General features: G+C 47.1%; 57 protein-coding genes across 57 annotated transcripts; 32 read left to right on the forward strand and 25 right to left on the reverse strand.

Moving 5' to 3' along the window:
- Positions 1–3,261: 3,261 nt before the first annotated feature.
- On the forward strand, positions 3,262–4,702 carry N7539_008466 (uncharacterized protein; the record flags this gene model as incomplete). The annotated part of the gene is made up of 4 exons (XM_056938061.1): positions 3,262–3,265; positions 3,313–3,798; positions 3,837–3,949; positions 4,022–4,702. The coding sequence occupies 4 exons, from the start codon at positions 3,262–3,264 to the stop codon at positions 4,700–4,702; spliced, it is 1,284 nt and encodes a 427-aa protein (XP_056786443.1).
- A 1,824-nt stretch (positions 4,703–6,526) lies between these two features.
- Positions 6,527–6,830, reverse strand: N7539_008467 (uncharacterized protein; the record flags this gene model as incomplete). The annotated part of the gene is made up of 2 exons (XM_056938062.1): positions 6,527–6,632; positions 6,670–6,830. 2 exons carry the CDS (start codon positions 6,828–6,830, stop codon positions 6,527–6,529), a joined length of 267 nt encoding a protein of 88 aa, XP_056786444.1.
- A 731-nt stretch (positions 6,831–7,561) lies between these two features.
- N7539_008468 (uncharacterized protein) lies at positions 7,562–10,950 on the forward strand (the record flags this gene model as incomplete). Its single annotated transcript, XM_056938063.1, has 8 exons — positions 7,562–7,651; positions 7,743–7,918; positions 7,975–8,200; positions 8,373–8,663; positions 8,720–8,948; positions 9,072–9,179; positions 9,246–9,423; positions 9,483–10,950. The coding sequence occupies 8 exons, from the start codon at positions 7,562–7,564 to the stop codon at positions 10,948–10,950; spliced, it is 2,766 nt and encodes a 921-aa protein (XP_056786445.1).
- A 424-nt stretch (positions 10,951–11,374) lies between these two features.
- Positions 11,375–11,644, reverse strand: N7539_008469 (Transposable element tc3 transposase; the record flags this gene model as incomplete). The annotated part of the gene is made up of 1 exon (XM_056938064.1): positions 11,375–11,644. The coding sequence occupies one exon, from the start codon at positions 11,642–11,644 to the stop codon at positions 11,375–11,377; it is 270 nt and encodes an 89-aa protein (XP_056786446.1).
- Positions 11,645–15,191: 3,547 nt separating this feature from the next.
- Positions 15,192–16,180, forward strand: N7539_008470 (BTB/POZ domain-containing protein; the record flags this gene model as incomplete). The annotated part of the gene is made up of 3 exons (XM_056938065.1): positions 15,192–15,337; positions 15,384–15,510; positions 15,560–16,180. 3 exons carry the CDS (start codon positions 15,192–15,194, stop codon positions 16,178–16,180), a joined length of 894 nt encoding a protein of 297 aa, XP_056786447.1.
- An 806-nt stretch (positions 16,181–16,986) lies between these two features.
- On the forward strand, positions 16,987–17,365 carry N7539_008471 (uncharacterized protein; the record flags this gene model as incomplete). Its single annotated transcript, XM_056938066.1, has 2 exons — positions 16,987–17,147; positions 17,212–17,365. Coding segments are annotated over 2 exons (315 nt in total), but the record flags the coding sequence as incomplete, so codon positions are not given.
- Positions 17,366–23,653: 6,288 nt separating this feature from the next.
- Positions 23,654–24,082, forward strand: N7539_008472 (uncharacterized protein; the record flags this gene model as incomplete). Its single annotated transcript, XM_056938067.1, has 1 exon — positions 23,654–24,082. The coding sequence occupies one exon, from the start codon at positions 23,654–23,656 to the stop codon at positions 24,080–24,082; it is 429 nt and encodes a 142-aa protein (XP_056786449.1).
- Positions 24,083–24,819: 737 nt separating this feature from the next.
- On the reverse strand, positions 24,820–27,158 carry N7539_008473 (uncharacterized protein; the record flags this gene model as incomplete). The annotated part of the gene is made up of 3 exons (XM_056938068.1): positions 24,820–26,286; positions 26,345–26,682; positions 26,744–27,158. The coding sequence occupies 3 exons, from the start codon at positions 27,156–27,158 to the stop codon at positions 24,820–24,822; spliced, it is 2,220 nt and encodes a 739-aa protein (XP_056786450.1).
- Positions 27,159–27,628: 470 nt separating this feature from the next.
- N7539_008474 (SUR7/PalI family protein) lies at positions 27,629–28,626 on the forward strand (the record flags this gene model as incomplete). The annotated part of the gene is made up of 4 exons (XM_056938069.1): positions 27,629–27,634; positions 27,686–28,237; positions 28,288–28,405; positions 28,595–28,626. The coding sequence occupies 4 exons, from the start codon at positions 27,629–27,631 to the stop codon at positions 28,624–28,626; spliced, it is 708 nt and encodes a 235-aa protein (XP_056786451.1).
- Positions 28,627–28,652: 26 nt separating this feature from the next.
- On the reverse strand, positions 28,653–29,045 carry N7539_008475 (uncharacterized protein; the record flags this gene model as incomplete). Its single annotated transcript, XM_056938070.1, has 1 exon — positions 28,653–29,045. One exon carries the CDS (start codon positions 29,043–29,045, stop codon positions 28,653–28,655), a length of 393 nt encoding a protein of 130 aa, XP_056786452.1.
- Positions 29,046–29,413: 368 nt separating this feature from the next.
- N7539_008476 (uncharacterized protein) lies at positions 29,414–30,115 on the forward strand (the record flags this gene model as incomplete). Its single annotated transcript, XM_056938071.1, has 1 exon — positions 29,414–30,115. The coding sequence occupies one exon, from the start codon at positions 29,414–29,416 to the stop codon at positions 30,113–30,115; it is 702 nt and encodes a 233-aa protein (XP_056786453.1).
- Positions 30,116–30,751: 636 nt separating this feature from the next.
- N7539_008477 (uncharacterized protein) lies at positions 30,752–32,693 on the forward strand (the record flags this gene model as incomplete). The annotated part of the gene is made up of 5 exons (XM_056938072.1): positions 30,752–30,837; positions 30,867–31,196; positions 31,244–31,696; positions 31,753–32,098; positions 32,148–32,693. 5 exons carry the CDS (start codon positions 30,752–30,754, stop codon positions 32,691–32,693), a joined length of 1,761 nt encoding a protein of 586 aa, XP_056786454.1.
- A 419-nt stretch (positions 32,694–33,112) lies between these two features.
- Positions 33,113–33,643, forward strand: N7539_008478 (uncharacterized protein; the record flags this gene model as incomplete). The annotated part of the gene is made up of 2 exons (XM_056938073.1): positions 33,113–33,250; positions 33,305–33,643. The coding sequence occupies 2 exons, from the start codon at positions 33,113–33,115 to the stop codon at positions 33,641–33,643; spliced, it is 477 nt and encodes a 158-aa protein (XP_056786455.1).
- A 5,472-nt stretch (positions 33,644–39,115) lies between these two features.
- On the reverse strand, positions 39,116–40,199 carry N7539_008479 (retrotransposon gag protein; the record flags this gene model as incomplete). The annotated part of the gene is made up of 2 exons (XM_056938074.1): positions 39,116–39,217; positions 39,297–40,199. 2 exons carry the CDS (start codon positions 40,197–40,199, stop codon positions 39,116–39,118), a joined length of 1,005 nt encoding a protein of 334 aa, XP_056786456.1.
- A 2,954-nt stretch (positions 40,200–43,153) lies between these two features.
- Positions 43,154–43,657, reverse strand: N7539_008480 (uncharacterized protein; the record flags this gene model as incomplete). Its single annotated transcript, XM_056938075.1, has 2 exons — positions 43,154–43,383; positions 43,408–43,657. The coding sequence occupies 2 exons, from the start codon at positions 43,655–43,657 to the stop codon at positions 43,154–43,156; spliced, it is 480 nt and encodes a 159-aa protein (XP_056786457.1).
- A 3,512-nt stretch (positions 43,658–47,169) lies between these two features.
- On the forward strand, positions 47,170–56,257 carry N7539_008481 (uncharacterized protein; the record flags this gene model as incomplete). Its single annotated transcript, XM_056938076.1, has 5 exons — positions 47,170–50,220; positions 50,408–51,427; positions 51,471–51,643; positions 51,955–54,950; positions 55,008–56,257. The coding sequence occupies 5 exons, from the start codon at positions 47,170–47,172 to the stop codon at positions 56,255–56,257; spliced, it is 8,490 nt and encodes a 2,829-aa protein (XP_056786458.1).
- Positions 56,258–57,127: 870 nt separating this feature from the next.
- Positions 57,128–58,846, reverse strand: N7539_008482 (uncharacterized protein; the record flags this gene model as incomplete). The annotated part of the gene is made up of 4 exons (XM_056938077.1): positions 57,128–57,457; positions 57,513–57,664; positions 57,716–58,659; positions 58,725–58,846. The coding sequence occupies 4 exons, from the start codon at positions 58,844–58,846 to the stop codon at positions 57,128–57,130; spliced, it is 1,548 nt and encodes a 515-aa protein (XP_056786459.1).
- A 3,365-nt stretch (positions 58,847–62,211) lies between these two features.
- On the forward strand, positions 62,212–62,823 carry N7539_008483 (uncharacterized protein; the record flags this gene model as incomplete). Its single annotated transcript, XM_056938078.1, has 3 exons — positions 62,212–62,349; positions 62,409–62,553; positions 62,639–62,823. The coding sequence occupies 3 exons, from the start codon at positions 62,212–62,214 to the stop codon at positions 62,821–62,823; spliced, it is 468 nt and encodes a 155-aa protein (XP_056786460.1).
- Positions 62,824–63,803: 980 nt separating this feature from the next.
- On the reverse strand, positions 63,804–64,697 carry N7539_008484 (uncharacterized protein; the record flags this gene model as incomplete). Its single annotated transcript, XM_056938079.1, has 1 exon — positions 63,804–64,697. The coding sequence occupies one exon, from the start codon at positions 64,695–64,697 to the stop codon at positions 63,804–63,806; it is 894 nt and encodes a 297-aa protein (XP_056786461.1).
- A 9,727-nt stretch (positions 64,698–74,424) lies between these two features.
- Positions 74,425–75,240, reverse strand: N7539_008485 (uncharacterized protein; the record flags this gene model as incomplete). Its single annotated transcript, XM_056938080.1, has 1 exon — positions 74,425–75,240. The coding sequence occupies one exon, from the start codon at positions 75,238–75,240 to the stop codon at positions 74,425–74,427; it is 816 nt and encodes a 271-aa protein (XP_056786462.1).
- Positions 75,241–77,680: 2,440 nt separating this feature from the next.
- N7539_008486 (uncharacterized protein) lies at positions 77,681–79,318 on the forward strand (the record flags this gene model as incomplete). The annotated part of the gene is made up of 2 exons (XM_056938081.1): positions 77,681–77,882; positions 77,931–79,318. 2 exons carry the CDS (start codon positions 77,681–77,683, stop codon positions 79,316–79,318), a joined length of 1,590 nt encoding a protein of 529 aa, XP_056786463.1.
- A 5,792-nt stretch (positions 79,319–85,110) lies between these two features.
- Positions 85,111–87,021, forward strand: N7539_008487 (dynamin family protein; the record flags this gene model as incomplete). The annotated part of the gene is made up of 1 exon (XM_056938082.1): positions 85,111–87,021. One exon carries the CDS (start codon positions 85,111–85,113, stop codon positions 87,019–87,021), a length of 1,911 nt encoding a protein of 636 aa, XP_056786464.1.
- Positions 87,022–87,123: 102 nt separating this feature from the next.
- On the forward strand, positions 87,124–87,729 carry N7539_008488 (uncharacterized protein; the record flags this gene model as incomplete). The annotated part of the gene is made up of 1 exon (XM_056938083.1): positions 87,124–87,729. One exon carries the CDS (start codon positions 87,124–87,126, stop codon positions 87,727–87,729), a length of 606 nt encoding a protein of 201 aa, XP_056786465.1.
- Positions 87,730–88,404: 675 nt separating this feature from the next.
- N7539_008489 (exonuclease) lies at positions 88,405–88,785 on the reverse strand (the record flags this gene model as incomplete). The annotated part of the gene is made up of 1 exon (XM_056938084.1): positions 88,405–88,785. The coding sequence occupies one exon, from the start codon at positions 88,783–88,785 to the stop codon at positions 88,405–88,407; it is 381 nt and encodes a 126-aa protein (XP_056786466.1).
- A 3,024-nt stretch (positions 88,786–91,809) lies between these two features.
- N7539_008490 (uncharacterized protein) lies at positions 91,810–92,055 on the reverse strand (the record flags this gene model as incomplete). Its single annotated transcript, XM_056938085.1, has 1 exon — positions 91,810–92,055. One exon carries the CDS (start codon positions 92,053–92,055, stop codon positions 91,810–91,812), a length of 246 nt encoding a protein of 81 aa, XP_056786467.1.
- Positions 92,056–95,001: 2,946 nt separating this feature from the next.
- Positions 95,002–95,484, forward strand: N7539_008491 (uncharacterized protein; the record flags this gene model as incomplete). The annotated part of the gene is made up of 1 exon (XM_056938086.1): positions 95,002–95,484. One exon carries the CDS (start codon positions 95,002–95,004, stop codon positions 95,482–95,484), a length of 483 nt encoding a protein of 160 aa, XP_056786468.1.
- A 3,048-nt stretch (positions 95,485–98,532) lies between these two features.
- On the forward strand, positions 98,533–99,774 carry N7539_008492 (uncharacterized protein; the record flags this gene model as incomplete). The annotated part of the gene is made up of 2 exons (XM_056938087.1): positions 98,533–99,024; positions 99,115–99,774. 2 exons carry the CDS (start codon positions 98,533–98,535, stop codon positions 99,772–99,774), a joined length of 1,152 nt encoding a protein of 383 aa, XP_056786469.1.
- Positions 99,775–101,461: 1,687 nt separating this feature from the next.
- Positions 101,462–102,940, reverse strand: N7539_008493 (uncharacterized protein; the record flags this gene model as incomplete). The annotated part of the gene is made up of 2 exons (XM_056938088.1): positions 101,462–102,159; positions 102,907–102,940. The coding sequence occupies 2 exons, from the start codon at positions 102,938–102,940 to the stop codon at positions 101,462–101,464; spliced, it is 732 nt and encodes a 243-aa protein (XP_056786470.1).
- Positions 102,941–103,436: 496 nt separating this feature from the next.
- On the reverse strand, positions 103,437–104,969 carry N7539_008494 (uncharacterized protein; the record flags this gene model as incomplete). The annotated part of the gene is made up of 1 exon (XM_056938089.1): positions 103,437–104,969. One exon carries the CDS (start codon positions 104,967–104,969, stop codon positions 103,437–103,439), a length of 1,533 nt encoding a protein of 510 aa, XP_056786471.1.
- A 3,452-nt stretch (positions 104,970–108,421) lies between these two features.
- N7539_008495 (retrotransposon gag protein) lies at positions 108,422–109,508 on the forward strand (the record flags this gene model as incomplete). Its single annotated transcript, XM_056938090.1, has 2 exons — positions 108,422–109,327; positions 109,407–109,508. The coding sequence occupies 2 exons, from the start codon at positions 108,422–108,424 to the stop codon at positions 109,506–109,508; spliced, it is 1,008 nt and encodes a 335-aa protein (XP_056786472.1).
- Positions 109,509–115,639: 6,131 nt separating this feature from the next.
- Positions 115,640–117,226, reverse strand: N7539_008496 (uncharacterized protein; the record flags this gene model as incomplete). The annotated part of the gene is made up of 6 exons (XM_056938091.1): positions 115,640–115,881; positions 115,928–116,527; positions 116,652–116,767; positions 116,872–116,889; positions 116,943–117,062; positions 117,186–117,226. 6 exons carry the CDS (start codon positions 117,224–117,226, stop codon positions 115,640–115,642), a joined length of 1,137 nt encoding a protein of 378 aa, XP_056786473.1.
- Positions 117,227–118,141: 915 nt separating this feature from the next.
- Positions 118,142–118,757, forward strand: N7539_008497 (uncharacterized protein; the record flags this gene model as incomplete). Its single annotated transcript, XM_056938092.1, has 2 exons — positions 118,142–118,638; positions 118,697–118,757. 2 exons carry the CDS (start codon positions 118,142–118,144, stop codon positions 118,755–118,757), a joined length of 558 nt encoding a protein of 185 aa, XP_056786474.1.
- Positions 118,758–119,166: 409 nt separating this feature from the next.
- On the forward strand, positions 119,167–119,916 carry N7539_008498 (uncharacterized protein; the record flags this gene model as incomplete). The annotated part of the gene is made up of 1 exon (XM_056938093.1): positions 119,167–119,916. The coding sequence occupies one exon, from the start codon at positions 119,167–119,169 to the stop codon at positions 119,914–119,916; it is 750 nt and encodes a 249-aa protein (XP_056786475.1).
- A 2,594-nt stretch (positions 119,917–122,510) lies between these two features.
- N7539_008499 (putative HAD superfamily hydrolase) lies at positions 122,511–123,392 on the reverse strand (the record flags this gene model as incomplete). The annotated part of the gene is made up of 2 exons (XM_056938094.1): positions 122,511–123,312; positions 123,373–123,392. The coding sequence occupies 2 exons, from the start codon at positions 123,390–123,392 to the stop codon at positions 122,511–122,513; spliced, it is 822 nt and encodes a 273-aa protein (XP_056786476.1).
- A 3,221-nt stretch (positions 123,393–126,613) lies between these two features.
- Positions 126,614–128,334, reverse strand: N7539_008500 (uncharacterized protein; the record flags this gene model as incomplete). The annotated part of the gene is given in 5 exon segments (XM_056938095.1): positions 126,614–127,084; positions 127,135–127,269; positions 127,331–127,688; positions 127,702–128,227; positions 128,301–128,334. 5 exon segments carry the CDS (start codon positions 128,332–128,334, stop codon positions 126,614–126,616), a joined length of 1,524 nt encoding a protein of 507 aa, XP_056786477.1.
- A 1,996-nt stretch (positions 128,335–130,330) lies between these two features.
- On the forward strand, positions 130,331–132,865 carry N7539_008501 (dynamin family protein; the record flags this gene model as incomplete). Its single annotated transcript, XM_056938096.1, has 5 exons — positions 130,331–130,807; positions 130,877–132,190; positions 132,240–132,356; positions 132,408–132,480; positions 132,540–132,865. The coding sequence occupies 5 exons, from the start codon at positions 130,331–130,333 to the stop codon at positions 132,863–132,865; spliced, it is 2,307 nt and encodes a 768-aa protein (XP_056786478.1).
- Positions 132,866–139,107: 6,242 nt separating this feature from the next.
- N7539_008502 (transposable element tc3 transposase) lies at positions 139,108–139,557 on the forward strand (the record flags this gene model as incomplete). Its single annotated transcript, XM_056938097.1, has 2 exons — positions 139,108–139,209; positions 139,300–139,557. The coding sequence occupies 2 exons, from the start codon at positions 139,108–139,110 to the stop codon at positions 139,555–139,557; spliced, it is 360 nt and encodes a 119-aa protein (XP_056786479.1).
- A 1,690-nt stretch (positions 139,558–141,247) lies between these two features.
- Positions 141,248–143,315, forward strand: N7539_008503 (ankyrin repeat domain-containing protein; the record flags this gene model as incomplete). Its single annotated transcript, XM_056938098.1, has 4 exons — positions 141,248–143,054; positions 143,114–143,151; positions 143,207–143,248; positions 143,298–143,315. The coding sequence occupies 4 exons, from the start codon at positions 141,248–141,250 to the stop codon at positions 143,313–143,315; spliced, it is 1,905 nt and encodes a 634-aa protein (XP_056786480.1).
- A 352-nt stretch (positions 143,316–143,667) lies between these two features.
- On the forward strand, positions 143,668–144,483 carry N7539_008504 (uncharacterized protein; the record flags this gene model as incomplete). The annotated part of the gene is made up of 4 exons (XM_056938099.1): positions 143,668–143,803; positions 143,865–144,051; positions 144,127–144,271; positions 144,367–144,483. The coding sequence occupies 4 exons, from the start codon at positions 143,668–143,670 to the stop codon at positions 144,481–144,483; spliced, it is 585 nt and encodes a 194-aa protein (XP_056786481.1).
- Positions 144,484–147,697: 3,214 nt separating this feature from the next.
- N7539_008505 (uncharacterized protein) lies at positions 147,698–149,155 on the forward strand (the record flags this gene model as incomplete). Its single annotated transcript, XM_056938100.1, has 1 exon — positions 147,698–149,155. The coding sequence occupies one exon, from the start codon at positions 147,698–147,700 to the stop codon at positions 149,153–149,155; it is 1,458 nt and encodes a 485-aa protein (XP_056786482.1).
- A 2,905-nt stretch (positions 149,156–152,060) lies between these two features.
- N7539_008506 (uncharacterized protein) lies at positions 152,061–153,117 on the forward strand (the record flags this gene model as incomplete). The annotated part of the gene is made up of 2 exons (XM_056938101.1): positions 152,061–152,473; positions 152,526–153,117. The coding sequence occupies 2 exons, from the start codon at positions 152,061–152,063 to the stop codon at positions 153,115–153,117; spliced, it is 1,005 nt and encodes a 334-aa protein (XP_056786483.1).
- Positions 153,118–155,266: 2,149 nt separating this feature from the next.
- Positions 155,267–156,655, reverse strand: N7539_008507 (uncharacterized protein; the record flags this gene model as incomplete). Its single annotated transcript, XM_056938102.1, has 2 exons — positions 155,267–156,503; positions 156,552–156,655. The coding sequence occupies 2 exons, from the start codon at positions 156,653–156,655 to the stop codon at positions 155,267–155,269; spliced, it is 1,341 nt and encodes a 446-aa protein (XP_056786484.1).
- A 1,712-nt stretch (positions 156,656–158,367) lies between these two features.
- Positions 158,368–159,357, forward strand: N7539_008508 (uncharacterized protein; the record flags this gene model as incomplete). Its single annotated transcript, XM_056938103.1, has 2 exons — positions 158,368–158,971; positions 159,281–159,357. The coding sequence occupies 2 exons, from the start codon at positions 158,368–158,370 to the stop codon at positions 159,355–159,357; spliced, it is 681 nt and encodes a 226-aa protein (XP_056786485.1).
- Positions 159,358–159,397: 40 nt separating this feature from the next.
- N7539_008509 (uncharacterized protein) lies at positions 159,398–160,770 on the reverse strand (the record flags this gene model as incomplete). Its single annotated transcript, XM_056938104.1, has 4 exons — positions 159,398–159,736; positions 159,795–160,135; positions 160,189–160,511; positions 160,571–160,770. The coding sequence occupies 4 exons, from the start codon at positions 160,768–160,770 to the stop codon at positions 159,398–159,400; spliced, it is 1,203 nt and encodes a 400-aa protein (XP_056786486.1).
- Positions 160,771–161,264: 494 nt separating this feature from the next.
- N7539_008510 (uncharacterized protein) lies at positions 161,265–161,638 on the forward strand (the record flags this gene model as incomplete). Its single annotated transcript, XM_056938105.1, has 2 exons — positions 161,265–161,401; positions 161,461–161,638. 2 exons carry the CDS (start codon positions 161,265–161,267, stop codon positions 161,636–161,638), a joined length of 315 nt encoding a protein of 104 aa, XP_056786487.1.
- Positions 161,639–162,059: 421 nt separating this feature from the next.
- N7539_008511 (uncharacterized protein) lies at positions 162,060–162,978 on the reverse strand (the record flags this gene model as incomplete). Its single annotated transcript, XM_056938106.1, has 2 exons — positions 162,060–162,762; positions 162,824–162,978. The coding sequence occupies 2 exons, from the start codon at positions 162,976–162,978 to the stop codon at positions 162,060–162,062; spliced, it is 858 nt and encodes a 285-aa protein (XP_056786488.1).
- A 1,935-nt stretch (positions 162,979–164,913) lies between these two features.
- Positions 164,914–166,225, reverse strand: N7539_008512 (uncharacterized protein; the record flags this gene model as incomplete). The annotated part of the gene is given in 3 exon segments (XM_056938107.1): positions 164,914–165,492; positions 165,550–166,147; positions 166,164–166,225. 3 exon segments carry the CDS (start codon positions 166,223–166,225, stop codon positions 164,914–164,916), a joined length of 1,239 nt encoding a protein of 412 aa, XP_056786489.1.
- A 17,275-nt stretch (positions 166,226–183,500) lies between these two features.
- Positions 183,501–183,778, reverse strand: N7539_008513 (uncharacterized protein; the record flags this gene model as incomplete). The annotated part of the gene is made up of 2 exons (XM_056938108.1): positions 183,501–183,661; positions 183,757–183,778. The coding sequence occupies 2 exons, from the start codon at positions 183,776–183,778 to the stop codon at positions 183,501–183,503; spliced, it is 183 nt and encodes a 60-aa protein (XP_056786490.1).
- A 5,329-nt stretch (positions 183,779–189,107) lies between these two features.
- N7539_008514 (uncharacterized protein) lies at positions 189,108–190,181 on the reverse strand (the record flags this gene model as incomplete). The annotated part of the gene is made up of 2 exons (XM_056938109.1): positions 189,108–189,166; positions 190,007–190,181. The coding sequence occupies 2 exons, from the start codon at positions 190,179–190,181 to the stop codon at positions 189,108–189,110; spliced, it is 234 nt and encodes a 77-aa protein (XP_056786491.1).
- A 6-nt stretch (positions 190,182–190,187) lies between these two features.
- On the reverse strand, positions 190,188–190,554 carry N7539_008515 (serine/threonine-protein kinase; the record flags this gene model as incomplete). The annotated part of the gene is made up of 3 exons (XM_056938110.1): positions 190,188–190,250; positions 190,321–190,428; positions 190,477–190,554. Coding segments are annotated over 3 exons (249 nt in total), but the record flags the coding sequence as incomplete, so codon positions are not given.
- Positions 190,555–193,407: 2,853 nt separating this feature from the next.
- N7539_008516 (uncharacterized protein) lies at positions 193,408–193,995 on the forward strand (the record flags this gene model as incomplete). The annotated part of the gene is made up of 1 exon (XM_056938111.1): positions 193,408–193,995. The coding sequence occupies one exon, from the start codon at positions 193,408–193,410 to the stop codon at positions 193,993–193,995; it is 588 nt and encodes a 195-aa protein (XP_056786493.1).
- A 2,524-nt stretch (positions 193,996–196,519) lies between these two features.
- Positions 196,520–196,950, forward strand: N7539_008517 (uncharacterized protein; the record flags this gene model as incomplete). Its single annotated transcript, XM_056938112.1, has 2 exons — positions 196,520–196,750; positions 196,813–196,950. Coding segments are annotated over 2 exons (369 nt in total), but the record flags the coding sequence as incomplete, so codon positions are not given.
- Positions 196,951–199,816: 2,866 nt separating this feature from the next.
- On the forward strand, positions 199,817–202,467 carry N7539_008518 (uncharacterized protein; the record flags this gene model as incomplete). Its single annotated transcript, XM_056938113.1, has 5 exons — positions 199,817–200,283; positions 201,013–201,612; positions 201,673–201,776; positions 201,828–202,141; positions 202,204–202,467. The coding sequence occupies 5 exons, from the start codon at positions 199,817–199,819 to the stop codon at positions 202,465–202,467; spliced, it is 1,749 nt and encodes a 582-aa protein (XP_056786495.1).
- A 977-nt stretch (positions 202,468–203,444) lies between these two features.
- On the reverse strand, positions 203,445–204,824 carry N7539_008519 (uncharacterized protein; the record flags this gene model as incomplete). Its single annotated transcript, XM_056938114.1, has 1 exon — positions 203,445–204,824. One exon carries the CDS (start codon positions 204,822–204,824, stop codon positions 203,445–203,447), a length of 1,380 nt encoding a protein of 459 aa, XP_056786496.1.
- A 2,520-nt stretch (positions 204,825–207,344) lies between these two features.
- N7539_008520 (uncharacterized protein) lies at positions 207,345–208,092 on the forward strand (the record flags this gene model as incomplete). The annotated part of the gene is made up of 2 exons (XM_056938115.1): positions 207,345–207,663; positions 207,713–208,092. The coding sequence occupies 2 exons, from the start codon at positions 207,345–207,347 to the stop codon at positions 208,090–208,092; spliced, it is 699 nt and encodes a 232-aa protein (XP_056786497.1).
- A 5,466-nt stretch (positions 208,093–213,558) lies between these two features.
- N7539_008521 (uncharacterized protein) lies at positions 213,559–215,599 on the reverse strand (the record flags this gene model as incomplete). Its single annotated transcript, XM_056938116.1, has 2 exons — positions 213,559–213,829; positions 215,511–215,599. The coding sequence occupies 2 exons, from the start codon at positions 215,597–215,599 to the stop codon at positions 213,559–213,561; spliced, it is 360 nt and encodes a 119-aa protein (XP_056786498.1).
- Positions 215,600–218,681: 3,082 nt separating this feature from the next.
- N7539_008522 (uncharacterized protein) lies at positions 218,682–219,431 on the forward strand (the record flags this gene model as incomplete). Its single annotated transcript, XM_056938117.1, has 1 exon — positions 218,682–219,431. The coding sequence occupies one exon, from the start codon at positions 218,682–218,684 to the stop codon at positions 219,429–219,431; it is 750 nt and encodes a 249-aa protein (XP_056786499.1).
- Positions 219,432–222,947: the final 3,516 nt, after the last annotated feature.

Genomic DNA, 222,947 nt, shown 5'->3' on the forward strand with positions numbered 1-222,947 from the left:
AACCCTAAACCCTAAAAACCCTAAACCCTAAACCCTAAACCCTAAACCCTAAACCCTAACCTAAACCCCTAAACCCCTAACCCGCCCCGAGTACAAGGACCACCCCGAGTACAAAAACCGCCTCGAGTACTAAAACCACCCCGAGTACAAAAACCGCCCCGAGTATAAGCACCGCCCCGAGTACAAAAACCGCCCCGAGTATAAGTACCGCCCCGAGTACAAAAACCACCCCGAGTACAAGGACCACCCCGAGTATAAGTACCGCCCCGAGTACAAAAACCACCCGAGTACAAAAACCGCCCCGAGTATAAGTACCGCCCCGAGTACAAAAACCACCCGAGTACAAAAACCGCCTCGAGTACTAAAACCACCCCGAGTACAAAAACCGCCCCGAGTATAAGTACCGCCCCGAGTACAAGGACCACCCCGAGTACAAAAACCGCCTCGAGTACTAAAACCACCCCGAGTACAAAAACCGCCCCGAGTATAAGTACCGCCCCGAGTACAAAAACCACCCCGAGTACAAGGACCACCCCGAGTATAAGTACCGCCCCGAGTACAAAAACCACCCGAGTACAAAAACCGCCCCGAGTATAAGTACCGCCCCGAGTACAAAAACCACCCGAGTACAAAAACCGCCTCGAGTACTAAAACCACCCCGAGTACAAAAACCGCCCCGAGTATAAGCACCGCCCCGAGTACAAAAACCACCCGAGTACAAAAACCACCCCGAGTACAAAAACCGCCTCGAGTACTAAAACCACCCCGAGTACAAAAACCGCCCCGAGTATAAGCACCGCCCCGAGTACAAAAACCACCCCGAGTACAAAAACCGCCTCGAGTACTAAAACCACCCCGAGTACAAAAACCGCCTCGAGTACTAAAACCACCCCGAGTACAAAAACCGCCCCGAGTATAAGTACCGCCCCGAGTACAAGGACCACCCCGAGTACAAAAACCGCCTCGAGTACTAAAACCACCCCGAGTACAAAAACCGCCCCGAGTATAAGTACCGCCCCGAGTACAAGGACCACCCCGAGTACAAAAACCGCCTCGAGTACTAAAACCACCCCGAGTACAAAAACCGCCCCGAGTATAAGCACCGCCCCGAGTACAAAAACCACCCCGAGTACAAAAACCGCCTCGAGTACTAAAACCACCCCGAGTACAAAAACCGCCCCGAGTATAAGTACCGCCCCGAGTACAAGGACCACCCCGAGTACAAAAACCGCCTCGAGTACTAAAACCACCCCGAGTACAAAAACCGCCCCGAGTATAAGTACCGCCCCGAGTACAAAAACCACCCCGAGTACAAGGACCACCCCGAGTATAAGTACCGCCCCGAGTACAAAAACCACCCGAGTACAAAAACCGCCTCGAGTACTAAAACCACCCCGAGTACAAAAACCGCCCCGAGTATAAGTACCGCCCCGAGTACAAGGACCACCCCGAGTACAAAAACCGCCTCGAGTACTAAAACCACCCCGAGTACAAAAACCGCCCCGAGTATAAGTACCGCCCCGAGTACAAAAACCACCCGAGTACAAAAACCACCCCGAGTATAAGTACCGCCCCGAGTACAAAAACCACCCCGAGTACAAAAACCGCCCCGAGTATAAGTACCGCCCCGAGTACAAAAACCACCCGAGTACAAAAACCGCCTCGAGTACTAAAACCACCCCGAGTACAAAAACCGCCCCGAGTATAAGTACCGCCCCGAGTACAAAAACCACCCGAGTACAAAAACCGCCTCGAGTACTAAAACCACCCCGAGTACAAGGACCACCCCGAGTATAAGTACCGCCCCGAGTACGAAAACCACCCGACCACAAAAACCGCCTCGAGTACTAAAACCACTCCGAGTACAAAAACCACCCCAATACTAAGACAACCCCAGGACTAAGACCCCCAGTACTAAGACCCCCCAGGTACAAGCACCAACCCGAGTACTAATTCCACCACGAACATAACTACCACCTCCAGTACTTCCTTAAGATCCCCCGTACCGACTCCCTGAATCGAAGGTTACCCCTTAGGGTTCCTTCTCTTAGACGACCTAGGGCCATTCTATCGTGAATCTCCAGCCAGAAGTGCAACAATCACATACGCGGATAGGCGCTTAGGCGGTTCCCTTATAGCTCCCACCCCTTCCCCAGAGATATTTGCAATGTTCAAGAAGTCACACAACCTATGTTCCTACCCAGAGCCTATCTCTGTGCTAGGTGTAACGGGCCAGAGCCCGATGTTGATCACGTGTGTCACGTGAAGGCCTCTATACTTAGGCTCCCAGGAGGCCCCATGTGTTTACCTTTCCTCAAGCTTTCGATAGACAGATTGTCGGCCACACCCAATTGAATCAAGTTCGGTCTGAGCCCTTCACAGAACAAACTTCAGGGCCAAACAGGCCACTCGATTATAGCATGCAGAAAACGTGAGGGCGTACCAAAGGTGGTCTCTCCCATACACGGTGTTGGTGAAAACTGCTCAACGATGAAATTGCTAAAACGGACGCACTTAGATTTGCTCAAACGTTGACGGTCAAGCATCATGTTTCTTTTTTTCATGACCGCCCGTGTTCCACTGATAATATTTACTTGGCCGCTTCTTGTTCAACAGTGAGAAGGTGCGCTATCTAAGGTTGGTTCTGAACGCTTCAGCTTATTTGCTCGTGCTGTAGTTCAAAGGCTGTTGATAAACAGCCATATTCGTTCTATTTTCAACACTACATTTTGCGCCGTCAAGTATGTTCAAATAACAGTGTTCAAATCAACACTGAATTTTCAACGGTCACGCCTACGATTTTTTTAGGACAAACTATGGATACCATCACCATTATGTGGCGAATTTGCAGGAATGAGCTGTGATTATTGAACAAACGACGATCAATTCGGTCCGGCAAATACAGAACACTATCAAGAATCTATAGTAAGGTCAGCTGACCATCCTCGGATACCGTTATTCATGTGGCATTTCGTACAAAGATGCTGTAGCTTTAAGGCTTCTCAAGATTTTGATGGAATTCACCGAGTCTGACCGGTGAAAGATGTTTCAAAATGCTCTCATTTAAGCTATGAGGTGAAATTAATACTATAGAGTATCAATCTAAGATATAGTGACAAATACTGGAATACTGGAATCCCGTTACTTGTTGATATCCGTATAAGTTGCGGTATTAAATCCAATATCTTCTCAGGGCCTCAATGACTTTATTTCAAGCAGTAAACCCCATGCAGCAAGCATACTGAGCTGAAATTACCCCCGATGTGTCCCGCCCGTCAACGCCAGAGGCGAACAACGGCTATCCGCCCCCAGTCAAGTTCCTCCGGTCGCTCGCTCTAGTCATCGTGCAACAGCGATCCTCGGCTTTCCGGATCATAGATCCCAGCTTCGAGGTTCGGCCTCCGGGAAAGAATTGGCCGCAGGGTTTTTACCTTCGCCATCCGCAGTTGAAAGGGCGACGGCTACGAGCGATCGATTGGAAGCGAGATGATCGGCAGATCGAAGAGAAAGTCCGACACTGGTTTGCCATCATTGGCCGTGAACTGGCCGATCCGGCCATCCTCCCGGGGAATGTATATAACATGGATGAGGCTGGAGTTCTTCTTAGCGTTCTCAACTCCCTCAAGGTGCTCGTCGGCAAAGACGATTTGAGAAAGCATCGAGGAACCACGGTGAAACGGACGCTCGTCACCGCGGTCGAATGCATTTCCGCCGATGGTCGCTCCCTTCATCCTCTCTCATTATCTGGCCGGCCTCCGCCCATCGTGGCTCGTGGACCACTCATGCCACCCCCGGATGGTATTTTGCCTGCTCCAAAACAGGCTATACGAATACAGAAATCAGTCTATACTGGATACAACATGTGTTCGATCCACAGATTCGAGAGCGAGCGGGCGATCGCCTCCGACTCTTAATCTGCGATGGTTTCGGTACCCACGAGTCTCTGGAGGTCATGAAATTCTGCTTTGCTAACCGCATAATCCTGTGTCGTGTCCCGTCTCATACGTCTCATTAACTGCAGCCGTGCGATGTGGGTGTCTTTGGTCCCTTGAAAACGGCATACCGGACACAGGTTGAGCAGGCATGCCGCGCTGGTTTGGGTACCATCGGTAAGCCACACTTCACCTATCTTTATGATCGCGCCCGAAAGGAGGCCCTTACACCCCGGAATATACGATCCGCTTGGTCGAAAAGCGGCCTCTTTCCATTCGAGCCGTCTCGCGTCCTTCGAGAGTTTCAAGCATCCCAGCCCGAGAAACAGATCGTGGTTCCTGTGGACTATGCAACCGTGTCCTCTGATCTCCGTTGCACTCCCAACACCTCTGACCATTTCTCTTTGCTTCGGAGCGAGGTCGAGCGAGACACTCAGGATCTGGACAACGTATGCAAACAACGTCTACACACACTGAGCCACGCGGCCGAAAAGGTCTTTGCTGAGCGCGCGTTGTTGCTGGAGGAGAACCGGATCGTATTTGAGCAGAATAATGGAAAGTCCTGTCGACAATCCACTGGCCAGACGGTCGTAGGACATGCAAATGTCATGAGCTACGAAGATATCGTTGAAGCGCAAAAGAAACGCGATATGACGGTGGCGAAAAAAGGTCCGAGGCGGAAAAAGAGGGTGAAAGCCGGGGACAAGCTGCTTACAAAATCGGAGGAGAAGCGCAAGGCGGCAAGAAATACAAGCGTGGAATATGAGTGATTATTGTTCAGTTCTAGATTGATAGTCTCATTCGAAATTATAGAATTTCCCCTGTTCGCCAATCATTGTGCATAAGTAAACCTACAGAACCCGCGGCCGTCAGTCGGGTTCTATATATTTCTCCCTATGTTACTCGCGTATCCTTATCGACTATGTATATAAATTATTAACTTAGTGTTACCTTGAAGTGTACTTATTTAGGCTTTGGACGTAGCCTGCTGTCACTAAAGGCATTTATCGTAAGTTGCTCGACGAGCCTACCGTTGACGACGCTGTTTTGTGGATGCGACATGAACTCTGACCTACGTTCCTGTGAGCGCCCGAAAGCTCTCGAACATGTGAGCACAGACCCCGCTATTTTGCAACCACTTTCATCAAGACCCAGCCTTGCTTTTAGTTACCGCTTCTCCCTAACGGCCGGCATCTTTCTAAACATAAGGTAAATCACATGAAAATTTTACGCTTTCAGAAAATGTCAACAAACAGACGAACCTCGTCATTGCCTTGTCCCTTCCACAAAGACGACCAGCTCAATAGTGACCTCGACGCATCGCCTGATCATTTACCAGGTCATCCCCCGGTCAAAGTTGGCGATCGTAAAAGCTTGTTCCACTTCATTCGCCAGGAATTCTGGTCAGAGGACCTCGAATCGATATCAGGCAGGCTTTGGTGGATGTCGAAGCACGATAGCGCCAATATTTCTCCGTTACAGCGAAAGTGAAGGGTCGACAGATCATAGTTAGCGAGGATCCCCGACTACATCTCATCTGGATCGACGACCGAATATTCCTTAAACCCCTTTCCCAGTATATAACGTCATACGCGTTCTGGGACACATTTATGAGCGATCCCTCTCAATATGGTGCTATAGCGAACCTCAGAGAGGCCGCGCTCGGGTATCTACGAACGTATCTCTACCTGATACAGTATGAATCAGATCTACGAGTCGCATAAGATCCGGCTCTCTGCCTAGTTCCCAAAGAAGTGACCTGGCCTCAGTTCTGCCAGTTTACTGCCCGTTTCAACGACATGACAAAAAACCAAGTTTCAGGCCGATACGGGGAGATCCGATTGACCCGACTGAACTATTATGCGCCCATTCTCCTAGGGAGAAGCCATTATCAACGTGAGAATTATCAGTATCGAGCGTATTTCGCTCGAATCCAGGGCCCTTTGATATCCACATTTGCTTTTTCTCTCGATCGTCCTCAACTGTATGCAAGTCAGCCTCGCAGCTTCCACTTCCGATGATAAATATTCGAGTGCTTTGTTAGTTGCGGGTTGCTTCTGGCTCAGCACTTTGATTGGATTTCTGACAGGTGCCTTCATGCTTATCCTAGTGTTCCTTTTCGTTCTCAAAGTGACCAGGGAGTGGAGGTTTGCGATAGCCCATCGAGCTTATTGGAAAAAGAGCGCACATGGGAGACTAGAGGACCTTTCATGAAAGATGAACTTGAATTATTTAAGGACAAGCATGATCTATTTAAGGGAGTCAAAACCTTTACGTGTAGGTACATGGATATATAAGGCAGTCTCATCCTGCGCCTTGCACTGGAAGGGTAAATCCATCCATCTATCCAACTAATTCACTGTACGCATGATGCTTCATTCTGGCGACATGTGTGCATTGGTAGTTGACGTGACACTTCATCGACAAAAAAGGCCCTCGAAAGGCCCACATGTACTAATGCAGAGTGTGAAGAAGATACTCGACTGCGACTTGATTACTCGGCAAGCTCTGGATTTGCCAGACCAACCATGATATTTCTTCAGGATTTGTGGACCGGAGCTTGGCAGCCAGTCGAACGAGACCAGCATGGGAATTCAACAGCCTGGCAGTATATGCTTTGCGTCGGCGATCGCTGCTTTGATTGTATAGACAATGGCGGGCTTCGGTTGCACACCTTGTGCATGGCGTCGTTCCAGAGCACTGCATGATGAATAGGATATTAGCTCTGTCCTCCAACCTGGGAACAACTGGGACTGTGACCTTGGTCTTCTTTTTCTGGCACTCTGTAAAAGCAAGAGAGATGTTGCGCCGAGTTTCTTTCTTTGCCTCTGTAACAACAGGCTCTGTCTCCTCCTTTTCCTTCGCAGGCAAGAGTCTGCGAAACTTGTTCTTCGACATTGCGGATGGGCGAGTGGGCTACACGCTGAAGGCTTCGACAAGACTGGGCCAGGAGAGAAAAACAGATTCTGGGAGATTAAGTGAGGATCTTAGGAAATGAGTGGCAATGGTTAAAAGGGGGTTCCCTTCTTGAGTACGGAGCTCTCTTTGTTTGCTCTACAAAGTACCGTGCGGATAGCAAACAAAGAATCCAGCCCATCGACGGTGACTCTAACACTCGGATTGGCCAGGGCTCGACAGATATGTTTTGGTCAGATCTAATAATAATTAGCATTGGATAATTAAGATAAACCAAGTTCTTCCGCTCTAGCGAATCCTTAAATTTGCTTCGGCCTCCAGGGTATCGCGATCAATCGACGCGCAAGACCGCCTCCACGGCCGGAATAATGTGATCCCGCTACCCGCAGCTTTCATCTGGCAAAGGTAACTTGAATAACGGTGATATTTGGGGAGGTCTATGAGGTTTATTATGATCAGCTTCTGTAAATAATAAGAAGAACCCTCTTAGGTTCAAGGGTAGGACGGATTATACATGGCTGTGAACTTTTCTCTCTGATCAGTGATAGTAAAAGGATTTGATAGCAGAAGTGACCGTAGGTGCATGCATGCTCCTTGATACCCCGCACCTGTTAGGGGATTCAGCCTCACGAGAAGCCTGAGCTGACCATCATCAATAAATGACTCACAGTCTACTCTCATCTAATGCATCACTCTGTTGAAAGCAAACTACGATGGCTAGCCAGAGAAAGTCGCACGTTTTTCGGGTGACGGGCCTGTCGAGGGAACAGCCCGACTGGGATCTCAAGACCGCATTACAAGAGGTACTCGACGACAGCTTCACCGATGACGAGAGATTACAAATAAAGACTGAGATCACAATCGTGCCTTCCATGCTATGAAAGCGACACGCAGAGGGTGGCGCTGGTGCAGTTCCGCGGTGGGGTGCCTCAGTTCCTCGGTGAGCTTAGAGTCCACCCTCTTGGGGACTGGCAGGTTGAGATGAGAGACGATGACATCAACTTTGACTGCCACTTCTTTGGATTTACCCAGCTCTATGCGCCGGAAGCTAATGAGCCAGTGGTTGCAGAGTAAGGACTTATTATCTGCATCTAGATGGTGAATACTGACTGATATCGCATGATAGTGTCATTGCGATTACCGGACTCGACGGACATGCGTATGGATCGTGGCAAGGAAGAGGAAATCTGGGCCGGATGAGGCTCCGTGACTTCCTGTCGAAGGATCTTCCACAGTGCCGCACGATGATCTACGGGTACAACTCCAAGCTGTCGGGCCACGGAGTCGACACGATCCTCGACTACGGGCGGGAGCTGATGGAGGAAATCAAGAAAATTCGGAACACGAAGGAGGTAGGAGCTATCGGACTTGTCTCTGGACAAGAAATTAGGACTAATCATTCGAGCAGCTCCAGTAGAGGCCTCTGATATTCATCACACACAGCTTCGGAGGCATTATCTTGGCTCACGTGGGACTACCATCTGATTTAAGGTACTATATTTATATGCTGACATTAACTTGCAGTGCCTAGTGCGGGCTATCAAGACGATGGAGGGAGACCACCCGGCGATCATGTCGCTGTATCGGGCCACGTACGGCATGCTCCTTTTTGCCATCCCACATAAAGGATTAGTGATAGACGATATCCAGCAGATGCTAGCCGGTGATAAGAGCCACCCGAGAGGGCCACTACTGCAACGGATCTCCAGCAAATCCGACCTACTGATCCACCAGCTGGCAGATTTCCAAAATCTGATCCGAGATCGAAAAGTGGTCAGCTTCTACGAGACGGAGCAGACAAGACGGTTGGTATTGGTACGCATTGGTCTTTATCAGAAACAGGCTATGGCATGTACTGATGATCGAAATAGGACTCGGAAAGCGGACGATGGAAACGTACCGGAGATTTCATAACGACGGTTGGCGCAGACTCGGCTCTTCTCCATCTTCCCGACCATGTAGAAGATAAGGTGCCTCTGCATGCAGATCACTCGATGTTGGTCGAATTCGACACACGCAACACGGCCGGGTATCGAACAGCACTCGATAAACTGCAGCAGTTCTCCAAGGATGCGCCCTCAGTGGTGGCGGCGCGGTTTAGTGAGTTACATCCAAAGATAGAACATGAGCATCTCATCAATCTAAGCACCCTGGTCACGCGACACCGAGGCTGAGAATGAATGTCCTGCCATTTTCTGGAAGCTCTGACATTAATCTCCCCAGACCTACGCGATGTGCATTACGAACACGCTATGTCCTCCATATCGTTCGGCATGAAAATTCTGGGGAACCAGGTGGGAATCAATTATGGAGTGATTCACCTGCCTTCAGGTGGGATTCTTAATGCATAGGCCCTTACAGTATCTAGCCAGGACTAATGACCGTTTCTTGGTGGAGACCAACAGAAAACCCCACCACCGACACGTCCGAAGCCTCAGCCATGCTCCACGGTGCCTTTTAAGAAGGACCCGATGTTTGTGGGCCGTGAATCTGTCATCAGTGCGATCAAGGAAAGACACAAGGAGATCGGCCAGAGTCATGAGCGAGTGGCATTGGTAGGGTTGGCCGGCGTCGGGTGAGCGGTCGCATCAGAAAGCATATTGAATGATGAATGACTGATCTCACTGGCGTTAGAAAAACGCAGACAGCCATCGAGTATTCCTGTCGCCTGCGAGAATCCACACCGGACACGTGGGTTTTTTGGATCCACGCGAGTAATGCGGCGCGGTTAGAACAGGGCTATCAGCAGATTGCCGCAGTCGTGGAGATTCCGGGACGGGACGATGCGAAAATGAACATCCTCCAGCTCGTGTATCAGTGGTTGCGTGATGCACGCAATGGGCGCTGGCTGATGGTGTTGGATAACGCGGATGACGATGGGATCTTTTTCAGCAGCAATACACCTGATGAACGAGGGCCACTGGTGAGGTTCCAGCTGCAGGCCGCCCATGGATCAATGCTGATCACGTCGCGAAATGGACGTGCGGCACGGAACCTGGTGGGGCGAGAGGGTCATGTGATCGAGGTTCGGCCAATGAACGAGGAAGAGTCCCTCGCCCTTTTACAGGCACGGATTCCGGCACGCCAATCTGGAGATTCTGGAGAGCCTGGAGCGGACGAGAAGGCGCTGGTCGAGGCACTGGAATATATCCCACTGGCAATCACTCAAGCGGGGTCTTATATTGCCAACCGGTTGCCCCTGGTCACTGTCGCGGTATACCTGCGACTTTTCCATGAGAGTGAGTCGAAGCGGACGCGGCTTCTTCAGAATGAAGATTCCGTGGATCTCCGGCGCGAGCCCAGCATTCGGTATGCGGTGATCACAACGTGGCAGCTATCGTTTAAGCAAATTCGTCAGCAGCGGCTCGCAGCGGCAGATCTCCTGGCGTTAATGAGTATGTTTGATCGAAAGGGAATCCCCGAAGATCTGGTGCGCGACTCTGATCAAGATGAACTGGACTTTCACGATGCGTTGACGCCGCTGCTCAGCTATTCCCCGATCCGACTGGAGAGGAACGAACAGTTGGTCGATATGCACCGGCTGGTACAATTATCGGTCCGGGCGTGGCTAGACATGCACCAGCAGCTCCACGGGTGGCAGGCCAAAGCACGAGCGATTATGGCACGGGTATTTCCAGATGGGAACTATGAAAACTGGACACAATGTCGAACGCTCCTTGCGCATGCCAAAAGCGTGCTGCAGCCTGCGTGTGACGTTGATGATGAAGACGTATTGAATGCGGCGACGCTCTTATCTAATTTCGGGTGGTTTCTAGATCTTCAAGGAGCTCACACAGAGGCAGAATCAATGCATCGATGGGCATTAGCAACACGAGAGAAGGTGCTTGGGCGCGAGCATCTTGACACGCTCACCAGTCTCGTTAATCTTGGCTCCGTGCTTGAGAGGCAAGGGAAATATGAAGAGGCGGAAGCGATGCATCGAAGGGCGTTAGAAGCACGCGAGAAGGTGCTTGGCCGCGAGCATCCTCACACGCTCACCAGTGTCAATAATCTTGGCTTAGCGCTTGACAGGCAAGGGAAATATCAAGAGGCGGAAGCGATGCATCGGCAATCTTATACTGCGATCAGTCTCGATGTCTAGGTTTCTCCGATTACCACAGGAAAATGAAGAGGCTTCTGAATTCTAGACTGGATCTATCGCAAGTACAGTAGAGCAGCATATACTGTATATCGATCAATATCTAAACTTCATCAATCCGTTTATTGCTCTTTATCCTCATAGGTTAATCCAGTCCTGAGCCGAAATTACTTCCACCAGACTCATGTTCCACACTTGGCCAACAATCCATCTCCAACGTCCGGACACGTTTAGGCGTGGCTGACGTTTTATGTGTGGCTCACGCTTAGGTGTGGCTGCTCGCTTAGCGGCGCTAGTACAGTGACGTTCCAAAAGTTTTTAACACACTGGCCTACCCGGGACCCACTTCCAATTTTCTGCCGGACAGAAAACCTCGGGCAGAAACTCTAGACACAAAAGTGATTGAAATCAACATGCAATTCAGCGCCTAGTAGGCAGTATACCAGCCATCAGAGTCAATAATAGCCTGCACACGATTCGGCATGGTCTCAGTGAGGTGCCCTAGATGTTTAATATCGATATTCTGCCAGGCAATCTGCGCGGTTTCCACCAAAATTTGCTTTGTAGTATCATTGTTCTTCATGTGAATCAGATCAGGCCGCAGCTTATAGATTTCTGCCTTCAGAAGCGACCAGAGATTCTCAATTGGATCTAAATCTGGCGAGTGCGACGGCCAGACCATACACTCAATTTCCATGTCTGTAAGAGCATCGCGTACAACTAGTGCAGTATGAATTGGTGCGTTATCATGCATAAAAATTCCACCCGCTTCAGGTATTGAAGTTGGCAAAATGCGGCGGTATAGCTCCTCGATAGGTAACGAATCGATTAATACCGCCACGCTCAGAAGTTGGATCTCCGAAGTCCAACCGAGCTCTCACGTACGCGTATAGGGTAGGCGGTAGGGAGTGAACCAGGCGGTCAAAATCGGTGTGGGCCCAGTGTGTTAAAAACTTTTGGAACGTCACTATATCTTTCATACAACACATTACTCATTTGTATTCTTTGCAGTGTAATCGCATTATCGTTATTTTTATTTCTTGTACCCTTTGTGTGCCAAGACTGTCACCAAAATTGCTATGCTCCCAGGCAATATGATTATGATAGGCTCAGATATCACTTTTTGGCCAAAGGTAGACGAAACGATGCAGCCTTCCCTTTCTTGCCCATCTCAGACGTCTTGGTTGATGGTCTTGGCGTGATCATCCTCAACAGCAGACTTTCTAGCAATGGGTTCTGATCTGTAATTCGGCACGCTAACAGGTTGTAATCCGTGTTTGAAAATTGAGCTATCAGAAAAGCATTTGATGATTGTTGTGTCCGCAGCTTTGAAGCAATATTCAAGATGTATGTTGGGAGTGACTGGCCTCGAACGCGCAGGTACCTGGTGGGCGTTTCATCATTTAGGGCATTTCATGTCACCGGGATGGGGGTTACTGCACCTTTGATCAGACGACCTAAAAGTCTGTTCTAGGCCTATCGTGGCCCATGGCCATTCTCTGAGACAAAGGGCCATATAGCATAGCTAAGTTTAGAGAGAGGAAACTGAGACAAATGGAGATATAATCGACCATCTACAGTATGTACGTATGTGTGCAAGTGTCAGTCACCTTTAAGGTCCCTGAAACGAGCACGGGGGCTTATGCCTTGAGCGAAGAACGGGAGGTATGCTGGTCCGACTGTACTTATATATTCAAGGTCATTTACACTTCACTTTCCGTATTATATGAGTTATGGCTTGGGATTTTATTTGAGGAAAGCTTCACGACTAGAGGGAAACCAGACGCAGACCAAGGTCTTCTTCCCTCAATCCAGTCCACCAATAAGAAGCAAAACCCAGGGATTCTCTAACCTTGCATCTTGAGTGGTTTATTTAGCCTAGTCACTGTTAGTTGAGGTCACTGGTACATAGCTAAGTATCCGAGGCCTCTGGAATGCTTGACTCTCCAAGCCAGGGAATGACTTCATTATGCGGGATAAGTGCCTGGGGTATGAAATGTGTTTTGAAACTAAGAAAAACCCTGACATAAAGCTTATAATACTGTATGAATGAGCAAGTTAAGATGAAAATGGAGCTAAAGCTGCAGGATCAAACATCATTCTCGTCTTTTTAATGATCTGTTCTATTTGCAAGCTTAATTTGCCGACAATTTATACTGCAATTCAAAGACCCGGAAAACACTAGCTTCGCCATGAGGAATGAAACACATTCCCCGCGACGCAAAACATCAACGGCAATTTTTCTGTCGTCTGATATAAATCTCGGATTTCCTCTGCCGCTTGATTCGTAATTCGTATCAAGTCGGCCACACACATCTTCAAGTGTTGCAAGACCATCTTCTAACACGCTATTTCCTCCCAGTCGGCTGCATACTGCATAGGAATGTAAGTACCAAGAAGTTGCTTTAAGACATCCGTTCAAGCGTCTGAACAAGGGGATCAAGGTAGCCGCAATAGTCTTCCTTTGGTTGTGCTCCGTGTCTTAATTTTTCAACATTTGCGTGAAATGGGCTTCATGCTAAGGCTCGAGTTGGTAAAAGTCATTTGATAAGAGACTTGCCGGTGGGAGCGGGTAAAGTGGTTTGAGACACAGTTCAATGAGAGCCCACGGAAGGATTTCTACCCATATTGTATCGTTCGTACCTTCTAATCCCTCTGCCAGTCTCAATTGTTCTTGGGTATTACTGGAGGATATACCAGTGAAGTGCATCCCAGGTTCATTAGCACGCACCTTGCTGCAAGCTTTAGTAATAGACCTGAGGAGTTGGATGCGTTTCTGGACATCACGATCATGATTATTAACAGAACAGCTTGGATGGTCTGCATTGATCCATCCGGTGCGTTTCCAGAAAGCCTCCGAAAGCTGGGATTTTCGCCCCAGCAGAACGCTCCTGGGCTCCTTTCCAAACAGTAAGCAAGCCGTCCTGCAGTTGTGAGATAAATAGTATTGACTTACTTTTCCCGTACACAAGACAACATCTGGACATTTTCTTTCAATCGCTAGTAGTACAAGGGAGTAGAGTCTCTCAAGTTTGGAGTCTTCGAGCTTCAGTTTCTGCTCCTTGCATATACATTGCCTTATTTCTAGTACTGAGACGTTTTAGCGTGCCAGCTGAGCCGATGGAAACACCTTCCCTCAATGCGCTGAGTGTTGGGCATCGAGATATTACAGCATTGACTCCATCATGCCAGGGATGCACTTGCAGTGGCTCGATAAGAATCACCAAAAGGCCGCCATTTGTAAATGGACCAGCAAGCCATCTTGTACAATCAATCTCGGCAGCAGACAGTGGTTCTTTTCTTATTTCATGGATGTAAGAAATGATGGAATCAAAGCTTTCAATGTACAGTCATTCTCGAAATCGCCTTGACCAACATACACTGAGAAACTCTTTGCTGGCCCCACCGCCAAGGCATTAGCGCAGATCATTTATTGAGCGAGTGGCATTAAATTGAGGAGCGCAGTAAACTTGGCCGTGTACAGTGGATTTCGAAAACAGTTTACCCCCCGAACACACGCATTTACTCTCCCAAAGACCCACTTTGGCGCATCGCCCATGTTCTAGATCCCCACGCAGCCAATAATACGGCGTCATATCTCCGGGAAGGGGCATCATCTAGCCGGAATTAGCATAACGAAATCTTAGTGGGGCGCTGGGAAAGAAAGCTTGTGTGTCTGGGGGGTAAACTGTTTTCGAAATTCTCTGTATGAGGATGGTGTAGAAGAAGATAATTCTAATTGGGAGGTTTTGGCGATGATCGGATCCATGTTGTTCGACTTGTTTTGCCAAGTTTCGAGCTGAGTGACTGAAACAACTAGTAATCGATCTTCGCAGTCTCTGTGAACATTTCGCGTAGATGCCTGAGCAACGACGTGATGCGCCAGATGAGTTTTCCTATATCTATGAATCATACCGAAGGAGGGAACGAATCATAATTGATTAAAGGGATGTTGACGTCATTCATTTGTCGTTGCTTTGACGACATTGGGAGGAACCTAAGATCTAAGTTATGTTCCGGCTGCTCTGTTCTGGTTCGTTCAATTAATATTTCTTCATATTAAACGCTAAGTACCATAGGAGTTTGAATGCAGAGTGCAAGCCCGTGGTCGCGTTATAACTTTCTTAGCCTAACTTATCACCTCAATGTCCAGCTCTCAAATTTAGTTCGGCACATCCCAAAGCTCGAAACCAGAGGACCATTATATTTCATTCTTCAACGGGCCTCGAAATATTTACTCAATGATGGCCAAAAAGAAGGGCAACGTTCGGCACCTACGCGAGGTGCCATGGTGGCCTCAAGAATCCGAGACTTCCGTCAAGGACCTATCCGATGAACACAAACTTCAAAACACAATTCCAGGCGAAGAGCTTTTCAAAGCTTTGGCGAGGTGAGAAAAGAATTCCCTCAGTCTAATCAGTTCTGACAACATACAGCATCAGACTTGATCCTAAATATAGCGACTTGACTATTGTTTGCGGCCGCGACGAATATGCTGTGCACAAATGCATAGTATGCACACGATCGGACTTTTTTAGGAAAGCTTGTGATGGTAATTTTGAGGTAATTAATCCCGATAGCAAAGCACAGAGCTTAAATTAATTGATTCAAGGAGTCTTCCACCAACAGGATCGTATTGCAAGAAGAACCCGCGCTAGTTGAGCAAATGATTGAGTACTTTTACTCCCTGGACTACCAGGTAAAATCGGGCGGTTATCCAGACTCCGATCACGAAATAACTGATGGAACCTCACTTAACGAAGATACCCACAGCACGACTACTGCAGGGGATCGTTCTTCCCAACATTCAGACAGTGAGATGGATCCGAAGAGAGCAAACAAACCCAAGGACTTAGCTGAAGATTCGACAATTTCCTTCGACCCCTTATCATTTCACATTTTGATGTACTCGCTCGCAGACCGGATGTTTATTGATGGGTTGAAAGCTATTTCGAAGGAAAAAGTCAGAAAAGAGTTGAGACAACGATTGGACCCAGATGCATTTCCCCAGGCAATATTTGACATCTACAACTCAACACCCCCGACTGAGCGTGGTCTACGAAACTTGGCCGTAAATATGACCATGAGTCATCTTACTGAGCTAAGGACCAGCAGTGAATGCAGTCGTGTGGCTTTCCCAGACCGCTTGGTGACGGAGATCCCACAGTTTTCTTCCGACTTGCTTGTGGCGGTGATGAATAAGTCGGTATCTGAATGGAATCAGTGGGGATAATGCGGAAAGAATTGGGCCTAAATGGACTGTTGCAAAAATCATACAGTATATGCAAATTTTATTGACATGAAGGCCCCCGCTTGGTTAAATGTCACATTGGCAGTCGCATGGACGGACAGAATATTCTTATTGACGGTGACGGTAGCTGGGATCCACAAGCAATATGGGCGAGGGGGCGTGCGGTTGTATATTCCTTACTTAGGCCCTCAAGGGGCTAGGATTGGCATCCGGTCCAGACAAGTAAAAATAATTGAGAATTTACTGATAGTGATTTCAGCGTTTTTAGCACAGTTGCCGCAGAAAAAAATGCTCTTTATTAAATCGTTATAGAGATTATTTGCACCATTAAAATTGAAGGTGCAATTCCGCCCTTCAATATGTTGGCTATAAGTAAAGGATGAGAATTACGTAGACACAAATTGCAGCTCATACCTTTCGCAGCAAAATTAAATAGATATACAACGCCCTTGAAGCAGTTCCACGGGCTTTCTCCTTCGCCGAACGGAAGCTAGTTGCACAAGAATTAGAGAAATGAAAACGGAATGAAAATTAGCGCGGACCAAGATTGTCTCCTCCAGGAGACTGAATGTATTTTAAGTAAGATATGGCAAGCTCTCAAACCTGTTTTTCCAGAAGGAAGGTTTCCTCCTTCTCGCGCGGGAGTATCCTCGAATGATTCTTATAAACCAGAATGCGAAGCTCAAACATAACATTCTCGCTTGTATTTTTTCATGGGTTCTTCTTGCAGGATACCTGGTTTTTCCTAACACATTCGATTCAATTCGCACTTCTAAGACTATCCAGTCTACGGTGGCTCAAAACGAGATCAGCAAATTGACCTAAACCTCCTTCTCAATATTCCGCTTTTAGCCTTTGCGGCTACTTTCTGCCAAATCGGTAGCTGTGGCCACATACTGCTTTGGAGGCAAAGCTCCAATCTTATTTGGGTTCAAGCCAGAATATTTCTGTGAGTCAAGGCTAGGAAATTGAAATTAATATTTTCTGCAGTTCACTGATCTTTAACAGACCAGTTCTCATCAATTCCGCCACAGGTTTCATCAATACATTCGTAAATGTTTACACAAAAGCAGACCCATCGTGGTCAATACTTCAAATAGTCACAGCGTCAGTGACTGGTGGTTTCATGCTATTATCTGGAATTTGTTTCATAATCTATCAATATAGACTATACCTACTGAAAGAACCTTTAATGGACGGGATACAAATAAAGGAAACACACCAACACGGAAGCTCATAGCTGTGGCTGTCCCTCAATTACGATGTTGATGGGGGCTGATCTTCAGTTGGTCCTGTTGCAAAATTTTGGAACACATTATTTTTTTCCTCCCAACTGGCGCGACTTCACTGCGATCTTAATTGGGTGAAATCGTGGTCACGATCCGGGCCGCTCGCGAAATCGTTGTGCATTCTACATTGCATAGTTCCTTCTTCTTTGAGATTGATCAAGTTTAGAATCTGGCTACATCTGATGTTAAGAAATATTCTACAGCCACTAGCAAAATTTGCTTCGTTTCTGCAGCAAGATTATCTTTGGTTCAGGCATTTTCCAAGGGCTTAGCGCAGATCTTCCATTGATCACCCAACATTAATTTGAGGGTCGTTGAACAATGCACGGTGAATATTACCATTTTTCCTCCTGAAAGAGTGGATCCACTGCTGAATATTGGGCTGTCAAATCCTGATGAAGGCGATGTCATAATACACGTAACTTACGACGGTCCTCAACTGAGCATTCTCTGATAAATCAAAGATCCGCGCTAAGGACTTGGTAGAGGGTCTTGACTCGAGGAAGTCATGGTTTATATTACAGCATTAGTGATCCTTTAAAGAATCCTCGATCTATTGCGGCATCATGACAATGAGTGTGGGTAATCGCTGGAAGGGTAATCCATAGCCAGTCTTAAGCCGCATCATCCGTAGAGGTGACTCTACGACGAGATGGTGGTTTTTAATCCCTGAGTTTTGTGAATATTCTTTGAGTACAGCACTTCAGTGGTTTGGAAAATCTCGTAGTATGAAAGCCTCCGCAGTTTTGAAGCTAGACTAGTAAAGAAGAATTACAGCTGTCCGCCCCTCAGCGTCATGCAGGGGGCTAGAACCAACGGGTGAATTGAGTGATGAACCTGTGCTGTTCTGGTGTGCAATTTCCTATCCTCCGGATGGATGAGATGTCGTACCACTTGATCTGTGTTTGTTGATCCCAACAGGTTGCCGAAGTTGCTTGCAGGTATGCCTTAGTATAAAGGCGTTGCCTTGCCGCTTCCATTGCGATGCGGGGCGTAAATATACCTTCCATCGGGGGATCTACGATAGTCCTTGCCTCTTATTTCGGCCAGATCGGACCTGCTAAACTCCTCTTCACGATTCAAGGTGTTGACATAGTTGTTCCGTCCTGGAGACTTTTCCCAGTCCCGTCTTAGCTCCCATTTTTCATTGAAGATCCTCTTATCCAACCATGACTGCGGAAGGCCCGGAGAGACTTCAAGAACGAATGGCGGCTCATGCTCGATGCGGCGCTCCTTGCGTGTTTGCTTCTTCCAAGCTACTTGCTTAGTTAGCTTTGTCCTAAATGCAGTCTTCTTGGGGAGGAAACCTCACGCATTATTATCTGACGGAATCTTCCCATTATGCTGCAAATGGTAATGTGTGAGAGTGTACGTGGTGACTTGGACAGTAGTTCTGACTCACAAAAGCTGTCCGTTCTCGAGACCGGTATAAGTACTTGTTTCTCAAGCGTCGTTATCTATACCGGAGATTATATTATGAACGGGAATGGTTCTTAGAGCATCCTCAAATTATTGCCGCTGTTTGCCCGGAGAGTAGTAATGTAGGAGAAAATCAGATGGAGCTTGTTCCCTTTATGAAGTCAGAAAAGACACTTATTGATGGAGGTCAAATACTTTTGAAGGCGATATTCTATGGACTGGAACTCTCTTTTTGGGCCGCGGAGCCAAGTCCTTTCTGCAGATAATTTGTCAACGAACCTCTTTTATTTGATAAAGACTATATAGTAACTGTTGCATAGTACTTTACTGTACTGGCTACTCTTATAGAGCAGCATGTGATGACACTCACCCGGTATACGGCAAAAGGTAGCTCTGCACAAAGATATCCTGTAGTAGGTAGGCCCTCCAAAAGGACACGCTATTTGGCAGGTGAAACAGGATTCCTCGCCTTGACGAGCTACTTCAGCTGCAAGTGCACACTCTTACGTCGCTGGGGCTTTTCCCATCAAAGTGTCATTTCCATCATCCTCAAAAATGTCGATGGTTTTGCCCGAGGTGGTTGAGAAAAAGCAGACCTTCAAAGGGAAGCGGGGCGTCTTGAGGGTAGAAAAGAGCCTTTATTGAGGTGTGACGATTAATGAGCAGAGGATACTTTTTCGTAAGTCTCGGCATAAGAGCATATCCTTCTACAATGCCATTATCTTCATAGAGCCCTTGGTACAGTACTGTGTGTAATAGCGATTGAACTCTCTCCCAACTCTTATCTTCTTACTTAAGTATCCTTGATTCCCCTCAAAAGTTGTTATTATACAAGCTCTCCCATCTCACCCACCCAAACAATCTGAGGAATTTCTAAGAGGCATGGAGGTCTATCGTTGTGTGCGGGATCCACCTGGACAGAGCATCGAAGAGATAACTAATGATAGTGTGTTGGAGAAGAGAGATCAGAACCATATACGGTTCCCTCTCGTGACTGCCACTCCAACCAACATTACAGGCGTCTCAGCTGCAGAGGCGCTGGCGAGTACCGTGTTTGCAGCTGCTCACGCAGGCGAGGGTGCGCCGCAGCAGGCTTCCAAAGGAATCTCAGCACGGCAGCCAGAATTGCAGCCTAACCGCACCTCTCTGCGCAATCCCGCGGAGAAAGTCACTACTGAATTGAACTTGGTTTCTGAGCATAGAAGCCATCGAATGCTCATAAACGGGAACAGCCAACTTCTAAAATCGTTCAAGATACATCCTCCGGGTCATAGTGCCAGCAGAACACGGTCTCGCTTGCTGCGAGGGACGCGACATCTCGCCCATCAAGTCTTTCGGCATATGCTTGAGCATCAACATCCAAGTGGGTCAACACACTTGCGGAGAGGTTATGCAACTCGGAGCTCTCTGTTGTTATGCAGAACGATGCTAAGTACCGGCGATTGCTGCGTGTGGTTCCAGTTCTTGTCAAGCTTCTCCCAAGCAATATAAGGGATGGATTGGCGTCAAAAGAAGGCGCAGCACTACTAGAGTTTGGCATGTTTGTTGCAGGAAAAGTTGTGTCCAGGGCCTCGAATACATGAGAGAATAGAGCTCTGCTGTCGAGTCAGGATCTTGCTTTTGATCTCAGCTCTGAATAGAGGCGTTTTAGCGTATTCAAACGGTGCTACAGACCTCACAGTAAAACCAAAACGCAGGCCACAACGAATATTGGTCTGAGTGCAGGAAGTTGGTACGACGTGCTGTACGGACTACCTTGAGTGGCCGGTGGTGCAGAATGAGGATAGAATCAGAATGTACCTTTTTTCCGCATAATACATGGAAGAAGTGTTGAAAACATACAAAGGCATCGTGCGTCTTACAGTACCACTGTTGATGCGTGCTTTATTGAGCCGTTCCAACGTCCATTCAACGGACGCTTCTCACCAGAACAGGCCCCTGTAAGCCGTAAAGTCAATATTCAAAGAGAATCAGGGATGTTGAAGGTAACCCAAGCTACAATACGAGTATGTACATGGAAGAGAGTGCTGAAACCAGAATGCAGTACTGTATTCCACCACTCCTGCGCTTCCACCTTCTTATTCAGATATTCACCGTCTCACTTAGTACTCGATTGTAAATGAATCCTATTCCTGGAAAATGAGAGACCAAAAGCAAAATATTGAACCACAAAATGTCCGCGACCGAAGTACGCGTATCCCAATTCCACTACAATTCCTGGCCATTTAGCAACTGGATGGCGGACAACACTCATGGATTTGACAACTTGGACGGAATTCCTCTACAGTCCAAACCCTTTAGTGGGCTTCTTCAAACAAATAATTCTTCTGATAATTTGACTATCTTTTCTCCAGGTGAAGACTGGCAACACATCGTTCTGAAACTTCTGCAGGATAGCTGGCCGGTGTTCAAACATATCCGCTTAAAAACATGGGTGGAGCGGGTCATTGGGCTACTAGCGGCATCCCTGAGTATACTGGAGACTTTCCATGATCGACTGGCCTTCTCGCTGTTTACCCTGTTGCGTCAATTCCCTCACGAACTCGAGAAACACCGCGAATTGGCGCAGGCAAGTCGAATCTGAATGACCGCTTCCTCGATTGCTTCCAATCTGACGCAAGTAACATACAGGCTCTTGGACGCACAGACAACTTTCTGCACCAGAGCGTCCGTGATGCTATTGAAAGAGCCAGAATCGGACCAAAGTACAGAGGGTTCGAATTGGATGCATCGCTGGTTGTGGAACTCTTGAAAAAGTTGATGCGCGAGCCAGACAAGAGCATATTAGTCCGATTGGTCGTACTTGAAGTTCGATATAGCCGTTTTCGCCTCAGCGACGGCTTTACCCGAGGGGAGCACTTCTCTGTAGACACGCAGTTCCTCGAGCTAGTCAATGAGCATCGGGTGAAGACTACCGCAGAACGGCTGACAAAATCCGCAAAGGAAGGATTTCTGGCGCTTTCAGCCTCAAGTGTTCTTAGCTACAATGAGCCAGTCCGTCTGTTAGGGCATACGTGACCATGGCCCAAGATGCCCGGGAGCTTGCTGCTGCAGATTCATTCCATGAGAAATTGATTCTACTCGCCAAGGCAAGTTCTTGAAGCAGGAGAATCTGAAATTGAGACGAACAGTAGCATAGGATTTGTTGAGTCTAGACAATTTCCTTTCCCTCACCGCGATCTTGACTGGCCTCCATCTTGCTGGAGTTTCACTTGAACACATTTTGGCAGACTTTATCGATCCATCAGACAATCGCTGCAGGTACCGTCAGCATCTACACAAAGGACCATCCTTGCCGTTCTTGTATCCTCTGATTGTTGACCTAAGAAGAGACAACCGCAAAGCTCTGCAGGCAATCTTTCGCTTCCTCACGTACATCTAGACTCTGAGCATATCATGAATAGAAATGTCCGGGGTGGTACAATAACCTCAGTGCTGGCTTTGAACTGCAACAAGTCTTTACTTGCCTTCCCGTATCCAGCTACCCTATCTGGAAAGTACCTTATCTCACAAGTCAAGGTGTCTCGCCCGCAATTCTCAGGTAGTATCCCACCTCGTCTGCCCCACTTCGGATGGTACCGCCAAACGTGTAGTAACTGGAGATTTGGCAACTTAATGTAGCTTGTAGGCTAGATTGGCAAAGTTCCGACATTTAGTAGTAATGGGTGCAGTGTTCTATACGAGTTAGAGATTCCGCTCTTCTCATCCACGAAAGGTGACGTACGTAATTGCAAAAGAATAGCCCTGACTGGTCCAGGTACGATACACGAACACAGTCCTTTGCTTCGGCTGTGCACTCATCCTCTCCGACGTACAGAAGGTGTTGGATATTGTCAGCAATTGGTTGTACATATGCAACCCCGCGTGCATAGTAGCAGGTTGGTTTCCCCTGCAAGATGTCTCAGTCGCTGATCAAGGGTCGGTAAATCAGGTACTCACATTAGTATCAACACCCGCTGGCAATGCTGGTGCGGCATAGTGTGGTGGTTTCAGCACCTACGTGGGTAAGTCATGGGACGATCAGACTAGAGTCCATCCACTATACCTCTCGCATTTTCAAGTTCCTATATGATCCTCGACCCGCAATGGTCGGACCGGCGAGCCATATCATTAGACCAACAAACTTACATGAGAGAGGACCTTACCGCCGAAGAAAAGAACCAGTAAATTGCGAAAAGGCCATGTGGCAAAGTCATTATCATATCGATTGATCTAACCCTTTAACCTTGATCAAATGGTCTGGGTTTTGTATTGTATTTACACAAGGATCGTATGAGCATGTGGTGCGGAACTCAAATTATGCAGCCCTGATTGACGCATTTTTGTGCTGTCTTGTATCCTCAGCGAGATAAGGGAGTGTGATTTTAATTGGCTCCTCATTATTAGCCTGCCAACACCCGGCCAGACTTTACCAGCAGACGATATGTATAAGAGCAATGTCGGCCCTAAAAATTGTCTTGAGGCACGCTCATATCGCTGGAATGTATTCAAAGTTCTTCTTTGTGGCCTTGGCCGCACACTCATTCGCACAACTCCAAGTCCGTCAGCTCTCCGAAGATGTCTGTAATTTTCTTGATACATGGAAAGGCGTCTCTGGCTCAACTCCCTCCATTCGCTTCAATCTCAAAGGAAAGCTCAATGAAAATATTCTTTTTCTACAGACTGCGTTGCCCGGGTTGAATCTAGTTCCAAAGCTGTGAGTTTCCCGTGTGGTACAAGGGCGAGACAAGTACTGACTGGTTTAGGCATGAATGGATCAGCATTTGTTTGTGCTGGTTTAGAAATTTTGCTGGATGGTTCATCGTCTACTCAATATAGCCAAAGCCTTTTGGCACGACAGGGTAATGCCTGCGAATGTGAAAGCAGTGTGGCATCTGTTAGTACTACAACCGTTACACTGATCCAAGCATCGACCAGCACTGCCAGCTCTACCGCACCTACCGGCTCGACCAGCACTGCCGTTTCCACCAAATCTACCAGCTATACCAGCACTGCCAGCTCTACCGCACCTATCAGCCCTACCAGCTCGACCAGCTCGGCCAGCACTGACAGCTCCACCACATCTACGAGCAAAGCCAGCTCGACCCATACATCTCCGGATCGGACAAGTAGTCCCCTGTCGAGTCCATCAAGCACCCCAGGAATTCTGACAGAATTGTCATGTCTGATTAAGTAGGTTCCATGCAGCATGTGCTGTGTCCAAGAATTTCAACCACTGACCTGAATTTTAGAAAAGCGGACTATGATGCTGGTGACTCGTGTCATTGCTCAGATGGTACCGAGCCGAAATATTCCTCTGGTATATTTGTACTGTGTTCGTAAACATGCAAGGTATGACTCGTCAGGTAAAGATTACGAGGCTTATTGGAATTATACACAATCGCGCCACACCAAACAAATCAATGTCATTAGGATTACGGTAGAGATGTTGTACTGTACAACTCTATAGAATGGAGAGTAAATTCCGTCTTTTGGGCATTTCTAAAGACTTCGTAGACTGAGCCAGACGATGCGTAGCGCTTCAGTGAAAGCCAATGCATGATTTTCTATTTTCGAAGGAGGTAGCATCACGTCAGTCAGTGCTGTGACCGCCTTTCATGTCTTCCAGAATAATGGCAGATTTTCTAAAACATTTTTCCCTTCCACCCCTTCCAAACACACAAGCTTTCTTCCCCAGTGCTCACTCAGATTACTCTTATCCCGATACAGCAGACTGAGTGCCTCTCCAAGGAGAGTCTAGAGGGTTGATTGGCTAGATAGTCATCTTAAGGGTCTACGATCTAGGCCCGGACCGTTAGGGGGCTCCTGGGAAAGAAACTGGAGGGAAGTCTGTTTTCGAAATCTTTGTAACCACTATGCTATGATCATGACTTCTGGTCAAGCAATACCGCGTCACCGTTCGACTATCAAAACTCAGATATCTGATGAGCCCTCGAATAGGGATTGATTGGCACCGTTCAATTGGTCCAGCGTTGCGATGGCACTTTGTAGCCAATGCCTGGCATCTTGAAGCTCAGGAGTCTCCATTGCGGTTGGTACAACGTCTGCGACTTGCATTGGATCGTCAGGGAATGGATGGTATGGTCTGCTCATTAGGATCGCATGTAATCGGCTGCGCGGATTCTCCCGGTAGTAGCCACAACAATCGTCAGCAGTCATGCCCCTTTCGTGATCCGCAGGGTTTGAAATATGGAAATAGTGTTCCCCCAAACCTTGGAAAAATTTGAACCGGGTGTTCAAATCATGAGGGAGACACAGGTGATGAGTTTCGTCATCTACAGTCACGTCTACTGCATAGCCTGTAGGCACCAAGCTGGCCTGGCTGCTGGAGGGCAACATTGGAAGCGGCTGGGGGGTAGTGAGGCCGTGGGAAGTGTTTGGTAGCTGTGCCGTGGTCGACTCCGCCATGACAGTGGAAGACAGACTCTGCGCGGCCGGTCCGTCTACTGCACCTCGTGATGTCGCAAAGTCCTGGAAGTTCTCGGGCAGCATCTGCACGTTGAGACCGTTCCTTGGTCCGGCAAGGTAGCGAAAGAACATGAAGAAAACCGACTGGCGAAGAAAGCCTGCTGTGACCCGTGGAAATGTCCACGTTTGTTCCAGCGCCTCCGTGGACAACGCGTAATGATCTCCAACGATTGAATCCATGTACGGCTTCCCATTTCTTCTCTTTGCGGGGACCTCTGGTTCCGTTTCGAGAGACACAGGCTGCGGCTGCCGGAGAGGTGGTAGACTCAGTGACAGGTTAGCTGATGCGATTAGATGATCAGGAACCCGGAACCCCCTCTGCTGAACAAAACGGAGAAAATACTGCCACAATACAGCGCGATCTTCGGTGAGAGGCTGACTTGTATTCGTTGGGCTGTCGTGCCTCCCGCGAAAAGACGATACGCGACGCTGGTGCTCCGTCATCTCGAATCCATACTGAAGACTGAACCGCCAAAATTCCCAAAGATCGGCCTTGAGTGATTCGTCCCGATGCGATGTGGTGAGCGGAACGTGTGTATCAAATTGCTCATAAAGACTTTCGTCGATAGTGGCCCTACGATTGGGGTCAGACACGACCAATTGTTGCATCACACTGCGCGCTACTTCGAGGTAAAGCCTGTCTTTGAAGAAAGTTTCCAAAGTCGGAATCGGGAAGTCGATTTCCACCAGCCGTTCCCACACCGCTTGACGGTCAGTCGCCGGGATGGTACGAGACAAGTTACCTTCCTCAAGCTCACGCTTCAAGAACCCAAAGTCTTTTGCAGAGACCTTCGGAGCTCGTGATTGGATGAGGTGCACTGTCAACCCGTCAATGAGACGCAGATGCTGGCGATTTCCTCCCACCATATCAAGGAACGTTTGATAGATACGATCCCAGTAGCATATAATTGCCTGCGAGGATTGTCAGCATTTGGAGCAGACGATCCCTCTCTGAACTGTAGAGGCTCACTTGATCACAGCGCATGGCAAGCACTTTGTGAAGCAGCCCGATTCGCATGCCTTCCCACAGACCCTCGATAGGTAGAAGCTGATCCAGTTTCTGGGGTAGAGTTGGATGCTTGAAGAACGCACGGAGGTATTTTGCCTTTTTGCTTCCGCACATGGTCTCAAGTACGACCCACCAATTATTCGCAGCGAAACGATTGACTCGGTCTTCTAGATACCCTTCGTAGCGACGGATGCGCTCGTAAACCAAACCGTCCGGAGGCCGGCGATTATTGGAGTATCGTTCCCGGAGTGACCGAATGAACATCTCCTGTACTGATGCGGTTGCATCGTCGCTTTGCGCTATCAGAATGTCCAGTATGTCAATGCATTTTTACCCTCAGACCGCAGGGGTACGACCTACCTGCTTCCTCAACCACGTAGACATCTACAATCCACCACTGATCCGTTGGGCCCAGCCTTGTTCGTGCGGCAGTTATCATAGTTTCATGATCCTGCGCGTGAAGGTGGTAGTCGATGTCCACGTCTAGCCAGTCGAACCCCCCTTCGCAACGCCGTAGGCGAACCCGGGAGTCCCAATCCGCAACCGGGATTAGCACAGGCACATGGCAGTCTTGCATGAGGCGCTGGCATCCTTGAATTCTCATAATTCGGCGGAAGCGATCGATGTTTGCTTGATTATCCATCTGCTTTTTGAAACTCTGATCAAATACCAGACGGGAGATGTCCACTCTTGCAGTCGCTTTGAAGCATCTTCGGTGCGAATCGAACAAGGCACTCTCAATTTGTTCCACATAGTCTTGGGATAAATTGGACATGACGGCGTGCTCCTAAACCAATGCCCTTATGGTATGACACCGAATCCATTCCAGTGATCTGAGGAAATTCCCTTCGTTTATCAGCCTGGAGAATGAGTTACTACAAGACATGTCTTGAAACCACCGTCTCCCGGCTTTGAACCCGCTCATAGTTGAGGGTCTGGTTTTTCCACCACTGCGTGGTCCTCAATTTTCTGCCTCACTCGCCGTTTCAGTCTGTAGCCCCGCGCAAGCCGTCGGAGGCATCTTATAACTTCTCCTAGCAACCATCGAAGACCTAGAGGAGAGGTATGATGTGATTATTATTCCATTACCTCATGTCATGTGGCAAGATGCGTCTTCACGCTGGTAACAAGCTTGAGTTTATCTTCTCTCTAGGTTCCGTCGCTTTATCTACCGGGACACTCATCTGCCTTGCATTTGTGTTTTCAAGATGCACATCTCCATCAGCACCACAAGATTTACATTTTATGAAGGTCAGTGTTCATCTGAACATGAAAAGTAGTTGAACTACCATTGTGGAACAGGTGAACTTGAGTGACTTTCCAACCGTCGGGAAACTTGATCTCCGGCGATCGTTCAGTATAAGCAGTGCGGATGTGTCTGGACTAGCAGATACAGCCACAACCGAGGCTACCAAGACGACAAACAGTGCAGCAGATAGTATTTCCCAGGCATCGGCCGCAGTTGGGACTGTCGCCAACCAAGCCCAGAGTCGCATCGAATCCATTGCCAGTGAGCTGAAAGTAAATCTTCCCGCGTACTATTCGGTCGGACTGTGGGATTACTGTCAGGGAAAGACGGTTGGGGGTCGGCCGTCAAACTGCACTAGACCATCGGCATCTTTCTCGTTTAATTTACTCGACATCTCCAAATATGTCTCCCCCGAGTTCAACGACCTGTTTCCCAGCAAAGACACCAAAGGTCTCACAGGATCGCTCAAACTATCCAAGTTCGCCATATCCGCCTATATCGTGGGCATTTCCACCACTGCCTGCGCCCTGGTCGTGGGTCTGGTGACCACTTTCCGTGAGGCAAAGAGCAGATGGTTAAAGGTGCTACAGATCCTTTCATCTGCGGTAGGTTTCATCACAGAATTCAACACGTTACAAATACTAAAGTCTTCTAGATAGCGCTTGCTTCTATCCTCATAGCCTCCGCGGTGGTGACAGCGATATATACGGCTTTGACGGGTGCCGTTGAAGTGGTGTTGGGAAGCTTTGGTGCCCATGCGTCGCTCGGTGTACGTATGTTTGCTGCCACTTGGTTGGCGGTAGCATTCTCTTTCTTCTCCTTGCTTACGTGGGTCATCGTCTTGCTTTGCTGTTGCATCTGAGATATATGTCCACCAGGCATTGTTAGATTAGTAGTTAGTGAAAACGTCACCATGATGGAAAAGTCTAGAAACTTTCATTTGCAACTATTCCGTATTGCAGAACGAGCGCTGCAAGACTGCCTTCAAAGCTAGTCCAGGCACATTCTTACATTTCTGCATTACGAAGATGATTCCAGGTGTTCCATTCCCTGTAGGTTCAACGGCTCCACCAGAAAATGGTCTGCATGAGGAAAATCACGACGGGGAAAGATGTGGCAGGCAGAAAAGCGGCAATCAATCGGGCAGAACTCTTCACGGGATGTCTGTGCATCACAAGCTTGGTCAATCAGGTCAAAAGTCGACTCTTGTAAGTTGGGGAGAGTTCCGTAAATATCCCCCAAGCTTTGACTGGGCTGATCCAAAATCTGTATTTGTTGATGTCGGAGCATTTCGTCCGATGCCTGCTCAACTAGCTCCTGCAGGTGTTTGAGCAGGCCATAGCAAGCGCGGTAGTAAGCATTTCCACCTTGCTGTCTACCGATCTGTCGGACAATCTCCACGATTTCGTCCATCGTGATATCAGGGAACATCCACTGCGCATATGGATTCGGGGCCTGTCCCCCGTCCAATGAGTAATTTAAATAGGAATGACCAGGATGCTGACCGGAAGACAAGCTCCGTTCCACCGATAGAGAGTATTGTTTCCTGCTAGAGTGGTGGTCGAGACCGATTCTTTTTGAGGTCTGGCAGATCAGCTTCACCTGACGAATTTTTCACTAGGCGAGACTGGCCAGCTTTGTCAGAAGCAGCCGTGGACAAATAGTAAATTGAAAAAGCAGTGTGCAGTGACTGATTGTTACGTACTATACCTGTACAAATATAAATTCTCGTCAAGAGCCTCGATCGAATCAATCAAACCATAGATTACTTTTGCAGCAAAATGCCTGATACCCCAGGCGAGAACCTTCGCGACTGCGCAATCATTACTCTCATCAGTGTATTTGGTATATCATACTTTTTCTTGTTTTCCGTCCAGTACTTGATCTTCCATTTTCCTCCTACGCCAGCCGACATTATCGGGACACTTTCTGTGGTGTTTTTCGCGTTCGGCGTAATTGGATGGTATCTACTGTGTCTATCCTATCGAGTGATCGCCGCCTTTCATGAAGACCAGGCGGCTTGCTGGCAACGGTTGGAATTTGGAGGTGTTCTGCTCCTGATTTGGACTACCACTCTTCCCACTGTGGTACTCCTGTTCCCTTCCCAGCTTTTCCTTCAGTTGGGGTACCTGGCCATGTTTAGCCTTGTCTTCGTGGGTAGCCTGGTAGATCTCGTCATGTACGACCCCAGTATTGCCATGGTACGGGTACGCTTTCCATATTACTGTGCCTCGCTCGGTATCTTTGCCCTCGTTCCAATGATCCACTCCTTCACGGAGTCGCCACATGCTGCACCTGAACTGGCGATCGCTTTCGGCCGCATGGCCATGATGAACACCATGGGCGCAGTGTTCCGCCTTCTCCGTCCCTTGGAGCGAACGGGGCTTGTTCCTGGATGGCAGCCCAGCCTCTACATGATGCACTTCATATTGGCCTACAACGCTTTCCAGTACTCTCAGGCTATTCTGCATAGTCTGATCTAAATGACCTCTGATGTTTCTCTGCGCTTCTGGTGTTCTCATTCCCAGCCGTGAGCACCATCCTCATTCGCTAGTTGACTGTGCTCCCTTTGGCAGTGCTCAGCCTACAATAGAATGAATTCTGTGCGATTGCCCTTTCTTTCTGTAATATCTTGCCTCAAGCCCTAGATATTTCATGGAATGCAACAGGCTTTCCAATAGTCACCAACAAAATCTACTCTTGTCTGTTGAGCCCATTCAATTTTCTTTCAGTTCCTCCCATGCGTTGTGCCATTTCGGTCAATACTGCTTTATTGTGACTATAAGATACTACTGGTCTGAATATCCTACACGCTAACTAGAGGTCTGTCTGTCTCACAGTGTTTGCCCGCATCGTTGGCCAGGTTTCAACCGCTACTGGACGCGGTTAACTGCGTTGATACCGTATCTAATTGTGTAGACCCACTTTCTGTAGCTATGCTCAACCATCACCTTCGCTTTGAGTGTGAGAGACATTCATCGTTATATATTTGCCATATCGCCCAATTTCCAGATAGTCTGATTTTGAGAGACGGAGCCTAGCCTACGAGTTGAATGTTTACAAAATGCTCGATTCTCTGCCCAGCGAAATTCTTTACCAGATTGCTGAGTTTGTCAGTATTGCCAACTGAAAATCCTGTCTTGCTGTCACGTCACAATGCTCATTCAGCCAGTTACCGCGAACCAGCCTACATTCCGTCGGCAGGGTATCTCGTCGTCTTCATGTTATCTTCAGTCCTATCGTCTACCAATCCGTCACCCTCCGTGCTGCAAGCGAATGGGCACTCAATGTCCTTGATGTCGACGCTTTCTTTCTGTATCACGACTATGGCAGGGCACAAGCCTATTTAAGGAATACGAAAAACCTTTGCTTTCAAGCGCCAATTCAAGTGGTTCGATTCAGTCGGTGCGCGTACTATAGTATCTTCCGGATGACAGGGATGAATGGATGCTCGCCAGATGCAATGAGTGAGGCCGTTGCTCATAAACATTTTCTGCAGGATCTAGAGCTCCAGATCTCACGAATACTGTCATGCCTGACACCGCACAACCTCCGTTCCTTTGAGTAAGGCATGATTCAAGTCCACCTTGCACACCGGGACTAATCTATAGCAGATGGCGACTTGGGACATGTATCCCTCAAGGTATCTTTGGGGTTGATGGCTACCTAGCTCGGTGCCAACCTCATATTCTTCATCTACATCTTCAAACAGATGGCACTTGTTTTCAGGCTCAGCCTGGCCTTGAAGGGTTGTCCCAACTCCATGACCTGAAAGTCCTAAGCTGGAATGGAATTCAGCATCGAAGCGAAGTTCAGTCGTTGCAACGGACTCTTCAATGCAATCACCTACATCTTCGTAGCTTCACTGTCGCATTCAAGCCATCCACATTTGCAAACTCCCTGTCCTGGAGCCTGTTGACCAGGTCGGGCGATGAGCCTGGTCATGCGCTAAGATCGATGCCGTTTGCCAGCCTGAAAGAATTGTCTCTGTCACGGATTACGCTTCCGACATACTTACCGCCTGATGATATTCTTACATTTCGTGGTCTCTGTTCATTAAGTTTGTACCACTGTACCAACCAGCTTCGTTTCCTCAGCTCACTATCTAAGGAGGGGGCAGCATACGGCTCGTCTATTTTGAAGGTTGTTTTGATATCCTCAAAGATGACCATCGATATATGAATGCGCTCAGTGAATTTCTCCTCTCATTTCGTGGGCTACAAAATCTTCATTTGCACCAATCAAATTTTCCTCCCCTGGGTGCAGCCTTCGTGGGAGCCATCCACGGGCACCCCGATACCTTGAAATCGCTCGTATACCATGAGCGACAATTGGTGCAACTAGATGAGAGCGGGATGTTTGAAGAGGATCGTGATGTAAACCCTACCTGGGCTGGAAAGTGTGACCACACGATTGACCTCTGTCCACTTACCTTTTTGGCGCTAGCCATATGCCCGAAAACTGCGGTGAGCCTGCTCGCTCGATTGCTTAAACGAAAGGTACTAACGAGATTAGCAAACGATTCTCGAGCCAACCCGGGCACACACGCAGCTTCAGCTCTTGCATCTTCGATTGAGCGGGCCTGAGAGATTGCATCAGAACCTCGCTCTGGAGATCAGGACTTTGCTCATAGAGTCGGAGCGGACCAGTTCTGAGGGCACTTTTGCGCCCGGATCCAACCTCTTGGACGACAAGCCAAATACTTACGATCCATCTCGCGTTCGCCAGATAGCTACTCTTCAAAGCGAAACGCCGCCGTCCATGCCGGCAGCCAAAGCATTCATTTCATTTGCCAGATGGGCATTTGGCCCACAGGGCATACCGTCTTTACGAGTGTTAGCATTTGGAGACTTCTCACATGAAGATCGGTATGAAGCCCAGCGTTTTCTGGTTCGCCGTCTTGACCGGCCGAAAGAATCTCGGGTAGTCAGCGAATGTCTTGGTTTCGTCCCGCTCGACTTCGCGGACTTGGAAAGTTGGGACGGACTTTCGGGCAACGGTGCCAGGTTTCTCGCCGCGTGCCCGGGAAATAGCTTGATGGAGTCGCCATATGATTTTTGATTGAGAACAAGTTGAAGATGGTCATTTTAGGTCAATGGGAACAGACCATTAATGAAGGCCAGTATAATGCATATATCCTCGTACACTCAACGTTACAGTATAATAGTGAGAGACTGTAAATGAATAGAAGCCTAACAGCCAGATCGGTACTGTACTGAAGATACACTTGACTTCGTTGGAGTAGACTTCCGTTGTCTTTCCAACGGCCTCACGTATGTGTGGAACTTTTCAGTCAGAGTGGGATCCTAACCTGGTGAAATACTGAGAGCCACTTTGTTAGACAACGCCACGTTCCGGTCATCGACCAAATACAAACACCAATGGACCTCTTATCCCAAATATATATAATCGAGATAATCGGGACGCCCTATCCCCATATCCCTGGGCGCAATCAAGCTTACATGCAAATAAACTGTGCCATGGATGCCTCCGCTCCGGTCACTGCAGGGGACCGCTCGTGTAAGAGAAGAAGAGAGGAGCACGAAGCGGGCGACTCCCGACTTGCCGGTGACCAGAACATCCCTACCAGGACAGCAAGTGATTCGCGTCGCAACAAGGTAACGTTCACCAACGTCGTACAATCAACACTTCTAGATACTAACAAATTCTAGGCAACACCCCGGGGCGTGAAATTGTCCCTTGTGGAAGAAATGAAACGAATCCTGGACGATAACCCCCCTTTCGCGTCCAAGACCATGGAAACCCTTGACCTGTACCTTTGCTTAGGGGAATCGTATGTGATCGACTCGGCGCGCAAGATCCGTTTGGAACAGGAGCAGCGACAGCTCCAGGCCGAGAAAGCCTGGCTGATACATGCGAACAACCGGTTGTATCAGGCTTGCGCCGACCGGGAACTGGTGCTGTGGGGCCGACAAGAAGCATTTGATACCGTACAGGACGCCGTGGTCAAGGTACTGAGATCACTGAGAGTCCCTTTGATGACTAGTTGACCACACACATCTGGAAGGATCCCTTGGTGAAGGTATTGGGTTGAAAATTTGGTCGGTGGGAGCCCAAGTCTGTGTGTTGGTGGGGAGGCGGGTTGAGAGCTGCGGACCGGTCGCTCAACGACCAAAGACCGGCGGCCAGTTTTACACCGCGTAGGGGTGAGCGCGCCTGGGTTTCTGTTTGCTAGACCTTCCGAGGAATTTCCAATTATCGCAACTCTTCCCTAAGGCGAATTTGACACCCCATGATTAGGATAATCTAAACGCGAGAGCATGCTGCTTCACTTCCAAGATTTGGGAAATGCTATGCACCTAGGTTGGAGATCCTTCTGGTTCAAAATTGTTAACATTATGGTTGGCTTCACTACTGAGAATCCCTCCCCCACTGATCCGTTCGACGTCGATCTTGACTCTCTTTGGACAGTGTTCCACGAGACACCTAGCATTGGGCGTGGAACTGAGACAGGTAATGGCTTTTCTTTCTATCACCAGAATTGGCTCCATGCTTCGATCACGGTTCGATCCACTTGTGTGGAATATTTCTTTGATGCGGGCAGTGCAGTCAGCCGGTATTTTTTGGACTGGACCGGATCCGCTGTGTCCCGATACACGCGCGGACGATCTGTTTCTCCACATCACAACTTTCCTGCTTGTGGACAACTTCCAGTGGTTGAAACTTAGGCTTTGCAAGCTGCATATCGCTTCACAGGAAGTTCTGGTGCAGTATCCTCTTTTTCTCCCTCGTGTAAAATCTCTACTGGGGAATTTGCAAAGGACGCGGGCACAGATTGAAGAAATTCTCTCTCAGAACTCATTGATGGAGAGCAAAAGTTGTCGCTTTCATCGCTTTCAGTTGAACATTTGCCCGGTTTCGGAGCATATGAATGGCAGCAGTGGAGCAGAGAGCGCATCAATCTCTGATTGCGTATGGCCAGAATCTACGCTCGAGCCACAATACTTTGTTAAAAACATCGTGGGCAGTTTCCAACACTGTTAGATTATAAGCTTGAAGTTTTATCTATAAGGATTGAAGAACTTCTACTATATTCACAATAACCATTTACTGCTGATTCATGGTAGAGTAATACGTTCTACTTCTCTAGTTATAGTTTAGTTACATTTCCTATTATCTCCGACCGGGTACTGTAGATGGGTCTCATACCCTTGAACACTAGACTACCACGAACATAGCGTTTGCGGGTTATTTTCAGGAGAAAAATAAGCATATTGCAGTGAGAGCGCGCAGGGACAGACAATTTGGCGCTTGTTTTCAGTGTACTGCATTGATGGTTTAACTATTCGCAGACTGTAAAAGTCAAGGTTGGGTACAGCCATAGGATTATGATTCACATCAAAGTCGTTGGTCCTGGGTTGGCAAGATGGTGGCGCCCGGACCGTTGAGACTGGTTTTGGTCAGTGAGTGTATCTGTGAAGGGCTGTAGCAGAATTGATTCAATTGTACTAGGCCAACATGCTGTTTTGCAACAATCTTAAGGAAAGAAGGAAGAAGGGGTAGGAGTCGGTCGCAGTCCTTAAGAGCGTCCTCGGGTAGGACCCACTAGAACCTCGCTCGGACCCCCTTCTGCTAAGGCGGTATCCGGAAAGCCATGGCATATGGTTAACCACCGGGCTCTGGCCCGTTACAGTACCCCCTTTCTCATCTTGACAGTCGATATGACGAGCTCCGCGCCCGTATCGTTCCGATGTCGATTCGCAGTTGAAATACGCCCGGAACATCCTTCGTACTTATCAAGCGCCTCACAGTCTTGAACGGAATCTAAGGGTTCCCAGGTAGTCTCTGCATAACCTGCCCATTTCACTAAAACCTCTGTTTTAGTCCCTTTTCCTACTCTGCGCGCCCTATGGTCCAATATTTCCTCGACCTGGTATTCCAATTCGCCATCGATTACCAGGGGAGGAGGTTGCGTATCGTCAACGATTTGCGAGGGTAACGGGTCCGATGCAGCAGGTCGTATAAGGTCCACATGGAATACTGGGTATACACCAGTTGGCATATCCAGTCGAACAGTGTGTGGAGACGGTACTTCCTGTACGGTATATCTCCCGTGTAACCAGTCAAGCTTCTTCGAATGCCGCTGGGACCGAATATTCTTGAGGTTCAACCATACTTTGTCCCCTTCTCGGTAGGTCGGTGCCGCCTGGCGAGACCGGTTGGCGTATTCCTGCTGCCTATCTTGTGCAGTCGCAATAGCGGCCTGTGCCCAATCGGTTGCTTCTCGAAGACGTTTCACGAACGCTTCACCCGCTCGCTGGGGGCCAGTACCACTAGGTATAGAGGGATTGCTTTCCTCGATGCCGATGGGATCAACGTGATAGCCATGCGTGAAGAAGAATGGTGACATTCCAATCGATGTGGCATCTCGATTATTGATCGCTATCGCCACGACTGGTAACAGTTCTATCCAATCGTTCTGAGCATAAGACGTGAAAGCCCGCAGGATCTTTTCCACTTCCTGGTTCGCGCGTTCAGTAGACCCGTCTGTCTGCGGGTGGAAAGCGGTAGAGAGTCGACGTCGAATCGTAAACTTTTCGCAGACGAGTTCCCAGAATCTGCTAACAAATTGAGGACCCCTATCACTCGTGATCGCGAGAGGTAACCCGTGGTGCATATAGAAATGCTTTAAGAATACGTTTGCTACTCGCTCCGCTGTCGTTTCGACCATGCCGACTAAGATCACTCCCTTTGTTAGTCGATCTGTTATAACCAGGAGGTTCGTGGCTTGATTGTCTTTCGATGGAGGAAGGTCGGTAATGAAGTCCATTGAGATATCGGCCCAGATTCGCTCAGGAATCGGTAGTGGTTTCAACAGCCCGTGCTTCGTATCGCGCCACACTGAGCTCCTGCCACACACGGTGCAGTTTCGCAAGAATCTCCTTACATCCTTCGCCGCTCCAGGCCAGAAGAACCGTCGAGACAGTATCGCATAGGTAGCGTCCCGCCCCGGATGACCCGTGACATGGGAGTCGTGAATTTTCTGAATAATACCGGTACGTAGCGGCTCACTTTCGGGAATCCAGATCCTTTGTCTGAAACACAGCAAACCTCTCTCATCCAAGTGACACTCCGAGAGGCTGGTTTTCGTATTCGTTTCGGCAGCGACTCGCCGTTCCCCGTCCTTTAATGCCTTCGAATACGCTTGATAGGTAGTATCGATTCGTCGAGCCTGTTGCCATTCTCGTTGTAGCTCCTCCTCTTCGAATATCTGGACCTCTCGTTCGAAATCCAGTAGGGCATCGTCATCGAAATTGCCTATGCGGGGGCGACCGGTGCGAATCGTAACCTTTTCAAATATCTTTCGCAACCGATTCGATAGCCTTTCATCTTTGAAACTTTGTGGCATATCCTGACCACGTCGAGAGAGTGCATCAGGGCGAGTTGCATATCGCCCTGGCCGGTATTGTAGCGTGAAGTCAAATTCACTTAACAGGTCTGCCCATCGCATCTGCCGCTCTGAGAGGTGCCTCGCCTTATTGAAGTAACGCAGGTTTTTATGGTCCGTTATGATAGTGAATCGAGGAACCATCTTCAACTCGGGTCTCCACTCCCGTAAGGCGCGAATTATCGCCAAGAGCTCCTTATCGTAGATCTTGTAGTTTGACTCGGCTGGGGTAAACTTCTGTGAGATATACGCGCATGGAGCCAATCTATCGTTATCCTGTCGCTGGGATAACACCGCTCCAGTAGCCCATCCTGATGCATCTGCTTCCAGCACCGTTTCCCTGCCTTCTTCGAAGTGAGCTAGGATCGGTGCGTTGACGAAGCGTTCTTTTAATTCGTTGAAGGCCTGCTGACACCCGTCGTCCCATTGGAACGTGGTGTCCTTCTTTGTTAACCTGGTCAACGGGGCCGACAAGGTAGCGAATCGGGGGATAAACGACCGATAAAAGTTGGCGAATCCTAGGAACCCCCGCACTTCACGAACTGTCTTTGGGGCCTCCCATGCTCGAATGGCTTCAACCTTCTTAGGGTCCACATGAATACCTTCTCCAGCGCGGATTATAAATCCAAGGTATTTGACGGTGTTCTGTTCGAACTCTGACTTTGCAATGTCACATTGCAGCCCGGCTTCCTTGAGCTTCTGCAGCACTTTGCCTACTTTTCGGCGGTGATCGGATAGTGATCCGTTCGAGTAGATGATAATGTCGTCGACATAGGCCGATACAAAGTCGTCAAGATATTGTTGCAATACCTGGTTGATAAAACGTTGGAAGGTTGCTGGCGCTCCGGTAAGACCAAAGGGGGTAACATTCCACTCATAGAGACCGTATCGGGTTCGAAACGCCGTCTTCCACTCTTCGCCTGACGCGATTCGAATTTTATGGAATGCCGCAATCACATCGAGCTTCGTGAACCACCTGGCCTTAGCTATATTCCTAAGGGTTTCGCGGATTAGTGGCAGTGGATATCGGTCTTTCACGCTTAATTCGTTCAATCCTCGATAGTCGACACAGAATCGTACACCTCCGCCTGGCTTACGCACCAGGAGGACTGGAGCCGCGGCGGGTGAGTTGCTAACACGTATAAAATTCTTGCCTAATAGGTCGGTTATCGTTTTGCGTAAATATAGCAACTCCTCCTTGTTCATGCCGTATAAGGGTCCATAAGGAGGTGTCTCTTCGTTGCCGTTTCGGTCGCGTTTCAGTGGTATTTTGTGATCGATTCCTGGGCGATGTGGCGGTAGTTTCTCAGCTAACTGCTGACTGAAAACTTTGAGCCATTTCCAATAATGCTTTGGTAGCTTTTCTTTCGGATCAATGTGCTTTTTTGGTTGCAACGCTTTGTCGATGTCGTTCAATGTAACCTTTCCAATCCTCAGCCGTTCCGGCTCCGAAGCGCTGTCGAACAGCTGTCGAACCGACTGCGCTGATACCTTGTTCACTCGCAAAGTCTTCAATCCAGGGGGTCCGATTGATGGGTCCCGCCTATTCCAACAGCGCGTTCGGCGACCATCTTTGTCGAAGATATCGAGATAGCCCTTCCTTGCCGAATATGTCCCATTCACGTCCCTTATCCATGGGTTTCCAAGTATGATATCATCTATCTGGTTCTCGATAATATATGCGAACACGCGGTGCTGTTGATGGCCATGGATATCGGCGTCGAAGTACGTAACGTGCGTGATTCGTCCTTGATTCGCTACTACTCCGTCAAGCACACGGGTACGGATTCGAATGCGCGGGAGATCGAGAGATTTGACGAGTTCACCGTTTACAGTTGCAAAACTTTGACAGCCCTGGTCGACTAGGGCCTTTGCGAACTGAATTCCATTCACTCTGACATCTAAGAGAAACGGTGGTGATTCGTCTTCTAAAAGTCTCTTGATCCCCTCCTGCTCCTGCTCGCGACTGGGAACAGGAGCTAGTCGTTTTCCGACTCGCTCTCGGTGACCGAGGAATCGGTCTCTCCTCCCATGGGTTCCGCTTCATTTCCCTCCGGCGCTGCCTGTGTCTTTTTCACTCGGCTACGTTTCGCCATAGGATCGTGAACCTTTCGGTCCTTCTTTGTTTGACCGGTAGCAACGCGACTTGGGCGCTCGGCAGGTCGATAGGAACACTCTGAGATGCGATGGTTATCACTACCACAACGGAGGCAAAGGCCCTCCTCGCGACGTCGAGTTAACTCTTCGTGACTGACCCATTTCGCCTGCTTCTCGACACCTTTTCGAGGGCGGTTCCCTCGAGGATTAATACGATTGACGTCGATAGTAGGAGACCAATCCATCTCATCCAGGTTCCTCTGTTGACGACGAGGTGATTTATTAGATCGACTCTTACCCAGATTCAGAGCGTCCATGTCGGTCGTAATTTCATGCAGGCGGCTAATCAGTCCCGAATAGGTAGCGGGAATACCGCGATTCATTAGCGCGACGCTCATCTCTTCGTTCAACGCGCCTAATAGAATCTGTCGTCTAGCTTCGTCCGGCCAATTGATAGCTCCGGCGTCAGCGAATTCCTTTTCAAGCTTTGGTAGGAATCGTGTAAACGGCTGCCGGTTTGTCTGCTTTATCTGATATAGCCTTCTTGCCGCCCGCGATTGCGCGTTCGGATCTCCATATATGCCCTCAAGATACGCGAGTAGATCGTCGGGACCGGCTGTGTCTCGCGAGTGTTTCACATACGTTCCGGTATTCTTCCATGCAAGCTTCTCAAGGCGTGAGAAGATATACATGAATTGGTCCTGCCTAGACCCGATCGCTGCACCGTCGACTGCTAGCTTATTTTCTATCGTGATCCGCCAAGTGCCCCAGTCGTTGACGTTCCCAGCGAAGAATGGCGGGTCCGGGAGTCGGGGCCTCAATCTTCGTGCGGTGGTCGAAATCGATTCGGCGGGGTTTGGCGTTGGTTCCGTGGTCGTTTCAGTGACGCTTCCCAGGGTCGGAGAGTTTGCCGTCTGCCTAGCCAGTATATTTTCAAGTTGACGAATTCTTTCGTCTTGAGCGGCGGTACGCTGCTGCTGCGCGCGCTGACCCTCTTCTATTTGTTGCATCATCGCCTGCGCCCACGCGGGCGGGGCCTCCTGCTGCTCCTGGTAGTTCATGGTAACCAGGTGTATTGTGTACTAACCGGTGGGGATTCGGTAGCGTTCTAATGTTCCAATCTTCTGGTGTGCCTAGGAATAGGTATCTTCTAGGGCTTTCCGATGCGTCTTGAGCGCTAAAGAGTTATGCGCTAGGTTTCCGTTCCAATGTAGACACGCCGTTGAACCGCAGTCGATTCAGGGGCGTGACCAATACGTTTCCAATGAAGGTGCCTGGGTCGACTCCCTAGGACTTGCTTGTGACCAATGGTACTTCTTGATATAGAAGGAAGATTGTTGAATGTGAAGGGCTGTAGCAGAATTGATTCAATTGTACTAGGCCAACATGCTGTTTTGCAACAATCTTAAGGAAAGAAGGAAGAAGGGGTAGGAGTCGGTCGCAGTCCTTAAGAGCGTCCTCGGGTAGGACCCACTAGAACCTCGCTCGGACCCCCTTCTGCTAAGGCGGTATCCGGAAAGCCATGGCATATGGTTAACCACCGGGCTCTGGCCCGTTACAGTATCAGCCTCTTTCCACCATGCTAGGCGCCCACGGATACCTGCCATCAAACACAAGACTTATGCATTTCCTACCTGTATTAAACCGACTTCGTGTTGAAGATATTCAACCGCAGCCCGCGAGATTACCATTTGAATCATGTACGCGACGTATGACATTCTCACCACAGCAATCAGGATGTTATCTTATCCATGTCGCCCATCTATAGAGAACATGAACCATGCGCCACAGACCTTGGGGCTATAAGGGGCAATTGAATTTGTCTTTCATCGTGTGATTGAGATCCTGTGCTAGGCCCGATCTCTTCTTATCAAGTGACTTTTCATCTTTATTTTAGTCCCATCATAGTTCTAAGATTGCTTGCTATCGTCCGCACTTCTTCCATACCTGCGGCTATGCGCTGGTTCCTAGGTACGGCTCTGTGGATCAACAACAGGTGCTGGGAATTCATGCTCATCATATAATTAAGCTTCGCTAAACTTTCTTCTGAACAGACTCGGATTGAAAGCGGCGGAAGAACAGCCTCCATCGTACTCCGGGTCTAACTAGCCCAAGAATATTTGTTTGTTTTTCGTAGTATACAGACCGGACAGGGAGAGTTTTAGAAGAGCTTTAGCTGATTTCTTGTTTTAGAAAACTGAGCCACAGGTTATGGAGGTCAGCCATCAATTAACGATTGAGATTTCTAATCGCAGGCAGAACTACAGCAGAGGCCTAGTTAAAGCAGAGAACGCTTTTCGTGACTGAAGCATAAAATTCAGGTTACCCCACGAGTTTGGATGGACGAGCTAGCTCAATTTTGATGGGTGATTCAGCGGTGATTTCACCAGCCGAATTCGACCAAATTGACCATCCTAACTTCACCGAAATTGATACACCTGGAGTCCGATGGGCCTCTTGATTCGCGCTAATTGGTCAATTGGGCCAATTTTCAGAATTGACCGTCAGATTCGAGTGGTCACGGCGTGGGTTTCGGTGAATTCGGGAGAATATAGGTAGGCTAATTCAGAGGATCAATTGTGATGATGCTGTAATAATCGGAAGTAAACTTGTCGAAGTTGCTAGACATACCTAATATTACATACAAACAAGAAAATATGAGCTGCAAAATAATCTCAAAACGAGCTGAATTGGTATAGACTGGTATGTATATGGACGAATGAGAACTACCGGAACCATCAGGTAAAGATTGATTGATTAAAGAAGAAAACCATTCAAGCGAATGGGGAAAGGACAGGTTGAGCTGTCCCATGGCGGTGTAACCGAGTATTCCAGTGACACTACGGATACCTCTCCTGAGGTGCTACCCGCATATTACATACTAACACATTGGGACACTGGGTTGGATATGGACCAATCTCGTGTCAGTGTAAACATACTCTCCAGTTTTCCACGACAGATAACCAATAGGAGAAGACTATGATCCCGCCCCGCTTTGCTAATACGAGTTAAACTAGCGAGACCCGTTCATCATGGACAGCAGCTTAAGGAATGAATGTCAATCCCTACATCGTCTCGCACCTTCAGTACTGTGCTCGTAGAAATCAGCAGTTTCTCATCCTCATTGTGGTGCTCATTCACATTACAGTGGGTGTCGAGAAAATGACGGGTATCTTTTATAGCGCCCTCCTATACTTACAGTGGAGACATTTTCTACCCCCAAAAATCCCGTCCCTCTTCATCTCAGACATCAAATGTCGGATATTCGCGCCCGGGTTGAACACGCTCCTACTACTCATTACAGTCAATTCCACCATTCAACTTCGCTCGACAATTGCGGTTATTCCAGCTTGTTTATTACGATGAATACAAGTCGTCAATTTTGATCAACTCAGATTGCTCCTAGGAACCTAATGAATTATATTTGGAGCTAATTACAGTAACGAAGATAGCTTACAACGTCCACAAAATGGTGTGTAGTTGCCTGTGCCAACATTATGCAAAGCCTTCAATCAGGCCCGAGCACACTTGAATCACATAGCCCAGAATCCTAATCAGAGTAGTAGTAATCGTAGTCCCAGTCGGGGATAATGTCTCTGCAGCTGGTCGGACCGTCGTTATGCCAATCGTCGTCGTCGTCATCAAAGTCATGAAAGATAGGCCCGAAGTCAAAATCAAAATCATTACCCTCCTCATTCATCGCATTATCCATGATGTCGTCATTCCACTGGTTAATTGCTTCTTCAATACCCTCCCTAGTCCAAGGCCCGCGGGCGTTGGACTGAGATGTTCCATCAAAGTTTGGGCTTTGCGAAAGCCGAATCCTCTCCTTGGTTGCTTCCAGTATCTGAACCTCCCAAAATTTCTCTCCAGGTCGACATAGCTTGGTGTTGTAGGTAACGAAGAGACCCGGTAACAACGCAACATCTCCCACGCAGTATTTCACAATTTCTGGTTTAATAGGACGATCATTGAATATCTCGTATTGTCCTCCAAGTGCGGGGTCATACAGTCGTCAAGTATTGAGTTTTGTCATCTCCCACGTCTTTTTCTCCTTTGCAGAAATCGTGCTGTCTTTCTCGACACATGCTGCTAAGCTGGCGAGAAACTCTTTCGGGCCCGTTCTTGTTCCCAATTCCATCAACTGGACGTCTCGAGCACCGTCAATGGCGATACTATAATGGCTGAATAATGCATCCGAGTCATGTCGAACGTCGAAGAAAAGTTTCAAGATGACCGACGATTCTAGTATGGATTTAAGAGATTTACCATCAGCATTGACAGTAGAAAATGCGTCAGCTCCCAGTCGGTGTATATCAATGAGATATACTTTTTCCTTTGGGGGCGCGTAAATGGTCATGACGAATATTGAACCATGACGACCAAGCTGATAGCCTTCCAGGTCGATGAGTAGTGATGGGGTATCAGTTCGGAGAGTCATCACCTCGCCTATAACAGACCGAAGGAGAGCCACCGAGTCCACGACGACGGGTTTGATTCGTGCCAGATCAAAGGCCATGGTAACTTCAAAGCTGAACAGCTCGAGTTCGTGATCGAAAATCGTCTAATGGTGGAGTAGAAATGAAGATGGGCGGGTGAGTATTTAGGAGTTTCGCTCTTCTCTTTTCAACTTGCTTTATTTCCGCCGTCTCTTTGCTACCCCTTACAGATACCCCTTACATTCTGCTTCGGAACACCACTGCAGTGCTAACGTCTGCCAAACCATGACTCTCCCCTTCTGCTTTCGCGCTCACCGCTAGGTTAAGAATGCCGCATGAGCGACATTCTTCGTCTATACCGTCAGGTTATTGTTCCAGGTACATGTCACCGTAATATTCTTTCTGTCAATTTTTCCTTCTACGCTGATCATACAAGTCCAAAGAAAATGGCCGGCTGGGTAATTCCTGCAGTCTTCGTATTGCCAGGGAAGATCTTGTAGGTCATTGATCGCTCATGTAGTTCTGAGGAAGCACCGGTTTGCCACTTGAGTGGACGAGTTGCCGTGTTACAGCATACAATGAATGCTTCCTGGGATCGAAGATTCGGGAAACCATGAGAAGAAGGTTCTTTTGATCAAGTTTAGCGAACCGACTTCCCGGCGGGAGGTATTCAATGTAACATTACCTGTATTTGAGCTGAGATGAACCTCAAGGATCAGATCAGAGCTGGAAATCCTCTGATCTCGTAGGGTCGTAAACGAGGATAGACAGCAAGGTAGGATTTGAGAACTTCTGTGTCCATGTTACACCAGCAGGGCTTTTGGCGGGCGAGTGGCTAGTTTTCGTATTCTTTCCTCGCATTCTTCAAGTGCAACCTAATCCACTCACCTGCCACCACTCATAGTGTCAACTGAGTCTTAAGACTACCCCCTCTACATAACTGATTCGCTTTAATGAGGGGCCAGAATATATCTCGAAGAATGGCCATTGCCACCAGATGGGAGCCTGAATGTAACAATTAGGTCTTGTTCCGAAGTTGAGAAACACTGAGCTCGTCCGTCTCGCCTGGAAAATGAGAGATACTCACTCGGCTCTCTGCCACTAAGGCTGAAGCATCGATGCAAAACTCTACGTCTCTACTTCTCTACATCATCATGCAATATCGAATACCTTATCATGGCCCTAAAGCCGGTGGAATGACGTCTGACTATATGCTGATTCCTACAAGGGTAAGCAACGAAGGTCAAGTAGGGAGACCTGGAGGCAATTGCCCTAAGCCTTCTATCAAAATGGCAGACCAAACCGTTCACGGAAACTTCAAAACCACCATGGTATATAAATAGACCGTACTTCTTAATTTGTTACTGCAGTCCTTTTAGATGGCTCCGGATGAGAGGGCTGCCATGATGCTGGCGACAATGCACTTGGCAGCATCCAATTTCAAGATGACAGGAAATGTGGTTCGCAATTGTGCCCATATCTAACAATAAACGTACATTTGGCCATAAAAGGTATGTAGAACAAGCGCGGTTTACCTTTATGGCTCCTTGTATGATATCATCAACACACCTTTTCGTCAAAAACGCTACGCACCAACAGTGGTTGTAACTAGAGCAACGTATAGATGAGAGTTACAGTAGAAGTAGCCAACAAATCCGGGTAGTAAAGCCAAGGACGGTTACATTGGGAGAGATAGCACCCCACATTCTTCAGCTGAAGTTCCTCAGCAAAGAACTCGCGGGTGATGCGTACATTTTCAGTCACATCTTATGGAAGAGCGTTTGCAAGTTTAAAAACGAGTCACTGCAGTGGAAACCTGAACGCATTCCAATTGTCATATCTCTCAACGAACATAGCAAAGAAAACTCGCTATGCAACCATCAGGATTTTTGGAAGGCTATGAAGTCTTGAAAGGCACCAAACGCCCTGTTAAAGACCTTGTAACTGAGTCTCCCCCGGTTGCGGATGCCAATCGTCAGACCCGAATTCTCCCCAACGATCCTGCCTTTAGATCAGCAAAGGACCTCTGGGGATTACTGCAGATAGCCGAAAAATGTCTACAAAATCATGTTCGGCTGACGATGGGTTACCGTCACTTACCTGTGACCCTAATGCTGAACCCGTGCAGATGCCACTCAGAGGACTTTCGCGCAATGTTTGGGAAGGAGTCCGCCTTGGGGAGGCTTGAGCAGATCTTTGACAGGATCGGCCTGGATATCGAATTTGATGTTTCCATATGGGACATCTTACCGATGATGAGCGACGAGTGGTTCGAAAGCATGATTGAAAATGGACGAGGGACAGAGCTTGGAGAGTTAATCATGCAAGGATTTGAACTAATAGGACACTACTTGGAGAGGTTTAGGCCTCCAGGTATCGTTGTCTTGCAATGTGCTACACACTCGCGCCAATGCACGAGATACCCATTTCTGCGGAGCGTCAATCACCCTTTGGCTCGTGCTCTTTGTTCATCCGTTGACAAGGCACTTGGAGGAGAGTGTGAGACCATAAGATACAAAGACCATGAGTTTTGGGTTGTATCGGGATTCCATCCAAGCGTCATAAACTATGAACCAGATGCCGTGAAGCGGAATACGCTTGCTACAACTCTGGAGAGGATTTTGTTATCAGTTTACCAGCCATACGTGGATCATTTGATTGACTAAAGCATCTTGAACCATTTTCTGGATTGAAGGAACATAGAAATGATACAGTACGGAACGTGGAAACGATACCCAAATGGCACTCCACGTAAATAAATCTGTAAAATATACGTCTCCTCAGGAAACTCGCATACGCTCTTGATTATAATTACATGGAGCTTTGATGGAAGCAGTGAAACCGTGGCATGGTTGAATACGACGCTCTGGAGTCTGTTAATAATGTCCTCCAAACATGTGACGTTCATCATTGTCATATACAAGAAACTATAGTATGCGAGACACAGTACATGCATCATAGAAACGATCTAAAATGTAAGATTAGGTTGCAATACATATTCTAAGTTACTTTCGCCACTATCCTTCCAGCCGTCTATAAATATAACTGAACTGAACATGAATGTTAACCTTAAAATTTGTTTACGATAATTGAACAGACCAGAGAGAACCAACCCACTACTCAGGCAAAAAAAAACGAAAACGGAGCAAAAATTATCCAAAAAATTGGAACGACAATTCGAAAAAAAAAGTTCTTCATTCTTTTTCCATACGATCTATATTCGCCCTAACAAGCTGCTGCATCAAAGTGACCCAAAATGCCCCTTTCGAAAAACATCTTCAAATACTTGTTTCATCATGTCATTCTTCCCCCCAGCTGCCACAACACTATGATGAGGATGAACTAGAGGATGGCTGTCCCCCGGAGCGCAGCCTCCACCTATACGCTCAAGAAGCTCTGGAGTCTTTCATAACAGAGACATCACCAGAAGAAAAAGAGATTTGGCATATTGTGGTGGGTATGCTTCAAGATTGGAAAGAAGTGGACAAGCGGGGTGCGGTTTGTCAAGATACCTTGACCCAGATTATATCAGACCTCAAATCCAAAGGTGTGTTAGTCCTCTCCTGGTTTTGAAGAATTAGCCTGATTGATAATGATAGGGGCGGCCGCTTTATACATCCGATCACAAAATTGCGGCTGGGTGGCATACTACGATAAATGCAATGACAAAGTGATTATTGATGCGTTTGAAGCGTCGCCTAGCGCAACGGACGTAATATCCGCTCCTGGGAGCCTTGCGCGCCAGTTACCTGGTGTGAGCGTTGCCCTTCCGGGTGGTTTGCTTGAGGATGCTGGGTTCTGTAAAGAGCTCTCTAAAAGCCTAACACGCCTGGCCACTGAAGAAGTGGGAGAAATGATGTTCAAGTCCCACAAAGCTGGAATACCAGTTCCGGAAGAGCGTGATACCACTCACCCTGGTCTTGTCACCGAAGGCCTGATGAGCCAACTTCTGGCATTTGGGGAAAGCAGCACAGCACCACTGTTTTACAAAAACACGCGGGATGACGTCAATTGGAGAAGTAGCAGGCTGCCTTGGAGAAGGTCCCCTCATTGGTTTGTGTTTCGGGTCGCACTTCATACAGTGCTTCAACGTGCTCTTCCTAACGGAGAAGGCCAAAAGCGATACAAGAATTTCATGCTATATCTTGTGGCTGAGCTTGGAATTTTATCCACGCGTATTCAACCAAGTGTGCCTGCAGATCACTTGGAGATCATCCGAGTTAAGACGTGTCGACGCCTTCTCAAATTAGAGGGGGAAGCCTACGAGTTCGTCCTGAGACATGCCAGAAAAGCGGAAACAGCCGTACGGGACATTTTGCAAGGTACCCAGCAGAAGATTGCCAGATCGACACTGACGCACATACCAAAATCGTTTACCTGTGTGCCCGAGGATTTCCATATATCGCTTAAAAATTCTCGATACTACCTGGAGTCTGCCATGTCTGCTGACCCCGCGGAAGTCGAACAATCATCTTTTGATCGGCGACACGAGCAACGCAACCAATTCAACAGATTTGGATTGCCAATTTTGAGAAGTGGCGATCTTATATGTCTAGCGGACTTTGAGAGCTGGGTCAAACACACACTGGGCTCTTGGTACAGCGCAACCGAGCCTTCAGACCATATGTGCTGTTTACTTGGAGAGCTGCTTAAAAGTTATTGCGATCTTGCTATCGAAGCTTACAGCGATAGCCCGGACGCCATGTCCATGGCTATGGTATGTATCATGGAGCTTTGGGTCATTTTAGACAAAATGTGCATTGTTGTCTGCCCGCTTTTGGGGTCCTACTCCCCTGAAATACCGGATAATTTTCTCGAGCCCCTGCTCTTACCACAATTTTGCGAAATGCAAAGAGCTAGTAGGGTTGAAACATATATTCGTTACAGGAAACGAGAGCAAACAAGTGGTGTTCCAAGCATCTTTTCCGACCCCGGTCGGCCAGGATTCTCTGTTGCTTTCTTTGATAATTCAGAGATACACCAACGGCTCCGGGAACAAGTAGAGAGGCATGCTCGAAGTAGCGTCGATGCGAAAAGAGTGGAGTGGCAAATAAAGACTCAACTTTACGAAGAACTTATGAACCGGGCTTTTCGAACCCCGCACCAGTGGGACATTGATTCGCGCGGGAGAAATTGCCACTCTGCGGTGTGCCCGTGCTGCTCTATCGAGAGTGATGCCAGAAACCTGAGCATAGATGTATACGAATGGCCACTCCCGGTGGATGAGAATATTCTCAAATCAGTTGTTTTCGAGCTACAATGCCCACATTGGTTTGCATGGTGGCGCGATATTACTTGGAAAATAATTCAGGATCTTGGCCGACGGCGAAGCGAGCGAGGTCCCGATGTCCAGCAGAATCTCCTTTCATATAAAGATACGCAGCAGTTCTGCGTGAATCATGGTCAACGCCTCACTCTAGGATCAACAGCGAAGTCCTGGAAGAGAACTCACTACAGTAATCGACACTTCCCTATTGCTTTCAATGACATCACTCCACCTAATGGGTTCCGGCTTCGAATTCTTGATAGCAAGGATAACAACTGGGTGGGAGATCAGAAAGATTACCCTTCGGTAAAGCGGTGGTGTACATTTCACCTCCCACCAGGGCCATACTCTTGCCTTCAATACACAGTCGACTCCTCTGCACACTCGGAGAACCAGGTCATAGCGGACCAGCAGCACTGTCCTTCCGAGATTAGTCTGCATGAATTCGTCGCGTTCGGCTGCCTCCGTGCAGGAACAAGAGTGCAGTGGCATAACATAGTCCGCGAGCTGGCTTCATCTTCACTTTCAATGAATGAACAGGCGGTGGGCTTGCTATTTCGTCAAGCGGCCTGGGAGCTCACGGGCCCAAACCCTGGCTCAGAGCTAAGAGAAGCTCACGTATCATTTAACAAAGATGGCTTAGGGAGCCAACTGCTGGAGTGCTTGGAACAAAAGCTCAGTTCCATTGAAGCCAACTGGAACGAGCATTACACGCTTCATACTCTTGTTACACTTGGAATTCGAGCTCTAAGCTTGTCCAATGGGTTCGGAGATGTTGACAGAGCGGCTTCTTTACTGCGTCGAAGCAGAAGAACGTGCTTGAAGTGGTGTGAGGCTTTAGCAGAAAGACTGGAGAGTCAAACAGATGCGCAATGTGAAGCCCAGCAATTGCTTATCGTTAAGATTGGCGGTATCTGTCAACTCACATATGCGGTAGAGCCACAGCATCTTCCGCTTGTTCTAGATAACCGTACCGACCTCTTCCATTTGACAAGGTGCTCAATCTTGGTTTTTGAGAATACGCCGCGATCCCGTGACCATCTCCCATTCGACGTTGGAAATAGTCTTATATGGACAACCAAAATTCTTCATTACCTTGAAGAACATGCCCGTCAAATGATTGCGGATGATTCATCAGGATTTAATGAAGCGATAAAGATGAGCATACCTGATCTGGAGATTACGTCTTCGTGGACTACATGTCCGGGAACACTGTCGCGCTGGGTTGCCAACCAATCGATTGCTGGGCCCCGTGAATGTCCACAAGATATCCATTACAATCTGCTCAGTGGAGAGCTTCTTCTAGCGAACTGTCCCCCAGGACGACTTCTTGAGGAGTACACCAACCTGCTTTCATTTCAGCGCATATTTGGCAATGTGAGAATGTGGTCCACCATAATCCCTCAGTTGCCAGCTTCCATGCTAACTATATAGCGAACACTTACGGTACTGCCCTCAAATCTAAAAGGGTCAGTATTTATGTCGACGATCCTTTATGAAGGATATTCAGTTAGTTTTCCTGGCCATTTTCTCGAACGACTAAGATATTAAGTCTGTGTCGCAGATCCACTTTTCATTGAACGCAAAAGGTCTTATAATAAAGGCACGAGCCGAACATCAGCTGCTACAGCTTATCCCCCACGAAATTTTGGCTGGAGATTTTCCGGAGGATTTAGTTTCGAACTATGGGCATTGGCTCAATTTGGAGACCGGGACACTCGAGTTTCGCTCCCTTGAACATCTATGGATCCCGCGGTCGAGTAACTGGAACCTCTTAATGAACGCTGCGCCAGGAGGGATCTCAACCATGAGCAGATGTGATAATGCATTGATCGACATAAGGAGCCATCTTTTCCAACAATTAAGGGCTGTTTTGGAGGTATTGGATGATCCTGGATATATACATGTCATCCAGACTGGGAGAGATAATCGCAAGTCCGTGGAGGTCGACATGGTCCGACTTCGTCTAAAATTCATCATCAACAAAGCTGGCGCGCTCGATTGCCAGGAACTTAACGCAATGGTTGACCACGACCAAGATATCGGATGTTTATATGGTCTACGGAACAAGCTTGTGCTACTGGACACCAAGAAACGTTGCCGCTCCGTGCTGATACCCTATGGAAGCGTTCAATTAATCAAGACCAAGCACCAAACTTCTGTGACTGTCAATGCACCCAAAGGATCTTATCGGAAGTATTTTCACTACTCGCTCGATCGTCATTTGAAGGTTTTACAGGGGTCATTCGACATGTTAGAGATACTTTATCTGGCATATATGCACGCTGTTACGAGCCATATTCTCCCTGATCCTGCAACAGAGCGTTCAGGGACTGCGGAAGCCATACGAATTTTAGGGCAGGCATGCCTGAGAACCTCGTTTCCACTTAGCTCCGAAACAATTGCGCTCTTAAAAGTCATTGCAACCCTGACCCCTCGTCGTCGCTACTACCCGCGTCATTTGAAGTCCATGCAAACCGTGTCGTGGAACAGTGAGCTTGGCGAACTAGCCCAGCACGATGATTTCCGAGTCCTTGCACAGGAAATCGTGGAGAATGCAAGCAGGTTTTGTACACTCCATGGTGTAAGTGACGCCGATCGTGATGAAATGATGGACTGTTATAAAGATCGTGGAGATCAAAATCTCCTCGAAAGAGCCCGTTCTCGCAATTCACAGTTCCACTGTTCTGAATATGGCGGTAGTGCAGCACGTCAACTACCTCAGCCAACATTATATAGGTCTCGTGACCGTGATTATCAGAGTGACCGCAGTCACCGTGTTTATAAAATCGCGACCCTGGTGAGAAACTGGCGGCCTTGCCTCTCACAATGCTCTGATCTTCTTAGAAGCGTGGGGTCTTGGAAAAGTGTCCGGCTCTCATGGACCTCTGTGCAGGACTTTACCTGCTCAGAGCTACTGAGATTGTCCTTCAGAGACGCATGGGGTTCTCTGTATGAGCTTTGCCGATCCAGTGATCAAGGCAGAGACTCATACAGCCTCATGTCTCTCTTTTGCACGATTGCATTTTCTGGAAGGGAGGAACTCCAAATTTATCCACTTTTAACTGTCGCATTTTCTGGCATATTTCGGGACCTTCCATTTCCGTTCAGTCAACGAGAAGCCCTTGACCTGGAAGCGGGCGAAGAAATCGATCCTCAAGAAGTCAATGCAGCAATCGAAAGAAATTACAGCCATTTCTTCTGTCCCACGATCATCAGAATCACCAAAGCACAAAAGAGAGTGAGCAAGCAGCGCCAGGAGGAATACGATCTGCAGAAGGAGGCCGACATGGAGTCATGCCTAGAGGCCATCAGAGGACAATGGCCTTGCAAAGTACCTCAGCTGCCTGAGATTGAACGGATGGATAAATCAGGGGCTTCGGAAGCATGCTCGTTGCTCTGCACGAAATGGTACCAGAATCGCCAATTTCTGGCCTTTCTTCGCTTGGTTCAAGAAAACTTGGATACCACAGTCGACAATGAGCTTGTGACCGAAATCGGAATTCCCTCCTCACCGCCTGGAAAATCGTTCTGTCCTCGTCCACCGTTTTCTCCACCCGGGCTCTTGAATATTCTGTCATCCTCCAATCCGCCTAGCCTGCCGAAACAAAGCCCACCTCTCAAATTCTCTCTGTACCGCACGCCACAATGCTACAATGCCGAGTTAAATACAGAACTTCGGTCGTTGATTTTAGGTTTCCGAGAAAGTTTAAATGCATGTCGGCGCGAGCTTGGCGAAAGTCTTGAAGAGAGTTTGGAGGCTCTCCAGGAAGCAGACATGCCTTGCCCTCCAAAAGCGCTCCCAGTGGAGCGGAGCGTCATTGCTGAATACTACGCTTTTCAACAAAGTCGAAGAGAAATGCTCTGGGCCATGATTAAAGAATCATTGAAGTCGACAGGAAATTTCTGGGAGGACGTTTCAGAATCGATTCTTTCGCCGTATATCACCAGTTTCTCAATCCTGTCACTTCTGTCTGCGAATCGTTGGAAATCAGTACCAGGGTCTTGGAAAACCACTATCTTGACATTTGCAAGCAGCATCGCCTCACTACGTCGTGCCGAACGACTATTAAATTGCTACGATCGAGACGATATTGACGGATTTTTCAAAGAATCAGAAAATGTCAGTCAAGAAGGATGGAATGCTCATGATTACCCTGATTGGCTACTTTTCGAGATTGAAAGCAACCTCACCATCCGCGAATCACAGACACAAGTGGCTCTGAACATTATCAGACCAGAAAGCTCAGCAAATGCGGTTATGCAATTAAACATGGGTGAAGGAAAAACTTCTGTGATAACTCCGATGACTGCATTGACGCTTGCGGATACCAGTTGTTTGCTTCGGTTGTTCGTCTTGAAGCCTCTTCTGAAACAAAGCGTGAATCTTCTAGCTCAACGCCTTGGCGGGATGCTAGATCGGCATATCTATCACATTCCCTTTGCAAGAGACACGCCTTTGGATGAACCAATGATTGACCAGTTGCGCCAGATATATCTGGAATGTCAAAGAACAAGAGGTGTTCTAGTAGTTTTGCCGGAGCAAGTCCTGTCATTTCGCCTGGTGGGTTTGGACTTGATGGAAGGAGATCCGAGACTAGCCCATCAAGCGATAAATTTGGAAAGATGGCTGCAAACCAACTCCCGGAACTTTATCGATGAGAGCGATGAAGTTCTTGACCCCAAATTTCAACTCGTCTATACAGTTGGCACCCAGCAGACAGTCGACGGACAGAGTGATCGATGGGAGATCACACAGGCTTTGCTTGCGTTGGTTGCTAGTGAAGCCGAGAAATTAAGCTTGCAGCATCCAAATTGCCTGAATGTTGAACGCAGCGGAACTCGTTATCCAATCTTCCATTTTCTGCAACCAGAAGCGCCTGACAAAATAATTGCGAATGTGCTTGATATCATCAGTGAGGAAGGTCTCCCGGGCTTGCCAATTCAACAGTGGGCTCGGCGTGTTCGACAAAGTGCGCTTGACTTTATCCGCTTCATGGACACTACAAGGGGGTGTAGAAATGTCATCCAGGAGAACTTCCAGGGAGGCGTTTTGCTCCGCAAACTACTAGTCTTGCGTGGTCTGTTCGCTCATAATATCTTGAAGTTTTCCCTGGCTAATAAGCGCTGGCTGGTCGATTATGGCCTACATCCCTCCCGTTGTCTAATGGCTGTCCCATTTCGGGCTAAAGGCATTCCTTCCGAGAATGCTGAGTTCGGCCACCCCGATGTCGCCATCACATTGACTTGCCTGAGCTACTATTACCAGGGTCTCACTACTGAGCAAGTACGACTTTGCTTCTCCTTGTTGGGAAAGGAGAATGACCCTTCAGTACTGTATCAGTCCTGGATCTCCAAAGACATGAGCTGTCTCCCCCCAGCACTGAGAGTTATTAGCGGAGTGAACCTGGAAGACGCACAAGTTTTCTGCAGTGTCCTCTACCCTCACGTGCAATACCAAAAAGGCATAATCGACTATTATCTTTCCCATGTCGTGTTCCCGAAAGAGGCCAAGGAATTTCCGCGGAAGCTTTGCGCATCTGCCTGGGACATTCCTTCCCGCGAACATCAACCACTTACGACTGGGTTCAGTGGGACGAATGACAACCGCCTGCTTCTCCCTAGCTCTATACCTCAACGTGACCTGCCTCATCTTCAGCTCACAAATGCGATGGTGCTACGTTGCCTATTACAAAAAGAAAACCGCGCGTGTGTTTTAGCACAGGACGAGAACGGCTGTCAACTTTCTACCACCCACTTGATTGATTTGATCAGGAGTCAGGATCCTCCAGTAAACGTCATCATAGATGTTGGAGCTCAAATCCTGGAGTCAAGTAATCAATGGGTTGCCAACCACTGGCTCTCCCGGTCCACGGCCGACGATGCTGAAGCCGCCATCTTCTTCGATGAAGATGATGAAGCCGCAGTAGTTGATCGAGAAGGTCACGTTGAGAGACTTTTGTGCTCATCATTCCGCCAAAGAATGCATAGATGCCTGGTCTTTCTGGACCAGCAACACGCGCGTGGTGTTGATCTGAAACTTCCATCAACTTATCGAGCCGCCGTGACGACGGGCCCTCGTTTGACAAAAGATAGACTTGTACAAGGTAAGTATCTCCAAGCTATATGAATGCGGGATGATATCTTTCTCACATTTTGTTAAGCGTGTAGCAGAATGCGCGGCCTTGGAGTTGGCCAATCTGTACTATTTTTCATTCCCCCCGAAGTCAGACATGGCATGAGAGTAAACTTTGGATTATTGGACTCCTTCTCCGTCATCCAATGGACACTCACGCAAACATGCGATACGTTGGAAAGCCTGAGGCCTCTTTGGGCCTCGCAAGGCTTGCAACATCACAAGAGGGACAGGTTATGGAACATGCTTACCGAAGGAAGTACATCTGCTCAAGATGTCGTGGCACGAATCGAAGAAGCTGAGGCGCAAACATTGTCTGAGCTTTACGATCCTTCTCAGATGCCCGGAACGTCTACTTTGGATGAGTACATAGATCCAAGCGAACCTAAACTACGCGAGCTTCTCGTGGAGTCGCTTGCTAGCGTCGGGATCCCAGGCGGCCCGACACTGCACGAAGAACAGGAACGCCAGATCACTCATGAAGTAGAGAGAGAACAGCAAATCTATCGACCCCCCAAACAAAAGCCCCTCTCTCATCATGTGCATGAAGATATTCGATACTTTGTGAAGTATGGCCAATTTCCAGACAACGGGACATCTGCAGCCAGTCTGGCATTCGACGGTCTTCGCAAAACCTCTGTTGGACACTTTGATATTCCACCATCCTTAGGTGCTCGGCTTTATGCTTCAGAAGATTTTGTGAAAACTGTTAAGCGAGCCAAGGCCACAGTGGATGACCAATTCTTGAAACCTGTTCACTGGGTCTTATCCAATTCTCACAATGATGACTTGCTAATATTGAGCCAACATGAGGCCAATGAGCTCCTTCCTGACATTCGAGTCTCACCAACGACAAAATTGCACGTGTATGCCTCAAAGACAACCAAAACCATGTGTTCTTTCGACAACCTAGCTTTTCTCACCGCGGGCGAAGCTCGCACCGATCGGACTTGGTCTCGCGAGATAATCCAAGGCTTATCGCTATTCTCCGGAAGCCTTTATTTCGAAGATTTTTCGGCTTATGAATACTTCCGGAACTTCCTAGGTCTGGTAACAGGCGTTTGTGGCGATATTCCGGAAGGGCGAGTCTCTAACGAGGGGTTTGTTGATGAGGAAACGCGACGGCTGATCGGGTGGCCCACGCTTTCGCCATTTGAACGCAATCCCTTGCCATTCCTACGCACACTACTCAATCTTAGAAGTAAAGGGCATGGGTTTTCCCAGACCCACGTCGGCATGGTTCTGGATGTCCGTGCGCTGACAGCCGATCACTTCTAGGAAATGTGCGCGTTCTGTTGTACCTTGTTCAAAGTAGACCGAGATCGCAATCTGATGGGCTGTGATAGCCACATCTCTCAAGTATCAATTAAATCCAACTCCCTAGAATAAGAAACGCCGCCAATCTTCAAATTGAAATGTAGTAGTTCCATACGTACGAAGAGGAAAAAGGTTGCGCTAGTGAGTCAGACACCCATCTGGTTTCCGTCGCTCCTGGGAACCAGAATCTGTCTGAGTATTCTGTAATACTGGAAACCCCTTTCAGGTCGCTTTCTTGACATATAAATCCCTAGCACTCCCATTCAAAGCTTCGTAGGGTTTTATTTAGAAAGTAGTTCATTCTCTCCTCTACATAATGCGATTCCGAACGTCTTCGTCCGCCGAGACGCTTACCCAAAATCTTCAGTATGCTCTGGATTCCTGCTCACCAACCCCAACAACGGGTATATCGAACCAAATTTCAAACCCTATTGGTCTGGGAGCAGCCTTTGAATATAAACGAACACAAAAGAAGCGACTGCATACAAATAGGGGAAGCCACAAGCCTCCTCTGAAAACGCTGTTCCCGTGTCCTGGTAAGCAAAACTCTATGCTATCCATCTCAATTTCCCAAGCTCGCTTTTCCGAACGCGCGCTAATGTGACATAGAAAGTAGAGCATCAAATCTCAAAGTCTAGCCATTAGGCCATCCAGAGCACGGTTGGCGCGCTGTTGCTGTACTTAAAGGCGTGACGGAGTTACTTTGTTGTTTAAAACGCAGTGTTATGAATGATTTTATCGCGAAGATAGCGCGAAAATATAAGACCGGTACCGAACACGTTGTAGAAAAGATTAACGTATGCGAAATAGTCTTCAGTGGAGGCGCGTAGATTATTCATTTCCTTGTCCAACTTCTGGATCTCCTGATGACGCCGCCGGAGTAATCTTAACCTTTCCCTTCACTAATCTATAAAGCCATGCCATGGTTATCAGGCTGACATCAAAGAAGTCGAAAACGTTTGCCCCACCGAAAATGATGGCGTAATAGGTCCACGACGAAGATTGTGGAAGTGATATTTTAGTAATAAAAATTGCCCAAGGAAGCATCCAAAAGATGTTGGAACCAAGTGCTTGGTAAAGATACCACCGAGGTGATGTGGCGAGGAGAACAGCTGCAAGTTGGTAGCTCAGACCGTAGAATATGTAGGTCCAGTCAACGACCTGAGTGCGTCAGTGACTAGTACCATTTCAAAGTTTCTCGTAGTATTGGACTTACCTTCCACATTTCTTGAGTGGTTTTTGCTACGGTTCTCGAGCCAGAGAGGTAATATGCAAACGACTGAACTCCCTGTACGGAAAGAGATGCGAAAAGAACGACTTCGTAGACAAGACCGACCAAACAGGACATAAGGGCAGGCCGCAAGATCCCTATATGATTATCAGTACCGACGAAAAATCCCTTCGCATACTACATCTTACCTAAAACCTCTTTGCGGGATGCCTTTGGATACTGTGCCTCCTTTGACGCTCGGAAAAATGCCCAGTTATGGCCAACAAAGGCGAGTGTAGATGTTTCAAGCGCCTGGACAGGTACCATAATGAGGCCCCAGCGAATAGTATTAAAGACACCCCAGGCAGTTGCGTAAGTTTCACCAAGTTGCACGATCTCATGCACAATCCAGAGGTAAATGGCATTTCTGATTGCAGATTCCATGAAGGTGTAAATGCTTGGTCGAAGCAAAATCTTGAGCGCCGAGATGCTCACATAAAAATGGCATCGATCGCTCGCATCTATTTTGCGACGTGCGATAATCAATACGAAGTTTGATAAGCCCGCGAGAGCGGAAAGACAGTCACAAGCTAGCCGAATGATGGCCTGGTGGATGACAGTTGGCGTTGAGTGGCCGACACGGAACCTTGAGATAATAAGCAGGTCTAATAGTATATTGATCATGAACTTGCTCGAGCTTATCACCAACGGCACATCGGGGTTGTCCAATGCCCGTGTCGATGAGGATAAGGCTGCTTCCACCGCAGAGGTAAAAAATTGGACAGAAGACAGTCTAATGTACGTCATTGAGGATTGTCGAACCTTAGCGGGAACAAATGCCGATGCAAGACTTTGCGGATGAATCAGAAATATGACCATGACCACAAAACCCTGCACGGCTGTGGCTGCAATCATGGTGCACGTCAGATCCAGACGCGAGCGCATAGACCGGGTGGCATTATCCCCTATCAATAACCACGCCGAGCGAGGGAAACCCTCATTTAAAACCTCGACGATCACTCCAATATAGGTATACACGTCAGTCGTCACAACTTGACTAGAGTCAATCTCCGCAACCCATAGTTTGCTGAGAGTACTATATAGGGCTGGCAGAACAAAGGCACCTATGTTGAAGATAAAGGAACCCCAATAGCTATTGAATCAAGGCCAGTTTCAAAATACCACCTGCATTTGGTCACTGAGTCTTGTATTACGCACGTTTGGCGGCTCAGGTGCCCGCGAGCCAGCCGGAAATAACCTACGAGGCTACCAGACCCGCTGGCATCTGGAATTTGCGTCGAAGCTGACGGTCCCTTTGCCGAGGTTGCCTGTCTTTCCATTGCTCGAGACGAAGGTGGAAACAGAGGGAAATAAAATATACACGGACAAGGCGAATAAAATATTGCCGATTGGTTATTCGGCAGGTAGCCAAACAACTGTTGATTAAAGGATAGCAAGAGTGTGAGTCCCTTTTGTTTGAGTGCTGATATACCAAGAGGGAGGAGAAGCACAGGAATACCTGAAGGGACCAGAAGAGGGGTATTGTGCACGACATTATTGCCGTCTTGGCCCTCTTGGGTATGTGAAACGTGATCGAACGTTCCACGCCCCCGCGCATGGCGTAAAATTACACGGCGGCTGTATCCGAAATCCAACAAGACAAGCCCCACATAAATTGGGACAAAGTTATTCCATTTCAAATACGACACGTCTCTAACCGAATACTTGCTAAATTCTTCAGCATTTATCAACCAATCTTCTCTATTTGAGGCTGCACTCAGTCCGGACCCTGGTCTCTACCTCGCTGGAAGTATGAAAGTGTCTTGCCATATAGTTATTCAAGTCAGATACAGCAACAGCAAACGAGACGAATGAGCCAAGAAAGTGTCGCCATTATTGAAAATGACACCGCAAGCCACAAGGTCGCAAATATATGTGGGCCAAGACTCGCCTCAACGCCGAAATCTTTGAGAACGGCTTGAATTGCTGCCTTCATAGTGACGTAAATCACTGTACTACCAACTGCAGCGCCCATAACGAACACACTCGCGATCTGATTTGCTAGATTAGTCCAATTCAGTTCCGGTTTTAAATTAACTTACGAAAGAAGATAATGCAGTAACGACATTTCCCCAGGCAGAAATCAGATTCACAACTACTAAGGCAAAGGTAGCCGCGGTTAATAAAAATCCGATTATATAGGCTGAAATTGACCATCTTGATAGGGTTCGGCTTGCTGCAAGGAGCTTGTCAAAACCCGGAATGATTGATGCGGCATCCTTAGATACTGAGCCAAGGATGCTTTCAAGGTCAAATGAGAAGGATGTACTGGGTGTCGTGCAATTAGTTCCCCCACGTGTATTCTTTTGGCAGTCGCCCCAGATCCCTATATTATAGGAGCTTGGGAGTTGTGTTTTAATTTCATTGGCCAAACTTTGAAGCTCTCCGTTCGTTTCAGTAGCTGCTGTTTTTGCGGCACTTGTTGCCTGAGATATAGCCGTTTGTACAGCACTAGCTGCGTTCCCTGCGATATCACCAGCGTCTGAAGTCACCGTGGATGGATCCACTCCGCCTATATTGATACTACGACGGAGATTAAGGGGATCAATGCTGGAAAATCCGGTTAGGTTGACCTGTTGAGTGGTAATATTACTTCCAAAAGATCAAGTTGACCACTAACCTTCATGAAGTACAGATTAGGAGGTGCAGAGGTCGAGGTGCATCCACTGAAAACAACCGCTAAGCAGATCAGAGTCCCAGACGAGAAAATCACTGGTAAAAGCCCACCCAAACGACCGATCATGCTTATTTTTGAAATATAGGAAAGGGTATGAACAAAATTGGAACACCTAAATGGAATCGAATATCATTGTGATAAATACTAGGCAGCTCGTGGCCCTTATATCTAGGTAAACTTCAAGCTTAGTCCAACGTATTCTTGCGGCCCGTGATTAGCAAGCCACCGAGTTTAGCCAGTTGGTAACTCACAGGCAGAGATCCTATCTGGATGAAGAACTATACCAAATTATAGTGAGGGCAGCACTTTAGCTGTAGCCAAAACATTCACTCGTTGCATCCAAAATGATATACATACAGTATGGCTGGATAGCGTTGCTTTGCGTTAGAGATGGTTACTCACTATAAATACTCCCCAGGCCGAGAATTGATAGATTTCAGAGATTCTTACCCCTTTCATTAGTATCTTTCACCTTTTAGTATAGTAGCTGAATCAAAGATCTTATCATTTCTGGATCCTTCATTTTGAATTAATTATTAAAAAAAATATAAGATGGTAATCCCAGATTTCTTCGTATGTTTTTCGGAAAGTATATATCATATAGCACTTGAGAAAAGAAAGGCTTTGCTACAGTATAGAGTACACACATACAATTCATTAACGCCCGGCGGCTGAGCCGAAAGGGCAACTAAAACTAATCTATCGATACACGTCCTAATATACATCTGCCGTGTCTCCTTCGAGCCCATACATGGATCCTTGCAGTATATGTGCTCCCTCTCAGCTGTCAATATCAAAGGGATCCCTGTGGGTTAGTAAGTTGATTAGTAGACTGGCTTGAAGGCGCTTCTTCAACTGTTCAATATCCTATCTTCGGCAGTTGAAGCGCGTCCACCATTTGTGGCACAAGGTGGTAGGTGTAGGTTGGTGAGGGGGTGTCGTTGTGTTGGTTGACGTGGCTAGGTGGCGTCGAGTCGGCCCGTGGCGATCGCGAATCGTATTGAGGCTCGCACAGCTTCCAAGTCTGGTGTCCATTGCGGATTATCAGAAGGCGATTTCCCGCCCAGAAAGAAGGAGAGATTTCTTCGGTGAGTTTGGCTACATTGCAGTAGTGCTATTCGTTGTGTGGTCCACTTCCGACATCGAAAGAGGAAGTGTTCCACGGTCTCTTTTGCTTGTCCACATGCACACTGGTCCGTGTCTGCAACGTTGATCCGGTAGAGATAGCTATTGAGTCTGGCCATACCAGTCCGGAGTTGGGTAGTATAGAGTACTGTACCCAGGCATGTATGAACTTCTGTTTATAGATTAACCATGTATCTTTAATATAGGTCATCATTCGGGGATAGGACTTAAGAGTATATCCTCTCGAGATTAATTAGATCCAGATTCGTAATCTTGATGGCAGTCAAGTGACACTTACAACGCTATGAAGTGGTATGGGAGATGGCAGTCGTTCTTTTGTCTAGATCTTGCCTCGGGGCTATCCAACAGCTCATGTTGACGATCCTCACCTATATTGGTCGGCAGGCAAGCAGGCACTTAAGTTGATTTTATTGTACTTTGGGTAAGTCGTTTGCTCTGTGTCCGGAGTTTCTGTAAGGCCGAGATCAGACAGACTCCCTTGCATCTCGGACACCAAACTCTTAGGCTTTCCTTCAATGCTTCTTTTTACGGATTATTTGCAACAAGAAGGCCTTGCTCAGCTGCTTGTTCAACGATTAGACCATTTTATCTGTGACGAAGGTGCCGTTTCGGGACTGGGAATAGCCTCAGTTGTCTGTTTGCTTCGTGGGGAAGGTTTGCAGCTTTTGCCAAGTTGGGATGGTTTGCTCGTTTGCTGTGTACTTAAGCTATCTCTTCTCCCTGCTGGTTTTCTTCTTCTTCCTTGCCTCCTCAGTCTTGATACTTTCGTTAAATACTACTATGCTTATTTGATATCTTCGTGCCTGAGCTGTAACATTATCCATGTCTTTTCGAACTCTCTCCCCTGAGGTTTTGATGGCTGGGGGTACGAGAATCATGCAAGCGGGGTTGGAAGGCGGTAAGATTGTCATAGTTTATGGCAAACCTGCCCTTGAAAAGTCCGCAAACTTGACAGTTCAGGTTGGTATACACCTTCTACGTATGAAATGGTTCGAATGCATGCCACTAAAATCCAGTAGGTAGCAAGCTGGAGTGCTCAAAACCCAATTCTCGCTGCCTGCGCAGTTGTCGGCACCACCGGAACGATTATTCTGGCGGCTCCTGGCCTGGCAACAGGCCCAGTACTGTCGAGTTTAGGCTTTACGATGAACGGTACACAAGCAGGTATGTGCAATGTAGAAAAGTCAACAAAATGCTCTCTATCTCCTGTGCTATGAAACTTGAATAACCATTTGTTTCCGAGATACAGGTTCTGCAGCCGCAACCGCCCATAGTTGGATCGGAAACATTGTAGCGGGGAGCGCGATGGCGATAGGACAGAGTGCTGGCGCAGGAGGAAACGGCTTGGTCATCGTTAACGGAGTTGCACAGTTAGGAGGTGCTGCGATGACTTTTGGAAGTGCTGGCCTAGCATGGGTCAAGGCTCAATTGTGAGCCCTGATCCATTTCTTGAGGCGTAGTGGGAAGCTCTAGAACTAGTCCGCGGCGGCGCGGCAGTTCTCGACCTAGCATTATCCTTGCACTACCATAAAATTGGGATATGCTACGAGGGGGGAAATAGAAATCTGTTTTCAACCTACAGCTTACCTAAAAAAGTGAGAATGAGATGGCACTCCAAAATGGGGAAAAAAAAAGCGATGAGCCAACCACACAAGGCAGTAGTAGCCTACATGGTAATCTTCTGTGTCATCGAGTTTTTGATACTTTTTTGTCCTGCTGGTAGCATACGTCCGTTTACGAATTTCTTTGACCCTGATGGGTCTCTTATTAACTTAAAGCCCCCAAACATGCTGATATGCGATGTGAGAATACACCAAAGCGGAACCCTGCAACTACCAAGAATGATCCTTACGACCACCAAAGCCAACTAGCCCACTATAACAGGACATGCCACCTACGCGGACCTCCCCTGGCGTCAGACATGGCCACTCCAAGATCCAAGGTTCCTGCCTAGACATAGAGTGACTATGCATAAATGGATGTTTTTTGTGGTTTGAGGGTGGAAGGCGGACGAGATTGCCGCTCCCTAATGGTGAAGGCAGTGGCCAGCTGGGTGCGAAAGTGACTATGCATATACTATATAGCGGTTATTACCTGAACATAGGTAGTGTTTAATAATCACGACAATAAGGAAGGTTCAACGCTTTATCAGTCTGCTTCGCAAGGCTTGAGAAAGCCCCTCTTTGCATTCTCAGAGGATAAATGCAGCACATATTGCTCTTGCTGAGCGGCCACACGAACGAGAGGGTCAAACGGCATTATGGGTTTAGTGGCTTTCACAGAAACTCTCCATGTGGTGCAACTCTCGGTCCCAATATCATCATGGATTACTTCCCACTGGAGGCTGACGTTTGCAGGACCACCAGGTTTTAAGACCAGCATTTGGTTCAGCGTACCAGTCACTTGTGAGTAGTCTAGCCACAGATTGTCGATAGGACCGCGGATACCGTAGGTGGTACTCCAGTCTTCCGAAAACGAATTTTACCAGCAAATACGCCTAAAAAGTCTCCCTCGCGCACGGGAACAATGGAACAGGCGAACAAAGAGCTGCCATCTTTAGGCAGGAGAAAAGTGAATGCGGACTTATCTCCTCCAGATTCTGATGCTAATTGGTTGTCGAGGGGTGCGCATATTACATCAGTAGAAAAAGTCTGCAAACCCTTTCTCTTGAAGCGTTCTTCTTCGCTAGTGAAGGCCCATTCATTTTTGGCATTGTTCCAAGAGGACTCATGAACTTTCAACCTCTCTGCAACCTGGGGATTGTCAAGATCGGATAGGAGCGCCAGGTCACCTTTGCCGAGTCTAAGAACCCGCGTTTCCAGTTGTTCGATATAAGGTCGATATTGGGTCTCCCACCTTTTGATTGCGTCCACAAGGGAGATTTCCGATGTCTTAGGATATCCTTTGCAGTAACTGTCGAATTCTTTGGTGCGGTGATAGAGGACTTTGTCGATGCCGGCTTCACGCATTTTGAATAGGTTTTTCCAAAAAATGCGGTGTTGCCGTTGGTTTTCTGCACCTAGCCCGTATCCAGCATCTTCCATGAACTTCTTGGTTGCAGCCTTTTCCGCCATAGTGAATCCGTCGGCAGGTCCTTTCGCGGGCGGCAGCTTTGCATGATCGATCAACGCAGCACCCTTGAGAATGATTTTCCAGAAAATTGTTTCGTTGTACCGATTCTGCACACCCTTGCCCATAGCCAAAGCATTGTCCCTCTGAATAATGCTGACTGCCTGCTCGTAATTATATTCGGCAACCTCATCAGCATATTTCCGGATCTTGTCAGGATCGGTCCTTGTTGGGGCCATGGTGGTTCGATGACCATATCGAGCGATCGCCGAATTTACCCTAAAACATTCAAACAATATCGAGGCCATTGCTCTCATTGTAAACGCGGAGTCTGGCTGATAGGACGAGAAATTGTCAACGGGGAGGTTCATAGGGTGGGCACCATTCACGTCGTCAGGCAAGGGCTATGTTAAAGGATCGTTAGCCTCGGATAAGTATGTGGAACAAGTTGTTCAGGTGGCAGAAGTGACATACCTCTTGATTGATACTCTTATAACCAGCCTCAGTTACATCAGCGATCCTGTCAGAGGTGGATTCATCGCCGCTCTTTCGTGAAGGCTTTGAGATCTGCCGCTTTCTTCTCTTCCTTGGTCCTGAGCGCGCCAGATTTGCATAGTCCCTTTTCTGTGCATTTAAAATTCTGTAGGATCCAAGCCCTCTGTGTGGTGAAGCTGGAGGCGTCTGTAAAGCAGACCCAGTGGTTCGCAACGGGGACTCTCCTGCATTGCCGTCCTGGTTTGCCAAATGAGCCTGGAGGACTAGAATCACAGTCAACACCCATATCATTAACTAAACCGAGTATTCGACGTACCGTCATTGTCGACTTTAGAAATCAAGGAATCAATATACTCTTCGTTATGGTCGATGCCAGAAGTCGTCAATGCGTCCCGGATAGCCTGGGCTAGAAAGCCTCGGGTGGCCTCGTCCATGATCCTTGGAGAATGCGATGCGATCGAGGGCGCGCATGCCTCCTGCATATAAATACAAGCCGCTTCCTTTCTTTGGAACTTTCGAGCAGACTGATCGACAAGCCAGTCCACCTGGGTGGGGTTGTTGACAGGTAGAAGCCAATCATGTACCCAGAGTGTCTCCTTATCCGAGATTCAGCAGTTCGGGGGCGTCGATCTAGACCACATTGTGAGGTGACGTCATTTTGTGGTCCCAATCAAACCGACCTCCCTAAGCAGCCCAACTCCCCCCAAAAACCGCATCAGCACTGTCCACGGCGTTCAATATCACATCGCAGCTTCTTGTTCGCAGATTGAAACAACGTTGGCTTTGCAGGCTTGGTGGGATTGACTGTTGAATGTGGTTGGGTAGGTGGCCTGCTTTGTGCCACGAGTAACGAAATTATTGGCGCAAAATTCGGAAGTAGTTCTCGCACTGGAAAGCCTTGGAACTCCAAAAACACATAGAATGGGATGAACAGGGCTGGTAGAAAAAAACATCAGCTCAGGCCCTAGTGGATAAGACCATGAGATGAAACTGAATACCTTACTCATCGGCTTGTTGAAGCCATCCCATTCGTCGGTATCGATTGAGCAGCTCTGCACTTGGAATGCTTAAGAAGGCGGCTCAGTCAGGAAGAAGCGAAAAGCGTTGAAGGATGAAAGTGACAGAGGACTGTTTTTCAACGGTGACTCACCTCTAAAGGAGGTTCTAACCCCACTTCTTCGTCACGCTGATCTGCATCACGTCATTTCCTAATAGTCGAGTACCTCCCACTCTCGTAGCGTCAACTCAGCCTTCAAGCCTTCAAGTCAGCCTCAGTGCAAACCCCCGATTTGTAACCCCTTTTACTCCGTTCCTCTTTTCAAGGCACTTCAAACTTTGAGCTCATTGTGGACGACTCCACCTCCTCCCCTCTCCCCGGGCTCCTTCCATTCTTTAGAAAAGGCCGACAGTCTTCGTGCTCAGTTTATGCCTTATTGCTTTGTCGCAGGGAGCTGGGTACTTCGTATCATGGTCTATCTATAGTCAGCCTTCACGGCTTCTCTGGTTTTATTACTACTGATGTATTAATACTTCCGAGAGTCCCTGGGGTCCGGATTTTTCTCTGGTTTTTATACTACTTTAGTTTTAATACCAATGGATCAGTCTCATCCCCGCCATGTGGATACATCATAAGGAGCTACTTCCGGATTGTTGTGGCTTCCCTGAAGGCTGGCTGCACGAGTCCAGGGTTAAGCTTAGCACCGCAGCCTGCGGAGGGGTATTATTGGCTTATAAGCCCCATCGCCAGTGGCTCACCATGAAGGCGAACCACTGAGGAACGGCCTCTGGGGGAGGGATTGCTTTCCAAGAGATGCGGATCCTGCCTCTTTAAAAGACGAGAAAATGAGAGTTGCGATGCCAGCTCGAATACTAGTTGAGAACCACGTCTTGGATTGTCCGAGAGGACTTTTGTAGGTACTGTAATGTTAGTCCGGCCGGAGTCCCTCCTGCCCGAATGGCCCTTCACGCTTCCTTTTTCTCCTCGTCGGGAGGTTCACTCTGTTCGAGTTCGTCGATGCGCAGTCCTGAGGTGTCATACTTTCCTGGTCATACTTGCGAATGGCTTTCCGTTGGGTTAGAGGGAAGATGAGTCTTTCACGTGAAAAATCTGAACTGCTCGTTCCGCCTAGAACTCCTTTCCCACTCTACCAATGGATGGATGGATGGATTTCATTTACCCTGACCCTTCGCAATGCAAAGTTGAGACCCTTGATTAAGGTACAAGCGTGATAATCATTCTCTAACTATACGAGTAGGCGCAGCTATTTGTAGTCACGGTAGCTGCCTTCTGCCCAGAGTGGTAGTGCACTACTATATCTATACATCACGTAATCTGGGATCCAACTTGCAAAGTGATATGCAGGCTACAGCAACTATATATATATCCCTGTGTGTACATATAGAGTGACCAACTTCCTGAAAACGAACTTAGAGCCTCGTCAAGGCCTGTTGTGGATAATTACCGCTCCCACTGTTAGGCTGCCCTCTCGGCGCGTGACTCACTCTACCAATGTCAATGCAAATCAGTTTCTCTTGGCCGCTGATCTTGATTGGCATCGCTCATTTCAATCGAGGAATAAATGGCTTAGGTTTCATGGTTCTCGTATCATCTTAATAGATTCTCAATAACTATCGTCCTCATGGCCACCGCATTCTGAGTTAATTCTTCTACAAGCGGCATCGCTTGAAGGTGAGCAAAGTAGGATAATACTAAGCTCCTCATTGGTCCGCACTGCTATCCCTTTCTCCACATTGGAGTAGCAACCTCATGCCTGGCCATCTTCCTTTTCGACATTTGACTCTGCTTGCCAAAGGGAATGGTATTTACAATTGAGGAAATTGTGACCTCGCAAAGTCGGACGCCAGCCTTCAACGATCTTTTTACTCGAAACTAGAGGGGGCGGTGGGTGATGGGACATAGCGGTCCAAAACAAGGAGCGTGTTTTCCATCCCTAAACCATGGAGACCATGACGTCACCAAAGAGTGTCGGCCATTCTTGTCTCGCAATAGTCAGAGGCCAGATCAAAGTTGTCTTTGCCCGAGGCCATGACAAGACTACAGCCCTGTTAGGGCAGAGCCATCCCTATTTATCCATTCCTCGAGGTAGCTAATCTGAGCTATTTGCTGCTCACTGCCTTCACCATTTGGAGGCAGCAATCCACTCCCCCCATAGCACATCGCAAACCAGTTACTCGACAAGCTTCGCAACAAGATCAGAGGCCATTTCCCCATGGTCATCCAAAATATGCCGAAACCGAGTATTCTCAACCAGTGTTCGCGCCTCACACGAGATATAGTCAATGACCAACATTCTCAGGGAATAACTCCCAGCTGGCTCTTGTCTACCTGTCTGCTCGTAGGTATATTCTAGCAGATCAAGGATGTGTGCCATACTTTGCCCGTTAAGAGAAAAGTTGCAAAGGTCACGATGAAGTGAATTCAAGCACTGTTCTCTTAATGGATCAATAAGATATCTCGTCGCAAACACATATAAGTTTGCATGTGCAAGAAGGTCGGGGTTGGGAGAAAATGTGGCCGTATCTCCAACGAAACTTAGATCTCTAAACTGACTCCATCGGCGTTCATAGGGACTTTCAACGTAAATTGATTTCGCGTACTCAATCTCCGGTGGAGGTGAAGAATAATAGCCCTTTTTCTTGTTTTGCGCTTTCTTGGAAGTTCGGCTTCCCCACACGTAAGATGTAGCCTCTGGTTCTGGCTCTAGGTCTTGACGCTCAGGCTCTGGTTCTTTTTGTGAACTGCTGCCTTCCAATTGACCTAAATTGAATATGAGCAATTATTTGTCCGGTATATTGAAAACCAGTACTTACTCTCTGCATCAAAATGACCATCGTCTTCTTTGTCTTCGCGGTAAGGTGTAGTATAATTTCCTTTGTAACTGTAACGGGCCCATGCCTGTATAAGGCCACGTGACCGTGGCCTTCCGCATTCGGTAGTATGTTATCTCGCGGAAACGGCCCACTTCCCTTTCCTTTTGCTTAAGATCGTTGTAAACAGCATGTTGGCCTAGTACAATTGAATCAATTCTGCTACAGCCCTTCACACGCCGCAGACAATTGACCAGTCGGATCCTACGAAAAGCCCCTCGCGTAATAAGCGCACGGGGGGTACTGCATTCAACCGTTAAAGATACATAACTTAGAAACCCGTTGTGTATATAGTACAGCGTGCATTGCGCATACTGATAGTCACTGTACTGAAGTGATAGCATCATTCAATAACCCACTGTACTTAGTCACGCGCGGAATGAATGAAGTGACTTGATATCTTGACACCTCGTGGCAACAAAATAATTATCAATAAGCACTGATGAAGGCCATTTCGAGGAAATGCTCTTCGCTCTAGTAGACCCGCATGGATGGCCCCTGCCTGAACGGCCTCCCGTTTGGTCCGCCTTCCATAATGACGGCCTTCCGCATGGATGGCCTGTGCGTCTGCGGCGGGAGGGGGGGTATGATATATGTTTGGCTAGATTGACTTCCTGTCTGATCTGTGCCGAGGGCTTGGTGGAGAGTCCCCGACGCGGTCAACAGCATGACAACCTTGTTGGGAGGACCTGGAGAGGGAGCTGCTTCACATGTCATAACAGTGGAGGCTCTCTTCATTGGGCCACGAGATGCATTGATGGTGCTCTAAGTTTGTTTTGGAAGTGGTACACAAAACATATGTTTTGAATTTATATGTAAATACGGTAGCCTGTGTATTACTTCGGAGAGGGGTTAGAGAAAATTCAAACTTACTGACACATGCTGGAGAGGTACCTCTAGAAATCCGAAGAGTTTCAATTCGATCGGAGTTTTGACATCTGTTCTATTGGTGATAATTTACGACCCTTTGAAGAACAAGTGAAGCCGAAGTTCCGCGCCGCCCCCTGTGATCCCTAACTTGGATCATCTCATCAGTCTTGTCAGAGCAGTAATCCATTGTGAAGTCTTCTCTGCTCGCTCCCAGAATCGCAATCTGCAATACAGAATTCCGTGGCTCTCCCGAATCGAACACAAGAAGTATCATGCGAGTCCCGCCCATGCCCAAAAAAAGATCAGACTCAAAGTTGACAAGCTGGCCTCGAGATTCATCGGGATTTTAGGACAGAGAGTTGAACGTTATAGACATTCTGGGAAATACTGAGCCAACAGACCCTTGGAAATTTCGCTGTGTTCGTCGTGATGACATGTAGGAAGCGCGATATCTGTTGGGTTCGTCCCAGACAATGCAAGAGCGGTTTTCTCGATTCCACACCGCTTACGGACAAGCAGTTGAACGAACCTTGCTACTGGTGACAAAAATCAAACTAGCTGTATGGTATCTCTATGGAATATGATCGAATATAGCCAGGTCTGGTTCGCTCTTTTGGATGTATGCATTTGATAAGACTTTTCTTCCTTGGGTTCGTCCCGAGATCTTGATACAAACCCAGCATCAGGGAAGTCAATCGCTCATACCTACTCTTACAACCGTTGGATATTGGGCAATGATCACATATGTCAAGTTTTTACTGCAAGGATTTTGCTCCGGCCGATGTGAGATCACTAGGTTCTTTACAGGTCACATGTGCTTCCAAACCATTGTTGATCACCGAAAAAGGTACATGAAGCTATACCCTTCGTGGGGGTTGCAATCCTTCCGTGCGGAACCACCGTTCCTGGAATAGCGGATACTCGAACTGCACAGGCATTGATCACGTATTAAGTTACTCTTCTGCACTAAACCTTCACCACTTCAATACATCGCATGAGACCATGGTGATAGCTGACATTAGGCCGGATGTACCTTCTAGTGGGGCTTATCTACGGATGAAGCAACGTCACGATCAGTAAATTACATTGTCTGCTTCTATTGGACCGTACTATCGAGATCTGCAGAAAATGAAAGAGGAATTGAGTTATAGTGTGTCACAGTGTAAATTGCCGACGTTATCGGCAAACGTTCAAAAGTCATTACTTGGTCGTTTGAGCGCACTTCAAATTAAGAATGTAATTTCCTTCCCTTCTCAGAGACACTCTTTGCGGCGGATCAATTCCCGGTTGATTATTTCACAAGGCTCACCGCATCTTTGAAGTTTTCAGTAGGTCGAAATACTCTCGATTTGGTCTAGCACAATGTATTCGCTTATACAGGCTCGAGGATGGAAATCTTCGAGTGCGTTGAACATGTCGAAAAGCTTGATATACAAGCGGCAATAGAGCATACTCGTCGCGCTCATGTTGCCTTCATTAGACGCCCCGGACGTATTGGGGAATCTGATGCAAATCATCACGTGTGGTGTTGCTACGGCTATAGCTCCAATTTCAAGGATCACTGAAGTTCCGATTCCCACCAAGCAATGTGGCAACATCTCAAAGCCAAACACGACGAGATTGTGAACTGCATAATCTCTGTTGTATAAATCAATACTCGCAGAAGCGCTGGAGAAAAAAGGAACTTTTCAAATGCCGAATATACGGAAAGAAAAGGGGCATTCAAATACCTTTAAACCTTCAGGGGTCTGCTCAAATAGGCAGTCCACTCTCTGATGGCCGTGAAAGCTTGTGTTTTCTCGAAACGACGCATTCCCCGCTGGGGCACGAGTGACACGGGGTGAATCCTTGAATCAATGCTAGGTTTGTGGATAGGAGCATATTGAACGTGAAATATGCTATAGCATAATTTGTGGCAAATCGGTATCGGGCATTGAGCAACTTACTGTATTATTAGGTCTCCGCGTCATTTATCACCAACAACTTCGAACGTGGCCGAGTCTGGATTGTGCTGGCAAAAGCCAGGTGACCACACAAGAGGAAAAAGTAGCGAGTATCTAGGTTTGTATATTCGATCATAAAGCCCACACCATCCTAGAACTGAACCTCCTGTTTTCGTACTTTGCCAACTGACCCGAGACTCTTCACGGGGTATCATCCCCGTACATATTCTACTAAGACCGGTCCGTTAGTTTAGATTTATAGACAAGTATGTCATTTTGGTCTGCATCGTCTCGTAAACATTCCATATGATACCCGAGATTCAGAGTTGTCGGACGGTCACGCTATTAGAGGTCATATAGCGATCATACCTCGCGGCATCTCTTGCAAACTTCGACCTTGAGGTATAATAGTCTCCCTATTCTGTCGATATTGAATGTCAACTTGCGGCGCGTTCTCAGAGTCTATATAGTAAATCAAACATTGACTCAGTCTCTGTATAGATAGAAAGACATACAGACTCCCAAGACACGGTCACAATCTTATCCTGCAAATCAGGTACCTCAGAGATGCTCTTCGTTGTGAAATAACATCAATGCTCCACGTATTGAGAAGAAGCTTCGGATTATGAATTTAGATTTTGAACGTAGATCGACTGGAATGCTTCCGATTTCATCGACCACTGTTATTTTACTGATTTCGACTGAAGTCCCTCGGTACATCCATTAAGCTTCATGTTCCTAACCGCATCCAACATTTAGTAATGCACATCGATCAATTGGGACGCACTATTACATAGAGGCATCCTTGCCAGGGACTGCTGTCATGATTTTGAAGTGGAGTAGGCCTATAAAAAGGAACCTCACCCTTACTTTCTAATCTCATCTACAGGTCACGGTTCTGCGCTAAGCTATTGACAACGTCGACAAACCTCTCGCAATTGATTTCAAGAATTTGAGATGACACGCAAAGGACGAAGAGTCACAAAACTCTGGTCGCTTCACCCAAGTCTCCATCCAGACGTTCTACAAATTCTCAACGAAGAAGGAATTCAGATGGAATTTCTAGATGTCGACGACGAGACGAACCGCATCATGGAGAAGGACACCAACATCATGGGTCGATTCGAATGCCCTACCAAGGCATGTCACTCTCGCGGTTGGTCGAGTAAGAAAATTGCAATCACCATTCGGTTGTACCCTGATCAGCAATACAACGTACGGGTATATCATCAACGATGCAAAAGCTGCAAAACAATTGGGCAGCTGACCTTGGACCGCGAAAGCTATGTAGAAAGAGTGGTCTACAGGCTTAAAAAATGGAGCGGAATCAAGGTAGAGTCTCCAATATTCTCTGGTCTGAGCAGAGGACCCCATGACAGTCAATTATGTGAAGGTTGTCAAGCTGGTCATTGCTCCAACGTTCAATCAGGTCTATCGTCAATGCTAGCAAGGTGAGCTGGGCACCAGAGAATTTCAGAAGGTGGCTGATTGCCTCTCTCAGTCTGTCTATCTAGACGCGCCACACGGCCCACATGCAAACGGTATACTCGTGATCCAGACTATGAATGCCAGCGGTGGGGCGTATTCATAGCTGTCGAAATATTATTACAACGGGAGACTTCGATTCTCATCAATTGTGATCTTCATGCTTAACAGCAGTCAACAAGAGGCATGCTACATACCTGCAGACATCGCGTCTTTGAATTCTTTCAGGTTAAAAAGATCCTGCATTGCATTTATTTTCCACCTTCCGAAGTCCTCGTCTCAAGATGTTACGGACCTCGTAGTGCCGCGAATATTTATGGACAATCGAACACCACGCCATAGCACTTATGAACGACCCTGTGACGTGTGTTTTAGTCTACTGGGACGTACCGCTAGGACAGGAAATCATGTCGCGGCGTGGTGGTGCTTACTGGCTCGAGTTTGGTATAATTCGATTATTCAATATGAATACACTACCTTGACTAGAAAATCCAGCTTTGCGAGCTTGAAAGAAGATCATTTGTAGCCTCGGATAAAGGTATATGCATAACGGCCCAATCTAGAGCTATCACCTACCAATCCATTGACTCCTTGGTCATTCCACTAAAGCTCATGGAATCTGCTACAATTGTCGATAGATGTGGGTCGACAAGTCGGTAAGACGAGCTTTGGTGTAATACCAGCATGATGGGGAAGAAGAAAACCTGCACAGACATGGCGAATAAGGTTTCTCAAAGCGTAAATTTTGCCGTCTGCTAGGACAAGTGCCTTGAAAATATAGGGAAGTTCATTGCGAGTATCACAAGTACTCAGTATAGACTTGGCGTAATCAAGCCAGTTGGGACTCCTGGCCTTGCGATCAGAGTTCACCCGACTGACTACATCTTCATGTGTAAACCCTGTCGAATGAAAGCTTGCGAATTGTCGAATACCTAGATCAAGGGCAATAAAAGAGGTATATTGCTTTGCAACAAATACGTGTAGTATAAATACGCGCCAACTTGTTTTTCTAAACTGATAGTTACTGGCACTCAGATCCTCCGTAAGTAGTTCAATTTGGGACGGATTCATCGGCTTTCGTAAGTGAACAGCTCGTATGGATAGACGGCTGAACAAAAACGAAACAGCTTAAGAGACAAGCGTGGGCTTCTCACAAGGTAGGTTTCTGTATACTCTGATTTGAAAAGAAGTGATTGACTAAAGCATGAAAATGGAATCGGGCCCGAGTTTGGAAGAAGGATATTATTCATCTACTGGAGCCTCATTCCCGAGGAACAGTGCAGAATTACCTTGCCCCAGTGTCTGTGCGGCCTTTTCCGGAGTAGCTGTTTTCGGAAATGCGTAAAGGGACAAAAGTAAGTTGTTCGAACGCAACTAGTTGTTGCGCTACCCTGCTGCGCTGGAGCAAACTTGCTTGGATCACCCCTGCGGCGACCACAATACGAATGGAGGCATGCAAAGTGCGGATATGACGGACGAATTCGAGGATTGTATTGCCCGTATTAATCACGGAATCTACGAGTATCACAGTGACCATGCCCTCCAATGATTTGTCGCAGATGTCTTGCAATTTCCGTGCGTGCAGAAACATTGCACTCGGAAATGCTTGACTGATTCCCAGCGCCATTGGCTCGCCGCCCCGCATCAATGCGACTATCAATGTTTCTGTCTCACGGAACAGGCGATAGCCGTTGGTGATATGACCTTGGACGTGTTGAAGGGGGTAAGATTCTAGGCCAACCACAGCCGTCAGATACTCCACGGCCAGGTATCGACCAACCTCCTCGTGTGCGTCTCGCAATCGTCGACCAGAAATAGCCGAGTCTCGCATCAGAGTCATGAGAAGCTTAGCAGTGGCTTTCTCCGTTGCATGGGATATATCAATGCGTCGAAGACGATTGTGTCGTGTAAAAATGGACTGAATCACGCTCGTACCCGTCAAATGCGCGAGAACGCGGGGAGGAGCGAGATGCGGCAGGGCAATCCGGCGAGGCCAGAATCCATCGACACCAATCAGCTTCTTATCCATAGATTCACTCCTGGTTGACTGCTCTCCCGTAACAACAATGACTTCATCTGCCTCTTGCATCATATTGAACATACTAGGAAACTTGAACGGAGAGAACGTCTGGTCTGTTCTTTTGGTGCGTTATCACACCCTGAAGCTTTTTAGAGACAGCGATGGCCATGAACGCACGAAACACCTACAAATAATTCTGATTGGCGGGCAGCATGTGATTTGTTCTTGGCTGCCCGCCTTAGATAGCCTCTCTCCCCTCCATATTCGATCGAACCATCCTTCTTTCCCTTTCTCTCGACCCTGCTTGCCTAGTTCCTACAAACTTCTTGCACTACGGACAGATGTGGGACTCCTTCTGACCAAAGGAATCATCCACTGTGCAATGTCCTCGCAGGAGTCACACACGAAATATGGAATCTTCCCGCCCCTGAATTCTAGCACAAACGAGTATCGAAGGAAAATGATAACAATGAAACGGCACCGTTGGTTAGCAAGCCGCTTACAGAAGCTCTTTGAAGCGTTCGGTCCTGCCTTCCTCTGCTTTCTTCAATCAATCTGCGACCATCTTGCCCCAATAGGGCATTTTCAAACAACAGGTCAGTCACGCAGAGTTTATGAAAATCCTTGCGCCAATGGTCACCTAGGATCCACGAAATCAATAGGGTCAGCTTAGAAAAATATTGCTTGAGATCCTAGAGCAGTTTCAAAGTGACTACTCCAGGAGAGTCTGCCAAGGAGCGGAGTCATTGTTGCAGTGCCTGATTTATAAAGTGGAAGCTCTACCGCCCCTGTGTTTGCCGTCGAAAGTCCCGATGTGGATAATATGCAACTGCCAGAAGGGTCCAGGGAGCTTCTATGCCCGTTGGATGGCAGGACAGCGGTGATGAACTTGCTCGAACCCAGTAGTTGAAGTTATTTTCGTGCATCAAACGAGACGTAAACTATTCGCTATCACTGAACAGTGCGCATAAGAATATTAGCACAAGGGCAAGATTATATGCATCACGGCCTTGTCAATTCAGCGCAGTCTGATAATCACCTGGATAACGAGGTTTGACTAGACGTACTTATACTGTACCAACTGATGAGTGATTTGCCACGCCGCGACAGCATTGATTCTTGAAATTTTTAGTATGTCTTTGTATATATTTTGACATCTCTGGGCTTTGAATATCCATCTCCGGTTCTTTTTTGTCGACAACTACGGTCTTAACTGGCTATACAAAGTATGCAGCCAATGTTCTCAGAGAAGTCGCCTCGTCACTCGTGACACAGACGTCAAGTCTTTATTTGCTAAGCATTGAATCGATCAAGATTCGTGCAAAAACCTACAGTAAGCGCCGTCTCTGTCCTCAAGTCCTCCTACTACTTAAGCCCGGATAGAATGGTGATCAGTGTGTCGGCAATGAATTTCTACTGGTTATTTTGGCCATTAATACTTCTCTTGTTTCAATCGTTATCTTTCCCGAACAGAGGCCGAAATCGTGGACGGGATCACTCAATGCACCAAGGCGGATAGGTGAGCCGCTTGGGCCACAGATACGCAGTTCTGGTTTGGACGAAAGCGACTCTTTAAAAATGGACAAGGAGGCACAGACTATAAGATAGCCGCACGAGAGTGGACTAGTAGGTATCCCTAGAAACTAGTCCTTGTGTCAACCTACAGCTTGACCGCTGCGAGCCACTTCTTGATAAGAAAGTCCCCCTACCTTGAGAAATTAAATACCGTAACGATCTTTATAATTAGTAGTGATTGTCGTAAAATAAAACCGGGATTACTTCTGTATTCTTTATTATAACAGCGTGCGCTTACTCTCTAGGGATGCTACAGCGAAAGCATTCAAGCTCTCAAAGGAAGGTCACAATATCCACTGTTAGGCGATTGTTGACATGAAGACGCGATTTCTCAAGACATGTGCGCTCTGACGCTAATGTAGAGCTATCTGCGAGAATCAAGCGTGAAGCCGGGGAAAGAAAGAAAGAAGGTTGAAGAGAAACCCTTGGAATAATAGGTCCTTGTCGAATGAGCTGTGCGGAGTCAAGGCGTATGAAAATATCGACCTGATGCACATACTGCTCCCAATATAGTGACATACTCGTAGAGCGGTTCTTTGCATTTATGTGTATACCACGCTCCCCGCCAAAACGCGGGATATGTATTCAAACACCACGTCAGATGTCTCATCCTTGACTGCACACGATAGTTTGTGCGCCACCCACCTCATAAACTATGTGTGTATACCTAACAACCTTGTTGCTCCACTTACAATCCAACATTGAAGGAGAGGACGGGGATCTATTTCATCACCGTTTCTTGGATATCATTGTGGTAGAAGATTGTGATTGTCTCGTAGATCAATGAGATAAGATCTTCAGGCCGCATCATCAGGCAGATCATCCACGGAATCTGGGTCGACGTCCATTTGACGTCAGGCACAGCCAAATATGCTATGAGGTGTTCTTCGCAAAGTATATAGTATCCAGTCACAGGGGCTCATCCCCTTGGGCATAATAATTCAGTATGGCTACTCAATTGGATGCGACTGTCGTTCAAGTCATTATCGATTATTCTTTCCGCAATACAGAACATCTCATGCAAGCTTTGACAGCAGCCGGTGCAGAAGAGGACAACCATGATGGTAATCGAAGACTCGCTCATCTTGGAAGCACTTTGCTCCGATTTATTTTGAGCCTTCTTGTATTTGAAACTGCACCAAGTCGAAGTAAGTTCGTTAAAAAGAAGGAGTGAATTGCGCTGAACATTTTCATAGGCGGGATAACAAAGCTCGAAACGTCCATCATATCGGTTGCCCAGCGAGCCTCGGTCGCTGAACAAAGTGGTATTGACAACTTTATCAAGTATAGCGAAAAACCGGGTGCACGATCCCCCAGGGTGTTAGCTCTCGCGATCGACGCCATAATTGGAGCAGTTTATGTCGACTCAGCAGACTTCAACGCTTCGTGGAAGGTAGCTTTGAAATTGAAATTAGTCTCCACCACCTGCCTCGGAAACTCTGCGTTTCTCGCACGGCCCTTGTCTGGTCTACACAAATTACCTTCATCATTCGCCCGAAGCAACACACCCGAAGACATGGCAAACTTTTTGCGACCTGTATTCAGCATCGGTACCCCATACGACCCAGATATGCGACCCTCCATTGGGCTTGATGGGACAATTGGCGCTGTGACGTCTGCACGTATACCTAGCCCGATGAATCAACTCTCGTACTACGAGTTACCGATAAGCGATGATACACAGCTTTGGACGTCCATACAGCGATCTTCGAGTAGAGACTACCTTCATACAGAATATACTGGTGATGCCATCAGTCGGGAGTCAGCTTTCGACGTTCGTGGAATTCCCCACGCACGAAACGACCTGTTTCTTGCTACCGGAGACAGTGAAGAAAACCGTGTCAACTTTTTCGATCAGAAAAGTAACCGAGCCCAAGTTTCGCAAGGAGAGCCAACAAGGGGTCAAGGCGGTCAAGCTCTGCTTGATGATGACTGGCTAAACTCATTTCTTGACGAAGAGAACAAAAGATGCCGGACTCACCAGTATCCGCTTCCTCTCGAAACTTTCCTTGCTCCGCGTATCCAAACGGCTCTGGTTGATATTGATGCACGTCCAAGGGTGCTAGCCAAATTCTTGATCCACGTTGCCAGTGCAGAGACTTTAGTCACCTTGCGAAACGTCGTCCTATCATACCGAGAACGGCCCCTATCAGCTTCCCTTGGAATGAGGCCAAGTCTGTCGGTCAAAGAACGTTTCAATATCATAGGCCTCCTTGACACCGAAATTGCTTGGCGCCGGCTGCTCCGGATGTACCATATCTTGGAGCTGTACAAAGCCTGTAGAGGGGCAGGGTGCGCGGAGAAAATCATTGTCACTACGCCTACCTCGTTTCCGACGCGAAAGCGGAAAGCAGGAAACCCACTCCATGCCGCAGAGGCAGAGATTGCAGAGAGAATGATGAAGAGCATTTATCCTGATGCCATCCAAGGCACTAAGGACTATGAGGGACAGAAGGCCACTTTAAAGCGTGTTCGGAAGCTTGGCCAGCGATTACATATCTTGGTAACCAAGTTCGGGAATGGCATTCTTGCCCTGATGTTGAACGATGACATGAAAGGCTTGCAAATATCAGAGCAAATGTGAGTGCATATTGATTGATTCTTGTTTAGACGGGTGGCAATGCTGAGTTCTTAGAAGGATCCTTGATTTGTCTGGTAACGATTTTGAAATGTTCACTGCAATACTCGACGATTCTCAAGGAGGTCTGCTACGTAAGTTTAGCCACGCAGTGCAGAGAATTGTGAGCCATTTGGTCCATGGTACTTTGCCCTCTGAGCCATTCGCGTTAGAGAAATGTGTGCCTGCGCATATTCTGAGCCTCCCAAAAGGCTCCGATGCACTTCTTGAACAGATTCAATAACAAAATGACGCCAATCTCGCGAGTGTAAAAGTCATGCGATGGAATACATGTGCTTTGTTCCAGTTCATAACTCTTCCTTGCTGAGCCGAGACAGTGAGGCCAGATATTTGCTTCTTGAGTCGATCGTATTTTAAATAGTTCTCCTCCAAGAAAATTCATCTTCTGACCTAACAGGCGAAGAAGATCTGCGGGAGAATCCATCTAGCCATGCCCTCAGGGATCTGCAGGGAGGATGATGTGCTATTACAAATGCGGTATATTCGTGATGTGGATATTGAAACCCCCACATTAGGTAAAGCGCATGTCTTGCAACCATCGTTCCTGTTTAGAGCAGACGCTTCACGAGGAGACCTCATTGACTCCTCCCTATCCCCTTAGACCTGAATCTGACACTGCCTAAAGCGCTATCGCGTATCATTGATGCGCTTGAAAAGGGACTGAAATAGGTACATAAGAAAGTCGGGCCGTGATTTAAGCGCTTGTCAAAATTCGGTACAGCTGGCTTGGTTTTTGGCTCTATGCCTTCAGTGATTTTGAGTCATTGCTTCTTTATAAAGACCCGAGTTCCCACAGAGATTGACAAAATTGCCAGATGGACCAATCGGGTCATTTGAAACACCATCCGGCAAGATACCTGCATGGCCGTCTCTGCAATATGGCGTAGCCACGATTTTCTGCATCTGTCACAGCTGGCCCTTCTTGGTTTCCATGAAGACAAGATCGATGTCTATTCCGACCTCTTTTTCCACAGAGTATCCAGGGAATGGATGACAGTCTTCAATAGCTCGGGCACCGCTGCATTCATCGTCACCCAGTAAATAAAAATCATATTTGCAGACGCACTAGCAGCCCGCCAGGTACCCTCGGTAATTTGAGTTCCGGAATTTCGGTTTGACAGCCAACTCACTCGTTAGATCGAGCCCTAGAGGCCTGAGGCCTGGAGCATGCCCCTGTTGTGAGATACCGCATCACGCCAGTGTCTGACTCTCCATCAGAACGATCGAGGCCATTTAATATGCGGTGCGAACCCCCCCCCCCCCCCCCCCCTCCCACGATACGCAGCGAAATTGTGTGAGCGCGTGCGCCAATCACGGCTCGAGCGAGTCATTTACCAGCCGGCACCAAAAAGACCAGGGAAAGGGATAGGAACCAAGAATAATGCTGGTCACAGAGCATGGACAACGTCGGACTACCGACCAGAACTGTGACAAGACTAGCCTCTATCTCAATATTGTAGTGAAGAATACTGAGAAGAACAAAAGCCTGGCCATGCACTCAAAAACCACTCACCGTGAACGGAGGCCCCGAGGAACCTTCGATACGTGTAGACCCCGACGCGGGTTCTACCAAGACCGCTTTTGACTTCAGAAATGTGCTCACTCGGTCGCTTTCAGCTTCCCCACACCTACTTCTTGTGGCGCCCACCAAATTCGCCTCCCGAAAGCATTCCAAGCCGCGACGCGTCAATGAGCTGTCACGATACTAGTTGCCGATATGGGTGCTACCAGTAGTCCACGTGTCGTGCTCGCATTCGACCACTTCCAGTCTTTGCAAAGAGCATCTGTGAGAAATACCTAGAAGTTTGTTTGGTCTACCGGAGCAGCTCGGTTCCAACCCTGTCCGGCCGCTTCGTAGCGCGATACACACCTCGTAACCTTTCAGCCTGAGTGAGGTATACATGTATTTTATATCTCAATGTTGTGCAAGAGTCTTCCAAGCATGAAATATCTTCATGGGCCTCGTCGGATAAGGACAATACGCAGTTAGGAGTGTCATATCGAATAGAATAGACTTGTGGTAGGAACGTAGACTAAGACGCAAGGACGTTTATGTCTGCAGCAGAATATCAAGGGGGCATCGTAAAAATTACGGAACACGCAGTCTGCATTGTCACCGACAGCACACAAAGACGAAGATACGTTCAGCCTTCACTCACCGCTGTCGACAGTAATTTTAAGCAAACTCGTGACGTTTGAATACCTACGCTGAAGTCATCCATTAGAGGAGTCACTCATGTACGTTGTCACGAAATGATCGCCAAATATTCAGTCTAATTGCCGGAAGTTTCTCGCTCCTTCCCTAACTGACGACTTGATGAAAGCAAGTTCTCCTTTCAAAATTTGGATGGACATCTAACCCACAGCATTTCTCTCTCAAGCGGGTCTTCTACTTTAGCTGAATCTTCTCCCTAAAGACAAGGGAGCAAGAGAATTTTAACAAAGTCCAACGGCACGATGGAGAAGCATGACATGTCGCAGGATCGCGGTCCTTCACCAGAAGGAGCAGTGCGTGAGTCACGAAATAAAGATCCGAAAGTATACATATCTCCCCACCGATAGTAGTACGAAGTACGGTGTTACCGATATGATATTGACCTTGCTTGAATCTGAGACAGCCCGTTGACATGAAGAGCTCCAAGTCTGCTCACGAATCTACTGGTTCTTCCATGCACCTACGACCTCTTGATCGGTGGACGAACTCAATTAGATTTGTTCCAGAATCCAATGCAACCCGCGTTGAGTCCGTTTCGACTCATGGCAAAACCGAGTCGTATATCGCTGGTGAAAAAAGAGTTACACGAAGAAAAAGAGGAAATGAGACCAAACAAGTGAGCGACGACGAAACCACTCACATCATTGAAGATCTGGACTGGGGGCTTTGTGACAAATATTGCGGCTGGTGCGGACATTGTATGGATGGCGTTGACGTCTAGATATGATTAGAGCTCAATTGCTAATATTTCTCGATTTTGAGCTTCGAAGAATGACTCTTAGTACCAGTCTGACACTTGAAGGAAGTCGGGTCCGTCCGCGCAGCTGGCAAAGGCACGAACCCGGCTTCGTATATCTGACTATGTACCAGTATCAAAGTTGACATGACTTGAATATGACCTGTGCAGCCATTTCATGAACTTCCTGCATATGAGCGTAGTAAATTCTGTGGATAGATAGAAGGATAGACGTAACAAGAACACCCAGACCAAAAATTGCTATTTCTCTGCACCTAAGTCTTCGCGTTCTCCAGAGGCGTGTTTGTTTAAACAGAATTGGCACGTTCCGCCCTGCCCGTCGCACGTGAGTATCGCCACGGATCTTTTCGCGATACGAGATCAAGCTTCACCGCAGCGACAGAGCTTCTCCCAGCAAAGAGCATTATCTTTCTATGGTGGGATGTTTTACGAGGTTGTGAGCATGGCAGCACGCCATGTCCGTAAGGGCAAGTCAATAAATCAGTGACTGTGTGACCGATAAAGCGATAACACGTCCTGATGCGAGTAAGATAAAACAAACCGGCATACTTGGAGTAAGAAATAATCATTCTCAGTACTCCTACGAAACTACAAATCATACTTGTGACATAACCATGTTTTTCGTGTAAAGGCAAAATGTCTTCTTCTATATATAACCTTGACAGTGGCTTCAAAACTATTCAATATGCTTTACGCTCTGGATAAGTCAGGGTAGTCAATCGAAAACTTCACTCTGCATGTGGCGTAATCCGAATTGGTAGAGTTACGCCAGAGTTGAATAAAGCAAACACTTCCTGTCTGGATCATGACGCTTTTGATCACGATGAGTTTCAAGTGCAGAAGTGACCTGCAGCGATAAGCGCGCAGCTGGTAAGTCAATCTAGAGGGTGTTAGATATGTCGGGTTCTATCGTAGCGGGGGGTTACTCAGCGGTCAATGCGAAGAGAATGATGTTGAAGTGTGTTAGTCTCGCGGATCCGAAGTATCGGTGATATGCTAAGATTCTCAGATTATATATTTTAGAGGTGTCCTCACCTACATGATGCTTTTAATTACAATCTCTCTACTTTCAATTGGCCAGAGCCACCCTCCGCGATACCATCGGCCCAGAGCACCGCGGTACATACGATACCCACATACTCTTTTTTCTGCATCGAATACCGTGTCTATATCACCAATGTCAATTCCAAAATCAAGAACGTTAAAAGGTCCCGAAAATGGCAGACATGAATATACTAGAAAACCCAGACTACTTCTCCTTTTCAATATGCTGGAATCAATATCTAGGGCGGCGATGTTTCTCCGGAATGAACTGTTCGGTAGTTTTTTGATGTGAATGCAAAAGCTCAATGTTAAGGTCCAGTATTTTAGGCATTAATCGATATTTATCAATATACACCCTTTTTCGTTCGTCCTTTCGATTCCTACTCATTTCATTGGATGCCCCTGTGTTCCTTCGATAACCTCGTTTGCTCCCCAAGTAGTCAGCAAAATCATTCCTGAAACTCCCCTTCCCCGTACAGATCGCAGAGACAAAAGCCAGTTCTCGTATCTGCGATACCAATTCAGAGATACCTAGCTGGTACCTTAAGAAAAATTGTACTTGCCCTATATTTGGTTTATTTTGTTCTTAGACAAATGGAGTTCAGTGCGCTATCACGGCCATAGGGGAGGCCCACTATGCGGGAGGCCGGCCATGCAGGAGGTATAAGGCTAATGTTAACAAGTACATTGCACAAATACAGTATCTCACCGCCAACGTCTGTTACAACAAACCCTTTTCTCCCTCAAAGGTATGCTTCGGTATTCTCCCCCACCAATAGAAACTGCGACGTGTCTCACGATAATCAATTCAGTCATGGATCTTTAGGGCTTCACCCTCATGTATCCGTTTCCAGTTAACTAGCACGAATGAGAAAGAGATGAGGTGATTTGTACTGTAGTTGCCTCTTGGGCCACGGCTGGGCCCTGGCTGTCCAGCAAGTGCATGATGCGGATACCGAATGCGTCCGTGGCATTGAACCATGTCCTAGGCATGACTGTGACCTAAATCATTTCCATCGACGACCTCTGCTTCGTCTACAACGGGGATGTCTTATTCTGTAGTTGGTTGAGAGCTATAGTTAAGCTGATAGTTAGCTAGATCATGCACGATCAGTGTTCCTAGAGTTTTGCAAGTGTGCACAACCTAAAGAAGAAGCGCAAGCGACCAAGCAAATATCCTCACCGAATACCCGCCAAAATGGAGAATTACACAGAATACTGGGGGACCAGGGTTTAGCAAAGGTGTATAACCTCTTCCCCTAATGTATCGCTACACCGTCTTCTTTCGCATCTTCACCCGTAATGACTATTTGCACTTTATGCAAAGACACCTCCTTATCACCGTGAATTACCATAGGGTCTGTAAACTACCGGTTATGAAAGTTAACACTATGGCACTACCCTAAGTCCTAGGGCAAAGAAGTCATTATAATGACAAAACCAATGGATGAAAGGCTATCCGCAATTAGGTTGCATTATTCATACCGAGCCACAGTTGATGGTTGGTCAATACTGCGTGGCCGTGACTATTCGATAAGAATGTATCCCTTGCACATGCCTACGACCCTTACTTCATAGGGAGTCTTACTCCCCGCAGAAATAAATGGCCACTGTGCGCAGTATATACGTAGTATATAAGGGTCCATCCATCTATTTACCTCTAATTTCGACTTTATTGCTATCAAGAAATTATCATCCTTCATTCTGTATACATAGTTCGAAATGGTTCTGCGAAACTTCCAGACGGATGTCCTACAGGATCTATGTTCTGCGGAACAGCTGGATCTTCTCAATTCGATCGATACTCTCCGCTCCCAGGGCATAAGCCACTATATCTCCCTGCCACAGATCATAGTCTGTGGTGATCAGTCATCGGGAAAGAGCTCTGTTCTCGAGGCTATATCGGGTGTTGGATTTCCAGTCAAAAGCAACCTTTGCACTCGGTTTCCTACTGAGCTCGTCCTTCGAAAGCATACCCATGTGGGTGTCCGTGTATCTATCGTGCCGCACCACTCTCGCAGCGATTTTGAGCAACGATCGCTTAGCGATTTCTGCGAACAGCTAGATAGCTTCGAAGGGTTACCCATCCTGATTGAGAAGGCCAAAGGAGCCATGGGAATAACGACCCACGGAAAAGCCTTCTCCAACGACCTCTTGAGGATCGAGGTGTCGGGGCCAGACCGCCCACATCTGACCATCGTGGACCTCCCCGGGCTAATCCATTCGGAAACCAAACAACAATCGGCGAGGGATGTTCAGCTTGTCCAGGACGTGGTTCAGTCCTACATGAAGGAGCCGCGCAGCGTTATCCTGGCCGTTGTGTCTGCCAAGAATGACTTTGCGAATCAAATCGTTCTGAAGCTGGCTCGAGAGGCTGACCCATTCGGGAAAAGGACGCTTGGCATCATAACAAAACCTGACACTCTGGCAGCCGGGTCCGAGAGTGAAGCGATGTTTGTGTCATTGGCGAAGAATCTGGATGTGGAGTTCCGGCTGGGGTGGCACGTCCTGAAGAACATGGACATGGATAAAGGCCAATGGACCCTGGAGCAGCGCGATGTCGAGGAAGCCAATTTCTTTTCGCAAAGTATATGGAAAGACTTGCCGACCTCAATAGTTGGCATCGAAAGCCTACGAACGCGATTGAGTAAGGTGCTGCTTTCACAGATCGCTACCGAGCTACCAAGCTTGATCAGAGAGATCGAAGACAAAGTGGACCAGTGCAGATCTCGGCTTCAAAGACTTGGTGAACCACGGATTACCATTGACGAGCAGAGGTCGTATCTTCTGAATATCAGTCAGTCAATCCAGGAGCTTGTGAAAGCGGCTATTGATGGGACATACAACGATCCCTTCTTCGGGGATGCCCGCTCGACCAACGGGTATCATAAGAGAATACGAGCCATCGTGCAAAATTTCAACGAAGAATTTGCTGACCGAATCGGCCGACAGGGCCATTATCGACGTATCTGTGAGCACACCGACGAACAGACGCCCGACCAGCACCAGCTCCGTGTTACCAGAGAAGATTATATCAAGCACATCTGCCATCTTCTCAAAAGAACAAGGGGTCGCGAGCTGCCGGGGACATTCAACCCCATGATCGTTCGTGACCTGTTCTTGGAACAGTGCTCTCCGTGGGAAAGACTGACCCGTGGCCACACGGACGGTGTGTGGGCTGCTGCCAGAGAGTTTCTCGCGCTTGTGGTCAAACATGTCACTGACGAAGCAACGTCAGAGGCATTAATTGATGAGATCATAATCCCAGCTTGTGACTCTATTAAAACCGAGATGAATGCCAAGACCGAAGAGCTGCTGATGCCGCACCAGAAGGGTCATCCCATTACTTACAATCATTACTTCACGGAAACGCTGCAGAAGATCCGGGCCGCACGCCAGGAAGATGAGATATCCAAAATTCTACAGCAATTCTTTGGGGTTGATTGTTTGAAGGATCCTTATTACTCTACCCATGCCATAAATCTTGAGCAACTTGCCAAAACGCTCCATCAACATTCGGAACCAGACATGGTGCGTTATGCGTCTATTGAAGCATTGGACTGTATGCTAGCCTACTACAAGGTGACTCTCCGCCCGTATCCTAGCGACCTTTGTGGATCTGACAGAAAATAGGTGGCACTGAAGCGATTCGTCGACGATATTGCCAACGAAGTTGCGGAAGGTAGACTCATGGCCTCTTTGTCTCGCATTCTATCACCTGTGACTGTATTCGACATGCCAGCAGACCTTGTCATGAAGATTGCTGGTGAGTCGAAGGAGAGTCAATCAATTCGTGAGCAACTCAACAAGGAGCTCGTGATCTTGGTGAGAGGCTCAGAGACCTGCAAACGCTTTGTTAGAACAAAACTGGACGGTATATCGACCTTACCGGTGACTGAAACTGAATTATGGAATCTAATTTTGGCTACAGGCCGCCTCGATGCACGATCAGACGATAAATATCTGACAATGGAGAGCAGCAGCGGATCGATTTGTGAGGAAATGGCACCGGAAGTGGTCGGCTCCTATTTTGCTGACTCATCAAGGCAAAGCAGACGAAATTCAGTCGTTGTAGAAATGGCGACGTCGGAAACAACGAGATCTAATATTTCCGATCCATCAACTGATACGCCAAACTCACCTGGGATACCTGACGCAACGATTGATGAAAGTTCATTCTCTAATGTTGAGGCTGTGAGTTCAAGCTTTGAGCCAGTGGACGTGGTTCCTGCGACCGTTGAAGAAACTGCAACCTTAAGCGATCATGAACCCACGACTAAGGAGAAGATGAAGAAGAAGAAGAAGAAGAAGGAGAAGAAGCATTTCAAGGATTTTGCTTAATCTGGGTGGAAGTAAGTGGTCTCTGGCCTAAAGAGCTTGATTTTTCTCAATTAAGATGTAACCAACTCAAATACGGTCACGTTTTTCACATCGAGAAACCAGCGCTACTTGAGCATCTCTAGGTGAAGGGGCTACATTTTCTCATTTCAGCTTAACTTCACAACCACGATCACTTTCCCATGAACAGTGTGTCACTACATAGCTGTGCCAGGATTAGGGGTACAGCAGTGGAAAATCTAATGGCTCCTTATATCTCTTTATTTGAATGAACGTACCGCATACACGCTGTCCAAATGACGCATTTTTTACATGAGGATCTCACAGCAGAAAACATTCCGTGAGGATGGTAATATTAAGCTAAAAAACAAGCCGAAGATAGAGATTTTGGGTATTTCACTCCACCTTGCCCTTTTCTTGTTTGTGAGTCCTGACCACCTAGAACACGGAAGTAGCGGAGCGAGTAAGCTTGCACCTCTGTAATAGGCCCGAGATGTGGTCTCGGAGGAAGATGAAAACCCACTGGACGATACGATCTGATGGGATTGGACGAAAAAACAGAACGAAAAATACAACCAGATATGTCTAGGAATAGGACAGACATACTTATTTGTTCATTTCTCGGTAGTTGCACGAATTTGGAGCCTTATAATATAATGCTTGCATTCGAGATGGAAACTATGACCAGCCTTTGGGTGCTAGCGCCATATGCTTTCCCTTGCCATTGAAAGTTTCAGAGTGCGAGAGCTCGATGCGGTTCTCCATCTCTTCCTCCACCTTCCGTTCCCACCTTGGAGTCATTCGTTGGTAGTATTCATGCCACAACCCGGGCAGAAGTTGGACATCCTGCGCACAGTACTGCATGATCTCAGCTGATAGTGGGCGGGTGATAAATACCTCGTAAGAGCCGCCATATTCTGGAGCAAAAAGCTTCCGTCCGCCGTCTTTACACGCTTTCCGCTTTGCTCTCTCACTAATGGTCATCAGAGTATCGTGCTCAATGCACTTGCCTAGTCCGTTAATAAGTCCCTTCGAGAATCTGCGCGGTGGAAGCTCCATTAAGTGAATGTCTTAAACTCCAGCTGATTTTATTCCGTAGTGGCTGAACAGGGTATACAGAGCATCCGAGTCATTGCGCACATTAAAGATAACTTTCGAAATAAATGGAGGATTCAAGAATGGAACGCAAACTTGAATCATGCGGAGTGGAATGAGAGAAAGCTTTGTCCTTGAGAGTGCAGATATCGACGAGCAATGTCTCTTATGATGGGGAAACAAATATCTGAAGAATCGAGATTGTGCTATGCCGAAAAAGGTTCACGCCCTCAAGGTCCATGAACAGAGAGAGGGGCCAAACAGGCAGTTTAGCTAGACCTTCTAAAAGCTCGTCAAGGCCACTAAGGGTGTTGATAAACAAGAAGGAAGGCTGTCATCTAAAGAGGATTCTTGAAAAGATTCTGTAAGCGTTGGCAGACCATCCAAATTAGACTTCGCCGATTCGTCGGATTGTAATTGATGTTGCGAACATGGCAGGGCCGGACAACCTCAGGATGAGAGGAAGAACATGGGAGAACATGGACACGCCCACCACGTGTGCCACGCCCACCACGCGCACCACCTCAAAACTTGGGATGTACTGTAGCTTCTTCTTCTTTCTCTTTTTCCCCTCCAGCTCTTGAGATTCTTGATACCACGCAGTCAAGTTGAATGAAAGTTTATGAGTCCTTCTAAAGCTTTTCTATCTGGCGTACAACAATTGAGGCTATTTAAGGTCTGTCTGGTACTCCATCGTCGGTATTCTGAGGGAATTCAGGAAGAACTTTTCCAAACGAGAGCCAGTTTGATATAGTACTCTAGGATCGTTGGCGCACAAAAGTCCTCCAAGATTATAAGGAGAATCTCTTTTATTTAGGGGCGTACAGATATATTGGGCATGCACATCGAATTCCAGGGCAGCTACGTGTTGTACGCCAGTTAGGAAAAGTTTCAGAAGGACTCATAAACTCTTATTCAACTGTCTGCGTGGTATTCGAGGATCTCAAGAGCTGGAGGGGAAGAAGAGAAAGAAGAAGGTACAGTACATCCCAGGTTTTTAAGGTGGTGCGCGTGGTTCACGGTATCTCCCCTCCGATACTGAGTTCTTCTGCAGAAGGAATCCAAGTTCGCAATCCAAGCCCGCTAACTCCCGTCAACGCGTGGCACACGTGGTGGGTGTCCCTGCCCTTCGAGACTGATTTCTTCTACAGAAGAAATCCAAGTCCGCGCTCGGTCACGTGATTTCGGTCGCTCCCTTCCGCTAAATCCAAGTCCGTAGTCCTCTCATGTTCTCAACACTACGCAGATCTATTCTCGGGCTTAGGTGGACAAGGGTCGGACATGCAAGAGAATTAAAAAATTATAGAACATAGACATAAATAGCCTGGAGTCAATCCTTTACAGAACCAAATCTTACAGGCATACAACTCAAGCATGCATCACACGTTGCTTTTACCACGTTTCTCAATCCCATTGGCGTAAGTGGCTTCATTATTCCCATGGTGCCCTACACTTCCGACCCTGCTATCAGGTGCCTCCTGAATATCAGTGGACTGCCGATGTTGTACGCCAGTTAGGAAAAGCTTAAGAAGGACTCATAAACTTTTATTCAACTGTCTGCGTGGTTTTCAAGGATCTCAAGAGCTGGAGGGGTAAAAGAGAAAGAAGAAGAAGCTACAGTACATCCCAAGTTCTTGAGGTGGTGCGCGTGGTTAACGGTATCTCCCTTAGTGCGTGTGGTTTACGGTATCTCCCCTCCAATACTGATTTCTTCTGCAGAAGAAATCCAAATCCGCGACCCAAGTCCTCCTGTTATGTTCAACAGCCGACACGTCGCAGCCACGCTGTTAAAGGAACGTAAAGTGGTTCGTTAATCATCCGAACAAACCCTCGAGTAGTCTGTAACGGGGGAAAATATTCAAAAGTTCGGAAGCATATTACCGTATTATCCATGCTTAGAATTTCAACATATTCCTCCCTAGTGTAAGAAGAGGTGGATCACGATCCAAATTGCGAGTTGTCAGTGTAAATTTAAATGATTCCACATACATACGCTGGCAATTTACAGTTCCTGGGTCAGTGATAGTTACGTATGGAGGGCTGTGGCCGACATAAACATTGATTGGACACTGGGAAGGAAACACACGGGCAGAAGGAGCCTGTTCCGTGGTTGCTAATTTCAGACTACTTAATTTAAAGAATGTCTGTAACTTCGGATTACACCTCGGTACTGATCGTGACATTACTGTGACAAATATCGTACGTCCTGTGGCTGCATGAGTCCAGTCGCATGAAGTACCCAGAAGCAAACTTCAGGGCCGTATTTTCACTCACCATAATATGTGGACATCAGTACCTGAATTTTACTTCAAAGATAATTGCCTGATTTTCAACGAAATATAAAAATCTGATATCTCAGGACCCCTATATCGCTACAGCGTTATTTTCGGTACTCTGGCTTGAAAGTCTGCGAAACTTTGAACGCAATTTGTGGTGGCCGCGGGAGAAACTTTTTATTCTTCCCCGCGATAGTTACCACTATTGCCCCCGCTGCTTCCCTCCACTCGGCGCGGTGCGAACGTTCGGGATAACAATTAGAAGCCGTTGAGGTTACCTTAGCTTCATCTATGTGATTCTCGCCGCTCACAATCTCGGTATCGCAGCAAAATTTTTGACACATACAGGCGCGCTCGACATCATTTTCACCTTATACACGAAGAATCTTTTCTTATCTTGAAACACGATAGTCTATCTTTGATTTACCCCACCGTATGGCCTCGATTCGTATTGTAAGCAAAAGTCACCACCATTGATGGCTGTATACTTTACTAGAAATACTAACATGATTGAAACCGAACCCTTCATGCGACCATGAGGCTACGCATATTACAAGGGCTGGATTTGCGCATTCATCGTTATGCCAGGTAATCAGAATTTGTGATGTAGGTCAGATTGACATGGGTTACACTTGTAACCTGTTCCATTTGTGGAGGCCAGACAGATGGAAAGCTTCAGATGGTACTAACGCGATATTCATTGAAGGGATACCTATTTTATTTGCTTGCAATCTTGCAACGAAAGCTCCTTTTCTGCCTTCTTCGCGACGTCGTCGATCTCGGTGGTTCTGATAGGCTTGTATAGGAACTTTTCAATGATCAACCTCATCTCGCGAGAGCTGAAAGCTCCAATATCGCGAGGTCTTAAGCCATGATTCAATGCTTCCTTTATTGATTGGTACCAAATTTCAGCATAGGATTCTTTCCAATCTTCAATGAAAGCTTCGGCTTGAACCATCGTCTTAAATCGTTACATGAACCTCCCTCCTCGGTGACTTCCCTCTCGGCCCCGTTTTCGCCGGTAAACCTTGTAAGCTTTCGTGGACGTCTCGACGGCGAGCACTTTGGCAGAACTTACTGTTAAAATGGATAAATACCGGGATTTGCCCCATTCGCAACCGCATGTAATCCATTTCCACCCCAAGGATTTGTATCTTCTGCTTCGCTCTTTATGATCTCCCTGGGATTAGCTGCGCCTATTCTTTCCATATAGTCGCGTGCTTCTTGAAGGGTGGGGTAGCTTTTGTTTAATGACGAATACCCTGTCATACGAGGATACGCATGTCCCCTACCATTTCGGTCAGATCAAGCTCAAGTTTTAAACCTAGGAGAGAAAACATACAAACCACGATAAAAATATAGTGGGCTCCTTCATCCGCCCTGTAAAGAGCGCGTAGTATTCATTGTTCCTTTGTTGCCGCGGCATGGCCGAGACTGATTAGCATAAGGCACGTTTGCAGGATTATTGGGATAGCGATAGTGCTTAGAACAGGAGAACAGAATGATAGTAAAAACATCTTATGACAGTTTTGTCACTCGAGTCTAACCCGATTCAGATCAGCTGACAGCTAGTATGTGATGAATTATTAGGTTAACCGATTCTGTGATTTGGCCGCGTGTACACGTCTGTTAACACTAATACATAAGGTGACTCACAGGGAATTGAACCGAGTGCCATGAGGGATGAGGAACCTCTAGGGTAGTCCTGTTACATATACTCGTATTAAAAGGTGGTAGAAATATTAGTCATGAACAAGATGTAGAAGTAACACGCTAACATTATCAGTGAGGTCTATCTGCGTAGAAGCAAGACTGTCAGCACTCACATATTTTATTCAGATAGACTTCTTTTCACTGAACTTCTAGAATGGATTGGCGCGATGGCCTTGTCGGTCTTCTCAATACGCCCTCCGCTTAAACCGCAATTACGTCATGGCCCACCTTTACGACCTGAGGTGTTCAGAATCAGATGATTTCAAACATATGGTTTCCATTTCGACATTCGGGAGGGGCAGAAAGGCATCATTTCGGGTTACCGGAGTACGAAGACTATTTCAACAATGTTAAGTGTTAGAAAAGGATCGCCGTCTGCCGATTCGTAGGCGGTGGAAAGGTGGTAGAACAATCCCGGCTTTTCTTACCTTCTCCAGCCTGGTGACTGGTTGTCAGGGGTGCTGCTCACAAAGTTCTAGCCAAGTCTTGAACCCCTTGTGAAGATGATGTGGTCCTTTCTAAATGAGTCGGTAGGATTCTCGACTCGATGGCTTTTTTTTTCATCTCCGGCTTTCCAGAGTTTGGCATTGCGTACGCATTCGTGCCCTTTAAAAGACGAATGGCAACCTGTCCTTCACACAAGCTTAGCGAAACTTGGGATGTCTGTCTTCTATTTACTGGGCGTAGGGTGATGAATTCTTACTGCGAAAGTTACAATTACCTCTAGTTACCTTCCCATCTGCGTATACACGATGGCGAATGCTCTCTACAGTGGGGGTTTCCTTCGAGGCGTCGCATTTTTCATCCAACGGAAGGGCTATTGAGCCGCGTCTGAATTTATCAAGCGAAAATAAGTGGCTGTTGGCCACAGGAATACATCTAACATCTATACAAAACTTGTTTTTATGTGGACTGAGAAAATCCGGAACGTTTGGTGCGAACCGTACAGCTCAACAATTTATTCTCGATGGTAATTGCACAAACGATAGACGAAGAATTGTGACCAATCATCTTTCGATTTTTTTTGCTCATTCTGCAGGGTAGACATTAATGGGCATTAATGTTGGTTGACTCCCCGCACCTCTCACTTACTCCCCGCACCTCTCACTTACCTTTGATCCAGGCATTGATGACAGCCAGTAAGTAAAGCCCGACTGACGTCCAACCAATCTTTCACAAGATGATTTTCATGCTTGCCCAACGCACTGTCGATCCGACCTCGATCAAGTAATTAAGACAAGTTAATGTTCATGTTCCGAATGCGGATGACCGCCAAGTTGCGGTGAAGGCCTGCATAGGATCCGTCTCTTTCTGCGAGAAGTGACTGAAAATTGCTCGAAATTCTTTTTGAAGGTTTCAATCCAGCTTCTGAGTGGTTAATCAAGAGCAGTCTGTAAAACCGCAGGACCATTGTTGCAATACCTCTTTGATGAAAATTCTACCATAACTTAAACTGCCATTGAGCGCGCTAATGTGAATATTTTATCATTGCCCCAGGGCTCTGCGGAACTACTCCCCCTGCCTGGGAGTACGTTAAGGAGTAAAGTAATGAAACTGCAATAGTCTACAGTAAAAAATCATTGACACAGAAAAAATGAACGGAAGAATTCTCTCCATGTCTGTATCATGAACAGTAGTGCTTCCTGAGATAGCGAGAATACTCACTATAGCCTCATAAGAACATTCCAGTCCAAATATCTTCAAATCAAGTGATTCTTAGAAAACCCCAACTAAGCCTCCAGTGAATTAGCCACTTTCCGTCCGTAAATGCCAGAAAAGGCGTCAATTTCTTCAGTACCTTGGCATATCTGGAGATCAAATCTGCACATTCAGCAGTTCCGTGATACAATCGGCATTTTTTGGGTGGCAATCCTGTTTGAAGAATCTGTGAGACACTCAAGTGTGCCCTCCTGCCCGAGCTGTCTCAACTCTCACGAGACTGATTTACTTTTCAAAAAAAAAAAATATATATCCAAGCAATGAAATCTTTACACAAATAGTGTTGTCGGCGGCTCTGGAGGGTCGGGAATGTGTCACTCAAAGATACGACGCCCCTTGCTACTCGCAGAATATATATATGATATTCAACACGTGGCCTCCGTTCAACTTTCTGAGACAGTCTGCTGAAACATAGTATCCTATCACTCTCAACGAAAACTTCACGATACGAAAAATTGCGACAGGGACCGAAATGGACCACACTTCTTTACAAGACATACAAGGAACGTCGTATCTATTTCATCATATCTTCCTACCTCCAAAGCTTCCACAGGAGGATGACTACTGTGTCGGCCACGAGTTTCTCCTAACGGATGTGGTGATCGATGCTCTTTGCCAATTCAAGTCCTACTTCTCTTCAGACGAGGCTGAGGTTATTGGAGTAGCTTTGACAATGATCACTCGACTGCGACAGGTTTACGGCCACAATGGCGAGGTAGACGAAGGGCAGTTTAATAATGCTCTGAAAGAATTGAAAGAAGAAGGTGAACTGTATTTCACCATTCATGGTACAGTCGCACTTGTTAACAAGAATCTAGGTGGTTTCCTGCCAATTTACGTCCACGAGCAGAATGCCGCTATCTTGATCAGCAATAAGGGCACGAGAACCCACATCGAATGTTTTGAGCTCTCTCCTGTAAATGAAGCAGTGATGTCAACGATGGGTCGACTTTAACGCACATTTCCTGGCCCGACATTGGTTTTTGATACCCCTGCCTTCAACGAGCCTGACTTTCTTACGATGTTAACGCAAACTATCTCTCTCATGAATCAACAGCCCGTTGCTGGTACAAAGCCGAAGGTTCGAAAGGCAGAACGCAAGCACGACGAGGACAGGGATACAACTGATCCGAAAATGGTCATCGACTTTCTCATGGCCTCACTTCGGCCGCTATCTACGGACAGCGTGGACAAACAAATTCAGAAATACTGTCGTGAAGAAGTAATGTGGCATGATTGTCGTTCTCCCTGGCGACGATCAGCTTCATGGCTTCTTATTCGTGTCGCACTTCGATTGGTTTTTTCCCGGTTTATGGGATGGGCGAGGACTGTCTCAGCTCTATAAGTCCTTTATGATCTATTTTATGGGCTCTATTCTCGACAAAAGATCCTCGACAGCCTCTCATGCTTCACCTTATGGCAGCTAAGGTTGTCCGTCGACTATTGAAACTCTCCTCCACGGAAGAGCCTGCGTGGTTTGCTCCGATCCAGTCAATTCTTCAGCGGGTGGGTAATATAACCCAGGCTGGATAGCAGCGCATCGTGGCCCAGAACGACCGCCAAATTGATTTTGAGTCTCTTCGAGAGTTAAAATTTAAAGAAAATACAGAGTGTTCCATGCCACAACTGGATTGCTTTTTACGGGACATGGGCCGAAGAGCCGACCAAGACCCGTCCGAGCCATTCCAACCCTCTTCGCAGCTTATTCGTTTTGAAGCCAAGAAGCTGCCGATGGGCTTAGGATCTTGCTGCCCTGAATATATTCTACAAAATCTTTGTGGTTTTGAAGATTGGGTCGACTCATGTCTCGGAGATTGGTTGGAGAGTCATCTTGAGGATGCCGCAACATGCAGCTCGGCCGTTTGATTTCTGAATATCACAAAGTGGCGTTGAGCGCATATTTGCACAATCCAGAAGCCATGTCTATGATGCTGCTCACGCTGTTGGAATTGTGGATTGCCTGCGACAAGTCAGCCATTCGCTTGCATCCACACTTGGGAGACTATGATCATTGTGTACCCACGGGCTGCTTCTACTCTCTCCTACTCCCGTTCAAATCACAGATGATTCGACTTGCCCATGCGGAAGAGTATCTCGATCATCGCCAGAGACGGATAATACACCCAGGCCCGGGGGTTTTTATGATTATGGAACCCGGTCTTGCTTTTCTGTTCGGTATTTCGATCAATCTGACGAGCACCAACAGCTACTTCGAACCATCGAAGAGCAGGCCAGCCATGACAGGCATCAAAAACGAGCCGAATTGGCACAGAAGCACGCCCATTACACCGACTTGATGACTTTAGCGTCTGAGACCAAATGCAAGTACGAGAGTGTGCTCCTGGATCGAAGGTTTGGTTTCCGCGAGACGAGGCACAGCCACTCCTGTCCATGTCATGGCTATATATCACGGGCCAAGTCAATAAAGATTGAAATCCATGAATGGCCGTTACCGACTAATTCACAGCATGCCAAGTCTACTGTCTTCGAGCTCCGAGTTCCAGAGCCATTCTCTGGTTGGAGGGATGCCACGCTGTACGTGCTTCACAATTGCCTGGGTGTTGCATATTCGAAAATGGAGAAGCCGAGATCCGAATATCGACTGAAGAATTATCAAGGGCTCTCCTCATTTTTCTCTTGCCCGACTGACCCCCAACGAATCTGTCTTCTATCACAAGTTAAACCTCATCAGAACACGCATCGTCGCAAGAGATTAATCATCCATGTCACAGAAGATGATGTGTGCTTGAACAATGCTTTACAACTTCAGTACTTTGACAACATTGCGGGATGTTTTGTGAGCAGGTTCGCGAGGAAAGAGGAAACCGAGAACTGGTGTACCTACCAGCTACCGCAAAGGAGCTCCACGCTTCAAAAATTCCTGTTTCGTCCATCTAGTCAACCACACGGTCCGTCGCCAAACACCGTGATTGCGACCCAGAATGCCGCACCTGTGGAAATGTCACTCGCGGAGTACAAAGCACTCGCAGCGATGCCACTTGGACTAGAGATTCAATGGCGAAATATTATTCTAGAATTGTCGATGCCTTCAATTGACATGAAAAGAGTGGAGTCGGCATTATTCTTCCGTCAGATTGTCCACCAAGCGGGTCTGCCCCGAACCAATACGTGGATGAGATGCGGTCATGCAATCTTGCGTAAACCGGAATTCACGGCGAGATTGCTGTCCTCTATCAGCGAGGTGGCGGAAAGGATGAAAGAGAACTGGAATCTGGTCCATGGATACCACACGCTGATAAATCTCCTTCTTCGAATACTCAGTCTTTCACCCTGTGAAAGTAGCCGTCGAAAATGTCTCAATCTTCTGAGTTTAATGCGCCGAAATTCTTTCCAATGGGTCGAAACTGTCAAAGTAGCGGCAAGTATAGAGATTGACGACGCGCGGAAGGTTGACCTGATTGCGAAAGCAGTCCATATCGCTCTGGTATGTGTCCAAACATTTGACACAGAAGCCCATCTACAGAGCTTTGATTTGCCGTCAGACGTGTCACTATTCCTGCGGTGCTGGATGACGATTTGGAACGGACGTGACTCGTTACCCTTGGAAGACGGCTCCCTACAGCACATACTGTACTATCGCTGGCAAGTGTTGTGCTATCACAGCCGTGCAGCACTGGCCGCGGCTTGTTCCATTATTTCCCATTCCCCAATGGACACTGCCATATCGAAGGCGTGGGCGGCATACCCAGCTGGTTCTACATGGTCAGAAGTATCTCCATCTGTGTCATATTGGCTTCACGCCTTATATTCAAAGCCCACTGGAGAGTGTGTCCGAACACAACAGGTACACTTTAATTTGCTAACGGGAGAACTTCTTGTCAATGGAATTCCACTCGCGCATCTGCCGGCTGAATATATGTGGGAACAAACATATCGCATCCTTTTCGGAGAAAGATCACAATTAGAAGTGATGCCAAGTGACCAGCCCGGAATGCAATTTTCGTGCCGAGCGAAATACTGCGGTCAGACAGTTCATTTGGGCATGACCCCCATCCCCGGATCACCAAGATCCGACTTGTGCGTCAAAGCGGTGAGAGATGACCAAGCATGGGTTCTTGTGCCAAAGAGGCTCTTCATTGAATGCTTCCCCGATGATTTCATTCACAATTATGCTCACTGGTACGCCATCGATGGAGGGTACATTGAAATCAGGCCTCTATTATCCCCGTGGGTATCATCCGAGCATCATTGGAGATTGCGCAAAGTGGACTGGGAGAATTCATGGCGTCTAGAGAATCGGGAACATTACCTGGTCGGCAGCAGAAGCAGGACCGCGAATACCTTGGCTGGCATTTTGAATCCCTTGGAGAAGCCTCCCGAGATTCATGGCCGGCTCGATAAGGTCAAATTCACGTTATATATAGATCTTCCGCGTTTGAGACTGGAGTTTGTCGTCCCTGAGCGCTCCACGACAGTCCAGTGTCGACAGTACCCGGGCATGATTATTGATGCAAAACAAGCGTGCAATGCGCTAGTCGGGTTATACAGTAAATTGATCCTCGCCCATTCCGACTCTTTTTAACGCATCATTCTCATACCTGAAGGCGATGTTGCTTGGTCATAGGCCGGCGATCATGTTCGAGTCAACGTGCGATGCGAGGCGCAATGGCATGCATATTCTATTGATGAGCGACTTGGGCGATTTGTGGATAATGGAAGCCTACAGAGCAAGCTATTTCTGGCTTATTTGTATGCCATCACTTCGTACTTCCTTCCCGATCCACTGACCAGGCGTACGGGCACCGAGCAGGCGCTTTCCATTCTGCGTTCCGCGTCCGTCCGATCATTCGATCGACTCCGACCGGAGAACGTCGCCATTCTCACCAGGATCGCTACCTTGACCCCACAGAGAAGATTTTACCCAGATAATGAGCAGGTCATGCAAAGTGTGGAGTGGAGACACGCTCTCAGCTGCTTGTCACAACACCCAGGGTTTTACGAAGAGGTAGCAGCCATCCGGGATCAAAATTTACGTGTCACCTTCTACTACCCAGGCGAAGAACCTGCCATGCCTTCTCTGCCAGGCGTGAACCAACACCTTTTACTCCGTGATAAAATTCGCACTTCGTCGTTCCGGGTTTCACAATTCGGCTCAGAGGACCACACAGGCAAGCATGACCGCCCTTACGCAAGCCGGGACGCCTATCGCTGTTCCCCAAACAGCACTCGAGCGTTCACAATCAGCAAGATGCTTGTTGCAAGATATCCCGTGCGCGAAATCTAGAATTCGGGGAATGGCTCTCCCAGATCTGGAAATTTCTTTCCACTTCGTTTCAAATACGTGGCCCTGGAGCCCAGGTAGAGAGCGCGAGGTTGCGTTATAGCGCAGAGTGGATACTTACCTCCCAAGACTTTATTGCTGAGAATTGGTGTGCAATACACCAATTGGTTTCCTCACGCGATCGTCGATTCAACAAGTATCAGCTTCTAGTCTGGCTGTCAACCATCGCCTACTCGGCCCAGACCGATATGATTGTCGTTGAGACTATTGCATCATTGTACTTGAACCCAGAAGTCATTTGCGAGTATACGACCATCCGAGGAAAATATCAACCCGGGGAAGGTTGTGAATGGAGTCGCGGGACAATTCAGACCCTTATAGAAGCTGCACAACTTCGTTCAACACCGGAAGATAGGCTTGAAACTTTGCCTTACGAGACCCACGACAGTTTTGAGTCACGCATCAGAGAGCTCGGAAAAATAAAACGGAAGCTCGCCTGCAAAATTACGACTGATCATTTTTTCCGTCAGTGGCCTACACACTCGCCGTCAAGCCCTGCCTCACAAGAAGCTGTCGACTTGGATGAGTACCTGAATATTCGCAAAATCATGACTGTGGTGACAGACAGGCTCTCTATTTGGGTTGACAACGGTCAGCTTCGGCAATGCCTGGCCAGCATGATAAACCGGCTGTGTGCACATTCAGTCAAAGACATCCAGCTCCCGCCGTATCTGGAGTTGTCCCATCCAGAACCGGCTCAATCACGGCGAGGAAATATCTCTTTTGATGACTTGATGACGGTGTGTCCACTCCCCGACATCAGGGAGCCCCCGTAGGCGGACTCTCTCCGGAAAAGCTCAAATAAAACAGACCCGAGCGGGAAACTTTTGAGTCTTATTGACTCGATGGGCAGCTACGCCAGGTCTTCATATGAAAAAAGGTACATAGAAATGTTGAGAGATAGTGTCACATCGCTGGCTTGCACCAAAAGCCAAACCCAGTTCACGGTTGTCTGTGGCGATCTTGAACAGTCCGTCCGTACCTACCTCAAATTGTGTGAGACTTATATGCGTGAAAACCGTGTGGAAGAGCTAAGTCGAAATGTTCTGATCGGCAAGTTTGAAATGAACTTTCTTGTCTGAACGGCCAGGCTGAATCAGTACTTCGTCCAGATGTTCGATATGATTCGTGGTCATAATAAGTGCCCTCTTGAGACGAGACACCATCAGGCACATTCAGAAGTCCGGATAAGGTGACTGCTGACTTTGATGCGTTTTCTTGGTCAGCGTCGACGCTGGCCCGGCGCCCTACCCCAGTGGTATCCACGTCCTCTAAGAGAACAACACAACGAGGCGGAAGGTCAGCGAAAAGCTTCATTAGAGTGCTGTTCGAAATGTTCGACAACTGGAGCGTATAAATATTCAGTCCGTGCTTCTCCGCGAGCGACAGACTAAAGCTGGATTTCCCGGTCCCAGGGGGCCCAAAGAGGAGGTAGCCTCGTTTATAAGGAATGCCCCGTTCTGCGTACCAGCCTTGCATATCTTGGTCGAGAAACTCGTCCACATCTTTTAATATGTCATTCTTTACCTCGTTGTCCATGATGACTGTGGAGATATGTCGACTCTGGCAAATCAGCCTTCACTTCGCAGGCGTATATTTTTACTAAATATAACAGTTCCTGAATGAGAACCTATCGCTGCGGGCTAAGCTCCACAGGGCGCTGAGCGCCCATAGAATATATCAATTCAAACTTGGCGTTGAAAGTTTCATCACTCTCATCAATGATGTCACAGGCATACTCGCGAAAGAAGTTCAGGGTGTGAAGTAGCGAGCGGCCTACCGCGAGTTTCCCCATAATGAAGCATTCAAGGCACATGAGCTTCGAGGACAGGATATGCTCTGGTTGTACAAGCAAGACACCGCCAATTGACATGCACTCGTAACACATGCGCTGAATTTCATCTACTTCAGCCTCCCCGAGACTCAATGACCGCGAGAAGGGAAGCTGATAAACTCGACGATCCAGGAGGCCGCCCAACTTCCCAACGAGCATTTGATACATTTGTCGCGATTGGGGCTTTAGAGTCAGAATTCTGGCAATACATCGGCCATTAGCATGCGCTACGGCGACAAGAGGCACTACCACCGATGATTTTCCGTCCCCCATATTCAATTCCAGCACGATATTCTGTCCTCGGGTGGACCAAGTCATTGTCCTGGTAACATTCTCCTGGTTCGGTCGAATCAAAATACCACTTTCGATCTCTAAGAGAAGATTCTCTGGCTCTTCAAATGGATCCCAATTGGTATGGCCCGGGTTGCGGATCTCTTTGAGCAAGTCCTCAGGACTATGGACGAGGCGGCAAAGTCGCTCCGCTCGCTGGAGCGCTATGATGGAAAGACCGTAGAGTATGAACCAGTTCCGCCAAGGAGTGGCTAATCGTGACCACCGATGCCGGCTTAGTTGCTCCAACAGGAGAAATGGGTGACATTCTTAGGGCGTGGTGAACCCTGAAAGCCAGGGCGGAAACTTTCCTTTTGAAGGTGCTCGATGTCCGTGGCCTACCTATTAAACTAGGCGGTAGCAGCCTCGATATGAGAGCTGTGTAAACATCCTGCAGTTGCCGAACCAAAAGCAATGCAACGAGGAATATGACGATGAGACGGTTCAGGGGCTTGCTCGTGATTTTGCCAGCAAGATGCCCGAGCATGTAATCAGATCGGCAGAAGTTTTTGGAGCGCAAGAAGTCGTCCTATGATGCTGTTTCAGGTGTGGAGAGCTGGGTGGCGAAAGCAAAGTGCTGAAGAGAGGGAACGGAGAAACAGAGGTAAGGGACAATTGGTAGGTTCTCAGGGAGGGGTTTGGTTTTGGTTTTTTTTTGTTGGGGGGTGGGGGGTGAAGGCAATGTATGTTTGACGGCGCCAACCAATTAGTATTTTGAGAGCTTCCATCACTTGAGAATACACGACAGACTGGAGTCTCGACAGATTCTTTCATTAAAAGTAGTTAGGCCGAGAGAGCGGCCTGCTGATGGAATGTATGTCTGACGGCATACCTGGGAAAGTCATGTGGATCATCTTGTTCATCAAGAATGACGAGCGGTGGGCGCTTATCGCAATATTTTCGGTTCGTACACGACAGTTCAGGATATCGGTCCTGAAGCTTCATAGTTGAATCAATGTTTCATATCATTCATGGCATCACGTAAAGTCAAGTCCGAGGGCCAAAATTGGTTGATCACTACGTCATTGTCAACACCTATAGAATCGTATATCACCTGAGGCTAGTAGATGCAGCGAAGAGGCGGACACCAAGAATGATAATAGATTGAAGTCCTGACTAATTCAGGCGGATGCGGGCCGGAAATGCGTCTTGCTTCATTATCATGCATAATTGTTGCTAATTCAATAAAAGAGCACCTGTCTTCACGTTACACGAAGACGTTTTGCATCAACTATCTCTGGGTGACGTAGTCGTCGTTTTGAGGCGCGCGGCCGCTGCAAAATCGGTCGATATTTCAATGTGGAGCGGTGGAAATCGATAATTATCGCCCGCCCAAGCTCTTCATTCCAAAGAATATTGTCACGCCGAAGGTCTTCATGGCTGATTCCCAAAGCTCTGATTTCCTTGTTCGATTGGTGGATACCTTGTAGAAGCCGGGGCGTCAGCTCCATCGATGCCGTGCTTTCCCCCCCCAGCCCATAACGAGCATATGGCGAATTTCTCCAGCCCCGTGAAGGAAGTAAATTTTCGCCAAGTCGATCGTGCCAAGAAAAACAGGCACAGCAGACCCTTGGGCCTTCCGCAGAATTTGATATACCCGCGCTTCGCGGGAGACTTCTTTCCACAGCCACGATGTGGTTCCTTTTCCAATGACAGTGTAGCCATATACGGCACAAGAAAGTTTGAAAGGTGCACCGTACGCCCCGCAACCCCCAAGTGGTGTGCATCGGTCAATGTTTTTATCCAATTGAGCTTTTAGTAAACGTACCAAATCTTCCGAAGTAATTGGATGCTGCAGGTCATCTTTGCTTCGACGATGGAGCATCACATTTGGACAACAGTCGTCTAGAAGACCGCCAGATTGCAACCCTAGTAAACATCGCTGGGTGCAAAATTGTGCATCGCGGTGGCGGGACTGGCTATCTTGGCCTTTATCATCATTTGTGTCTCTCTTTCGAGCCACGCGTGGGGCCGATGGAGAAGACGGAACATTACTAAAGGTTCGTTTGCGGCGCGTTGCGTTCGAATCGGGGTCGGGTGATTGTGACGACCGTGAGCGATAGCTCACATCGGATGGGGCACAGGTAGCTCGAGATCTAGTAAACACCTGACGAACTCTTGATTCGGGGGGATCTGGCGGTGATGACGATGGTTCATAGGTCGAACAAGAATCTGGGCTTGGAAATTCCGGTGCGGTACTGTCGGACTTGAGAGGAAGTTGCCGGAATTCGTCTTCGGGAATATGAGAGCGAGTGTGATCGAAGCTGGTCCTCCATATAGGAATATCTGGTCGTACGGAATTTCTCCACTCCTGATCTCGCACAGGCGACTGGAATGCCATCAGACACAAACACAGAGTTCTTGCGACAGAAGTACTCGCAAAAGTAGCTTCCATTTCCATATCCACTTCGCTATTTGGATCGCATAGAAAGTAGTAGAGCGTGCCAGGGTCATCATGTGGAACGCGGAGGAGAACGCGAGCGATCCCGTTGGTCACGTAGGAGTACTCGAGCCCTTCCTGGATCATGACATGATACTCCTGGACAAGAGCGGAGCAGACAAGTCGCTCGGCATTGTACCTTAACTTAGCTTCTTGGTTTGTCGGTATTTTGTTTGATCTGACCATATCCTTCCATAAGTCTATTGGTCGCAGCCCTAGACGAAGGGTGGCCACGGAAAGCTTGTGAGGCGGCTTATACTCGACAGATGTGAGGAGAGTGGTAGTGGTGTCGTCGACACGATGGATGCAGAACTGATCAGGTCTTGGGTTGTGTACACTTGACGGCTGGCTTGCTTCTCCTTCGGGAGCTCCGTTCTCGTTTAAGGAATTCGTATGGTTGCTGAACTGTATTCTATCGCTAAGGCCGAACTCGTCGCGAGCAGCCGGTAGTTTGCACAACTCGGTAAGTATATCGTGGACATGTTCTTCCACGGCGAATCGCTCATAGGCTTCGAGTTCTTGCTCGCTGCTCATAGGCTTCCGACCAAGTCGTCGGCCTAATCCTTCTAGCTCAGGCAAAGATGAGAATAAATGAGGCGCCCCCCGGGTGTCAACTGAAGATAGCTATAGACCGACCTGAAAAGCTCCGACTGCAGTACTGAGCAATCGGTCCAGGGTTCCAATCGTGTTGGGCAATATTTCCCCGTGGGAAGAGGTATTTTCCCGGTTGTCGACCGAGATGGTGTCTCGACTCTTAGCGGTCGGGAGAGCAGGTCGTGGGAATGGCGTAAGAATTCCACGAAAGTGGTCGGTCGGCTGAGCTCTTGAAGTTGCTCTCGTCTCTCTTTCTCCTGTCTGCTTTCTTCTTCGGCCTGCTTCTGTCGCTTTTCGGCTTCTTTGCGTCTCTTTTCCGCCTGCAGAAAAAGAGCCTTGTAATCTGGCGAGTTGTTGTCGGCCATCGATGTGTCGAGGGTCCCTTGAGACAATCGCGACCAGTCTTGGTTTGGGGGCTTGATTTGGGGAGCTGATGTCAGCTGATCACGGTTTCCGGTGGAAGTATTTCCCCGAGAAATAACAAGGTTTCCGCCGGCTAATTTAAGCATCTCGAAGGTATGACAACAACAAAAGAACCCACAGCACTCACCAAAATTGGATTTTCTCTGGCTTCAAAGGGACAACTGTGGAGGCAATGTTGATCACTAGATCAGTCGCCTCGCTCTTAGTCGTGAGGGTCGCATCTGTCTCACCTCAGATTGTGGCAGCGATCGAAATGGTAAATTGAAAATTGAGTGCGGGGCTGGGATTGCTATCTGGCTTCTCTATGGCGGCGCTCTGCCGTTTCTTGAAGCCTTCGTTTTTCTTCAAATCTGACATCATAATTTGGTTATTGTTTGCTTGGTCCCTTATCGAAAGAAGTATTCAGCAAATAGACGAACGACGCAAGTTGAAGACAACATAGCAGGAAGCCCGCTAGTTAGCGAGGGAATAGACTGTCGCGGAAGGGATTTACTCCTCGACTCAGAGTGGATTGTTGCCTCTGGCATATTTAGTTACGTTCCAAAGTATACGCCGAAAATGGCACCTAATTCTATCGTCGTCAGCAAATCGATAACTTCGGTCCATCTTCAAAATCCTTGGCCAGTCCGGTCGCAGCGAGATCACTATCTCAATAGCAACAATCGCGAGGCCCGCATTCCGTCCTCCTATAGCGGCCCTTTACTTCAAAGGAAAATCATGTTGTGTCATTTCGCTGTGAGGAAAGGACACAATAAAGCCTATAGTTAGCGAAGTTCTTTTGAACTAGAGAGAGTACGCTTACCTCTGTCCCTGTCCGCCTAGCGCCACACGCTTCGGGGTGCTCTAGTCTTTACGGTTAGACATCACGCAATCATTTCAAGGGACGTCGTGGAAAATCAAAATGACATACCTGGCTGATCTGAGAACTTAAGTCCCGCTTTAAGGAAAAGAATCCTTGCACGAGGCAAACTGAAGTGCTATCGCTAACGGAACTTGTGGCTAGAGGGGTTGGAGTGGATCTTTGAGATGGTATTTATAGATGCGAACCATTCTTGACCATCGTAGTCTTTGACTACATCCTCATTTTTGAACAGGTTAATAAAAAATTGGACGGGTACTGTAAATAGAGTATCTCCGCCGAATAAATTGAGGCCGAGTAGACAATTACTTACACCTAAAACAACATCCCTTACCCCCAATCAAAGCTGGTGTTGGGTGTCCCATGGATTATACCCGCTGCTTTGATGAGAGCAATGACGTCACTCAGCCTTATGGCCTAATGTGTGCTTAAGAATGGACTTAATATTGAACAACACTATAGTAAGGTCTGCTTTTTTAGCTCGTCCTATAGAGACTGCTCTGATAAAGAACACATTGCCGTTATAGATCACTAGATTGCCATCCTGTTGCATAACTGCCTTGCAATCCTCGGGATGGTCACCTGTGCCAGACTGCCACAGTAATTTACCATTTCAGCGTAAAAAAGCGCTAGGTTGCCTGTAGATTGAAGTGTGAAATAGAACTGTTGGTTGCGTGAAGAGGTCCCTTGGCCTTTCGTAAGGAAGTCTCCAGCGCGTAAAACATCTTTTTCTGCTATATTGAGTGATATTAGCCGTTAGAAGTATGATGTAATAGATTTGTTGTTTGTAAAATATTGGTAGGTAGATTTTTAAGAATACTGTGGTCGTAGTCATGCCACGGAGGAGAACCGAATTTAAATACCTACTTCCTTCTGAGAGGATATATATATCATTATAGTAAGCTCTGTAACACCTTTGATAGTGGTAAAACGTACCGAGACTAGAGAGGCCTGGACTATCTGGCCTCTAGTTATCCCCTAAGATTGAATATTTCATCATGATACTCTGTAAGTCATATGATTTTCCCTCTGACGTAAATATTGATCGAAGCGAAAATAGGTTATGAGTCTAAAAACTCATTGATTCAATTAAGCGTTATAATCGCCGTAAACGGAAGAATCCGCCGCTGCTTCCGAGAGTATGTGTAGCATACCTATTCTACTTTTTAAAAAAACTACTTTGATAAGGTAGTTGGACTTGACCGCTAAGGAAGAGATGGTACGTAGCAGTCAGATTGGCATAAAGACTAATTCTTAGGGAACCCTATCGGTCCCCTACCATATATTTATCTTATAGTTCTCATCTCTCGTAGGGACACTCTAGGTCCCTCTTTCCTTGGAGGACTTTGGTCAACCGATCGAGTAGCGGTGTGGAGGAGAGACCGGAGAGGTCCAAAACCTTCAGCTGGATCGTGCAGGATGTGCCAGAGGTACGCGCCAAGTAGGTCGATCAGAAGTGTTACCACTGAGTGAAACCCCTACCTGTAGAATAGATTATATTTTAAGTAAACTGTGAAAGTACTCAAGGTAGTAAATAAGTAACAATATATAACTAATTACGATAATAAGTGTCCGTATATATCTAGTCCTTCCTCTAGCTGTGAAGGGCTGTTGTAACGGGCCAGAGCCCGGTGGTTAACCATATGCCATGGCTTTCCGGATACCGCCTTAGCAGAAGGGGGTCCGAGCGAGGTTCTAGTGGGTCCTACCCGAGGACGCCCTTAAGGACTGCGACCGACTCCTACCCCTTCTTCCTTCTTTCCTTAAGATTGTTGAAAACAGCATGTTGGCCTAGTACAATTGAATCAATTCTGCTACAGCCCTTCACATTCAACAATCTTCCTTCTATATCAAGAAGTACCATTGGCCACAAGCAAGTCCTAGGGAGTCGACCCAGGCACCTTCATTGGAAACGTATTGGTCACGCCCCTGAATCGACTGCGGTTCAACGGCGTGTCTACATTGGAACGGAAACCTAGCGCATAACTCTTTAGCGCTCAAGACGCATCGGAAAGCCCTAGAAGATACCTATTCCTAGGCACACCAGAAGATTGGAACATTAGAACGCTACCGAATCCCCACCGGTTAGTACACAATACACCTGGTTACCATGAACTACCAGGAGCAGCAGGAGGCCCCGCCCGCGTGGGCGCAGGCGATGATGCAACAAATAGAAGAGGGTCAGCGCGCGCAGCAGCAGCAGCGTACCGCCGCTCAAGACGAAAGAATTCGTCAACTTGAAAATATACTGGCTAGGCAGACGGCAAACTCTCCGACCCTGGGAAGCGTCACTGAAACGACCACGGAACCAACGCCAAACCCCGCCGAATCGATTTCGACCACCGCACGAAGATTGAGGCCCCGACTCCCGGACCCGCCATTCTTCGCTGGGAACGTCAACGACTGGGGCACTTGGCGGATCACGATAGAAAATAAGCTAGCAGTCGACGGTGCAGCGATCGGGTCTAGGCAGGACCAATTCATGTATATCTTCTCACGCCTTGAGAAGCTTGCATGGAAGAATACCGGAACGTATGTGAAACACTCGCGAGACACAGCCGGTCCCGACGATCTACTCGCGTATCTTGAGGGCATATATGGAGATCCGAACGCGCAATCGCGGGCGGCAAGAAGGCTATATCAGATAAAGCAGACAAACCGGCAGCCGTTTACACGATTCCTACCAAAGCTTGAAAAGGAATTCGCTGACGCCGGAGCTATCAATTGGCCGGACGAAGCTAGACGACAGATTCTATTAGGCGCGTTGAACGAAGAGATGAGCGTCGCGCTAATGAATCGCGGTATTCCCGCTACCTATTCGGGACTGATTAGCCGCCTGCATGAAATTACGACCGACATGGACGCTCTGAATCTGGGTAAGAGTCGATCTAATAAATCACCTCGTCGTCAACAGAGGAACCTGGATGAGATGGATTGGTCTCCTACTATCGACGTTAATCGTATTAATCCTCGAGGGAACCGCCCTCGAAAAGGTGTCGAGAAGCAGGCGAAATGGGTCAGTCACGAAGAGTTGACTCGACGTCGCGAGGAGGGCCTTTGCCTCCGTTGTGGTAGTGATAACCATCGCATCTCAGAGTGTTCCTATCGACCTGCCGAGCGCCCAAGTCGCGTTGCTACCGGTCAAACAAAGAAGGACCGAAAGGTTCACGATCCTATGGCGAAACGTAGCCGAGTGAAGAAGACACAGGCAGCGCCAGAGGGAAATGAAACGGAACCCATGGGAGGAGAGACCGATTCCTCGGTCACCGAGAGCGAGTCGGAAAACGAGTAGCTCCTGTTCCCAGTCGCGAGCAGGAGCAGGAGGGGATCAAGAGACTTTTAGAAGACGAATCACCACCGTTTCTCTTAGATGTCAGAGTGAATGGAATTCAGTTCGCAAAGGCCCTAGTCGACCAGGGCTGTCAAAGTTTTGCAACTGTAAACGGTGAACTCGTCAAATCTCTCGATCTCCCGCGCATTCGAATCCGTACCCGTGTGCTTGACGGAGTAGTAGCGAATCAAGGACGAATCACGCACGTTACGTACTTCGACGCCGATATCCATGGCCATCAACAGCACCGCGTGTTCGCATATATTATCGAGAACCAGATAGATGATATCATACTTGGAAACCCATGGATACGGGACGTGAATGGGACATATTCGGCAAGGAAGGGCTATCTCGATATCTTCGACAAAGATGGTCGCCGAACGCGCTGTTGGAATAGGCGGGACCCATCAATCGGACCCCCTGGATTGAAGACTTTGCGAGTGAACAAGGTATCAGCTCAGTCGGTTCGACAGCTGTTCGACAGCGCTTCGGAGCCGGAACGGCTGAGGATTGGAAAGGTTACATTGAACGACATCGACAAAGCGTTGCAACCAAAAAAGCACATTGATCCGAAAGAAAAGCTACCAAAGCATTATTGGAAATGGCTCAAAGTTTTCAGTCAGCAGTTAGCTGAGAAACTACCGCCACATCGCCCAGGAATCGATCACAAAATACCACTGAAACGCGACCGAAACGGCAACGAAGAGACACCTCCTTATGGACCCTTATACGGCATGAACAAGGAGGAGTTGCTATATTTACGCAAAACGATAACCGACCTATTAGGCAAGAATTTTATACGTGTTAGCAACTCACCCGCCGCGGCTCCAGTCCTCCTGGTGCGTAAGCCAGGCGGAGGTGTACGATTCTGTGTCGACTATCGAGGATTGAACGAATTAAGCGTGAAAGACCGATATCCACTGCCACTAATCCGCGAAACCCTTAGGAATATAGCTAAGGCCAGGTGGTTCACGAAGCTCGATGTGATTGCGGCATTCCATAAAATTCGAATCGCGTCAGGCGAAGAGTGGAAGACGGCGTTTCGAACCCGATACGGTCTCTATGAGTGGAATGTTACCCCCTTTGGTCTTACCGGAGCGCCAGCAACCTTCCAACGTTTTATCAACCAGGTATTGCAACAATATCTTGACGACTTTGTATCGGCCTATGTCGACGACATTATCATCTACTCGAACGGATCACTATCCGATCACCGCCGAAAAGTAGGCAAAGTGCTGCAGAAGCTCAAGGAAGCCGGGCTGCAATGTGACATTGCAAAGTCAGAGTTCGAACAGAACACCGTCAAATACCTTGGATTTATAATCCGCGCTGGAGAAGGTATTCATGTGGACCCTAAGAAGGTTGAAGCCATTCGAGCATGGGAGGCCCCAAAGACAGTTCGTGAAGTGCGGGGGTTCCTAGGATTCGCCAACTTTTATCGGTCGTTTATCCCCCGATTCGCTACCTTGTCGGCCCCGTTGACCAGGTTAACAAAGAAGGACACCACGTTCCAATGGGACGACGGGTGTCAGCAGGCCTTCAACGAATTAAAAGAACGCTTCGTCAACGCACCGATCCTAGCTCACTTCGAAGAAGGCAGGGAAACGGTGCTGGAAGCAGATGCATCAGGATGGGCTACTGGAGCGGTGTTATCCCAGCGACAGGATAACGATAGATTGGCTCCATGCGCGTATATCTCACAGAAGTTTACCCCAGCCGAGTCAAACTACAAGATCTACGATAAGGAGCTCTTGGCGATAATTCGCGCCTTACGGGAGTGGAGACCCGAGTTGAAGATGGTTCCTCGATTCACTATCATAACGGACCATAAAAACCTGCGTTACTTCAATAAGGCGAGGCACCTCTCAGAGCGGCAGATGCGATGGGCAGACCTGTTAAGTGAATTTGACTTCACGCTACAATACCGGCCAGGGCGATATGCAACTCGCCCTGATGCACTCTCTCGACGTGGTCAGGATATGCCACAAAGTTTCAAAGATGAAAGGCTATCGAATCGGTTGCGAAAGATATTTGAAAAGGTTACGATTCGCACCGGTCGCCCCCGCATAGGCAATTTCGATGACGATGCCCTTCTGGATTTCGAACGAGGGGTCCAGATATTCGAAGAGGAGGAGCTACAACGAGAATGGCAACAGGCTCGACGAATCGATACTACCTATCAAGCGTATTCGAAGGCATTAAAGGACGGGGAACGGCGAGTCGCTGCCGAAACGAATACGAAAACCAGCCTCTCGGAGTGTCACTTGGATGAGAGAGGTTTGCTGTGTTTCAGACAAAGGATCTGGATTCCCGAAAGTGAGCCGCTACGTACCGGTATTATTCAGAAAATTCACGACTCCCATGTCACGGGTCATCCGGGGCGGGACGCTACCTATGCGATACTGTCTCGACGGTTCTTCTGGCCTGGAGCGGCGAAGGATGTAAGGAGATTCTTGCGAAACTGCACCGTGTGTGGCAGGAGCTCAGTGTGGCGCGATACGAAGCACGGGCTGTTGAAACCACTACCGATTCCTGAGCGAATCTGGGCCGATATCTCAATGGACTTCATTACCGACCTTCCTCCATCGAAAGACAATCAAGCCACGAACCTCCTGGTTATAACAGATCGACTAACAAAGGGAGTGATCTTAGTCGGCATGGTCGAAACGACAGCGGAGCGAGTAGCAAACGTATTCTTAAAGCATTTCTATATGCACCACGGGTTACCTCTCGCGATCACGAGTGATAGGGGTCCTCAATTTGTTAGCAGATTCTGGGAACTCGTCTGCGAAAAGTTATCGATTCGACGTCGACTCTCTACCGCTTTCCACCCGCAGACAGACGGGTCTACTGAACGCGCGAACCAGGAAGTGGAAAAGATCCTGCGGGCTTTCACGTCTTATGCTCAGAACGATTGGATAGAACTGTTACCAGTCGTGGCGATAGCGATCAATAATCGAGATGCCACATCGATTGGAATGTCACCATTCTTCTTCACGCATGGCTATCACGTTGATCCCATCGGCATCGAGGAAAGCAATCCCTCTATACCTAGTGGTACTGGCCCCCAGCGAGCGGGTGAAGCGTTCGTGAAACGTCTTCGAGAAGCAACCGATTGGGCACAGGCCGCTATTGCGACTGCACAAGATAGGCAGCAGGAATACGCCAACCGGTCTCGTCAGGCGGCACCGACCTACCGAGAAGGGGACAAAGTATGGTTGAACCTCAAGAATATTCGGTCCCAGCGGCATTCGAAGAAGCTTGACTGGTTACACGGGAGATATACCGTACAGGAAGTACCGTCTCCACACACTGTTCGACTGGATATGCCAACTGGTGTATACCCAGTATTCCATGTGGACCTTATACGACCTGCTGCATCGGACCCGTTACCCTCGCAAATCGTTGACGATACGCAACCTCCTCCCCTGGTAATCGATGGCGAATTGGAATACCAGGTCGAGGAAATATTGGACCATAGGGCGCGCAGAGTAGGAAAAGGGACTGGAACAGAGGTTTTAGTGAAATGGGCAGGTTATGCAGAGACTACCTGGGAACCCTTAGATTCCGTTCAAGACTGTGAGGCGCTTGATAAGTACGAAGGATGTTCCGGGCGTATTTCAACTGCGAATCGACATCGGAACGATACGGGCGCGGAGCTCGTCATATCGACTGTCAAGATGAGAAAGGGGGTACTGTAACGGGCCAGAGCCCGGTGGTTAACCATATGCCATGGCTTTCCGGATACCGCCTTAGCAGAAGGGGGTCCGAGCGAGGTTCTAGTGGGTCCTACCCGAGGACGCCCTTAAGGACTGCGACCGACTCCTACCCCTTCTTCCTTCTTTCCTTAAGATTGTTGAAAACAGCATGTTGGCCTAGTACAATTGAATCAATTCTGCTACAGCCCTTCACAGCTGTAGCGGAATTGATTCAATTGCACTAGGCCACTATGCTGTTTACAACAATCTCGAGGAACGAAAGAAGAAAGGATAGGAGTAGTCGCGTTCCTGAAGAGTGTCGATCCTTTATATTAAGGGGTCTGTATCGCAGGACAGAGAACCTGTTGGCTAGGCAGAGAGTCCAAGTCCATAGGGTCTGATTTCAAAGACTGAATCTTGGAGTCCGGGTAGACTCTGCTAGTTTCCACAATATATATATGGGGTTCCCGTGCACCGAGTCCCTATAACCCCACATGATGTCTTCAATGAGGGTTGTTACCCTAAGGCGGCGCGGGGTCGATTCGATCGTGAATCGTCCCGAGTCACCATATATGACTCGCGCCGTGATACTTATGCATAAAATCCTCTACAACCTAGTGATGGAATCGCTCGGAATCCCCTACCACGACGATATCTGAAGAGGCTATGGCATATGGTTTACCACCGGGCTCTGGCCCGTCACAATAGCGCGTGGTATTTTGTATGGCCTCGTTATTGAAGTTGGTATGTAGGTAGAAAGACGCGACTTTGGATAGGGTGGCTAGGGTTGGCGGGAATTACGTTAGTTTATTATTTGGGAGATTAATACATTCGATAAGATTATTGCTCTTTATTTTACGACTACCGACTTTACAAAAGGTTCTTTGAGGCTTTTGCCACGGATTATCTTACGCCTGTGGATCCTCCCTTTCTTCGTATAATTTTAATTCGACTACATTAGTAGGTTGACTCGAATCTTAACGAAATAATCTCGTCTCTGAAATTTGTTATTACTGAATCTTTCTCCGTAACCTGTGTGTCTCTTGTATAGTAACATAGAAAGGTACGGCTGGATGTATGACAATGCCCGCGTGAATAGCTAAGCTTTGCGAAAAAGCACGGGCAGTTGAATTGCGTCTTCATGGTCATAGCGTGACCACTGGTCTCGCATCTTAAGTATTCGTGTGGTCTGCCTCTCGATACTAAGGTAGACTATAATTATTTAGAATCAAAAGCCGAGCCATACAGGAAATGTTCAAAGGAATTTGACAGAGAGAGGTCTGGTAATGGAGTCTAAAAGCATACCTGGGAAAGCAGTATGGGTACTCTCATTCCTCAAATTTATCGAGCTTAACAATCGCAATATTCATGATACGCACACGACAGTACATTATCGGACCTAAAGCTTCACTTATATCAGTATTTTCATATGATTCATTACCTCACACAAACTTTAAGTACGAGAGTCAGAATTGGATATTTAGTTGGTTATTGTCAACACAAGAGAAGCGTCTATCTCTCGAGGCAAGGTAGGTAGAGTGAGAAAACGGGCAGTAAGGGTCGGTAATAGGTCGACGCTCTGATTAATTCACGTGGATGATGCCTAAAAGTGCTTTATGGCTCATGGTCATACATACTTGAATCGCTTATTCAATGGATTAAGCACATTCCTTCGCGCTACACAGAGACGTTGCGGATCTCTCGTATTCGGCAGACATAGTTGTCGTTTTACTGCGTGTGATCGCTGCAAAGTCGGCCGCCATTCCCATCTATATCGGTGAAAGTCGATGATCAATGCCCGGCGAAGTTCTTTATTCCATAGAACATTTTCACGCCGCAAATTCTCATGAATTATTCCCAGGGCTTTGATTTCTTTGGTTAATTTGCGAATTTCCCGGTGGAGCCACGGTGTCAGCTCCATTGATGCTGTGTTTCCTTCCCCCCCCCCCCAGCTCATCACAAGCATATGACGAATCTCTCCAGCTCCATGAAGAAAATAAATTTTCGCCAAGTCGATCGTGCCAAGAAAAACAGGCACAGCAGACCCTTGGGCCTTCCGCAGAATTTGGTATACCTGCGCTTCGCGGGAGACTTCTTTCCACAGCCACGATGTGGTTCCTTTTCCAATAACGGTGTAGCCATATTCAACGCAAGTGAGTTTGAAAGGTGCACCGTATGCCCCGCAACCTCCGGGGTGTGCATCGATCAATCTTTTCGTCTAATTGTGCTTTGAGTAAACGCACCAAATCTTCCGAAGTAATCCGATGTTGGCGATCACCTTTGTTTCGACGATGGGGCATCACATTTGGGCAGTGATCGTCAAGAGCATCGCCGGACTGCAGTCCAAGTATACATCGCTGGGTGCAAAATTGCGCATCACGGAGGCGAGACTGGTGGTCTTGAGTATTGCCAGTCTCGCGTTGACGAGCTGCTCGTTGGGCAGACGGAGAAGAGGTGACTTGGCTGAAGCCGCGTTTGCGCCCTGTCGCTTGGTTTGAGTCGGAGCCGGACGACTCCGGTGACTGCGAACGATGTTAAGGGCTAAGTGGCGTACATCTTGCTTGAGATCTTGCGGGCACTCGGCGACCATATTCCGTGGGCGACTTGAGTGGAGAAGACGACGGTTGGTAGTCGGAGGAGGTCAGCTCGGGACTTGAGGTATTTTCGGAGTGCGGAGGAGTTTTCCGTAGCTCTTCCTCGGGAATCAAAGAGCGAGCATGGTCGAAGCTGGATTCCCAAACATGAAGTTGCGATCGCGCAGAATTCCGCCACTCTTGGTCACGGATGGGAGAATGAAAACTTCGTAAGCAATGGCACAACACCCTGGCGACGGAAGTTTTCGGTTGCCGCAGATTCAGCAAATCCTCTCCGTTGATCTCAGTGTGAGGTTCACAAAAGTGATATAATAAGGTAGCCGGATCATTGTACGGCACATGGAGGACTCGAGCAAGGCCGTTCGTTAAAATAGCATCCGCACGACCTTCTTCAATCATAACATCATATGCCTGGACTATAGCTGAGTCAACTAGCCGTTCCGCATTGTATCTGAGTTTCTCCACAGGGTCCGTAGGCACTGTGTTGCATTTGAATATCTCTTCCCACAATTCCATAGGTCGCAATCCTGCCCAGAGAGTCTCAACGGAGAGTTTATGCGGCGGCTTATATTCCACGGTCAGGAGAATTAGTGCTGCCGTCCACACGGTGAATGCAAAATTGATCGGGCCGCGGACGGCGTAAATTGGGAGGATGATTTGTGTCTAATACAACCTGGCTTTCGGTCAACGTGTTGGTGTAATTATCGGACCAAATACCATCACCAAGCATAAACTCCTCTCGGGCAGCTGGGATCTTGCATAGCTCTGAGATGATATCGCGGACATGGTCTTCTACAGCAATCCGCTCGTATGTTTCGAGACCTTGTTCACTGCTGATAGGTCGAAGAGCGAATCGCCTAGCAAGCTCTTCAAGTGCAATCAGGGGAGGGAATAATTGCGCTCGGGATTCTTCAGTAGGTTGTAGGTAAGCGCATACCCGATCGTAGATGGCTTGCTATTGACGGACACAGTCCGTCTATGGACGCAGTCGGGTCGGGCAATGTTTACCCTTGGGAAGGGGTATCGTCCCGGTGGTTGAGCGGGACGGCGTTGCGACTTTCAGTGGTCGGGAGAGAAGGTTGTGGCAGATTCACATTTGTCCGACGGGTGCGTTCTTCAATCTGGTTCCTGCGTGATTCGGCCTGTTCCTGTCGCTCTTCAGCCTGCTTCCTCCTCTCTTCTTCCTACTTCTGTTGCTCTTCGGCCTTTTTTTGTTGCTTTTCGGCTTCTTTGCTTCTCTTCTCCGCCTACAGAAAAAGAGTATTGTAACCTGGCGAGTTGTTGTCGGCCATCGATGTGTCGAGGGTCCCTCGAGACAATCGCGACAGATCTCGATGGGTGGGTACCTGATCCAAGGAGGCCGATGTCAGCTGATATCGGATGCCGGTAGAAGTATTTTCCCGAAAAATTAAAAATCATGACAATGTGCCCCTCATCAACAAAAACGCCGCAGCACTCACCAAAATTTCTCAGATTTCAAATGGACTTTGCGCCGGGGTCAAATTGGTTCACTGGATCGGTTTCTCCCGTGCTGAGTCGTGAGGATAGCATCCCTCTCACCTCGGATCGCTTGACAGCGATGTGGCAGAGATTAAAAGGACTCGCGCCTGGGATCGCTATTTCTTCAGGGTAGCGCTCTGCCGCTTCTTGAAGCCTTCGTTGTTCTTCAAAGCTGATATCGTAAATCGGTTATTATTTACTCCATCCCTTGTGGAAAAGAAGTATTCAGTAGATAGACGAATGACGCAAAGTGAAAGTAATATAGTAGGGAGGTTTATACAGCGAAGACCCAGGCGGAATTCAGATAACTTTCCGAGAGGTACGGAGGCTTGCAGCTTATCGTATAGCTCCAAGAAAATGAACTCAGGTGCTCCGCTAGCAGATGGGCTTTTCGGTATTTGTTAAGCTTTCGACTGTTTACCTTGTCTGAAAGGTCTTTTTGGATATCCTAAAGGATAATTGCAAGTATTACTGCAGAATCTATAATGCCTAGAGTGCGAATTCGCGGAAAGTCTAACTATTACTGGACAAAAATATGCTTACTTCGGATTGCCGTCTGAAGCTCCTGAACTGTGTAGACTCCGAGCTGCTTCGATGACCCGGTGGGTTCTTTTGGGTCGCTCTGGCACGGGCATCCCGTGGTGAGATTTCCACTGAGGCAAGAGCGTACCCCGAGCGCGAGAGACGACCTACGTACAAAGAAGGCTATGTTGACCCTACCACTACGAGGGTCTTCCTCTCCAGCCGTTCCATATTCCTCTGAATTCGAAGTCGATCTTGATGATTCCATGATAGATGAGGATGAGCATGATACTCGGCGGAGTAAACCTGAAGAGGTGACTGTGTGCCTCGTCTTATATTCCCTACAATTTGCTCTGAACCTCTGCCTCCGCCAGAACCACGAAGAGCACAAAGAGGTGCGGCCACGCGTCGAGCGCAGAAAAGCCACCACCCGTTTCACCGGCATGCACGAATTTGTTGCAGAAGATGATGGTGGCGTTTGCAGAATGGACTGGCAGTCCCACGGATGGATGATGGGACATCCGTACTTAGCCATTCTCGAGGCCAAGCGTGCGTTCAAATACATCCATAGTGATGACCGGACGGGAGACTGCAAACCAGTAGTGTCAAACGAGACACTTGCTCAGTATCTTGGAGAAGCGGTTATAACATGGAGAGCAAACCGAGATCTCCTAGGGCAAGAGTAAGTACCACTTTTCGCAATTGCTGCCAAGTTGTTGATTTTTGTCGGGTGTTGACAGGGAGTATACGGGCAGTGTTTTCCTTATCGCGGCAACAAATACTTTCCTCCGTTTTGACTGATAATTTTGATTTGTCATTCCGTTTTAGTCGATCAAGTTCCTCTTGCATCTCTATCAACTGCTCGGGTGATGAGACAGTTAGTGTTCGATTCACCAGGCCGCCTGGAAGCTGGGCATAACTGCACGTGACTTTTGCTCACGTCATCCTCTAACTTTGGAGCGCAATCACGTGTCCTTGACCTCATCCTCCTGGTGCTCTACGTAATTCAACTGCCTTCCCCTTGATGCTGTGTGAATTCAGGACAGGTACGGTGGTCATTTAGCAAACCTTGGTATATTTCATTCTTCATCTCATTTCACACTAATGAACAACGTTGACTAGGCTTGATCATTTCTTCACCCTCTAGAAAACGCTCTTCGAGAACTGGACACTAGCTCTCAACTCTTCCAACCGGAACCACCTACCCACCATGTCCGGCTTGGAATTAGAAATAATTCCCTCATTATCACCTAAGTCGACTGCTGCTGGTCTTCTCGTCTTGCCAGTTGAGATTCGCCACCAGATCATCAGACTGGTGCTCGCTGTGCCGCACCTCCCCATCTTTTTCCAGGATTACGGAGGTCCACTGGAGTATCGCATGCCCCTTAAGCCAGCTGCATGGCTCGCACTATTGTATACCTGTCGGCAATTATTCCATGATGCTAGGCCAATTTTATACGGTGCGAATTGCTTCACTCTCGAAGAAGTGGAAACGAGGAACCACCGGAGCAACGTTCTGGGATTGTTCATAAGAAGCATTGGATCCAATGCAGGTTTTCTGTCCAAATTGCGTATCTCTTTTCCCGCTACGGAACAAGTAGATGGCCAGCAAGGAGAAATCCGTCTCAGAGAAGACGCATTACGGAATTTGGAGCTTCTTCGGAAGGAGTGCACCGGGCTAAGAACACTGGAAGCTTCTATTTATGGCGAGAGGCGGTACCTGATTGAAGAAAATCACTCCATTTTAGATTCTGTTGGTGAAATTTTGAAGGAAATCGACTCCGAGTTTCGAAAGATCGCTTCTCTGAACACCATCATTGTTGAATACTGCAGTGAACTCCCAGACCAGTCGATCAAAAACATCTTGGATAGCCTGGATTGGACTGTCAAGGGCCCCAATCGTCAAAAAGATGAAATGGCGCTTTCCCTCTGGGCTTGGGGTTTATACTTGGGTGATTAAGCGACCAGCGGGCTAGAAAGACCTTGTCATTGCAGCTTTAACGGGACTGTAATCAAGAGCAGCCTGTGTCAGACGCACAGCGCCAGCTATCCGAGACCAATTGGCCGAATCAGTGGCGATTGAGCTTCACTGCCTGAGGAAGCAACCCTCGAAAACAGTCCAAAGGAGCATTCAAAGTCTAGCTCTGCCGTCACCGACTTTGGAACTTTGGATAAGGGATTATTCTGTCGCCACTTACTGTCAATTTAAGAAGATTTCATATACCCTTTACCACAGAACGAAAAATTGGACGTGAGGTCGTCAGGTTCACAACTAGAAGGCGGGAAGCCAAGCGACTGAGGCCCAGGCTATATCGGCAAGCCTACTTGATTACTACTCAACCTATCACACAATACCGCCGGCTTTTTATTTTGGGGTAGCAGTACCTAGCCCTCAAAAACGCCTACACCAATTTTACTGCACAGAGATATTAAGCATACCAACCAGGCGAAAGCATCTACAAAACATTGCATGACGCGATTATATTGCTTGCAGTTTTTGCGATGGAAAGCTCACAGAACTCGCGCTCTTTTAGCGACATGTTACTGATTCTTATTCGATTACCCGACCGTGACGGGGCCCTTTTGGGGAGCGTGATATCGTAACGTGAACTTCCCTTAATTATTCAGTCGATTAGAGGTAACCAATCAGGGTCAGTGTGCTAAGGATATCCCTTTTCATCAAATGTTCTATATCGAGAGCTTTTTGAAGATCTCCAAAAGTCAAGGGTGCACTTCTCTTGCAGCAAGCTAATTCATGCAGCCCTAGCGCTTTCCTTTCGTCCCGCTACGCTCATTGTATCATGCCATGCTTGGTGTCTCTACCTCGATTCTCGAAACAAAGTTTTAATAGGCCCAGAAGTTGAATCCATTCAATCACATTCAGCATAAAGATTTGAGCAGAGAATTTCGCAGGAGGTCAACTTCCTGACCAAGACACATACATTCCAAGGGCATGCCCTCATTGAGGAGCACGATCTCCGACTGGAGTCTTAATCGCTCAGAGGTCGGCTTTGCACTCATCACTTGCTGACTTTTATGAAGTTCATCAAAAACATCGCCTCAATCGCACATTGATATTAGCTAAGTGAGCTACAAACGCTTAGAGTTAGCCGCGAAATTGAATAAAAGTTTTCGCAAGGTTCGACAGGCAGGAGGTGTACATTTAGCAGCAACATACCCGGAAAACTCTTGTTGATAACCTCGTTCCCCGCTATTGTCGAGCGGTTCGGGTCTTATTGCGCTATTTTCTTTAGAATGATCCGCGCTCATGGTTAGACGAGATCGAAGTATATATCTATCGGCCTAGTGGGTTTACGGTCCCGACTCAAGTCCTCCACAAGTGCAACTTAGGTAGTATATGCTGTTTCCGCATTTGACTCAAATTTGGAAAGGTCTCTTAAGGTAAATATCTACGCATATTGGGATGTATCCTTTTATGAGCAGTCGGTACGCTCTAGGGCCCTTCATGAACATTATGAATGTCAGCGCTATCCGGTTCAATGCCAACTGCTAAGCTTCGTATTCTTTGGATCTTGTAGTGCTGAATCCCTCTCATCGCGGAATATAACCTTCTAAGAATTATTGATATTTGTATTCATTCTCGCCGTATCTGTGAGCTTGTGGTGGTAGAAGAATTCCTATGTTCGAGTGATTCTCGTGTAGCTTACTTGCCTGCGTGGCAGTTGGACCTCCCGTCTTCTATCACTAGGGCGGGGTCGAAAGTGGCATTTAGCCCATGAAGACATGGTTTTCGCCCTGAAATATAGTACTGAGCTATATCACTGAAACATTCTAGGTGGGACATTGGAGCTTTCTAGTTCCCACCTACAAATTTTTGTTCGAGACGCGAAAGTAAAGCAGTTTTATCGTTGCTACATGACACTACGTCGTAACGAATTTGTTAGTCATTCTACTGTTCCAATGAATTTGCGTAATTGGCTTAGCACGTCAAGCCAGGTTGGGATCTGTGTTATAACTCATAGAAGGACTGTGACTTCAAAACATTCACTCAATGATAAAGAATGTGATATTTCCAGATCCTCGAACTTTGTAAGCTGTATAGGACGAACATTAGCGAGTCGTATTTGGTGTACTGCTACCAACTTGACCTGGACGTCCCATGCCATCACTCCCGGTGAAAGAGATAATGGCCAAGATAAAGGCTCTCTCTACTTCATCTATCTGGGCTGGAAGTGACCCTTGGAGCTTGACGTCACCAGCCACAGCCCAAACCAGACCAGGTGCGCATGCAAAATTTGACGTGGTTGAATGTGATTTTCTTAGGTTTAGTCCGCAGCACCAAGCTTGCTTCTTATAATGAAATACTCAGGCCCGACAATTAGGCAATTAGAGAGATTTCTGAAACCAAACTTTGTTCAGTTGTATCAGCGGAAGGAAGGCAAATAAACATGATATGCGAATAAACTTTGTAGTATGTACTCAGTAGTGTACCTCAGGCACAGTTCATCTTGCACTTGTCCCACGGTCTAGGGGAGCTGGACGTTTGTATTCCTGCAAATATGTGGCAACCCCTACCAATGGTTGATAGAGCCTTCAAAATTGTATATGAAGACCGTACTTCTCGTAGTTGAATTCCGCCAGGCTTGATATCTTTTCAACCCAGTCTTCGTCAAACTCTCGTACTCCCGTGTCATCTCCTACAGATATTATCCCCATCCCTCCGGTCAAGGCGCCCTCCCGCGAAACCTGGTATTCAGTAGCCAGATCTGGATGCGGTACCCAAATGACCCTCATTCCAGCCCTGAATCCAGCCCTGAACCCAGCCAGACTATCCTCGAACACCAAGCATTCGTGGGGCAAGATGGGAGTTGCATTGATCTCTGACTGCAGCGTTTGCAATGCAACTGAGTATATGTCAGGCGCCGGCTTTCCCTGTCGTACTCGTGGGTCATCACCAAGAATACATCTGTCCCGCTGGAAGTGGTTCAATAACTGTTTCGTTTCCGGCCTCGAAATCTTCAATTCGAGGCTTTGGCTTTTGGTACTGGACGCCAATGCTAACTGGATTTTGTCCCCAAAAGCATTACATACGCGACTGAGGTTTGACAGAAGCCTCTCAGCACCTGGTAGCGGTATGCAGTTCTGGAACTTTTCTCGCATTCTGTTCTTCAATTCAAGGGTGAACTGTTCACGGGAAATAGGCACCTTCGCCCAATTGTGGAATTCACAGCTACTTGTCGAGTCTGGAACGCCCATGAGCTTGGCTCTAATTGGTGCATCGAGAGGGGGCCTCCCATATTGCTTGAGGACCTGATTCACCGCCTTCGTGACCATATCTTCGGAGTTGATGAGAAGCCCATCCAAATCAAAAATACAGGCACGGATTACAGGCAAGCTGATTGAAAGCGTTAGTCAGAATTCAGTTTCTCAGACTAACGCAAAATCCACAACATACTCTGCGTTTCCACGCACCATGACTGAGCGAGAGAATTTCACGACTTCGTTGAGTGAATAGGAGCAAGAAGCAATAATGGCGGAATAACAGCTGGTGAATGCTGACGTAGTCTACCTTTGCCCCGTCGGCTCGCGCTGGCCCCTCCTTACAGTTGGGGCGGGGTCACTTTACGTCGGAGGAAAGGTTAACCCCGGAGAATGGGGATAGTCAACTAGTTAGTTAGTTATATATTCCCGGTCGAATTAGTAATAGACTATTGTTGTTAAATGCGTCAAATTTTCAACAGTAATCTATTAGTGACTAGTTTCCTGGTCGACGAAAGGCTTCTGGGCTTTCTCAGCGCCCAGATTGTCCCCCGTTTACGTAAGAATCGGGCCTGCTTTGCTTTCTTTGATATATTGCGACCGCGGGGTGCCCATATCTATGTTCTGCAGTAAACTTAACATGAGAAGCAGATATGACCGGACTGATGGAAGCTGATAAAATACCGATCATGCTTGATATCTGATATGATTGTATATAAATCCACAATATCGACCTGCATTACGCGATGCAAAGGACGCATACGAAGAGACGGGGGAGTGGGGTCCCTGTTCAGAAATGCAATTCCCGGGCAATGCGTGATTCAGATTTCCGTATTCGAGTGAAACAGGAATATCGTATTCGAATATTTGTAAGATGCATAAACGCAAAGCTCTGTATTGGATCCAGTACTGTAGCTATCACATTTTGTGACAATCACTATTACATCCCTTTTTGACCGCTATACACGAAGCTACAGGGGTTGTCTTGTGTAGACGTGTTGCACTTGCGTTCTTGCCGAAGTAGGTGGATGACCTTCATCCGCAGTAGCGTAGCGACAACAAGTGCAGCAATGCAGTCCTGAAGGTTTACAGCGCAAAACATCTAAACACCAAGGATTTGAACTGGATAAACTTTTAATCGCTCCTCTTGGGTACTTTAGGTAGACAGCTAGCTATGACCTTTCAACTCTATTTCTGCAAAAGCACCTTTAATCGGTAAATAACATCATACGGCCTCTGGTAAAAGGTCATTCCATGGAATCCAATTAATGCTAGAGATGAAACTCACGAGCGGCCGAAAGGGGATTGTTACCTTGAACTCGGCTGTAATCATTCTTTATGCCTCACTAATCATAGCGTGCAAGTTCTGTAGGTTACCTTGTATTAAAACTTCCCACACTAACAATATATATCAAGGTTCCGCGGGCCAAGCGAGCTTACCCTCGGGCTTAAGGTTCTTGCACCGGACGCCACGGGAACGATGCGATCAAGAATCGCATATCAACACAATGTAAAGCCTGCACCGCGACAATGTTAAGGTATATTGTCAAAGACCCTTAGCGAGTTCTTCGCATCTATAGTCTCTGTAAAAGAAACGAGAGTACTCAAAAAGAACGTTTGTGTATATAGGGATTTTGGTTTTGTATCTTCCTGTTACTTGTATGTCACGCGAGGATCACCAGTGAATAGAACTTTCGTTTGCTTGATCGGGAGGAGCGGACTTCGGCGTAAAAAAGCTTTGGTAGCACTCAAATTTTGAGTGACCGTCAGTAGCTGGAGGCTAACCAGCCAGAAAAATGATTAACAGGCTTTTCGCGACGCATCTGTAGCAATGGACTTTAATGCCTCGGCAAGTAGCGGAATGGAGCCACTAGTCGTCAAGTCTGATGAATTTGGTCGTGTGCGAATTGATCGCGCGTGATCATGATCGAGTATCTTTCTATCAAATCTGGCTCACTTCTCACGCGTATTTTACAGACCTCCCATGTAGCAAAGGCTAATGCGGGTGAAAAGGGACGGTTATTATGGGTCAACTTGGATCAGTCAGCAGCCTGAGATAGGACAATGTGACCAGGCAAGATAATTGTGCTACGACGGTGTGTGGAAATCACGTGATTCGTCATATCTTCGGCCATGATAAGCATGTAACGTGATGTGAGCGGATCATACCGAAACATATAAACCGATCATAGCCCGAGCAGTGTGTTCCGAGGATCAATTGATTCTCTCAATCCATTGAAAAGCGCAGATGAAGTCACTACCCTCCTTCTCTCAATATCTCTAGAATTCTTGGACGTGCACAATCGATTTTGATTTCTCTTACTTGTTGGCCGTGCTTTTAGTTCACGACCCATAAGCGGTGGCGATGCTGCGGGAGTAATAACTTTTGTAGTAACATGCGTGAATGAATCAGAGAAATTGCATATTGTTACGAGGGTAATTCTATGAGCAGTGGGCACTTCACAGTTCAGCTTTTAGACAATCTAGCCTTTAGCTAGGAGACTTGCTTGGTGATAGAAGTTGGTAATTATCCTCTTGACGAGCACCTCGAGCACGTCCTGCAAGAACCTCAACAAAATCAAACCCGCAGTAAGGCTCTACGAAGCGACTGCACGATTGAGAGAGACTCTTGGGGTTCGCAGATGGAATGAGGGAAGTAAAGTCCGTGGAGGTTTTAACCCTCAGTAATTGGTTGGCACCGCATAACGACAGTGTTCTGATACTATTCACAGTGATAGGAAAAGAAAATTGCCGTGTGGGGCTAATGAAGGATCAGAGCGCCGAGCTCGAGCACTGATCGTACTGTAATGCATGTTGAAGATAATGGATAATGCTATGAGCCACATAAGTCCATCGAATCATTGCAATAAGATTAACACATTGCGTGGATATGACGATATGAAGGTCTACAAGACTCTCAAATAGATGTAGTCCGGAGCGTATATGAAGGGTGTACGATTTTCAAGGCTCCGAGACTTAGGGTTCAACCGCGTAATTATAAGTGATCGACGTACTACCCCGTTATCCAGCTATCGGGAGGGATGTCAAACAGCCATACAGCCATAAAAATCAAGTGAGTCAGGGTCGGCCAGTTTCGACTCGAGTAAATGGTCTACAGGCGCCGGATCACCATCTCGTGCGACGTACGAGAGCGCCATTTGTCCATTATCATCTGTCATATGATAATCAACGCCCAGGGAAGAATCTGGGGCGTTAATAGTAATGATATGCTCACGTGTAGGAGCGATAATCAGTAGTGAGCTATACCTGGACGGCGGTAAGATTCCAGCTCTATGTGAGAGCCAATGATGCAATGTTGCTTTTTAACCGAAGGTTGCAGCCCAAAACATATCGCGTTATGAAAAATGTGCATGCCGACAGAACACAACTCTCTTCGAATGCGAGCTTCATTGTCAAAGACACATTGGTAGACAATTTCAGGTGGATAAAACACTCTTCCCGCCATCTTCTGTAAGCCTGCCTCGCACCTTGATAGTCATATAGCCGGAGCCTAGTCTGACCATTTCTTGCTCAGCCTCTTTGGATACGATACTCAGCATGGCCCCCGGCGAAAAGAGCAGAGCCTCGCCCACTTTAAGGTTGACGATCCGGTGAAAGATAGAGAGCCTTGTTGGAATATCGAGGAGTGCCTGCTCATCTTTTGCCAGACTGTCTTTCGCTGCATGTAGATTCAAGGCTGCCGCAGCCACATGAGATTGTAAAGCACGAACCCATGCAGGCGATGAGAATCGATGGACAATAGCGACAGAGCATAGATCGAGAAGATCGCTGGAGATGGTTGGCTCCTGAGTTGAAATAAAGATGCGAGCGCCGAGGTGACGTTGTAATCGAACAGTGGAGAGAAGGGTGTCTGTAAAATTCTGGGCTTCGACAGAGTCCTTCATATACTACGTGACGAATAAGTAGGACGAAGACACCTTGGGAGTATCATTCATACCTTGTGGGCCTCATCAAGAGCGACGATCCTACCAATCCTGGTATCTTGTTCCATAAAGATTCCAAAACAAACGTTAAAAAGGCTGCAGGCGGTATCAGGGGAAACACAAGGACAGGAGAGATCAACGATTGTCAACTGCGAGGCCTGAATCACAAGTAAGCTCAAGTGGCCAATAGGTGCGTTTTGAATACAGTACCTTGGGGACCCAGATTGAACCTCCATCATGGGGTTTTGCCTTCGTTCCCTTAACATTGTAATCCGTCCTTGCTTGGTTGGGGGGCATGAAGCTCTCGAGAATATCCAACCTTTGCTTCAAGGGCTCCATTTGACTAGTCAGCAGCCCAGAACCGAGTACTCTGCTCTTGAAATCTTGATAATTGAACGGACATCCTGTGCTTTGTTGTAGCAGACGCATCTCTCGCAGTATCCGTTGAACAGTCTGCAAGTATAATGGGCCAGCGCTGCTATTCCGGGCAACTGACATGAGATCCAGCATTCGTTTGGTGTTCAGGTGAGACTGATCAATCTGTAAAGGCTGCACATCGATGTTAAATCTGGAGTAGGTACCCTGTAGCATTGTAAGCGATGTGGGCTTTATTGATGCTTGCCCCCCTCACCTTAATAGTGCGAAGGTTGGTCGGAGCACAAAGTACTCTGACCTTCAGATTGGGATGAGACGACAGAAAGGCAGCTTCACAAGGCGACCCACCGCCATCACAGATAAATGCATCATAATGAAATACGACAGCTGTCAAGGGGCTCAACAGCCTGCCAGCTTTGGATGGAATCAAGCACCCTTCTAACAAACAAGATAGCGTGTGACTCTTTCCGGATCCCTGGGATCCGCAAATGAACACGCTCGAAGGTGATGAAACGTTGAAAAACAATCGGGGGTCTTTTTTCGTCAGTTCATCGTCCATGGTGGAGTAAATAGGCGTATCGATTTTCTTCACGCCCCCTAGGAGTCCATATTGCGTAGGGTCGAGCGACGGTTGGTTGAGAACCGGACCAGTCAGTACAGGAGCAAGAAGTACTTCGTCAGATTGACCATCGGATTCTTCAAGTTTCAACAAACTCAAGTGATGAGCGAAGTCTCGAAATTTATGTTGTTAGGACTTTTATTGGAATGTGTCGAGATGAAAAAGTGAAATCAGCCAAATACATACCAGCATGGTCTCCTCTATACAAGGGTGATGACATGTTCAAGTTGTGTCCTTAACAGAACTCTCCCCAGTATGATCCTGATACCTACCTCTTATGTACAAATCTAATTTCAAAATTTCATTCCACCCACTGAGTCACAGTAGCGGTATGTCTTGAAGCAGGTTTGCATCTTTAGGCCATCATTACTGATCCGGAACCTGTCAGCAGGAGATGCTCTTCGAAGTGCCGATTCTGCGATACTGTGCAAAAGACAAGAATGTGAAGTCTGACCATTTCCAGTACGTACATACTTGTCTATGCACAGCTTCGGAAATACATGATTCGCTTCTTTGAACCTTCTTACGGACAGAGCGTCCCAGATAGGACTATCTTTACTGTGACGATAGGGCCTACAGCCAGACAAGATAAATCTCAATTCATTCGAGCATCAATCTCTAAGCCAAGCGTCTTTTCACAATACGATAATTAATCAAAGCTCTCGACTGCTACTCCTGACTATAGATCATATCTGCCCGCGCGATTACAGCATTCACTGGATTCAACGAAACGCCGTAAGGATGATAGATCCTGTTTGACTCTTTCCCTTTATTCGCTCTTTCACTGCAATTCTTTGCGCTGAAACAATCTGCTTAGCTAGAGCTGAGTTGAAGAAGATGTCACGTTGACCTCGTTTCTCGCTCGTCGAGCTACTCGGATATGACAATTTATCTGTTTCCCTATTAGCTAAACTAATGAAAATGACATACAGCACCCATCGGAGAATCTAGAGGTATCATCCGCATTGGGAAGATACGCTTCCAAGGAAAAGATTTCACAGGGCCATGACCGTTCCGTGTGATAAGCTGCGAATTCGCTCAAATATAGCATGATTAGAATCGCATGACTTTCGAGTTAGGCGTGACAAGCGCCTTGCACTTAGCTCTACCTTAATCAATTGTAAATTTTTGGGTCACGCTAGTGGGTGGGTCGGGCTTTTACTATGTAACAGAAGGAGGACCGATGACGGCTAGGGGACATGTCCGCAATGATGGTGAAAATTATCATACTTGGTCTCTAGACAGGCTTGTAGATGAGCCATAGCATTCACTGCCACAGCTGTATTTGATTATATATTTGATGAAAACAAAAAACTTCATACAACGTATAATTTGCCAGAAAATTGCTGAGCTCAGGATTGACCTGTCACAACGTGTCAAAAGACAGAGAAGTTGCCTCGTTTGCAGTACCAACCTAGAAACAGAGATAACATAATCTAACCTTGAGTCAATATATTTCAATCAAGTGACCGGGACTATCATCGGTCTTCCGGAGGTCCGCCCTCGCATGCCAGATCTTTTTCCTCTCATGTGAAGCTATCTGGGTGAGCAATCAGAACAGAAAGTAGCGGGGAGAAGAAATGCCCATGTAAGTTGAGGATCAGGAATGCGCTATTCCAGAACTGGTGGTTTCACGCGGGAAATTCGTAACCCCCAAAACGGGCATAGTTTCAATCACGTTTGAAAAGTACCTTGATTCTGTAAAGAAGCCCGTGGTTTCAATTTGAGATACATTCCACAAAGCCCATAAGCACTTCTACTTGATATCTGATGTTCTACTATCGCAGACTTGTAGCTCAATGTATAGGCATTATGCACTCGGGGAAATTTATGAAGATTTGAAATAATAAAATCAAGCGAGACGATAGGATCTGTCGGAAAGAGGTTAGTACAAGGTGGTGGAGAGTACGGGGCGTGGTAAGTACTGTGTGAGAACATTTCATAAGCAAGGGCTATCGCACAATATTTCTAAGGGTTACCTGTCTGTAAATGTCTGGCTTTGTATGTTCATGGGCACACGTGTCATTATTGGCTGAGCTGACAATAATATAGCACAGGCTCATTCTAAAGCATGTTAGGGATACACCTGCCGCTAAGATGTTTAGAAAGTCTTCGCGGGAGAGGACAATAAATATGTTGTCCCGACGCTGATATTACACCAAAGTATGGTATCCCAAACCTCCAACTCTTACGTTTGAAATTATCTATCCTCCAATATGGTCCTGACACGATTCAACACCCATGCCTTGAAGGATCTGTGTTCCGAAGAACAGCTAGAACTCCTCAACTCGATCGACACTCTTCGTTCTCAAGGCATTGATCACTATGTCTCACTACCACAGATAATCGTCTGTGGTGACCAGTCTTCCGGAAAGAGCTCGGTTCTGGAGGCCATTTCCGGTGTTAGCTTTCCCGTCAAGAGCAACTTATGCACTCGATTTCCGACCGAGCTCGTTCTTCGACAGCACCCACGAGCGGGGGTTCGTGTATCTATCGTCCCCCATCAGACCCGCAGTGAGGTTGAGCAACGATGCCTGGGTGATTTTTGCGAACAACTTGACAGCTTTGAAGGTCTGCCGATGTTGATGGAGAAGGCGAAGGGGGCCATGGGAATAAACACTCACGGCAAAGCATTCTCCAAGGACTTGTTGCGAGTCGAGGTGTCCGGACCAGACCGTCCTCATCTGACCATTGTTGACCTCCCGGGGTTGATCCACTCAGAAACCAAACAATAGTCGGCAACAGATATTCAGCTTGTTCAGGAGGTAGTTCAGTCCTACATGCAGGAGCCACGCAGCATTATACTTGCTGTTGTGTCTGCGAAGAATGATTTTGCGAATCAAATTGTCCTCAAACTGGCGCGAAGCGCGGATAAACTCGGAACTCGGACGCTTGGTGTCATCACAAAACCTGATACACTGGCTGCTGGTTCGGAAAGCGAAGCAATGTTCGTCTCACTGGCGAAGAACTTAGATGTGGAGTTTCGGCTGGTTTGGCATGTGTTGAGGAACATGGATATGGACCACGGGCAATCGACCCGAGAGCAGCGCGACGTTGAGGAATTCAGATTCTTCTCTCAAGGCATTTGGAAAGACTTACCGAGATCGATTGTGGGTATTACCACTTTGCGAGGCCGGCTGAGTACGGTGCTCCTTTCGCAGATTGCTACGGAGCTGCCAAGCCTCATTGGAGAAATTGAAGATAAAGCCGGCCAATGCAAGACACGCCTGCGACAGCTCGGCGAGCCTCGAGTAAGCATTGACGAACAGAAGTCCTATTTGATGAACATAGCGCAGTGTGTTCAGGAACTGGTCAAAGCAGCTGTCGACGGCACGTACAACGACAATTTCTTCGGTGACGCTTACTCGTCCAGTGGGTATCAGAAGAGAATCCGAGCCATCATGCAAAACTCAAACGAGGTGTTTGCCGATGATATTGACCAAACTGGCCATCAGCGTCGTATAGTTGAAGCTGATGGGCAACAGTCTCCGGCTAAGCATCAAGTTGACATTACCCGAGAGGAATATATCGAGCATATCTGCCATCTCCTCAAGAGAACCAGGGGGCGCGAGCTCCCTGGGACTTTCAACCCCATGATCGTTCGTGATCTGTTTCTAGAACAATGTTCTCCGTGGGAGAGAATCACCTACCGCCATACTGATAGCCTTTGGGCCGCTGCCCAAGAATTTCTGATTCTTGTGGTCAAACATACCTCGGACGAGGCCACCTCAGCGGCGCTGATTAGGGAGATCATTTATCCAGCCTGCGACTCTATTAAACAGGAAATGAGCGTCAAGGTCAAGGAGCTTCTTCAACCTCACCAGATTGGCCATCCGATCACCTACAACCACTTCTTCACTGAAAACTTACAGAAAGTTCGAACGGCACGGCAGAGAACTAATATAGCCACAACTCTCCAGCAGTTTTTTGGCGTAAGCTCTATAAAACAGTCTTGTTATATGGATACAACAATTAAACTGGACGACCTCCTCACGCTGCTCACACAACATTCAGAGCCTGACATGGTTCGTTACGCATCGGTCGAGGCATTAGATTGCATGCTTGCCTACTACAAGGTGATTTATGCCCACGCCCCATCGCGTACATGAAATTGACTTGAGACAGGTAGCATTGGAGCGATTCGTGGACGACATTGCCAACGAAGTTGTAGAGGGCAAGCTTACGGCTTCCCTTTCGCGCATTTTGTCTCCAGTGACAGTGTTCGACATGTCCACAGGTCTGGTCAGAAGGATTGCTGGCGAGTAAGAAGAAAATCAAAACATTCGTGCGCAGCTTCGCAATGAGCTTAGTGTCTTGCAGAAGGGTCTTGAGACCTGCAAAGAGTTTGTCAAATTGAGAAAAGACGGTATGATTCTTCAGTCTCAACATTGATATTCTTACACGAGACCTTAATAACTTTCTAAGGTCATGGCCTCACAAATGCTCGGGATCTATCAAGGCAAAGCAGAATTGAATCGCTGCAGGAAGTAGCGACGCTGGATACAAAGAGATCTAATATTTCCGATCCATCAACTGATACGCCAAACTCACCTGAGATACCTGACGAAACGGTTGATGAAAATCTATTTCCTAACGTTGAGGCTGTGAGTCCAAGCCTCGAGCCAGTGGACGTGGTCCCTGCGCCCGTTGAAGAGACTGCAATCTTAAGCGACCATGAACCCGCGACAAAAAGGAAGATGAAGAAGAAGATGAAGCGGTCTAAGGTTTCTGCTCAGTCTGGCGGGACGTGAGTGGCCTCTGGTCCAAGGAGCTTTGATGTTTTCTCAATCAAAATGGATCCAACTCAAACGCGGTCACATTTTCCACTTCGGGAGACCAGCACTACTTAAGCATCTTTAGGAGAATGGGCCACATTCTCTCGGTTCAGCTTAACTTAACAACCATGATCACTTTGCCATGAACAATGTGTTACCGCATAGCTGTGTCAGGATTAGAGGTATAGCAGTAGAGAATCTAATGGCTCTTTACATCCCTGGATTTCAATGAACGTATCATATTCGCGCAGTCCAGACGACGCATTTTTTCCATGACAATTTCATACCAGAAAACATTTCGTGAGGATGATTTTATTAAGCTAAAAAGTGTGCCGAAGACAGAGAGGTGGAGGTTTCATCTAAGGCAGGAGATTTTAGGTATTTCACTCCACCTTGACCTTTACTTTTTTGTGGGTCCTGGCGGCCTTGAAGACAGAAAAATCGGAGTGAGTATGTTTACATCTCTATGATAGGCCTGAAGTGTGGTCTCGGAGGGGGGTGGCAGATACAACCGCAATTTGTGTGGGTCAATCATCTTCTCCTTGGACTGCTCACTGTTCACTGGGCATACTTGCCCCTTTCCAATTGGGAATCCCAATACTGGTCTCTTGACCTACCGTCGCTTCGCAAAGCCTTACTGCGGGTTGGATCTAGATGAGGGTCTTGCAGAACGTGCCAGAGGTGCGTGCCGACTGGATAATCACTAAATATTCCTAACGAGTGGATTCCTTACTTGTAGGTTGGGTTGTCTTTAAGGTGAACTGTGAAGTGCAAAGTGCTCGAGGTAGTAACCAAGTAGCAATGTGCAATTGATCGCGAAGATCTAAATACATGGTGCTAGATGAGTGTCCGTATATATCCAGTCCTTCCTATGGCTTGATGACTGCTGACTCATCAATTGATGCGAAACGGCTCATCGGCCGATGAGTCTTTCTTCAGTGCTCCCGCCATTAAGGGCTCATCGCCTGATGAGCCCTCCTTCCGTAATTCTAACGTTATCGGGGTGTTTCATGCGCTGCCGTGAGTCTCTCCTGTTCCCGGGGGTGTCCTTGTCGTGTGGTTGACCACAGTTTCCAGTAGTTGCCCAAGACTCGTGGATCATTCGCCAGCTAACTCGTCGACCGCACGGCCTGTCCCGTCTTATGATGGTTCAAGGTATATCATGGCCTTCCCACCGCGGGTCTCGGTTATCCCGTATCCTTTTGAGCATCCAGGGCGGTTTTTACAGTCGGATTCCTTACACTTGCAATGTTACACTCTTTTTGATTCTTGCCTTTCGTTCCTGACATCGGATTGTACGGTTACCTTAGAGGATTCCGGGACTTGCTTGCTTGTGGTTTTGGTTTGGTTCCTCTATGACTCGACCTGTCTGGTGAGATCAGACTGCCTTGAGCATACCCCTCTTCACTATACATTTAGTTACAACTTTGAGATAGTAGGAGAAATCAGTATTCAAGGAGAAGCACTTCCGAGCTTTGTGGAACATGCCTCATATTGAGACCACGTGCTTATTTCAACCCTTTTCAATCCTGGCTGGAGCTACGTCCTTTCGGGGGTTGCGAATTTCTGGCGTGAAATTACCATTTCTGGAATAGGGCATTCCTGTCCTTCCCCAGCTACTTTCTACTGTACTTTAATCACTCACCTACATAGCTTACAGAAGGAAGATGCGGGATGCGAGGGCGGCTGTCCGGAAGACCAATGAGAGTCCCGGTCACTTGATTAAAATATCTTTAACTTAAGGTGAAATTGTGTTATCTCTGTTTCTGGGTCGGTACTTAAAACGCGTGACAGACTTGTGATATGTTTCGAAGGTGGTTGTGAATATGGCCAGGAAACAATTCGCGACGATGATAAAGTAACTAGTAACTGAGGAATACGGTTCAAGATAATCAGGTAACTTCTCTGTCTGTTGAAACGTTGTGACAAATCAAGCTTCAACTCAACACTTTTGTAGCAAATTATGCTTCGTATGAAGTCTCCAAAAAAGCAGTAAATATAGACGTGGCAAGTGAATGCTATGACCCATGTATTAAGCTGCCTAGACCTAGTATTCAAACAGAATAAGATCTCAGACTGTGAAGTCCCTTGACATCTGTCGCATTCCATTATGATACATTTATTTGTGACGGCGGTGATTATTGTGATATCCTGCATATCACTTTGGTGAAGGGCTGGGGGCAATAGGACAAATACACATACGCGTAGTGTAGAGATACTCGCAGTATTCTGAGGGGTCTCGATTTGGTCTAGACTTCGATATCTGTTCTGTCGATGACACTTCACGACCCTTTCGAAAACGAGTAGGGCCGAAGATTGCCACCACCTTCTATGATTCTTACCTTTGATTATCTCACTAGTCTCGTGAGATGCAGCAACCCATTGCAAAGTCTTCCCTGCTCGCTCCCAAAATCGCAATTGCCAAATCCAGAGTCCTGCGCCTCTCTCGAATCGTAAATAAGTCATAATACACAAGTGCCGACCATGACTAAGAAAGTTAAGACTCAAAGTTGACAAGCTGGCCACGAAATTTTCGTCTGTAATATGAAGTGATCAATGACGATTCAGGAACAGATAGCTACACGTTATGGGTATTTCAAGAGCCACCGAGCTAGTTATGTCGCAAAAGCAATACTTGTTGGACTCGTCATTAGAGAATGCAAGAGCGGTTTTCCCGACTTCCGCGCCGCTTACTGACAAGCAGTTGAACGATTTTGGCAACTGGTGATGATAAAGTACTAGGTGTAAGGTATTTCTATCGAGTGTGATTGAAGTTGGCCAAATCTGGCTCGCTCTTTCTAGTGTATTTATGTTACGAGGCCTCTTTCTCCTGGGCCGGTTTCGAGGTTTTGATGCAAAGCCAGTGCAGGGGAAATCATTTACGGATACTCTTCATACTCTTCATACCGTGGGATATTGCACAAGCGTCATTTGTGCCAAGCGTTGGTTTCGTGGGATGCATTTTAACCGATGTAGGATCGTCAGATTCTTTAAAGGTTAAATGTGCCCCCAAAACATTCGTGATTACCGAAAAAGATACGTGAAGCTATGCCTTTCCTGGGGGTTGCAAACCTTCTGTGTGCAATTACCGTTCCCAGAATAGCGCATTCTCGATGCTTGAACTGCACAGACATTGATCACGCCTTGGGTGACTTCCTTCACTAACACCTCGCCACTACAAAGTATCGCATGAGATAATGGTGATAGCCAATGCGACCGAATATTCTGTCCAGTGTGACGTATTCACGGACAAATCAAAGTCAGTGTTTCGAAATTACGATACTCACTATTATGGATTGTACTATATTGAATGACTAGGCAAAAGAGATAAATTCCTCAAAGTAATGGAGCTTCAGAGGCTCGTAAGATTACTTACGTTCATCATTCCTGCGTAATTATGAGGTATTGTACGCGTCTCGCATCATACGATCTCGATCTGAAGAGAACGAGAAAGAATTGAGTTGTGATGTTTTACAGTGATAACCGTCAACATGGTCGGCAAATGGTTAAAAGCCATGGTGTGGTAGCTCGAGCGCAATGGAAATTCAAGAGTGCAACTTTCTCTCCTCCTCACAGGTCATCTTCGCAGCAGATCCACTCTGACTTGGTTACATTTCTAGCAAGAGAAGACCTCACCTCATCTTTGAAGTCTCTAGTACGTTTCAATACTCCCAACACTAGCCTTGCAAAATCGACATATTTCTTCAGACTCGAAGATGGAACTCTTCAAGTGCGTTGAACACATCAATCATTATGATACGCAAGCGGCAATAGAGCATATTCGTCGCTCTCATGCTACCTTCATTAGACGCCCCGGGCGCATTGGGGAGCTTGATTCACATGACCACATATGGTATTGCTACGGCTGTAGCTCCGGTTTCAAAGATCACCGAAGTTTCGATTCTGACGAAGCAATGTGGCAACATCTCAAAGCCAAACATGACCAGTTTGTGGATTGCATGACTCCTGTCTCATGAATTAATGCTCGCGCGAGGAAGATAAAGTTTCTCTGCCTTTGTAGTGACAGGAACGATCTCGGAAGAAAAAAAAATATCCGAATATCTTCAGTGGTGCACCCAGACAGAAGATCCTTGTTTTTTTGAATAGCCGTAACTGCTTCCGTTCTCTTGGGACAAATGCTATCTCGTCTTCAATCCACAAGATTTCATAAATTTGAGCTCAAATATCTCCACGTTACAGGAAACCGCGAATCCGGGGCCTAAAAAAGGTTTCGAGAAGGTCCATGTTGCATCAGTCCCAAGACATTGTGCTAGGCCGCGTGTGACACAGATTTAGGCCCTTGAATCAGTGTGCTAGATGTATGAATCGTAGTGTACTAATCGTAAAATATAGCATAACATAATTCATTGCTAATTAGTACCGGGAATTGAGTAACTAACAGTGTTATAAGATCTCCTAATCGTCTATTACCGGCGGCTCCGAATATGGCTGAGTCTGGACTGTTCTGACACAAGCCAGGGTGTCACGGCGTAGGCTTCTGTCGCATGGGGAGACGATTCATGGCGGAATCGCCCCCGCGTCACCTAAGGGAAAGAACCCTATGGGGCCCATGTGGAGATGTGGGAACTCGGCAAGCGGGACCTTGATGTATTTATTGTGGAATCAGTGGGGTCCTAACCAAGACTCCAAGATTCAGTCTTTGGAATTCAGACCCCACAGACTTGGACTCTCTGAGCTGCAATCCAGACAGCGTAACACAGGGGGTCAACACACACACACAATAGAAGGTGTTTGATAAGGACAGAATGAGCGAGCGTTTGTGCTCCTAGATCCGGCCCCGAACTCAACACCATCCCACAACTGAGAGTTGAGCCATTGATTGCAGCAATGAATTTGAGAATCTTCAGGAGGTACATACCTACATATTCTGCGACAACCTGTGGGTTAGTTGGGGTTTAAAGACAAGTATGTTATTGTCCTGCGTCGCCTCGCATTCATCACTCCTCATATCGGGTAACCATGCTGTAACAGAGGTTATGCAACGGTTTTATTCGCGGCCTTTATTGCAAAATTCACCCTCGAGGTGGGGAATCTCCCGATTCCGGTGATATTGGATCCCAAATGCGGCCCTACTTAAAAAGCTACAAGGTTAATCTACCAGTGTATTATCTCTTTTTATGGATATTGAGGGATATAGTCTTTTTAGATTCGAAAGTAATTTCATCCTGCGAATCAGGTCTTTCGGATATACTCTTTTTTGTGAAACTATATCAATAATCTACATTTTAAGAAGAAGCTTCGAGTTACGGATGTTAACTCCGTCGAATCCCGAAGGTAGAAAGACTCGAGTACCACTGACCTTTATCAGCCACTGTTACATGACTAAGCTCGGAAGTAGTTAGTTAACTAACTAACTAGTTATGAGGTACATCCGCCAAGACTCATAATCCTTATCTTAGCCAAGATTTGCCAATACACATCGACTAATTAGGTTGCGCTACTGCATGAAGGTACCTTTGCTAGAGACTGCTGTTTTTGGTTTGAAGCGAGGTAGACCTTTCATAAAAAGGCATACCTACCTCTGAAGATCATCTAAAGACCACGGCTCTGCGCTAAGTGCATCCTCTATCGACAAAATTGACGGATTCCCACGACTGACATCAAACATTTGAGATGACACGCAAAAGACGCAGAGCCGCAAAACTATGGTCGCTTCACCCAAGCCTCCACCAAGACGTTCTACCAATCCTCAATGAGGAAGGACTTCAAATGAAACTCCTGGACATCGACGACGAGATGAGCTGCGTCGTCGAAAAAGACACTAACATCCTGGGTTTGTCTTCCAATCATTCTGATGCTTCAACAGGCATGTCAAGGCAGATTTTACAGCCGATAATCTGCAGCGTGCTGCTTTTACTCGTTCTCAAAGAGGTGAGCTTTGTGAGATATGGAACATGAGGCATGGTAATGACTATTTGCAGTACCTAAGCATGTCAACTGTGTAAAGTCTTCTGGTCCACTCTTTATTTGCTTCGTGCTTCTTTAGAACAATTCTTATCTTGCCACTGTCAACTTATTATGTGGTCAGATCAGACTCAATGGTCTACACACAGAGGTTCAATTACTGAAATGAAAGATACAGGGGCACCGCAAAATCCCATTTTCTCTATTCATGATCTTTGTATATGAGGATACCTGTGTCCGTGAGCGGGTGTCTCGCGCACCCGGTTGGATGTTTTGAGTATCATTTTACGGGAATGAGAAAGGGCCTTGCCTCTTCTGGAAGAAATAATGGGGTTCAATTAATGCCGATCGTATACAGCGCGAATTATACCCCTAATCCATGGGATGGTCCCTATGTGTCGTGATTCAGATACTCACCTAATCGTGATGCAAGATAGGGTGCCCTCGCATCGAAATCTTCTAACAATGGAGGAGCTACATAAAAGTGCATCTCCCCGATTGATAAGTCACCCTATTCACCTGATCTAAATCCAATTGAGCAGCTTTGGGACTATATGAAAGATTGGATTGGAGATCGATATCTAGTAGCTCAGGATCGCAAGCTTTCGTATGATCAGCCGCATGAGGCGGTTAGGGCTGCATGGGACGCAATCCTTACGTCTATTCTAGACAAGCAGATTGATCTGATGCAAGCGCGCTGCAAGGCTGTGATTGATGCGCAGGGAGGACAACCCCCCTACTAACTACTATATTATTTTGATGTACAGTATTGTGGTGGTTTAATTACATTCTACTAAAAAAGTGGCAGGATCTTACCTAACAGTTTTACGTATCCCGACCACAGTATATTCGGTCCACCGCTCGATTTGACGGGACGCACAGGAAGTGGCATGACTACTCTGACCAAAACAGACTAGCGCTTACTATATTAGGATTAGTACAGTTCTAGCGGCATACTTTCATTAGGCACACCGAAAGTCTGTCGCACGGAGGCCCTGTGCCGAAAACGGGAGTTTACTGTACCTGATTTGCTCCAGCTCGATCTCATTTGCCATATGTAAACACTAACGTAATCCACGGCCGAGGAGGCCACAGTAAATGCGACTTTCCAGGTCACTGTATATCAACAACAAGAAGTTTCTTCTACTTGATCTTTTAGCATGATAGTATTTTTTAACCCAAGAAGTAGCTTAGCTTAACATATATATAGAGATTAACTGATTATTTACCTGCATTACCCAAATTACGTTCCGATCGAGTGATTCGAAGGGGTATATCTACACTGGCATCCCTTAAGTACTTCTCGACCTAAAAAACACTTTACTATGAGATAGTGAGCACTGTGATACCGTTAGACACTTTACTAGGTCTTGGTTGCTGAAATATCAAGTTGTAAAATATCGCATTTACTATGTGTTTTAGGGCGGCAGGCTCGGCCGGGGATTAACGTTCGTACAGGCTGTCCTGGCTAATTCGATCTTATTGTCACCGAATCCTTGCCCACGATCATGACCTGTAAGCACGCGCTCCCTGTCTGGCGTTCTTCCGCTCGTGTACCTTTCTCCACTCTGCTTAGGACTTTCAGACTTGCTCTTTCCCACCAGACTCCCAGTAGATATAATTAAACCTTTGTTCAAGGAACCTATTCGATTCCGCCGTATTTTCTTCTGCTTATCTTCCCGTCCACCATAAGCCTGGGTGTCGCATTTTACTCCGTACAGTACGCTGCGTAAATGTGATCGCCTTGTGGGGTGGGGAGGAGGGGTAAAAAGAGGGACGCATGTGATCCACCAGACGCCCAATTTGCTACGCATTGATGCCTAACCTGCGACGCACGCGCGTCCCCCATCAAACCCATCGAGCCACAAAATCGAAAGTGCAGGTCAGAGTTTCCTTTCTTCCGTCACCCGTTGACTTTGTTCGAGTACGCACGAATTACACGATGCGATTCGGTTTGGACCTGCCTCAGCATATGGTGCCGGAATGGGCATTGTTCTATGTTCCCTACAATTCATTGAAGATCTCTTTAAGAGCAATCTTGGTGGAATCTGTAACCGAAAATAAGCAACCTGATTTCTCAGGTTTGTCAGCTACCATCTCCAAACGCAAGAAGGTTTGCTAACATGATGTTCAGAATTATACACGACTATCAGCACAAGCGTTGATAGATTGAGTGATTTTCTACAACAGCAATGCAAGTTTCATCTTCAAGTGCAGGCGGAGCTCACCAGGAAATATGGACTTGAACGAGTGCACGACCCAATACGATTCCATTATTCGATATTCTGCAACAAAAAGAAATCCTGCGAACTTGAGAATTTAAGCAAAGATTTTATGAAATTACAGTCGTTTCTCCTGGTGAATGAACAAGCTGTCGACAGGATATACAGAAAAATTGAGAGCCGCTGTGCTCCTCCGACAAAGCTCCATCAGATGTATAAATCCCGATGGATGGAGTTGAAGGTTCATTTTCAGGAGAATCTTTGGAAATTGAATCGAAATCTGGAAAGTATCTTGGCAGGTGCTTTTTGCGCTCGTTGTGAAACGCGAGCATCTGTCAACCCGATTATTTCCGAGCCGACCTCCGGCCAACCTGTTCCTTTTGCAAAGGAAATACTCGCTCTAGAATGTGCCATTCGAAATGACGAGCCTTCGATACTAGCAACATCTCTTGCACTCTACCAGGTGAACGATGCTCTTGCGTCAAATTCTGAGGCAATTCTCGACTATCTTCTGGAGCTCTCAATAACTCACCACGCTGGAGGTTCAATTCAGTACTTGTTATCAAAAGCCTTTCCGGCGAACGGATTAATGGCAGACCATAATCTCCTGAACCGCATGATCACCAGGGTGGGCGAAGAAAACTTGTTTCATGATCGCCTGGAACATATTCAAAACAGACAGTCTCTTTGTGAGACCTGCCGTGATGGGACTCGAGAAAGTACGGTTGGTCTCGCTGTTGACCTTGTGAGCCGCGGCCAGAAAAACATCATTTTGGCTGTGGATGAACTTGGCCGCTTGCCGCTTCATTACAGTGCGTTATGCGGCCTCGATACTGTGTGCCAAAAGATCCTCGATCAAGTACAAGATCAAGGACAAGCATCAAAGCTCATCCTGTCTTTGGATTCTCGTGGATATACACCATTCCATTATGCGGTGGCTGAGAATCACATGGCTGTTGCAAAGATATTCTTTAACACCTTGGAGGTTGAAGGTCAATTGAGTGGGCAGCTCGGCTTCAAGATCATGGGTCACATGCAAAGCCTCCTCAACGTTGCGATCCGGTATCAGTTTGACGACATAGTTGTTCTGCTTGGAAAGTTCCGGCTTTTTTTCCCATGGGGCCTCGCTCATGAAGAAAGCCCAATTTATGTCGCAGCTGAGATTGGACGGGATGATTATCTCGGAACCCTACTAGAGGTCGACAACAAGACAAATATAGACGATCCCCAGTTACCTTGCGGTTGGTCTGCTTTAACCATTGCTTGCATAAAGGGTCACAGGAAAGCCGCCGAGCTCCTCTTGCAAGCTGGGGCGAGCCAGCACATACCTGATTACCGTGGCTGGTATGCCATAGAACATGCAGCCTTGAGGGGTCATTTTTCCTTGGCGGAACTTCTTAAATCATGGGACAAATCTCAAATGACTGGCGACCCTGCTATCATGCCCTTGCCACCTGTCCATCACGCGGGGCTTGGCGTTTCTGTCACTTCTGATCACGCAATTGTCAATATTGGTGTTTTGCAGAGTGGAAAACAGGGGAAGGGCGTCGATCTCAGGAATAGTTCCTCAAAGGACAAGATTCTCACCGGTGTATTACCACCGCTTGACATGTCTGTATCAGTGGGGAGTACCGTTAGCCAACTGATTCGCTTACCAATCATGAGTGATATGGTAAACGAACCATTTATATTCCCTATGCACAATTCAAACGAAGCCCACCTGGTCTTCAAATTTTATCGCCAAGGCTCGTCATGCGGGAAAGGCGATCTAATTGGCAGTGCTGCGACCCTACTTCGGAGTGAAGAAGATTACTTTGGACCAAACCGCGAAAGCCTTTCCAGGGGACGTACCATTCCTATTTTGGCAAAGGAGACTTCTGACTTCCTAGGAACTGTGACGTTTACCTTCTTGATTGCGAAACAGCCCATGGACCCGAAAACACCACCACCTATTGACAATTACTTCCCAAAGCAAGAAACACAACTTGTTGGTCACAGAGGTAATGAAACTGGCCGTTGTATGTTATGACCTTCTGGCTGACCGAGATTGCTATAGGCTCTGGTCAAAATACTGCAGATTGGAGCTATCTTCAACTTGGAGAGAACACAATTGAGGTTGAATAAGCCTCCTCCCACAAATCTGTACCCAACGTCACTAATCATTGAATAGTCCATGCTTTCGGCCACAAAACAAGGAGCATCATTTGTTGAGGTGAGACTTATCCTGTGCTTAACTTGTGTGCTTGCCTAACGTTAAACAGTTCGGTAAAACAACATGAGAATAGTATGACACAATCTTGTATTCGCTAATATGTAACAGATGTGCAGCTTACTCGAGATTTTGTACCCGTCATATTCCATGACTTCTCGTTAAGCGAGTCAGGTACTGATGTACCCATCCATGATCTTACTTTCGAACAGGTAAGCATCCTAAGTACGACTAGGGGTTCTCAAGGCTCACTATGGAAGTTTATGCACGCTAGCAAACTTCAATTCCCGAGAGAACATTCACAGTGGAGACATGGAGACGGTAGTACAAAGTGCAGCCCAGAACACCAGGTCAGATACAGACATCGATCACGCTCATTGACGACAACCCATATACAAGAGACCGATCAAGTTCTCGATAGGATGAGATATACTGTTGACGTCAAAATTAAAGGTTTCAAGCCAAACACGAGAGGATCTTTCATTCAAGGCCCTTTCACCACGCTAAAAGAGCTACTCGTGAAGCTGCCAGACTCTATTAACTTCAATGTTGAGATAAGTATGTCTCTCAGTCCAATATCCAGTTTTCCTGACCTGTGGCTTGAACTTACCCGAACAAGAATATCCGAGATTCCACGAAGCGATTGAAGCCGGTTTAGCCCCGATTGGGCTTGAGATCAATGAATTCGTTGATCGAATACTAGATCAAATCTTCCAAAATGCTCGAGGACGAAAAATAATACTTTCCTCCTTCACACCGGAAATTTGTATCCTTTTGGCCCTCAAACAGAAAAGATATCCGGTCATGTTCATCACCAATGCCGGAAAGCTTCCGGCTAGTGATTTGGAAATGAGAGCTTGCAGTCTCCAAGCTGCAGTCAGGTTTTCCAAACGGTGGAATTTGGCCGGTATTGTCTTTGCTTCCGACATATTACTTCTATGTCCGAGACTTGTGGGCTATGTGAGACAAACAGGGTTTGTTTGCGGGTCTTATGGCTCCTTAAACAATGTTCCAGAAAATGTGAGGGTGAGTAATAGGGCCAGCAACAAGTGAATCTGGCTGTCTGACAAGTAATTTAAGGCGTACATAAGCGAATCCAACAGCTAACGAAATTATTTCAGATACAACAAGCGGCAGGCGTTCAGATTTTGATGGCCGATAGAGTTGGCGTTGTCTCAACGGTGCTTAACGAGAGCCATATCGACTCATCAGTTAATGCATCCACTCAATTTGACTAGGCACATGTGATCGCCTTTTTGGGATGGGAGGGTTGTTGAAGTTATTGGGTCTCATAGATCGATGAGGCGGGCCGGTCTTGTAGTAATACCCACGTTCGAACAGGTTGGAAAGTGTACCAGCTGGCGGTGGCTCCGGTTCTGTCTCGAGATATCAAGCTACCTAACGCAACCCTTAGCGCCGGTGTTTCCAGAAACGCCGTTGTCAATTTTCAATAATTTGTTGTGGAAGCATTTTGGATCTATAAAGGCCAAAGCGAGGCCCAGGCACCTTACTCTGTGTCGCAAATTCAGGTGTACTCGATGTTTGGAAGAGATCGCCTTTCTTATCATGCAAATTGCCTCTACGTGACTAAACGGACAAGAAAAGGACAAAAATGCCCTGCCTCTGGATTTAAGCAACTATCTCATGAATGTCTCTTTTGAGCTCCTCGTGCATCTGGAACATATGTCAGTCAACGTTCATGAAGGCTGTTAGGCTCGTCGAGTTCGATGGGCTCAGTTCCAATCTTTGATGGGTGTATTTGGAGGTTCGGCATTTGCAGCTGGCTAATTGGCCACCTCGGACACGAAGTCTTTGTACGGTACTTTAAGGGGACAGCCATACATGTAGTTTTAATATATTGTTGTTAGTTAGTTACAGAGCCTGCTTACAGTCTGGCTTAAGTAACCACAAACAGATATTAGTCAAATAGCAAATGGACTTTCCTAGAACATTATTGAGAGGCTTAGACCTAACTATCAGGTGATGGGATGCAGCTACGGTAGGGGCAGCTGCACGATGTGTGAGAGGGATAAGGAGTGAGATTGCTACTAGGGAGAGATTCTATCTAGGCTATGGACTACGGTAAGTCGGCAGTATCACATGCTATATAAATACCCCCTGAATCGCGACTCTGTCGTAATCTCACTGCAAAACTGAAATGAAACTATTGTATATTATTAAAATAACGAACGAGTTTTGTTTGTGTCGAGACGCTTATGAAGGTAGTTTCTTCATGCCTAGAAGGGTCAAGAAGCGCTCGAATTAAACTCGTTATAGTGGTTTAGTAAGACTATTAGCGGCCTATTTGGAGGACGTAACTTTGACGAATTTATATACGCCTCTAGCTACCTAGTCACGAATATAATGATACTTAATATCAATATACTTCGTAAGTTGATGTAAGTTATGGCTCTTAGTAAGAAAGATAGTACCTTAGTTATCCTTATAGATTAAAGTAGGCCGGTCTAGTAGGTCTTCGAAGCCGGGACTAAGCTTATTTAAAAAGAGATATAACTATATAACTTCCTATATAGCTAGGAAGGCTATAATATATTCGCTTTCCGTAGACGAGAGAGCTACATATGTAAGAAGAGAAATCAGTGCAGTCTTATTAAGTGCTGGGAGCTCGGGTACGCTCGGTCGGGGACTTGGCAAACTGAACGTGAGGACACCCAGGATGGGTCACGTGGGCTCTAGCCTGCCGTAAGTCAAGAACGTCATGACTTCGAAGGACTCGCAGATTCCCCCCAAGATAAATAATCCGAGGAGGATAGTTTAGAGGGAATCAAGAGTCAGAGTTGTCTTCTGCCGATACATACGTTGACGCACTCTGTAGCTCATAAGATATCCTTTCCCCTACGTATCACTTCCTAATCCCTACCGTCTCTTCTCATGACTCGTATACGACCCAGTCCCCCTCTCGGACTATTCCCCTTTAGGAATTGCCCTTACAACATAGGTCTGCTTTTTGGAAGCCTAAGTAATAGGGCTATTTATAAGCTTAAATATAAGGCCGGATATAGATATATAGGAATTAGTATACTTACTAGCCTAATCTATATTGATAAAGCCGAATAGGCTACTTAGTAAGTATAAGTAGATAATATATAGGTCCTTAGACCCCTTAAGGTAACGAAAGATATATTTTAAAGTAGTTATATACTTAGATAAAGGATTATATATATATCGCGTATACGATGTGACGGTTAGCGGGGCGCAGCATCTGGCTCCCATTGAACCGTCGCCCTGCCGCCTCTGACCGCTTGCCGGATTCCGCTTGCCCCCTGCTATACTGGGGATAGCGCCCGCACCCGGGACCAGTTTGGGTTTAGTGCGATCTGTGGCCGCTTTTACCGCCCCAGCTCTGCCGTCCATCTATAAAATATCGGTCTCCGTCCTCTCGACTCAACCACGCACTTTCTCTTCTTTTCCCCTTTGTTTTCCCTACCCCCTTTTCCTTTGAGCCCCCAAAAGTCTATGCGTCTTATATCTCCACTTGACGCTCTGACCCCTCTACCTCGCCGGAGATGCCGCTTGAACCGACGGTCAAGCCGCGGTGACTGGCGTTGCGGCGTTGGTCTTAACACAGTTTGAACTTGTACTACTGTACGGCTAAAGGCCATAATTTGGGATGAAAGAGATTATCATCCACGGCCGACTATCCTTCCATTGCATACAACGGCTATGAACGCGTCGTCTCGTTAGAATCTCGATCTTGCACCATTATATTGGCCTTCTCTACTTGGTACCAGATCAGCGCGCAAGGTGTCTTTGGCTTATTCGCCTTTCCAGAGTTCAGTCTGCACTGTACAGCCTCAAAATTTCCCGCTTACGCCCCCTACTGCCTTGATTCTCAACCTCATTGGCAGCCATTTGTCGTCATCGTCGGTCTCTCCGAAGCTATCTCGCCCCGTTGATGCGCTCTCGAAACGATAGACTCACCATTTGAGCCAATGGCGAAAATACCGCATTCAATCCTAGCTTCAAGCACTGACTCTCGCTAATCATAGGGCCAGAAGTGGATTGCCACATGAACCACAGGATACTGGTCCTGATCCGATTAGGCTATTTCTACGTAGCGCATGACGATCAGAATAACGACTCCCAGGTACATTCTTCAGAATTGAATGGTCGGAGGTATCGCAAAAACTCTTCCAGTGACTAAAAATTATCTGCCACTGTACAGTTGCTGCCGAGCCCCTTCAATGGATTGGGCGAGCTTCAAGGATCTGATTGGACCAGCGGTCAAGCTGCGGGTTCCTCTACCATAGCTCTACCTATATAAGGACTTTCATCCTCCTGCTCCTGGCATACTCAAATCACCATCACATACCCCCCCTTCCCTCGCTCCTCGAACCCCTCATCTCCATGCCACTCTTCCCCCTCCCGTCCCCTGTTGCACACGTGCCCAGAATCACCCATCCCCGAGACCAGCCGTCCAATTCTCCCAAGATGACTAGTGCAAGCTATCGTCTGGACTCCTTTCGTCCCTGGAACCCTTTTCATGACAAACCAGAAGCCCTGAATATGACTGCGAAACTTTGTCGTTACCCAAGCCCCATCTCTATGACAGCCACTCCAACTGCTTTATCTTATGATAATCCACCAAAGGCGCAGAGTTATGCCGACAAAGCTCGACGACATCCTCTTCCTGCCCGCCCACCAGAAGAAGTGTGCTTGAATGCTGAAACTAAGTTGCGGTCTCAGTCGACCACCCTGTCCGAGTTCGGAACTTCGCAGCGAACTGTCACCGTGGAGCACGGCGACCTAACTTCCTATCCCGAGGAAACCGTCCAAACAACAGAAATCGAAGATACCACCGCACACATCGATCCTGCAATTTTGAATGACAACCCAGCTTCAAGTTTTGAATTTGCCAGTGAGGCTTCACCCTGTCAGGAGCTTAATCTTGCAAACACTACGGACAGCTCGTCTCCACAAGATTCGACCTTCGACACTGTACTTCCTGCCCCGCAACTCAGACAACATACCCCAGGAAGCTCTGCGACTTTGAATAAACACACCACTTCAGTGACGAAGCGCTGTTATATCCGAAAGAGACTCATAGGAAATGGCTCTAGTCGGGTTCTCTTACGGGAAACCAGCCCTCGCAGGCGGGAGGCTCATAGCCCCACTTTTTCCGCTTTTCGTACTCAATTCTTCGCAATGTCATTGCAGGATCGGTTGCAGTTCGTTTCCTGGTTGTTTGAGAGCGCCCTATCTCAATGTCTTGCTCAGCCTAGTAGCCCGGGCACCAAGTCTCTATCAAATTGTGGAACAGGCTGTGATCCTAGTACAAAGTCCGGTCCTATGCACCAAAGCTCAATTGCCGAGAGCGTGCGTTCCTTCGATCAGTCTCCCTACCGTGAATTAGAGTGTGGACCGCAGCACCACAGAGAATCACCACTGGTCGAAGACAAAGATCAACAAGACGATGATCAGCTTGAGTACGAAATCGAAGAGATCCTCGCGCATAGAAAAGGCGCGCATGGTTCCGTCTCATACCTCGTTAAGTGGAAGGGCTACGAAGAGTCTGAGGCCACTTGGGAACCAGGTGTTTCAGTGCGAGATACGGTTGCACTAGAGAATTATGAGTTACAAATGGCCATCACCGCGGACAGAACTCATGCAACACGTGATTACAATGGTAGCACCGGCCGTGCACAAGGCAGGAATCATTCTTATTCCCGTCGTCCAGACTCAGTTACCAAGCATACATCTATGCGCCATGAACCTCCTACAAGGAAAGGTTTACCATGGTCTCCGGATGAATTCGCCCTTCTGTTAAAGCTCAGAGTCGAAGACAATCTCCCTTGGTCCGCAATCTATCGGGAATTCTCACGGAAATTCCCTGGTCGGACTAAGGGCTCCCTCCAAGTGTATTGGAGCACAAAAAGAAGGGAAATCTAAAAGATGTGTGCTTTGACTGATAGCCATGCTTAGTTCACCTGTTATCTCAAGCGAAAGAAGAAATTTATCATTCGAATGACCTAGTTAAATAGCAATAATTAAATACCGTTTTCTCCAGGACACTGAGGCAATGTGTTCATTCGCTACCTTGCTTTGGACAACGGTTACTGGTCCTCTTTCCCTTCCTTTCTTGAATAATCTTATACGTACTTGGTCCCCGGGCACAACAAAAAATTCTAATCGATGCATTCAAACTGCTCGGGGAGCACTGAAAGTGGCTGGCTCTATGAACTCTGTAATTTGTCGAGGGAGAACACTAATGAGGTCTAGTTAGCATCCTATGGGGGGCGCTGATGAGCAGTGCACTAATATGAGCAAGCCCCAGATATATTCAAAAATCCATCAATATAAGCAAGCGTAGTTATTACAAAGCCAGGACACGAGGGCTTTCTAGCCACTCCTATGCTGACCCATAATCTACAACTCTTCATTCAGCCTTGATTCAGCGCTTAATCTTCTACTTATGCTTTAGCAAAGATGACGCTTAGGCTATCAATTCGGGGAGCGATCGCCTCCTGGTCTCTATGCTAGTTTAGTCCCGGCTGCCTCGTAAGCAATACCGGAGCACTCCCGGAGCAATCTTGGAGTAGCCGGGGCGAGCCCTGGAGCAATCCGGGAGTAGTCGGAGTACTCTAGAGCACTCCTGGAATACTCTTGGAGTAATCCGGGAGTAGACAGAGTACTCCTGGAGCATTCCCGGAGTAATCTGAGAGTACCCGGAGTGCTTCCAGAGTGCTCCTGCGGCGCGGCGCGTCCGGAGCAGCTCTTGAGCGACCCACTTCCAGCGTATTCATAATCAATTGATACATAAAGAACTTTTGTACTGCACCCCTCCGATGTTACAATAGCCCGCTCTAGTGGGGGTTCCTGGGATCGCAGATAGACAACGTGTTCTCACGTCCCTTCCACACCTAGTAGGTCTCGGTTACTACACAAACCTGCCTCCGATAACGCTTACGTCCTCCAAAATCGAAGGCTAGGGCTCAGTTTTTGCTACTAATTTACTGAATCCAAGGGGCTTCCCGCCGTTCTTTTTGATGGGTGCTACTGCAGGAGTTTTCTTGCCGAAAATAGATTTTCTTGATTGTCCTGCCTCGCGATGCTTCCTGCTCTCAGAAGCCCCTTTGTGCTAGCGATCGGGGGCTACACATAGCAATCAAAGAGAGATGGGAAACGGGACCAAGCACTACATAGGGGAGCGTTTAGGTACATCTAGACACTTTCGCTGTGTTAATGTGAGAGCAGCAAACTGCAAGGTATCCTACGATCTAGAACTCTAATTCCCAAGTTGTTGACTCTGTGATTTGACTCGGTATTCAGGATGGACTTAGTTCCCACATGGAGTACAATATCTCATCGCCAATTTATTCTCATCAAAGCTAGAAATTCAGAGATTGATTGACGTCGCAGTTCTGTGTTCACGTCCTACGCTTTTTACTTCCAGTGATGTATCATTATGTCAGTGCTTCGTAAAGTCTTCTTCTAAATCCGAAGTAGAGAGTGGTAGAAAGCAGAGAGTAATGCTCACGATTAGTAGAAAGGTCCACAGAGTGATCGGCTTCCGAAACTGGCCATTGCAAGTTGCACCTAATCCTGCCATCGCTCAAATTCAATTCGTGGTCGGGATCGTATTGCTGTAATTAGACAATTGGGCATGTTGATGGCCATGCCTAATGAGGTTACTGCTTGGTTGATAGACATGTGCGTTTCTGCGTGCCAGTTTGCTCGTTTTTTCGGCAGTAAACGTGGAACCTGGTGGAGATTGTCCAACACTGCGACGATTCCAGGATCCAGCTGATTCTCCCTGGGACCAATAGCGCCCCGAGGATCAAGTTCGTGGTTGATTGATTGATTGATTGATTCATAGTCTGTCCCAGCCGCCCTACTAGCAGCTATGCAGCCTTCAACTATCAATACATGTCTTCCTGCTTCCTGCATTCGAAAATGAGTCGCTCTGACCAAAGTGACCTTCTTCTACTGCTTCCAGCAGTTACACCATACTCATAGTTATAATAGTTGTTCTGTATCCATGACTTGTTAGACCTTTCCTGGCCCCTTCTGCTTCTGTTTGACAGAATCACTCGTCTGCGGTAAGTTGAGCACCGTGGATGAGCTGCCGGTAGGGCCCCTCCTGTAGAGACTGTTCCTTGTTCTCTAACAGTTTCCCTTGTTTTATGAGTGCCTACAGTCACCACATCCCGAAGCGTTTTTAGCTGTCTCTTTCACATTTTATGTCAAACGTGAGTTTCCCCCTGGAATTCTTTCGGCCGTGGAGTCTTTTTTTCAGAAAAAAAGCCCAGCATCTATGAGATTTTCTCGATATTTGCCGCTACCCCAAGACTTTGGATAACGCTCAATAAACAGCCGATTCCATTTAGTGGAGGCCACGTAGAAAATGAGATCTTTATATTAATCACCGTCAGCTTTTCACATCCTTCTCTCTTGTCAGCATTTTTCCAACGTTACAATTATTCTCCACACAGCTTCGATCAGTTTCATAGATTGTTTAGTAATTCCACCTTTCATTGCCTTTGCCAAGCTTTCCCGTATATCATCTCTTGAGACGTGAGAATCGTGCGAGCGGCGCTGGAGTGCGGGAAAATTGCCGATACCAACGGGCAAGACGATCACTTTGATTTCCATTGTTCAAAATAGGACAGGCAGCTGGCTGAAGCATTTAAACCCCTCTTCCGGTGGTGCAGCAACAGGGGGGTTTTGAGGTAGGATCGCTGACAGTATTAAATGGCGGTGAGTCTTACCTAGGTTGTCTGTAGCAGTCCACTCAGTTCTCACTTCTCTTTACATTATCTCAAGGTTCTCTCCTGGGCGGTCCTACTTCACGACAATGACGACTTATGTTCTTTACAGTCCTGACGGCGCAATTGATGAATTCTTCAACTCGAACACTACTGTCACAAGACAGCATTGCGATGAATACGCCATTTCTCACGCTGGTGCTGTGTCCACTGCTTTACAGATGCAAGGAGTGTGCAGCTATACCGTGACAGTGGGGCCCAACAAGTCCAAGCTCTTCCAGTTCCGAGATGAGAACTCTACCATTGACATGGGCAACATTTCCCTTGCCAAAGCAATCCATCCCGAATTTGTGGCTAGCTGCAAGTATCTCGGTACCATGGGCGATTCGCGGCCAGTCTATATCTACGAGATGGAGCATCTTCCTGGGACTGCTCACATAATGGCGCGCATTCTTCCAGACGACATGTCCCGACAGCGTAACGCTATCAAGGACTTTGCAAGGTACGCCTAGCAAAGATTTTGCTTCATTTGTAAGAACTAACATTTAGAACAGGTTCTTTACACAGTCATGGAACAATGACCTACGGCCATGCTCAGATGCAACTGCAACATTGCTTATGGAGTTTCAATCAAGTTTTGACCTCCTTGCTCGAAACCTGCCATCTCGCTTTGCACCGAGCCTAGAAAGGGTCCGCAAGGAGCTCCTGTCTCTCTTCTCAAAAGCCCTCCCCTTTGTTCTTAGCCACGGTGACCTTAACGGGATGAATCTCCTCGTCAATCCTAAAACCGGAAATATCACAGGGATTGTCGACCGGGCTGAATCAAGGATTCTGCCGTTCGGCTTCGCCCTATACGGGCTTGAGAATTTTTTGGGCCGGATGGATTCAGAAGAATGGCACTACTACGATCGCTACCGTGAACTCGAGAGCCTCTTCTGGCAAACCTTTCGAGAGGAGGCTCATGATTTCTCTTTCACTGATTTGTATTTGATCCGCGCTGCGAGGATGGCTGAATTATTTTACCGTTATGGATTTAATTCTAATGTGAAAGGCGTAGTGCAAGGTGTGCGGATGGACCAGCCGGATGGTTCGCTCGCATATCTCGATGCTTTCTGTGCTGCTGGTGAGTGGGCTCCTCTTGCCTGAGCCTGCTTATGATGTGCTGCAACGCAGGCAGGGTGGTAGGATGTCATGTGCGGATGCAGGTACTTCTATATGTATTGGCAGTAAACTCTGAGCGTACACATTAATACTTGGTCAATCTAGTGAGTGAAAGGAGACCACTTTAGTAAGACATCGTTAGTAACACCCCCGATTTTGAACTATTTCGATACTATCTCCTAGGTAAAGATACACTCAAAAGACAATATCTTCATTTCGAAGGACAGCCATAACTCAACAGAGTGTGGGTGACGCGGGACGCGCATGATATCTCATAATTACGCAGGAAGGACACACGTGAGTCCACACGTGATTAGTATGTAGTCTTACGAGCTTCCAAAGCTCCTTAACTTAGAGGAATCCATCTCTTTTGCCTCTCAGCATCCAATAGTGGGTGATCCCACGGGAAGAATCTGGCTTAGTCAGCCTGTTTTAGCCGAGAGATTTAAAATTCCAGATGTTGCATGGAACAGTGCAAGTAACCCGTGGCTTTCAGACGAGGAAGCAGTCGCTTTTCAATCGAGAGGGCCACATGAGCCATCTTTCGCACAGTTTGGTGGGTTTTTTGACTTACATCCAGGAGCAGACGCGATGAGAAACAAGTCTATATTTGTCACCGTAATACCCAAAGACAAGAACTTCTTTTCCGTTTGTCCCATCATTTCAGTCCAGGAAGTAGATTTTCTTCGAGTTTTTGCTGGGATGATTCGCTATTCAGGGCCCTGCAACGTCACATATGGTGTGCCTGGCCCTGAAGAAAATCTCTGGTTGGACTATTCCACAGTCACTGGGGCACTCAATCTGATGAGCGTATCGCGCCCTGGCGAAGATTCCAATGTTCGCCTTGACTGGGAGCTCATTAGTGAGCGGAAAGGAGAAAAGCCGTTCTTGATGTGGAGGGTGACAGTCCGAGCTCTTCGGCTGATTAGATCGTTTGAAGAGATGATTAGAGCTGCTCCGCGAAAGGAACAATACCTTTTGCATAAGCTAGCAGCCGGCGCAGAAAGGGGATTCAGGAAAGGTGAATAGTAATGGATTCAGAGGGAAGAAAGATGTTGAGCCGTTCTTTGCTTTATTGGTTCGATCTCCTGTAAATTTTCAAATCGAAGGCTTCATTTTATTGATAGCTTTGATTCAAATCCTACCTCGATCAAGTCTGTTCTTCCACGGCCCTGCCCGCCACTTCTGTTGTTGTTCTGTTTGTTCCGCTCCTTCTCTCCAGGGCGTTTGTAAACAGGTTGTGGCCAGTTTTCAATATGGAGTGAAAAAATCGCTGATAAACCTGGAGAGGGGGAAAATTTGCACGCACCGCTGGAGAACAAAGAACGCCGGTTTACGCCATCCACTTTTAGCTACTATCCTAATGCTTTTAGAAGGATTTACACGACCCATGAAGATAATTTGTGATACTGCGGGTAGAATATTCATTCCTGGGAGCCAAAATTGCTCGGGGAGCGAGGGTAATTTGCCCGGGAGTGAATGGGAGTGTGGCTGGGGATCTCTGCGCTGATCCCATAGTCAATGCGGCTGCCATGTACATCCTGTGGGATTGTGAGGAGCTTCCTTGCGTTCAGGGAAGCCAGGTAAGCTATGTGGGGCCCTCGATATTGTATCTTCCCCAGTCATCGCTTCCTGGCTAGGTAAGATGAAAACTCCTAGCTGAATATCGATCCTGGATAGGAGGGATGCGTGCCTGGTGCTGGTCGATGCGTAAAGGTAACCTTCTGGAACTTTCGAGTGAAATGGTCGGGGACTTGTGCCGCCTATAAGCAGAGAAAGGTCTGACAAAGAACCGATCATATATTCTAGTTTGTTCCCAGAATAGCAACACCAATAAGTTCTAGCTGGGCCAGAACATGGAATCTGTATTTGAGGTGTCTCGATCTGCTGAAGGACACGTACTGTAACCCATCATTAGGAGGAAAGATAATGTGGTCTTTGATCGAAATTCGCCATGCGTAATTCTATCTCAGTTACCTGCACCAAGGCAAGCAAATATCAAGCATTGTGGCAAACAAAGGCGCCACTCGCAGGAGAATGGCCAACAGACATGGGTCGGGTGAACCAAGAGATGTCATTTCTGGCAGAATACAATGAATATGAAGAACACTAGAAATATTCAAAGCAGAAATTTTCACACCACGAAGATGGAAACTGTGCCATCTTCTCCTGGGATCGGAAGACCCCTTGCTACAAGAGTTCGTGTTCGTTTAGCCCTCTTCCTCGAAGACATGCTCTTCCAGTTCTGATATAAAGCTACATCCTCAAGCGAAACTTTCGGCGGACGGAATTTATCCGGGGAATCCTCAGCAACATCAGGCTCATCGGAAACATCAGGCTCATGAGCAGCATCAGGCTCATGAGCAGCATCAGGCTCATGAGCAGCATCAGGCTCATGAGCAGCATCAGGCTCATGAGCAGCATCAGGCTCATGAGCAGCATCAGGCTCATGAGCAGCATCAGGCTCATGAGCAGCATCAGGCTCATGAGCAGCATCAGTCTCATGAGCAGCATCAGGCTCATAGGCGGCAACAGGCTCATCGGCAACATCAGGCTCATCGGCAACATCAGGCTCATGAGCAGCATCAGGCTCATAGGCGGCAACAGGCTCATCGGCAGCATCAGGCTCATCGGCAGCATCAGGCTCATGGGCAGCATCAGCCTTCACAGAAGCGGGATTTCCATTAGTCGACTCTTCTGTGTGTCGCCCATTAGTTATCTTGTCCACTGATTCGTCTATTGCTGCGTTTCCCTCTCCGTTCCCATGGCTGTGCATCTGTTCGCAGGGGCTCTTCCCGTCCTGCGAGGTGATTTCCTGGGAATGAAGGAGTATATCGAGCATCATTTTCGTCACAGTATTATCGAAATAATGATCCTGGCCAAGGGCATTGTAAAGTTCATCCAGATCGAATTCTGACTTGCTGGACCTCAACGACTGCCGGAGGTTTCTTTCGATATACTTCGGAAGCCAGGTTTCGTCGTTGGGAAGTTTTGAAAAAACCTCCTTCGTAATCCGCAGTATATCAGTCATAGAAATTTCTTCGCCGAACCGTTCTATGTAATCTCTGGCAAGGGCTTCAAGAGCAGGAAGCTGGTATGTCCTGGATGCTTGGTAAACCAGGACACTTCTCTTATACTCTCTTACCACACTAGATGTGCCGTCCTCAACTGACGAGTTGATCGTCTCGTAGCATCCTGAATATAGGAAATGCACAAAGGTATGGCCGACATCCTCGTGAACACCAGGCAGGGTAATGTATGAATACAAAAACGACTGCTGCTCAAATTGTGGGCATTTCCGAAGACAATATCCCGGAATGCAATATTCCTTACTCCCGATCGTGGCGGTCACGACTGGGGCTTCGTACGGTCTATAGAAAGTCAGATATAATTAATTTTAATGGACCAAAAGCACTCACGATGACAATGGCTGGACATAATCGATCTTTGGAGATACCTGGACAGACATCGGACTCGCGTGTTCCTCTTGGGTTCGACGCTGCTTGGAACTCTTCTTTGCCATTTTCGTCGGTCCTTGCAGTATGGAGAGAGAAGGAAAGTGGAAACGAGGAAAGCCAGGCCAATTTAAGAAATATCCAAAGCAGCGGAGTGTGTGCCATGACTTTCAAGTTCTTTGGGCGGCAAAAAGAGGGGAAATGCAGGAATGCAGGTATGAGTTGTTCTGCATGCGCTACCATGTACGTACCGCCATCGCCAGATTCTCTAAAAGCTGCAGCACGTCCAGTCCTCGTATTACTACGTCCCTTCGAAAGACGCAGTCCTCTCAATGATCTGTTATGATGGAGCATTTTTGTCCTGTTCGTAAGCTGTTACTACTCATTAGCACCAGGAACGTGTGCCTCGTCTCCAGTATCGCGCTATTTATTCCTGGGAGCTACGAGACCTCCGAGAGCCTTACTAATAGCTCCTATGGGTAGAACTGTATCTAGGAGCTTTACCCTAGGCCGAGGGTCCCAGCCAAGCCAGGGTGTGTTGTCCTTGGAGCCAGACGCCTCTTACGGCGGAGAGCCTAAACCCATCACCTTTCGGAAAATATCCCAGCCGGAGCTGGGAGCTTTATTGCTTCTGGAGCCTCCAGTACAGTTTCCAGAGGCAGCAACAGGTCCTCCCGGGATCAAGTGGAGTGTCTCTGGGATCGGTATCTCCTGACTCGAAATAATAAAATATTGGCGGCTACATGCGCTCACGGTTTCCGTGTCTTCTTTTCTTGCGCTGTCCAGGAGCCTTGTTTGGCATAAGCAACTGCCACGAGGTACAGAAAGTTGCCATGTGCTGTCTATTCGGAGCAACGCTAATTTGAGCTTCCATTTCCTGCCCGACTCATCTCTAAAACACGGAATATCAACGTTCGTTGGGACCGAGCCAGAGCAATGACGTCATTCAACCTTATTGGTGGCGACCAGTGGAGCTCGGTGGAGATTCAGGGCTCCCAAGAATAGACCATATTCCCTCAAGAATGTAAGGGCTTAATATTAGACAACGCAACTGCGCAGTCTACCATGTCGGCTAGTCCTAGCAGGCCCACTCGAACACTACTACTAATTCGAAACACAACCAGTCTGGCGAATCTGAGTGTTGAAGTCGGCATGTCAAAAGATGAGGCATACAATCCGTTGTAGCTAGGATGCTTGCCTGGCCTTTAATTAAGCATTAGTGAACGATAGTCAACTGGGGAACGATATAGTCAATGCATCGGGAGGGATACAATGAGAAGCTAGTTGGCTCAATTCTTGAGGTCGATTGATCTTGGGAAAGACGAAGAGATGGGCCGATCTACAGTACCAGATAAGACTTATTTCCGTTCAGAATGTTATGCACCCGTGCTGATATTTCCACAATGCCAATAAAGTGCGGTCTAAAGAGTGTGTAAGGGTAAGGTATGCGAGTTCATTCAGCTGGCATTTCATTGGATACAGTAGTTTTCGAAATCAGTTATACCTCCACACTCTTACGACTTCAATCCCGGAAAATAAACCCGCTATATGTGAGCTCTGATTGGATCAGGTATTTCAGGCTTCATTTCAGACCGCTTTCTAGAATGGTCGCGGTATTTTATAATACAATGATAATACCGCGGGGGTGTATTTTACACGAAACTTTCATACACACGCTACCTCTCCGGCCCCTCCTTTCCCCGTCCATCAGTCAACAACTTCCCGACACATCACAATTACAAGTCTTCCCAGTTTTAGCACGGATTGACTTCAAAGCGATATGGCTCCAAGACTCTCCCCTGCGAAGCTCGTTCTCATACGTGATATGATAGAGAGCCAGTCCTTCACCACATCTGAAATGGCCGAACAGGCTGAATGCAACAAGCTAACCATCATCAATATCCGCAGAAACTTACGACAATTTGGAAGCATTTACGCCCCTCAAACCCGAGTAGGTCGGAAACGAACTGTGACACCCCAGATGATTGAAGCCTTCTGTGATCATCTATTTGAGAAACCTGGCTTGTACCTTGATGAGATAGCTGTATTCCTTTGGGATGAGTTTCAGACCATGGTTACAACCTCCAGCATTCGGAGAGCCCTTGTCGCTAAAGGTTGGTCGAAAAAAACTGCACGGCAACATGCGAGAGGACAAAATGCTGATTTACGAGATTATTATCTGCATAATCTGTCCGACTTCAAATCGTACCACCTCGTATATATCGATGAATCTGGATGTGACAAACGCGTTAGGTTCAGACGGACAGGTTGGGCACTACTTAGCAAGGCCCCTTTGCAAGTAACGCAATTCCACCGTGACCAGAGATACCAGATATTGCCAGCGTATGCACAGGATAGGATTGTTCTCTCGCGTGTCTTCCGCGGTGCTACGGATGCAACCGTATTCGAAGACTTTATAGCCCAGTTACTTCACCACTGCGGGAGATAGCCAGAACCTAAATCTGTCCTCGTTATGGATAACGCGTCCTTTCACCGGTCGGAGCGACTTGTAAAAATGTGTGAAGACGCAGGGGTGAAGCTAATCTATTTGCCACCGTACTCGCCAGACCTAAACCCAATCGAAGAGTTTTTTGCTAAACTTAAGGGATTCATCCGGCGTAACTGGAATTACTACGAAAAGGACCCCGAGAGAAGATTTGCTACCTTCCTTGAATGGTGTATCAGTGTGGTAGGGGCAAAGGAAGAGAGTGCTAAAGGCCATTTTCGACATACAGGGTTAAAGATCGAACAAGTCTCAGGAAGTTGTTAGGCCCGAGCTAGGATCAAGTTTCACGAACAGTCAGCCTAGCCTACTCATTGAACCACGGGTCATCAAGGATCTGCCTCGCTGATGCTCTTGCCGACGGTTCAAAACACAACAATCTTCCAATGATTTCTCCCAGCCTCGTTATATCCTCTCTTGTGAGATCAGGGGTCCGGCGTCCATCAAAATACACTTCTTCCAGCCATTCGTGCAGGTTGGGCCCGGAGCTTTCCGCGGTCACGTCCCCTTTATCCATGGTATCCCATATCTTTTGCCATCTTTTAGGTAGATCGTCACTCGCCATCTCTTGCATTTGACTGATAAGAATTGGGGTCGTTATTAGAAAGGTGTCAAAAGGTGGCTGGCCCGTGAAAAGTTCAAAGAGCTGTCATAGTTCTCAATTCAGTCATATATAGCGTTGGGACTTCAGTCACTTCACGTACCATGCAGCCCATACTCCACAAGTCAACGTGATAATCAATTGGATCCTGGAATAGAACTTCGGGTGCCCGAACTGGTAAAGGTGTGTGCAGCGTGTGAGGAGCGGCATTACATAAAAATGATTCTCCGAAGTCAATTATTTTGATCGACTGAGTCGAGTTCCAAGAACGTGTTCGATATGAGGTAGGCTTCACGATATACTTCGGCACGCCGAGCTCGAGGTCTTTCCCATCGTGCCTCTGGACACGGCCTATTTCAGGTTTTCCTAAAATCTCAAAGAAAACGTCTTCGGTTACCTTATCCATGCAACGCATGGTAAAGGCCAAATTGCGGGTGTGCAAATCTACTTTAGGTGAGAATTGTACGGATTTTCCCCAAGTGAGTGAGTTACAGTACCTCCATGTCCAATATTTCGTTGGTGTAAATCATTAAGCGCGGCAAGACTTTGCTTGGCAATGATTTTGGCAAGCCCTCCAGGGAGTCTCCCACCGGTAAAATGGGCATCAATCACGTCCGGAATGTTTGGCCCCAAAAGCTCATAAACGAGGCATTTGTGAAATCCATTTGGGCCCGTTAGGTCGAAATCATCGAGCAACTGCACCACATGCGTCGGACTAGGGTGATAAGATGCCAATTCCCTCATGGTTTGGAGTTCTCGCGTCTCCCTATCATGGTCCTGTTCTGCAACGGAAATCTTCACAGCGACGTAAGTCTCTGTCCTGCAAGCGTATATTTTGATTAGCTGGGACTACCATCCGTTACACTTTGTATGTATTACCTGTGATCTCTCGCCGCCCAAACTGTCGAGTAACCACCCCATCCTAATTTATGCAACACCTTATACCTTCCAGCTTTAAGGCATTCTCCTAAGGTGACTGGGTGGTAACCGCCTTGTCGGTAGCGATGAAGTGGCTCCGCTTCAATGGGGCAAATATAGGTAGGCTGATCCATCGGGCTCTTGTCGGCATTGGTAGACATGAACTTCTGGAAAATGCAAGAACTTCTCAAGGGAACAATACGTCTCGGTATAAAGGAGGCGATGTTCCTCATACTGGACCGATATCGTCGGTACAAATAATATTGATATCGTCACGAGCTCAAAATAGGTGAATATGTCCCACGCGCCCTGGACGCGGATGACGTGGCAAGAATAGCCAATCACATGATCTGAAAAGCAGTCTCAAGAGTTTCAAGCGGCAATTGATTGGTCAGCATCGCACCTCCAAAACATGTCATCAAGGACGTGTCAGTATGAGACGGGCGTCTATGCACTCTTAAAGAAGCTATCCTGGCTATTAGAGCACCATGCCAGAGCCTAGGAAAAGCGCAAATATGGCGGCGCTAACCAGACCTATGCATGCGATGGAAGAATATATATAATGATCCCTTCTGCTCTTGGGTGGTGCTACTACGAAGATTCCAGACACACTGATTTAATCCACACAGAACCTTTATGAAGCTCAGAGGCCACCATGTCCCCCATTCCTCGACATGCTGTTAAATTCACCCAGAGAATCCGCAACTCTGTTCTACGTAATCGTACCCTGACCCTCATTGAAACCGCTACGGAGAAGCCCGACCTAGCGCATTTCACCATCGCCACCCTCAAGTAAGCAAAATGTCAATACATACTATGAGGTCATTACTTCCAAAAACTTACCATTGCAGAAACCCGTCGCACACGAGTCATACCGACCTCAAAGCGCACGCTACAGCATTATTGGCAACCGATGAACAATACAAGAACAAGAAAGTACAGCCGGTTCATATCTATCATGATGAAGAGGGACGCTATACTGGCCATGTTCTGTATGCCGAAAGAGATATGAAACCGTCGGATGAATAAGCTACAGCCCGTGCTACGATGACGTTTCGAACGCCATTGCCCATACAGTCATTCTCGAAATCGCCTTGACCAACATACACTGAGAAACTCTTTGCTGGCCCCACCGCCAAGGCATTAGCGCAGACCATTTATTTCTGTTAAAACTTTGTCCGGGTGCTATTATCAAAGACATTTTCTCTATTCCTTTCCTGTTTGCCTCTTAGAGAAATCGAAAGGGTTGCAGGCTCAAGTACATTTGAAAAGGGCTCTGGCCGGATAGTCCGGCTCTTGTGACTAGAAGTAACAGCATCTCATCCAAAGAACGATGTCACACGACCTGTAACCTGGGTTTAGGCCATTAAATGTTGTAGATTTGCAACTCGCCCATCAGCACTGGCTCCCCGAACACATGATAGCCTTATCTGAGAAGAGACCAGAAACCCTAGAGATGATCACCATCGGCAACGTCCTCAACCCCATCAGCATGTTGAATTTCGTTGAGTGCTTGATCAATTTGGCTCTGGGACAAACGTGGTGGGTTTGCTTCTTCCCATGAGAGCAATTCTTGGAAGTCTCTCTCTGCGGTTTCCCGGATATATCTTGCCTCCATATCCTCAGATGTCGCGCGAAGTAAAAACCGAGGTCCTCCCAAAGCTAGGGCCATAACCTCAGGTAGATTGCGTGGCCCTGCACCCGGGACCCAAGATTGCAGATCTTCCAAGCTCTGCACTTTTCCACTCTCAGCACCAGGTGAATATTTGATCTTCACTTCACTCCACAGCTGTGCGATCTTTTCTGTGCTACGCTCTATTCCTGCTGTGAGCCTCGCAACAAATCCAGACCTTGGCCGTTGAAGAAGACCCAAGAGGAGCAAGATCTTGAAAGCATCTTCCTTCAATTCTTTTAGACAGTTTAGACTTTCGTGAAGTCTCTTCTTGTTGCAGGGCCACAATAATTTTCGATAGCAGGAGATTCTAAGGACTCCGTCAATCGCAGTGTCCATTGGCATATGGCATGCAGTGAGGAGCGTCCTCCAGAGGGCTTTCAAATGCATATCACATTGCTTGAAAAACATGAGGATAAACGTGTGAACTTTACTTGAAGAGCCGGACGTTTGATTTGCCCGAAGCTCATTCAAAGCCGCACTATTGGTATTAGTATTTTTGATATTAGGATTTTGTGGATTATGACACATGTAACACTTACAAATATAGGCAGATAATCCGTACCTGTTCCTGTATCTTTGCTGCTTCATCTGATGCCCCGTAGACTTCTGTGCCATAATGCAGAGCGTGTTTAGATACTTGCAGTCCGAGGTTGACAATAGCGATGGCCGCCGCTGCTTCACCAACTCCTGACATGGCGATCGATCCGAAACCTGAAAAAAAGAAAGCAAGGAGTAAGATAAACAGAAAAGGGATTCACGAGCCGATATGTAATATCCTTCTCGTGACAAGCTTTTGTAGTTGATTAAGAAAATCTGCACTCGTTGGTTGGGGTGCTCCAATTATATAACAAGGGTGGGTGGAATGTTTCGCGTGGTTAAAGCTTAGACTTAAGGTTTGTTCCATGGCAGGTTGTGTCACAAACGATGCTCTGAGGGTGATGGAAGTTCTAGATTCTGCAAAGAGTGTAACCTAGGACCTAGCTTCCGAAAAGCCTTAGGCTGTTTGCAGTACTATACTAATAAGCGACAAATAGAGACTCAAAGATTCTAGTAGGATGCGGCCCGTCATCCGAACTCTCAGACGTCACAGATCATATTTTGACAAAGTTTTGACGACATGTAACCTGTGAAGACAGATTCGATGACGTAATTCCTAATGTACGACTGCTCTAAAAAGTCTCTGTATGATCCACCGACATGGGCGCTCGTCTCACCTGGAACACTCAAACGAGCTCCCCTGGAAGCTGTCTTTTCGTACGACTCCGGGCGCAACGTGTAAAAGTGCTAGAAGGGGAGTCCCAGGCACAATTTGGCGATGGAGTTACATCAGGTTAACCAGGAGGCTTTACTCGGTGGACCCTCGTTATATGTTCGACCTTCCTCCTAATCACCGAACTGGAGTAACGGAAGACTATATTTTGCGAAGCAGTTTGTTGAAAGGCGTAATCGACTAGGGGTATAGGATCGACGTTGGCGCAGCTTCTGTCAGACGGAGAGGCGGGTGACCAACGAAAGTTGCCAGGTGTTGGTACATATTCTGATGCATTGTCCCACGGGTCAAGCGCCATACTTTGTTGAACGCCATAGTCATCATAGCTAACGAGTGAGCTGGGCCTCATTTTCCTGGCCTACGGTAACGACAGACTAGGAGTGAGTGATTGTTAGTGAGGCCTACGCCATCACCGGCTGTTGGGGTAGTTGTTCGCCTGCAAATAACTGACAACTGGCCAGGGCGGTCACTTGCCGATAGTATCGCTCGTGAGGTTCTCTGAGCCAAGGAGACACCCTCACAAGTGAGGACAGGCACACGCTGTACAGGAGGAAGGAGGAGGGATGTCTTCCCCGGGAGATCATTCGGTTGCGTGGCGCCAGGTGGCCTCTCCGCACATGATTTGCACTGACCCACCATAGGTTTCCATGGAATTCCATGAGCTTCTTTTCAAACGCATAGTGTAATCTTACGTTGCATGATATTGTAACATACACGGCCAAGTTTACTGCGCTCCTCAATTTAATGCCACTCGCTCAATAAATGATCTGCGCTAATGCCTTGGCGGTGGGGCCAGCAAAGAGTTTCTCAGTGTATGTTGGTCAAGGCGATTTCGAGAATGACTGTATCATGTTCAGAATGCAATGATGATCTTTGTTGGCTGGGGCTGATCCCTGTCTTTTTGTCATACGAACGTTTTCTTTTGGTCATAGCCTTATAGTGCGTGGAGGCATGGCCACTTATTCATCCTTTCAGCTTTCTCTGAATACTTTTTGCCCAATGCTATCAATGAACGTCGGACACTGTTAAGAGAATTCGGAATCTAATAGTTTGAGGATCGGTTATCACAAATCGTTGGATACACCTATTGCTCTCGAACGGTTGACCATGGTGAATGATTTTGCTGCAAATGTCTCAACTTGTTATCATCATATGGCACCTCTAGCTTGTGTTGTCCAGGGACTGCGGGCATGGAGAGGCAGGCGTTTGGGAAGATTTAGCACCACGTCGAGTACATGAATACGAAGACTGATACACTAATTTCTGCTATATAAACAATCTGACAATCTGGAGCTACTCTGTCCAATAATCGATTTTGGAAGCCCGAACGCCGTGATGCTTCAATGACCATCTGTCTGTCTAAAGAATCTCATAAATAGGCACCGCTTTCTTCACCTCCTTGACCCACTTTGCGATATTCTCTACAAATCGACGTGCGATGCCTATTTTTATTCCTCTCTCGATGAAAAAATTTGGGTCTTGGTCCTTGTACACTTGCTCGAGATCAAGGCCGTTCTCGAGCATCACCTCACACGTTTGTCGGAATGCGGCTTTGAGGGTATCCCTTTCGACAGTCGACACTAGCCATTCAGTATACTCCTCGACGGCTATGTCTGTGGCACCCGGGATCTCAAGGGGGCTCAGAGCCGTCAAGTCAACCGCCGCTTTAGAAGTAGAAACATCTATCCCATGGATGGTAGACTGTGAGGGCAGGACATTAATATTAATGGGAGGATATGGTGCTCTAGACCCATCGACGTGGCCTCCTTTGCGCTTGCCTTTGCTGAGCCTCTCTTGCTCCTCCCTGTATAATTCGTCGCGTACGGCTTCGGGCACATCTTTATGACCTTCCAGAACCCCTCCCTTCTTAACGTGGGCGATAAGACGTTTTATATGATAGGATTTGAGTGGATAGTGTTTTTTCCCTATTGGGTCCACCTAACAATGAGGGCCATGCTAACATGTCGACGAGTCGCATCGCATTAAATTATAGACGCTACGCCAGATTGGCTTCTCGCCAGAAGTATTTTCCTCTGTATTAAGTTGTGCATCTCGTTCGTTGAGCATCCGTTTTGTAACAGATGACTTTCCTCTTTTCTCTCCTTTCCTACTAGAGGTTGGGGAAGAGTGACGATCGTCTATGTAGTTGAAACTGATCTTTAGTGTGAGCTCCTTACCCTGGAACAAAACATCAGACCACATCACAAGCTGTTTCTCGATAGCGGTCCAAATGATGTCGGTATCGTCAAATCGTTTCGTCAGTTTGCGTTTGGTACGATCACTTGTTAACACGGTGATGATAGTATTATCAGCTGTCACCCGACGGTGGCGGCTAGTCTTCCGTCGAAGAACTTTCTCGAGCTTTTTCTCTAGGGATAATTGCCAGAAGGAGCTTGGGGCCAACGTAAGGTCTTCTTCCGTGTCCTGCGACACCTCCCGATTGTTGATTGTTACTCGCCACTCTATTCGGTAGTGGATACAGGTTGGCGGGTCCTCCTGGTAGGCTCTTCCTTCTTCCCATTCAGATAGCTGAATGAATCTGAGAGAATTGGGGCTAGGTCTAATTGTTCGCTCGATTCTAGTCTGAAGTACGCTAGACGGAGAGGGACTTGAGATAGATCGCGTGGCGTACGGGCTGCCGAAGTACCCGGGTGTTGGAACGTATTCCCATGGTTGAGGCTCGGGAGAGTGAAGTGTGTCGTCGACATGAAACGGGCTCTGTGTCATCTCTAACAAGTAACGTAATCCACCACCGAGCGGGTCACACCATCGAGCGGGTCACCCTATCCAAAATCGCGTTTTCCTACCAACCTACCTAATTCAACCACCTACTATGCCACCAATTCGCACTGAATCTTCGCAGAAATCGGCTAATCAGGAGGGCAGGATCCTCTTAGCCCTCTCTGATATTAAAGATAGCCGAATTGCATCTATTCGCGCAGTAGCAAAGCTATATGATATACCCTTCTCTACACTGCAAGCGCGTGCTAATGGCCGAATCTCACGCGATGACACACGCGCAAACGGCCATAAATTGACTCAATACGAAGAGGATTCGCTTACTGAATGGATTCTCTCTATGGATTCGCGTGGAGCAGCGCCTAGGCCCTCTACTGTACGAGAGATGGCTAATATCCTTCTTGCAGCGCGTGGAACCAACCCCCTATTAGCCGTTGGCGTTAATTGGGCATCAAAATTCGTTAAACGGCGTAATGAGCTTCAATCACGCTATTCTAAGCGATATGATTATTAGCGCGCTCTTAACGAGGATCCAAAGGCTATAAAAGAGTGGTTTTTGATGGTGTAACGTGCAATTAAGGAGAATGGGATTTAACTGGAGGATATCTATAACTTTGATGAGATAGGCTTTGCGATGGGCCTTATATTATCGCAGAAGGTGGTTACACGAGCAGAATACTACGGTCGGCGATCGATCCTATAGCCTGGTAATCGCGAATGGGTTACTACGATTGAAGCGATATGCGCTGACGGCTATTCGCTACCGCCCTGTATTATATTCAAAGGCTAGGTTTATATCGCTGGTTGGTTTGAATCAAACCTCCCTAGGGATTGGCGAATCGAAGTATCGAATAATGGCTGGACTACCGATGAAATCGGCCTTCGCTGGCTTCAAAAGATCTTTATTCTATGCACTACTTCGCGTGCACGAGGGCGATTCCGGCTATTAATCCTTGACGGGCATAGTAGCTATCTTACACCTTAATTCGATCGAATCTGTGCCGAAAACGATATTATACTACTTTTTATGCCTCTATATTCGTCTTACTTACTGCAGCCGCTTGATGTTGGGTGCTTTGCAGTGCTAAAGCGTGCGTACGGTCGCTTCGTGAGCGACTTAGCCCGAGCGGGCTATAATCATATCGACAAGCTTGATTTCCTTGCAGATTATCCTCGCGCACGGCTAGAAGCTTTCTAGCCGAATATCGTCCAAAGCAGCTTCGTAGCTACCGGTATCGTACTAGTTGATGCCGATAGGGTGCTTTCTAAGCTTAATATTTCTCTCCGAACGCCTACACTACTAAGTAGCCGGCTAAGCAGCAGATCTAGCTAATTTATACCAAAGACGCCTAAAATAGCGATTCAGCTAGAAAACCAAGCTTCTATGCTTAAAGATCTTCTGAAATAGCGATCGCATAGCCCGCCTACACCGTCAAAACTTATACTTGATCAAATTATCAAAGGGTATACGACGACGATGCATAACGCCGCGCTACTTGCGAAGGAGAACGCCGATCTACGCGCAGTAAATGAAAAGAAACGTCAAAAGCGTACTCGATCGACTAGGCAGATTGCACACGAAGGAGGCCTAACAATCGAAGAGGGCCTACAGCTAGTCCAGCAGCCAATTCAGCTAGTAGAAGCTGATGAGGTGGTATCGCATGAAGGGCCCGATTTGCCTAATCAGCCAATTCAACCGGCTAGGAGGGCTCCGCCTACCTGCAGTGGATGTGGTCAAGTTGGCTATAGGATTACTTTATGTAAAAATCGCATTATCTAGTTGAATTAATGGGTGTTAGTTGATATAATCGAATTTGAAGTTTTGTAATGGGGGTAGGTGACCCGCTCGATGGTGTGACCCGCTCGGTGGTGGATTACGTTACTATTATTGTTTTGCCAAACTTTCAGAGCGGTAAGCCAAAGAAAGTTAGCGTATTTCGGATTTATTTTCCGAGAGTGAAGTCGTAAGAGTGCGGAGGTATAACTGATTTCGAAAACTACTGTACGTGGGTATTGCCTGTGTTGGTTAGCCGTAGGCCGTTCTGGCTCCTGCCCTGGATGTCTTTGCCTTGGGTCCCCTGGGGTACGCCCAAGTATACCGAAACGCACGTGACAACGCTAATCCCTTAGCGTCCATAGAATGATGGGCTCACGGCCGCTACTCAAATAGCTGCGGCCCCCGCGCTTCTTTGAGGTCCGTAACAGAGGGCTACTCATTTTAACAGAATTTCAGACTGCCAGCTACATTATCATGTCTGCCTATCTCACGATCATACACAATTAACAGTCAATCCAAATGGTGGCTATTATGCTGCACGACACGCGATGTCGCCCGGATAAGAAGACGACAAAGGCCTAGTGCAAGTCTCTGAGTTGGGAGGTAAAAAGAAACTCAAAAATATCAATTCAAGTCCAACCCAACAATGCTAATTCGATTCCAACTTCATCTTCGGCTCGAATTTCTGTCTTTTCAGTTATCCACGAACTGTCTTCCAAATAATCATCCATTATCACAAGGGTATACTCGTCGAGGAAGACACGGCCGCAACGGTAGTTGTCTAGATCAAGCTCCCCTTCCAATTCCGGGGCGGATGTTCCATCAAGCAAGCGGCCATCAGCGTAGTAATGTACCAGCCAACCGCAGTCTTGGAGAGCTTGAAGCTCTTCAATTTGCCATGATTCTTTTAGAGGACCACAGACGATGGTTTCATGCGCGCTTGAGGTGGAGCTGAACGGGACGTAGATGGCTTTGAAGGTAATTAAACATATCTCATGTGTCGCGAAAAAGTGAAGCATGTATTTCTCAGCGAGTGTCCCGAATCGAACCCACTCGCCATCCCTGTATTCCTCAGCGACTCTCTTGACTCGAACCCTCTTTCTATCGTGGCACCTCTGATAGGATGAACCAAAGGGCCCCTAGAAAGTGAGCGTTAGCTAAGCAATCACACCGAAGGAGACCCGTCCATTACCTCGTCTATGCTGTAAGAGGCGTTTGTTAACAGTTCGTGCCAGAGAAAGCCGAATACGGGGTTTGCGATATATATGGTTGCTCTTTTGCATAGTACAGGTTCCACGGCTATCATAGCCTCAGTTCTTTTAATCAAGACGTTTGCATCAGTCACATCTCCGAAAAAGATCTGAAGTAAATGATGTCGATCAATAGCCGGTGTCATTTTCTCCGGTTTAAGAGCTTTGAATGGATAAAGTTGGATTTTATATATTGAGCACAATATGGACCCCGCTCGTTTAGTAAAGTGTCTGGATTATTTTGAAGAGATGATGAGGGAGTGGCTACCCTTATAGTGTACCAACATCTACCGGGAAAAGCCGCAGCTGAATGCATTCTCTATAGGATCTTATGGTTCCCCGTAAGTCCTTTAGGGACAGTTAAACAACTTATGCCAGGAGTGAATTGAAAGTCACCTATGGTGCAAGATGATGTCGATGACAGAAGCAACGACTTGAATGAAGAAAAAAGGTCCACCTTGCAATTTGGTGCACGGCAAATGCAAGCTGGGCCAAGTTGATTCACAACAAAATGAAGAGTAACTTGGTGATGGTTTTCACCGGACCTCTAATCTCTCCGGTGAGCCCCAATCTACAACAAGCATCAACGGGCATTCATTAAGTTCTCAAAGAGGAAAAGAATAAAGTAAAAAGGTAATTGGAGCACAGATTGAAGGCTCGAAATGTGACTTTGTTCTGAGAGCATGAGAAGTATTACATGACTTGATGAAGAGGTCAGGGGACTGACGATACTCTTGAATTATTGGCTACCCACGTCGTCTGACCAGATTGCAGATCAGCGAGAGAAGAGGAATACTCAACGGTGAAACCGAGTTTAAGTGGGTCGAGTGGGCCCCACGGTCCGACATTCCCAGGAAGCACCCGTTAAAGCTCCCTTTACAATAGTAAACCATCACCGTGCACTTGTAAGAAGATGAATTACCTGCAAATTTAGGAGAGTTGTATTTGTTGAATTGTGATGAGAACTCCCGTTTAGTGTTGATTCTCAAATTGCAGAGCAGTCTATCGGGTCATGGAGCGTTTCCAAGAGGGGCCGGTGAAAAGAGAGGGTGGTGGAAAGACGGGGTTGTGAACAGTGAACAATAAACAGAGGCTATAGCTCCAGCTAGGAGAGCGGTGGGCCAAAATGTGGGTCAGGCGGGACGGTTAAGCAACGGTGAAGTGTCATCAGTTATCGTCAAAACTTCATTTATGAGTTACCTGTTCTACACCACAGAGCTCATCGATAATAGCTCCGTCGCAGACGATGTTGCAGATCAAAAATTGCAGAAGCTGAACATTTACTAGTGGATGTTAGCGCCTCGTAAAAACCCACGACACCAGGTTTCGACTTACCAGACTTATGTGACCGCGGAGATAATCTGTAAGTATCTAGGAAAGAAAGCCACAAATTTGAAAATGGCTCAGATGAACTCTCTCTTCCATGTATCACCTGTATTCAACCAGAAAGCACATGGTCGCAGACTGCGTCAGGCAGCAGCCAAAGCATTCCCTGATAGTAATCTGAAAACGGATCCTGAGGAGATGGTGCACATCCTCCGGGCCCATGTGCTATAAATCCTTCATTGGGTGACGAGTTGAGCGCTTCCAAGGTTCGGAGGTCTCGGAATAGTTCCATTAAACGAAGCTTTTGAGGATTCCTGGGTTCTAATTTTAATCATTTGGTCGCACCCGTTACTTATATGAAATGAGAATAGTGAGGACGATGCGTCATTTGCTTATTCAATCCTTTGCACTCCTGTTGGTCCACGGAGCAGCTCGAAAATATCCCAGAGAACCCAGAAATCGAAAGAGATTGTGATGAATAACGTGCAGCAGCAGGGCTTGAATATCCCACTTAAGCCAACCAGGTACCATGGATGCTCTTGGCTGGCCTATAGTTCTAAATAGGATACGGCTCAAGAAAAATGATATATTTCTTACGTACAAATCCACTTTAATCATTGCTGATTTGACTTAATAGTAACAGATCTCAAGACACGGGTTCTTCCGCGGCACATAGCTGGACATGTAATAAAACTTGTATCGCACAAAGCCCCCGTATATTTAGGAGCTATCTCAGCGATCATATGGATTCGAGCCCCATGCTGATTTTTGACTTCGGTAGCGTCGCGACTGAATACAGCGGAACTTTTATCACCTCTGTGCCGGAGAACCCGTGCGTAGACTGTCCAGAAGAAGTGCCTATCAGACATGAAGAATATTAGACGCAAGTGGCAAGCGATGAAACTACTAGGGCATACCGTGTCCGCTTCTTTCCTCATCGCGATGGAGAACTTCTTCCATGTCTCGATGGCAACTTGCACTATCCTTCGTAGATAGGACCATTTCCTCTGTTTGGGATGTTTTGATGGTATCACCGCTGGAGCGTTCTTCGTTTCTATTTTCCATATCAAGAGGGAACAAGGATCAGAGGAGCTAGCCGGCAGTACTGGCTTGAAGTGTTGAATGGATCGCTTGTGGATGAAGGGAGAAGTCGGGCATTGGTTTAATTATATACTGAAGGGCCTAGGATGCGGGAAGATACTCCGTATCCTGCTCCTTGGGGTCAATACAAGGCTATGCAAATTATGCAGCCGGTTGCGGAATTGGACTGACCAATGCGATGGTATGTTTGGACACTACAATCAGGTCTTCGCCCAGCAGCTTATGATCTACAATTAATTCTCCTAAAATCATTGTACTCATGTCCAGGTCTAGAGGGTCTTCTGCGATCTATAACCGCTACACAACAACGTTCATTCATACGAAAGACCGAGTCCCCAAATTCCAAGTCTCGATTTCTGCGATTCGTTCGGGAATATCCTCCCAACCAGATGCGATTGCGGTGTCTATGTGGCCATTTGGTAGCGAAACGGCGACCCTGTTCGGAAATACCCTGTGGGTTCAGTCAAGTTCGAAATCGGGGGTAGACAAGACACCTACAAATACGTGAGAGGAGGCACTGATTGGCCGGGTGGCGGCGGGCTTTCACAGAATTCCCCGTCAGTTATGAGACGCATAGAAACCTCGGAAAACATACCCATATGCGACAAGAAGCTTTAGGTTACCCATTATTGCGTCCCTCTGAATCTCTTAGGCCACCGAGCGTTGTAGCAGTGTCGGCCCCTCTAGAGAAATGAGTAATCCTTCCCGGAGCGCACAACGGGTCATTGCTGTAGCATGCCTGGGCTAATGTCAGTTTATTTCGTGTCAGCTATGTTAATCACTTACAGCGGCTTTTCCTGCGGTGAAAATGACAGCCATCCAGCACAGAAATCGGAAATCAAGTCCGCATAAACCCTAGGAGAACTCGAGTTTATATCCAAAATTTGCCTAATTGATGTAGCTAGTAGAGTTGGGTGCGAGTAAGCCATCAGGAAGACGATGAGAATGGACATGATACTAGATTGTGGCCCTTTTTTTAAACTCTTCGTAAAAGGACTAGACTAATTCTTACCTGTCTCACGACTCTCAAACGTCCCATGCTGAGGCGCGTTTCGTCATTTCTGTTCATATTGGAAAGTATCGAGGATATTGGTAAGGGTCCTTTGGTACCCCGATGAACTCAGTAGGGGAGAGATAGTCCGTGCCGCTATCTCCAAGTCGATTCCCGTGCATCGTTCAAGTAACTGTCCGCATAGTAGATCGCAGAGAAGTGTAACTTTTTCTTTATCTCGTTAGCTTTCAAGGTCCAGTCAGCAATAATTATCGTACCCTTTTTTCAATTTGTGCCGACGATTCATCCAAGGTATACCCTGCGGCCACCAAACTGGTCTCACGCCAGAGTAGTTCAACTCTGGCTCAAACAGTCCAATCCAGCTACATGCCAAATTGCCACAGATGTCGGAAGTGAAATTGCTGGGCCAGTCTTTGCAGGACTTGGCTGGAGAACCGTTGCTTTGGATTGTTTGGGTCACTGTCATTCTATCAAAATTCCGCTGTGACTGACTAGAACCATCATGATGGGGTTCCATATGTGAAAACACTTTGCAGCTCATCTGGTCTGTGTCGAGAAAAATTTTCAGGTAGCGAGAACTGAAAACCAGGAGGCTTCATTCCCTAGTACTTATAACTCTCGCTAGTTCAATTGCTCTATTGACCCGGTTTCCTTATGCAGTCAATTTTCTTTTTTTTTTGATTGACCTTCTGGTGATGGAGACCACACTGGTACTTTTAGTCCACTGAGGCATTTTTGGTTTTGCGTTTTCTACGATAAAATCAAGCTAAGGGCATGCGTTTTTGGATTGGGCTAGCTTGACTGGGCAATCGCGGACTGGAGTACAGCCACCTTGCACTCCAACTCCTCTAGACGACTGTCATCACCTGAACCTCCCGATACAGTTGTGTAGATTCTTTACGAATATTACCGCCATCATTTGCTTCCGACAAGACTTCAGTCGCATCATGTAAACGGGTATTACGGCTAAAGTCATCAGCTTGTTGATGCCGACGGCGCAGGTGTTCTCGGAGGTTCTCCCGCTGCGTAAATATGTTCCCAGAACTGCGACTGCAGTCCGCGCAGGGACACATAATCGGCATTCTCGCGTTAGTGTATTTTTGGTGAACCTCACGCTGATGGCGTAAGAGACCACTGGAGTCGGTGAAGCCATTTTCTCTGCTGCAGCCTGGCTCATGACATCTGAAGGAACGGTCATGCTTATCCATATGTTTACCAGGGAAGATACGACTTAAGCAGGAATATGACGGAAAGGATAAAATGAAGTAGAGCTACCCACTTCCAATTACATGGACGACCGTACATCGGTGGTATGGGCTGACAGTCCTGATGGTCACAGTAAATCTGGTCGTCGGCGTTCCTGGGAATAGTACGGGTGGGCACGCGCCGACGCTTGCCGTCCATACTGTTGACGTTTAATTACTTGGTCATTCGGAAAATTTTTGAAAACCCCCCGTAGAACACAGAGCAGAGTTAGCTGGACCGGCTTCATATAAACCTAGAGGCAAATGTTAGGATCGTCAGGTTAAAGGCACATTCAAATCAACTCAACTCACGATAGTGATAGGCCAAATATACGGGTGAAGCCCAACCGATCGTTCAGATGGTTGGATACTCAAAAAAACCATACAAGGGCTGATCGAGGAGGTTCTGGGCAGCTGGTCTTAGTTAAATAAGTCATCTCTTGGCAATTACGTACAGGACCGCTCGAAACCAGTTTGAACCACCTCTTTGTTCTCTTCTATTCTTTCTCAAACTTAATTCTGAAACACGCTAGTCTATTTTTAATTTAGTCTCTCGTAAAATCGTGAAACATATTTATAAATAAAGTCACATGATTGTTTTCTGTGTAATGTACTGGAATAAAACATATTGCTCTATATCTGGCATTGTCTGGTCGTTAAAGGCTTTCGTATTACGTGCAATAGGTAAAATGGTACCGTGTGGCGACTACTCATTATGATAATAGAAAGGGAACCAACCTAACTTAGTAAAACCCTCTGTGGATATATCATGAGTATGAAACCGGGAGGAGATTGGCTCCCCTGACCAACTTTATCGGTCGCCTGATTCCGGGGAAAACCTTCAGGTCAGCAATGTCAGTCTCGGTACCACTAAGCAGCGACTTCGGCTCGAGGTCTGTTATGACAACTAATATCTCATACACGGCCCTAACCGAGGGCTTCAAAACGGACTGTAACCACGGCCCTATTACTGCTCACTTCTGTAGTAGAGATTATCTTAACTGTCACAGGATACGACTAATCAGTTTGATTGCCTCAGCACAACCGGAGGAGTCTTTCAATCAAGCATGCCTACGGGATCTACGAACGACCGGCCCTTATAATGATAAGGGCCGTATCGAGCGAACCAACGAAGGGTTGTTAGACTCGTATCGCTGGATTTTAGAGAGCGAGCAGTTCAGACAGTGGCAAGACAACCAGAACAGCCGTCTGCTCTTGATCAAGGGTGATCTTTCGCCTGCATGCTATCTGCCTGATTGACCGATTGCGCTTAATCACCACCTTCTCATTGGCTTCCCGTAGATTTTCGTTAACCCGCGCTAGTCGCGGCGTTGTGTAGTGCTATGGAGTGGCCCTTATTGATCTGATCTTGTCTCGCTTTGAATGGGCTCGGAGGGCTATTCAGCCGCTATTTTAGCAAATCTTCTATCATCGGTTGTAGCCGAACCACAATCTGGTTTTTATTGCCGATGATTAGCTAGATCTGCTGTTTGGCCGGCTGCTCAATAGCGTATGCGTTCGTAGAGAGATATTAAGCTTCGAACGTACATTTTCTGGATCGATTGAAAATCTAGAGCTAGTGGCCTAGTGCAGTTTGTTACCAAGTTGGGTGATGCCACTCAATAGTTCCTTGCTATCTCCACCATTGGACAATTTTTTATCAAGGCCGCGGATCCGATCCGAAGCTTGGGCCATGTAATCACGGAATTGCTGTAAGTGATTAGCAACATTCACCATATCCTGGTCACTAAGGGGATTAGGATTGAACACTTTAGTTTTCGGCGGCCCGTGTTCCTCGTACATAACTTCATATGGATTGCAGCATAAAGGTCGTAAATCGATTTCTCCCTGGTCCAGCTCCTTCCACGCCGAGTTGATAGCTTCCAACGCAAAAATGTATTTATCTCGATACTTTTTTCTTGCCCACAGCAAAGTGCAACGCCGGGCGCGAAGGCTTGTTAGTCTGTGCTGAGCTGAATGCCGTTTAAAGGCCTTGCAGAACGTGTTGACGAAATCTTCATATCCCTCCCACATTTCGTTTAAGACATCTGCAACCTGTTTCCACCCGACAGGTGCAGTCCCAGGCATAGGGAGGGCCAGAGGCGGGCGTTTGGAAATGGTCATATCGGCGCCGTTTCCGCTAATATTAGCCATTCCATTCATCAGTAGCAGATAGATGCACCTCAGTGTCTCGCCCCCTGGATGATTGTGATCTAGCGCGCTTTCCAGCTCCATCTTGTACTTGAGACCCTTAAGGCAAAGGAGTCAGCTCCTGTAGAATAGTTCTCAAGAAATGGGAATCATTTACCGGGGCTGTTAAGTCGAAATCTTTTCCTTTTATTACACGTACACCATAGGGTACGGAAACCATCGGCTCAATAGTCATAGTGATAAGAAGCAGCATTCATGACTAGGCACTTCATCTTTCACGAGGGAAACACAGAAACATCCATGACATAGATCGGGCAGGAGCGGCCGCATCCGGCCAGAAACCTTAACCACTTTCTACCCGACGATACTCTTTTTTTTGAGACACCCAAGGGTTTAGTACAGCAGTTGTGCCGCAAAACATGACTATTATCTTTAGACAACTTTAATTTCTTGATTGATTCTGCCGCAGCCGAAAAGATCATATGACAGGACCTGCTCTAGTACCATGTACCAAGAAAGCGGGAACCTGAGTAGTAAATCGGAGTGTTCTCGGGGGGTCTGCGGAGCTCACGAGACAAGGTTGTAACGGTCATGTTGATGTAAGTCTGCCTAGAATGGTGTGAACTCCTAACTGACCAGGATAAAAGTAACGTAGAACAATGCCCACGTGCGGATCCTCTAAGAACATGACTTAAATCCATACTAGATTGTACAGGTTGAACGTTTACTCGACACCAGTTGGGAAACGTAACCACAAATTTAAGCTAGTCATTAACAATCACAAGAGTCTAGACCGACGTGAATGACTTCATGCATTCTACAACTTGTAAAAGTGAAGCCCGTATCAGGATATGTGGAAGACCACTTTCTTTTGATGTCATCGTGACAGGCCATATCACGGAGTCCTTATTTATTTGTGCACAATTCTTGCACACACGACATGCCTCGTTAATGGGACTATAAGGTGAACATCCAATTTGCAAAATGGACAGAAACGCCAACTCTACTTCGTACCGTAATCACGTGCGCCGTTTGTCGGGCTTGTGGCCAGCAGTCACCTATTTAGAGCTTTACCTGAATAGCTCTGAATACAATCAAGTTAACACGACACCGGTCACGTTCTTTGACTTGAGCCCTGCTGGAGGTCCTGTTGCTCTTGATCCTGACCAACGGAAATATCTCAGCTTCAACAATTTTATCACTGCATTCAACACCATCAGAGAGACACATGAACTCATAATAGTCGAAAATCCAAGCCCGACAGTCATTGCGACTTTGGGAGGTGCCCTAAACATGGATGTCCAATTCTGGGCAGATTTGTTCGTTGGACCAGCTTGGTTTGAGAAGGGGACCGTAAACCCCGGACCCTCTTCGAGCATCGTCAATGGTGACTTTACGCCCTTCAGAGATAACGGACTACATGATCAACTCTGGTCCCTTCCATCGACTCGGCAGAACCGTTGTTGGGAATGCCTCAGAGGTGTTATACTCAAAGAGAAAATCGGTCCACCGAGCGGAAGCCACCCTCTACCTCTCAATACCAGACAATGTCCTCCACTTTGTGCTCAAGCGACGTCGACGAGATACAATATTGGCCTATGGACCAATCAAAATTGCCATCCGACGGCAGCGGCACCATAGATAGGTAGGTGTCGAGCTATGTATCACTTATCTTACGTTTGCCATTCTAATAAGCAATCCATATAGGGGTCGTTGTGCTAAGTGCAGAAAGCCCCGACCCTGGCCTGTGTATCTTTCGGGATTTCCGCGGCGAACCCTCCCTTGGATTTCCCAACCCGCCAGAGCTAATTGAGTGCGATCCTTGGCAGGGAAATTTTACCCCAAAATTTTTCAGATATCGCGGAACTCTACTCGACGCATATTCGCACTACCTTTGTGATGAAATTGCCACTCCGCAATTTCCAGCATACAACGGAAGTCCAGAACTATTTTTTACTAGCCTATATAGGCTAATTGCGAGTTGTTGGGTTGCAGAGATTGAGAACCACCACATGGACTATTCGTGGATCGAGGCGTACTAGCAGCAGGAAAGCAAACGAAAAATATTCTGGAAATGTATAATCCTGTGGGAATATCCGTCTGCGAAGTTGGATGGACATATTTTGGACCTTCACAGCTCTCGTGTCAAGATTGGGTCTTATCCTCAGTTAATTGCTGAAACCCAACGCTTCCTCGAAAACCAACGTCGAGGGGTACCTATGGTTCGAGCGACCCATCGGGGTCTTCTAAAGGACTTTGCCATATTGAAAGCGGCGATGTCCAGACTTGAAGAACGAAACGCCAAGGTTACTGAGTACCTGAAGTCACTTAATGATACCTTTTCGACAAAAAAGTCTCTCCAACGGTCCTTCTTCGGACTTTTCATCTCGGTATGGGCACTAATCTATGGTTCCTATTCACTGATTTCTTCGATTTTGTCTATGCGGTCTACACTCGATAAAGACGGCCAACAGTTTTCATCCTATTAGAAGATATCGGTGCCTTTTTTCGTCATCTCGCTGTCCATCTTGTTCTTTATTTTCAAGTTTGTCAGCGCAGGAGAGGCTGCAAAGCGACGGAAAAGCCCCAATTATGAATGAGCTCGTGATAAATCTCTCCCATTGGGGTTGTGCTACAGTATCAGCGGTGATGCAAGGGAGGATGCTCAATGTTTCTTGTAATAATATTTCTTGAAAATTACGCTACCATTCATCATGTGACCTCTCATTACAAAAGGTCTCAGTCCACGAAAGGAAACTAATCCACATGAGAGCTTAGCTGTTTCAGGTTAGGGTTTAGGACAAGATTTGTGCTAGTAGACTACAGTGGCGCCGCAAAAGTCTCCGACCACCCTGGCTGACCGCCCATTTTCTGCCATTAATTCTGCCGTGCTAAAACCTCCAAAAAATCATAATCAAATTAATCTAGTATCTAATATTTAGTGTACCAGCCATTTGATGCAATTATAGCCTGCACCCTCCGCGTGTCACGGCGCAAGTCGTACGTGGTGACTCCAGCGATTCACAGTTGAATCGACCCCGCATCGGCTTAGGGTAACAACCCCAAGGCCGTATGTGGGGCTATGGGGGCTCGGTACGCGGACCCTCCATGTATTTATTGTGGAATCTAGTGGAGACTACCAGACTCCAAGATTCAGTCTTTGGAATTCAGACCCTATAGACTTGGACCCTCTGCCTAGCCAACAGGTTCTCTGACCTGCAATCCAGATACCCATAACACCTAATCTCATAAATCTTTTGCTTAAGTAAGGTCCATAGATTTTCAATTGGATTGAGATCTGGTGAGCAAGGCGGCCAAATCATAATCTCACGCCCTAGTTCTGCTACAAATTCGCGTACGATCTGTGCAGTATGCGTTAGAGCATTATCTTGTTGAAAGATTGATTCAGGATCGATAAGCAAAGTCGGTAGAATTCGTTTATATAAATCGAGAATAACGAAGCGATTAACACCTTAACGAGGCGATTCTGGATCTCTATAAAGGGCTATTAAGCCACTTCGGCGAAGCGATCCTGAGAATGCAGCCCAAAACATCTGTTTAACTTGAAATCCACGATATAGTACTAGTTGAACTTCGCCTTGGACTGCTTAGTCGGATAGGCGAATAAAGCTATATACTAGACGTAGTCCAATTTCTCGCTCAACTATACACTCGTCAGACCAGAAGACTCGGCCAAAATCATCTTTAGTGTAGTGTTAATACCATAAAGCCCAAGATAGTCGTGCAGCCGTATACTTAGGCTTAAGAGATAGGCGTTTCATAACTCGCCATTTTCGGAGACCCTCGACAGAGAGTAATCGCGCGATAGAATCCTTCTTGCATTTATAATCTACTTCAGAGAGTAGGTTATCATACGAGACCCGAGGATCTTCGTGAATCTTTTCGAGGATCTTTTAACGGTTATCATTAGTTAAGATCTTCGGGCGCCCAGATCGCTTTAGTGACTGTTCTTTATCGCGAATACGCGATTGAAGGCAAGTGTATTTGATAGTCGAGAGCGGTATAGAAGGGTATTTCTTATGAATCTGCCCATAAGACCACTTTGCCACATCTTTTAATGTAACGATTTAAGTACGAAGATTCGCGTCTAATTCGCAATTTCTGCGTCTTGGCTGCGCGATATCAGGAGACGTAGGTTACCTAGGGATAGAAGGAATAGGCCCTCTAGGTCTTAGAGGACTAGGTGCTAGTAAACCAGCCCTTGTGCGAGGCATATTAGTATAGTAAGTAGAAGAGTATTATAAACAACGCGATGCGCGTACACGATATTCGCGTTTATAGGGTTTCCGTAGGCTATATTAGGTAGGCGGTATTAAATAGCGGTCAGGGGGTGGTCGGAGACTTTTGCGGCGCCACTGTAGAATGGACAACCTATACAAGACAATACAAAGGTTATTTTTATATAGTATTCTACAACGGTATCAGAATACCGGCAAGCACTGCTCTAGGCAGAGCCTAACTAAAATGGGTATAGTCGATGCAAGATAAAGTTCCCAAACCAATTAAAATAAAAACAACAGGTGAAACTGATTTCGAGCGGTCCTGTACAGTGTTTGAACAAGAGAGCTTGACAAGTCTGCCAGTGGTCAATCAGCTTGTTCAAAACGTGAATTTGGAGGATTCTCACAAGGTGCATTGACAAGTGGTAAATGTGAGGGAAGCGTACTCAGTGTAGTGCCTTTACGTTGGAATACTGGCGAGTTCCATCGAGATACAGATCCTCTTACTGGTACACTCAGCGTTCGTTAGTATTTGGACATGCCACATCCCCCACTTATCTTTATACTACTAGAGGGATGTGCTATGTTTCAAATGCAAAAGAATGGCCACTGTACGTTCAGTTGAAGGTTTTAAGCCAAAGATATGGTGGTACAAAAATGCGAAGCATGTCCTCCTTCCTAGTTTTTTTTGACAATAATAGTTTCCAAGGCAAGAGTTTTTTAGCCTCACAGATCTTTTCATGTAAAGAAAAGACCTTTCAAATGGACTGAGGCTTCCCATGAATCCAGGACCCACCACGACCGCCATTGCCATTATAGTACATCAAAAACATAATGTCAGGAGTATCGACTGTGTTGTGATTGTACGACAAGCGGCAGAAATAGTCAAAGCTCCTCACTTCATTCAGAAAATTAAGATCCAATCTTCTTGGCTGACACATAATTATTAGATATTGAAAGCGTGGAGAATGAAGATAGTTCGATGAAAGACTCACCCAATCCTGAGTCTCTCGATTGCATCTCGGCATAGTTTACGAATAGGTTCGGTTCTTCGAATAACATGACCAATCTGGAGGTATGGATGGAAGCTCAATGATATTACTGTCCAAGCTATTGCTTAGTCGTGAAAGATATCTCCGAGATCTGTCTTGTGCCCGTGGTTCTGTGATCCTCCACAGTGAGAGACGAAACGGAACATTTAGATCTGTGAGTAGCTCACCTGAAATAGGCTTCACTTGACAAGTAGCTGAGTCTGCTTCAACTCTTTCTTGGAAAGGAGTGTCTGTACGGTAGACAGGATCGGGCTTATATACCATGCCCGCAGATTGCGCATGCGAAGTTATGGTGCCGTGGATCTCTCCGTCCAACTCCTCACTGGGACCTTCCTCCTCTTCCCCACCCCAAAAGGAATCATTACTACTGTGATGGAAACCTAGGGATGGAACGCAATTGGTAAGAAAGGACAGAAGAGAGAAAGTGGGTAGACAACCCATTACAGTGATATGTGTCTGAGATCAAGGTGTTGTCAAAGACAGAGGAGCTCAGAAATGGGTCAGGATCCTTAATATATAGATCTGTACAATTCGTAAGTTCAATAGTATTCACTTTCTAGAAACCATCAGTCGCGATTAATGGATCTGCACAGTCATGATCAGTTCCACACTCTCTGAGAGAGCTATTAAGCTAATCTCCAAAGCCCTCTCCGATTTATCGGCTTTTCTTGACTCCTCCAGCAAGGCTGGCCTTAAAGCAATTGGTTTATTCGAGAATCGCTTCTCCATATTTCTGGGCTTGGCATCCCCCGGAAGACCTTACCCAGGATGCTAGATTTTTTTGGACAAGTGCAAGGCTTTGACATATGTGAGACCATCTGAACCTCTCGACAACCATGTTGACGCATTAATGGAGGAGGTGTTGGCGCATTGGAGCTATGGTACTGTTCTCAAATAAGCCCTGACAACTTGGCATTTTGATCATTGGGACATTGAAAAACCGCCTGCTTCAGCCTCAGATGATCTGATCTCCTTCCTGAGTCGGCCCAATAGCGCCGTGATTGAGACAATACAAGGCCGATATAGAAGCATGATGGGCCGGGGCGCTGTGGTGAATGATTCCTTCGATCTTTTGCTGGTCTCGATCTGAGTACGGGATAACGAGTTGGTTCAAAATTGTGTCTGAATACCCTTCATGTTTTCGGGATAAACCATGCCAAACAGACTGTATTAGACTAAGCTTGTATCATACATGCCAAATCTGCCCTATTCAATCCAATTGTGATCAGACAAAAGTCGGAAGACAGGATGAAATCAGCCAAAAAAAACAGACCGGCGCATAAAGCTCTGATATTGCAGATGAATCATGTCCTATTTCACTTTATCATGCAATATTGTGAAAGAAGCAGTGAGGATGGCACTGTCAAGTTGGACCTTGTGCTATGCTTTCCTTGTAAGGGATTGATGGAAGCGCTTACAATCTGTCAAGGCAATGATACGCCGTGTACGTGACCCGGTCCTCCATAGATCCTGGAAGAGGTCAAGCAGCTTAGCATTTGGGTGAAAACCCTCTGGTCAAACCAATTCGTGGGAAATTCGATTCTCAATTCCAGTAGCTCTCTAGAGCTATTCTTGTATGGGACTAGAGGCCCGGCATTCCGAGTCCGCTGCTTGTCGTGCCAAGACAATTGGAACCATGTTGGCGAGCTGGAGAACAACGATGGCCCCGAACTGTCCAATCATATCCAACTCCAAACAGCAGGATTTAGGAGGACAGCATTATAATCGTAAAGAGGAACGGCTTCAAGTACCTCTTGTCAAGGCTCTTCTTTTTGGGTCCGTCCACGGGACTACGTTGGGGGTGGGCGGCTGAGGCTTACAATGCACTGTAGTTAACGTGATCAATCAATATGAGAGAGGCTGAAAAGCAACATACCTGGAGTCGGTGTGTTGCCGGTAGCATCTTGACTTTCTCGTTTGACATAGCGGCGTCTGAGTTTTAAATTGGCGTTGGTGGCGGGCGATAAATCAGAGCCGGCTACTCCACTGGAGATTTGGTTAGGATGCAGTTGCAGATGCGTTTGGCGATGACAGGGGTAGGGCCTACCAGGCCCTACCCCTGTCGGATACCAAGACGGAGCGGTGGAGTGGATGGAAATAGGAGGGCGGTTGGTTGTGCATAAGGTGAGGGCTGACCTGCAGCCTCTTTTTTCAATGCACACGGAAGGATAAGGATAGAAATGATATTCACCACCTCCGCATCCCGCCCATTGACTAGATAAGAAAGTAAAGGTATGAGGAAACTGAAGCCTAATGTAGTACAAGGGAACGGAACCCGATTGGTAAGGAGATCTCAGCGATATACTTACCTGCACAGACCCAGTCGATCATCATGATCGACAGTGACCCAGAGAGAAATCGCATGTGGGGTCTGGGGCTATGTACGCCCGATCACAGGGGTAGGGCCTAGTAGGCCCTACCCCTGTCTACCCAATCACCTGTTGTTCCATTTCAAAACTTTCCCCGCCCTCCCTTGACCGTCTTCCCTCTTGAACATCTTCCTTCATCCTCTTCGTAGAAGATGGACCCGCATAGTCCCTCCTGTTATGTCTCCAGCTTGGAAAGACAAATCCAGAGCCTTCACCTAATATTGAAGGAATGGGCGGCTTATGTGCCGCAGGATGTTATTCTGAAATCCCGGATTTCGTTCGTGGTCAATCCTCAGGTCTCCCCGCTTGAATCTTCACAAAGCTCTCTGAGTAGCCAACGTCAAAAGACCTTGCCTCCAAGTCCACCCGAGCCAGAAGAAGCATGGAGGAAAACATTGATTTCCTTCATCAAAAAGATACCTACCGCTAAAAATTGGTCCAAGGCCATATCCTCTGCATCTCTCGATACCGAGTCTCTCTCATCGCCATCCATTCTGCAGTCACTGCTAAAAGAGCCCGGTCAAATTGAAGGAGGCCTTTCTTCAGTACCGGTTATTCAACGTCAGCATACAAACATACTCCATACGTTGGAGTCTTACGCTTTACTCACGCAAAAATGCGAAGACAGTGCAAAACTGGCGAAACTTATCGCATCCTATCAAAAATTTCTATTCGTTGCACTTTGTCATGTTGCATGTTGCGTCGGCATCGACGAAAATGTGGTGAACAAGATGATGGGGTCGATTTCAAATGGCAATCCCGAACATCTCCGACAAATGCGGCTCGCCGCGGCTTGGGGAGTCGCAGCGGTTGACAGGCTTCAATGCAAGAGCAAATGGGGCATGAGAAGTGGCGATATCCTCTTCTACTGTCTGTACACATTGTACCCATTTTCATTGGCCCATATAGAGCTGACCATGGAATTTAGTCACTCCGTCATTCTATTCATTGAGAAACATAGCCAAAGGGAAGCAGTCGATAGACGTCTTCACGACCTCTCTGTGTCAAAGTCAATATACAGAGATCAGTGCTCGTCTACCGAAACTTCACATGAACAATCTCTCTGTGCCTTGTATAATCAAGTGCATATTTGGGAAAACTGTCCAGTGTGTGCACAATCCCCGAAAGTGCTGCCATTTACTTATACTTGTTTTCCAGACTTTCTGAGATATGCAAATCTCTACGCGCTGATTTTAACGCCGCAAGGGATATATTTACCAGGTGGTATTTGGAACCATTTGGCTCTAATGCTTTTGATGAGCAAGAGCTCTCAAGCCTGTTCTCCCCTATGATTACTGTATCTCCAAGAACCCAGTGGGGAACTGGTCCAGGTGGTGGAATGATCAACCTTGCCGAGGATGTGCGGAAAAGACGGCGTACTGATAATGGAGCGGGTTCACCGACTACAGAGAAAACCCCGTCCGGTTTAGACAACCAGTCTACAATCGACACGCCAGGTCCGACTGTTTCTATAGATGCTCTTACAGTCGTTGATGATGATCAGATCAGCCCCCGGCTTTGTCCATCGAGTGAGCTCCTCAACCCTTTATGGTTATTCAACCTGGTACTGACTATCGAACAGCGCACGTTAATGCGGACTTTGGAGATATATCGCAGCAGTCCGCACGGGAACATTCAGTCCTCGCTGCTGGTACAGGTCTACAATTGATCGATGAGCGGCAGATAGGATGGCCAGTGCCCCAAGCGCAAGATTATTCAAGTAAGTCGCGGTTTGCAGATCGGTGGATAAACAGCTGAAGTCCGGTTAGATCATGTTCCTCCGCTTTCGGCTCGCTCACCGGATACCGCGGATGTACAAGCACTTGCGTATTCCGTTCCGTCCTTCAATGCGATATCTGCGATCCCGTTCTTGCCAGACTCCCCTTTTCCAGTTCATTCCTCGCCGCTTCCGTCTAGTTCGCTTGAATATTGCATTCCATCATTTTCTCAAATAACAGGCATCCCTTCCCCTGTATGATACCTGAACTCATTCCAGACTATCAAATCGTTTCTCTGCTCCAAGTAACCACACAGATACACGAGTTCAAGATCTCGATCAATCCACTCCATTCTACCGAGTCGCCCTTCGCGAGTGGTATTTTTGCTTCATGGTTAACAAGGGACACAGTCGCGTTCTCTTCGTAAAGGAGGATTGCTGTTAAAGTGCCGTAGGGTTCTCGTGGGGATGCTCCGTTCGAAAATTTGATCAAGCTCGTCTTCATGTTCTGCCGAGACGTTAACTAAAGGAGAAGAAATGAAGATTTGCGTATTTCCGATACCTCCTTTTGAAAAGGCCGAAGAAGTTCTAACGGGACATTTCGACACAGTCTCATGTGTGGCGCATCCTCCGCTGCTGAGAACTCTGCTTTCGGCAGCCAGTCGCTCAGGAGATCGCAAGAAACCTGATTAGGGTTTTTCGTAGTCGGTCGGAGGTAGGCCATGGGTCCATTCGATGAATAGCTACTAGCACTGATCCTAAGTGCACATGGACTGTATTGATCGTTTCGGGTTCTGCTTCAAAATATTCAAAACAATCCATGTTCTGCGATCGGATCAGAGGGCGGGGTTGGGCAGAACATCTGGGACAGTGCACGTGAACAATGGCCAACCCCCACTTCGGCACCTTTCCCCACCATTATTAGTCATTCGACATTCAATAACGTAGTTCCCGGCCGAGCGAGCCACCCGGTCGAGCGAGCCACCCCAAAACACATAGTAAATGCGATAAATTACTACTTCATATCTCAACAACCATAGGTTTTCATTATTTGAATATAAGCATATAGGTTCTCCTTAGCATTTGAAATAACATACTATAGTTTTAACTAATCTAGAGAATTATCTCGATGCTTTACCATAAAATACACTGCAATTTTAACGCAGGGATCAAAGATATATATATCGCCTATAATAATTCTTGCAATCTTTCTATGCTTTGCCAGTAGATTAGAAACAATACCTAGATTATATGTATTTAGTATCTTATTATAAATGACTATGGTTGTTGAGATAGGAAGTAGTAATTTATCGCATTTACTATGTGTTTTGGGGTGGCTCGCTCGGCCGGGAACTACGTTATGTTCTCCCTATTCTTGATTCAGATTTCTGCCATTTTCAAGAAGAAAAGCATCTCTGCTCGCTTAATTGTTAAATTTTAAGATTTAGGTATCACTTCTGCTACTTCAGCTAGCAGAAAATTCCATCAGACTCGGCGATATGTATAGAGGTTTAACAAACCAAAAGGCGAGGAACATTCTCATATTACGGCGAATATCATGTAAGGCTTGTGGGAGGAGGCACAGACCTAAGCCCATATCTTAATTGCGTCAGATAGCAGGGCTACTGCATGGTTGCAGAAGTCGCGACGCATGAATTGGTCCTAAGTGGCGTGGTGTTAACTGTGTATCGTGTTACACGTTGAAGTTAAGCGTAGCAAGTCGTCACGTGCCAGGACGCAAAGCGATCAAACCACCTAGCATACACTAACAGGGCTGGGCGAGAGGTTCCAACGCAGAGGTCTAGCGACCTGCTCCTGCGGTAAGCTGAAATCCCTCATTCACTTCTTCTATCTACCTGCCAGGAAGCGCTGGAAGGATAGATGGAACGGCCCAAAGGCGCTAGTAGCCCGTCTGCAATAATAGACTGAGGACTAAGTACATCTCGTGGTCACGGTACGGAGTAATCTCATTAGAAATGTAAGTTTTCATCACATGAAGGAATTGATCTCAGCGCCGGCGAATCGCTCATCTCGTTAACTTCAACGCCGTGGCTTGAAATGTCCTTTCAAAAAAGATATCGATTTCGCAGAACGGGGGACGGTTATCTCTACAATGTGTGCCCTAGCTAGCTGGATGCCGCTGCAGGTTACCTTGCTTTCCTACCCTCTATTGCCCTATAGAAAAACTGCCAACGTGGGGAGATGGACGCCAATCTGACGAGGAAAAACTGTAAATTGTTGCTTACTTTGCTGTTGACGAGAGAGTTCCACTTCGAACGACGACTGTATACGGCATATAGTCTCTCGCTGACCTCGAACAACAGGGTGGCCCTGTTGAATGAGAAGAGTTTGAGCGCTAACTCATCAAACGCTTGAATACAGAGCGTAATATCGACTGGTGATGGTGGCTTCCGAGAATACCTCGAGGCGCCAGCTGAAACTCCGATTGTCGCACATCATACTCGAAGGCTGCAGCAAGCCCCGAAATCGTATCTAGCCTTTGATTTCACGCACTTTTGTATCTGACGGCTCAAGTAGCTACTTTCCAACCGGGGTGTATTCTGCGTTATTTATTAGAACACTCAAGCGCTTCGGAGATCATTTTCCGTACAGAGCATACGTATATCACGGAGATGGCATTGAATGATAACCAGTGATGGGGATTGATAAATACCCGTGCCTTTGCCGCCAATGTCTGTCTGTCTTCAATACAGGTCAAATACACCTGCCTTCACAATCTGACTGCTGTTCGCCTATACTGCTTCCAAGCTTCACCCCGATCCACCAGCAACAAATATTTCTCGCACGTTTTCTACCGCAGTCCAGAAATTGAAGTCCCTTACCTGGAGTAATAGAGGAACAACCCAGGATGTCGCGTGGGTCAAGCATTATACCGAAAATGCCGTGGATCTTATTCCGCACCTACTGGACAAAGTTGATTCGGCCACTGTGCAGTAAGCACTAGCCCTCTCTCCGGAACGCCTTGATTGGCCGAAGTACTTAACAACGGATTGGGGGCGACCTTTATGCAACTCCTAGACATAATGACCCTCTCCACGGTTCTATATTATTAAGGAAGGTGGATTCCCGCGTTACATCCGCACATGTGTACCCCGATAGGAAAGTGGTCTTTTCGAAGGCTATGTATGGCCGCGTGAAGCTTCCGCGGATTCCCGCTGCACCTGAAGGCTCTGGCCCTTCTTAGTGATCCGGAGGGGTAATTTGGCGGCTTGTGTGTGCTGTTACGATATAGGGTGGTTGCGGTTGGTGCGGTTAGGGTAACTGATGTATCATAGGTTTTTAATAGACTAATATACTAAAGCTTCATTTCAAAACTACGAAACGCTATATGTATATAGACAGTCAAATACATTCTACTCTTGGAATTTGCGAAAGGATTAAGGATTAAAGTTTAGGAAAGGGCTTATTGAATATTCATGCAAATTATTATCTTATACAACTACACGGTGCACCTTTTGGTTGATAAACTTAGAACGCAAAGGGCTGCCCTGAGATCCGGTTCGTAGAAGATTTGGCCTTATTTTCCTAATACAACCGGATAGCTAATTAAGCCCTAAGTTTGAGGAATGGGTGATATATTAGTTCGCGAGCTGTCTTCCTCTTCTCTGGGAGCTAGGTAACTATATCTCTAACAAAAGATAGAAATGCTTCTCGATCGCTCTCTTCGAGGAACGTGGCTATATCCTTTAAATATCTAGATTAAATTAATTTATTATAGCAGAATTTTCCTTGAATTAGTTAGTATCTCGGGTATTAACGTGCGATAGTTGTCTACTAACCTTCTGCGTCGAAGAAAGGGCTACTAAAGAATTCTTGAGTATTATTGCAGAGTGCTCTAGCGTTATTCGTGATAGGCTAAGGCTAATTGTACTCTAATATAGCCCTTGATTTCGCGAGCAATATCCTAGGTAGAGGGCCGAGTTAGGTAATTATTTCCGCGAGGTATGACGTTGCGTCGTATTAGCTTTTCGTATATACCTGTTCAAATAACTCCTTATTTCCAAGGATATTCTATAGCTTATGAACAGGAATATTAGACTTGATGCTAAGCTAATAATTACAAATAAATATAGGGGAAACAGAAAGCGTTATATTATAAATAGACCTTAAGAAATAGGCCTAGTGTAACGGGCCAGAGCCCGGTGGTTAACCATATGCCATGGCTTTCCGGATACCGCCTTAGCAGAAGGGGGTCCGAGCGAGGTTCTAGTGGGTCCTACCCGAGGACGCTCTTAAGGACTGCGACCGACTCCTACCCCTTCTTCCTTCTTTCCTTAAGATTGTTGCAAAACAGCATGTTGGCCTAGTACAATTGAATCAATTCTGCTACAGCCCTTCACACCTAGGGTCTTACTAGTATACTAAAGTTCTAGATATCTACCTTAAAATCCTACCTATAGCTAAGGATTACCTCTAGAGCACGGTAATAGTCCGGTTATATAGGGTAAATACTAAGTCGCTCTCCTAATATTCCGTTTCGGGTAGATAGTTTGTCTAGTCTTATAGCGAGCCCAAAATCGGCTATTTTAGGGATAATATCTTTGATTTCTCTCCTATCAAGAGCACCGAAGTAATTATAGTAGCGGTAAATCTCCCGGGAATTCTCGTTGTCGACCTTAAATTTCATCGGTTATTATCGTTTGATAAAGTCTAGAAGAATGTTTTCGTTTTCAAAGCTTATAAGGATATTTTCTAGCTTTAGATCTAACAAATAAATTAGGTCTGAAATCCTAAAAAGGTATAGAAGAACGGCTTTAAACGCTTACCCGTATAGACGACTTTGCACTCTGTGTGAAGATAGTCAAGGCTAGCAAGGAGGAGTAGATATAGGCCTTCGTAATAGGGAGGGGGATCTTGGGATTAACGAAGCGCCTCTGTGAAATCTATAGAGGTTCTCTTATCGGCTCGTACACAAGACACACGTGCTTTCCTTCCGGACCAGTCACTTCGAAGTTATCTAGGCACGTCCGTAGAATTACGCGACCACGATACTCGGAACGCTATTAGGTAATATAGCTTTCAATCTCCTTATAACAAGCATCGTTAGCGTTGCTACTGTTGATTATTTTCAGGGCTACGGTTTTTTCAGATTGCTATTTAAGTCTTAGTTATAAGGATCGGGGTTAATTATCGTGGTCAACATAAAGCAAGCAAGCGTGGTTACAGTGTGGAGAAGATACCTAGAAATGTCTCGGGCGAGCCAGACGATTGATTGTGATCCCTATCTAATTTTGACAAGTAGTTGAAATTTGTTGTCGAGGACCTCCCCGGTTTTTGTTGGGTAGAATGTCGCTGAATTGTAGTCAGGATAAACCTCAATCACAATCATGTTTCCACTATCTATCTATCATCTACTGTTCTTGACAGATGCACGGGCCTATCAGATGCATGCCATACTGCTCCAATTGTTACTTATGTTGGCAAGTTGCCGTCTCCGACCTGAATCAGTGAGAGAAGATCGCGCCGTCCCAAGTCTGCCCAAAGCAAGACAACTTGTCACCTTCGAACGATATAACTCCGTCTGTTATTCAATTGTCAGCACAACTAACAATTACTCCCAGTGAGTTAAATGCGTGAGAAAGAGACTATATATACCCATATTAATTGATGTCAACTGACTGTCAGGTTTGCAAGTTGCTTGAAGCATTGGCAGCCTGGCCAGGGCATCACCCATGTCACACGAGCCCATAAACCCACCACTATGTAGAGACAGTATGTTAGAACACTAAGCACCCAGTGATAGATCAAGTCATTGCGTACTTCTCTCGCGCGGTCAGCTGTCCATTATCATTTGCGAAGCAGTTGGTCATCGAAATGTAACCTTGCTGCTGTTTACTACCATCGCAATAGCAGGACATTGTTCCATCATTACTAGCCGTGCACAGGTTCCAATCAAGCTGGCAGTCGGGTTTAGTTGTGGTAGGGCCAGCACGGGAGAGCAAGACGTTTAAAGCGAGCAGAGCCAGAAAGATCAAAGGCATTTCTAATAGTAAACGTGCAGCGGTTCAGCTCTTGAGGATTTGCAAATAGCGAATCAATCGACAATCGCTAGGTTTAAGATTATAGGTGCCGATTACAAGAGGCGCTTATATATTACGAACTATAGCACTCTGTCTTTTCTCGTTCTAGTTCTGACCTTCAGGAGGCCCTCCATAATCAATTCCACCACCCTCTGCTTTCACCGGCTTCTTTTAACCCCAAATACCTACCGACCCAGCTCAAAATAGGCTATGCTGTGTTACATCGGCTATTTGGTTTTATGGAGAGATGCAATTGCAAATTGCACCGTTTATTTGAGATGCCGCGGCATCATCTAAGATAACAGCTTGGTGAATCAATGTCATTATGAAAGGTGTTCGGTTCAACGGCTTCTCCGGGATCACCAGACCATCGGTCCAGTCAACATAGCCAAGATCACCTGAGCTGTTCAATTGTGCTCTATTCTAAACTCTGAACTGTAGAACATCCACCATTTGATATCGTCACAGTAGTGAATATTCTTGCGTGTGGACCACATTCCTGCGATATAAATCCACATTGGCATACTGTACTTTGATTCCTAGTCTGGATGAGCTTAGTCACTTCGGCTCCAACTTGACTCAGTCAACCTTACCAGAGTACGGTGGAAAATGCCTATCATCCTTTTTTTTCTGAAAATCATGGAATTCGGTGACGTGACTGTCAAGCTCGTCCGCGTATGAGTGTATGATCTTAGTCGGTGGGAAGTGGAAATCATATTCAAGGCCCATCACAGATCCCGGAGGATCAGTTTACAATTTGTCTCTCTAGATAGCCGAAATTCCGGCAGAATTTGGGAGAGATGAAAAGACCGGCTCACTAACTCCTAGAGGGACTTCCTCGTATATCAAAGTCAGTACTGCATACTTACAGAAAACATTTCGAGCTATGTCTGCTACCATTCATTGTGCACTATTTCTCAAAAGTTACGAAGATCACAAGTCACTTTGATATCGCCAGATCGAGTCTATACATATCACTTCGAACTCCAAGCTTGAGATTTCAGATTCGGCGACATGTCTCCGCGGCGGAAAAACACGAGCCGCTTTTTGTCAGCTATACCCTCATTATACCCTCATGGATTCCTGACCAAAAACCAACCTGGGCTGCAACAGGGGGCGACAAGACCATCACCCGCCACAACCTAGTGCGTAGCACACCGACTCAAGAGCGGAAACGATCTTTCCCCAAATACAGGTAGAGTGCACGAAGCTTCTGATATTGATGATCGAATGCTTATTACATCCAGCAGCTTTGGCCATTTGTGACTGTTAGGCTGCCCCTGTGGCGCGCGGCTCTGAAACCACTTTGGCGCCTGGGCGAAGTCTAGCATGGCCGTGACCGTCCTAGCCCGCGAGACGGTGTATGGTTTGCCTTTCTTACCTTCAGTTAAGCCTCCCAGAATACCCGAGATACTGGCGAACACGTCTCCCACTTCACTCCGTAACTTCCTTCGAATATCCCTTACCTCTGTACAGTCCATTAGCAGGAGCTTTTACAGTATACACTTCTCTCTTCCGGTTTATCTGTCCGCGGGTAAAGATATCACTACCGTGGGTTAGCGTTACGAAGAAGGAAGTTCCCATCTCTACGGGAGTTTCCATTAGGCGATTGCTTGCTGTCTTCTAGAAGAGAGGTGTAAAGACTCCCTGTCACCCCTGTTTTAGCTTCTTCCTTTTCTTTTTCCTCTTCCTCCTCTTCTTCTTATCTCACACTCCCACTCTGCAGCAGTTAGCTCTCTATCCTGCAGACCATCTTTTTAGATATTCCACAACATCAGGCTTTCCGGTCTGTTGAAAGTCACAACCCTCGTCTCGTTGAAACCGTCATCCACCATGGAAGACATACCGAACGAAGACTTCTGCCTCCCTTGCCTTGAACGTTCTGACCGCCTCTGGCATGGAGGCGAACCATTCCGAGTTTACTGTGACCATACCGCTGCTTGCCAGCCATTTCCTGCTAGTCTCGAAGGCACTCGCCTGGAATACCTCGCCCTTATCACTACCATAGACCGGAACTTCAAATATTCGGCTATGAACCCTGATTCGTACAACGCGAAGATAACTGAGGCGACCCACAACCTCAATGCTGAATTCACTAAGGCTGTCGGAGTCCACCAGCGCCGGTACTTCGATGACCAGGCTGGGCTTGAATCCTTCTGTGCGTCCCGTAGAGCATCTATCGACCCTGAAAAGCCTATCTCTGAGAAAGGAATACCTGGAGCCTTATATGCCAAAGCTACCACAAAGCCGCGCCTACAGTGGGGTGATCATGGCTGGTATATCTGGCAGGCGGCCATGAAGGACTTTAATCGCACTATGATGAAGCTGATTGACGAGTATGATGAGTCCGATTACGTTTATGGCGATGAGACCTGCTTGCAAGCCTGGATCCGAAAGTTCCCCTTGCCTCTGAAGAATTGAGGCTCAGATAAATGTTACTGAAGGACACAGGAGAGGCTTCATGAGTTTTTAAAGCACTATCAAGCTCAATTCATGCGTTTGCAACCTCTGTGGACTGAAATATCTGTGCTCCCCTACTCAGCTGCCCCAGGCTGTAGAACATTGACCGGGGAATGGATGGAAACCCTGCAGATGGCTCTCAGTTTCCAGTGACACATGTGCTTCGGGCACCTGGCGCTGAACTGGTATCAAGTTGCGTGCGGTCATTGCCTCCTCTAGCTCCGATATCAACATCCCCAGATTTTGATGTATTGATGGGCCTCTGGCAGGATCGTGAAAGGCCCATGACTCTGCGAGAGTCAGCAGTTTCGCTGGGCATTTCGTTGTGACGCAATAATGCATCTGGTTGAGGACCATCATCATCAGGAATCGATGGTTGGCCCGTCTGTCCAAGACTTATTTCTGTTCCTGAATAACCACCGTAGACAGGAACCATAGAATCTATTGTTGAGGTCAGATGTTAAAAGGTTTCTACCTTCATTGAACTCCAGTAAATATGGACACCCGCCTAGGCTAACAATTTGAGACCCTAGGACAGAGCCTTGCCCAGTGTAACCTTGAGCGCAAGAATGTAAAGTAGCTCTCTTCTAGCAGACGCCTCGAAATTTCTGCTGTCGTCATGTGGCCTCTTCCGGCCTGTATAACCAGAAGCAACTCCGGTAAATAGGGCAATATGATAAGAGTTGCGCATCTGAAACGCGCATCAGTAAGACTTATATGCATTATATATTGCTTCATATGCCTTCCGCAATATTGATCGATAATCTTCGTCGTACATCGTTTCTTCATAAGCGTTCAAAGGTTCAATCTTATTTTTGATAGCCCAGCTCGTTCGAAACTAAACAAAAAGGACAGTTAGTAACTAACCCTATATCCTAAGGGGTTAACGCACATTTTCGCTGCATGCACCAGAGGAAATTCCAGTATGGCTTCTCTCCGACTAAACAACGACCACCTTCTACTATATCGTTCGAGATACATGCATCGCTTCCGCGCGCGTTCTTGATCTTCTTTAGGTAAGTCAGCGCTGCGATAAGCTTCGCCAATGATATTTTTGACTGCCTTCGTGAGAAGCTTCCCTTTCTCGCTGTCGGTGGGATCGGTCTCTCGTTCCAACCGCTTTTTCTCATTTTGAACAATATCATGTAGTATGATGAGTACGACCCTTCGGCGGATAGGGTTAAGCGTTGTTGAATCTTCAAGTTCACCAACATCACGTAGACAACAGTCAGCGAGCGCGGGATTCGAAGGAGGCCGACTGTGCCCCCAGAAGTTTGCAACGGGTTCCGAGATCCAGTCGTACAAGCATTGCGGTACATTAGTTCCGGTGCGACGCCTCCATTTCTTTGTTAGTTCTGCCAGGCGAGAGGCTTGTTCGGCTGAAAGTCGCTCTTTTTTATCGTTCTCCCTGGAACCATTCTTCAACTTCCATTCCTTTTGAATTACTAACACCACTATGTCCAACTAACTTTGCACGCTATGATGCTATTAATGTATGCGAAACCGAGATCTGTCGTAAGTTATGAGCAGCTTCCTTCATTAGATTAGCAAACTTATAGACGAGAGTTCAGCAATTTAGCCTCACAAGTTCACCAGCAGATTGTACCAAATCGGCAAGTTCCTTACGTCTCAACGGTATCTCGATTTGGACCTAGGCCCGTCATGTGAGTCTCGTTTTTGGGATACCGTCTTCACTAGACATACCAGAGAACTACTATTATTGCCTATTGTGTATGAGCAACTGCCGCGTAGATTCAGTTCCAAAAGGCGATAGTAGGAACAAGGTTGAACAAACATGAACCCTGGAGGTACTTTTGTTAGGAACATTCTCTAAGATTCCATAGAGAATTACAGTACCTTACAATGACGTATTCGGCGAACCCGCTTGATGCCATATCACTAAACAGGGATTATGTCTAGAGTAACCTAATACAGATTAGGGCGCTTCAAGGTAAGGTCTAGGAAACAATTCGTATGTGTAAAAAGGGGAATCTGTTTTCGACTCCGACTGTAAGTGATCACCGTTGTTCTTCAAGCCTAACCCCCGACAATTTCGCTCGAATCTTCAAGGGAAATATTAGAATAACGTTAATCGCATTATAGCAGAATACTTCCTTTTCTTGCCTACGTAGCTATGCTATATCTAATCGCGATCAAGTCCCTCAAAACTCGGTGATTTGACTTACCTATTCATAACAAAGTCAAGAGCGCCGCTACCGAGCCTTCACCAATCGCTCATTATTCATCACACATTAGCTAAAAATTTATTCGTCTTCGTCCAAAGCGTTGCAGACACTCTATAGTCTCTGGTATCTCATATCCAGCAGACCTTGACAAAAGGTCCCTTCACCACAGAGGTCAAGAGCGCCAGCCTATTTAGAGAGAAACTCCTAGCTCTAGCATAGGAGACTTACACGATAGGTCCTATCTCCGTCACTTAATTCTGCCAGAAAAAAAACTGCTTTCAACTCTCGAAATATTGCAGTCTTGTCAGGCTGTTTTGCAAGCGGACGTGAACCTTGCGCGAGTCTTTGATACTCCTCTTACTAGCGATCTTAAAGCGGATAGACTTTGCTCCCTATCCAGAGAATGCAAACCGCATATATTAGAGGCCGATCAGGCCGGATGCACTATTCCTAGGCTAATATTGTCCTACCCTCAACATATAACACAAAACAGCAGATCGATAGCAAATATCATGTCCACGTGGATAATGGTCAGGCATTGTTAGAGGTGGTCAAGGGGGATCATAACTTTATTGCTACCGGTCTTCCGTAGCAGCTTGTTAACCCTTATTCATATTATTGTGACGGGGCATCGGAAACCAATATTGTCAAAATGACTCGATCTCAAATAGAGCCTCGGAAGGATCTCACCTTGCAATCTTTGTACAGCCCGCATTTCTTTATTACTTAGTCATCCACACTGCTAACTAGTGCCCATCCAGTAAATCAAAAAATCGATAATTTTTTGACAGGGCTATTTAGAAGGATGGGAAAACTACAAGAAAAGTACTTAGCGTTCGGGCTTCAGGGAAAGATCTCGGGCAAATTTACTCGAATCGACTAGGAAACATCCATAACCCCCAAGGATTCAGATAGATCTAAGATAACTAAGCAGGGTAAGAATCGAAAAAGTAGACCTAACCTTATCAGAAAGTTCCGCAAAGTCACTAACAACCTCTTCAGGCCAAAACCGTTCCTGGACTCATGAGGAGGCCAGGGATTTACCCTGCTGGTTCGAGCAGCATCGGAGCCTATCAGAGAAAGAAATTAAGGATAGATATATGCTATTCTCTGGCCAAGATCGAAGCTATCTCTCCTTATAAGCCCAACTCTACAAACAAGGCTTTGGCTATTTATGCAACAAGAAGAAGAAGCCTTCGCATAGAAAGCATGCCCCCTCCCAGCTACCTCCTTCGGCTCTGAGACTTTCCACTACCAGGGAATCTACTGATCCTACCCAAGTCTCTATAGCTAGGGGAATCATTTCTAGATCGCTCTATCCATTCTAATAGCAATCTTCGGGAACCCAGACGATAGGAAATAAATGTCAGTTGCGGAGTCCACCATCGCGAGAGCCCCAAAAGGGCAGATCGTTATTAGAAAAAGAAGACAGTGAGCCTAGACTAGCTATTAAACCAGATTGCTTGTGCTTGAAAGTTACCAAACAAGACAGCTACAGGTATATTTCTGCTATCAAAGAGATTTCCGTGCATATAAACGAAACACTCGGTCCAAACAAAGAGCCCCTTGCAACGATCTTCCCAGGTCCTTAGTCCTCAATCTCCCGGCCAATTAAGGGCCGATCAGAATTTGAATATATTGATAGACTACAAGAATCATTGTCACGTGAGAAGTCCCATAATGGTTTCCAATTACAAACTAGGTACCCGTTGGATCGTGCGAATCGTGTAGAAACTTTTGCTAATTACTTCTAGGTATAGTAGAGCCGGCGGATCGTTCTGACTTGAGTTCCCAGTCGCTAGTACTATCTAACCAGTGCCATCAAACCTAGACGAGTCTATGAGAGTCCAAGCGGGATTTTGCCGTCGGCTGAGTCTTCTGACGGAATTAGTAAAGGAAGTGTGTATACGCTTGCTATTTCCGAAATGATCGTCAGAATTCTAAGAGTGTTACCAGACGTCTTCATATCTTCACGCCCCATGTCCCGCCTTCCTAACATGGAGATTCGCAGTGCTAGCACTCCAGTGACGGCCGAAAACGTCGCCAGCCACGCAATCGCCTCCACAGACTCAGTCGCCTGATTTGGGGGTTCCGTCGCGGCCCCCGTCGCACACTGGGCCGCACGCGTCCGAGTCCGGCCCGCCCCGAAAGCGCGTCCGCCGCTGGCACAAGCGCGGTTTCACTGGCTGCTCCACCTGCTACCGTCGCCATGTTCGTTGCGACGAGGCTTCACCGACCTGCAATAACTGTACAAGCCTTGGACTCGAGTGCGATGGTACGCAGGGTCGTATGCCCTCCAAGGTGTACCTCGGCGCAAATTCTAGCACGAACGAACTTCCTTTGCCATTACGCCCTACAGCCGGGAAACAACGGATCATACTAATCGTCCGGAGGCGTCCTCGAAAGACAAGCAGATTCTGAGACATGACAATGGGAGCAATGATGCAAAAGTTGGCCCGGCTCTTTCCAAAGAACTCAATTTTGAATCTGCCAACCACATACCATAGTGGATTGCTACCGTAAACTAATTATCGAAAGAGCCACAAGAAAGCGATTCTCAAACAGCATTGGAAAGCAAGATACGCCATCTTCTACTAATGGCCAGCAAGCTACACGGTCTAGCTCAGAATGGCAGCGCTGTTCAGAGATCAATCCCTGTGAAAGCGAGGTCGGTCCCTCGACTTCCATGGAAAGAGAGCCCGGTAACTATGTGCAAGTCACGAGCTACACTAAACAGACACCACTCACTAATATCCCTACTTTGCAGCCAGTTGTTGAGATATCGAACAAAGCGTATTGCAGTGCTGCACCGGGTTCTGAACCTCCCCAGGGTGACTTACATATGATCCTTGAAACTATAACTCAGCCAAGGTCAAGGCCAAAGCGTGCATTGAGCCATAGGACCAAGACTGGCTGTATAACTTGTCGCCACAAAAAAAGAAATGCGATGAGCAAAGGCCATCATGTATGTAAACCCTGTGCACGCTAAGTAAACATCTATATTCTCTGACATGCTTCGTTGACGGTCTATTTCAGGTGCCAATTGTATGCGAGCTGGTTATAAATGTGAGGGTCACAAACAGCCACATTGGCTGAGAGCCATAGCTTCGGCTATGACCATGCCAGCACGGCGCTCTGAACATGACATGGAGATCAGTGCCCACAATCGCTTTGTTCCAACCGAGCACAGTCCAGTACTTGAAACTGATTTGACTGCGGTTCATCCCAATCCCCCATTACAGTGAGAGTCGAAAACAGTTTCCCCTCTGAACACACAAGGATTGTTTCTCGGCCCGTACCCGAAATGAGACTAGTCCGTATCTGTAAAAGTCGTAAATAATCCTTTTCTAAGTATAGATTTTATTTTATTCCGGGACGACTGCAATACGTATAATATTGTATGTTACCCGAAATCCTGATACATTCCTACCTCATTGCCCCTCAATGCCCGTCAGACTCCCATATCCTGACATCCGCAACACCCACTGCGTCGACAATTGCTAAGGTTCATACACAGCATGGCACCGAGACTACCCCAATCCAAGTTGCAATTTATTCATGATATGATACAAAGCCGATCACTAACCACATCTCAAATGGCCGAGGCAGCTGAATGCAGCGAACGGACGATAAAAAATATCCGCAAAAATTTACGACTGTTCGGAAGCGTCCACGCCCCCCCCAACCGTATCGGTCGGAGACGAAGCATAACGCCACCGATGTTGGAAGCGCTCTGCGATCACCTGTTCGAAAAGCCTGGTCTCTATCTTGACGAAATGGCGGTCTTTCTCTGGGACGAATTTCGTATGCTAGTGACGAGCTCAAGTATCAGGAGGGCCCTTGCGTTTAAGGGTTGGTCAAAAAAGACCACGCAAAGGAGGGCCAAGGAACAGAACGCAGAATTACGAGAGATTTATCTTCATAACCTCTCGGAATTTGAGTCATACCACCTAATCTACGTTGATGAGTCTGGATGTGATAAACGGATCGGCTTCAGACGAACAGGCTGGTCACCTCTTGGTGTAGCCCCCGTACAGGTGTCACAGTTCCATCGTGATGACCGGTATCAAATACTACCTGCCTATGCCCAAGATGGTATTGTGCTTTCTCGCGTCTTTCGCGGCTCAACGGATGCCACTGTGTTCGAAGATTTCATCGATCAGCTTCTTAGGCACTGCGGAAGATGGCCGGAGCCGAAGTCCGTCTTGGTCATGGATAACGCATCGTTTCACCACTCTGAACGTATTGCACAGATGTGTGCTGACGCTGGAGTTAAGTTGGTTTATCTCCCTCCCTATTCGCCGGACCTCAACCCAATTGAAGAGTTCTTCGCCGAGCTTAAGGGTTTCATTAGGCGCAACTGGAGGTACTATGAAGAAGATCCAGACCAAGGTTTTGACCGCTTTCTTGACTGGTGTATTGATAAGGTCGGTGCAAGAGAGGAGAGTGCTAGAGGTCACTTTCGGCACGCCGGGGTGACCATTGAAGCTTGGGATACCTGACGTTCGGAATCCTACCACAATTTGGCTTTGAAGTTTTCACCTGAAACACGCTACGTTTGATAGATTGTCTCACTTGGCACCAGAAGTCAATGTCTTTGTGGCGCCTAATCAATATATGACTGCCAACACCAGATCAGGGCGATGAATGACGTAAAAGCGGCAAGTATACAAATCAACTCAAGCTCCTAGGCTCAAGATCTAATAAGCAGAAGGCTGGGGACTGGGCGCTAAAAGGGTCCTCTTAATAGGCTGAGAGCACCCCTACCAGATGGGACTCGGCGCTATTTTAGAGGCGCATTTGGGGGCTGGCAGCAAGGCGCAGCGCACGATTTCATTCTCATCCGTCGGCGCAAATTCACAACCTCGAATGTTTTTACAAGCTCTGCGAAGCAACAAATCTCGCTCTCATCTCCACCTCTCGATATCAACCTTTCACTCATCGACATCATGGCTGAGCTGGTAGGAGTCGTGTCTAGCGCCATTACATTTGCGACCCTTGCAATCCAAGTCGGCAAGTCTGTTCAGACACTTAAAGGCTACTGGGATTCGATGCGCGATGCACCAGATGATGTCAGATCGCTACTGAGAGAAGTCGAGATCCTCGGCTTCATAATGGCTGACGTTGACGCCGACTTATCACGAAGATCTGTGTCGTTAGCACTGATAGACAGCCAGCATGTTTCACAAAGTTTGCGCTTCTGCAAAGTCGCTGCGGAAGACTTGGAGGCACTTTGCAAGGACTTATTGCATCACGTCGGCTCGTCAAGCTGTTTGCGCAGGTCCTACCGGGCCGCAAAGTTGGTGATACGCGAAAGGAAGATTGAGAAGCACGTCTCAAAGCTCCATAACGTGGTTCGGCTACTTATGTTATCCCAGCAGTGTTATACCAGGTACGTCTTACGAATTCAGTGCATTAGATGACTGAGATGGCTTTGTACTGACAAAACTAGAGCGCTCATACAGGCTCAACCGAATTTCATCGCGGAGGAAATAAGAAATCTGGGGATAGTTTCCTCACACGCAGATGTTGCAGAACCTGTTTCAGCACCTCATTGTGAGTCCATCTTGGTGATCGACTTCTTTGAAACTAATCCACTGTTCTCAGGCAAGAACCTGGCTTCAACCGGGACGTTGGTGCGGAGTTCAAAATTGGAAAATGGACGGGTTAACCATCGCAAAAGTCGTCTTTGGCTTCTCCGCGCCCCCTACTGGATGACATCTCGAGTATTGGAAATAACTAGCATGAAAACTCCCTTCGGATGGGACTGGAGTCTTCGAACATACAATGAGGTTCGCTGGAGTAGTGAACTTGATTATTATTTCAGGCAAGGAACTTTAAAAGATCTCCAGGACCTCTTTGCCTCAGGACAGCTCTCCCCACTCTTCCGAGAGCAGGGTAGCGGGCGGAGTTTACTCCATGTAAGTGCACCATATTCGTTCAAGTTGAATCATATTATGGCTTTTTCGTGCTGACTTACCAGTATGCGATCTGCGTTGATAGAAATGAACAAGTGGTTGAGTTCCTCCTGGGCCAGGGAGTGGACCCATCTGTCGAAGGTGGATTCTCCAAGTTGAAGACACCTCTGCGCCTCCTCTTAGAGAATGGGAGACATGCGGCATCTGATAAAGACTACCCGCTTTTACCATTCCTACGCCCCCCTACTTCGACATTCACACGACTTCATATATGGAAATGCCCAGGACGCAGCCGAAGGAATATTATCCGAGTTCCATGGCACCTCTGAAGAATTCATATTTTTGCAGCAACACTGTTGTCCCATGTTTTACCAAATGCCACGGTGGGTGCGGATATCCGTGGCATCGAAGATCGTCTTTGATGCTGAATATTCCTACTATGCTGAAGAAGCAACTAATACCCCCAACTTGGTTAAAACGGTCCTCGGAAAAGACACATTAGAAGCCCAAGACTTCCAGACAAAGTGTACTTTACCGTTGACCTCAAAAGAAACGACCTTGATGCACTGCGTCGCGCAAAAGCTAGGAAACAGCCGGGCTTTCCTACAAATGTCTTGCCGAAGAAATCTGCACGTCGGCAATGGATACCAAAGGTTCTCTCGGCCTGCCAGAGCCCACTGTCACGCAAGATGGCAAGCTATTTGCGAGTCGTGGAATACTTTGTTCTTCGACTTTCTGCGGGTTGGTGTGGATGTTCATCAAATAGTCGATGGAAAAACTCTATTTATGGTATTTTTGGAAGCGTATCTGGCTTCCCAAGTATCCCTCCCAGAGTTTAACCAAGTTCAGTGGCTTGACCAGGAAGAGTTCCATGTGGGTATTCGGGCCTGGCTGAAGGATATGAAAGCCGCTGGCCTGAATTTGAAAGCGCTGGGAGCAAAACAGAGGCGCACTTGGGAAAGCGGAAATGTTCAAAGGGACTTCAATGGGGGCCTACACCGGGTGACTGGAATGTCTTATGGTCCAAATCCAGAAGACTGGTATATATGGCTGTCGGAACCTTCTGATTCTTTTGTGGGGGATTTTTGGGCTTTAGTCGCGCGACCAATTGAGACGATGCCTGGGGAGTGGCCAGGCGAATAGCTTCAAGGGGGATACTTGAGCAAGTAATTTGGCTTGTCATTGGACAAATTGAAGAAAATCGATTCCCTTGTCCACAAAATAGAGAGTTGCGTCACCTAACGCCAGGAATTTGTCTGATCACAAGCAAGAAAACGCCAAGTCCCCAACGCCAATACTATGCCTTCTATATCGACCCAGGAACGGGCATCGCTTTTTTCACGTTTTCAACCCATTCACGAATATTCTCTACGAAACTTCTGGCAATTCCGGGTTTGATTCCCTTGCCGACGAAGAATTCTGGGTTTTGATCCTTGTAGATATGCTCAAGGTCAAAGCCATCTGACAACGCTACGTCGCACGCTTGCCGGAATGCAGCTTTGAGAGTATCATCGGATACACTTGATGCGAGCCACTCACCGTATTCTTTGACGGCTACGTCTCTGTACCCTGGGATATTCAGGGGACCCACATCTTTCGGGTTCGCCGAACCATCAGACCGCTTGGGAGCCGTTACGTCCAGACCAGTGAGGTGGGACGGAAGAACATTGATGTTGATAGGTGGGTATGGCGTTCCGCTTCCCAGCATGTTACTGGCTTTGCGCTTGTCTTTATCTTGCCTCTGCTGCTCGTCCATGTATATGTCATCCCGGATCTCATCAGGAACATCTTTGTGCGTCTCCAGAACGCCACCTTTCTCGGCGTAGGTGACCAGTCGCTTGAGAGTTTGTGTGCGGAGTTGATAATGCTTCTTTCCTACCGGATCCAGCCAGCAGTAAGGGCCTAGGTGGCATGCAGCTGAATCACATTTCATCAAGTCATAAACGCGGCGCCAAATTGCTTGCTGACCACATGCATTTTCTTCAGCATCTAGCTGTGCATCTCGATCTTCGAGCATCCTCTTCGTGACAGAAGATTTCCCTCTCTTCTCCCCTTTCCGTCCAGCAGACAGGGAATTGCAATCCTCGATATAATTGAAACACACCCTCAGCGTGAGTCTCTTGCCACGGCAAAAGTGACTAGACCACATTCGGAGTTGTTTCTCGATTGGTGTCCAGACAATGTCGGTCTTGTTAAAGCGCTTAGTTAGATCACGCTGGGACCGATCGTTGACTGACACGATAATCGCCGTGTCATCAATCCTGACCCTCTTGTTGCGGGAGACTTTCTCTCCTACGACAGACTGCAGCTTCCGTTCCAGGAATAACCGCCAGTAGGCGCTTGGGGCCAATACCAAGTCTTCTTCTGTGTCCTTCACCACGGCTTTGTTGTTGAGGGCGACCCGCCACTCTATGAAGTAGTGGATACAGCTTGGTGGATATTCGTCGTAGGTCTTGCCTTCTTCCCATTCGAATTCCTGGAGCAATGGTAGAGTATCTTGTCGAGATCGGCGTGCGGGGCTGAGCTCATTGTCGAGCAGTACAGATGGGGAAGGACTACAAGCAGATCGCGTAGCATAAGGGCTTCGGAAGCATCCAGGGGTAGGCGCATATTGGGAGTCCTGTTCCCATGGTTCAAGCTCCTGGGGCTGAGAGATGTAGTCAGCGTGATATGGGCTGCTGCTCATATCTATACACGATCGGATCTCTGGACACCTGCGTCAGCTTACATTGGCGGTTCAGCTTTGATTAGGCACCATGAGCGAATAGAAACGGGAGGAGCGAGCAGGATCCATGGGGTAACACAAACAAGAACCATAGTTGTCCTACCAGAGTTACATTAGTCCTCTAGAGCAGTGAAACAGCCTTTGTCACGTAAAAGAGTGAGTGAAGAGAAGACAGAGGCAGCAAAAAGAAGGCAAATGACGGGCAGAATCAGGCCAGATCGCCAGATCTCCCTCCCCCACCTTCGAGAAGTTCACCTAGAACCTTCTATGTGGGTTTTCCAGTATTTTACAGTGACTCATTGCGCGCTGAAATCTAATACACCCTAAGACGCATGCGGCTAAGCAGGGGTTGTTTACAGAGTAACCAAATATGGCCTAGCGTGGTTTCGGGTACGAGCCGAGAAACCATCGATGTGTGTCTGAAGGGGAATCTGTTTTCGACTCTCACTGTATTCCAACAATCTATCCATAGGGAAAACTCCGATTTTGGAAGCACTGCATGCTTGTCTAACGATAACCGATCTACTCGTGTAGACCCTTCCTCGGTATGCTCAACCGGTCCTTTTAATCGGTAACCTTTATCAACACATGCGACTTCGACATCTTCTCCCCCAGTGCGCAAAAAATGGACAATTCCTTCAATCACGAAGTCCTTCCAGATGTTGGGAACAAATACACTTCGTATCCCTCTCAAGGGGAGAACGAATACAATAGAAGACTCTGCGGCCTTCTAGACTGCCGCGGTGTCTTGCACACGAGTATGAGATGGACATGTATATAAAAATACACAGAGCAAAATGTAGAACAGACGGAAAGAGTAAGTTAGTGAAATAAGGTTGAACAGTAGTTCGGGAGGTGCCAAATAGTTTATTCTTTTTGAAGGCCAGCTTCTCCTACTCATCTGCTGGCAGCGGCCTAAAGGTCACCACCGTAGCTCAAGCCCGAATCCTTTTATTAACTATTTCCTCAGGACCGGGCAAATGGTAGAATTAGCGTGTATTCGTGATCTTTAGTAACCGGGAGTGAGAGCATATGGGGGAATCTGTTCCTGTAGTCGGGAGAAGGGCCCTTCTTCAATCCAACACACATCCTACTTCCTCAAGACCCCTTTAAGCACTTAGGTTTAACGAATTGGAAAGTCTGGTGGACCCAATATCAGCCAAACTACTCCTTAGGCCTGCGAGCAAAATTAAATGCTAGTAGGAAAGAGTATATTCCCTTAAGAAAACAACAGAATGGCCTGTTCAGCAGTTCATTTCCAATTGTTGAGGCAGACTAAACAGGTGATGCGGTGGTGAAAAGAGAGGGTGGTGAAAAGAGAGGGTGGTGAAAAGAGAGGGTGGTGAAAAGAGAGGGTGGTGAAAAGAGAGGGTGGTGAAAAGAATTAGGGAGGGGGGTGGGGGTGAAGAGAGAGGGTGAAGAGAGGCGGTGGTGACGAGTAGCAGTAGTGAATAGCGGGTGGTGGTGGGAAATGACAGTGTTCGCTTTAGTACTGAATGAGGCCACGTAACTGAGCAAAAGATGCACAAGGCTTAATATTGTGTTAATTGATGTGCTAAGACTATGGCGTATTGTTCGTGTCGGTTAGCCGCAGGTTGTTCCCGGCTCCCGCCCTGAATGTCCTTGCCTTGGGTCCCCTGGGGTGCGTCCAAGTATACCGAAACGCACGTGACAACGCTAATCCCTAGTGTCCGTAGAATGATTGGTTCACGGTCGTCACTCAAATAACTGCGGCCCCCGCGCTTCTTTGAGGTCCGTAACATATCTACAGTCCACTTTAGCTTTTTTCAATATTGCTTAATCAACTAAGTCTGCGACGGGATTATAAATTTTGTATGGGTCTAATGAGCTTCGTTTCGGCGGAAGGCTTGGGGCTGTTCGCATGAGATTAGTTCTAGAGGTAATCAATGAATAAATTAATAAATTTCCGTCTTCCCCAGGATGACTAGCAGCTGCTCTAGGAACTTTACCTTGAGTTTTGTTACGGAACTCAAAGAAACGCGGGGCCGCAACTATTTGAGTAGCAATCGTGAGCCGTTCATTCCACGAACGCTAGAGACTAGCGTTATCACGTGCGATTCAGTATACTTGAGCGCGCTCCAGGGGCCCGGGACGGAAATATTCAGGGCGGGGGCCAGAGGCGGCCTGCGACTAGCCGTCGCAAACAATACTAGATTCCCAGGAGCTCAAAACGGTAAAAAATACTTCTGAAGACGTCTTGGAGACAAGTGGTGTCAATTTCACCGACGGTTTGTATTTAAGCCTGCTCTCCGAAGCGATCGCCCTCATAGTTTACCGGTTAACCATATCTTTCCAGGGAGGTAAACCACTCCTGTACACTGTCCAATACCGACTTGGTCGTATAAATAGCCTGAAATGGTCTGGCACGACACTAAGATTGCCCCTGAGTTGGGCACGTTCGCCAATCCCATATTGATCGAAGGTAATCTTTCCCCTTTATACTCAGCTTCTGATCCAAACATGACCCGGGTTGACGACGGTCGATGTCAAGATGAGCCAGACCAACTTGGTTCCGATGCCGACACTGAGATAATGACTACACCAGAGTTTTGGGGATCCTTGACCAGTGGAAACTTCGCCCATCTGGGGGAGCATGAAGCAGCTATTGATCCGTTTTCTATTCATGTGTCCATCAGGTCGCCAGTCCATGAGGATCTCACAGGCCTTCCGTCATTCGAACAGTTTCAACCGGACCGCAAAGCATTTCAATTCACTGGGAATTCATTTGAAAACTCCTTTGGGGCAGCAAGGATTGAAAGCGCTATGAAGGGGTACGAAGGTACGATAAGCTAATATCCATTTGAGACTAGTATGCTGAGTCTTCCTAGGGAGCGAGCAAAGCACGAATCAAGGAAAAACTTCTGGGACCGAGGAACCCAAGAAGGACCGCAGTATGCCTGATAGTTTTTCGGTAACCCGCAACGCTGCCCCACAAGAAATATCAATTCAAGCGGATAATACCTTCAGGAAGGGCTTTTCAAGTGGCCCCTATGATATAGGACTTACAAACCCCAGATCATCGCTTGAAGCAGCGGATAACACCAACAAAGCCCGGTCCTTAGGCAAAACTGCCTTGACCTGGGGTTCTTCCGTATCTACTGCTATTGGCGATGAACTAGCGGCAATTCACGATCACATGGAGCACTGTCGGAACGCAGATTGTCTACAGGCTAAAGCATTTTTTGATGGGATTCAGCTCCCTCGTTAGTGACTCCTTGCTATTCGCGTTGATGCAACCTCTGAGACTTGATTTTACAGAAAGCTCGCTGCCAAGCTACACAAATAGATCCACACCGCTACAGGGACGAAGCGAAGAAGGCCGTGTGACCATGCGATTCCATGTCCCAGGATTCCAGAGGGGGCCGAAAAAGCCAATGGAATTTTTAGTCAACCAAGTCATCATCCGAACGGCTTTTTTTCCGCTAGAGATACCTTGCAGTCTAGAGACTTTCCGGCAAGACGACAATCTCTTTGGGCGAGGTGCTGTGGTCGCCTCTTTGGAAGGAAAAAGCCCAAGATTCTTTGTTACCTTCTCCCCTAGGGTTCACCAGAACGATCACGGTACTCAAGTCCGTGCATCACGCAAACAGTCAGAGGGGATTGTGATAATTGAATCAGCTGGACAACAACGAAAAAAGGGAGCCAATTGGTGGCACGGCTTCACCGGGAGAGTTTCTATTGAACTTTATAGGAGATGGCCCCCTTTAGCCTCGGATTACGAGGAACGGGAAGACTTCTTTGGCCCTGTTGTCCTGAGCGTTCACTCAGACAACGTAGACCCAAAATTCTTTCTCTCCTTCTCTTCCGAACTGTCTTCAGCTGATCACAATCCTCATTCGCATACGCCTAATAAAGGCGCAAGTGCACTATCAATAGCTGGTGACACTATTACTCAGGAAACAACGGAGCGAGCTGGTACTTCTGGGGATCACTTACCACTTAACTCCCATGTGGAATGTGTGAAACGCAAGTTTTTATCTGATGGGTTTCAATTTCAACCCAGACGATCGAAGAGACTGGTGATAAAAGCTCGAATCCAGCAATAACAGTTACTCGTCCTCAGCTCCCTGTTGTGGCTGTCTACCAAGTTTCTATTAGATCGTATCAATCTAGACCCATAATACTCTGCTAAAAAGAGAGACTAGCCATGAATGCTTCCTGGTGGGCGACTGAGGAAGCGGGAGTCACACGATTAGGTCTGGCTGTATAAGCCCTAAAATCAACGTTGATTAGCTTAATCTTCTAGTATCTAACTCTATGCAGTTCCAAATTTCTTAATTCCACAATAGGTGGGCTGGCATTTGGAAACTTCATCGGAGTTCCATGACCAGGTTCTCAGTGAGCTCGTTTCTCAAACCGGGCGTGACAATCTTCCTTTTTCAACCAGTTGACGATGAAATTGCGGCATCTTTGTGGTACAGGAAACTTGAATGTTCATGCTTCCAGGATTATTTCTGCGGTCTGCGGAGCGATAAGGGATTCTATCCAGGATTTGACTTACTTTGGAACTCGGCTGCTTTCTAGGTGAGTAAAAAAATTAAGAACACAGACTCATGTTTTCTGGTTGAAAATGGTGTCTGTGTTACGTCCCAAGAGGATAGATCGGTGCACTTAACGAGGGTATCAAGACTCGAGAACAGAAAGAGGAATACTAAGCTACTTGTCATAGTCTGCTCAATATGGAGTGAGTTTGGCTAGATTACTTTGTCTAGTATGTACTGGAAGGGGAAACAGATGCTTTAATATTTGGAATTTCGTTTCGATTTTCTCGTGTCCCCCAAGACAACCAGCCATATACAACTGTTTTTGCACCAAGCTCCCTACTACCATAATACAGTACTACCATGCTCACTTAAACGAAAGACAGTCGATATATACTGGGCCTCGATTTCTGCGATGATGCCAGGAAAATCCTCCCAACCTGGTGCGATCGTCGTTACTATGCAGCTATGGGACTGTGAAACGGTATTCCTGAATGAGAATACCCTGTGGGCTCAGTCAAATTTGAGATTGGAGGGAGGACAAGGTACCTACATATAAGAGAGAGTAGGCACGGGTTGACCTATTTATGGCGGGCTTTCACATGATTCTCCATCAGTTGTGAGATGCATACAAACCTTGGAAAACATACTTGTATGCGATGACAAGCTCTAGGTTCCCTATTCTTGGGTCTGTTCAAATCTCTTGGGCCACCCAGCATTGTTGCAGTGTCGGCCCCTCTAGAGAAATGAGGGACCCTCCCCGGAGTGCACAACGAGTCATTGCTATAACATGCGTAGGCCAACGTCGGGTTATTTCGTGTCAGCTATATTAACGACTTATTGCAGCTCTCCCTGCGGCAAAATGACAGCCATTCAACACAAAAATCGGAAGTCAAGTCCGCCAAATCCTCACGTGAACTCGGCGTCACTTCCACAACTTGCCTAATTGTTGTTGCTGATAAAATCGGGCGTAAGTGAGCCATTCCGAACGCGATGAAAATAAAGATGACTCTAGGCTGTAGTATATTCTTTAAGGCTTTATAATGGAACCGGGGACTTTTGGCTCTCTCGCGACTCTCAAAAGTCTTATCTAGAGGCTCGTTTCGGCCCGTCCGTTAATCTCGGAAAGCGTCAAGGATCTTGGCAAATGTCTTCTGATGAACTAGTGAATTCTGAAGACAATTAATGTTGCGTGCCTCGATCTCTAGGCTGACTCTCGTGCAATGTTCAAGCAACTTTCCACGCAGCAAATGATTGAGAAGTGGAACCTTGTCTTCGTCTAGTCGACCTTTAGAATCTAGTCAGTAACAACCGTTATACACTTTTTTAACAAGCGCCGAGGATTCATCAATTTTACATATCCTGACTACCATGTTGGCCTTAGGTTAGAGTATTTCAATTCTAGCTCAAACAATCGAATCCAACTGTATGCCAAATCTCCGCAGATATCGTAAAGGAAATCGCTAAGCCAATCATCGTAGGATTCGGCTCAAGAGGGTTGATTATGTTGAAACGAAGGACAGGTCATCTCGGATACACTGACTAACGTTTCCAAAGCAGCAAACTGGAAACCAAGGAGCCTTTCCTTTGAGCACTGGTACTTATAGAGCCCTTTATTTATATTGCTGTTACTCATTTCAATTGCTATGTAGGCGTGTGACGGAGTGCTTTAATTGACCATCCCTTACTAGTGCTTGTTGCTTCGCTAGCGGCAAGATTCGGTCTCCCATTATCCTTGGTCGACTCAAGGTGACTAACAACTTTTGCATGTGAAGTGGAATAAAAAAGGCCGTCTTTTCAAGAGATACCACGGTTAACATCGTCAGTGCGTCGATGCCGAGGGTATAGGTGTTCTCCCAAGTTTTCCCGCCGCTTAAATCCATTCCCAGAACTGCGATTGCAGTCCGTATAGGGACACATGATCGAAATTATCGCGTTGGTGTAATTTTTGTGCACTTCACGCCGGTATGGTAAGAGACCACCGGGATACCTGAAGCCTTATCCTCTGTTGCAGCCTGGCTCATAGCATCTGTAGGGACGGTCGTGCTTATCCATGTGTTTACTAGGGGAGAGAAGAGTTAGCGTCAGATTATAATACAGGAGGATAATGATATAGAGCTACTCATTTCCATTCACGAGGAGGCCTAAAAGTTGGCGGCATAGGCTAGTAGTCTTGATGGTCACAGTAAATTTGGTTGTCGGCGTTCCTGGGAACGGCCCGGGTACGCACATGCTAACGCCTGCCGTCCATATTATTGATAGTTAATTGCTTGTTAATTCGGAATTGTTGTGGAAACTACCCCATTGGAGCCAGAACATATTTATTCACAGCAGCTTCGCTTAAACTTCGAAATGAGGACTAGGATGGTCAGGTTGCAAACACACTTAACACAACTTACGACAGTATGACTGGCCAGACAGGCGAGACTTCAATGGTTAGGATGCTTAGATACTCAAGGAGACATGATTAGGACTAGTAGTGGTTGTAGACGACGTGAATGGGTTAAATATGTTCATGTTTTGCTGGCCTCATACACTGTTTGTTGAACATGAGCTTGATTAGTCTCCCAGTAGTCAATAGGCCCGTTCAAAAACGTGAGTTTTGCATTCATCTAAGATAATTCGCGTTTCTCCTACAACTGCATTTGATTGAAGGGATTTAAGCCCAAAGTCATGTTATTACAGCAATGTGAAGCATTTCCTCGTTCCTGATTTACTTTGATAACGGAGCTTCCTAAGGCACGAGTTCTTTGGCCGCACAAATCTTTACACGTAGAGAGACGAGATCACCGATAGACTGAGGCTCCCCACGAATCCACGTTCCACCACGCACAGTATCTCTGCTACTATTATGGTACACCACGGAGAACACAACATCAGGTCCGTTAAATATATTGTGATTGTACAGTATGCCACAAAGGCATTCGAAACGCCTCCCCCTATTCAACAAGGCAATGCATATTATTTTGGGCTAACAAGTGGTTATTACATCCCAAGTGTTGGAACACAGTAAGCCGCATGTGACTACATCCTATCACTGATAGAATGGACTGGATATATAAGGACACTCTTTTAGCATCATGTATTTAGTTCTTCGCGATCAATTACACATTGTTACTTGGTTACTACCCTGAGCACTTTGCACTTCTGATAGACCTACAGGTCTACAAGGCAAGGAAGCAATCTGTAGGCGAGACAACTGGGATTGGGAAGTCTAGAGAGAAGGAAGAAGAGAGAGAGGGAAAACCCATGAGCGGGAGAAAAACCCTCAAGGCACATGACTGCTGCTGGGCCTAGCAAACATCTGGGAGAGGGCAAACTCTCTCAACTTCACAGTTCAACTTTAAGACAACACGACCTACAGGTAGGGGAATTACTCGGTGGTAACACTGAGTGATTGACCTACTTGGCGCGCACCTCTGGCACGTCTTGCAAGACACTCGACAGGATCTAGTCCGTAGTAAGGCTTCGCGAAGCAACGGTACGATTGAGAGACCAGGTCTTGAGATGCGAAGTTAGGATAGCAGGCAAGTATCAGCCCGGGACGTTCTTACTCACAGTGACCAGTCGGCACCGCGTAACACATAGCTCCAATAGCCCAGCGCCTCCTCCGCCAAGGCGACAACACTTTCGTTGATAGGTTCAGGCGGTTTCAATCATTTCAAAGCCTTTGCACTTATCCAGCAACAATATAGCATCGTGACTAAGGTCCTCTAGGGTACCCAAGTCCAGAAGTATGGAGAACCAATTCTCGAATAAGTCAGGGCCTCTAAGGCCAGTTTTGCTGGAGGAACCAAGACAACCTCAGGAATCGGAGAGGGCTTTGATGGAGCTGGGTACGTCAATGATTTCAGGCAAACAGGGAACATGCTAGCTAAAATCGCTCACTCATAAACTGTTCATCTTATAATGCGAATAGAAAAACCGCTGATAACAGGCATGTGGACTCTGAAGCCGTAAGGATCATTGGGAGTCATGTATGACCACAATAACTGTAAACCTGAAGAAAACATATACGCAGCTCTCGAACGACGTGATATCCATACTCGTGATTTTGTTCGGATGAAATCTTGAACTTGGCGGTAGACAGTCCGTTCGTGAAGTGCTTTTACCCTCCTTGCCGCCTCTGGAAGCAGACTGAGGCGATGCTTCAAGCTGCGCTTCTGTGGGTGGGAACGGCAAAGCTGGATCTGCTATTGGATATTGTCCTTGAGCTGGAGGAATCGATCATCCATCTTTGTCAAAAAGGTGGTTATGGCCTTCTGAAGATGCGCCAGCATTCTTGCCCACTGACCTCCTCCAATAAGCCCCGCAAACTCGGCCGCAGCATCCAGCTTCTGGTAAAAGCCGGAACGGTCTTGCATAATCCTATGGACAGCGGCGTGACGAATATCGGAGACCACACGTCTCAACTTGTCATTTTTGACTTGCACCTGGTGGAATCCCACGGAAATAACAGTCTTCCTGTGATGGCCCAGAAAAGTCAAGAATTTATGTAACTCCATAGATTCGGGCCAGGTCAGCCCAAAAACCTTGCATTCGCTGGGCAGCCAAGTCTCAACAAAGTAAAAGCCACATGTTTCCAAAAGCCTTTGAACTGTTTGGAGCACTAGGTGTTCCACTTGAAGTAGTACATAAGTAGACGAGCTTGGAGTGAACTTCTGAAACATCTCTCGATCGGAGTCAAACCCGTTACTTTCACTATGGGTTTCCATGATACTTACTGGCACACGATTTCTTCAGTAGAGGGCGCCTCAACATTGATCCAGGGGCTCCTATAATCCAAGCAGTAAGGGAAAATGAAGGCATTCTAAATACAGTCGAATACTCTAAAAGCCACCAATGCGAGGATCGCACTTCTCAGCAGCCGAGGTCGCTGAAAGGTGGCCAGCGACTTTGTGCGGGAGAATCAATTAACTCCGTGTTAAATAAATGGCCCGATACTCAGGCTGTGAATCTGAGGCGTCCACACAATACGGCACATAACGATAATCTTTTACAAGAAAATAACGCTTCAATATAAGTACAAAGATGCCGCTTTACACCTCTAATCCCTCCTTAACCGTACTCTTGCACTCTCGTATTCTCACTACGGCATCACACATAATGATCCGAGGAGCGATTATCTGGATATTTTTGACATTTCTGATGGTCATAGTATACATTTCCATTGAGTAATGAGAGTTTCAATATGACTGAACATGCTCTAGTGTTCTGGGCTCGTTATCCGGCAGGCGCGTGAACCCAAAGGCCCCGTGGAGGTGTGTCGAAAAGTCAAGCATTAACACAGACTCTGCTTTTGCTAATTTAGATTTAGGGACATCTCCCCGATGATGTCGAAAGATAGGGTGACATTAGACCGATTCCGATGAAACTCCTTTTGAGTTAAACACGGACTGACATTGGAAGGCGTAGACCATATCCCCCGCTTCACAACTCATAGGCACATCCGGGCTCGCCACATCTAGCGTTACGGATTACGGGCGAATTGAATACGGCAGGGATGGAGTAACAGAACAGTGTCAGAGGATGTGTGAGAAGACCACCCATCCGTGTCTGGTCGTGACATAATGAAAGGTAAGTTATTGGCACAATATTCGCGATCACCTTGGGAATGCACAGTACACAATGTCGTAAAGAATTGCATTGACTGCGTTTTTCCATCATTGAATACTATAAGCACAATCGTTCGGCATTTGAAATCATTGTTGAATTCTTTGGACGAATGCATTTAATGCCTTCAAAGTCCTCATGGTATCTACAGGCTGAGAAAATTCCTCCTAGCTAACCCAGGCAGGAATGTTGAACTCCATCTCTGTTTTTTATTCGGGCTGGCTAGGCTACGAGATACACTATAGCCATCGATATGTACAATCTTTACGGCTTTTTAATTCACAATTTTTTAATGGGAATTGTTTTAGAGAGCTGGATTTACCTTGGCAAGATAGAATACCATGAATAGCAGGGCGAGGACGGTCGTGCTGTGGCAGAAAAAGTAAACCAATGTGAAGCACTTTTTGCAAAAGCCTTTCAACTGTCTCTTACCAAATCTTTCTTGGTAGAGACTGGCAGGCCCGGTTATGAATGATACGTATAGATCCGACAATTTGGCCCCTCCATTATCAGCCAATTTTTAATCGAATACAGGAGCCAGAAGTCGTTGTGGCATCGCAGCAGATTATTGCGGCGCTTACGAAGCTGCTCTTGCTTCGCACGACTATTGTTGGATGCCATCGCCGTCTGGCCTATTTCAATGGACGGCCGAACAGAGACTTTATGGCACATTCAGTTGTTTTGAAACGCAGAGATGGCTGCTATATAGAACATCGGCTTAATGCTGTCATACTTCAAATCAGGTGGATGAGCAAGTTCAGCACTTGATGACCAGGTTCCTATTGATATCAAGTCGGTCAATGGTGCGTCTGTAGGCGAAAGAGGTAACTGTGTGTGGCCTGTATGGCTCATCTCCGGTTATGCTCAGTTTTTTTCACACCATACTAGGTGTAGTCCTCACCGATAGTTTCAGATTCGCTATTGCATAGAATGTTTTGCAAGCCAGCCCGCAATATTCTGTTCAAATCGTTACGCCTCGAAAGTATGCGTCGATTCCTTTAGCCTTGAGGGTGCTAGAACTTTAAGGGTTATATTTCCTTGCGGGAGCATTGCTGTGAGAATTTGTTGTTGCTCATTGATGTCTTGATTAATAACCTCTTTCCCTAGGATTAATTCTTATTCAGCCGCACTTACCAGCTGGCTTCACCTCCATGATATTTGCCTCTATTTACGGTGGACCTTTTCGCATGCTTATTGAGGGTGTCCCCCTTTGTCGTCTCCTGCGGACTCGAGTTTTCTCTACTCATTCCTTGCTTTAACATGATTCAAGACTTTCGGACTTTCTCCGATAACGGGCGAGTTATGTGCTTGCTTCCGCTATGAAGGAGTCGATCCCGTCAGTAGGAAGTAAAAGCGACTGTCTCCCTATTACGATAGCAGGAGTTCTATCCGAAATAGAGCTGATAGCTCTATCCCATCAGGCAAAGTCACGGTGTGTCGTAGCCTTCACAGGTCAGAATAGACCATCTACTGACATTCCCAATGGTGCCCGAGGCAACTCGTCCCTCATCCATCTAGTTATATCAATATTAGTGGGGGCAAGGAAACCAAAAAGGAGGTGCAAACACCAGGTTATACGGCATTAAGTAGACAATCATCAGCACCACCCTTTACGGCAAAAAATACGACCTCCCTCGTAGCGCTTGATCTACCGATCGGCAGATCCACCGATGTGGCAACAAAGTCGTCCCCTGGGTCCTTTCCCTCGGAAGGGCCAGCAGCCACAAAAACATTTATCAGCCGGTTTTCATTCCCCACTATTCTCACCAATCACAAAGGCGCTAAGGACAACGATCAAGTCCCGGCCGTTCGAACTGACATGACGTGGAGCCGCCCATATCGGCTCTAGACCAGGGAGTCAGAAATGCTGATTCAGATAAATATATCACGGAGCTTTCTTCCACAGCATACCCGGCAGTTCCAGCTTCGGACTCTGCAAATCTCTCTTCAAAAATGGCGGTAGATACGACGTTGCTATCTTCAGTACTCGGGATCACACCGCTTGGGGAGATTTCTCGATCACCACCGCATGGAGAGCTTTTACCCACATCGAGGGGAGAATCACATGTCAATGTATTTACAGGAGTCTCTTTTATCGACCATTTGGACAGGTTCAGTACCATGATGAATCCCGTGAATTCAAGTAGTCAAATTATGAAAGAGATATCTGGTACAGAAACGTTTGATTTGGTCAGTCTCCAGTGACACAGCCGCACCCAGCCTATCATTGCCACAGTCGACTAAAAATGACCTCGCCGACTGCCCCAGCTCTATAACCGATCTTTCCAACTCATCGTTAAAATACTCGACCATGGATAATACGCAAACGTTGATAGAGATCTTGAGGCAAAGCTCCGCGGCGATCCTGGGGAGTGTGTCTGGTGCTGGTCTGGATTTCACCATTATCTTGGTTTTCCATCGGTTTTTCTACCAGTCATTCAATGAGCCACTAAAAAAGATGCTCCTCGCTTAACCCGAACGAGAGTCAGGGTTTGTAGACGAATGATCCAACCCTCAGCTTTCCAGCGGATTAGAAATTTCCCAGTTTTCAGTCGACAGTTGAAGGGATATCCGTGCTAAAGACAAGTACATTTAGCTAGTGAACGAAGCGAAAAACTCCACCGTACATTTCCCTGTAGAGTAATAGATGATGTCGGAATAGTTCTCAAAATCTGCGCGGTAAATGGCCACAAAACCGAACTCAACGGTCTGCCAAAACACAATTCTAAATGCAGAAATGGAGGTGGGGCATAACGGTTCAAGGACCTTTCACTAGTTTGCTCGAGGCTCCACTGCTCTCCAGCTAATTGTCATCTCTGTTAACCACCCCTTGTTAACCACCCTTCCACCCTTGATCATCATTAATTCATTTGTCCTCATTACTCTCAACAACAGTGACTGCGACTCAATGTAGTACGGCAACAAACTACTCATTTTCGTAAATCACGCCGTTGCATAACTAGAAAAACCACTGTTTAAAAGCCACTTGCTCGGGCAGGTGTACAGGCGGGTTCGAAAACAGATTCACCGCTTTCCACTCATTCATTCTTTCTGGAATCTGGAACCCTCTCTTAAAACACGCTTATACCTATTACAGTGGCTCTACTACTGACTCCACTTCTTGGCAGTACTTGGCAGTATTCGAATACAGTTCATAAAACCTATGATAAAAATAGCTTTCGTATCGGGCGCGTATCATATGTTGGGCATCTCGGCCATATTCATACATAGATTGGAAACCCCGCCCATCCCTCTTGCTCCTTTTCTGTCACTTCTTTGCCATCACTTGCTTTAGCACTTCCTCTCCTTGCCATTAATGCAAATTTTGCTACAGTGTAATCTGAAACGCTGTATATTTGGTCTTGAGCTGAAAGACCATGGCTGACGAGGATTTGCCTAAATCTCCCCAGTTGTGGATGGATTACATATCCTTAAATCCAACTTACCAAGCATTAGTGGACCTCAAGAAAAAGGTAAGTAATTTGCTTATTTGCCAGGATTACAGGCTGACAGTCAGGCTCAGGGCTGGTCAAATGAAGCTGGTGATGCGTTCTTTCAGAACCGAAGAAGAACTGCGAGTAACCCGAATCAAAAAACAAAAAAAAAACTCTACGAGATGACGAAGACGATAGGAAAGGGGCTGGCGTTGGAGACAAGCATATTTAGACTGGAATCTGCTTGCTCAAAGGTCCTTGACCTCTGCATGGCACCTGGTGGCTTTACTGCGACGGCCAAAGCAAGACTGCCAGGATCACTTATCCATGCTTTTACGCTTCCACCCGAAGTCGGTGGCTATGACGTGATGGCCAGAGGAGCCTGTCAGAATATCATATATGGCGACATCACTATGTACCCAAAGGAAATGGGTTATGAGGAGGAGATTCCGACAGGGCACACCGATTTTAAAAATTTTGAAATTAGCCGACCGTTTCCTGGAAATCTTTACGACCTAATCATCTGCGGGGGAGCAGTGGCTAGAGATCAACCAAGAGACGTGTACCGGAACGACTGCGAGTCACGGCGGTTAACGGTGTCGCAATTAGTGTTCGCTATGAATCGCCTCAAGCTCGGGGGCTCACTCATCTTGCTCCTTCAACGCATCGAATCCTGGGACACAGTGTGCATACTTCATGCTTTCAATGAGTTCTCCACTATTCAACTTTATAAACATCCCAAGGCCCATGCAATTAAATCATCATTCTATCTGGTCGCAAAGAACGTCAACTTGGACCACGATGCTGCAAAAGAGTCTATCGCATATTGGAAAGCGCTCTGGAAGTACCTGACTTTCAAAGAATCCAGGCCCATAGCATTGCCGGAGTCGAAACTCTATCGATCCGATGATGCTTCGGTTCGAATATTGCGAGAGAAATTTGGTCCTAAATTTCTCAATATAGCGCAGCCTATCTGGGAAATCCAGGCAGAAGCACTTCGCAAAGCACCATTTATATAACACACCTGAAGGTTCGATATGTTGAAGCTACCGAATCACACATTTTTCGTGTTCAGAGGCAGCTCAACATTTGTGATTGGTTGGGGGCACCTTGAGGCTTGAATTGAATCACAGCAATATTGACATTCCGGATAATTAATCGGAATTGTGTGACAGAAAATCTGCAGTACGTCGCGGCACCCTGGTGTCATTTCGACAAGATCCATATTAGCTTGTTTGTTCCGGATAGATTTCGGGAGGATACATGAGTGTGAAGTGGTGAGCGGCGTCAGCCGACGTAAATTGGGGTAGTTCGGACGTTTCCGGAACAGTGAAGATTGTTGCTCGTCTTGATAATTGAGCATACTGCACAATATGTTGAACAGTATCACTGTAGGCTATTAATTGAATTAGTGATTTGCGTAACATCGTTCGTAAATCATTCAAGCTTTTGAGAAAGGCGCTTTTGGCGCCATGTCAGTAGGTGAATGCCCTGAAACCAACGAACGAAGTGAAAGGGGTTACAAACCGTGGGTATGCACGAGGCTGACTTGAAGAATGACTTGAGGTTGCGAGAAACACATCCGAATTTCACGCCAAGTCTCGCACTCATTGACGCGAGTACTCGGCCATTCACGCAATGCGCTTCCGTAACGTATTTGCTCTTCCGTTTCCTTGACCTTTTCAGGGCATACCGCTTGCGAGAGTGCGCGTCACCAGTCATTTCGGGGGGAAAGTCTAGGGGATACTGGGTATTGGGTGAAGTTAGTAGGCGCCGAGAGTGAAGAAGCCCCGGCGAGTACTGCGATATTGGCAGAAGCATGCTCACCAAGGGCCGATGGAAGGAGGCGGAGCAGTTCGACGTGCAGGCCATGGACATGGCCAATGAAGTTCAGCGTGGACCATCCTGACACACTGATGAGTATAGCCGATCTCGCCATTATGGAAAGTCTTCAGTTGAGCCCTGGATTTACTACAAGGTTGCTTCGCCAAGCGAAAGCGAATACTTTGCCTAGATCATCACCACACTATGACTAATTTTGAAACTTTGCTGCAGTGGGAAACAGATTTTGAAGATCCATACGTACAGTAGATGGGCAAGATATCGGCAAGTCATATCATTGCTTCGGATCATACTTTCATAGTGTGATATGTCAGGATAGTCTTCAAATTCAAAGACTTTGTGTGGATTGCGTGAAAAAGCTAGCTTTAACGCCGAGTGAGAGCAACTGCCAACGTATTAATGGTCAGGGTATTTCCAATTTTGTTTTCAGCTTCTTTTCACGTGACTGTGGCTTTCAATACGATACCGTCCGTTGAATTCCAACTAAGCTAAGGATAGCCTAGCATGTTTCGGAATGGGGCTCAAGAAAGAATCCATGAACGTAAGGTGGTGAAACTGATTTCGAACCATCCTGTAAGCATCAGACTGTCTTCGAAAGCTAATAATTCATTAGTTCTACACTCTGTTAATCTCAACATAGAAAACAGAGAGTCCGTCCAGGGTAAGAATGAAGTCTCAACTGCCGGAATTTGCCTCGATGAGTTACCTCGGTGGAAAGAAAGAGACCTTGCTCCCTACAATCAGTCAACATTGACGACGGGGATAATTCCTAAGATGGGAGATGTCCAAATTGACCGGAATTTAGCCGTTTCGCCAGACAGCGGACTGTTCCTTGCATGGGGTTCCTCTTCCGGCCAAGATACGACAACGGCGATTTCAAGGGAACCCGGGAAACTGGAACCGGTTAAAGTCCGGGATTGTCCGTGGGACGATAGATCGAAGACAACGGATAGGCCCCTTCTTGCTTCGTGCCCTTTCCTTTTGGGTGTGAAGTCAGCTCAACCTTTCATTCCATATCCAACGCCCCTAGCAAAATTGGCAGAAGATCGAGCGACGGCGCATAGTAGGCATGGTTTTAGTGGAAACGCCAAAATAAAGTCTATCATGTCAACCTTAACTAAGAAACGGAGAAACGGTCACCACGTAACGAAGCTAGGGCTGCTGATGTACCGCGGCTCACAGAAGATAGCAAGACAACTGGTTAAAATATCGCTTCAACATCGTCTTCACGAGAATTCGGTGATTCCGAGCCAAATATACGACTCTTCACTGTACGCTATGGCAAAGAATCACCCACAATACAAACACCTGGTTCATGCCTTTCCTTTCGTGGTTGGGTTACTCCCCGAAAGTGTACAGGATGGCCTAGCGTCAAAAGAAGGGCTGGCTGTGTTGCAAATTGGGGCCTCTGTGGCGAAGAAATGGGTATCTTCATCCACATAATATCTGTGAGGTTGAACTGAGAGTTGAGACGCGGCTAATAAGGGTAGCAGACCATGATTCTTTAAGCCAAGTATGATACAGATGGACACGGCCCGATTGGGGCGTAGTAGATTATCTAGAGATAATTGCCTTAGGAGCGTAAACTTAGCTTATCTTAGCAGTATTCTCGTTTTTGCTATTACTCTAAACAAAAAATTAACTGACTTCAATGTAAATTATACTTTCAAGATTCACGAAAAGCCCAGACCAACAATCTTCACCGTGACTAGGGTCACACCCGTTTGTTTCTACATGGGCTCTTGGTGGGAATAGCCGCATAGATCACCGTTTACAAGATAAACCAGATACACCATGATCAATATTACTAATTTTAGCTGGCTATTTTGGTACACAGTAGATAAAATTAATTCAACCACAGCTTCGATACAAGTCTTTCCTCCTTCCTGATTCCATACCTTTTCTGGGTATGCACACGTCTAGGACGATAGATAAACAAGAATCTCCAATCCCTGTGGGACTAGAATCGGACTTTTTGTTTCCCTAAATTCTAGACAAATCGAATACAGAATCAAGCCCTGATAACAACGCCACCAACTCTGTCCTTCCACAGTCCTTGATTCTACAGTACCATCATAGCCAATTTGAAGGTGAGAATGGCTTCGACAACTGGATGATCTTTTCCCCGGACCAAGGCATTCGAAAGGTGACGATGAAGCTCTTAGGAGATAGCGGAGGTCTATTCAAGTCGCTTCGCCTAGAAACTTGGGTTAAATATGTGATGGGCCTGTCATCGGTGACCTTCACCGTATTCAAATCCTATCATGACAAACCTGCTTTTTCGCTTTTTACTTTTTTGTGTCATTTCCCCCGGAGACCAATAGTTACCACCTCTCATCGCAAGTACGCGAGATCGTATAGCCGATGAAACTGTCGGACCCAGACGAATGGTATCTTAGATAGCTCAACAGACGGACCGGTTCTTGCATAATAGCATTAGCTACGCTTTGGAAAGCTTCGAGGACGGGGGAAAACATGAGAATCTGTATCTTAATACCTCGAGTACTACTCATTTATTAAAGACGCTCCTTTTGCGGCCGGACAAGGATGTGCTCCTCTAACTGAGGGCCCTTGAATCCTGCTACGCTCGTTACTGAGTTTCGGATCTCGCGCAGGGGCGCGAGTTTTCTATTGAGACAAGTTTCTTCTCCTCGCTCAATAGCCACTCAGCACCAGGAGTCGCCACCTAGTTA

This window comes from Penicillium diatomitis (assembly GCF_028827545.1).
Source record: "Penicillium diatomitis strain IBT 30728 chromosome Unknown utg000013l_segment0_segment0, whole genome shotgun sequence".
In the NCBI taxonomy this organism is placed as follows: Eukaryota; Fungi; Ascomycota; class Eurotiomycetes; order Eurotiales; family Aspergillaceae; genus Penicillium; species Penicillium diatomitis.